Here is a 288,358-nt window from a genome sequence, read left to right as displayed (position 1 = left end):
ACCCCCGGGTCTGTTCAAACGCCCGGGACCGGTCAATCACAGGCGTCTGGTCAAAGCCCTGGGACCGGTCAAACACCCGGGTCTGGTCAAACCTCCGGGACCGGTCAAAAAACAGGGTCTGGTCAAACCCTTGGGACCAGTCAAACACCCAGGGCTGGTCAAACCCCAGGGACTGGTCAAACACACGGATCTGGTCAAACCCCCGGGACCGGTCAAACACCCGGGTGTGATCAAATCCCCGGGACCGGTCAAACACCCGGGTCTGGTCAAACCCCCGGGACCGGTCAAACACCCGGGTCTGGTCAAACCCCCGGGACCGGTCAAACACCCGGGTCTTGTCAAACACCCGAGACCGGTCAAACACCTGGGCCTGGTCAAACACCCGAGACCAGACAAACACCCGAGTCTGGGCATAAACCCGGTAGCGGTCAAATCCCCGGGTCTGGGCAATCCCCCAGGACCAGTCAAACCCCCGGGACCGGTCAAACCCCCTGGTCGGGTCAATCACCCGTGTCTGGTCAAACACCCGGGACGGGTCAAATCCCGGGTCTGGTCAATCCCCCAGGACCGGTAAATCACACAGGTCTGGACAAACCCCCGGGTCCGGTCAAACGCCTGGGACCAGTCAAACACCCGGGACCGGTCAAAGCCCCGGGACTGATCAAACCCCCGGGACTGGTGAAAACCCCTGGGACGGGTCAAACCCCCGCAACCGGTCAAACACCCGGGTCTGGTCAAACGCCCAGGTCTGGTCAAGCCACCTGGTCTGCTCAAACGCCCAGGTCTGGTCCAACACCCGGGTCTGGTCCAACACCCGGGTCTGGTCCAACAGCCGGGTCTAGTCAAACACCCGGATCTGGTCAAACCCCGGGGACCGGTCAAACACTAGGTCTGGTCAAACCCTGAGGACCAGTCAAACCCCCGGGTCTGGTCAAACGCCCAGGTCCAGTCAAACCCCGGGACTGGTCAAACCCCCGGGCCTGGTGAAAACCCCCGGGACTGGTCAAACCCCTGCGACTGTTCAAACACCCGGGCCTGGTCAAATGCCCGGGTCTGGTCAAGCCCCCTGGTCTGTTCAAACTCCCAGGTCTGGGCCAACACCTGGGTCTGGTCAAACACCCGGGTCCAGTCAAACCCCCGGATCTGGTCAAACCCCCTAGACGGGTCAAACCCACGGGACCGGTCAAACCCCTGGGTCTGGTCAAACCCCCGGGACTGGAAAAACACCCGGGTCTGGTCAAACCCCTGGGACTGGTCAAACCCCATGGTCTGGTCAAATCCCCGTGACCGGTCAAAACCCCGGGACCTGTCAATCCACCGGGTCCGGTCAAACGCTCAGGACCGGTCACGCACCCGGTCTGGGCAAACACCCAGGACTGGACAAACCCCCGGGACTGGTCAAACACCCGGGACGGGTCAAAGCACAGGTCATGGTCAATCCCCCAGGAGCGGTCAAACACCCAGGTCTGGACAAACCCCCGGACCGGTCAAACACCTGGGACCAGTCAAACACCCGGGACCGGTCAAACCCCCGGGACTGGTCAAACCTCCGGGTCTGGTCAATCCCCCGGGTCTGGTCAAACACCCGGATCTGGTCAAACCCCGAGGAGCGGTCAAAGCCCCGGGTCTGGTCAAACCCCCAGGTCTGGTCAAACACCCGGGTCTGGTCAAACACCCGGGACTGGTCAAACACCCGGGTCTGGTCAAACCCTGAGGAGCGTTCAAAGCCCCGGGTCTGGTCAAACCCACAGGTCTGGTCAAACATCCGGGTCTGGTCAAATCCCCGGGACTGGTCAAACACCTGGGTCTGGTCAATCCCCCAGGACCGGTCAAACACACAGGTCTGGACAAACCCCCGGGACCATTCAAACCTCCGGGACGGGTCAAAGCCCGAGACCGGTCAAACACCGGGGTCTGGTCAATCCCCCAGGACCGGTCAAACACCCAGGTCTGGACAAACCTCTGGGACCGGTCAAACACCCGGGACGGGTCAAAGCCCGGGACCGGTAAAACACCAGGGTCTGGTCAATCCCCTGGGACCGGTCACATCATCACAGAAACCCCACAATGCAGATAGAGGCCATTTCGGCCCATCGAGCCTGCATATCCCACCCGATCCCCGTAACCCCTACACCAACACATATCCCACCCTATCCCCGTAACCCCACGTATTTAATTCCCCTAACACTAAGGGTCAATTTATCATAGCCAATCAACCTAACCCGCACATCTTTGGACTGTGGGAGGAAACCGGAGCACCCGGAGGAAACCCACGCAAACACGGGGAGAATGTGCAAACTCCACACAGACAGCCACCCGAGGCCGGATTCGAACCCGGGTCCCTGGCGCTGTGAGGCAACAGTGCTAACCACTATGCCACCGTGCTGCCACCATACCCCCGGACTGGACAAACCCCCGGGTCTGGTCAAACCACCGTGACCGGTCAAACCACCGTGTCTGGTCAAATACCCGGGTCCAGACAAACACCGGGGTCTGATCAATCCCCTGGGACCAGCCAAACACCCCGGCCTGTTCAAACCCCTGGGACCGGTCTAACCACCGGGTCTGGTCAAATACCTGGGTCCGGACAAGCTCCGGGGTCTGGTCAATCCTCTGTGACCGGCCAAACACCCCGGCCTGTTCAAACCCCTTGGACTGGTCAAACCACCGGGTCTGGTCAAATACCCAGGTCCGGTCAAACACCCGGGTCTGGTCAAACACCCGAGACCGGTCAAACACCTGGCCCTGGTCAAACACCCGAGACCAGACAAACACCCGTGTCTGGGCAAAAACCCGGGAGCGGTCAAACCCCCGGGTCTGGGCAATCCCCCAGGACCAGTCAAACCCCCGGGTCTTTTCAAACGCCCAGGACCGGTCAATCACACGCGTCTGGTCAAAGCCCTGGGACCGGTCAAACACCCGGGACAGGTTAAACACCCGGGTCTGGTCAAACGCCCGGGTCCAGTCAAATGCCCGGGTCTGGTCAAACCCCCGGGACCGGTCAAAAACCGGGTCTGGTCAAACACCCGCAACCGGTCGAACACCCGGGTCTGCTCAAACACCCAGGTCTGGTCAAGCCACCTGGTCTGCTCAAACACCCAGGTCTGGTCAAACACCCGGGTCTGGTCAAACGCCCGGGTCTGGTCAAACGCCCGGGTCCAGTCAAACCCCCAGGTCTGGTCAAACCCCCGGGACTGGTGAAAACCTCCGGGGCTGGCCAAACCCCCGCAACCGGTCAAACTCCCGGGTCTGGTCAAACGTCCGGGTCTGGTCAAATGCCCGGTCCAGTCAAACCCCCGGGACTGGTCAAACCCCCGGGACTGGTGAAAACCGATGGGAATGGTCAAACCCCCGCAACCGGTCAAACTCCCGGGTCTGGTCAAATGCCCAGGTCTGGTCAAGCCACCTGCTCTGCTCAAACACCCAGGTCTTGTCCAACACCCGGGTCTGGTCCAACACCCGGGTTTGGTCCAACACACGAGTCTGGTCCAACACCCGGGTCTGGTCCAACACCCGGGTCTGGTCCAACACCCGGGTCTGGTCCAACACCCGGGTCTGGTCAAACACCCAGATCTGGTCAAACCCCGGGGACCGGTCAAACACCCGGCTCTGGTCAAACCCTGAGGACCGGTCAAACCCCCGGGTCTGGTCAAACGCCTAGGTCCAGTAAAACCCCCGGGTCCGGTCAAACCCCCGGCACTGGTGAAAACCCCCGGGACTGGTCAAACCCCCGCGACAGGTCAAACACCCGGTTCTGGTCAAACGCCCAGGTCTGGTCAAGCCCCCTGGTCTGCTCAAACTCCCAGGACTGGTCCAAGACACGGGTCTGGTCAACACCCGGGTCCAGTCAAACCCCCGGATCTGGTCAAACACCCGGGACTGGTCAATCCCCAGGGACTGTTCAATCCACTGGGACCGGTCAAACCCCCAGGGCTGGTCAAACCCTCGGGACCGGTCAAACACCAGTTTCTGGTCAAACCCCTAGGACCGGTCAAACACCTGGGACCGGTCAAAATCCTAGGTCTGGTCAAACCCCCTAGACGGGTCATACCCACGGGACCGGTCACACACCCATGTCTGGTCAAAACCCCGGGAGTGGTCAAATCCCCGGGACCAGTCAAACCCCTGGGTCTTGTCAAACCCCCAGGACTGGAATAACACCCGGGTCTGGTCAAACACCCGTGACCGGTCAAAACCCCGGGACCTGTCAATCCACCGGGTCTGGTCAAACGCTCAGGACCGGTCAATCCCCTGGGTCTGGTCAAACACCCAGGTATGGACAAACCCCCGGGACTGGTCAAACAACCGGGACGGGTCAAAGCCCGGGTCATGGTCAATCGCCAGGACCGGTCAAACACCCAGGTCTGGACAAACCCCCGGGACCGGTCAAACACCTGGGACCAGTCAAACACCCGGGACTGGTCAAACCCCCGGGACTGGACAAATTTCCGGGTCTGGTCAATCCCCCGGGTCTGGTCAAGCACCCGGATCTGGTCAAACCCCGAGGAGCGGTCAAAGCCCCGGGTCTGGTCAAACCCCAGGTCTGGTCAATCCCCCGGGTCTGGTCAAACCCCCGTGACAGGTCAAACACCCGGGTCTGGTCAATCCCCCAGGACCGGTCAAACACCCAGGTCCGGACAAACCCCCGGGACCAGTCAAACCTCCGGGACGGGTCAAAGCCCGGGACCTGTCAAACACCGGGGTCTGGTCAATCCCCCAGGAATTGTCAAACACCCAGGTCTGGACAAACCTCCGGGACCGGTCAAACACCCGGAACGGGTCAAAGCTCGGGACCGGTCAAACACCAGGGTCTGGTCAATCCCCTGGGACCGGTCAAACCCCCGGGTCTGGTCAAACCCCCATGACCGGTCAAAACCACAGGTCTGGTCAAACCACTGTGAACAGTCAAACCACCGTGTCTGGTCAAATACCCGGGTCTGGTCAAACCCTGGGGAGCGGTCAAACCCCCGGGACCGGTCAAAACCCAGGCCTGGTCAACCCCCCGGGACCAGGCAAACTCCCGGATCTGGTCAAACCCCCGGGACCGGTCAAACAGCCCGGTCAGGTCAAATCCCCGGGATTGGTCAAGCACCCGGGTCTGGTCAAACCCCTGGCACCGGTCAAACACCCGGGTCTGGTCAAACCCCTGGGACCGGTCAAACACACCGGTCTAGTCAAACACCCGAGACCGGTCAAACACCTGGACCTGGTCAAACACCCGAGACCAGACAAACACCCGTTTCTGGGCAATAACCCAGGAGCAATCAAACCCCCAGGTCTGGGCAATCCCCCAGGACCAGTCAAACCCCCGGGTCTGTTCAAACGCCCGGGACCGGTCAATCACAGGCGTCTGGTCAAAGCCCTGGGACTGGTCAAACACCCGGGTCTGGTCAAACCTCCGGGACCGGTCAAAAAACAGGGTCTGGTCAAACCCTTGGGACCAGTCAAACACCCAGGGCTGGTCAAACCCCAGGGACTGGTCAAACACACGGATCTGGTCAAACCCCCGGGACCGGTCAAACACCCGGGTGTGGTCAAATCCCCGGGACCGGTCAAACACCCGGGTCTGGTCAAACCCCCGGGACCGGTCAAACACCCGGGTCTGGTCAAACCCCCAGGACCGGTCAAACACCCGGGTCTTGTCAAACACCCGAGACCGGTCAAACACCTGGGCCTGGTCAAACACCCGAGACCAGACAAACACCCGAGTCTGGGCATAAACCCGGTAGCGGTCAAACCCCCGGGTCTGGGCAATCCCCCAGGACCAGTCAAACACCCGGGACGGGTCAAATCCCGGGTCTGGTCAATCCCCCAGGACCAGTAAATCACACAGGTCTGGACAAACCCCCGGGTCCGGTCAAACGCCTGGGACCAGTCAAACACCCGGGACCAGTCAAAGCCCCGGGACTGATCAAACCCCCGGGACTGGTGAAAACCCCTGGGACGGGTCAAACCCCCGCAACCGGTCAAACACCCGGGTCTGGTCAAACGCCCAGGTCTGGTCAAGCCACCTGGTCTGCTCAAACACCCAGGTCTGGTCCAACACCCGGGTCTGGTCCAACACCCGGGTCTGGTCCAACAGCCGGGTCTAGTCAAACACCCGGATCTGGTCAAACCCCGGGGACCGGTCAAACACTAGGTCTGGTCAAACCCTGAGGACCGGTCAAACCCCCGGGTCTGGTCAAACGCCCAGGTCCAGTCAATCCCCGGGACTGGTCAAACCCCCGGGACTGGTGAAAACCCCCGGGACTGGTCAAACCCCTGCGACTGTTCAAACACCCGGGCCTGGTCAAATGCCCGGGTCTGGTCAAGCCCCCTGGTCTGTTCAAACTCCCAGGTCTGGGCCAACACCTGGGTCTGGTCAAACACCCGGGTCCAGTCAAACCCCCGGATCTGGTCAAACCCCCTAGACGGGTCAAACCCACGGGACCGGTCAAACACCCATGTCTGGTCAGAACCCCAGGAGTGGCCAAATCCCCGGGACCAGTCAAACCCCTGGGTCTGGTCAAACCCCCGGGACTGGAAAAACACCCGGGTCTGGTCAAACCCCTGGGACTGGTCAAACCCCATGGTCTGGTCAAATCCCCGTGACCGGTCAAAACCCCGGGACCTGTCAATCCACCGGAATGGTCAAACGCTCAGGACCGGTCACACACCCGGTCTGGGCAAACACCCAGGACTGGACAAACCCCCGGGACTGGTCAAACACCCGGGACGGGTCAAAGCACAGGTTATGGTCAATCCCCCAGGACCGGTCAAACACCCAGGTCTGGACAAACCCCCGGACCGGTCAAACACCTGGGACCAGTCAAACACCCGGGACCGGTTAAGCCCCCGGGACTGGTCAAACCTCCGGGTCTGGTCAATCCCCCGGGTCTGGTCAAACACCCGGATCTGGTCAAACCCCGAGGAGCGGTCAAAGCCCCGGGTCTGGTCAAACCCCCAGGTCTGGTCAAACACCCGGGTCTGGTCAAACACCCGGGACTGGTCAAACACCCAGGTCTGGTCAAACCCTGAGGAGCGTTCAAAGCCCCGGGTCTGGTCAAACCCACAGGTCTGGTCAAACATCCGGGTCTGGTGAAAACCCCGGGACTGGTCAAACACCCGGGTCTGGTCAATCCCCCAGGACCGGTCAAACACCCAGGTCTGGACAAACCCCCGGGACCATTCAAACCTCCGGGACGGGTCAAAGCCCGAGACCGGTCAAACACCGGGGTCTGGTCAATCCCCCAGGACCGGTCAAACACCCAGGTCTGGACAAACCTCTGGGACCGGTCAAACACCCAGGACGGGTCAAAGCCCGGGACCGGTAAAACACCAGGGTCTGGTCAATCCCCTGGGACCGGTCATACCCCCGGGTCTGGTCAAACCACCGTGACCGGTCAAACCACCGTGTCTGGTCAAATACCCGGGTCCAGACAAACACCGGGGTCTGGTCAATCCCCTGGGACCAGCCAAACACCCCGGCCTGTTCAAACCCCTGGGACCGGTCTAACCACCGGGTCTGGTCAAATACCTGGGTCCGGACAAGCTCCGGGGTCTGGTCAATCCTCTGTGACCGGCCAAACACCCCGGCCTGTTCAAACCCCTGGGACTGGTCAAACCATCGGGTCTGGTCAAATACCCAGGTCCGGTCAAACACCCGGGTCTGGTCAAACACCCGAGACCGGTCAAACACCTGGCCCTGGTCAAACAACCGAGACCAGACAAACACCCGTGTCTGGGCAAAAACCCGGGAGCGGTCAAACCCCCGGGTCTGGGCAATCCCCCAGGACCAGTCAAACCCCCGGGTCTTTTCAAACGCCCAGGACCGGTCAATCACACGCGTCTGGTCAAAGCCCTGGGACCGGTCAAACACCCGGGACAGGTTAAACACCCGGGTCTGGTCAAACGCCCGGGTCCAGTCAAATGCCCGGGTCTGGTCAAACCCCCGGGATCGGTCAAAAACCGGGTCTGGTCAAACACCCGCAACCGGTCGAACACCCGGGTCTGCTCAAACACCCAGGTCTGGTCAAGCCACCTGGTCTGCTCAAACACCCAGGTCTGGTCAAACACCCGGGTCTGGTCAAACGCCCGGGTCTGGTCAAACGCCCGGGTCCAGTCAAACCCCCGGGTCTGGTCAAACCCCCGGGACTGGTGAAAACCTCCGGGGCTGGCCAAACCCCCGCAACCGGTCAAACTCCCGGGTCTGGTCAAACGTCCGGGTCTGGTCAAATGCCCGGTCCAGTCAAACCCCCGGGACTGGTCAAACCCCCGGGACTGGTGAAAACCGATGGGAATGGTCAAACCCCCGCAACCGGTCAAACTCCCGGGTCTGGTCAAATGCCCAGGTCTGGTCAAACACCCAGATCTGGTCAAACCCCGGGGACCGGTCAAACACCTGGCTCTGGTCAAACCCTGAGGACCGGTCAAACCCCCGGGTCTGGTCAAACGCCCAGGTCCAGTAAAACCCCCGGGTCCGGTCAAACCCCCGGCACTGGTGAAAACCCCCGGGACTGGTCAAACCCCCGCGACAGGTCAAACACCCGGTTCTGGTCAAACGCCCAGGTCTGGTCAAGCCCCCTGGTCTGCTCAAACTCCCAGGACTGGTCCAAGACACGGCTCTGGTCAACACCCGGGTCCAGTCAAACCCCCGGATCTGGTCAAACACCCGGGACTGGTCAATCCCCAGGGACTGGTCAATCCACTGGGACTGGTCAAACCCCCAGGGCTGGTCAAACCCCCGGGACCGGTCAAACACCAGTTTCTGGTCAAACCCCTGAGACCGGTCAAACCCCCGGGACTGGTGAAAACCGATGGGAATGGTCAAACCCCCGCAACCGGTCAAACTCCCGGGTCTGGTCAAATGTCCAGGTCTGGTCAAGCCACCTGCTCTGCTCAAACACCCAGGTCTTGTCCAACACCCGGGTCTGGTCCAACACCCGGGTTTGGTCCAACACACGAGTCTGGTCCAACACCCGGGTCTGGTCCAACACCCGGGTCTGGTCCAACACCCGGGTCTGGTCCAACACCCGGGTCTGGTCAAACACCCAGATCTGGTCAAACCCCGGGGACCGGTCAAACACCCGGCTCTGGTCAAACCCTGAGGACCGGTCAAACCCCCGGGTCTGGTCAAACGCCCAGGTCCAGTAAAACCCCCGGGTCCGGTCAAACCCCCGGCACTGGTGAAAACCCCCGGGACTGGTCAAACCCCCGCGACAGGTCAAACACCCAGTTCTGGTCAAACGCCCAGGTCTGGTCAAGCCCCCTGGTCTGCTCAAACTCCCAGGACTTGTCCAAGACATGGCTCTGGTCAACACCCGGGTCCAGTCAAACCCCCGGATCTGGTCAAACACCCGGGACTGGTCAATCCCCAGGGACTGGTCAATCCACTGGGACTGGTCAAACCCCCAGGGCTGGTCAAACCCCCGGGACCGGTCAAACACCAGTTTCTGGTCAAACCCCTGAGACCGGTCAAACACCTGGGACCGGTTAAAATCCTGGGTCTGGTCAAACCCCCTAGACGGGTCAAACCCACGGGACCGGTCAAACACCCGTGTCTGGTCAAAACCCCGGGTGTGATCAAATCCCCGGGACCAGTCAAACCCCTGGGTCTGGTCAAACCCCTGGGACTGGAAAAACACCCGGGTCTGGTCAAACCCCTGGGACTGGTCAAACCCCATGGTCTGGTCAAACCCCCGTGACCGGTCAAAACCCCGGGACCTGTCAATCCACCGGGTCTGGTCAAATGCCCAGGACCGGTCACACACCCGGGTCTGGGCAAACACCCAGGACTGGACAAACCCCCGGGACTGGTCAAACTTCCGTGTCTGGTCAATCCCCTGCATCTGGTGAAACACCCAGGTCTGGACAAACCCCCGGGTCATGGTCAAACCCCCAGGACCGGTCAAACACCCAGGTCTGGACAATCCCCCGGGACCGGTCAAACACCTGGGACCAGTCAAACACCCGAGAACGGTCAAACCACCGGGACTGGTCAAACTTCCGGGTCTGGTCAATCCCCTGGGTCTGGTCAAACACCCGGATATGGTCAAACCCCGAGGAGTGGTCAAAGCCCCGGGTCTGGTCAAACCCCCAGGTCTGATCAATCCTCCGGGTCTGGTCAAACCCCCGGGACTGGTCAAACACCCGGGTCTGGTCAATCCCCCAGGACCGGTCAAACAGCCAGGTCTGGACAAACCCCCTGGACCGGTCAAACCTCCGGGACCGGTCAAACCTCCGGGACGGGTCAAAGCCCGCGACCGGTCAAACACTGAGGTCTGGTCAATCCCCCAGGAACGGTCAAACACCCAGGGCTGGACAATCCTCCGGGACCGGTCAAACACCCGGGACGGGTCAAAGCCCGGGACCGGTCAAACACCAGGGTCTGGTCAATCCCCTGGGACCGGTCAAAACCTCGGGTCTGGTCAAACCCCCATGACCGGTCAAACCCACAGGTCTGGTCAAACCACTGTGACCGGTCAAACCACCGTGTCTGGTCAAATACCCGGGTCCGGACAAACACCAGGGTCTGGTCAATCTCCTGGGACCGGCCAAACACCCTGGCCTGTTCAAATCCCTGGGACCGGTCAAACCACCGGGTCTGGTCAAATACCCAGGTCCGGACAAACACCGGGGTCTGGTCAATCCCCTGGGGCAGGTCAAACACCTGGGTCTAGTCAAACCCCTGGGACCGGTCAAACCCCCAGGAACGGTCAAACACCCGGGTCTGGTCAAACCCTGGGGAGCGGTCAAACCCCTGGGACATGTCAAAACCCAGGTCTGGTCAACCCCCCGGGACCAGTCAAACCCCCGGATCTGGTCAAACCCCCGGGACTATCAAACACCCGGGTCTGGCCCAACACCCGGGTCTGGTCCAACACACGAGTCTGGTCCAACACCCGGGTCTGGTCCAACACAGGAGTCTGGTCCAACACCCGGGTCTCGTCCAACACCCGGGTCTGTTCCAACACCCGGGTCTGGTCCAACACACGAGTCTGGTCCAACACCCGGGTCTGGTCCAACACCCGGGTCTGGTCCAACACCCGGGTCTGTTCAAACACCCGGACCTGGTCAAACCCCGGGGACCGGTCAAACTCCCGGGTCTGGTCAAACCCTGAGAAGCGGTCAAACACCCAGGTCTGGACAATTCCCCGGGACCGGTCAAACACCTGGGACCAGTCAAACACCCGAGACCGGTCAAACCCTCGGGACTGGTCAAACTTCCGGGTCTGGTCAATCCCCTGGGTCTGGTCAAACACCCGGATATGGTCAAACCCCGAGGAGCGGTCAAACCCCCGGGACTGGTCAAACCCCCGTGACTGGTCAAACACCGGGGTCTGGACAAACGCCCGGGTCGGGTCAAGCCCCCTGGTCTGCTCAAACTCCCAGGTCTGGTCCAACACCCGGGTCTGGTCAACACCCGGGTCCAGACAAACTCCCGGATCTGATCAAACACCCGGGACTGGTCAATCCCCTGGGACTGGTCAATCCCCTGGGACCGGTCAAACCCCCAGGGCTGGTCAAACCCCCGGGACGGGTCAAACACCAGTTTCTGGTCAAACCCCTAGGACCGGTCAAACACCTGGGACCGGTCAAAATCCTGGGTCTGGTCAAACCCCCGAGACGGGTCAAACCCACCGGACCGGTCAAACACCCGTGTCTGGTCAAAACCCTGGGAGTGGTCAAATCCCTGGGACCAGTCAAACCCCTGGGTCTGGTCAAACCCCCGGGACTGGAAAAACACCCGGGTCTGGTCAGACCCCTGGGACTGGTCAAACCCCATGGTCTGGTCAAACACCCATGACCGGTCAAAATCCCGGGACCTGTCAATCCACCGGGTCTGGTCAAACGCTCAGGACCGGTCACACACCCGGGTCTGGGCAAACACCCAGGACTGGACAAACCCCCGGGACTGGTCAAACTTCCGTGTCTGGTCAATCCCCTGTGTCTGGTCAAACACCCAGGTCTGGACAAACCCCCGGGACTGGTCAAACACCCGGGATGGGTCAAAGCCCGGGTCATGGTAAATCCCCCAGGACCGGTCAAACACCCAGGTCTGGACAAACCCCCCGGACCGGTCAAACTCCTGGGACCAGTCAAACACCCGGGACCAGTCAAACCCGCGGGACTGGTCAAACTTCCGGGTCTGGTCAATTTCCCAGGTCTGGTCAAACACCCGGATCTGGTCAAACCCCGAGGAGCGGTCAAAGCCCCGGGTCTGGTCAAACCCCCGGGACTAGTCAAACACCCGGGCATGGTCAATCCCCCAGGACCGGTCAAACACCCAGGTCTGGACAAACCCCCGGGACCGGTCAAACCTCCGGGACGGGTCAAAGCCCGGGACCGGTCAAACACCGGGGTCTGATCAATCCCCCCAGGAATTGTCAAACACCCAGGTCTGGACAAACCTCCGGGACCGGTCAAACACCCGGGACGGGTCAAAGCCCGGGACCGGTCAAACACCAGGGTCTGGTCCATCCCCTGGGACCGGTCAAACCCCTGGGTCTGGTCAAATGCCCATGACCGGTCAAACCCACAGGTCTGGTCAAACCACTGTGACCAGTCAAACCACCGTGTCTGTTCAAATACCCGGGTCCGGACAAACACCGGGGTCTGGTCAATCCCCTGGGACCGGCCAAACACCCCGGACTGTTCAAACCCCTGGGACCGGTCAAACCACCGGGCCTGGTCAAATACCCAGGTCCGGACAAACACCGGGGTCTGGTCAATCCCCTGGGACAGGTCAAACAACTGGGTCTGGTCAAACTCCTGGGACCGGTCAAACTCCCAGGAATGGTCAAACACCCGGGTCTGGTCAAACCCTGGGGAACGGTCTAACCCCCGGGTCTGGTCAAATCCACGGGACCGGTCAAACACCCGGGACTGGTCAAACCCCTGGGACCGGTCAAACACCCGGGTCTGGTCAAACCCCCGGGACCGGTAAAACACCCGGGTCTGGTCAAACCCCTGGGACCGGTCAAACACCCGGGTCTGGTCAAACCCCTGGGACCGGTAAAACACCCGGGTCTGGTCAAACACCCGAGACCGGTCAAACACCTGGGCCTGGTCAAACACCCGAGACCAGACAAACACCCGTGTCTGGGCAAAAACCCGGGAGCGGTCAAACCCCCGGGTCTGGGCAATCCCCCAGGACCTGTCAAACCCCCGGGTCTTATCAAACGCCCGGGACCGGTCAATCACACATGTCTGGTCAAAGCCCTGGGACCGGTCAAACACACGGGTCTGGTCAAACCCCCGGGACCGGTCAAACACCCGGGTCTGGTCAAACCCTTGGGACCAGTCAAACACCCAGGGCTGGTCAAACCCCAGGGTCTGGTCAAGCAAACGGATCTGGTCAAACCCTAGGGACCGGTCAAACACCTGGGTGTGGTCAAATCCCCAGGACCGATCAAACACCCGGGTCTGGTCAAACCCCCGGGAGCGGTCAAACACCCGGGTCGGGTCAAACCCCCGGGACCGGTCAAACACCCGGGTCTGGTCAAACACCCGAGACCGGTCAAACACCTGGGCCTGGTCAAACACCCGAGACCAAACAAACACCCGAGTCTGGGCATAAACACGGGAGCGGTCAAACCCCCGGGTCTGGGCAATCCCCCAGGACCAGTCAAACCCCCGGGACCGGTCAAGCCCCCAGGTCTGGTCAATCCCCCGGGTCTGGTCAAACACCCGGGACGGGTCAAAGCCCGGGTCTGGTCAATCCCCCAGGGCCGGTCAAACACCCAGGTCTGGACAAACCCCCGGGTCCGGTCAAACACCTGGGACCAGTCAAACATCTGGGACCGGTCAAAGCCCCGGGCCTGGTCAATCCCCCAGGTCTGGTCAATCCCCCAGGTATGGTCAAACCCCCAGGACTGGTCAAACACCCGGGTCTGGTCAATCCCCCAGGACCGGTCAAACACCCAGGTCTGGACAAACCCCCGGGACCGGTCAAACCTCCGGGACGGGTCAAAGCCCGGGACCGGTCAAACACCGGGGTCTGGTCAATCCCCCAGGACTGGTCAAACACCCAGGTCTGGACACACCTCCGGGACCGGTCAAACACCCGGGACGGGTCAAAGCCCGGTGTGGTAAACCACTGTTTGTATTCCTGTTTGTCCTGTTTGTATTCCACTGTGTACGTGCCTGGACATGCCTCGGCTGACCCCTCCCAGGTCCTAGTAGAAAGGTGACTGCTCCCCAGCCCTTAGTATCATGGACCGGTCGACCACGCGAGGCAGACCTCCATTCTGTTGTTAATAAAAGCCTTTAGTTACTCTTCTAACTCTCAGTCTTTTATGAGTAATTGATAGCGCATCAATTTTATTAACAACATTTTTATAATGGAGAAGATCCTCACACCAGCATGCCTGGACTTAGATCATCGGGAGGCGGACTCATCCAACAAGTTTACTCACTGGCTTAAGTGTTTCGAAAAATTCCTGACCGCCTCCGAAGCAATCAAATCGGACGAGGACAAACTGGATGTCCTGACCTCAACCACCGAGTGTACTCGGTCATCCAAGACGCGACCTCGTACGCGGACGCTATCAAGCTCCTCAAGGACCAGTACACGCGCCCAGTGAACGAAGTGTACGCCAGGCACCTCCTGGGGAGTCGTAAACAACAACCTGGGGAATCGACCGCGGAATACCTTCAGGCACTGTCTGTGCTTGGCCGGGCCTGTGGTTGTAAGGATGTAAAGGCCGCCGTGTACACAGAGGAACTTATCCGGGACGCTTTTGTAGCGGGCCACAGATCCAATTACACCCGACAGCGACTGTTGGAGCAGAGTAACCTCGACCTCAACAAGGCCTCTGAACTCGCACTATCGTTGGATGCAGCCTACCAGGGCATGGATGCCTACTCCTCTGCACCGTGGACGCCGCGGGGAATGACAGCCTGGGACACGGTAGGACCGCCTCATAGCGCCGTGCCACCCCAGCCACACCCCAACAACGGCCCAACTACCGCAGCAGTGTCCCAAGGCCAGACAGCAGTGCCCCAAGGCCAGAAATGCTACTTCTGTGGCCAGGCAAAACACCCCAGAGCGCGCTGCCCGGCGAAAAACGTGATCTGCTCGGGCTGCGGGAAGAAGGGACACTACGCTAGCATCTGCAGGGCCAAAGCCACCCCGAACCCCAGCAGCGCCGCGTGTGGGCCATGCGGGCCGCCATCTTGGACCTCCCCGGCCATGTGCGAATCACCGGTACAGCAGCCATTTTGGACGCCTCCAGCCACATGGGGATCATGGACGCCGCCATCTTGGACGACAGCCGGGATGCAGCAGGCCCCCGACACCGCCTCATCTGATACCCGCAGCGACACACCAACCCCTACGCTGGCATCCGTTACACTGGACCAAGCGAGACCGCACCAACTGGCCAGTTCCACAATGGACATTAAGGCAAATGGTCACGATACAATCTGCCTTTTTGACTCTGGGAGCACGGAGAGCTTCATCCACCCCGACACGGTGCAGCGTTGCTCTCTCCCAGTCCTGCCTGCGCAACAGCGGATTTCTATGGCCTCCGAGTCCCAGTCGGCGGACATCGGCGGCTACTGCGTGGTGACACTCGTAGTAGACGGGACCGTGTACGATCATTTTAAACTTCTGGTCCTGCCTGACCTCTGCGCTGCCGTCCTGCTGGGGTTAGATTTTCAGTGCCACCTTAAAAGTGTTACGATGGCGTACGGTGGACCCCTACCCCCACTCACAGTCCGCAGCCAGCAGCTTCCAAACTGCCCGCCGCGCACCAGGTGCAACCTCTCCACACTCAGAGTCACCCCCCCCAACTGTTTGCTAACCTCACCCCCGACTGTAAGCCCATCGCCACAAAGAGCAGGCGATACAGTGCCGGGGACAGGGTTTTCATTAAAACCGAAGTGGAGCGGCTCCTGAAAGAAGGGATTACTGAGGGCAGCACCAGCCCCTGGCGAGCCTAGGTTGTGGTCGTTAAGACCGGCGAGAAGCAGCGCCTGGTCATCGACTACAGCCAGACAATAAATCGCTACACCCTGCTGGACGCCTACCCACTCCCCCGTATAGCTGATATGGTCAACCAGATCGCGCAGTACCGCGTCTTCTCGACCATTGACCTGAAATCAGCGTACCACCAGCTCCCCATCCGCCCGGAGGACCGCCAGTACACTGCCTTTGAGGCAAACGGCCGCCTCTATCACTTCCTTAGGGTTCCCTTTGGCATCACCAACGGGGTCTCCGTCTTCCAAAGGGAGATGGACCGGATGGTAGATCAAAATGCGTTGCAGGCCACTTTCCCATATCTGGACAATGTGACCATCTGCGGCCGTGACTTGCAGGACCATGACGCAAACCTCGAAAAATTCCTCCGCACCGCCCAACTCCTAAACCTGACATATAACAAGGAGAAGTGCATATTCCGCACAAACCGCCTCGCCATCCTTGGCTGTGTTGTGGAACACGGAGTCATCGGCCCCGACCCCGACCGGGTGCGTCCCCTTATGGAACTTCCACTGCCCCACTGCCTCAAGGCCCTGAACAGGTGCCTAGGGTTTTTCTCCTATTACGCCCAGTGGGTCCCTTACTATGCGGACAAGGCCCGTCCGCTGATCAAGTCCACCTCTTTTCCCTTGATGGCAGTGGCCCGCTTAGCCTTCCACCGTATCAAGGAGGACATTGCCAAAGCCACCATGCACGCAGTGGACGAATCCATCCCCTTCCAGGTGGAAAGCGACGCGTCTGACTTTGCCCTGGCCGCTACCCTCAATCAGGCGGGGAGACCCGTGGCCTTCTTTTCACGAACCCTCCAAGGCCCGGAGACCAGACACTCCGCTGTTGAGAAGGAGGCCCAGGTGATTGTGGAGGCTGTGCATCATTGGAGGCACTACCTGGCCGGAAAACGATTTACCCTGCTCACTGACCAGCGTTCAGTTGCTTTTATGTTTAACAACAAGCAGAGGGGCAAAATCAAAAATGACAAGATCTTGAGTTGGAGAATCGAACTTTCCACCTACAACTACGAGATCTTGTACCGGCCCGGGAAGCTAAATGAACCCCCGGATGCGCTATCGCGTGGCACCTGCGCCAGCGCGCAGATCGATAGACTGCGGGCCCTCCACAATGACCTCTGCCACCCGGGGGTCACCAGGTTCTTCCACTTCATCAAGGCCCGCAACCTGCCTTACTCTATTGAGGAGGCCAGGACCATGACCAGGAACTGCCAAGTCTGCGCTGAGTGCAAACCGCACTTTTTTAGACCAGACAGGGCCCACCTGATAAAAGCCACTCGCCCCTTCGAGCGCCAGAGTGTCGATTTTAAAGGGCCTCTCCCCTCCTCCGACCGCAATGTGTACTTCCTCAATATTATTGATGAGTACTCCCGTTTCCCGTTCGCCTTCCCCTGCCCGGACATGACCAGTGCCACGGTCATTAAATGTCTGAACAACCTCTTCACCCTGTTCGGCTTCCCCAGCTATATCCATAGCTACCGGGGCTCATCGTTTATGAGCGACGAACTCCGTCAGTACCTGCTAACTAGGGGTATTGCCACAAGCAGGACCACCAGTTACAACCCCCGGGGGAACGGACAGGTGGAAAGAGAAAATGCGACAGTTTGGAAGGCCGTCCTGCTAGCCTTAAAGTCTAGGGGCCTTCCAACCTCGCGCTGGCAGGATGTGCTCCCCGATGCGCTCCACTCTATTCGGTCACTGCTCTGCACTGCCACTAACGCCACCCCTCATGAGAAAATGTTTGTCTTCCCAAGGAAGTCCACATCGGGGACATCGCTACCGCCATGGCTGACGTCCCCAGGGCCGGTCCTACTGAGAAGACACGTGAGGACCCATAAAACGGACCCCCTGGTCGAGAGGGTCGACCTCCTCCACGCCAACCCCCAGTATGCTTACATCGCATACCCGGACGGGCGGGAGGACACAGTCTCCATAAGAGACCTTGCACCCTCGGGGGCCGCAGTAACCCACTACCCACTACCACCCCCCCCCACGATCCGATATCCAGCCCCAGCAGATGGCAGGCCTGGGCCCCGCGACCCGCTCGACATCTACGATGACAACACGCCTGTGCCACAGCCTACGCTGGACTCGACGCCGGAAACTTCACTACCCCTGCCGTCGCCACGCAGATCACAGCGGCAGACAAGACCACCGGAGAGACTCCAATACACTAACTTTTAATACACTTCACCCCGCCGGACTCAATTTTAAACAAGGGGTGAATGTGGTAAACCACTGTTTGTATTCCTGTTTGTCCTGTTTGTATTCCACTGTGTACATGCCTGGACATGCCTCGGCTGACTCCTCCCACAGGTCCGAGTATAAAGGAGACTGCTCCCCAGCCCTTAGTATCATGGACCGGTCGACCACGCGAGGCAGACCTCCATTCTTTTGTTAATAAAAGCCTTTAGTTACTCTTCTAACTCTCAGTCTTTTATGAGTAATTGATAGCGCATCACCCGGGACCGGTCAAACACCAGTGTCTGGTCAATCCCCTAGGACCGGTCAAACCCCCGGGTTTGGTCAAACCCCCATGACCGGTCAAACCACTGTGTCTGGTCAAATACCCAGGTCCGGACAAACACCAGGGTCTGGTCAATCACCTGGGACCGGCCAATCACCCCGGCCTGTTCAAACCCCTGGGACCGGTCAAACCACCGGGTCTGGTCCAATACCCAGGTCCGGACAAACACCGGGGTCTGGTCAATCCCCTGGGACCGGTCAAACCCCCAGGAACGGTCAAACACCCGGGTCTGGTCAAACCCTGTGGACCAGTCAAACCCCCGGATCTGGTCAAACCCCCGGGACCGGTCAAACACCCGGGTCTGGTCAAACCCCCAGGACCGGTCAGACACCCGGGTCTGGTCAAACACCCGAGACCGGTCAAACACCTGGGCCTGGTCAAACACCCGAGGCCATACAAACACCCGAGTCTGTGCATAAACCCGGGAGCGGTCAAACCCCCGGGTCTGGGCAATCCCCCAGGACCAGTCAAACCCCCGGGACCGGTCAAACCCCCAGGTCTGGTCAATCCCCCGGGTCTGGTCAAACACCCGGGATGGGTCAAAGCCCGGGTCTGGTCAATCCCCCAGGACCGGTCAAACACCCAGGTCTGGACAAACCCCCGGGTCCGGTCAAACACCTGGGACCAGTCAAACACCCAGGTCCGGTGAAAGCCCCGGGCCTGGTCAATCCCCCAGGTCTGGTTAATCCCCCGGGTAATGGCAAACCCCCGGGACTGGTTAAACACCCGGGTCTGGTCAATCCCCCAGGACCGGTCAAACACCCAGGTCTGGACAAACCCCCGGGACCGGGCAAACCTCCGGGATGTGTCAAAGCCCGGGACCGGTCAAACACCGGGGTCTGGTCAATCCCCCAGGACCGGTCAAACACCCAGGTCTGGACAAACCTCCGGGACCGGTCAAACATCCGGGACGGGTCAAAGCCCGGGACCGGTCAAACACCAGTGTCTGGCTAATCCCCTAGGATCGGTCAAACCCCCGGGTCTGGTCAAACCCCCATGACCGGTCAAACCACCGTATCTGGTCAAATACCCAGGTCCGGACAAACACCAGGGTCTGGTCAATCACCTGGGACCGGCCAAACACCCCGGCCTGTTCAAACCCCTGGGACCGGTCAAACCACCGGGTCTGGTCCAATACCCGGGTCCGGACAAACACCGGGGTCTGGTCAATCCCCTGGGACAGGTCAAGCACTTGGGTCTGGTTAAACCACTGAGACCGGTCAAACCCCCAGCAACGGTCAAACACCCGGGTCTGGTCAAACCCTGTGGACCAGTCAAACCCCCAGATCTGGTCAAACCCCCGGGACCGGTCAAACACCCGGGTCTGGTCAACCCCCCGGGGACCAGTCAAACTCTCGGATCTGGTCAAACCCCCGGGACCGGTCAAACACCCGGGTCTCGTCAAACATCCGAGACCGGTCAAACAACTGGGCCTGGTCAAACCCCCGCAATCGGTCAAACACACGGGTCTGGTCAAACGCCCGGGACCGGACAAACACCCGTGTCTGGTCAAACCCCCGGGACCGGACAAACACCAGGGTCTGGTCAATCCCCTGGGACCAGTCAAACACCTGGGTCTGGTCAATCCCCCAGGACCGGTCAAACACCTGGGACTGGTGAAACCACTGGGACCGGTCAAACACCTGGGTCTGGTCAAACCCCGAGGACCAGCCAAACACCCGGGCCTGTTCAAACCCCTGGGACCGGTCAAACCATCGGGTCTCGTCAAACGCCCGGGATCGGTCAAACACCCGTGTCTGGTCAAACCCCCGGGACAGGACAAACACCGGGGTCTGGTCAATCCCCCGGGACCGGTCAAACACCCGGATCTGGTCAAACCCATGGGACCGGTCAAACACCCGGGCCTGTTCAAACCCCGAACACCGGTCAAAGCCCCGGGACCGGTCAAACACCCAGGTCTGGTCAAACCCCAGGGACCGGTCAAACACCCAGGTCTGTTCAAATCCCTGGGACAGGTCAAAACCCAGGGCTGGTCAACCCCCCGGGACCGGTCAAACTCCCGAGTCTGATCAATCCCCCGGGTCTGGTCAAAGCCCAGTGACCAGTCAAACACCCAGTTCTGGTCAAACCTCTGGGACGGGTCAAACTGCAGGGACCGGTCAAAAACACAGGTCTGAGCAAACCCCTGGAACTGGTCAAACAACCGGGACCAGTCAAACAACTGGGACCGGTCCAACACCCAGGGCTGGCCAAACCCCCGGGACCGGTCAAAAACCCGGTTCTGTTCAAAATCCATCACTGGTCAAACACCCGGGTCTGGTCAAACACCCGGGAATGGTCAAACACCCAGGTCTGGTCAAACCACCGGGACCGGTCAAACCCCCGGGTCAGTTCTAACCCCTGGGACTGGTCAAACCCCCGGGAAGGTCAAACACCTGGGTCTGGTCAAACACCCGGGAATGGTCAAACCCCCAGGTCTGGTCAAACCCTCGGAACTGGTCAAACCCCCGGGTCTGGTCAAACCCCCGTCACTAGTCAAACCCCCGGGTCTGGTCAAACCCCCGTCATCAGTCAAACACCGGGTCTAGTCAATCCCTTCGGACCGGCCAAACACCCAGGCCTGTTCAAACCCCTGGGACCGGTCAAACCCCCGGGAAGGTCAAACACCTGGGTCTGGTCAAAACCCGGGGACTGGTCAAACACCCGGGTCTGGTCAAACCCCAAGGACCGGTCAAACCACCGGGTCTGCTCAAACCCCTGGGACCGGTCAAACCCCCGAGACCGGTCAAACACCTGGGACCGGTCAATTCCCCGGGACCGGTCAATCCCCCGGGACCGGTCAAACCCCCGGGAGGGGACAATCCCCCGGGAACGGTCAATCCCCCGGGACCGGTCTATCCCGCGGGACCGGTCAAACTCCCGGGTCTGGTCAATCCCCCGGGTCTGCTCAAACCCCTGGGACCGGACAAACACACGGGATAGGTCCAACACCGGGATCTGGTCAAACCTCGGGGACGGTCAAACAAGTGGGTCTGGTCTAACCCCCAGGACCGGTCAAACCCCCGTGTCTGGTAAACCCCCGTGACCGGTCAAACACCCGGGTCTGTTCAAACCCCTGGGACCGGTGAAAGCCCCGGGACCAGTCAAACCCCTGGGACCGGACAAACCCACGGGACCGGCCATACCCCCAGAATCGGTCAAATACCTGGGTCTGGTCTAACCCCTGGGTCCTATCAAACACCTGGGACTGGTCAAACCCTGGGTGGCCAGGCCAAAATCTGGCACCAGTCAAACCCCCGGGTCTGGTCAAACGCCCGGGCCCAGTCAAACCCCCGGCTCTGGTCAAGCCCGCGGGACCGGTCAAACACCCGGGTCTGGTCAAATCCATGGGTCTGGTCAAACCCCAGGGACCGGCCCAACACCCGGGTCAGGTCAAACCCCCGGGTCTGGTCAAACCCCAGGGACGGGTCCAACACACGGGTCTGGTCAAACCCCCGGGACCGGTCAAACACCCGGGTCTGGTCAAACCCCAGGGACGGGTCCAACACCCGGGTCTGTTCAAATCCCTGGGACCGGGCCAACACCCAAGTATGGTCAAACCCCCGAGACTGGTCAAACACCCGGGTTTGGTCAAACACCCGGGACCGGTCAAACACCCGGGTCTGGTCAAATCCATGGGTCTGGTCAAACCCCAGGGACCGGTCCAACACCCGGGTCTGGTCAAACCCCCGGGTCTGGTCAAACCCCAGGGACGGGTCCAACACACGGGTCTGGTCAAACCCCCGGGACCGGTCAAACACCCGGGTCCGGTCAAACCCCAGGGACGGGTCCAACACTCGGGTCTGTTCAAATCCCTGGGACCAGGCCAACACCCAAGTCTGGTCAAACCCCCGAGACTGGTCAAACACCCGGGTCTGGTCAAACCCCCGGGACCGGTCAAACACCCAGGTCTGGTCAAACCCCCGGGACCGGTCAAACACCCGGGTCTGGTCAAACCCCCGGGACTGGTCAAACACCCGGGTCTGGTCAAACCCCCGGGACCGGGCCAACACCCAGGTCTGGTCAAACCCCCGGGACTGGTCAAACACCCGGGTCTGGTCAAACCCCCGGGACCGGTCAAACACCCAGGTCTGGTCAAACCCCCGGGACCGGTCAAACACCCGGGTCTGGTCAAACCCCCGAGACTGGTCAAACACCCGGGTCTGGTCAAACCCCCGGGACCGGTCAAACACCCGGGTCTGGTCAAACCCCCGAGACTGGTCAAACACTCGAGTCTGGTCAAACCCCCGGGACAGGTCAAACACCCGGGTCTGGTCAAATCCCTGGGACAGGGCCAACACCCGGGTCTGGTCAAAACCCCGGGAGCGGTCAAACACCCGGGTCTGGTCAAACACCCAGGACCGGTCAAACACCCGGGTCTGGTCAAACCCCCGGGAGTGGTCAAACACCCGGGTCTGGCCAAACTCCCGGGACCGGTCATACAACCGGGTCTGTTCAAATCCCTGGGACTGGACAAATCCCCAGGACTGGTCAAACACCGGGGTCTGGTCAAACCCCCGGGACCGGTCAAACACCCGGGTCTGTTCAAATCCCTGGGGCTGGTCAAACCGCCAGGACTGGTCAAACACCCGGGTCAGGTCAAACCCCTGGGACCGGCCCAACACCCGAGTCTGGTCAAACCCCCGGGACTGGTCAAACACCCGGGTCTGGTCAAACCCCCGGGACCGGTCAAACACCCAGGTCTGGTCAAACCCCCGGGACCGGTCAAACACCCGGGCCTGGTCAAACCCCCGGGAGCGGTCAAACACCCGGGTCTGGTCAAATCCCTCGGACAGGGCCAACACCCGAGTCTGGTCAAACCCCCGGGACTGGTCAAACACCCGGGTCTGGTCAAACCCCCGGGACCGGTCAAACACCCGGGTCTGGTTAAACCCCCGGGACTGGTCAAACACCCGGGTCTGGTCAAACCCCCGGGACCGGTCAAACACCCAGGTCTGGTCAAACCCCCGGGACCGGTCAAACACCCGGGTCTGGTCAAACCCCCGGGACTGGTCAAACACCCGGGTCTGGTCAAACCCCCGGGACCGGGCCAACACCCAGGTCTGGTCAAACCCCCGGGACTGGTCAAACACCCGGGTCTGGTCAAACCCCCGGGACCGGTCAAACACCCAGGTCTGGTCAAACCCCCGGGACCGGTCAAACACCCGGGTCTGGTCAAACCCCCGAGACTGGTCAAACACCCGGGTCTGGTTAAACCCCCGGGACCGGTCAAACACCCGGGTCTGGTCAAACCCCCGAGACTGGTCAAACACTCGAGTCTGGTCAAACCCCCGGGACAGGTCAAACACCCGGGTCTGGTCAAATCCCTGGGACAGGGCCAACACCCGGGTCTGGTCAAAACCCCGGGAGCGGTCAAACACCCGGGTCTGGTCAAACACCCAGGACCGGTCAAACACCCGGGTCTGGTCAAACCCCCGGGAGTGGTCAAACACCCGGGTCTGGTCAAACTCCCGGGACCGGTCATACAACCGGGTCTGTTCAAATCCCTGGGACTGGACAAATCCCCAGGACTGGTCAAACACCGGGGTCTGGTCAAACCCCCGGGACCGGTCAAACACCCGGGTCTGTTCAAATCCCTGGGGCTGGTCAAACCCCCAGGACTGGTCAAACACCCGGGTCAGGTCAAACCCCTGGGACCGGCCCAACTCCCGAGTCTGGTCAAACCCCCGGGACTGGTCAAACACCCGGGTCTGGTCACACCCCCGGGACCGGTCAAACACCCAGGTCTGGTCAAACCCCCGGGACCGGTCAAACACCCGGGCCTGGTCAAACCCCCGGGAGTGGTCAAACACCCGGGTCTGGTCAAATCCCTCGGACAGGGCCAACACCCGAGTCTGGTCAAACCCCCGGGACTGGTCAAACACCCGGGTCTGGTCAAACCCCCGGGACCGGTCAAACACCCGGGTCTGGTTAAACCCCCGGGACGGGTCAAACACCCGGGTCTGGTCAATCCCCCGGGACCAGGCCAACACCCGAGTCTGGTCAAACCCCCGGGACCGGTCAAACACCCGGGTCTGGTCAAAACCCCGGGAGCGGTCAAACACCCGGGTCTGGTCAAACCCCCGGGAGCGGTCAAACACCCGGGTCTAGTCAAACCCCCGGGACCAGTCATACAACCGGGTCTGTTCAAATCCCTGGGACTTGTCAAACCCCCAGGACTGGTGAAACACCTGGGTCTGGTCAAACCCCTGGGACCGGGCCAACACCCGAGTCTGGTCAAACCCCCGGGACCGGTCAAACTCCCGGGTCCGGTCAATCCCCGGGGAGCGGTCAAACACCCGGGTCTGGTCAAACCCACGGGATTGGTCAAACACCTGGGTCTGTTCAAATCCCTGGGACTGGTCAAACCCCCAGGACTGGTCAAACACCCGGGTCCGGTCAATCCCCGGGGAGCGGTCAAACACCCGGGTCTGGTCAAACCCATGGGATTGGTCAAACGCACTGGTCTGGTCAAACCCCTGGGACCGGACAAACCCACAGGACTGGTCAAGCACCCGGTCCTGTTCAAACCCTGGAGACCGGTCAAAGCACCCGGGTCTGTTCAAACCCATGGGACCGGTCAAATACCCTGGACTGGTCAAACTCCCGGTTCTGGTCAAACCCCCGGGACCAGACAAACACCGGCATCTGGTCAATCCCCTGGGACCGGTCAAACCACCGGGTCTGCTAAAACGCCCGGGACGGGTCAAACCACCGGGTGCATTCAATCCACCGGGTCTGGTCAAATGCCTGGGACCGGTCAAACACCCGGTGCTGGTCAAACCCCCAAGGACCAGCCAAACACCTGGGACCGGTCAAAGCCCCGGGACCGGTCAAACACCTGGGTCTGGTCAAACCCCCGGGACCGGTCAAATCCCTGGGTCTGGTCAAACCCCAAGGACCGGTCAAAAACCCGGGCCTGTTCAAACCACTGGGTCCGTCAAACATACGGGTCTGGTCCAACCCCCGTGACCGGTCAAACACCTAGGTCTGGTCAAATCCCCGGGACCGGTCAAAGCCCCGGGATGGGTCAAACCCCCGGGACTGGTCAAACCACCAGGACCGGTCAAACCCCCGAGACCGGTCAACCCCCCTGGTCTGGTCAAACACCTGGGACTGGTCAAATCCCCGGGACCAGACAAACACCGGGATCTGGTCAATTCCCTGGGACCGGTCAAACTCCCGGGTCCGGTCAAACCCTCGGGACAGGTCAAACACCTGGGCCTGTTCAAACCCCTGGGACCGGTCAAACCACCGGGAAGCTCAAGCACCTGGGTCTGGTCAAACCCCGAGGACCGGTCAAACCACCGGGTCTGTTCAAACCCCTGGGACCGGTCAAATCCCAAGGACCGGTCACACACTCGGGTCTGTTCAAACCCCTGGGACCTGTCAAACCCCCGGGATCGGTCAAACACCTGGGACCGGTCAATCCCCCGGGACCGGTCAATCCCCCAGGACTGGTCAAACCCCCGGGATTGGTCAATCCCCCGGGACCGATCAATCCCCGGGAGCGGTCAATCCTCCGGGACCGGTCTATCCCGCGGGACCGGTCAAACTCCCGGGTCTGGTCAATCCACCGGGTCTGCACAAACCTCGGGGACGGTCAAACAAGTGGGTCTGGTCTAACCCCCAGGACCGGTCAAACCCCCGGGTCTGGTAAACACCCGTGACCGGTCAAACACCCGGGTCTGGTCAAACCCCTGGGACTGGCCAAACCCCCGGGACTGGCCATACCCCCAGAATCGGTGAAATATCTGGGTCTGGCCTAAGCCCTGGGTCCTATCAAACCCCCGGGACTGGTCAAACCCTGGGTGGTCAGGCAAAAATCTGGCACCAGTGAAACCCTTGGGTCTGGTCAAACACCCGGGGCCAGTCAAAGCCTGGGTCTGGTCAAGCCCCCGGGACCGGTCAAACACCCGGGACTAGTCAAATCCATTGATCTGGTCAATACCGTAGGTCTGGTCAAATCTCCGGGACCAGTCAAACCCCCAGGTCTGTTAAAACCCCTGTGACTGGTCAAACCCCAGGGACCGGTCCAACACCCGGGTCTGGTCAAACCACCGGGACCGGTCAAACACCCGGGTCTGTTCAAATCCCTGGGACCGGGCCAAAACCCGAGCCTGGTCAAACCCCCGGGACTGCTCAAACACCCAGGTCTGGTCAAACCCCTGGGACCGGTCAAAAACCCAGGTCTGCTCAAACCCCCGGGACCGGTCAAACACCCGGGTCAGGTCAAACCCCCGGGAACGGGCCAGCACTCGAGTCTGGTGAAACCCCCGGGACCGGTCAAACACCCGGGTCTGGTCAAACCCCAGGGACGGGTCCAACACCCGGGTCTGTTCAAATCCCTGGGACCGGGCCAACACCCAAGTATGGTCAAACCCCCGAGACTGGTCAAACACCCGGGTCTGGTCAAACACCCGGGACCGGTCAAACACCTGGGTCTGGTCAAATCCATGGGTCTGGTCAAACCCCAGGGACCGGTCCAACACCCGGGTCTAGTCAAACCCCCGGGTCTGGTCAAACCCCAGGGACGGGTCCAACACACGGGTCTGGTCAAACCCCCGGGACCGGTCAAACACCCGGGTCCGGTCAAACCCCAGGGACGGGTCCAACACTCGGGTCTGTTCAAATCCCTGGGACCAGGCCAACACCCAAGTCTGGTCAAACCCCCGAGACTGGTCAAACACCCGGGTCTGGTCAAACCCCCGGGACCGGTCAAACACCCAGGTCTGGTCAAACCCCCGGGACCGGTCAAACACCCGGGTCTGGTCAAACCCTCGGGACTGGTCAAACACCCGGGTCTGGTCTAACCCCCGGGACCGGGCCAGCACCCAGGTCTGGTCAAACCCCCGGGACTGGTCAAACACCCGGATCTGGTCAAACCCCCGGGACCGGTCAAACACCCAGGTCTGGTCAAACCCCCGGGACCGGTCAAACACCCGGGTCTGGTCAAACCCCCGAGACTGGTCAAACACCCGGGTCTGGTCAAACCCCCGGGACCGGTCAAACACCCGGGTCTGGTCAAACCCCCGAGACTGGTCAAACACTCGAGTCTGGTCAAACCCCCAGGACAGGGCCAACACCCGGGTCTGGTCAAACCCCCGGGAGTGGTCAAACACCCGGTTCTGGTCAAACTCCCGGGACCGGTCATACAACCGGGTCTGTTCAAATCCCTGGGACTGGACAAATCCCCAGGGCTGGTCAAACACCGGGGTCTGGTCAAACCCCCGGGACCGGTCAAACACCCGGGTCTGTTCAAATCCCTGGGGCTGGTCAAACCCCCAGGACTGGTCAAACACCCGGGTCAGGTCAAACCCCTGGGACCGGCCCAACACCCGAGTCTGGTCAAACCCCCGGGACTGGCCAAACACCCGGGTCTGGTCAAACCCCCGGGACCGGTCAAACACCCAGGTCTGGTCAAACCCCCGGGACCGGTCAAACACCCGGGTCTGGTCAAACCCCCGGGAGCGGTCAAACACCCGGGTCTGGTCAAATCCCTTGGACAGGGCCAACACCCGAGTCTGGTCAAACCCCCGGGACTGGTCAAACACCCGGGTCTGGTCAAACCCCCGGGACCGGTCAAACACCCGGGTCTGGTTAAACCCCCGGGACGGGTCAAACACCCGGGTCTGGTCAATCCCCTGGGACCAGGCCAACACCCGAGTCTGGTCAAACCCACGGGACCGGTCAAACACCCGGGTCTGGTCAAAACCCCGGGAGCGGTCAAACACCCGGGTCTGGTCAAACCCCCAGGAGCGGTCAAACACCCGGGTCTAGTCAAACCCCCGGGACCAGTCATACAACCGGGTCTGTTCAAATCCCTGGGACTGGTCAAACCCCCAGGACTGGTGAAACACCTGGGTCTGGTCAAACCCCTGGGACCGGGCCAACACCCGAGTCTGGTCAAACCCCCGGGACCGGTCAAACTCCCGGGTCCGGTCAATCCCCGGGGAGCGGTCAAACACCCGGGTCTGGTCAAACCCACGGGATTGGTCAAACACCTGGGTCTGTTCAAATCCCTGGGACTGGTCAAACCCCCAGGACTGGTCAAACACCCGGGTCCGGTCAATCCCCGGGGAGCGGTCAAACACCCGGGTCTGGTCAAACCCACGGGATTGGTCAAACGCACTGGTCTGGTCAAACCCCTGGGACCGGAAAAACCCACAGGACTGGTCAAGCACCCGGTCCTGTTCAAACCCTGGAGACCGGTCAAAGCACCCGGGTCTGTTCAAACCCATGGGACCGGTCAAACACCCTGGACTGGTCAAACCCCCGGTTCTGGTCAAACCCCCGGGACCAGACAAACACCGGCATCTGGTCAATCCCCTTGGACCGGTCAAACCACCGGGTCTGCTAAAACGCCCGGGACGGGTCAAACCACCGGGTGCATTCAATCCACCGGGTCTGGTCAAATGCCTGGGACCGGTCAAACACCCGGTGCTGGTCAAACCCCCAAGGACCAGCCAAACACCTGGGACCGGTCAAAGCCCCGGGTCCGGTCAAACACCTGGGTCTGGTCAAACCCCCGGGACCGGTCAAATCCCTGGGTCTGGTCAAACCCCAAGGACCGGTCAAAAACCCGGGCCTGTTCAAACCACTGGGTCCGTCAAACATCCGGGTCTGGTCCAACCCCCGTGACCGGTCAAACACCTAGGTCTGGTCAAATCCCCGGGACCGGTCAAAGCCCCGGGATGGGTCAAACCCCCGGGACTGGTCAAACCACCAGGACCAGTCAAACCCCCGAGACCGGTCAACCCCCCTGGTCTGGTCAAACACCTGGGACTGGTCAAATCCCCGGGACCAGACAAACACCGGGATCTGGTCAATTCCCTGGGACCGGTCAAACTCCCGGGTCTGGTCAAACCCTCGGGACAGGTCAAACACCTGGGCCTGTTCAAACCCCTGGGACCGGTCAAACCACCGGGAAGCTCAAGCACCTGGGTCTGGTCAAACCCCGAGGACCGGTCAAACCACCGGGTCTGTTCAAACCCCTGGGACCGGTCAAATCCCAAGGACCGGTCACACACTCGGGTCAGTTCAAACCCCTGGGACCTGTCAAACCCCCGGGATCGGTCAAACACCTGGGACCGGTCAATCCCCCGGGACCGGTCAAACCCCCAGGACTGGTCAAACCCCCAGGATTGGTCAATCCCCCAGGACCGATCAATCCCCGGGAGCGGTCAATCCTCCGGGACCGGTCTATCCCGCGGGACCGGTCAAACTCCCGGGTCTGGTCAATCCACCGGGTCTGCACAAATCTCGGGGACGGTCAAACAAGTGGGTCTGGTCTAACCCCCAGGACCGGTCAAACCCCCGGGTCTTGTAAACACCCGTGACCGGTCAAACACCCGGGTCTGGTCAAACCCCTGGGACCGGTCAAACCCCTGGGACCAGTCAAACCCCTGGGACTGGCCAAACCCCCGGGACTGGCCATACCCCCATAATCGGTAAAATATCTGGGTCTGGCCTAAGCCCTGGGTCCTATCAAACCCCCGGGACTGGTCAAACCCTGGGTGGTCAGGCAAAAATCTGGCACCAGTGAAACCCTTGGGTCTGGTCAAACACCCGGGGCCAGTCAAAGCCTGGGTCTGGTCAAGCCCCCGGGACCGGTCAAACACCCGGGACTAGTCAAATCCATTGATCTGGTCAATACCGTAGGTCTGGTCAAATCTCCGGGACCAGTCAAACCCCCAGGTCTGTTAAAACCCCTGTGACTGGTCAAACCCCAGGGACCGGTCCAACACCCGGGTCTGGTCAAACCACCGGGACCGGTCAAACACCCGGGTCTGTTCAAATCCCTGGGACCGGGCCAAAACCCGAGCCTGGTCAAACCCCCGGGACTGCTCAAACACCCAGGTCTGGTCAAACACCTGGGACCGGTCAAAAACCCAGGTCTGCTCAAACCCCCGGGACCGGTCAAACACCCGGGTCAGGTCAAACCCCCGGGACCGGGCCAGCACTCGAGTCTGGTGAAACCCCCGGGACCGGTCAAACACCTGGGTCTGGTCAAACCCCCGGGACTGATCAAACACCCAGGTCTGGTCAAACCCCCGGGACCGGTCAAACACCCGGGTTTGGTCAAATCCCTGGGACCGGGCCAACACCCCAGTCGGGTCAAACCCCGGGACTGGTCAAACACCCGGGTCTGGTCAAACCCCCGGGACCGGTCAAACACCCGGGCCTGGTCAAACCCCCCGGACCGGTCAAACACCCGGGTCTGCTCAAACCCCCGGGGCCGAGCCAACACCCTAGTCTGGTCAAACCCCCGGGACCGGTCAAACACCCGGGTCTGGTCAAAACCCCGGGAGCGGTCAAACACCCGGGTCTGGTCCCCGGGACCGGTCAAACACCCGGGTCTGGTCAAACCCCCGGGAGCGGTCAAGCCCCCGGGGCTGGTCAAGCCCCCGGGACCGGTCAAACACCCGGGTCTGGTAAAACCCCCGGGACCGGTCAAACACCCGGGCCTGGTCAAACCCCCGGACCGGTCAAACACCCGGGTCTGCTCAAACCCCCGGGACCGGGCCAACACCCGAGTCTGGTCAAACCCCCGGGAGCGGTCAAACACCTGGGTCTGGTCAAAACCCCGGGAGCGGTCAAACACCCGGGTCTGGTCAAACCCCCGGGACCGGTCAAACACCCGGGTCTGGTCAAACCCCCGGGAGCGGTCAAACCCCCAGGTCTGGTCAAGCCCCCGGGACCGGTCAAACACCCGGGTCTGGTCAAATAATTGGGTCTGGTCAAAACCCAGGGACCGGTCCAACACCCGGGTCTGGTCAAACCCCCGGTTCTGGTCAAACCCCAGGGACGGGTCCAACACCCGGGTCTGGTCAAACCCCCGGGATTGGTCAAACACCCGGGTCTGGTCAAACCCCAGGGACGGGTCCAACACCCGGGTCTGGTGAAACCCCCGGGACCGGTCAAACACCCGGGTCTGGTCAAAACCCAGGGACGGGTCCAACACCTGGGTCTGTTGAAATCCCTGGGACCGGGCCAACACCCAAGTCTGGTCAAACCCCCGGGACTGGTCAAACACCCGGGTCTGGTCAAACCCCCGGGACCGGTCAAACACCCAGGTCTGGTCAAACTCCCGGGAACGGGCCAACACCCGAGTCTGGTCAAACCCCCGGGACCGGTCAAACACCCGGGTCTGGTCAAAACCCTGGGAGTGGTCAAACACCCGGGTCTGGCCAAATCCCTGGGACAGGACCAACACCCGAGTATGGTCAAACCCCCGGGACTGGTTAAACACCCGGGTCTGGTCAAACCCCCGGGACCGGTCAAACACCCGGGTCTGGTCAAACCCCCGGGACCGGTCAAACACCCGGGTCTGGTCAAACCCCCGGGACCGGTCAAACACCCGGGTCTGGTAAAAACCCCGGGAGCGGTCAAACACCCGGGTCTGGTCAAACCCCCGGGACCGGTCAAACACCCGGGTCTGGTCAAACCCCTGGGAGTGGTCAAACACCCGGGTCTGGTCAAACCCCCGGGACCGGTCAAACACCCGGGTCTGGTCAAAACCCCGGGAGCGGTCAAACACCCGGGTCTGGTCAAACCCCCGGGACTGGTCAAACACCCGGGTCTGGTCAAACCCCCGGGAGTGGTCAAACACCCGGGTCTGGTCAAACTCCCGGGACCGGTCATACAACCGGGTCTGTTCAAATCCCTGGGACTGTTCAAACCCCCAGGACTGGTCAAACACACGGGTCTGGTCAAACCCCCGGGACCGGTCAAACACCCGGGTCTGTTCAAATCCCTGGGGCTGGTCAAACCCCCAGGACTGGTCAAACACCCGGGTCTGGTCAAATCCCTGGGACCGGGCCAACACCCGAGTCTGGTCAAACCCCCGGGACCGGTCAAACACCCGGGTCCGGTCAATCCCCAGGGAGCGGTCAAACACCCGGGTCTGGTCAAACCCACGGGATTGGTCAAACGCACTGGCCTGGTCAAACCCCTGGGACCGGTCAAACCCACGGGACTGGTCAAGCACCCAGGCCTGTTCAAACCCTGGAGACCGGTCAAAGCACCCGGGTCTGTTCAAACCCACGGGACCGGTCAAACACCCTGGACTGGTCAAACCCCCGGGTCTGGTCAAACCCCCGGGACTAGACAAACGCCATCATCTGGTCAATCCCCTGGGTCCGGTCAAACCACCGGGTCTGCTCAAACTCCCGGGACCGGTCAAACCACCGGGTCCATTCAATCCACCGGGTCTGGTCAAATGCCTGGGACCGGTCAAACACCCGGGACCGGTCAACCACCTGGGTCTGGTCAAACCCCCGGAACCGGTCAAACCTCTGGGTCTGGTCAAACCCCAAGGACCGGTCAAACACCCGGGCCTGTTCAAACCACTGGGTCGTTCAAACACCCAGATCTGGTCAAACCCCCGGGACCAGTCAAACACCTAGGTCTGGTCAAATCCCCGGGACCGGTCAAAGCCCCGGGATGGGTCAAACCCCCGGGACTGGTCAAACCCCCAGGACCGGTCAAACCCCCGAGACCGGTCAAACCCCCGGGTCTGGTCAAACCCCCGGGTCTGTTCAAACCCCCGGGACCAGACAAACCCCGGGATCTCGTCAATCCCCTGGGACCGGTAAAACACCCGGGACTGGTCAAATCCCCGGGACCAGACAAACACCGAGATCTGGTCAATTCCCTGGGACCGGTCAAACACCCGGGTCTGGTCAAACCCCCGGGACAAGACAAACACGGGGATCTGGTCAATCCCCCAGGACCAGTCAAAAACTCGGGGCTGGACAAACCCCGGGGACCGATCAAACACCCGGGTCTGGTCAAACCCTCAGGACAGGTCAAACAGCCGGGTCTGGTCAAACCCTTGGGAACGTCAAACACCTGTGTCTGGTCAAACCCCCGGGACCGGGCCAACACCCGAGTCTTGTCAAAACCCCCGGGACCGGTCAAACGCCCGTGTCTGGTCAAACCCCCGGGACTGGTCAAACACCCGGGTCTGGTCAAACCCCCGGGACCGGTCAAACACCCAGGTCTGGTCAAATCCCTGGGACCGGGCCAACACCCGAGTCTGGTCAAACCTCCGGGACTGGTCAAACACCCGGGTCTGGTCAAACCCCAGGGACGGTCCAACACCCAGGTCTGGTCAAAGCCCCGGGACCAGTCAAACACCCAGGCCTGTTAAAACCCCTGTGACTGGTCAAACCCCAGGGAGGGTCCAACACCCGGGTCTGGTCAAACCCCCGGGACCGGTCATACAAACGGGTCTGTTCAAATCCCTGGGGCTGGTCTAACCCCCAGGACTGGTCAAACACCCGGGTCTGGTCAAACCCCCGGGACCGGTCAAACGCCCGGGTCTGTTCAAATCCCTTGGGCTGGTCAAACCCCCAGGACTGGTCAAACACCCGGGTCTGGTCAAACCCCTGGGACCGGGCCAACACCCGAGTCTGGTCAAACCCCCGGGACCGGTCAAACTCCCGGGTCCGATCAAACCCCGGGGAGCGTTCAAACACCTGGGACCGGTCAAACCCACGGGATTGGACAAACCCCTGGGTCTGGTATAATCCCCGGAACTGGACAAACACCCTGGTCTGTTCAATCCCCCAGGACTGGTCAATCACCCGGGTCTGGTAAAACCCCCGGGACCAGGCCAACACTCGGGTCTGGTCAAACCCTTGGGACCGGCCAAACACCCGGGCCTGTTAAAACCCCTGGGACCGGTCAAACCGCCGGGAAGGTCAAGCACCTGGGTCTGGTCAAACCCCGGGGACCGGTCAAACCACTGGATCTGTTCAAACCCCTGGGACCGGTCAAACCCCCGGGATCGGTCAAACACCTGGGAACGGTCAATCCCCCGGGTCGTGTCAATCCCCCAGGACCGGTCAAACCCCCGGGATTGGTCAATCCCCCGGGACCGATCAATCCCCAGGGAGCGGTCAATCCTCCGGGACCGGTCTATCCCGTGGGACCGGTCAAACTCCCGGGACTGGTCAATCCCCCGGGTCTGCTCAAACCTCGGGGACGGTCAAACAAGTGGGTCTGGTCCATCCCCCAGGACCGGTCAAACCCCCGGGCCTGGTAAACACCCGTGACTGGTCAAACACCCGGGTCTGGTCAAACCCCTGGGACTGGTCAAACCCCCGGGACCAGTCAAACCCCTGGGACTGGCCAAACCCCTGGGACCGGCCATACCCACAGAATCGGTAAAATACCTGGGTCTGATCTAAGCCCTGGGTCCTACCAAACCCCCGGGACTGGTCAATCCCTGGGTGGTCAGGCAAAAATCTGGCACCAGTCAAACCCCTGGGTCTGGTCAAACCCCCGGGGCCAGTCAAACCCCCGGGTCTGGTCAAGCCCCCGGGACCGGTCAAACACCCGGGTCTGGTCAAATCCATTGATCTCGTCAATACCGTGGGTCTGGTCAAATCTCCGGGACCAGTCAAAACTCCAGGTCTGTTAAAACCCCTGTGACTGGTCAAACCCCAGGGGCCGGTCCAACACCCGGGTCTGGTCAAATCACCGTGACCGGTCAAACACCCGGGTCTGTTCAAATCCCTGGAACCGGGCCAACACCCGAGTCTGGTCAAACCCCCGGGACTGGTCAAACACCCAGGTCTGGTCAAACCCCTGGGACCGGTCAAACACCCGGGTCTGGTCAAACCCCCGGGACGGGTCAAACACCCGGGTCTGGTCAAACCCCCGGGACCGGGCCAACACCCGAGTCTGGTCAAACCCCCGGGACAGGTCAAACACCCGGGTCTGGTCAAATCCCTGGGACCGGGCCAACACCCCAGTCTGGTCAAACCCCGGGACTGGTCAAACACCTGGGTCTGGTCAAATCCCCGGGACCGGTCAAACACCCGGGCCTGGTCAAACCCCACGGACCGGTCAAACACCCGGGTCTGCTCAAACCCCCGGGACCGGGCCAACAACCGAGTCTGGTCAAACCCCCGGGTGCGGTCAAACACACGGGTCTGGTCAAACCCTCGGGACTGGTCCAACACCCGGGTCAGGTCAAACCCCCGGGACCGGTCAAACACCCAGGTCTGGTCAAACCCCCGGGAACGGGCCAACACCCGAGTCTGGTCAAACCCCCGGGACCGGTCAAACACCCGGGTCTTGTCAAACCCCTGGGAGCGGTCAAACACCCGCGTCTGGCCAAATCCCTGGGACAGGGCCAACACCCGAGTCTGGTCAAACCCCCGGGACTGGTCAAACACCCGGGTCTGGTCAAACCCCCGGGACCGGTCAAACACCCGGGTCTGGTCAAACCCCCGGGACCGGTCAAACACCCGGGTCTGGTCAAACCCCCGGTACCGGGCCAACACCCGAGTCTGGTCAAACCCCCGGGACCGGTCAAACACCCGGGTCTGGTCAAACCCCTGGGACCGGGCCAACACCCCAGTCTGGTCAAACCCCGGGACTGGTCAAACACCTGGGTTTGGTCAAACCCCCGGGACCGGTCAAACACCCGGGCCTGGTCAAACCCCCCGGACCGGTCACACACCCAGGTCTGCTCAAACCCCCGGGACCGGGCCAACACCCGAGTCTGGTCAAACCCCCGGGAGCGGTCAAACACACGGGTCTGGTCAAACCCCGGGAGCGGTCAAACACCCGGGTCTGGTCAAAACCCCGGGACCGGTCAAACACCCGGGTCTGGTCAAACCCCCGGGAGCGGTCAAACCCCCGGGTCTGGTCAAGCCCCCGGGACCGGTCAAACACCCGGGTCTGGTCAAATCAATGGGTCTGGTCAAAACCCAGGGACCGGTCCAACACCTGGGTCTGGTCAAACCCCCGGGTCTGGTCAAACCCCAGGGACCGGTCCAACACCCGGGTCTGGTCAAACCCCCGGGTTGGTCAAACACCCGGGTCTGGTCAATCCCCAGGGACGTGTCCAACACCCGGGTCTGGTGAAACCCCCGGGACCGGTCAAACACCCGGGTCTGGTCAAACCGCAGGGACGTGTCCAACACCTAGGTCTGTTCAAATCCCTGGGACCGGGCCAAGACCCAAGTCTGGTCAAACCCCCGGGACTGGTCAAACACCCGGGTCTGGTCAAACCCCCGGGACCGGTCAAACACCCAGGTCTGGTCAAACCCCCGGGAACGGGCCAACACCCGAGTCTGGTCAAACCCCCGGGACCGGTCAAACACCCGGGTCTGGTCAATCCCCTGGGAGCGGTCAAACACCCGGGTCTGGCCAAATCCCTGGGACAGGGCCAACACCCGAGTCTGGTCAAACCCCCGGGACTGGTCAAACACCCGGGTCTGGTCACACCCCCGGGCCCGGTCAAACACCCGGGTCTGGTCAAACCCCCAGGAACGGTCAAACACCCGGGTCTGTTCAAACCCCCGGGACCGGTCAAACACCCGGGTCTGGTCAAAACCCCGGGAGCGGTCAAACACCCGGGTCTGGACAAACCCCCGGGACCGGTCAAACACCCGGGTCTGGTCAAACCCCCGGGAGTGGTCAAACACCCGGGTCTGGTCAAACTCCCGGGACCGGTCATACAACCGGGTCTGTTCAAAACCCTGGGACTGGTCAAACCCCCAGGACTGGTCAAACACCCGGGTCTGGTCAAACCCCCGGGACCAGTCAAACACCCGGGTCTATTCAAATCCCTGGGGCTGGTCAAACCCACAGGACTGGTCAAACAACCGGGTCTGGTCAAATCTCTGGGACCCGGCCAACACCCGAGTCTGGTCAAACCCCCGGGACCGGTCAAACTCCCGGGTCCGGTCAATCCCCGGGAAGCAGTCAAACACCCGGGTCTGGTCAAACCCACGGGATTGGTCAAACACCTGGGTCTGTTCAAATCCCTGGGACTGGTCAAACCCCCAGGACTGGTCAAACACCCAGGTCCGGTCAATCCCCGGGGAGCGGTCAAACACCCGGGTCTGGTCAAACCCACGGGATTGGTCAAACGCACTGGTCTGGTCAAACCCCTGGGACCAGACAAACACACGGGACTGGTCAATCACCCGGGCCTGTTCAAACCCTGGAGACCGGTCAAAGCACCCGGGTCTGTTCAAACCCACGGGACCGGTCAAACACCCTGGACTGGTCAAACCCCCGGGTCTGGTCAAACCCCCGGGACCAGACAAACACCGGCATCTGGTCAATCCCCTGGGTCCGGTCAAACCACCGGGTCCTTTCAATCCACCGGGTCTGGTCAAATGCCTGGGACCGGTCAAACACCCGGTGCTGGTCAAACCCCCCAGGACCAGTCAAACACCTGGGACCGGTCAAAGCCCCGGGACCGGTCAAACACCTGGGTCTGGTCAAACCCCCGGGACCGGTCAAACCTCTGGGTCTGGTCAAACCCCAAGGACCGGTCAAACACCCGGGCCTGTTCAAACCACTGGGTCGGTCAAACACCCAGATCTGGTCAAACCCCCGGGACCGGTCAAACACCTAGGTCTGGTCAAATCCCCGGGACCGGTCAAAGCCCCGGGATTGGTCAAACCCCCGGGACTGGTCAAACCCCCAGGACCGGTCAAACCCCCGAGACCGGTCAAACCCCCTGGTCTGGTCAAACCCCCGGGTCTGTTCAAACCCCCAGGACCAGACAAACCCCAGGATCTCGTCAATCCCCTGGGACCGGTCAAAAACCCGGGACTGGTCAAATCCCCGGGACCAGACAAACACCGAGATCTGGTCAATTCCCTGGGACCGGTCAAACACCCGGGTCTGGTCAAACCCCCGGGACAAGACAAACACGGGGATCTGGTCAATCCCCCAGGACCAGTCAAAAACTCGGGGCTGGACAAACCCCGGGGACCGATCAAAAACCCGGGTCTGGTCAAACCCTCAGGACAGGTCAAACAGCCGGGTCTGGTCAAACCCTTGGGAACGTCAAACACCTGTGTCTGGTCAAACCCCCGGGACCGGGCCAACACCCGAGTCTTGTCAAACCCCCGGGACCGGTCAAACACCCGTGTCTGGTCAAACCCCCGGGACTGGTCAAACACCCGGGCCTGGTCAAATCCCTGGGACCGGGCCAACACCCGAGTCTGGTCAAACCCCCAGGACTGGTCAAACACCCGGGTCTGGTCAAACCCCAGGGACGGTCCAACACCCAGGTCTGGTCAAAGCCCCGGGACCAGACAAACACCCAGAACTGTTAAAACCCCTGTGACTGGTCAAACCCCAGGGAGGGTTCAACACCCGGGTCTGGTCAAACCCCCAGGACCGGTCATACATCCGGGTCTGTTCAAATCCCTGGGGCTGGTCAAACCCCCAGGACTGGTCAAACACCTGGGTCTGGTCAAACCCCCGGGACCGGTCAAACACCCGGGTCTCTTCAAATCCCTTGTTCTGGTCAAGCCCCCAGGACTGGTCAAACACCCGGGTCTGGTCAAACCCCTGGGACCGGGCCAACACCCGAGTCTGGTCAAACCCCCGGGACCGGTCAAACTCCCGGGTCCGGTCAAACCCCGGGGAGCGTTCAATCACCTGGGACCAGTCAAACCCACGGGATTGGACAAACCCCCGGGTCTGGTATAATCCCCGGAACTGGACAAACACCCTGGTCTGTTCAATCCCCCAAGACTGGTCAATCACCCGGGTCTGGTCAAACCCCCGGGACCAGGCCAACACCCGGGTCTGGTCAAACCCCCGGGAGCGGTCAAACACCCGGGTCTGGTCAAATCCCTCGGACAGGGCCAACACCCGAGTCTGGTCAAAACCCCGGGACTGGTCAAACACCCGGGTCTGGTCAAACCCCCGGGACCGGTCAAACACCCGGGTCTGGTTAAACCCCCGGGACCGGTCAAACACCCGGGTCTGGTCAATCCCCCGGGACCAGGCCAACACCCGTGTCTGGTCAAACCCCCGGGACCGGTCAAACACCCGGGTCTGGTCAAAACCCCGGGAGCGGTCAAACACCCGGGTCTGGTCAAACCCCCGGGAGCGGTCAAACACCCGGGTCTAGTCAAACCCCCGGGTCCGGTCATACAACCGGGTCTGTTCAAATCCCTGGGACTGGTCAAACCCCCAGGACTGGTGAAACACCTGGGTCTGGTCAAACCCCTGGGACCAGGCCAACACCCGAGTCTGGTCAAACCCCCGGGACCGGTCAAACTCCCGGGTCCGGTCAATCCCCGGGGAGCGGTCAAACACCCGGGTCTGGTCAAACCCACGGGATTGGTCAAACACCTGGGTCTGTTCAAATCCCTGGGACTGGTCGAACCCCCAGGACTGGTCAAACACCCGGGTCCGGTCAATCCCCGGGGAGCGGTCAAACACCCGGGTCTGGTCAAATCCACGGGATTGGTCAAACGCACTGGTCTGGTCAAACCCCTGGGACCGGACAAACCCACAGGACTGGTCAAGCACCCGGGCCTGTTCAAACCCTGGAGACCGGTCAAAGCACCCGGGTCTGTCCAAACCCATGGGCCCGGTCAAACACCCTGGACTGGTCAAACCCCCGGTTCTGGTCAAACCCCCGGGACCAGACAAACACCGGCATCTGGTCAATCCCCTGGGACCGGTCAAACCACCGGGTCTGCTAAAACGCCCGGGACGGGTCAAACCACCGGGTGCATTCAATCCACCGGGTCTGGTCAAATGCCTGGGACCGGTCAAACACCCAGTGCTGGTCAAACCCCCAAGGATCAGCCAAACACCTGGGACCAGTCAAAGCCCCGGGACCGGTCAAACACCTGGGTCTGGTCAAACCCCCGGGACCGGTCAAATCCCTGGGTCTGGTCAAACCCCAAGGACCGGTCAAAAACCCGGGCCTGTTCAAACCACTGGGTCCGTCAAACATCCGGGTCTGGTCCAACCCCCGGGATCGGTCAAACACCTAGGTCTGGTCAAATCCCCGGGACCGGTCAAAGCCCCGGGATGGGTCAAACCCCCGGGACTGGTCAAACCACCAGGACAGCTCAAACCCCCGAGACCGGTCAACCCCCCTGGTCTGGTCAAACACCTGGGACTGGTCAAAACCCCGGGACCAGACAAACACCGGGATCTGGTCAATTCCCTGGGACCGGTCAAACTCCCGGGTCTGGTCAAACCCTCGGGACAGGTCAAACACCCGGGCCTGTTCAAACCCCTGGGACCGGTCAAACCGCCGGGAAGCTCAAGCACCTGGGTCTGGTCAAACCCCGAGGACCGGTCAAACCACCGGGTCTGTTCAAACCCCTGGGACCGGTCAAATCCCAAGGACCGGTCACACACTCGGGTCTGTTCAAACCCCTGGGACCTGTCAAACCCCCGGGATCGGTCAAACACCTGGGACCGGTCAATCCCCCGGGACCGGTCAATCCCCCAGGACTGGTCAAACCCCCGGGATTGGTCAATCCCCCGGGACCGATCAATCCCCGGGAGCGGTCAATCCTCCGGGACCGGTCTATCCCGCGGGACCGGTCAAACTCCCGGGTCTGGTCAATCCACCGGGTCTGCACAAACCTCGGGGACGGTCAAACAAGTGGGTCTGGTCTAACCCCCAGGACCGGTCAAACCCCCGGGTCTGGTAAACACCCGTGACCGGTCAAACACCCGGGTCTGGTCAAACCCCTGGGACCGGTCAAACCCACGGGACCAGTCAAACCCCTGGGACTGGCCAAACCCCTGGGACCGGCCATACCCCCAGAATCGGTAAAATATCTGGGTCTGGCCTAAGCCCTGGGTCCTATCAAACCCCCGGGACTGGTCAAACCCTGGGTGGTCAGGCAAAAATCTGGCACCAGTGAAACCCTTGGGTCTGGTCAAACACCCGGGGCCAGTCAAAGCCTGTGTCTGGTCAAGCCCCCGGGACCGGTCAAACACCCGGGACTAGTCAAATCCATTGATCTGGTCAATACCGTAGGTCTGGTCAAATCTCCAGGACCAGTCAAACCCCCAGGTCTGTTAAAACCCCTGTGACTGGTCAAACCCCAGGGACCGGTCCAACACCCGGGTCTGGTCAAACCACCGGGACCGGTCAAACACCCGGGTCTGTTCAAATCCCTGGGACCGGGCCAAAACCCGAGCCTGGTCAAACCCCTGGGACTGCTCAAACACCCAGGTCTGGTCAAACCCCTGGGACCGGTCAAAAACCCAGGTCTGCTCAAACCCCCGGGACGGGTCAAACCCCCGGGACCGGTCAAACACCCGGGCCTGGTCAAACCCCCCGGACCGGTCAAACACCCGGGTCTGCTCAAACCCCCGGGACCGAGCCAACACCCTAGTCTGTTCAAACCCCCGGGACCGGTCAAACTCCCGGGTCTGGTCAAAACCCCGGGAGCGGTCAAACACCCGGCTCTGGTCAAACCCCCGGGACCGGTCAAACACCCGGGTCTGGTCAAACCCCCGGGAGCGGTCAAACCCCCGGGGCTGGTCAAGCCCCCGGGACCGGTCAAACACCCGGGTCTGGTCAAATCAATGGGTCTGGTCAAACCCCAGGGACCGGTCCAACACCTGGGTCTGGTCAAACCCCCGGGTCTGGTCAAACCCCAGGGACCGGTCCAACACCCGGGTCTGGTCAAACCCCCGGGATTGGTCAAACACCAGGGTCTGGTCAAACCCACGGGATTGGTCAAACGCACTGGTCTGGTCAAACCCCTGGGACCGGTCATACCCACGGGACCTGTCAAACCCCCGGGACTGTTCAAACCGCTGGGACCGGTAAAAACCCACGGGACTGGTCAAGCACCCGGGCCTGTTCAAACCCTGGAGACCGGTCAAAGCACCCGGGTCTGTTCAAACCCACGGGACCGGTCAAACACCCTGGACTGGTCAAACCCCCGGGTCTGTTCAAACCCCCATGACCAGACAAACACCGGCACCTGGTCAATCCCCTGGGACCGGTCAAACCACCAGGTCTGCTCAAACGCCAGGTACCGGTCAAACCACCGGGTCCATTCAATCCACCGGGTCTGGTCAAATGCCTGGGACCGGTCAAACACCCGGTGCTGGTCAAACCCCCCAGGACCAGTCAAACACCTGGGACCGGTCAAAGCCCCGGGACCGGTCAAACACCTGGGTCTGTTCAAACCCCCGGGACCGGTCAAACCCCTGGGTCTGGTCAAACCCCAAGGACCGGTCAAACACCCGGGCCTGTTCAAACCACTGGGTCGACCAAACACCCAGATCTGGTCAAACCCCCGGGACCGGTCAAACACCTAGGTCTGGTCAAATCCCCGGGACCGGTCAAAGCCCCGGGATGGGTCAAACCCCCGGGACTGGTCAAACCCCCAGGACCGGTCAAACCCCCGAGACCTGTCAACCCCCCTGGTCTGGTCAAACCCCCGGGTCTGTTCAAACCCCCGGGACCAGACAAACCCCGGGATCTCGTCAATCCCCTGGGACCGGTCAAACACCCGGGACTGGTCAAATCCCCGGGACCAGACAAACACCGGGATCTTGTCAATTCCCTGGGACCGGTCAAACACCCGGATCTGGTCAAACCCCCGGGACAAGACAAACACGGGGATCTGGTCAATCCCCCAGGACCAGTCAAACACTCGGGGCTGGACAAACCCCAGGGACCGATCAAACACCCCGGCCTGGTCAAACCCTCAGGACAGGTCAGACAGCCGGGTCTGGTCAAACCCTTGGGACCAGTCAAACACCTGGGTCTGGTCAAACCCCCGGGACCGGGCCAACACCCGAGTCTTATCAAACCCCCGGGACCGGTCAAACGCCCGTGTCTGGTCAAACCCCCGGGACTGGTCAAACACCCGGGTCTGGTCAAACCCCCAGGCCCGGTCAAACTCCCGGGTCCGGTCAAACCCCGGGGAGCGTTCAAACACCCGGGACCGGTCAAACCCACGGGATTGGACAAACCCCCGGGTGTGGTATAATCCCTGGAACTGGACAAACACCCTGGTCTGTTCAATCCCCCAGGACTGGTCAATCACCCGGGTCTGGTCAAACCCCCGGGACCAGGCCAACACCCGGGTCTGGTCAAACCCCCGGGACCGGTAAAACCCCCGCGACTGGTCAAACCCCCGGGTCTGGTCAAATCCCCGGAACTGGACAAACACCCTGGTCTGTTCAATCCCCTGGGACTGGTCAAACACCCGGGACCGGTCAAACGCCCGGGACCGGTCAAATCCCCGGGTCTGGTCAAACCCCCGATTCTAGTCAAACCCCCGGGACTCGTCAAACACCCTGGTCTGGTCAAAACGCTGGGGCTGGTCAAACACACTGGTCTGGTCAAACCCCTGGGAGCGGTCAAACCCACGGGACCGGTCAAACCCCTGGGACTGTTCAAACCGCTGGGACCGGTCAAACCCACAGGACTGGTCAAGCTCCCGGCTCTGCTCAAACCTTGGAGGCCGGTCAAAGCCCCCGGGTCTGTTCAAATCCACGGGACCGGTCAAACACCCTGGACTGGTCAAACACCCGGGTCTGGTCAAACCCCCGGGACCAGACAAACACCGGCATCTGGTCAATCCCCTGGGACCGGTCAAACCACCGGGTCTGTTCAAACGCCTGGGACCGGTCAAACCACCGGGTCTGGTCAAACGCCTGGGACCGGTCAAACCACCGGGACCATTCAAACCACCGGGTCTGGTCAAATGCCTGGGACCGGTCAAACACCCGGGTCTGGTCAAACCCCCCAGGACCTGTCAAAGACCGGGGACCAGTCAAAGCCCCGGGACCGGTCAAACACCTGGGTCTGGTGAAACCCTCGGGACCGGTCAAACCCCTGGTCTGGTCAAACCCCAAGGACCGGTCAAACACCCGGGCCTGTTCAAACCACTGGGTCGGTCAAACATCCGGGTCTGGTCAAACCCCCGGGACCGGTCAAACACCTAGGTCTGGTCAAATCCCCGGGACCGGTCAAAGCCCCGGGATGGGTCAAACCCCCGGGACTGGTCAAACCACCAGGACCGGTCAAACCCCTGAGACCGGTCAACCCCCCTGGTCTGGTTAAACCCCCGGGTCTGGTCAAACCCCCGGGACCAGACAAACCCCGGGATCTCGTCAATCCCCTGGGACCGGTCAAACACCTGGGACTGGTCAAACCCCCGGGACCAGAAAAACACCGGGATCTGGTCAATTCCCTGTGACCAGTCAAACTCCCGGGTCTGGTCAAACCCCCGGAACAAGACAAACACCGGGATCTGGTCAATCCCACCGGAACGATCAAACATTCGGGTCTGGTCATTACCTCGGGACAGGTCAAACACTCGGGTCTGGTCAAACCCTTGGGACCGGCCAAACACCCGGGCCTGTTCAAACCCCTGGGACCGGTCAAACCGCCGGGAAGGTCAAGCACCTGGGTCTGGTCAAACCCCGGGGACCGGTCAAACACCCGGGTCTGGTCAAACCCCGAGGACCGGTCAAACCACTGGGTCTGTTCAAACCCCTGGGACCGGTCAAATCCCAAGGACCGGTCAAACACTCGGGTCTGTTCAAACCCCTGGGACCGGTCAAACCCCCGGGATCGGTCAAACACCTGGGAACGGTCAATCCCCCGGAACCGGTCAATCCCCCAGGACCGGTCAAACCCCCGGGATTGGTCAATCACCCGGGACCGATCAATCCCCCGGGAGCGGTCAATCCTCCGGGACTGGTCTATCCCGTGTGACCGGTCAAACTCTCGGGTCTGGTCAGTCCCCCGGGTCTGCTCAAACCTCGGGGACGGTCAAACAAGTGGGTCTGGTCCATCCCCCAGGACCGGTCAAACCCCCGGGTCTGGTAAACACCCGTGACCGGTCAAACACACGGGTCTGGTCAAACCCCTGGGACCGGTCAAACCCCCGGGACCAGTCAAACCCCTGGGACTGGCCAAACCCCCGGGACCGGCCATACCCCCAGAATCGGTAAAATATCTGGGTCTGGTCTAAGCCCTGGGTCCTATCAAACCCCCGGGACTGGTCAAACCCTGGGTGGTCAGGCAAAAATCTGGCACCAGTCAAACCCCTGGGTCTGGTCAAACCCCGGGGCCAGTCAAACCCCCGGGTCTGGTCAAGCCCCCGGGACCGGTCAAACACCCGGGTCTGGTCAAATCCATTGATCTGGTCAATACCGTGGGTCTGGTCAAATCTCCGGGACCAGTCAAACCTCCAGGTCTGTTAACACCCCTGTGACTGGACAAACCCCAGGGACCGGTCCAACACCCGGGTCTGGTCAAACCCCCGGGACCGGTCAAACACCCGGGTCTGGTCAAACCCCCGGGACCGGGCCAACACCCGAGTCTGGTCAAACCCCCGGGACCGGTCAAACACCTGGGTCTGGTCAAAACCCCGGGACTGATCAAACACCCGTGTCTGGTCAAACCCCCGGGACCGGTCAAACACCCGGGTCTGGTCAAATCCCTGGGACCGGGCCAACACCCCAGTCCGGTCAAACCCCGGGACTGGTCAAACACCTGGGTCTGGTCAAACCCCCGGGACCGGTCAAACACCCGGGCCTGGTCAAACCCCCCGGACCGGTCAAACACCCGGGTCTGCTCAAACCCCCGGGACCGGGCCAACACCCGAGCCTGGTCAAACCCCCGGGAGCGGTCAAACACCCGGGTCTGGTCAAAACCCCGGGAGCGGTCAAACACCCGGGTCTGGTCAAACCCCCGGGACCGGTCAAACACCCGGGTCTGGTCAAACCCCCGGGAGCGGTCAAACCCCCGGGTCTGGTCAAGCCCCCGGGACCGGTCAAACACCCGGGTCTGGTCAAATCAATGGGTCTGGTCAAAACCCAGGGACCAGTCCAACACCCGGGTCTGGTCAAACCCCCGGGATTGGTCAAACACCCGGGTCTGGTCAAACCCCAGGGAAGGCTCCAACACCAGGGTCTGGTGAAACCCCCGGGACCAGTCAAACACCCGGGTCTGGTCAAACCCCAGGGACGGGTCCAACACCTGGGTCTGTTGAAATCCCTGGGACCGGGCCAACACCCAAGTCTGGTCAAACCCCCGGGACTGGTCAAACACCCGGGTCTGGTCAAACCCCCGGGACCGGTCAAACACCCAGGTCTGGTCAAACTCCCGGGAACGGGCCAACACCCGAGTCTGGTCAAACCCCCGGGACCGGTCAAACACCCGGGTCTGGTCAAACCCCTGGGAGCGGTCAAACACCCGGGTCTGGCCAAATCCCTGGGACAGGACCAACACCCGAGTATGGTCAAACCCCCGGGACTGGTCAAACACCCGGGTCTGGTCAAACCCCCGGGACCAGTCAAACACCCGGGTCTGGTCAAACCCCCGGGACCGGTCAAACACCCGGGTCTGGTCAAACCCCCGGGACCGGTCAGACACCCGGGTCTGGTAAAAACCCCGGGAGCGGTCAAACACCCGGGTCTGGTCAAACCCCCGGGACCGGTCAAACACCCGGGTCTGGTCAAACCCCCGGGAGTGGTCAAAAACCCGGGTCTGGTCAAACCCCCGGGACCGGTCAAACACCCGGGTCTGGTCAAAACCCCGGGAGCGGTCAAACACCCGGGTCTGGTCAAACCCCCGGGACCGGTCAAACACCCGGGTCTGGTCAAACCCCCGGGAGTGGTCAAACACCCGGGTCTGGTCAAACTCCCGGGACCGGTCATACAACCGGGTCTGTTCAAATCCCTGGGACTGTTCAAACCCCCAGGACTGGTCAAACACCCGGGTCTGGTCAAACCCCCGGGACCGGTCAAACACCCAGGTCTGTTCAAATCCCTGGGGTTGGTCAAACCCCCAGGACTGGTCAAACACCCGGGTCTGGTCAAATCCCTGGGACCGGGCCAACACCCGAGTCTGGTCAAACCCCCGGGACCGGTCAAACTCCCGGGTCCGGTCAATCCCCGGGAAGCGGTCAAACACCCGGGTCTGGTCAAACCCACGGGATTGGTCAAACACCTGGGTCTGTTCAAATCCCTGGGACTGGTCAAACCCCCAGGACTGGTCAAACACCCGGGTCCGGTCAATCCCCAGGGAGCGGTCAAACACCCAGGTCTGGTCAAACCCACGGGATTGGTCAAACGCACTGGCCTGGTCAAACCCCTGGGACCGGTCAAACCCACGGGACTGGTCAAGCACCCGGGCCTGTTCAAACCCTGGAGACCGGTCAAAGCACCCGGGTCTGTTCAAACCCACGGGACCGGTCAAACACCCTGGACTGGTCAAATCCCCGGGTCTGGTCAAACCCCCGGGACTAGACAAACACCATCATCTGGTCAATCCCCTGGGTCCGGTCAAACCTCTGGGTCTGCTCAAACTCCCGGGACCGGTCAAACCACCGGGTCCATTCAATCCACCGGGTCTGGTCAAATGCCTGGGACCGGTCAAACACCCGGTGCTGGTCAAACCCCCCAGGACCAGTCAAACACCTGGGACCGGTCAAACCCCGGGACCGGTCAACCACCTGGGTCTGGTCAAACCCCCGGAACCGGTCAAACCTCTGGGTCTGGTCAAACCCCAAGGACCGGTCAAACACCCGCGCCTGTTCAAACCACTGGGTCGGTCAAAAACCCAGATCTGATCAAACCCCCGGGACGAGTCAAACACCTAGGTCTGGTCAAATCCCCGGGACCGGTCAAAGCCCCGGGATGGGTCAAACCCCCAGGACTGGTCAAACCCCCGGGACCGGTCAAACCCCCAAGACCAGTCAAACCCCCGGGTCTGGTCAAACCCCTGGGTCTGTTCAAACCCCCGGGACCAGACAAACCCCGGGATCTCGTCAATCCCCTGGGACCGGTAAAACACCCGGGACTGGTCAAATCCCCGGGACCAGACAAACACCGAGATCTGGTCAATTCCCCGGGGCCGGTCAAACACCCGGGTCTGGTCAAACCCCCGGGACAAGACAAACACGGGGATCTGGTCAAACCCCAGGACCAGTCAAAAACTCGGGGCTGGCCAAACCCCGGGGACCGATCAAACACCCGGGTCTGGTCAAACCCTCAGGACAGGTCAAACAGCCGGGTCTGGTCAAACCCTTGGGAACGTCAAACACCTGTGTCTGGTCAAACCCCCGGGACGGGGCCAACACCCGAGTCTTGTCAAATCCCCAGGACCGGTCAAACGCCCGTGTCTGGTCAAACCCCCGGGACTGGTCAAACACCCGGGTCTGGTCAAACCCCCGGGACCGGTAAAACACCCAGGTCTGGTCAAATCCCTGGGACCGGGCCAACACCCGAGTCTGGTCGAACCCCCGGGACTGGTCAAACACCCGGGTCTGGTCAAACCCCAGGGACGGTCCAACACCCAGGTCTGGTCAAAGCCCCGGTACCAGTCAAACACCCAGGCCTGTTAAAACCCCTGTGACTGGTCAAACCCCAGGGAGGGTCCAACACCCGGGTCTGGTCAAACCCCCGGGACCGGTCATACAAACGGGCCTGTTCAAATCCCTGGGGCTGGTCAAACCCCCAGGACTGGTCAAACACCCGGGTCTGGTCAAACCCCCGGGACCGGTCAAACGCCCGGGTCTGTTCAAATCCCTTGGGCTGGTCAAACCCCCAGGACTGGTCAAACACCCGGGTCTGGTCAAACCCCTGGGACCGGGCCAACACCCGAGTCTGGTCAAACCCCCGGGACCGGTCAAACTCCCGGGTCCGGTCAAACCCCGGGGAGCGTTCAAACACCCGGGACCGGTCAAACGCACGGGATTGGACAAACCCCCGGGTCTGGTATAATCCCCGGAACTGGACAAACACCCTGGTCTGTTCAATCCCCCAGGACTGGTCAATCACCCGGGTCTGGTCAAACCCCCGGGACCAGGCCAACACTCGGGTCTGGTCAAACCCTTGGGACCGGCCAAACACCCGGGCCTGTTCAAACCCCTGGGACCGGTCAAACCGCCGGGAAGGTCAAGCACCTGGGTCTGGTCAAACCCCGGGGACCGGTCAAACACCCGGGTCTGGTCAAACCCCGAGGATCGGTCAAACCACTGGATCTGTTCAAACCCCTGGGACCGGTCAAACCCCCGGGATCGGTCAAACACCTGGGAACGGTCAATCCCCCGGGACCGGTCAATCCCTCAGGACCGGTCAAACCCCCGGGATTGGTCAATCCCCCGGGACCGATCAATCCCCCGGGAGCGGTCAATCCTCCAGGACCGGTCTATCCCGTGGGACCGGTCAAACTCCCGAACTGGTCAATCCCCCGGGTCTGCTCAAACCTCGGGGACGGTCAAACAAGTGGGTCTGGTCCATCCCCCAGGACCGGTCAAACCCCCGGGCCTGGTAAACACCCGTGACTGGTCAAACACCCGGGTCTGGTCAAACCCCTGGGACCGGTCAAACCCCCGGGACCTGTCAAACCCCTGGGACTGGCCAAACCCCCGGGACCGGCCATACCCCCAGAATCGGTAAAATACCTGGGTCTGATCTAAGCCCTGGGTCCTATCAAACCCCCGGGACTGGTCAAACCCTGGGTGGTCAGGCAAAAATCTGGCACCAGTCAAACCCCTGGGTCTGGTCAAACCCCCGGGGCCAGTCAAACCCCCGGGTCTGGTCAAGCCCCCGGGACCAGTCAAACACCCGGGTCTGGTCAAATCCATTGATCTGGTCAATACCGTGGGTCTGGTCAAATCTCCGGGACCAGTCAAAACTCCAGGTCTGTGAAAACCCCTGTGACTGGTCAAACCCCAGGGACCGGTCCAACACCCGGGTCTGGTCAAACCACCGTGACCGGTCAAACACCCGGGTCTGTTCAAATCCCTGGAACCGGGCCAACACCCGAGTCTGGTCAAACCCCCGGGACTGGTCAAACACCCAGGTCTGGTCAAACCCCTGGGACCGGTCAAACACCCGGGTCTGGTCAAACCCCCGGGACGGGTCAAACACCCGGGTCTGGTCAAACCCCCGGGACCGGGCCAACACCTGAGTCTGGTCAAACACCCGGGACCGGTCAAACACCCGGGTCTGGTCAAATCACTGGGACCGGGCCAACACCCCAGTCTGGTCAAACCCCGGGACTGGTCAAACACCTGGGTCTGGTAAAACCCCCGGGACCGGTCAAACACCCGGGCCTGGTCAAACCCTCCGGACCGGTCAAACACCCGGGTCTGCTCAAACCCCCGGGACCGGGCCAACACCCGAGTCTGTTCAAACCCCCGGGAGTGGTCAAACACCCGGGTCTGGTCAAACCCCGGGAGCGGTCAAACACCCGGGTCTGGTCAAACCCCCGGGACCGTTCAAACACCCGGGTCTGGTCAAACCCCCGGGAGCGGTCAAACCCCCGGGTCTGGTCAAGGCCCCGGGACCAGTCAAACACCCGGGTCTGGTCAAATCAATGGGTCTGGTCAAACCCCAGGGACTGGTCCAACACCCGGGTCTGGTCAAACCCCCGGGATTGGTCAAACACCCGGGTCTGGTCAAACCCCAGGGACGGGTCGAACACCCGGGTCTGGTGAAACCCCCGGGACCGGTCAAACACCCGGGTCTGGTCAAACCCCAGGGACGGGTCCAACACCTGGGTCTGTTCAAATCCCTGGGACCGGGCCAACACCCAAGTCTGGTCAAACCCTCGGGACTGATCCAACACCCGGGTCAGGTCAAACCCCCGGGACCGGTCAAACACCCAGGTCTGGTCAAACCCCCGGGAACGGGCCAACACCCGAGTCTGGTCAAACCCCCGGGACCGGTCAAACACCCGGGTCTGGTCAAACCCCTGGGAGCGGTCAAACACCCGGGTCTGGCCAAATCCCTGGGACAGGGCCAACACCCGAGTCTGGTCAAACCCCCGGGACTGGTCAAACACCCGGGTCTGGTCAAAACCCCGGGAGCGGTCAAACACCCGGTTCTGGTCAAACCCCCGGGACCGGTCAAACACCCGGGTCTGGTCAAACCCCCGGGAGCGGTCAAACCCCCGGGTCTGGTCAAGCCCCCGGGACCGGTCAAACACCCGGGTCTGGTCAAATCAATGGGTCTGGTCAAAACCCAGGGACCGGTCCAACACCCGGGTCTGGTCAAACCCCAGGGACGGCTCCAACACCAGGGTCTGGTGAAACCCCCGGGACCAGTCAAACACCCGGGTCTGGTCAAACCCCAGGGACGGGTCCAACACCTGGGTCTGTTGAAATCCCTGGGACCGGGCCAACACCCAAGTCTGGTCAAACCCCCGGGACTGGTCAAACACCCGGGTCTGGTCAAACCCCCGGGACCGGTCAAACACCCAGGTCTGGTCAAACTCCCGGGAACGGGCCAACACCCGAGTCTGGTCAAACCCCCGGGACCGGTCAAACACCCGGGTCTGGTCAAACCCCTGGGAGCGGTCAAACACCCGGGTCTGGCCAAATCCCTGGGACAGGACCAACACCCGAGTATGGTCAAACCCCCGGGACTGGTCAAACACCCGGGTCTGGTCAAACCCCCGGGACCAGTCAAACACCCGGGTCTGGTCAAACCCCCGGGACCGGTCAAACACCCGGGTCTGGTCAAACCCCCGGGACCGGTCAGACACCCGGGTCTGGTAAAAACCCCGGGAGCGGTCAAACACCCGGGTCTGGTCAAACCCCCGGGACCGGTCAAACACCCGGGTCTGGTCAAACCCCCGGGAGTGGTCAAAAACCCGGGTCTGGTCAAACCCCCGGGACCGGTCAAACACCCGGGTCTGGTCAAAACCCCGGGAGCGGTCAAACACCCGGGTCTGGTCAAACCCCCGGGACCGGTCAAACACCCGGGTCTGGTCAAACCCCCGGGAGTGGTCAAACACCCGGGTCTGGTCAAACTCCCGGGACCGGTCATACAACTGGGTCTGTTCAAATCCCTGGGACTGTTCAAACCCCCAGGACTGGTCAAACACCCGGGTCTGGTCAAACCCCCGGGACCGGTCAAACACCCAGGTCTGTTCAAATCCCTGGGGTTGGTCAAACCCCCAGGACTGGTCAAACACCCGGGTCTGGTCAAATCCCTGGGACCGGGCCAACACCCGAGTCTGGTCAAACCCCCGGGACCGGTCAAACTCCCGGGTCCGGTCAATCCCCGGGAAGCGGTCAAACACCCGGGTCTGGTCAAACCCACGGGATTGGTCAAACACCTGGGTCTGTTCAAATCCCTGGGACTGGTCAAACCCCCAGGACTGGTCAAACACCCGGGTCCGGTCAATCCCCAGGGAGCGGTCAAACACCCGGGTCTGGTCAAACCCACGGGATTGGTCAAACGCACTGGCCTGGTCAAACCCCTGGGACCGGTCAAACCCACGGGACTGGTCAAGCACCCGGGCCTGTTCAAACCCACGGGACCGGTCAAACACCCTGGACTGGTCAAATCCCCGGGTCTGGTCAAACCCCCGGGACTAGACAAACACCATCATCTGGTCAATCCCCTGGGTCCGGTCAAACCACCGGGTCTGCTCAAACTCCCGGGACCGGTCAAACCACCGGGTCCATTCAATCCACCGGGTCTGGTCAAATGCCTGGGACCGGTCAAACACCCGGTGCTGGTCAAACCCCCCAGGACCAGTCAAACACCTGGGACCGGTCAAACCCCGGGACCGGTCAACCACCTGGGTCTGGTCAAACCCCCGGAACCGGTCAAACCTCTGGGTCTGGTCAAACCCCAAGGACCGGTCAAACACCCGCGCCTGTTCAAACCACTGGGTCGGTCAAACACCCAGATCTGATCAAACCCCCGGGACGAGTCAAACACCTAGGTCTGGTCAAATCCCCGGGACCGGTCAAAGCCCCGGGATGGGTCAAACCCCCAGGACTGGTCAAACCCCCAGGACCGGTCAAACCCCCGAGACCAGTCAAACCCCCGGGTCTGGTCAAACCCCTGGGTCTGTTCAAACCCCCGGGACCAGACAAACCCCGGGATCTCGTCAATCCCCTGGGACCGGTAAAACACCCGGGACTGGTCAAATCCCCGGGACCAGACAAACACCGAGATCTGGTCAATTCCCTGGGACCGGTCAAACACCCGGGTCTGGTCAAACCCCCGGGACAAGACAAACACGGGGATCTGGTCAAACCCCAGGACCAGTCAAAAACTCGGGGCTGGCCAAACCCCGGGGACCGATCAAACACCCGGGTCTGGTCAAACCCTCAGGACAGGTCAAACAGCCGGGTCTGGTCAAACCCTTGGGAACGTCAAACACCTGTGTCTGGTCAAACCCCCGGGACCGGTCAAACACCCAGGTCTGGTCAAATCCCTGGGACCGGGCCAACACCCGAGTCTGGTCAAACCCCCGGGACTGGTCAAACACCCGGGTCTGGTCAAACCCCAGGGACGGTCCAACACCCAGGTCTGGTCAAAGCCCCGGGACCAGTCAAACACCCAGGCCTGTTAAAACCCCTGTGACTGGTCAAACCCCAGGGAGGGTCCAACACCCGGGTCTGGTCAAACCCCCGGGACCGGTCATACAAACGGGCCTGTTCAAATCCCTGGGGCTGGTCAAACCCCCAGGACTGGTCAAACACCCGGGTCTGGTCAAACCCCCGGGACCGGTCAAACGCCCGGGTCTGTTCAAATCCCTTGGGCTGGTCAAACCCCCAGGACTGGTCAAACACCCGGGTCTGGTCAAACCCCTGGGACCGGGCCAACACCCGAGTCTGGTCAAACCCCCGGGACCGGTCAAACTCCCGGGTCCGGTCAAACCCCGGGGAGCGTTCAAACACCCGGGACCGGTCAAACGCACGGGATTGGACAAACCCCCGGGTCTGGTATAATCCCCGGAACTGGACAAACACCCTGGTCTGTTCAATCCCCCAGGACTGGTCAATCACCCGGGTCTGGTCAAACCCCCGGGACCAGGCCAACACTCGGGTCTGGTCAAACCCTTGGGACCGGCCAAACACCCGGGCCTGTTCAAACCCCTGGGACCGGTCAAACCGCCGGGAAGGTCAAGCACCTGGGTCTGGTCAAACCCCGGGGACCGGTCAAACACCCGGGTCTGGTCAAACCCCGAGGATCGGTCAAACCACTGGATCTGTTCAAACCCCTGGGACCGGTCAAACCCCCGGGATCGGTCAAACACCTGGGAACGGTCAATCCCCCGGGACCGGTCAATCCCCCAGGACCGGTCAAACCCCCGGGATTGGTCAATCCCCCGGGACCGATCAATCCCCCGGGAGCGGTCAATCCTCCGGGACCGGTCTATCCCGTGGGACCGGTCAAACTCCCGAACTGGTCAATCCCCCGGGTCTGCTCAAACCTCGGGGATGGTCAAACAAGTGGGTCTGGTCCATCCCCCAGGACCGGTCAAACCCCCGGGCCTGGTAAACACCCGTGACCGGTCAAACACCCGTGTCTGGTCAAACCCCTGGGACCGGTCAAACCCCCGGGACCTGTCAAACCCCTGGGACTGGCCAAACCCCCGGGACCGGCCATACCCCCAGAATCGGTAAAATACCTGGGTCTGATCTAAGCCCTGGGTCCTATCAAACCCCCGGGACTGGTCAAACCCTGGGTGGTCAGGCAAAAATCTGGCACCAGTCAAACCCCTGGGTCTGGTCAAACCCCCGGGGCCAGTCAAACCCCCGGGTCTGGTCAAGCCCCCGGGACCGGTCAAACACCCGGGTCTGGTCAAATCCATTGATCTGGTCAATACCGTGGGTCTGGTCAAATCTCCGGGACCAGTCAAAACTCCAGGTCTGTGAAAACCCCTGTGACTGGTCAAACCCCAGGGACCGGTCCAACACCCGGGTCTGGTCAAACCACCGTGACCGGTCAAACACCCGGGTCTGTTCAAATCCCTGGAACCGGGCCAACACCCGAGTCTGGTCAAACCCCCGGGACTGGTCAAACACCCAGGTCTGGTCAAACCCCTGGGACCGGTCAAACACCCGGGTCTGGTCAAACCCCTGGGACGGGTCAAACACCCGGGTCTGGTCAAACCCCCGGGACCGGGCCAACACCTGTGTCTGGTCAAACCCCCGGGACCGGTCAAACACCCGGGTCTGGTCAAATCACTGGGACCGGGCCAACACCCCAGTCTGGTCAAATCCCGGGACTGGTCAAACACCTGGGTCTGGTAAAACCCCCGGGACCGGTCAAACACCCGGGCCTGGTCAAACCCCCCGGACCGGTCAAACACCCGGGTCTGCTCAAACCCCCGGGACCGGGCCAACACCCGAGTCTGTTCAAACCCCCGGGAGTGGTCAAACACCCGGGTCTGGTCAAACCCCGGGAGCGGTCAAACACCCGGGTCTGGTCAAACCCCCGGGACCGTTCAAACACCCGGGTCTGGTCAAACCCCCGGGAGCGGTCAAACCCCCGGGTCTGGTCAAGGCCCCGGGACCGGTCAAACACCCGGGTCTGGTCAAATCAATGGGTCTGGTCAAAACCCAGGGACCGATCCAACACCCGGGTCTGGTCAAACCCACGGGTCTGGTCAAACCCCAGGGACTGGTCCAACACCCGGGTCTGGTCAAACCCCCGGGATTGGTCAAACACCCGGGTCTGGTCAAACCCCAGGGACGGGTCGAACACCCGGGTCTGGTGAAACCCCCGGGACCGGTCAAACACCCGGGTCTGGTCAAACCCCAGGGACGGGTCCAACACCTGGGTCTGTTCAAATCCCTGGGACCGGGCCAACACCCAAGTCTGGTCAAACCCTCGGGACTGATCCAACACCCGGGTCAGGTCAAACCCCCGGGACCGGTCAAACACCCAGGTCTGGTCAAACCCCCGGGAACGGGCCAACACCCGAGTCTGGTCAAACCCCCAGGACCGGTCAAACACCCGGGTCTGGTCAAACCCCTGGGAGCGGTCAAACACCCGGGTCTGGCCAAATCCCTTGGACAGGGCCAACACCCGAGTCTGGTCAAACCCCCGGGACTGGTCAAACACCCGGGTCTGGTCAAACCCCCAGGACCGGTCAAACACCCGGGTCTGGTCAAACCCCTGGGACCGGGCCAACACCCGAGTCTGGTCAAACCCCCAGGACCGGTCAAACACCCGGGTCTGGTCAAACCCCTGGGACCGGGCCAACACCCCAGTCTGGTCAAACCTCGGGACTGGTCAAACACCTGGGTTTGGTCAAACCCCCGGGACCGGTCAAACACCCGGGCCTGGTCAAACCCCCCGGACCGGTCAAACACCCGGGTCTGCTCAAACCCCCGGGACCGGGCCAACACCCGAGTCTGGTCAAACCCCCGGGAGCGGTCAAACACACGGGTCTGGTCAAACCCCGGGAGCGGTCAAACACCCGGGTCTGGTCAAACCCCCGGGACCGGTCAAACACCCGGGTCTGGTCAAACCCCCGGGACCGGTCAAACACCCGGGTCTGGTCAAACCCCTGGGACCGGGCCAACACCCCAGTCTGGTCAAACCCCGGGACTGGTCAAACACCTGGGTTTAGTCAAACCCCCGGGACCGGTCAAACACCCGGGCCTGGTCAAACCCCCCGGACCGGTCAAACACCCGGGTCTGCTCAAACCCCCAGGACCGGGCCAACACCCGAGTCTGGTCAAACCCCCGGGAGCGGTCAAACACACGGGTCTGGTCAAACCCCGGGAGCGGTCAAACACCCGGGTCTGGTCAAACCCCCGGGACCGGTCAAACACCCGGGTCTGGTCAAACCCCCGGGAGCGGTCAAACCCCCGGGTCTGGTCAAGCCCCCGGGACCAGTCAAACACCCGGGTCTGGTCAAATCAATGGGTCTGGTCAAAACCCAGGGACCGGTCCAACACCCGGGTCTGGTCAAACCCACGGGTCTGGTCAAACCCCAGGGACCGGTCCAACACCCGGGTCTCGTCAATCCCCCGGGTTGGTCAAACACCCGGGTCTGGTCAATCCCCAGGGACGGGTCCAACACCCGGGTCTGGTGAAACCCCCGCGACCGGTCAAACACCCGGGTCTGGTCAAACTGCAGGGACGGGTCCAACACCTGGGTCTGTTCAAATCCCTGGGACCGGGCCAACACCCAAGTCTGGTCAAACCCCCGGGACTGGTCAAACACCCGGGTCTGGTCAAACCCCCGGGACCGGTCAAACACCCAGGTCTGGTCAAACCCCCGGGAACGGGCCAACACCCGAGTCTGGTCAAACCCCCGGGACCGGTCAAACACCCGGGTCTGGTCAAACCCCTGGGAGCGGTCAAACACCCGGGTCTGGCCAAATCCCTGGGACAGGGCCAACACCCGAGTCTGGTCAAACCCCCGGGACTTGTCAAACACCCGGGTCTGGTCAAACCCCCGGGACCGGTCAAACACCCGGGTCTGGTCAAACCCCCGGGACCGGTCAAACACCCGGGTCTGTTCAAACCCCCGGGACAGGTCAAACACCTGGGTCTGGTCAAAACCCCGGGAGCGGTCAAACACCCGGGTCTGGTCAAACCCCCGGGACCGGTCAAACACCCGGGTCTGGTCAAACCCCCGGGAGTGGTCAAACACCCGGGTCTGGTCAAACTCCCGGGACCGGTCATACAACTGGGTCTGTTCAAAACCCTGGGACTGGTCAAACCCCCAGGACTGGTCAAACACCCGGGTCTATTCAAATCCCTGGGCTTGTCAAACCCCCAGGACTGGTCAAACAACCGGGTCTGGTCAAATCTCTGGGACCCGGCCAACACCCGAGTCTGGTCAAACCCCCGGGACTGGTCAAACTCCCGGGTCCGGTCAATCCCCGGGAAGCGGTCAAACACCTGGGTCTGGTCAAACCCACGGGATTGGTCAAACACCTGGGTCTGTTCAAATTCCTGGGACTGGTCAAACCCCCAGGACTGGTCAAACACCCAGGTCCTATCAATCCCCGGGGAGCGGTCAAACACCCGGGTCTGGTCAAACCCACGGGATTGGTCAAACGCACTGGTCTGGTCAAACCCCTGGGACCATACAAACCCACGGGACTGGTCAATCACCCGGGCCTGTTCAAACCCTGGAGACCGGTCAAAGCACCCGGGTCTGTTCAAACCCACGGGACCGGTCAAACACCCTGGACTGGTCAAACCCCCGGGTCTGGTCAAACCCCCGGGACCAGACAAACACCGGCATCTGGTCAATCCCCTGGGTCCGGTCAAACACCCGGGTCTGGTCAAACCCCCGGGAGCGGTCAAACCCCCGGGTCTGGTCAAGCCCCCGGGACCGGTCAAACACCCGGGTCTGGTCAAATCAATGGGTCTGGTCAAAACCCAGGGACCGGTCCAACACCCGTGTCTGGTCAAACCCACGGGTCTGGTCAAACCCCAGGGACCGGTCCAACACCCGGGTCTCGTCAATCCCCCGGGTTGGTCAAACACCCGGGTCTGGTCAATCCCCAGGGACGGGTCCAACACCCGGGTCTGGTGAAACCCCCGGGACCGGTCAAACACCCGGGTCTGGTCAAACCGCAGGGACGGGTCCAACACCTGGGTCTGTTCAAATCCCTGGGACCGGGCCAACACCCAAGTCTGGTCAAACCCCCGGGACTGGTCAAACACCCGGGTCTGGTCAAACCCCCGGGACCGGTCAAACACCCAGGTCTGGTCAAACCCCCGGGAACGGGCCAACACCCGAGTCTGGTCAAACCCCCGGGACCGGTCAAACACCCGGGTCTGGTCAAACCCCTGGGAGCGGTCAAACACCCGGGTCTGGCCAAATCCCTGGGACAGGGCCAACACCCGAGTCTGGTCAAACCCCCGGGACTTGTCAAACACCCGGGTCTGGTCAAACCCCCGGGACCGGTCAAACACCCGGGTCTGGTCAAACCCCCGGGACCGGTCAAACACCCGGGTCTGTTCAAACCCCCGGGACCGGTCAAACACCTGGGTCTGGTCAAAACCCCGGGAGCGGTCAAACACCCGGGTCTGGTCAAACCCCCGGGACCGGTCAAACACCCGGGTCTGGTCAAACCCCCGGGAGTGGTCAAACACCCGGGTCTGGTCAAACTCCCGGGACCGGTCATACAACTGGGTCTGTTCAAAACCCTGGGACTGGTCAAACCCCCAGGACTGGTCAAACACCCGGGTCTGGTCAAACCCCCGGGACCAGTCAAACACCCGGGTCTATTCAAATCCCTGGGCTGGTCAAACCCCCAGGACAGGTCAAACAACCGGGTCTGGTCAAATCTCTGGGACCCGGCCAACACCCGAGTCTGGTCAAACCCCCGGGACTGGTCAAACTCCCGGGTCCGGTCAATCCCCGGGAAGCGGTCAAACACCTGGGTCTGGTCAAACCCACGGGATTGGTCAAACACCTGGGTCTGTTCAAATTCCTGGGACTGGTCAAACCCCCAGGACTGGTCAAACACCCAGGTCCTATCAATCCTCGGGGAGCGGTCAAACACCCGGGTCTGGTCAAACCCACGGGATTGGTCAAACGCACTGGTCTGGTCAAACCCCTGGGACCAGACAAACCCACGGGACTGGTCAATCACCCGGGCCTGTTCAAACCCTGGAGACCGGTCAAAGCACCCGGGTCTGTTCAAACCCACGGGACCGGTCAAACACCCTGGACTGGTCAAACCCCCGGGTCTGGTCAAACCCCCGGGACCAGACAAACATCGGCATCTGGTCAATCCCCTGGGTCCGGTCAAACCACCGGGTCTGCTCAAACGCCCGGGACCGGTCAAACCACCGGGTCCATTCAATCCACCGGGTCTGGTCAAATGCCTGGGACCGGTCAAACACCCGGTGCTTGTCAAACCCCCCAGGACCGGTCAAACACCTGGGTCTGGTCAAACCCCCGGGACCGGTCAAACCTCTGGGTCTGGTCAAACCCCAAGGACCGGTCAAACACCCGGGCCTGTTCAAACCACTGGGTCGGTCAAACACCCAGATCTGGTCAAACCCCCGGGACCGGTCAAACACCTAGATCTGGTCAAATCCCCGGGACAGGTCAAAGCCCCGGGATTGGTCAAACCCCCGGGACTGGTCAAACCCCCAGGACCGGTCAAACACCCGAGACCGGTCAAACCCCCTGGTCTAGTCAAACCCCCGGGTCTGTTCAAACCACCAGGACCAGACAAACCCCAGGATCTCGTCAATCCCCTGGGACCGGTCAAAAACCCGGGACTGGTCAAATCCCCGGGACCAGACAAACACCGAGATCTGGTCAATTCCCTGGGACCGGTCAAACACCCGGGTCTGGTCAAACCCCCGGGACAAGACAAACACGGGGATCTGGTCAATCCCCCAGGACCAGTCAAAAACTCGGGGCTGGACAAACCCCAGGGACCGATCAAAAACCCGGGTGTGGTCAAACCCTCAGGACAGGTCAAACAGCCGGGTCTGGTCAAACCCTTGGGAAAGTCAAACACCTGTGTCTGGTCAAACCCCCCGGACCGGGCCAACACCCGAGTCTTGTCAAACCCCCGGGACCGGTCAAACGCCCGTGTCTGGTCAAACCCCCGGGACTGGTCAAACACCTGGGCCTGGTCAAATCCCCGGCACCGGTCAAACACCCAGGTCTGGTCAAATCCCTGGGACCGGGCCAACACCCGAGTCTGGTCAAACCCCCGGGACTGGTCAAACACCCGGGTCTGGTCAAACCCCAGGGACGGTCCAACACCCAGGTCTGGTCAAAGCCCCGGGACCAGTCAAACACCCAGAACTGTTAAAACCCCTGTGACTGGTCAAACCCCAGGGAGGGTCCAACACCCAGGTCTGGTCAAACCCCCGGGACCGGTCATACAACCGGGTCTGTTCAAATCACTGGGGCTGGTCAAACCCCCAGGACTGGTCAAACACCTGGGTCTGGTCAAACCCCCGGGACCGGTCAAACACCCGGGTCTGTTCAAATCCCTTGGGCTGGTCAAACCCCCAGGACTGGTCAAACACCCGGGTCTGGTCAAACCCCTGGGACCGGGCCAACACCCGAGTCTGGTCAAACCCCCGGGACCGGACAAACTCCCGGATCCGGTCAAACCCCGGGGAGCGTTCAAACACCTGGGACCGGTCAAACCCACGGGATTGGACAAACCCCCGGGTCTGGTATAATCCCCGGAACTGGACAAACACCCTGGTCTGTTCAATCCCCCAGGACTGGTCAATCACCCGGGTCTGGTCAAACCCCCGGGACCAGGCCAACACCCGGGTCTGGTGAAACCCCCGGGACCGGTATAACCCCCGCGACTGGTCAAACCCCCGGGTCTGGTCAAATCCCCGGAACTGGACAAACACCCTGGTCTGTTCAATCCCCTGGGACTGGTCAAACTCCCGGGACCGGTCAAACGCCCGGGACCGGTCAAACCCCCGGGTCTGGTCAAACCCCCGATTCTAGTCAAACCCCCGGGACTCGTCAAACACCAGCATCTGGTCAATCCCCTGGGACCGGTCAAACCACCGGGTCTGGTCAAACGCCTGGGACCGGTCAAACCACCAGGTCTGGTCAAGCCCCTGGGACCGGTGAAACAACCGGGTGAGGTCAAATCCACGGGACCGGTCAAACCCCCGGGTCTGGTCAAACCCCCGGGTCTGGTCAAACCCCCGGGACTCGTCAAACACCAGCATCTGGTCAATCCCCTGGGACCGGTCAAACCACCGGGTCTGGTCAAACGCCTGGGACCGGTCAAACCACCAGGTCTGGTCAAGCCCCTGGGACCGGTGAAACAACCGGGTGAGGTCAAATCCACGGGACCGGTCAAACACCCGATTCTGGTCAAACCCCTGGGACCAGTCAAACACCCGAGTCTGGTCAAACCTCCGGGACTGGTCAAACACCCGGGTCTGGTCAAAGCCCCGGGACCAGTCAAACACCCAGGCCTGTTAAAACCCCTGTGACTGGTCAAACCCCAGGGACGGTCCAACACCCGGGTCTGGTCAAACCCCCGGGACCGGTCATACAACCGGGTCTGTTCAAATCCCTGGGACTGGTCAAACCCCCAGGACTGGTCAAACACCTGGGTCTGGTCAAACCCCCAGGACCGGTCAAACACCCGGGTCTGTTCAAAACCCTTGGGCTGGTCAAACCCCCAGGACTGGTCAGCACCCGTGTCTGGTCAACCCCCTGGGACCGTGCCAACACCCGAGTCTGATCAAACCCCCGGGACCGGTCAAACTCCCGGGTCCGGTCAATCCCCGGGGAGCAGTCAAACACTCGGGTCTGTTCAAATCCCTGGGACCAGGCCAACACCCGGGTCCGGTCAAACCCCCGGGACTGGTCAAACACCCTGGTCTGTTCAATCCCCTGGGACTGGTCAAACTCCCGGGACCGGTTAAACCCCCGGTGTATTGATTTCTTTGTGGGTTCAATGACGAGACATTTATGAAAGAGAATGTCTTTTAATCTAAAGTCTGTTCAACTCTTTATACAGCATTTACAGGAGACATCATGCTAGTGATGCATCTAGAACGAAACTGAAACTAAACTAAACTGCCTTGCTTGTCTCTGTCACATGCCCTCTGCTGGTCAGGCACAAGCAATCAATACATGCAATCATGCTGGTAAGGCATCATAATCGAACAGGCAAATACCATCTCTATTTGCTGATATCATTACATCTCCTTTTCTTAAAACAAAAGTATTTTACTTCTAACTAACAACATGTTTTCTTTGTATTAATCTGCATTTTAACTGTAACACTTAATGAACTTACATTATCATTATCATGATCAAGGTTTTTTAACCTTGCTTTGTGTGTTCGCATGAAATATGTCAATACACTAGAACTTGAAGAAAGAATAAGATAACATTACTTCCTTCTATAACAATAGTCCTTAAATTTGCTCAATGAGTCTCTCAGGAGGCTTCACATGTCTTGAGGATTTTCTGATTGATTGTCCTTGAATCTGAGTTGTTGCCTCAGTAGATGGTTTCTCAGCTGTGTGATCAGGTTGTTCAACAGTATCAGTCTCTTGACCTGCTGTGGCTGGTCCCATGAGAAGATCTCGACGATTTCTTCTCAGAACAGCACCCTCATCTGTCTGAATGGTGTATGATCTTGGTTGAACTTCACTCAGGACAGTTCCCTTCTGAGTCCATGTGTTTGTTTTATCTTTGAACCTTACTTGGTTACCAGTGTGGAGTTCAGGTAGGTTTTGTGTTCCTCTGTCATTGTAGTACTTTTGCTTTTCTTTCTGTTGTTCTTTGAACTTCCTCACTTTCTCCCCCTCTTTTGTTTTCAGGAGGTTCTCCGGGATGGGTAGGTTTGACCTTAGCCGACGTCCCATCAGGAGTTGGGCAGGTGACATACCACACTCGAGCGGCGTTGTGCGGTATACAAGCATGCTCTGGTAGAAGTCAGTTCCACTGTCTTTTGCCTTGTACATCAGTCTTTTCACTGTCTGGACCGATTTTTCCACTAGACCATTGGACTGTGGAAAGTGAGGACTTGACGTTGTGTGGACAAAGTCCCACTCTTTGGCAAAGTGTCGGAAACTTGCATTGTAAAACTGGGGTCCATTGTCTGGGAAGACCTCGCTTGCCACGCCATGTCTGGAGAATATGGCTTTCATACATGTTATCACAGCATCTGCAGTGGCAGTGTACAGTCTACAAACCTCTGGATACAGGGAGTAATAGTCTGTGACAAGTCAAACCCCCGGGACCGGTCAAACAACAGGGCCTGGTCAAACCTCTGGGACTGGTCAAACACCCGGGTCTGGTCAAACCCCCGGGACCAGACAAACACCGGCATCTGGTCAATCCCCTGGGACCGGTCAAACCACCGGGTCTGGTCAAACCCCGGGGACCGATCAAACACCCGGGTCTGGTCAAACCCTCAGGACAGGTCAAACAGCCGGGCCTGGTCAAACCCTTGGGAACGTCAAACACCTGTGTCTGGTCAAACCCCCGGGACCGGGCCAACTCCCGAGTCTTGTCAAACCCCCGGGACCGGTCAAATGCCCGTGTCTGGTAAAACCCCCGGGATCGGTCAAACACCCAGGTCTGGTCAAATCCCTGGGAACGGGCCAACACCCGAGTCTGGTCAAACCCCCGGGACTGGTCAAACACCCGGGTCTGATCAAACCCCAGGGACGGTCCAACACCCAGTTCTGGTCAAAGCCCCGGGACCAGTCAAACACCCAGAACTGTTAAAACCCCTGTGACTGGTCAAACCCCAGGGACGGTCCAACACCCGGGTCTGGTCAAACCCCCGGGACCGGTCATACAACCGGGTCTGTTCAAATCCCTGGGGCTGGTCAAACCCCCAGGACTGGTCAAACACCTGGGTCTGGTCAAACCCCCGGGACCGGTCAAACACCCGGGTCTGTTCAAATCCCTTGGTCTGGTCAAACCCCCAGGACTGGTCAAACACCCGGGTCTGGTCAAACCCCTGGGACCGGGCCAACACCCGAGTCTGGTCAAACCCCCGGGACCGGTCAAACTCCCGGGTCCGGTCAAACCCCGGGGAGCGTTCAAACACCCGGGATCTGTCAAACCCACGGGATTGGACAAACCCCCGGGTCTGGTATAATCCCCAGAACTGGACAAACACCCTGGTCTGTTCAAACCCCCAGGACTGGTCAATCACCCGGGTCTGGTCAAACCCCCGGGACCAGGCCAACACCCGGGTCTGGTGAAACCCCCGGGATCGGTATAACCCCCGCGACTGGTCAAACCCCTGGGTCTGGTCAAATCCCCGGAACTGGACAAACACCCTGGTCTGTTCAATCCCCTGGGACTGGTCAAACTCCCGGGACCGGTCAAACGCCCGGGACCGGTCAAACCCCCGGGTCTGGTCACACCCCCGATTCTGGTCAAACCCCCGGGACTCGTCAAACACCCTGGTCTAGTGAAAACCCTGGGGCTGGTCAGACACACTGGTCTGGTCAAACCCCTGGGAGCGGTCAAATCCACGGGACCGGTCATACCCCCGGGACTGTTCAAACCGCTGGGACCGGTCAAACCCACGGGACTGGTCAAGCTCCCGGCTCTGTTCAAACCTTGGAGACCGGTCAAAGCCCCCGGGTCTGTTCAAATCCACGGGACCGGTCAAACACCCTGGACTGGTCAAACCCCCGGGTCTGGTCAAACCCCCGGGACCAGACAAACACCGGCATCTGGTCAATCCCCTGGGACCGGTCAAACCACCGGGTCTGGTCAAACGCCTGGGACCGGTCAAACCACCGGGTCTGGTCAAGCCCCTGGGACCGGTGAAACAACCGGGTCTGGTCATAGCCCCGGGACCAGTCAAACACCCAGGCATGTTAAAACCCCTGTGACTGGTCAAACCCCAGGGACGGTCCAACACCCGGGTCGGGTCAAACCCCCGGGACCGGTCATACAACCGGGTCTGTTCAAATCCCTGGGACTGGTCAAACCCCCAGGACTGGTCAAACACCCGGGTCTGGTCAAACCCCCAGGACTGGTCAAACACCCGGGTCTGTTCAAATCCCTTGGGCTGGTCAAACCCCCAGGACTGATCAGCACCCGTGTCTGGTCAACCCCCTGGGACCGTGCCAACACCCGAGTCCGGTCAAAACCCCGGGACCGGTCAAACTCCCGGGTCCGGTCAATGCCCGGGAAGCGGTCAAACACCCGGGTCTGTTCAAATCCCTGGGACCAGGCCAACACCCGGGTCCGGTCAAACCCCCGGGACTGGTCAAACACCCTGGTCTGTTCAATCCCCTGGGACTGGTCAAACTCCCGGGACCGGTTAAACCCCCGGTGTATTGATTTCTTTGTGGGTTCAATGATGAGACATTTATGAAAGAGAATGTCTTTTAATCTAAAGTCTGTTCAACTCTTTATACAGCATTTACAGGAGACATCATGCTAGTGATGCATCTAGAACGAAACTGAAACTAAACTAAACTGCCTTGCTTGTCTCTGTCACATGCCCTCTGCTGGTCAGGCACAAGCAATCAATACATGCAATCATGCTGGTAAGGCATCATAATCGAACAGGCAAATACCATCTCTATTTGCTGATATCATTACATCTCCTTTTCTTAAAACAAAAGTATTTTACTTCTAACTAACAACATGTTTTCTTTGTATTAATCTGCATTTTAACTGTAACACTTAATGAACTTACATTATCATTATCATGATCAAGGTTTTTTAACCTTGCTTTGTGTGTTCGCATGAAATATGTCAATACACTAGAACTTGAAGAAAGAATAAGATAACATTACTTCCTTCTATAACAATAGTCCTTAAATTTGCTCAATGTGTCTCTCAGGAGGCTTCACATGTCTTGAGGATTTTCTGATTGATTGTCCTTGAATCTGAGTTGTTGCCTCAGATGATGGTTTCTCAGCTGTGTGATCAGGTTGTTCACCAGTATCAGTCTCTTGACCTGCTGTGGCTGGTCCCATGAGAAGATCTCGACGATTTCTTCTCAGAACAGCACCCTCATCTGTCTGAATGGTGTATGATCTTGGATGAACTTCACTCAGGACAGTTCCCTTCTGAGTCCATGTGTTTGTTTTGTCTTTGAACCTTACTTGGTTACCAGTGTGGAGTTCAGGTAGGTTTTGTGTTCCTCTGTCATTGTAGTACTTTTGCTTTTCTTTCTGTTGTTCTTTGAACTTCCTCACTTTCTCCCCCTCTTTTGCTTTCAGGAGGTTCTCCGGGATGGGTAGGTTTGACCTTAGCCGACGTCCCATCAGGAGTTGGGCTGGTGACATACCTCACTCGAGCGGCGTTGTGCGGTATACAAGCATGCTCTGGTAGAAGTCAGTTCCACTTTCTTTTGCCTTGTACATCAGTCTTTTCACTGTCTGGACCGATTTTTCCACTAGACCATTGGACTGTGGAAAGTGAGGACTTGACGTTGTGTGGACAAAGTCCCACTCTTTGGCAAAGTGTCGGAAACTTGCATTGTAAAACTGGGGTCCATTGTCTGGGAAGACTTCGCTTGCCACACCATGTCTGGAGAATATGGCTTTCATACATGTTATCACAGCATCTGCAGTGGCAGTGTACAGTCTACAAACCTCTGGATACAGGGAGTAATAGTCTGTGACAAGTCAAACCCCCGGGACCGGTCAAACAACAGGGTCTGGTCAAACCTCCGGGACTGGTCAAACACCCGGGTCTGGTCAAAGCCCTGAGACCAGTCAAACAGCCAGGTCTGGTCAAACCCCTGGGACAGGTCAAATCCCTGGGACTGGTCAAACCCCAGAGACCAACCAAACCCCAGGGACCGATCAAACCCCAGGGACCGATCAAACCCCAGGGACCGGTCCAACACCCGGGTGTGGTCAAACCCCCGGGACCGGTCAAACACCCAGGCCTGGTCAAACCCCTGGGACTAGTCAAACCCCCAGGACTGGTCCAACACCCGGGTCTGGTCAAACCCCCGGGACAGGTCAAACACTCAGTTCCGGTCAAACCCCTGGGACTAGTCAAACCCCCAGGACTGGTCAAACACCCAGGTCTGGTCAAACCCCTGGGACTAGTCAAACCCCCAGGACTGGTCAAACACCTGGGACAGATCAAACACCCGGGGACCGGTCAAACCCCTGGGACAGATCAAACCCATGGGAATGTTCAAGCCCCCGGGACCGGTCAAACATCCGGGTCTGGTCAATCCCCCGGATCTGGTCAAAACCTGGATCTGGTCAAACCCTGGGGACCGGTCAATCCCCCGGGTCTGGTCAAACACCCGGATCTGGCCAAACCCTGGGGACCGGTCAAACACCCGGGTCTGGTCGAACCCCGAGGACCGGTCAAACCCTGGGTCTGGTCAAACCCCCGGGACCGGTCAAACTCCCAGGACTGGTCAATCCCCCGGGTCTGGACAAACCTCCGGGACTGGTCAAACACCCGTGACCGGTCAAACACCCGGGTCTGGTCAAACACCCGGGTCTGGAGAAACCCCCGGGTCTGGTCAAACCCCCAGGACTGGTTAAACCCCCCAGGACTGGTCTAACAGAAGGCAGAGAGTTGGGATAAATGGTTCATTCTCAGACTGGCAATCAGTAACTAGTGGTGTTCCGCAGGGGTCAGTGCTGGGTCCCCAACTCTTTACAATCTATATTAACGATTTGGAGGAGGGGACCGAGTGTAACATATCAAAGTTTGCAGATGATTCTAAGATGGGAGGGAAAGTAGTGAGTGAGGAGGACATAAAAAACCTGCAAGGGGACATAAACAGGCTAAGTAAGTGGGCAGAGATTTGGCAGATGGAATACAATACTGGAAAGTGTGAGGTTATGCACTTTGGCAGGAAAAATGATAGAGCAAGTTATTATCTTAATGGCAAGAGACTGGAAAGTACTGAAATACAAAGGGATCTGGGGGTCCTGGTGCACGAAACTCAAAAGGTTAGTATGCAGGTGCAGCAAGTGATTAAGAAGGCCAATGGAATGTTGGCTTTCATTGCTAGGGGGATAGAATATAAAAATAAGGAGGTATTGCTTCAGTTGTACAAGGTATTGGTGAGACCGCACCTGGAATACTGCGTACAGTTTTCGTGTCCCTACTTAAGAAAGGACATACTTGCTCTCGAGTCAGTACAAAGAAGGTTCACTCGGTTAATCCCGGGGATGAGGGGATGGACATATGAGGAGAGGTTGAGTAGATTGGGACTCTACTCATTGGAGTTCAGAAGAATGAGAGGCGATCTTATTGAAACATATAAGATTGTGAAGGGGTTGGATCGGGTGGATGCGGGGAGGATGTTCCCGATGATGGGTGAAACTAGAACTAGGGGGCATAGTCTTAGAATAAGGGGCTGCTCTTTCAAAACTGAGATGAGGAGGAACTACTTCACTCAGAGGGTGGTAGGTCCATGGAATATTCTGCCCCAAAAAGCTGTAGAAGCTACATCATTACATAAATTTAAAACAGAAATAGACAGTTTCCTAGAAGTAAAGGGAATAAAGGGTTATGGGGAGCGGGCAGGAATTTGGACATGAGTCTAGGTCCGGATCGGTCATGGCCCTATGGGTAGCCGAGCGGGCCCAGGGGCCGTGTAGCCTAATCCTGCTCCTATTTCATGTGTCTAATTCTGTTAGATTCAGGAGATGGTTCTGTGATAGTGGATTGGCAGTTAGGATCAGACCAGCCATGATCTTATTGAATGGCGGAGCAGGCTCGAGGGGCCAATTGGCCTACTCCATCTCCTATTTCTTATGTTCTTATGTTCTTATGACTGGTTAAACCCCCAGGTCTGGTCAATCCCCCGGGTCTGGTAAAACCCCCAGGACTGGTCAATCCCCCGGGTCTGGCCAACCCCCGGGACTGGTCAAACACCCGGGACCGGTCAAACCCCAGGGACTGGTCAAACACCTGGGTCAGGTCAAACCCCGGGGACTGGTCAAACACTCGGGTCTGGTGAAACACCCGGGTCTGGTCAAACACCCGGGTCTGTTCAAATCCCTGGGACCAGGCCAACACCCGGGTCCGGTCAAACCCCCGGGACTGGTCAAACACCCTTGTCTGTTCAATCCCCTGGGACTGGTCAAACTCCCGGGACCGGTTAAACCCCCGGTGTATTGATTTCTTTGTGGGTTCAATGACGAGACATTTATGAAAGAGAATGTCTTTTAATCTAAAGTCTGTTCAACTCTTTATACAGCATTTACAGGAGACATCATGCTAGTGATGCATCTAGAACGAAACTGAAACTAAACTAAACTGCCTTGCTTGTCTCTGTCACATGCCCTCTGCTGGTCAGGCACAAGCAATCAATACATGCAATCATGCTGGTAAGGCATCATAACCGAACAGGCAAATACCATCTCTATTTGCTGATATCATTACATCTCCTTTTCTTAAAACAAAAGTATTTTACTTCTAACTAACAACATGTTTTCTTTGTATTAATCTGCATTTTAACTGTAACACTTAATGAACTTACATTATCATTATCATGATCAAGGTTTTTTAACCTTGCTTTGTGTGTTCGCATGAAATATGTCAATACACTAGAAATTGAAGAAAGAATAAGATAACATTACTTCCTTCTATAACAATAGTCCTTAAATTTGCTCAATGTGTCTCTCAGGAGGCTTCACATGTCTTGAGGATTTTCTGATTGATTGTCCTTGAATCTGAGTTGTTGCCTCAGATGATGGTTTATCAGCTGTGTGATCAGGTTGTTCACCAGTATCAGTCTCTTGACCTGCTGTGGCTGGCCCCATGAGAAGATCTCGACGATTTCTTCTCAGAACAGCACCCTCATCTGTCTGAATGGTGTATGATCTTGGTTGAACTTCACTCAGGACAGTTCCCTTCTGAGTCCATGTGTTTGTTTTGTCTTTGAACCTTACTTGGTTACCAGTGTGGAGTTCAGGTAGGTTTTGTGTTCCTCTGTCATTGTAGTACTTTTGCTTTTCTTTCTGTTGTCCTTTGAACTTCCTCACTTTCTCCCCCTCTTTTGCTTTCAGGAGGTTCTCCGGGATGGGTAGGTTTGACCTTAGCCGACGTCCCATCAGGAGTTGGGCTGGTGACATACCTCACTCGAGCGGCGTTGTGCGGTATACAAGCATGCTCTGGTAGAAGTCAGTTCCACTGTCTTTTGCCTTGTACATCAGTCTTTTCACTGTCTGGACCGATTTTTCCACTAGACCATTGGACTGTGGAAAGTGAGGACTTGACGTTGTGTGGACAAAGTCCCACTCTTTGGCAAAGTGTCGGAAACTTGCATTGTAAAACTGGGGTCCATTGTCTGGGAAGACTTCGCTTGCCACACCATGTCTGGAGAATATGGCTTTCATACATGTTATCACAGCATCTGCAGTGGCAGTGTACAGTCTACAAACCTCTGGATACAGGGAGTAATAGTCTGTGACAAGTCAAACCCCCGGGACCGGTCAAACAACACGGTCTGGTCAAACCTCCGGGACTGGTCAAACACCCGGGTCTGGTCAAAGCCCTGAGACCAGTCAAACAGCCAGGTCTGGTCAAACCCCTGGGACAGGTCAAATCCCTGGGACTGGTCAAACCCCAGAGACCAACCAAACCCCAGGGACCGATCAAACCCCAGGGACCGATCAAACCCCAGGGACCGGTCCAACACCCGGGTGTGGTCAAACCCTCGGGACCGGTCAAACACCCAGGCCTGGTCAAACCCCTGGGACTAGTCAAACCCCCAGGACTGGTCCAACACCCGGGTCTGGTCAAACCCCCGGGACAGGTCAAACACTCAGGTCCGGTCAAACCCCTGGGACTAGTCAAACCCCCAGGACTGGTCAAACACCCAGGTCTGGTCAAACCCCTGGGACTAGTCAAACCCCCAGGACTGGTCAAACACCCGGGACAGATCAAACACCCGGGGACCGGTCAAACCCCTGGGACAGATCAAACCCATGGGAATGTTCAAGCCCCCGGGACCGGTCAAACATCCGGGTCTGGTCAATCCCCCGGATCTGGTCAAAACCTGGATCTGGTCAAACCCTGGGGACCGGTCAATCCCCCGGGTCTGGTCAAACACCCGGATCTGGCCAAACCCTGGGGACCGGTCAAACACCCGGGTCTGGTCAAACCCCGAGGACCGGTCAAACCCCGGGTCTGGTCAAACCCCCGGGACCGGTCAAACTCCCAGGACTGGTCAATCCCCCAGGTCTGGACAAACCTCCGGGACTGGTCAAACACCCGTGACCGGTCAAACACCCGGGTCTGGTCGAACACCCGGGTCTGGAGAAACCCCCGGGTCTGGTCAAACCCCCAGGACTGGTTAAACCCCCCAGGACTGGTCTAACAGAAGGCAGAGAGTTGGGATAAATGGTTCATTCTCAGACTGGCAATCAGTAACTAGTGGTGTTCCGCAGGGGTCAGTGCTGGGTCCCCAACTCTTTACAATCTATATTAACGATTTGGAGGAGGGGACCGAGTGTAACATATCAAAGTTTGCAGATGATTCTAAGATGGGAGGGAAAGTAGTGAGTGAGGAGGACATAAAAAACCTGCAAGGGGACATAGACAGGCTAAGTAAGTGGGCAGAGATTTGGCAGATGGAATACAATACTGGAAAGTGTGAGGTTATGCACTTTGGCAGGAAAAATCATAGAGCAAGTTATTATCTTAATGGCAAGAGACTGGAAAGTACTGAAATACAAAGGGATCTGGGGGTCCTGGTGCACGAAACTCAAAAGGTTAGTATGCAGGTGCAGCAAGTGATTAAGAAGGCCAATGGAATGTTGGCTTTCATTGCTAGGGGGATAGAATATAAAAATAAGGAGGTATTGCTTCAGTTGTACAAGGTATTGGTGAGACCGCACCTGGAATACTGCGTACAGTTTTCGTGTCCCTACTTAAGAAAGGACATACTTGCTCTCGAGTCAGTACAAAGAAGGTTCACTCGGTTAATCCCGGGGATGAGGGGATGGACATATGAGGAGAGGTTGAGTAGATTGGGACTCTACTCATTGGAGTTCAGAAGAATGAGAGGCGATCTTATTGAAACATATAAGATTGTGAAGGGGTTGGATCGGGTGGATGCGGGGAGGATGTTCCCGATGATGGGTGAAACTAGAACTAGGGGGCATAGTCTTAGAATAAGGGGCTGCTCTTTCAAAACTGAGATGAGGAGGAACTACTTCACTCAGAGGGTGGTAGGTCCATGGAATATTCTGCCCCAAAAAGCTGTAGAAGCTACATCATTACATAAATTTAAAACAGAAATAGACAGTTTCCTAGAAGTAAAGGGAATAAAGGGTTATGGGGAGCGGGCAGGAATTTGGACATGAGTCTAGGTCCGGATCGGTCATGGCCCTATGGGTAGCCGAGCGGGCCCAGGGGCCGTGTAGCCTAATCCTGCTCCTATTTCATGTGTCTAATTCTGTTAGATTCAGGAGATGGTTCTGTGATAGTGGATTGGCAGTTAGGATCAGACCAGCCATGATCTTATTGAATGGCGGAGCAGGCTCGAGGGGCCAATTGGCCTACTCCATCTCCTATTTCTTATGTTCTTATGTTCTTATGACTGGTTAAACCCCCAGGTCTGGTCAATCCCCCGGGTCTGGTCAAACCCCCAGGATTGGTCAATCCCCCGGGTCTGGCCAACCCCCGGGACTGGTCAAACACCCGGGACCAGTCAAACCCCAGGGACTGGTCAAACACCCGGGTCAGGTCAAACCCCGGGGACTGGTCAAACACTCGGGTCTGGTGAAACACCCGGGTCTGGTCAAACACCCGGGTCTGTTCAAATCCCTGGGACCAGGCCAACACCCGGGTCCGGTCAAACCCCCGGGACTGGTCAAACACCCTGGTCTGTTCAATCCCCTGGGACTGGTCAAACTCCCGGGACCGGTTAAACCCCCGGTGTATTGATTTCTTTGTGGGTTCAATGACGAGACATTTATGTAAGAGAATGTCTTTTAATCTAAAGTCTGTTCAACTCTTTATACAGCATTTACAGGAGACATCATGCTAGTGATGCATCTAGAACGAAACTGAAACTAAACTAAACTGCCTTGCTTGTCTCTGTCACATGCCCTCTGCTGGTCAGGCACAAGCAATCAATACATGCAATCATGCTGGTAAGGCATCATAATCGAACAGGCAAATACCATCTCTATTTGCTGATATCATTACATCTCCTTTTCTTAAAACAAAAGAATTTTACTTCTAACTAACAACATGTTTTCTTTGTATTAATCTGCATTTTAACTGTAACACTTAATGAACTTACATTATCATTATCATGATCAAGGTTTTTTAACCTTGCTTTGTGTGTTCGCATGAAATATGTCAATACACTAGAACTTGAAGAAAGAATAAGATAACATTACTTCCTTCTATAACAATAGTCCTTAAATTTGCTCAATGTGTCTCTCAGGAGGCTTCACATGTCTTGAGGATTTTCTGATTGATTGTCCTTGAATCTGAGTTGTTGCCTCAGATGATGGTTTCTCAGCTGTGTGATCAGGTTGTTCACCAGTATCAGTCTCTTGACCTGCTGTGGCTGGTCCCATGAGAAGATCTCGACGATTTCTTCTCAGAACAGCACCCTCATCTGTCTGAATGGTGTATGATCTTGGTTGAACTTCACTCAGGACAGTTCCCTTCTGAGTCCATGTGTTTGTTTTGTCTTTGAACCTTACTTGGTTACCAGTGTGGAGTTCAGGTAGGTTTTGTGTTCCTCTGTCATTGTAGTACTTTTGCTTTTCTTTCTGTTGTCCTTTGAACTTCCTCACTTTCTCCCCCTCTTTTGCTTTCAGGAGGTTCTCCGGGATGGGTAGGTTTGACCTTAGCCGACGTCCCATCAGGAGTTGGGCTGGTGACATACCTCACTCGAGCGGCGTTGTGCGGTATACAAGCATGCTCTGGTAGAAGTCAGTTCCACTGTCTTTTGCCTTGTACATCAGTCTTTTCACTGTCTGGACCGATTTTTCCACTAGACCATTGGACTGTGGAAAGTGAGGACTTGACGTTGTGTGGACAAAGTCCCACTCTTTGGCAAAGTGTCGGAAACTTGCATTGTAAAACTGGGGTCCATTGTCTGGGAAGACTTCGCTTGCCACACCATGTCTGGAGAATATGGCTTTCATACATGTTATCACAGCATCTGCAGTGGCAGTGTACAGTCTACAAACCTCTGGATACAGGGAGTAATAGTCTGTGACAAGTCAAACCCCCGGGACCGGTCAAACAACAGGGTCTGGTCAAACCTCCGGGACTGGTCAAACACCCGGGTCTGGTCAAAGCCCTGAGACCAGTCAAACAGCCAGGTCTGGTCAAACCCCTGGGACAGGTCAAATCCCTGGGACTGGTCAAACCCCAGAGACCAACCAAACCCCAGGGACCGATCAAACCCCAGGGACCGATCAAACCCCAGGGACCGGTCCAACACCCGGGTGTGGTCAAACCCCCGGGACCGGTCAAACACCCAGGCCTGGTCAAACCCCTGGGACTAGTCAAACCCCCAGGACTGGTCCAACACCCGGGTCTGGTCAAACCCCCGGGACAGGTCAAACACTCAGGTCCGGTCAAACCCCTGGGACTAGTCAAACCCCCAGGACTGGTCAAACACCCAGGTCTGGTCAAACCCCTGGGACTAGTCAAACCCCCAGGACTGGTCAAACACCCGGGACAGATCAAACACCCGGGGACCGGTCAAACCCCTGGGACAGATCAAACCCATGGGAATGTTCAAGCCCCCAGGACCGGTCAAACATCCGGGTCTGGTCAATTCCCCGGATCTGGTCAAAACCTGGATCTGGTCAAACCCTGGGGACCGGTCAATCCCCCGGGTCTGGTCAAACACCCGGATCTGGCCAAACCCTGGGGACCGGTCAAACACCCGGGTCTGGTCAAACCCCGAGGACCGGTCAAACCCCGGGTCTGGTCTAACCCCCGGGACCGGTCAAACTCCCAGGACTGGTCAATCCCCCAGGTCTGGACAAACCTCCGGGACTGGTCAAACACCCGTGACCGGTCAAACACCCGGGTCTGGTCAAACACCCGGGTCTGGAGAAACCCTCGGGTCTGGTCAAACCCCCAGGACTGGTTAAACCCCCCAGGACTGGTCTAACAGAAGGCAGAGAGTTGGGATAAATGGTTCATTCTCAGACTGGCAATCAGTAACTAGTGGTGTTCCGCAGGGGTCAGTGCTGGGTCCCCAACTCTTTACAATCTATATTAACGATTTGGAGGAGGGGACCGAGTGTAACATATCAAAGTTTGCAGATGATTCTAAGATGGGAGGGAAAGTAGTGAGTGAGGAGGACATAAAAAACCTGCAAGGGGACATAGACAGGCTAAGTAAGTGGGCAGAGATTTGGCAGATGGAATACAATACTGGAAAGTGTGAGGTTATGCACTTTGGCAGGAAAAATCATAGAGCAAGTTATTATCTTAATGGCAAGAGACTGGAAAGTACTGAAATACAAAGGGATCTGGGGGTCCTGGTGCACGAAACTCAAAAGGTTAGTATGCAGGTGCAGCAAGTGATTAAGAAGGCCAATGGAATGTTGGCTTTCATTGCTAGGGGGATAGAATATAAAAATAAGGAGGTATTGCTTCAGTTGTACAAGGTATTGGTGAGACCGCACCTGGAATACTGCGTACAGTTTTCGTGTCCCTACTTAAGAAAGGACATACTTGCTCTCGAGTCAGTATAAAGAAGGTTCACTCGGTTAATCCCGGGGATGAGGGGATGGACATATGAGGAGAGGTTGAGTAGATTGGGACTCTACTCATTGGAGTTCAGAAGAATGAGAGGCGATCTTATTGAAACATATAAGATTGTGAAGGGGTTGGATCGGGTGGATGCGGGGAGGATGTTCCCGATGATGGGTGAAACTAGAACTAGGGGGCATAGTCTTAGAATAAGGGGCTGCTCTTTCAAAACTGAGATGAGGAGGAACTACTTCACTCAGAGGGTGGTAGGTCCATGGAATATTCTGCCCCAAAAAGCTGTAGAAGCTACATCATTACATAAATTTAAAACAGAAATAGACAGTTTCCTAGAAGTAAAGGGAATAAAGGGTTATGGGGAGCGGGCAGGAATTTGGACATGAGTCTAGGTCCGGATCGGTCATGGCCCTATGGGTAGCCGAGCGGGCCCAGGGGCCGTGTAGCCTAATCCTGCTCCTATTTCATGTGTCTAATTCTGTTAGATTCAGGAGATGGTTCTGTGATAGTGGATTGGCAGTTAGGATCAGACCAGCCATGATCTTATTGAATGGCGGAGCAGGCTCGAGGGGCCAATTGGCCTACTCCATCTCCTATTTCTTATGTTCTTATGTTCTTATGACTGGTTAAACCCCCAGGTCTGGTCAATCCCCCGGGTCTGGTCAAACCCCCAGGACTGGTCAATCCCCCGGGTCTGGCCAACCCCCGGGACTGGTCAAACACCCGGGACCGGTCAAACCCCAGGGACTGGTCAAACACCCGGGTCAGGTCAAACCCCGGGGACTGGTCAAACACTCGGGTCTGGTGAAACACCCGGGTCTGGTCAAACACCCAGGTCTGGTCAAACCCCCGTGACCGGTCAGACCCCGGGGACCGGTCAAACACCCAGGACCGGTCAAACTCCCATGTCTGGTCAACCTCTGGGTCTGGTCAAACCCCCAGGTCTGGTCAAACCCCTAGAACCGGTCAAACTCCCAGGTCTGGTCAAACCCCTGGAACCGGTCAAACTCCCAGGTCTGGTCAATCCCCCGGGTCTGGACAAACCCCCGGGACTGGTCAAGCACCCGGGACAGGTCAAACCCCAGGGACTGCTCAAACACCCGGGTCAGGTCAAACCCCGGTGACTGGTCAAACACCCGGGTCTGGTGAAACACCCGGGTCTGGTCAAACACCCAGGTCTGGTCAAACCCCCGAGACCGGTCAAACCCCGGGGACCGGTCAAACTCCCGGGACCGGTCAAACTCCCATGTCTGGTCAACCTCCGGGTCTGGTCAAACCCCCAGGTTTGGTCAAACCCCTAGAACCGGTCAAACTCCGAGGTCTGGTCAAACACCTGGAACCGGTCAAACTCCCAGGTCTGGTCAATCCCCCGGGTCTGGACAAACCCCCGGGACTGGTCAAACACCCGGGACCGGTCAAACCCCAGGGACTGGTCAAACACCCGGGTCAGGTCAAACCCCGGGGACTGGTCAAACACCCGGGTCTGATGAAACACCCGGGTCTGGTCAAACACCCAGGTCTGGTCAAACCCCCAAGACCGGTCAAACCCTGGGGACCGGCCAAACACCCGGGACCGGTCAAACTCCCATGTCTGGTCAACCTCCGGGTCTGGTCAAACCCCCAGGTCTGGTCAAACCCCTAGAACCGGTCAAACTCCCAGGTCTGGTCAAACCCCTGGAACCGGTCAAACTCCCAGGTCTGGTCAATCCCCCGGGTCTGGACACACCCCCGGGACTGGTCAAACACCCGGGACCGGTGAAACCCCAGGGACTGGTCAAATGCCTGGGTCAGGTCAAACCACAGGGACTGGTCAAACACCCGGGTCTGGTTAAACACCCGGGTCTGGTCAAACACCCAGGTCTGGTCAAACCCCCGAGACCGGTCAAACCCCGGGGGCCGGTCAAACACCCGGGACCTGTCAAACTCCCATGTCTGGTCAACCTTCGGGTCTGGTCGAACTCCCAGGTCTGGTCAAACCCCTGGAACCGGTCAAACTCCCAGGTCTGGTCAGACCCCTGGAACCGGTCAAACTCCCAGGTCTGGTCAAACTCCCGGGTCTGGTCAATACCCTGGGCCTGGTCAAACTCCCGGGTCTGGTCAAACACCCGGGACTGGTCAAACGCCTGGGACCGTTCAAACCCCTGGGACCGGTCAAACCCCCGGGAATAGCCAAACCCCCGGGACTGGTCAAACACCCGGGACCGGTCAAACACCTGGGACCGGTCAAATACCCGGGAACGGTCAAACCCCCATGACCAGAAATATACCCGGGTCTGGTCAAATCCCCAGGACCGGTGAAACACCCGGGTCTGGTCAATCCCCCAGGACCGATCAAACACCTATGTCTGGTCAAACCCCAAGGACCGTTTAAACACCCGGGTCTGGTCAAACCCCCAGGACCGTGCCAACACCCGAGTCTGGTCAAACCCCCGGGACCGGTCAAACACCTGGGTCTGGTCAAACCCCCGGGACTGATCAAACACCCGGGTCTGGTCAAACACCCGGGACCGGTCAAACACCCGGGTCTGGTCAAATCCCTGGGACCGGGCCAACACCCCAGTCTGGTCAACCCCCGGGACTGGTCAAACACCTGGGTCTGGTAAAACCCCCGGGACCGGTCAAACACCCAGGCCTGGGCAAACACCCCGGACCGGTCAAACACCCGGGTCTGCTAAAACCGCCGGGACCGGGCCAACACCCGGGTCTGGTCAAACCCCCGGGAGCGGTCAAACCCCCGGGTCTGGTCAAGCCCCCGGGGCCGGTCAAACTCCCGGGTCTGGTCAAATCAATGGGTCTGGTCAAAACCCATGGACCGGTCCAACACCCGGGTCTGGTCAAACCCCCGGGACTGATCAAACACCCGGGTCTGGTCAAACCCCTGGGACCGGTCAAACACCCGGGTCTGGTCAAATCCCTGGGACCGGGCCAACACCCCAGTCTGGTCAAACCACGGGACTGGTCAAACACCTGGGTCTGGTCAAACCCCCGGGAGCGGTCAAACACCCGGGTCTGGTCAAAACCCCGGGAGCGGTCAAACACCCAGGTCTGGTCAAACCCCCGGGACCGGTCAAACACCCGGGTCTGGTCAAACCCCCGGGAGCGGTCAAACCCCCGGGTCTGGTCAAGCCCCCGGGACCTGTCAAACACCCGGGTCTGGTCAGATCAATGGGTCTGGTCAAAACCCAGGGACCGGTCCAACACCCGGGTCTGGTCAAACACCCGGGTCTGGTCAAGCCCCAGGGTCCGGTCCAACACCCGGGTCTGGTCAAACCCCCGGGATTGGTCAAACACCCGGGTCTGGTCAAACCCCAGGGACGGGTCCAACACCCGGGTCTGGTGAAACCCCCGGGACCGGTCAAACACCCGGGCCTGGTCAAACCCCAGGGACGGATCCAACACCTGGGTCTGTTCAAATCCCTGGGACCGGGCCAACACCCAAGTCTGGTCAAACCCCCGGGACTGGTCAAACACCCTGGTCTGGTCAAACCCCCGGGACCGGTCAAACACCCAGGTCTGGTCAAACCCCCGGGAACGGGCCAACACCCGAGTCTGGTCAAACCCCCGGGACCGGTCAAAAACCCGGGTCTGGTCAAACCCCTGGGAGTGGTCAAACACCCAGGTCTAGCCAAATCCCTGGGACAGGGCCAACACCCGAGTCTGGTCAAACCCCCGGGACTGGTCAAACACTCGGGTCTGGTCAAACCCCCGGGACCGCTCAAACACCCGGGTCTTGTCAAACCCCCGGGACCGGTCAAACACCCGGGTCTGGTCAAACCCCCAGGACCGGTCAAACACCCGGGTCTGGTCAAAACCCCGGGAGCGGTCAAACACCCGGGTCTGGTCAAACCCCCGGGACCGGTCAAACACCCGGGTCTGGTCAAACCCCCGGGAGTGGTCAAACACCCGGGTCTGGTCAAACTACCGGGACCGGTCATACAACCGGGTCTGTTCAAATCCCTGGGGCTGGTCAAACCCCCAGGACTGGTCAAACACCCGGGTCTGGTCAAACCCCCGGGACCGGTCAAACACCCGTGTCTGTTCAAATCCCTGGGGCTGGTCAAACCCCCAGGACTGGTCAAACACCCGGGTCTGGTCAAATCCCTGGGACCGCGCCAACACCCGAGTCTGGTCAAACCCCCGGGACCGGTCAAACTCCCGGGTCCGGTCAATCCCCGGGAAGCGGTCAAACACCCGGGTCTGGTCAAACCCACGGGATTGGTCAAACATCTGGGTCTGTTCAAATCCCTGGGACTGGTCAAACCCCCAGGACTGGTCAAACACCCGGGTCTGGTCAATCCCCGGGGAGCGGACAAACACCCGAGTCTGGTCAAACCCACGGGATTGGTCAAACGCACTGGTCTGGTCAAACCCCTTGGACCGGTCAAACCCACAGGACTGGTCAAGCACCCGGGGCTGTTCAAACCCTGGAGACCAGTCAAAGCACCCGGGTCTGTTCAAACCCACGGGACCGGTCAATCACCCTGGACTGGTCAAACCCCCGGGTCTGGTCAAACCCCCGGGACCAGACAAACACCGGCATCTGGTCAATCCCCTGGGTCCGTTCAAACCACCGTGTCTGCTCAAACGCCCGGGACCGGTCAAACCACCGGGTCCATTCAATCCACCGGGTCTGGTCAAATGCCTGGGACCGGTCAAACACCCGGTGCTGGTCAAACCACCCAGGACCAGTCAAACACCTAGGTCTGGTCAAATCCCCGGGACCGGTCAAACACCTAGGTCTGGTCAAACCCCCGGGACCGGTCAAACACCTAGGTCTGGTCAAATCCCCGGGACCGGTCAAAGCCCCGGGATGGGTCAAAACCCCGCGCCTGGTCAAACCCCCAGGACCGGTCAAACCCCCGAGACTGGTCAAAACCCCTGGTCTGGTCAAACCCCCGGGTCTGTTTAAACCCCCGGGACCAGACAAACCCCGGGATCTCGTCAATCCCCTGGGACCGGTCAAACACCCGGGACTGGTCAAATCCCCGCGACCAGACAAACACCGGGATCTGGTCAATTCCCTGGGACCGGTCAAACACCCGGGTCTGGTCAAACCCCCGGGACAAGACAAACACGGGGATCTGGTCAATCCCCCAGGACCAGTCAAAAACTCCTGGCTGGACAAACCCCGGGGACCGATCAAACACCCGGGTCTGGTCAAACCCTCAGGACAGGTCAAACAGCCGGCTCTGGTCAAACCCTTGGGAACGTCAAACATCTGTGTCTGGTCAAACCCCCGGGACCGGGCCAACATCCGAGTCTTGTCAAACCCCCGGGACAGCTCAAACGCCCGTGTCTGGTCAAACCCCCGGGACTGGTCAAACACCCGGGTCTGGTCAAACCCCCGGGACCGGTCAAACACCCAGGTCTGGTCAAATCCCTGGGACCGGGCCAACACCCGAGTCTGGTCAAACCCCCGGGACTGATCAAACACCCGGGTCTGGTCAAACCCCAGGGACGGTCCAACACCCAGGTCTGGTCAAAGCCCCGGGACCAGTCAAACACCCAGAACTGTTAAAACCCCTGTGACTGGTCAAACCCCAGGGACGGTCCAACACCCGGGTCTGGTCAAACCCCCGGGACCGGTCATACAACCGGGTCTGTTCAAATCACTGGGGCTGGTCAAACCCCCAGGACTGGTCAAACACCTGGGTCTGGTCAAACCCCCGGGACCGGTCAAACACCCGGGTCTGTTCAAATCCCTTGGGCTGGTCAAACCCCCAGGACTGGTTAAACACCCGGGTCTGGTCAAACCCCTGGGACCGGGCCAACACCCGAGTCTGGTCAAACCTCCGGGACCGGTCAAACTCCCGGGTCCGGTCAAACCCCGGGGAGCGTTCAAACACCCGGGACCGGTCAATCCCACGGGATTGGACAAACCGCCGGGTCTGGTATAATCCCCGGAACTGGACAAACACCCTGGTCTGTTCAACCCCCAGGACTGGTCAATCACCCGGGTCTGGTCAAACCCCCGGGACCAGGCCAACACCCGGGTCTGGTGAAACCCCTGGGACCGGTAAAACCCCCGCGACTGGTCAAACCCCCGGGTCTGGTCAAATCCCCGGAACTGGACAAACACCCTGGTCTGTTCAATCCCCCGGGACTGGTCAAACTCCCGGGACCGGTCAAGCGCCCGGGACCGGTCAAACCCCCGGGTCTGGTCAAACCCCCGGGTCTGGTCAAATCCCCGGAACTGGACAAACACCCTGGTCTGTTCAATCCCCTGGGACTGTTCAAACACCCGGGACCGGTCAATCACCCGGGACTGGTCAAATCCCCGGGACCAGACAAACACCGAGATCTGGTCAATTCCCTGGGACCGGTCAAACACCCGGGTCTGGTCAAACCCCCGGGACAAGACAAACACGGGGATCTGGTCAATCCCCCAGGACCAGTCAAAAACTCGGGGCTGGACAAACCCCGGGGACCGATCAAACACCCGGGTCTGGTCAAACCCTCAGGACAGGTCAAACAGCCAGGTCTGGTCAAACCCTTGGGAACGTCAAACACCTGTGTCTGGTCAAACCCCCGGGACCGGGCCAACACCCGAGTCTTGTCAAACCCCCGGGACCGGTCAAACGCCCGTGTCTGGTCAAACCCCCGGGACTGGTCAAACACCCGGGTCTGGTCAAACCCCTGGGACCGGTCAAACACCCAGGTCTGGTCAAATCCCTGGGATCGTGCCAACACCCGAGTCTGGTCAAACCCCCGGGACTGGTCAAACACCCGGGTCTGGTCAAACACCCGGGACCGGTCAAACACCCGGGTCTGGTCAAACCCCCGGGACCGGTCAAACACCCGGGTCTGGTCAAACCCCCAGGACCGGTCAAACACCCGGGTCTGGTCAAAACCCCGGGAGCGGTCAAACACCCGGGTCTGGTCAAACCCCCGGGACCGGTCAAACACCTGGGTCTGGTCAAACCCCCGGGAGTGGTCAAACACCCGGGTCTGGTCAAACTACCGGGACCGGTCATACAACCGGGTCTGTTCAAATCCCTGGGGCTGGTCAAACCCCCAGGACTGGTCAAACACCCGGGTCTGGTCAAACCCCCGGGACAGGTCAAACACCCATGTCTGTTCAAATCCCTGGGGCTGGTCAAATCCCCAGGACTGGTCAAACACCCGGGTCTGGTCAAATCCCTGGGACCGGGCCAACACCCGAGTCTGGTCAAACCCCCGGGACCGGTCAAACTCCCGGGTCCAGTCAATCCCCGGGAAGCGGTCAAACACCCGGGTCTGGTCAAACCCACGGGATTGGTCAAACATCTGGGTCTGTTCAAATCCCTGGGACTGGTCAAACCCCCAGGACTGGTCAAACACCCGGGTCCGGTCAATCCCCGGGGAGCGGACAAACACCCGGGTCTGGTCAAACACACGGGATTGGTCAAACGCACTGGTCTGGTCAAACCCCTGGGACCGGTCAAACCCACAGGACTGGTCAAGCACCCGGGGCTGTTCAAACCCTGGAGACCGGTCAAAGCACCCGGGTCTGTTCAAACCCACGGGACCGGTCAATCACCCTGGACTGGTCAAACCCCCGGGTCTGGTCAAACCCCCGGGACCAGACAAACACCGGCATCTGGTCAATCCCCTGGGTCCGGTCAAACCACCGTGTCTGCTCAAACGCCCGGGACCGGTCAAACCACCGGGTCCATTCAATCCACCGGGTCTGGTCAAATGCCTGGGACCGGTCAAACACCCGGTGCTGGTCAAACCACCCAGGACCAGTCAAACACCTGGGACCGGTCAAAGCCCCGGGACCGGTCAAACACCTGGGTCTGGTCAAACCCCCGGGACCGGTCAAACCTCTGTGTCTGGTCAAACCCCAAGGACCGGTCAAACACCCGGGCCTGTTCAAACCACTGGGTCGGTCAAACACCCAGATCTGGTCAAACCCCCGGGACCGGTCAAACACCTAGGTCTGGTCAAATCCCCGGGACCGGTCAAAGCCCCGGGATGGGTCAAACCCCCGTGCCTGGTCAAACCCCCAGGACCGGTCAAACCCCCGAGACTGGTCAAAACCCCTGGTCTGGTCAAACCCCCGGGTCTGTTTAAACACCCGGGACCAGACAAACACCGGGATCTCGTCAATCCCCTGGGACCGGTCAAACACTCGGGACTGGTCAAATCCCCGGGACCAGACAAACACCGGGATCTGGTCAATTCCCTGGGACCGGTCAAACACCCGGGTCTGGTCAAACCCCCGGGACAAGACAAACACGGGGATCTGGTCAATCCCCCAGGAACAGTCAAAAACTCGGGGCTGGACAAACCCCGGGGACCGATCAAACACCCGGGTCTGGTCAAACCCTCAGGACAGGTCAAACAGCCGGGTCTGGTCAAACCCTTGGGAACGTCAAACATCTGTGTCTGGTCAAACCCCCGGGACCGGGCCAACATCCGAGTCTTGTCAAACCCCCGGGACAGGTCAAACGCCCGTGTCTGGTCAAACCCCCGGGACTGGTCAAACACCCGGGTCTGGTCAAACCCCCGGGACCGGTCAAACACCCAGGTCTGGTCAAATCCCTGGGACCGGGCCAACACCCGAGTCTGGTCAAACCCCCGGGACTGGTCAAACACCCGGGTCTGGTCAAACCCCAGGGACGGTCCAACACCCAGGACTGGTCAAAGCACCGGGACCAGTCAAACACCCAGAACTGCTAAAACCCCTGTGACTGGTCAAACCCCAGGGAGGGTCCAACACCCGGGTCTGGTCAAACCCCCGGGACCAGTCATACAACCGGGTCTGTTCAAATCCCTGGGGCTGGTCAAACCCCCAGGACTGGTCAAACACCTGGGTCTGGTCAAACCCCCGGGACCGGTCAAACACCCGGGTCTGTTCAAATCCCTTGGGCTGGTCAAACCCCCAGGACTGGTCAAACACCCGGGTCTGGTCAAACCCCTGGGACCGGGCCAACACCCGAGTCTGGTCAAACCCCCGGGACCGGTCAAAATCCCGGGTCCGGTCAAACCCCGGGGAGCGTTCAAACACCTGGGACCAGTCAAACCCACGGGATTGGACAAACCCCCGGGTCTGGTATAATCCCCGGAACTGGACAAACACCCTGGTCTGTTCAATCCCCCAGGACTGGTCAATCACCCGGGTCTGGTCAAACCCCCAGGACCAGGCCAACACCCGGGTCTGGTGAAACCCCCGGGACCGGTATAACCCCCGCGACTTGTCAAACCCCCGGGTCTGGTCAAATCCCCGGAACTGGACAAACACCCTGGTCTGTTCAATCCCCTGGGACTGGTCAAACTCCCGGGACCGGTCAAACACCCGGGACCGCTCAAACCCCCGGGTCTGGTCAAACCCCCGATTCTGGTCAATCCCCCGGAACTCGTCAAACACCCTGGTCTAGTCAAAACCCTGGGAGCGGTCAAATCCACGGGACCGGTCAAATCCCCGGGACTGTTCAAACCGCTGGGACCGGTCAAACCCATGGGACTGGTCAAGCTCCCGGCTCTGTTCAAACTCTGGAGACCGGTCAAAGCCCCCGGGTCTGTTCAAATCCACGGGACCAGTCAAACACCCTGGACTGGTCAAACCCCCAGGTCTGGTCAAACCCCCGGGACCAGACAAACACCGGCATCTGGTCAATCCCCTGGGACCGGTCAAACCACCGGGTCTGATCAAACGCCTGGGACCGGTCAAACCACCGGGTGTGGTCAAGCCCCTGGGACCGGTGAAACAACCGGGTCAGGTCAAATCCCCGGGACCGGTCAAACACCTGGATTTGGTCAATCCACCGGGACCGGCCAAACAGCCGATTCTGGTCAAACCCCTGGGACCAGTCAAACACCCGAGTCTGGTCAAACCTCCGGGACTGGTCAAACAGCCGGGTCTGGTCAAAGCCCCGGGACCAGTCAAACACCCAGGCCTGTTAAAACCCCTGTGACTGGTCAAACCCCAGGGACGGTCCAACACCCAGGTCGGGTCAAACCCCCGGGACCGGTCATAAAACCGGGTCTGTTCAAATCCCTGGGACTGGTCAAACCCCAAGGACTGGTCAAACACCCGGGTCTGGTCAAACCCCCAGGACCGGTCAAACACCCGGGTCTGTTCAAATCCCTTGGGCTGGTCAAACCCCCAGGACTGGTCAGCACCCGTGTCTGGTCAACCCCCTGGGACCGTGCCAACACCCGAGTCTGGTCAAACCCCCGGGACCGGCCAAACTCCCGGGTCCGGTCAATCCCCGGGGAGCGGTCAAACACCCGGGTCTGTTCAAATCCCTGGGACCAGGCCAACACCCGGGTCCGGTCAAACCCCCGGGACTGGTCAAACACCCTGGTCTGTTCAATCCCCTGGGACTGGTCAAACTCCCGGGACCGGTTAAACCCCCGGTGTATTGATTTCTTTGTGGGTTCAATGACGAGACATTTATGAAAGAGAATGTCTTTTAATCTAAAGTCTGTTCAACTCTTTATACAGCATTTACAGGAGACATCATGCTAGTGATGCATCTAGAACGAAACTGAAACTAAACTAAACTGCCTTGCTTGTCTCTGTCACATGCCCTCTGCTGGTCAGGGACAAGCAATCAATACATGCAATCATGCTGGTAAGGCATCATAATCGAACAGGCAAATACCATCTCTATTTGCTGATATCATTACATCTCCTTTTCTTAAAACAAAAGTATTTTACTTCTAACTAACAACATGTTTTCTTTGTATTAATCTGCATTTTAACTGTAACACTTAATGAACTTACATTATCATTATCATGATCAAGGTTTTTTAACCTTGCTTTGTGTGTTCGCATGAAATATGTCAATACACTAGAACTTGAAGAAAGAATAAGATAACATTACTTCCTTCTATAACAATAGTCCTTAAATTTGCTCAATGAGTCTCTCAGGAGGCTTCACATGTCTTGAGGATTTTCTGATTGATTGTCCTTGAATCTGAGTTGTTGCCTCAGATGATGGTTTCTCAGCTGTGTGATCAGGTTGTTCAACATTATCAGTCTCTTGACCTGCTGTGGCTGGTCCCATGAGAAGATCTCGACGATTTCTTCTCAGAACAGCACCCTCATCTGTCTGAATGGTGTATGATCTTGGTTGAACTTCACTCAGGACAGTTCCCTTCTGAGTCCATGTGTTTGTTTTGTCTTTGAACCTTACTTGGTTACCAGTGTAGAGTTCAGGTAGGTTTTGTGTTCCTCTGTCATTGTAGTACTTTTGCTTTTCTTTCTGTTGTTCTTTGAACTTCCTCACTTTCTCCCCCTCTTTTGTTTTCAGGAGGTTCTCCGGGATGGGTAGGTTTGACCTTAGCCGACGTCCCATCAGGAGTTGGGCTGGTGACATACCACACTCGAGCGGCGTTGTGCGGTATACAAGCATGCTCTGGTAGAAGTCAGTTCCACTGTCTCTTGCCTTGTACATCAGTCTTTTCACTGTCTGGACCGATTTTTCCACTAGACCATTGGACTGTGGAAAGTGAGGACTTGACGTTGTGTGGACAAAGTCCCACTCTTTGGCAAAGTGTCGGAAACTTGCATTGTAAAACTGGGGTCCATTGTCTGGGAAGACCTCGCTTGCCACGCCATGTCTGGAGAATATGGCTTTCATACATGTTATCACAGCATCTGCAGTGGCAGTGTACAGTCTACAAACCTCTGGATACAGGGAGTAATAGTCTGTGACAAGTCAAACCCCCGGGACCGGTCAAACAACAGGGTCTGGTCAAACCTCCGGGACTGTTCAAACACCCGGGTCTGGTCAAAGCCCCGAGACCAGTCAAACAGCCAGGTCTGGTCAAACCCCTGGGACAGGTCAAATCCCTGGGACTGGTCAAACCCCAGGGACCAATCAAACCCCAGGGACCGATCAAACCCCAGGGACCGATCAAACCCCAGGGACCGGTCCAACACCCTGGTGTGGTCAAACCCCCGGGACCGGTCAAACACCCAGGTCTGGTCAAACCCCTGGGACTAGTCAAACCCCCAGGACTGGTCCAACACCCGGGCCTGGTCAAACCCCCGGGACAGGTCAAACACTCAGGTCTGGTCAAACCCCTGGGACTAGTCAAACCCCCAGGACTGGTCAAACACCCAGGTCTGGTCAAACCCCTGGGACTAGTCAAACCCCCAGGACTGGTCAAACACCCGGGACAGATCAAACACCCGGGGACCGGTCAAACCCCTGGGACAGATCAAACCCATGGGAATGTTCAAGCCCCCGGGAGCGGTCAAACATCCGGGTCTGGTCAATCCCCTGGATCTGGACAAAACCTGGATCTGGTCAAACCCTGGGGACTGGTCAATCCCCCGGGTCTGGTCAAAAACCCGGATCTGGCCAAACCCTGGGGACCGGTCAAACACGCGGGTCTGGTCAAACCCCGAGGACCGGTCAAAACCCCGGGTCTGGTCAAACCCCCGGGACCGGTCAAACTCCCAGGACTGGTCAATCCCCCGGGTCTGGACAAACCACTGGGACTGGTCAAACACCCGGGACCGGTCAAACACCCGGGTCTGGTCAAACACCCGGGTCTGGACAAACCCCCAGGACTGGTTAAACCCCCCAGGACTGGTCTAACAGAAGGCAGAGAGTTGGGATAAATGGTTCATTCTCAGACTGGCAATCAGTAACTAGTGGTGTTCCGCAGGGGTCAGTGCTGGGTCCCCAACTCTTTACAATCTATATTAACGATTTGGAGGAGGGGACCGAGTGTAACATATCAAAGTTTGCAGATGATTCTAAGATGGGAGGGAAAGTAGTGAGTGAGGAGGACATAAAAAACCTGCAAGGGGACATAGACAGACTAAGTAAGTGGGCAGAGATTTGGCAGATGGAATACAATACTGGAAAGTGTGAGGTTATGCACTTTGGCAGGAAAAATCGTAGAGCAAGTTATTATCTTAATGGCAAGAAATTGAAAGTACTGAAGTACAAAGGGATCTGGGGGTCCTGGTGCACGAAACTCAAAAGGTTAGTATGCAGGTGCAGCAAGTGATTAAGAAGGCCAATGGAATGTTGGCTTTCATTGCTAGGGGGATAGAATATAAAAATAAGGAGGTATTGCTTCAGTTGTACAAGGTATTGGTGAGACCACACCTGGAATACTGCGTACAGTTTTCGTGTCCCTACTTAAGAAAGGACATACTTGCTCTCGAGTCAGTACAAAGAAGGTTCACTCGGTTAATCCCGGGGATGAGGGGATGGACATATGAGGAGAGGTTGAGTAGATTGGGACTCGACTCATTGGAGTTCAGAAGAATGAGAGGCGATCTTATTGAAACATATAAGATTGTGAAGGGGTTGGATCGGGTGGATGCGGGGAGGATGTTCCCGATGATGGGTGAAACTAGAACTAGGGGGCATGGTCTTAGAATAAGGGGCTGCTCTTTCAAAACTGAGATGAGGAGGAACTACTTCACTCAGAGGGTGGTAGGTCCATGGAATATTCTGCCCCAAAAAGCTGTAGAAGCTACATCATTACATAAATTTAAAACAGAAATAGACAGTTTCCTAGAAGTAAAGGGAATAAAGGGTTATGGGGAGCGGGCAGGAATTTGGACATGAGTCTAGGTCCGGATCGGTCATGGCCCTATGGGTAGCGGAGCGGGCCCAGGGGCCATGTAGCCTGATCCTGCTCCTATTTCGTGTGTCTAATTCTGTTAGATTCAGGAGATGGTTCTGTGATAGTGGATTGGCAGTTAGGATCAGATCAGCCATGATCTTATTGAATGGCGGAGCAGGCTCGAGGGGCCAATTGGCCTACTCCTGCTCCTATTTCTTATGTTCTTATGTTCTTATGTTCTTATGACTGGTTAAACCCCCAGGTCTGGTCAATCCCCCGGGTCTGGTCAAAACCCCAGGACTGGTCAATCCCCCGGGTCTGGACAAACCCCCGGGACTTGTCAAACACCCGGGACCGGTCAAACCCCAGGGACTGGTCAAACACCCGGGTCAGGTCAAACCCCGGGGACTGGTCAAACACTCGGGTCTGGTGAAACACCCGGTCTGGTCAAACACCCAGGTCTGGTCAAACCCCTGAGACCGGTCAAACCCCGGGGACCGGTCAAACACCCGGGACCGGTCAAACTCCCATGTCTGGTCAACCTCCGGGTCTGGTCAAACCCCCAGGTCTGGTCAAACCCCTAGAACCGGTCAAACACCCAGGTCTGGTCAAACCCCTGGAACCGGTCAAACTCCCAGGTCTGGTCAATCCCCCTGGTCTGGACAAACCCCCGGCACTGGTCAAGCACCCGGGACCAGTCAAACCCCAGGGACTGGTCAAACACCCGGGTCAGGTCAAACCCCGGGGACTGGTCAAACACCCGGGTCTGGTGAAACACCCGGGTCTGGTCAAACACCCAGGTCTGGTCAAACCCCCGAGACCGGTCAAACCCCGGGGACTGGTCAAACTCCCGGGACCAGTCAAACTCCCATGTCTGGTCAACCTCCGGGTCTGGTCAAACCCCCAGGTTTGGTCAAACCCCTAGAACCGATCAAACTCCCAGGTCTGGTCAAACCCCTGGAACCGGTCAAACTCCCAGGTCTGGTCAATCCCCCGGGTCTGGACAAACCCCCGGGACTGGTCAAACACCCGGGACCGGTCAAACCCCAGGGACTGGTCAAACACCCGGGTCAGGTCAAACCCCGGGGACTGGTCAAACACCCGGGTCTGGTGAAACACCCGGGTCTGGTCAAACACCCAGGTCTGGTCAAACCCCCGAGACCGGTCAAACCCCGGGGGCCGGTCAAACACCCGGGACCGGTCAAACTCCCATGTCTGGTCAACCTTCGGGTCTGGTCAAACCCCCAGGTCTGGTCAAACCCCTGGAACCGGTCAAACTCCCAGGTCTGGTCAAACCCCTGGAACCGGTCAAACTCCCAGGTCTGGTCAAACTCCCGGGTCTGGTCAATACCCTGGGTCTGGTCAAACTCCCGGGTCTGGTCAAACACCCGGGACTGGTCAAAACCCTGGGACCGGTCAAACCCCTGGGACCGGTCAGACCCCCGGGTACAGCCAAACCCCCGGGACTTGTCAAACACCCGAGACCGGTCAAACACCTGGGACCGGTCAAATACCCGGGAATGGTCAAACCCCCATGACCGGACAAATACCCGGGTCTGGTCAAATCCCCAGGACCGGTGAAACACCCGGGTCTGGTCAATCCCCCAGGACCGGTCAAACCCCTATGTCTGGTCAAACCCCAAGGAGCGGTCAAACGCCCAGGCCTGTTCAAACCCCTGGGACCGGTCAAACACTCGGGTCTGGTCAAACCCCGAGGACTGGTCAAAACCTCGGGTCTGGTCAAACCTGTGGGGCTTGTCAAACCTCTTGGACTGTTCAAACACCCGGGTCTGGTCAAAACCCCGGGACCGGTCAAACACCCGGGTCAGGTCAAACCCCAGGGACTGGTCAAACACCCGGGTCTGGTCAAACCCCGGGGACTGGTCAAACACCCGGGTCTGGTGAAACACCCAGGTCTGGTCAAACCCTCAGGACCGGTCAAACCCCCAGGACCGGTCAAACCCCCGAGACTGGTCAAACACCCGGGTCTGGTCAATCCCCCAGGGCCAGTCATACACCCGGGGCTGGATAAACCCCGGAGACCGGTCAAAACACCAGGTCTGGTCAAACCCCTGGAACCGGTCAAACTCCCAGGCCTGGTCAATCCCCCGGGTCTGGTCAAACACCCGGGTCTGGTCAAACTCCCGGGTCTGGTCAAACTCCCAGGAACAGCCAAAACCCCGGGACTGGTCAAACACCCAGGACCGGGCAAACACCCGTGACCGGACAAATACCCGGGACCGATCAAACCCCCATGACCGGACAAAAACCCGGGTCTGGTCAATCCCCTGGGACCGGTCAGACACCCGGGACTGTTCAAAGCCCCGGGACTGGTCAAACCCCCGGGTCTGGTCAAACCCCCAGGACCGGTCAAACACCCGGGTCTGGTCAATCCCCCAGGACCGGTCAAACCCCTATGTCTGGTCAAACCCCAAGGACCGGTCAAACGCCCAGGCCTGTTCAAACCGCTGGGATCGGTCAAACTCTCGGGTCTGGTCAAACCACAAGGACTGGTCAAACCCCCGGGTCTGGTCAGACCTGTGGGGCTTGTCAAACCCCCGGGACCGGTCAAACCCCCGGGTCCGGTAAAACCCCCAGGATCGGTCAACCCCCCGGGCCTGGTCAAACCTGTGGGTCTGGTAAATTCCCCTGGACACGTCAAACCCCCGATTCAGGTCAATCCCGCGGGTTGGTCAAACACCCGGGACCGGTCAAACACCTGGGTCTGGTCAAACCCCCGGGCATGTTCAAACCCCTGGGACCGGTAAAACACCTGGGTCTGGTCAAATCCCCGGGGCCAGTCAAACCCCCGGGATGGGTTAAATCCCCGGGACTGGTCAAACCCCCGAGACCGGACAAACTCCTGGGTCTGGTCAATCCCCCGGGTCTGGTAAAACTCCCGGGTCTGGTCAAAGCCCTGGGACTGGTCAAACACCCGGGACAGGTCAAACCCCCGGATCTGGTAAAACCCCCAGGACTGGTCAAACCACCGATTCTGGTAAAATGCCCGGGACCCGTCAAACCCCCGTGTCTGGTCACACCCCATGGACCGGTCAAATGCCCGGGTCTCGTCAAAGCCCCAGGACCGGTCAAACCCCAGTGTCTGGTCAAACCCCCATGACAGGTCAAACCCCGTGTCTGGTCAAACACCCGGGACCGGACAAACACCGGGGTCTGGTCAATCACCTGGGACCGGTCAAACCCCCGGGATTGGTCAAACCCTCAGGACTGGTCAAACACCCGGGGCCGGACAAACTCCCAGAACCGGTCAAACCACCGGGTCTGGTCAAACCACCGGGTCTGGTCAAAACCCTGTGACCGGTCAAACCCCTGGGACCGGTCAAACCCCTGGGTCTGGTCAAACCCCAAGGACCGGTAAAACACCCGGGCCTGTTCAAACCACTGGGTCGGTCAAAAACCCGGGTCTGGTCAAACCCCCGGGACCGGTCAAACACCTAGGTCTGGTCAAATCCCCGGGACCGGTCAAAGCCCCGGGATGGGTCAAACCCCCGGGACTGGTCAAACCCCCAGGACCGGTCAAATCACCAGGACCGGTCAAACCCCGAGGACCGGTCAAACCCCCGAGACTGGTCAAACACCCGGGTCTGGTCAATCCCCCAGGACCAGTCAAACACCCGGGGCTGGATAAACACCGGGGACCGATCAAACACCCGGGTCTGGTCAAACCCTCGGGGACTGGTCAAACACCCGGGTCTGGTCATACTCCCGGGACCGGTCAAAAACCCGGGTCTGGTCATACTCCCGGGACCGGTCAAAGACCCGGGTCTGGTCAAGCTCCCGGGTCTGGTCAATCCGCCGGGTCTGGTCAAATCCCCGGGACTTGTCAAACCCCTTGGACCGGTCGAACTCCCAGATCTGGTCAAACACCCGGGTCTAGTCAAACCCCAAGGACTGGTCAAACCCCCGGGACCGGTCAAGCTCCCGGGTCTGGTCAATCCCCTGGGTCTGGTCAAATCCCCGGGACCGGCCAAACCCCCAGGATGGGTCAAACCCCCGGGACCATTCAAACCCCCGGCACCGGTCAAACAACAGGGTCTGGTCAAAGCCCCGAGACCAGTCAAACACCCAGGTCTGGTCAAATCCCTGGGACAGGTCAAACCCCTGGGACCAGTCAAATCCCAGGGACCGATCAACCCCCAGGGACCGGTCCAACACCTGGGTCTGGTCAAACCCCCGGGACCGGTCAAACACCCAGGTCTGGTCAAAACCCTGGGACTAGTCAAACCCCCCGGACTGGTCCAACACCCAGGTCTGGTCAAACCCCTGGGACAGGGCAAACCCCTGGGACTAGTCAAACCCCCAGGACTGGTCAAACACTCGGGACAGATCAAACACCGGGGACCGGTCAAACCCCTGGGACAGATCAAACCCACAGGACAGTTCAAACCCCCGGGACCGGTCAAACATCCAGGTCTGGTCAATCCCCCGGATCTGGTCAACACCCGGATCTGGTCAAACCCTGGGGACCGGTCAAAACCCCGGGTCTGGCCAAACCTCGAGGACCGGTCAAAAACCCGAATCTGGTCAAACCCTGGGGACCGGTCAAACACCCGGGTCTGGTCAAACCCCGAGGACCGTTCAAAATCCCGGGTCTGGTCAAACCCCTGGAACCGGTCAAACTCCCAGGCTGGTCAATCCCCCAGGTCTGGTCAAACACCCGGGTCTGGTCAAACTCCCGGGTCTTGTCAATCCCCCGGGTCTGGTCAAACTCCCGGGACCGGTCAAACCCCCGGATCTGGTCAAACCTGTGGGTTTGGTAAATTCCCTTGGACACGTCAAAACCCCGATTCTGGTCAAACCCGCGGGTTGGTCAAACACCCGGGACCAGTCAAACATCTGGGTCTGGTCAAACGCCCAGGACCGGTCAAACCACCAAGTCTGGTAAAACCCCCGGGACCGGTCAAACCCCCGTGTCTGGTCAAACCCCCATGACAGGTCAAACCCCGTGTCTGGTCAAAACCCCAGGACCGGACAAACACCGGGGTCTGGTCAATCACCTGGGACCGGTCAAACCCCCGGTATTGGTCAAACCCCCAGGAATGGCCAAACCCCCGGGACTGGTCAAACACCCGGGACCGGGAAAATACACGGGACCGGACAAATACCCGGGACTGGTCAAACCCCCGGGTCTGGTCAAACCCCCAGGACCGGTCAAACACCCGGGTCAGGTCAATCCCCCAAGACCGGTCAAACCCCTATGTTTGGTCAAACCCCAAGGACCGGTCAAACGCCCAGGCCTGTTCAAACCCCTGGGACCAGTCAAACACTCGGGTCTGGTCAAACCCCGAGGACTGGTCAAACCCCCGGGTCTGGTCAAGCCTGTGGGGCTTGTCAAACCCCTTGGACTGGTCAAACACCCGGGTCTGGTCAAACCCCCGGGACCGGTCAAACCCCCGGGTCTGGTCAAACCTGTGGGTCTGGTAAATTCCCCTGGACACGTCAAACCCCCGATTCTGGTCAAACCCGCGGGTTGGTCAAACACCCGGGACCAGTCAAACACCTGGGTCTGGTCAGACCCCCAGGACCGGTCAAACCACCAAGTCTGGTAAAACCCCCGGGATCTGTCAAACCCCCGTGTCTGGTCATACACCCGGGACCGGTCAAATGCCCAGGGCTCGTCAAAGCCCCGGGACCGGTCAAACCCCAGTGTCTGGTCAAACCCCCATGACAGGTCAAACCCCGTGTCTGGTCAAACCCCCGGGACCAGACAATCACCGGGGTCTGGTCAATCACCTGGGACCGGTCAAACCACCGGGATTGGTCAAAAACTCAGGACCGGTCAAACACCCGGGACCGATCAAACACCCAGAACCGGTCAAACCACCGGGTCTGGTCAAACCACCGGGTCTGGTCAAAACCCTGTGACCGGTCAAACCCTCGGGATTTGTCAAACCCCCGGGACCGGTCAAACACCCGGGACCGGTCAAACAACCGGAACTGGTCAAACCACCGGGTCTGGTCAAACCACCGGGTCTGGTCAAAACCCCGGGACCGGTCAAACACCCGTGTCTGGTCAAAGACCCCGGGACCAGTCAAACAACCGGGTCTGGTCAAACTCCGGTACCAGTCAAACCCCCAGGTCTGGTCAATCCCCCAGGACCGGTCAAACCCCTGGGTCTGGTCAAACCACCAGGACCGGTCAAACCCCCGGGTCTGGTAAAACCCCCAGGATGGAACAAACACCCGGGTCTGCTAAATCCCCTGGGACCGGTCAGATACCCGGGACCGTTCAAAGTTCCGGGACTGGTGAAACCCCCGGGTCTGGTCAAACTCCCGGGACCGGTTAAACAACCAGGTCTGGTCAAACCCCAAGGACTGGTCAAATGCCCAGGCCTGTTCAAACCCCATGGGACCGGTCAAACACTCGGGTCTGGTCAAACCCCGAGGACTGGTCAAACCCCCGGGTCTGGTCAAACCTGTGGGTCTTGTCAAACCCCTTGGACTGGTCAAACACCCAGGTCTGGTCAAAACCCTGGGACTGGTCAAATCCCCGGGACCGGTCAACCCCCCGGGTCTGGTCAAACCTGTGGGTCTGGTAAATTCCCCTGGACACGTGAAACCCCCGATTCGGGTCAAACCCGCGGGTTGGTCAAGCACCCGGGACCGGTCAAACACCTGGGTCTGGTCAAACCCCCGGGCATGTTCAATACCTGGGGACCAGTCAAACACCCGGGTCTGGTCAATCCGCCAGGTCTGGTCAAACCCCCGTGACTGGTCAAACACCCGGGTCTGGTCAAACACCCGGGTCTGGTCAAACTCCCAGGACCGGTAAAGACCCGGGTCTGGTCAAACTCCCGAGTCTGGTCAAACTCCCAGGACCGGTCAAAGACCCGGGTCTGGTCAAGCTCCCGGGTCTGGTCAATCCGCCGGGTCTGGTCAAATCCCCGGGTCTGGTCAAACCCCTGGGACTAGTCAAACCCCCAGGACTGGTCAAACACCCGGGACAGATCAAACCCACGGGACCGGTCAAACCCCCGGGACCGGTCAAACATCCGGGTCTGGTCAATCCCCCAGATCTGGTCAAAACCCGGATCTGGTCAAACCCGGGCGACCGGTCAAACACCTGGGTCTGGTCAAAGCCCGAGGACCGGTCAAAACCTCGGGTCTGGTCAAACCCCTAGAACCGGTCAAACTCCCAGGTCTGGTCAATCCCTCGGGTCTGGTCAAACACCCGGGTCTGGTCAAACTCCCGGGTCTGATCAATCCCCCGGGTCTGGTCAATCCCCCGGGTCTGGTCAAACACCCGGGTCTGGTCAAACACCCGGGTCTGGTCAAACTCCCGGGTCTGGTCAATCCCCCGGGTCTGGTCAAACTCCCGGGTCTGGTCAAACACCAGGGTCTGGTCAAACACCCGGGTCTGGTCAAACTCCCGGGTCTGGTCAATCCCCCGGGTCTGGTCAAACTCCCGGGTCTGGTCAAACACCCGGGTCTGGTCAAACACCCGGGTCTGGTCAAACACCCAGGACTGGTCAAACACCCGGGACAGGTCAAACCCCCGGATCTGGTAAAACCCCCAGGACAGGTCAAACCACCGAGTCTGGTAAAACGCCCGGGACCCGTCAAACCCCCGTGTCTGGTCACACCCCAGGGACCGGTCAAATGCCCGGGTCTGGTCAAACCCCCATGACAGGTCAAACCCCGTGTCTGGTCAAAACCCCAGGACCGGACAAACACCGGGGTCTGGTCAATCACCTGGGACCGGTCAAACCCCCGGGATTGGTCAAACCCCCAGGAATGGCCAAAACCCCGGGACTGGTCAAACACCCGGGACCGGGAAAATACCCGGGACCGGACAAATACCCGGGACTGGTCAAACCCCCGGGTCTGGTCAAACCCCCAGGACCGGTCAAACACCCGGGTCAGGTCAATCCCCCAAGACCGGTCAAACCCCTATGTTTGGTCAAACCCCAAGGACCGGTCAAACGCCCAGGCCTGTTCAAACCCCTGGGACCAGTCAAACACTCGGGTCTGGTCAAACCCCGAGGACTGGTCAAACCCCCGGGTCTGGTCAAGCCTGTGGGGCTTGTCAAACCCCTTGGACTGGTCAAACACCCGGGTCTGGTCAAACCCCCGGGACCGGTCAAACCCCCGGGTCTGGTCAAACCTGTGGGTCTGGTAAATTCCCCTGGACACGTCAAACACCCGGGTCTGGTCAAACTCCCGGGTCTGGTCAATCCCCCGGGTCTGGTCAATCCCCCGGGTCTGGTCAAACACCCGGGTCTGGTCAAACACCCGGGTCTGGTCAAACTCCCGGGTCTGGTCAATCCCCCGGGTCTGGTCAAACTCCCGGGTCTGGTCAAACACCCGGGTCTGGTCAAACACCCGGGTCTGGTCAAACTCCCGGGTCTGGTCAATCCCCCGGGTCTGGTCAAACTCCCGGGTCTGGTCAAACACCCGGGTCTGGTCAAACACCCGGGTCTGGTCAAACACCCGGGTCTGATAAAATCCCCTCGGTCTGGTCAAACCCCCGATTCTGGTCAAACACCCGGAAGCGGTCAAACTCCCAGGACCGGTCAAACCCCTGGGAACGGTCAAACCCCCAGGTCTGGTCAATCCCCCAGGTCTAGTCAAACCCCTGGAACCATTCAAACCCCCAGGACCGGTCAAATCCCCGGGACTGGTCAAGCACCCGGGACCGGGCAAACACCCGGGACCAGACAAATACCCGGGACCGGTCAAACCCCCATGACCGGACAAAAACCCGGGAATGGTCAATCCCCTGGGACTGGTCAGACACCCGGGACCGTTCAAAGCCCCGGGGCTTTTTCAAACCCCAGGGTCTGGTCAAACCCCCAGGACCAGTCAAACACCCGGGTCTGGTCAATCCCACAGGACCAGTCAAACCCCTATGTCTGGTCAAACCCCAAGGACCGGTCAAACGCCCAGGCCTGTTCAAACCCCTGGGACCGGTCAAACACTCGGGTCTGGTCAAACCCCGAGGACTGGTCAAACCCTCGGCTCTGGTCAAACCTGTGGGGCTTGTCAAACCCCTTGGACTGGTCATACACCCAGGATTGGTCAAACCCCGAGGAATAGCCAAACCCCCGGGGCTGGTCAAACACCCGGGACCGGGCAAACACCCGGGACCGGACAAATACCCGGGACTGGTCAAACCCCCGGGTCTGGTCAAACCCCCAGGAACGGTCAAACACCCGGGTCAGGTCAATCCCCCAGGACCGGTCAAACCCCTATATCTGGTCAAACCCCAAGGACCGGTCAAACGCCCAGGCCTGTTCAAACCCCTGGGACCGGTCAAACACTCGGGTCTGGTCAAACCCCGAGGACTGGTCAAACCCCCGGGTCTGGTCAAACCTGTGGGGCTTGTCAAACCCCTTGGACTGGTCAAACACCCGGGTCTGGTCAAACCCCCGGGACCGGTCAAACCCCCGGATCTGGTCAAACCTGTGGATCTGTTAAATTCCCCTGGACACGTCTAACCCCCGATTCTGGTCAAACCCGCGGGTTGGTCAACACCCGGGACCAGTCAAACACCTGGGTCTGGTCAGACCCCCAGGACCGGTCAAACCACCAAGTCTGGTAAAACCCCCGGGATCCGTCAAACCCCCGTGTCTGGTCATACACCCGGGACCGGTCAAATGCCCAGGGCTCGTCAAAGCCCCGGGACCGGTCAAACCCCCGTTTCTGGTCAAACCCCCATGACAGGTCAAACCCCGTGTCTGGTCAAACCCCCGGGACCGGACAATCACCGGGGTCTGGTCAATCACCTGGGACCGGTCAAAGCCCCGGGATTGGTCAAACCCTCAGGACCGGTCAAACACCCGGGATCGGTCAAACACCCGGAACCGGTCAAACCACCGTGTCTGGTCAAACCACCGGGTCTGGTCAAAACCCTGTGACCGGTCAAACCCTCGGGATTTGTCAAACCCCCGGGACCGGACAAACACCCGGGACCGGTCAAACACCAGGAACTGGTCAAACCACCGGGTCTGGTCAAACCACCGGGTCTGGTCAAAACCCCGGGACTGGTCAAACACCCGTGTCTGGTCAAAGACCCCGGGACCAGTCAAACAACCGGGTCTGGTCAAACTCCGGTACCAGTCAAACCCCCAGGTCTGGTCAATCCCCCAGGACCGGTCAAACCCCTGGGTCTGGTTAAACCACCAGGACCGGTCAAACCCCCGGGTCTGGTAAAACCCCCAGGACGGAACAAACACCCGGGTCTGCTCAATCCCCTGGGACCGGTCAGACACCCGGGACCGTTCAAAGCCCCGGGACTGGTGAAACCCCCGGGTCTGGTCAAACTCCCGGGACCGGTTAAACACCCAGGCCTGGTCAAACCCCAAGGACTGGTCAAATGCCCAGGCCTGTTCAAACCCCATGGGACCAGTCAAACACTCGGGTCTGGTCAAACCCCGAGGACTGGTCAAACCCCCGGGTCTGGTCAAACCTGTGGGTCTTGTCAAACCCCCAGGACCGGTCAAACCACCGAGTCTGGTAAAACCCCCGGGACAGGTCAAACCCCCATGTCTGGTCATAACCCCAGGACCGGACAAATGCCCGGGTCTCGTCAAAGCCCCGGGACCGGTCAAACCCCCGTGTCTGGTCAAACACCCATGACAGGTCAAACCCCGTGTCTGGTCAAACCACCGGGACCGGACAAACACCGGGGTCTGGTCAATCACCTGGGACCGGTCAAACACCCAGGTCTGTTCAAACGCCCAGGTCTGGTCAAACCCCCGGGACCGGTCAAACCACTGGGTCTGGTCAAACGCCCGGGACAGGTCAAACCACTGAGTCTGGTCAAACGCCCGGGACCGGTCAAACACCCGAGTCTTGTCAAACCCCCGGGACCGGACAAACACCCGGGTCTGGTCAGACCCCCGGGACCAGACAAACACAAGGGTCAGGTCAATCCCCTGGGACCAGTCAAACACCTGGGTCTGGTCAAACCCCGAGGACCAGTCAAACACCCAGGCCTGTTCAAACCCCTGGGACAGGTCAAAACCCCGTTACCGGTCAACCCCCGGGTCTGGTCAAACCCCCGGGACCGTTCAAACCCCGGGGACCGGTCAAACACCCGGCTCTAGTCAAACCCCAAGGACCAGTCAAAAACCTCGGACTGTTCAAAACCCTGGGACCGGTCAAACCCCCGGGAGCAGTCAAATACCTGGGTCTGGTCATTCCCCCGGGTCTGGTCAAACTCCCGGGTCTGGTCAAACCCCCGGATCTGGTCAAACCCCTGCGACCGGTCAAACACGCCGGTTGGGTCAAACCCCCGGGACCAGTCAAACCCCCGGGTCTGGTCAAACCCCCAGGACCGGTCAAACCACCGAGTCTGGTAAAACCCCCGGGATCGGTCAAACCCCGTGTCTGGTCAAACCCCCGGGACCGGACAAACACCGGGGTCTGGTCAATCACCTGGGACCGGTCAAACCACCGGGTCTGGTCAAACGCCCGGGACCGGTCAAACCACTGGTTCTGGTCAAATGCCCGGGACCGGTCAAACACCCGGGTCTGGTCAAACCCCCGGGTCCGGACACACACCCAGGTCTGGTCAAACCTTCGGGACCAGACAAACACAAGGGTCAGATCAATCCCCTGGGACCGGTCAAACAGCTGGGTCTGGTCAAACCCCGAGTACCAGTCAAACACCCAGGCCTGTTCAAACCCCTGGGACAGGTCAAACCCCCGTTACCGGTAAACCCCCGGGTCTGGTCAAACACCCGGGACCGGTCAAACACCCGGCTCTTGTCAAACCCCAAGGACCAGTCAAACACTCGGGTCTGGTCAAACCCCGAGGACTGGTCAAACCCCCGGGTCTGGTCAAACCTGTGGGGCTTGTCAAACCCCTTGGACTGATCAAACACCCGGGTCTGATCAAACGCCCGGGGCCGGTCAAACACCCGGGTCTGGCCAAACCCCCGGGACCTGTCAAACCCCCGGGCCTGGTCAAACCTGTGGGGCTTGTCAAACCCCTTGGACTGGTCAAATACTCGGGTCTGGTCAAACCCCCGGGACCGGTCAAATCCCCGGGACCGGTCAACCCCCCGGGTCTGGTCAAACCTGTGGGTCTGGTAAATTCCCCTGGACACGTCAAACCCTCGATTCTGCTCAAACCCTTGGGTTGGTCAAACACCCGGGACCGGTCAAACACCTGGGCCTGGTCAAAACCCCGGGCATGTTCAAACCCCTGGGACTGGTCAAACACCCGGGTCTGGTCAAACTCCCAGGACCGGTCAAACCCCTGGGACCGGTCAAACCCCCTGGTCTAGTCAATCCCCCAGGTCTAGTCAAACCCCTGGGACTGTTCAAACCCCCGGGACCGGCCAAACCCCCGGGAACGGCCAAACCCCCGGGACTGGGCAAACACCCGGGACCGGGCAAACACCCGGGACCGGACAAATACCCGGGACCGGTCAAACCCCCATGACCGGGCAAAAACGCTGGTCTGGTCAATCCCCTGGGGCCGGTCAGACACCCGGGACCATTCAAAGCCCCAGGAATGGTCAAACCCCCGGGTCTGGTCATACCCGCAGGACCGGTCAAACACCCGGGTCTGGTGAAACCTGTGGGGCTTGTCAAACCCCTTGGACTGGTCAAACACCCGGGTCTGGTCAAACCCCCGGGACCGGATAAACCCCCGGGACCGGTCAAACCCCCGGGACCGCTCAACCCCCCGGGTCTGGTCAAACCTGTGGGTCTGGTAAATTCCCCTGGACACGTCAAACCCCCGATTCTGGTCAAACCCGCGGGTTGGTCAAACTCCCGGGACAGGTCAAACACCTGGGTCTGGTCAAACCCCCGGGCAGGTTCAAACCCCTGGGACCGGTCAAACACCCGAGACCGGTCAAACTCCTGGGTCTGGTCAATCCCCCAGGTCTGGTCAAACTCCCGGGCCTGGTCAAACCCCCGGGACCGGTCAAACACCGGGACAGGTCAAACCCCCGGACCTGGTCAAACCCCTGCGACCGGTCAAACACGCCGGACCGGTCAAACCACCGGGACCAGTCAAACTCCCAGGACCGGTCAAAACACCGAGTCTGGTAAAACCCCCGGGACAGGTCAAACCCCCATGTCTGGTCATAACCCCGGGACCGGACAAATGCCCGGGTCTCGTCAAAGCCCCGGGACCGGTCAAACCCCCGTGTCTGGTCAAACACCCATGACAGGTCAAACCCCGTGTCTGGTCAAACCACCGGGACCGGACAAACACCGGGGTCTGGTCAATCACCTGGGACCGGTCAAACACCCAGGTCTGTTCAAACGCCCGGGTCTGGTCAAACCCCCGGGACCGGTCAAACCACCGGGTCTGGTCAAACGCCCGGGACAGGTCAAACCACTGAGTCTGGTCAAATGCCCGGGACCGGTCAAACACCCGAGTCTGGTCAAACCCCCGGGACCGGACAAACACCCGGGTCTGGTCAGACCCCCGGGACCAGACAAACACAAGGGTCAGGTCAATCCCCTGGGACCAGTCAAACACCTGGGTCTGGTCAAACCCCGAGGACCAGTCAAACACCCAGGCCTGTTCAAACCCCTGGGACAGGTCAAAACCCCGTTACCGGTCAACCCCCGGGTCTGGTCAAACCCCCGGGACCGTTCAAACCCCGGGGACCGGTCAAACACCCGGCTCTAGTCAAACCCCAAGGACCAGTCAAAAACCTCGGACTGTTCAAAACCCTGGGACCGGTCAAACCCCCGGGACCGGTCAAACACACAGGACCAGTCAAACCCCTGGGACCAGCCAAACCCCCGGGAGCAGTCAAATACCTGGGTCTGGTCATTCCCCCGGGTCTGGTCAAACTCCCGGGTCTGGTCAAACCCCCGGATCTGGTCAAACCCCTGCGACCGGTCAAACACGCCGGTTGGGTCAAACCCCCGGGACCAGTCAAACCCCCGGGTCTGGTCAAACCCCCAGGACCGGTCAAACCACCGAGTCTGGTAAAACCCCTGGGATCGGTCAAACCCCGTGTCTGGTCAAACCCCCGGGACCGGACAAACACCGGGGTCTGGTCAATCACCTGGGACTGGTCAAACCACCGGGTCTGGTCAAACGCCCGGGACCGGTCAAACCACTGGTTCTGGTCAAATGCCCGGGACCGGTCAAACACCCGGGTCTGGTCAAACCCCCGGGTCCGGACACACACCCGGGTCTGGTCAAACCTTCGGGACCAGACAAACACAAGGGTCAGATCAATCCCCTGGGACCGGTCAAACACCTGGGTCTGGTCAAACCCCGAGTACCAGTCAAACACCCAGGCCTGTTCAAACCCCTGGGACAGGTCAAACCCCCGTTACCGGTAAACCCCCGGGTCTGGTCAAACACCCGGGACCGGTCAAACACCCGGCTCTTGTCAAACCCCAAGGACCAGTCAAAAACCTCGGACTGTTCAAAACCCTGGGACCGGTCAAACCCCCGGGACCGGTCAAACACACAGGAACAGTCAAACCCCTGGGACCGGCCAAACCCCCGGGAGCAGTCAAATACCTGGGTCTGGTCATTCCCCCGAGTCTGGTCAAACCCCCGGGACCGGTCATATACCCAGGTCTGGTCAAACAAGTGGGACGGGTTAAACCGCAGGGACCGGTCAAACACTCGGGTCTGGTCAAACACCCGGGTCTGGTCAAACGCCCGGGACCGGTCAAACCACTGGTTCTGGTCAAACGCCCGGGACCGGTCAAACACCCGAGTCTGGTCAAACCCTCGGGACCAGACAAACACAAGGGTCAGGTCAATCCCCTGGGACCGGTCAAACACCTGGGTCTGGTCAAACCCCGAGGACCAGTTAAACACCCAGGCCTGTTCAAACCCCTGGGACAGGTCAAACCCCCGTTACCGGTAAACCCCCAGGTCTGGTCAAACCCCCGGGACTGTTCAAACCCCGGGGACCGGTCAAACACCCGGCTCTGGTCAAACCCCAAGGACCAGTGAAAAACCTCGGACTGTTCAAAACCCTTGGACCTGTCAAACCCCCGGGACCGGCCAAACCCCCGGGAGCAGTGAAATACCCGGGTCTGGTCAAACTCCCGGGACCAGTCAAATACCCAGGTCTGGTCAAACCCCTGGGATGGGATAAACCCCAGGGACCGGTCAAACACCCGGGTCTGGTCAACCCCCAGAGCCGGCCAAACAACCGGGACCCGTCAAACACCCAGGAACGGTCAAAAACCCGGGTCTGATCAAACCCCCGGTACCGGTCAGACACTCGGGTCTGGTCAAACCCCGAGGACTGGTCAAACCCCCGGGTCTGGTCAAACCTGTGGGGCTTGTCAAACCCCTTGGACTGATCAAACACTCGGGTCTGATCGAACGCCCGGGGCCGGTCAAACACCCGGGTCTGGTCAAAACCCCGGGACCTGTCAAACCCCCGGGCCTGGTCAAACATGTGGGGCTTGTCAAACCCCTTGGACTGGTCAAAAACTCAGGTCTAGTCAAACCCCCGGGACCGGTCAAATCCCCGGGACCGGTCAAACCCCCGGGACCGGTCAACCCCCCGGGTCTGGTCAAACCTGTGGGTCTGGTAAATTCCCCTGGACACGTCAAACCTTCGATTCTGCTCAAACCCGCGGGTTGGTCAAACACCCGGGACCGGTCAAACACCTGGGTCTGGTCAAACCCCCGGGCATGTTCAAACCCCTGGGACTGGTCAAACACCCGGGTCTGGTCAAACTCCCAGGACCGGTCTAACCCCTGGGACCGGTCAAACCCCCTGGTCTAGTCAATCCCCCAGGTCTAGTCAAACCCCTGGGACTGTTCAAACCCCCGGGACCGGCCAAACCCCCGGGAACGGCCAAACCCCCGGGAACGGCCAAACCCCCGGGACTGGTCAAATACCCGGGACCGGGCAAACACCCGGGACCGGACAAATACCCGGGACCGGTCAAACCCCCATGACTGGGCAAAAACGCTGGTCTGGTCAATCCCCTGGGGCCGGTCAGACACCCGGGACCGTTCAAAGCCGCGGGACTGGTTAAAACCCCCGGGTCTGGTCATACCCGCAGGACCGGTCAAACACCCGGGTCTGGTCAAACCTGTGGGGCTTGTCAAACCCCTTGGACTGGTCAAACACCCGGGTCTGGTCAAACCCCCGGGACCGGACAAACTCCCGGGACCGGTCAAACTCCCGGGACCGCTCAACCCCCCGGGCCTGGTCAAACTTGTGGGTCTGGTAAATTCCCCTGGACACGTCAAACCCCCGATTCTGGTCAAACCCACGGGTTGGTCAAACTCCCGGGACTGGTCAAACCCCCGGGACCGGTCAAACACCGGGACAGGTCAAACCCCCGGACCTGGTCAAACCCCTGCGACCGGTCAAACACGCCTGACCGGTCAAACCCCCGGGACCAGTCAAACCCCCAGGACCGGTCAAACCACCGAGTCTGGTAAAACCCCCGGGACCGGTCAAACCCCCATGTCTGGTCATAACCCCGGGACCGGACAAATGCCCGGGTCTCGTCAAAGCCCCGGGACCGGTCAAACCCCGTGTCTGGTCAAACACCCATGACAGGTCAAACCCCGTGTCTGGTCAAACCCCCGGGACCGGACAAACACCGGGGTCTGGTCAATCACCTGGACCGGTCAAACACCCAGGTCTGTTAAAACGCCCGGGTCTGGTCAAACCCCCGGGACCGGTCAAACCACTGGGTCTGGTCAAACGCCCGGGACCGGTCAAACACCCGAGTCTGGTCAAACCCCCGGGACCGGACAAACACCCGGGTCTGGTCAAACCCCCGGGACCAGACAAACACAAGGGTCAGGTCAATCCCCTGGGACCAGTCAAACACCTGGGTCTGGTCAAACCCCGAGGAACAGTCAAACACCCAGGCCTGTTCAAACCCCTGGGACAGGTCAAACCCCCGTTACCGGCCAACCCCCGGGTCTGGTCAAACCCCCGGGACCGTTCAAAACCCGGGGACCGGTCAAACACCCGGCTCTAGTCAAACCCCAAGGACCAGTCAAAAACCTCGGACTGTTCAAAACCCTGGGACCGGTCAAACCCCTGGGACCGGTCAAACACACAGGACCAGTCAAACCCCTGGGACCAGCCAAACCCCCGGGAGCAGTCAAATACCTGGATCTGGTCATTCCCCCGGGTCTGGTCAAACTCCCGGGTCTGGTCAAACCCCCGGGACCGGTCAAACACCCGGGACAGGTCAAACCCCCGGATCTGGTCGAACCCCTGCGACCGGTCAAACACGCCGGTCCGGTCAAACCCCTGGGACCAGTCAAACCCCCGGGTCTGGTCAAACCCCCAGGACCGGTCAAACCACCGAGTCTGGTAAAACCCCGGGGATCGGTCAAACCCCGTGTCTGGTCAAACCCCCGGGACCGGACAAACACCGGGGTCTGGTCAATCACCTGGGACCGGTCAAACCACCGGGTCTGGTCAAACGCCCGGGTCCAGTCAAACCACTGGTTCTGGTCAAACGCCCGGGACCGGTCAAACACCCGAGTCTGGTCAAACCCCCGGGTCCGGACAAACACCCGGGTCTGGTCAAACCCTCGGGACCAGACAAACACAAGGGTCAGGTCAATCCCCTGGGACCAGTCAAACACCTGGGTCTGGTCAAACCCCGAGGACCAGTCAAACACCCAGGCCTGTTCAAACCCCTGGGACAGGTCAAACCCCCGTTACCGGTAAACCCTCGAGTCTGGTCAAACGCCCGGGACCGGTCAAACACCCGGCTCTTGTCAAACCCCAAGGACCAGTCAAAAACCTCGGACTGTTCAAAACCCTGGGACCGGTCAAACCCCCGGGACCGGTCAAACACACAGGACCAGTCAAACCCCTGGGACCGGCCAAACCCCCGGGAGCAGTCAAATACCTGGGTCTGGTCATTCCCCCGAGTCTGGTCAAACCCCCGGGACTGGTCATATACCCAGGTCTGGTCAAACACCTGGGACGGGTTAAACCCCAGGGACCAGTCAAACACCCGGGTCTTGTCAAATAACCGGTTCTGGTCAAACCCCCAGAACCGTTCAAACAACCGGGACCCGTCAAACACCCAGGACCGGTCAAACACCCGGGTCTGATCAAAACCCCGGGACCGGGCCAACACCCGAGTCTGGTCAAACCCCCGGAACCTGTCAAACCCCCGGGTCTGGTCAAACCCCTGGGCCCTATCAAACACCCGGGTTTGCTCAAACCACCAGGACCGGTCAACCACTGGGTCTGGTCAAAACCCTGCGAGCGGTCAAACACCTGGGTCTGTTCAAAACTCTTGGACTGGTCAAGCCCCAGGTCTGGTCAAATCCCCGGGTCTGGTCAAGCTCCTGGGTCTGGTCAAACACTCGGGTCTGTTCGAACCCCCGGGACCGGTCAAACACCCGGGACAGGTCAAACCCCCGGATCTGGTCAAACCCCTGCGACCGGTCAAACACGCCGGTCCGGTCAAACCCCCGGGACCAGTCAAACCCCCGGGTCTTGTCAAACCCCAGGACCGGTCAAACCACCGAGTCTGGTAAAACCCCCGGGACCGGTCAAACCCCCATGTCTGGTCATACCCCCGGGACCGGTCAAATGCCCAGGTCTCGTCAAAGCCCCGGGACCGGTCAAACCCCTGTGTCTGGTCAAACCCCCATGACAGGTCAAACCCCGTGTCTGGTCAAACCCCCGAGACCGGACAAACACCGGGGTCTGGTCAATCACCTGGGACCGGCCAAACACCCAGGTCTGTTCAAATGCCCGGGTCTGGTCATACCCCCGGGACCGGTCAAACCACCGGGCCTGGTCAAACGCCTGGGACCGGTCAAACCACTGGGTCTGGTCAAACACCCGGGACCGGTCAAACACCCGAGTCTGGTCAAACCCCCGGGACCGGACAAACACCCGGGTCTGGTCAAACCCCCGGGACCAGACAAACACAAGGGTCAGGTCAATCCCCTGGGACCGGTCAAACACCTGGGTCTGGTCAAACCCCGAGGACCAGTCAAACACCCAGGCCTGTTCAAACCCCTGGGACAGGTCAAACCCCAGTTACCGGTCAACCCCCGGGTCTGGTCAAACACCCAGGACTGTTCAAACCCCGGGGACCGGTCAAACACCCGGCTCTAGTCAAACCCCAAGGACCAGTCAAAAACCTCGGACTATTCAAAACACTGGGACCGGTCAAACCCCCGGGACCGGTCAAAAACAGAGGACCAGTCAAACCACTGGGACCAGCCAAACACCCGGGACAGGTCAAACCCCCGGATCTGGTCAAACCCCTGCGACCGGTCAAACACGCCGGTCCGGACAAACCCCCGGGACCAGTCAAACCCCCGGGTCTGGTCAAACCCCCAGGACTGGTCAAACCACCGAGTCTGGTAAAACCCCCGGGACCGGTCAAACCCCGTGTCTGGTCAAACCCCTGGGACCGGACAAACACCGGGGTCTGGTCAATCACCTGGGACCGGTCAAACCACCAGGTCTGGTCAAACGCCCGGGACCGGTCAAACACCCGAGTCTGGTCAAACCCCCGGGACAGGACAAACACCCGGGTCTGGTCAAACCCCCGGGACCAGACAAACACAAGGGTCAGGTCAATCCCCTGGGACCAGCCAAACACCTGGGTCTGGTAAAACCCCCGGGACCGGACAAACACCCGGGTCTGGTCAAACCCCCGGGACCAGACAAACACAAGGGTCAGGTCAATCCTCTGGGACCAGTCAAACACCTGGATCTGGTCAAACCCCGAGGACCAGTCAAACACCCAGGCCTGTTCAAACCACTGGGACAGGTCAAACCCCCGTTACCGGTCAACCCCCGGGTCCGGTCAAACCCCCGGGACCGGCCAAACCCCCGGGAGCAATCAAATACCTGGGTCTGGTCATTCCCCCGAGTCTGGTCAAACCCCCGGGACCGGTCAAACACCCAGGTCTGGTCAAACCCCTGGGACGGGTTAAACCCCAGGGACCGGTCAAACACTCGGGTCTGGTCAAACACCCGGGTCTGGTCAAACCCCCAGAACCGTTCAAACAACCGGGACCCGTCAAACACCCAGGACCGGTCAAACACCCGGGTCTGATCAAACTCCCGGGACCGGTCAAACACTCGGGTCTGGTCAAATCCCAGGGACCTGTCAAACCCCCAGGTCTGTTCAAACCCCTGGGACCTATCAAACACCCGGGTTTGCTCAAACCACCAGGACCGGTCAACCACTGGGTCTGGTCAAAACCCTGGGAGTGGTCAAACACCTGGGTCTGTTCAAAACTCTTGGACTGGTCAAACCCCCATCTGGTCAAACCCCCGGGTCTGGTCAAGCCCCCGGGTCTGGTCAAACACCCGGGTCTGGTCAAATTTCTTGGACTGGTCAAACACCCATGACCGGCCAAACCCCGGGGAAAGGTCAAACCCCTGGGACCTGTCAAACCCCCCGGGTCTGGTCAAACCTGTGGGTCTGGTCAAACCCCTGGGACTGGTCAAACAGCCGGGTCTGGTCAAACCCCTGGGACCGGTCACACCCACAGGTCTGGTCAAACACCCGGGACCAGTCAAACACCCGGGTCTGGTCAAACCCCCAGGACCGGTCAAACCACCGAGTCTGGTCATACCCCCAGAACCGGTCAAATACCGGGGTCTCATCAAAGCCCTGGGACCTGTCAAACCCCCGTGTCTGGTCAAACCCCCGGGACCGGACCAACACCTGGGGCTGGTCAAACCCCCAGGACCAGACAAACATCGGGGTCTGGTCAGTCACCTGGGTCCGGTCAAACACACGTGTCTGGTCAAACCCCCGGGACTGGTCAAACACCCGGGTCTGGTCAAACCCCCGGGACCGGTCAAACCCCCAGGACCGGTCAAACACCTGGGCCTGGTCAAACCCCCGGGACCGGTCAAACCCCCGGGAGCGGTCAAATATCCAGGAGCGGTCAAACACCCGGGACTGGTCAAACCACTGATTCTGGTCAAACCCCCAGGACCGGTCCAACCCCTGGGTCTGGTTAAACCACTGGGCTCTGTTCAAAATCTGGCACCGGCCAAACAGATGGGTCTGGTCAAACACCCGGGTCTGGTCAAAATTCTTGGACTGGTCAAACCCCCGGGACCGGTCAAACACCCGGGGCCATTCAAACCCCCGGGACCGGTCAAACCACCGGGTCTGGTCAAACGCCCGGGACCGGTCAAACACCCATGTCTGGTCAAACCCCTGTGATCTGGAAGGAGGAGAGCACGCCAGGGGATCTCAGAGATGCCGTAATTGTGACCATCTTCAAGAAAGGTGTCAAGTCCGATTGCGGTAATTACAGAGGAGTTTCCCTGCTGTCTGCCACAGGGAAAGTCATCGCAAGAATCCTCCTCAATCGCCTTCTCCCAGTGGCCGAAGAGCTCCTCCCAGAGTCGCAATGCAGATTCCGCCCACTACGGGGCACAATGGACATGATCTTCACCGCACATCAATTACAAGAGAAATGCAGGGAACAGCACCAACCACTGTACATGGCCTTCTTTGATCTCACAAAGGCCTTCGACACTCAACCATGAGGGATTATGGAGTGTCCTCCTCAAATTCGCCTGCCCTTAAACGTTTGTCACTATCCTCCGCCTGCTTCACGACGACATGCAAGCCGTGATCCTTACCAACGGTTCCACCACAGACCCAATTGACGTATGAACCGGGGTCAAGCAAGGCTGTGGCATCGCACCAACGTTCTTCTCAATCTTCCTTGCTGCAATGCTCCATCTCACCCTCAGTAAGCTCCCCACTGGAGTGGAGCTAATTTACAGAACAAACGGGAAACTGTTCAACCTCCGTCGCCTAAAGTCCAGATCCAAGGTCATCCCATCCTCTGTCGTTGAATTACGGTATGCAGACAATGCTTGCATCTGCGCTCACTCGGAGGTCGAAGTCCAAACCATCGTAAACACCTTCACCGAAGCATACAAGAGCATGAGCCTTACACTAAACATCCGTAAGACAAAGGTCCTCTAACAAACTGCCCCCGCCACACAGTGCTGCCCCCCGATTATCAAAATCCACGACAAGGCCTTGGACAACGTCGACCACTTTCCATACCTCGGGAGCCCACTGTCAACAAGGGCAGATGTCGACGACAAAGTCCAACACTGCCTTCAGTGTGCCAGTGCAGCCTTTGGTCGCCTGAGGAAGAGAGTGCTTGAAGACCAGGACCTCAAACCCGGCACTAAGCTTATGGTCTACAGGGCAGCAGTGATACCCGCCCTGCTGTATGCCTCAGAGACATGGACCATGTAGAGCAGGCACCTCAAAGCACTGGAGAGGTACCACCAACGCTGCCACCGCAAGATCCTGCAAATCCATTGGCAGGATAGGCGCACCAACGTCAGTGTTCTTGCTCAGGCCAACATCCCCGGCATCGAAGCTCCGACCACGCTCAATCAGCTCCGATGGACGGGTCACATTTTCCGCATGCCCGATACGAGACTCCCAAAACAAGCGCTCCACTCAGAGCTCCGACACAGCAAGAGAGCCCCCGGTGGACAGAGGAAACGCTTCAAGGACACCCTCAAAGCCTCCTTGAAAAAGAGCAACATCCCCGCCGACACCTGGGAATCCCTGGCCCAAGACGGCACAAAGTGGAGGAGAAGCATCCGGGAAGGCGGCGAACACCACAAGTCTCTTCGCCAGGAGCAAGCGGAAGCCAAGCGCAGGCAGCGCAAGGAGCACGCCAACCCAAGCAGCCCACCCACCCGCCCCTTCAACCACTGTCTGCCCCACCTGTGACAGAGACTGTAGGTCCCGCATTGGACGAATCAGTCACCTGCGAGCTCATTTTTAATGTGGAAGCAAGTCATCCTCGGTTTCGAGGGACTGCCTAAGAGAGAAGAGAAGAGGGACCGGACCAACACCCGGGTCTGGTCAAATCCCCAGAACCAGACAAACACTGGGGTCTGGTCAATCCCCTGGGACTGGTCAAACCCCCGGGACCAGACAAACCCCCGGGTCTGGTCAAATCCCCAGGACCAGACAAACCCCCGGGTCTGCTCAAACCCCCGGGCCTGGTCAAACCCCCAGGACCAGACAAACACCCCGGGTCTGGTCAAACCCCCGGGTCTGGTCAAACCACCAGGACCAGTCAAACCCCCGGGTCTGGTCAAACCCCCGGGTCTGGTCTAACCCCCAGTACCAGTCAAACCCCCCGGGTCTGGTCAAACCCCCGGGTCTGGTCAAACCCCCAGGACCAGTCAAATCCCCCGGGTCTGGTCAAACCCCCGGGTCTGGTCAAACCCCCAGGACCAGTCAAACCCCTGGGTCTGGTCAAACACCTGGGACCGGTCAAACCCCGGGGTCAGGCCACTCTCTCTCAGTCTCGTTCTCAATCTCTCTCAGTCTCGATCTCACTCTCTCTGTGTCTCGTTCTCACTTTCTCTCTGTCTCGGTCTCATTCTCTCTCAGACCTGGTCTCACCCTCTCTCTGTCTCGCTCTCACTCTCCCTGTCTCGATCTCACTCTCTCAGTCTCAGTCGCACTCACTCAAAATATCGGTCACACTCACTCTCAGTCTCGCTCTCACGCTCACTCAGTCTCGGTCTCACCCTCTCTCAGTCTCGTTCTTACTCTCTCACTGTCTCGGTCTCCCTCACAGTCTCGGTACCACTCTCAGTCTCGGTCTCACTCTCCCTGTCTCATTCCCACTCTCTCTCAGCCTCCGTCTCACTCTGTCTCAGTCTCGGTCTCACTCTTTCTCAGTCTCAGTCTCTCTCTGTCTCGGTCTCACTCTCAGTCTCATTCTCACTCTCTCACTGCCTCGGTCACAATTACTCTCAGTCCAGCTATCACTCTCAGTCTAGGTCACTCTCTCTCAGTCTCGGTCTCACTCTCACACAGTCTCAGTCCCATTCCTTCTCAGCCTCGGTCTGACTCTCTTTCTGTCTCAGTCTCACTCTCTCTCAGTCTTGGTATCACTCTGATGGGCCTTCAATAACCACAAAATGAGAAGTTATAGACTTAAACAAGTTGGCTTTTAATTACTAAGATCAGAGCTAACATCTCAACATGCCGACTGGTTCACAGGAATGAGTCATACAGATCCTGGGATCTTTATGTAAGAGAAGTCAGGGGCGGAGCCAAGAGCCAAGACCTGGAACCTCCCAGGTTTGTCGGGAAAGAGGAAGTGAAACTATACACAGTGGGGGAGGGTAATATACATGAGTGCAAAACGAATACAGGATCAAGACAAACAGATTACATTACATTCACCCCTTCTATAGATTTAGTCCATCGGGGTGATGTTTCTTAAAAGTTGGTATAAGTGAGTCTGTCAGGAGGTTTTGCAGTTCTCAGTGATCAGCGCAAAGCCGGTTGGTGTGCCTCTAGGGGAGTGGATTCTGGTTCCTCCACTGTCCGGGCCTCCGCAGTGTCTTCCAGGTTATCTGCAGTGTCCTCCAGGTTAAAGTTGGGTATTGATACCTCTGGGCGTCCTGTCTCTTTGTAGTGTAGGTCTTCATCGGGTAGTCTCCCATCGTTCTCTCCACTCCCCGAGGGAGCGAGATCCTTTATGGAAACAGTGTCCTCTCGCCCGTCAGAGTATTCGATATAGGCGTACTGAGGGTTTGCATGGAGGAGCTGAACTTTATCCACAAGGGGGTCCGTTTTATGGCCTCTCACGTGCTTCCGTAATAGTACTGTCCCCGGAGACGTCAGCCACATGGGTAGAGATATGTCCGAGGTGGATTTCCGGGGGAAAATGAACATCTTTTCGTGAGGGGTAGCGTTAGTGGCAGTACATAACAGAGACCTTATGGAGTGGAGCACGTCTGGGAGGACTTCCTGCCAGCGGGAGGTCGGAAGGCCTTTTGACTTTAAGGCTAACGTGACAGCCTTCCAAACAGTAGCATTCTCCCTTTCCACTTGCCCATTACCCCGGGGGTTGTAGCTAGTGGTTCTGCTAGTGGCTATCCCCTTCGAGAGCAAGAACTGGCGCAGCTCGTCACTCATGAATGAGGTCCCCCTATCGCTGTGTATGTAGTTCGGCATGCCAAACATGCAGAATAGATTACAGAGACACTTGATGACCGTGGCACTGGTCATGTCTGGGCAGGGAATGGCGAAGGGGAAGCGGGAATATTCATCAATGATATTGAGGAAGTATACGTTACGGTCGGCAGAGGGAAGGGGTCCCTTGAAGCCCAGACTTAGGCGCTCGAATGGCCGTGTGGCTTTGATAAGGTGTGCACCGTCAGGCCTGTAGAAACGAGGCTTGCATTCCGCACAGATGCGGCAGGCTCTGGTCATTGCCCAGACCTCCTCGATGGAGTGTGGCAGATTGCGGGACTTTATAAAATGGTATAGTCGGGTGACCCCTGGGTGACAGAGGTCGTTGTGGAGACCCTGTAATTTGTCCGTATGAATGCTGGCACACATTCCCCGCGATGGGGCGCCTGGGGGTTCATTAAGGGCTCCCAGCCTGTACACAATATCATAGTCGAACGTGGATCGTTCGATCCTCCACCTGAGTATTTTGTCATTCTTGATTTTCCCCCTTTGTTTGTTATTAAACATGAAAGCCACCGACCGCTGGCCGGTGAGCAGGGTGAAACGTTTGCCGGCTAGGTAGTGTCTCCAGTGCCGCATTGCCTCCACTATAGCCTGTGCCTCCTTCTCGACTGAAGAGTGCCTGATTTCAGGTCCCTGAAGGGTTCGGGAGAAGAAGGCCACAGGTTTCCCAGCCTGATTGAGGGTCGCAGCTAAGGCAAAGCCTGACGCATCGCTTTCGAATTGAAAGGGAATGCATTCGTCCACTGCACACACTGCAGCCCTTTCAATGTCCTGTTTAATACTGGTGAAAGCCTCCCGAGCTTCAGCTGATAGTGGGAAGGACGTCGATTTAATGAGGGGTCGGGCCTTATCAGAGTAATTGGGCACCCATTGGGCATAATACGAAAAAAATCCCAGGCACCTTTTTAAAGCTTTGGTATTGTGTGGCAGGGGCAGTTCCTTTAGGGGGCGTAATCGGTCAGGGTCCGGTCCAATTACCCCATCTTCCACCACACAGCCGAGGATACAGAGACGGGTTGTGTTGAAGACACATTTGTCTTCGTTGTAGGTTAGATTCAGCTTTAAGGCAGTTTTTAAAAATCTCGCAAGATTTAGATCGTGGTCTTGCTGGTTGTGCCCACAGATAGTGACATTGTCCAGATAGGGGTAGGTAGCTTGTAGTTTATTCTCATCAACCATGCGGTCCATCTCACGTTGGAAGACCGAGACCCCATTTGTTACCCCGAAGGGCACTCTGAGAAAATGGTAGAGGCGCCCGTTCGCCTCGAAGGCGGTGTATGGGCGGTCCTCTGTTCTAATGGGGAGCTGGTGATACGCGGATTTGAGGTCAATAGTCGAGAAGACTCGGTATTGCACAATCTGGTTGACTATTTCTGATATGCAGGGTAAAGGGTAGGCATCCAGCTGGGTATAAATATTAACAGTCTGGCTGTAGCCAATTACCATCCATTTCTTTTCGCTATTTTTAACTATGACTACTTGGGCACGCCACGGGCTGGTACTGCATTCAATAATGCCTTCCCGCAGGAGTCTGTCCACTTCCGCCTTGATAAAGTGTCTGTCTTCCAGACTGTACCGTCTACTTTTGGTCGCTATGGACCTACAGTTCGGAGCGAGATTAGCGAATAAAGAGGGCGGGCTGATTTTTAAGGTTGATAGGCCACAGACTGTGAGTGGTGGCTGGGACCCGCCATATGCTAGCGTGACACTTTCATGGTGGCACTGGAAGTCCAGGCCCAAGATTACATTAACACAGAGTTCTGGCATCATGAGGAGTTTAAAATCCTTGTAGTCCGTGCCTTTTACAGTCAGTGTTACCACACAGTAGCCCAAAATGTCCGAAGTGTGGTGCTTAGCAGCCATAGCAATTCTGCTCCATGTAGGGGTTACCGTTAATGAGTGCCGCCGTACCAGGCTAGGGTGGATAAAACTCTCGGTACTCCCACAGTCAATTAAACATTTCATTAAATTCCTGTTTACCTGTATGTCCATCATGGATTTTGTCAACGGGTGTGGCCTGGATTGATCCACCGTGATCGAAGCTACTGTTGGGCCCTGGGCGGCTGTTGAGTCGGGAAAAGATGGCGGATCCCAATATGGCAGCCCGCACAGCACGCACGAGGCGGTGATGGAGTTGGAAATCGGATTCCCCCTGCAGACTTTGCTAAAATGCCCCTTTTTCTTACATTTGAAGCATGTAGCGTCCTTCGCTGGACATCGTTGTCTGGGGTGCTTGGCCTGGCCGCAGAAGTAGCATTTCAGGCCTCGAGACATTGCTGCTGTAGTAGGACTCCTGGGTGAACTTCTGTGTGGGGACTCCGGCGGCGTAGAGCTGGTCTGAGACATGGATGGGGAAGATGGCTGATTCCAAGATGGCAGCCCCCTCGGTGTGCACGAGGTGGTGAGGGCCACATGGCCGGAAGAATAAGAGTCAGAGTTTCTCTGGGCCACGTCCAGCGATCGCGCAGTGGCCACTGCCTTTTTTAAGTCCAGGACCTCCTTCTCCAGCAGTCTCTGCCGGATATAATTCGATTTGAGGCCCGTGATGAAGGAATCGCGGACCAATTCATCAGAGTACGCATTGGCCGTCATGGCCTTGCAGTTACAGTCCCGGACCAGGTCCTTTAGGCCCTGTAAGAAATCGTCCATTGATTCCTCTGGTCGCTGCCTGCGTGTAGCCAGCAGATGTTTGGCGTACACTTCATTTACCGGCCTCTGGTATTGGGCCTTCAGGATAGTGATGGCCTCCGTGTAAGAGGTGGCGTCCCGGATGACCGAATAAATCTGATGACTTATGCGAGTAGTCAGTAGACTCAGTTTATCTACCTCGCTAGCGGATGAGGCCCCCGCGAAGAGTTCGAAGCATTTGAGCCAGTGTCCAAATTGATTTGATGCTTCAGCAGAATGTGGATCCAAGTCCAGACGCTCTGGTTTTAGGAGTCGATCCATCCTAGTATTCTTCAGTGATTAAAATTGATGGGCCTTCAATAACCACAAAACTAGAAGTTATAGACGTAAACAAGTTGGCTTTTAATTACTAAGATCAGAGCTAACATCTCAAGACGCTGACTGGTTCACGGGAATGAGTCATACAGATCCTGGGATCTTTATGTAAGAGAAGTCAGGGGCGGAGCCAAGACCCAAGACCTGGAACCTCCCAGGTTAGTCGGGAAAGAGGAAGTGAAACTATACACAGTGGGGGAGGGTAATATACATGAGTGCAAAACGAATACAGGATCAAGACAAACAGATTTCATTACATTCACTCTAAGTCTCGGTCTTACTCTCTCTCAGTCTCGTTCTCTCTCCCTGTCTGTCTGAGTTTCACTCACTCTCCCTCTCGGTATCACACTCAGCCTCGGACTCACATTCTCTCTCTCGTTCTCACTCTCTCTCTGTATTTGTCTTACTCACACTCAGTCCGGTAGCACTCTCAGTCACGGTCTCACTGTCACACAGTCTCTGTCTCCCCCTCTCTCAGTCTCGGTCTCACTATCTCTCAGTCTCGCTCTCACTCTCTCTCAGTCTCGGTCTCACTCTCTCTCAGTCTCGGTCTCACTTTCTCTCAGTCTCGGTCTCACTCTCTCTCAGTCTCGGTCTCACTCTCTCTCAGTCTCGGTCTCACTCTCTCAGTCTCGGTCTCACTCTCTCTCAGTCTCGGTCTCACTCTCTCTCAGTCTCGGTCTCACTCTCTCTCAGTCTCGGTCTCACTCTCTCTCAGCCTCGTTCTCACTCTCTCAGTATCGGTCTCACTCTCTCTCAGTCTCGGTCTCACTCTCTCTCAGTCTCGTTCTCACTCTCTCTCAGTCTCGGTCTCTCTCTCTCTCAGTCTCGGTCTCACTCTCTCTCAGCCTCGTTCTCACTCTCTCAGTCTCGGTCTCACTCTCTCTCAGTCTCGGTCACACTCTCTCAGTCTTGGTCTCACTCTCTCTCAGTCTCGGTCTCACTCACTCTCAGTCTCACTCTCACTCCCTCTCAGTCTCGGTCTCACTCTCTCTCAGTCTCGGTCTCACTCTCTCTCAGTCTCGGTCTCACTCCCTCTCAGTCTCGGTCTCACTCTCTCTCAGTCTCGCTCTCACTCTCTCTCAGTCTCGTTCTCACTCTCTCTCAGTCTCGGTCTTGTAATGATATCAGCAAATAGTGATGGTATTTGCCTGTTTGATTATTTATGCCTTACCAGCATATTTGCCTGATTGATTATTTATGCCTGACCAGCAGGGGGCATGTGAGAGACAAGCAGTTTAGTTTTAGTTTCGTTTTAGATGGATCTCTAAGATGGTGTCTCCTGTAATGCTGTTAACTGAGTTGAACAAACTTTAGATTAAAATACATTCTCTTTCATGAATGTGTCGTCATTAAACCCACATACAAATCAATACATGGTGTCAGAAGTGATTGAAAGAGATGAAGAGGAAAAATCTGAAGTTAAATCGGCTCTCCACATATTAGCAAGCCAAAAGAGAACAGCGTTACTTACCATTGGAGAATAGCTAACGAAGTGAAAAAATGGAAGGATTACACCCACCGGTGAAGTTTCCGTTGACAGGTAATGTGGCTGAAAATTGGAGGAGGTTCAAACAACGTTTGAAGTTGTATTTAGCGGCAATCGGAGTTGACGAGAAAAGTGATAAAATGAAAGCGTCAGTGTTCTTACATGTCGTGGGTGATGAAGTGCTGGAGGTGTATAATAACTTCACATTCACTGCTGATGGAGACAAAATGAAGCTAGATAAAATAATGGAACGATTTGAGGCCTACTGCATACCTAAACGTAACGTGACATTTGAGAGGCACAGATATTTCACATGTGTACAGAAAACGGGAGAGACTATTGATCAGTATGTGACTGAACTGAGAAACCGAAGCAAAACATGTGAATTTGGGGGACTGACAGACTCGCTGATAAAAGACAGACTGGTGTGTGGTATTCCAGATAATGGTCTAAGGGAAAGACTGCTAAGAGAGCAAAATCTAGACCTGGGAAAAGCCATAGCACTGTGTAGGGCTGCAGAGACTGTGAAGTCGCAGGCAAAAGAACTGTTCAGTGACAGTAGCTGCAACGTGGATGCAGTGAGAAAGAACGGACACAAACCGTTTAACAAAAAGAGCGCCAATGTGAAAAAAGAGGCGTGGCCAGCGAACAAAAATGAAAGGGGCAATCGAAAGTCATGTAGTCGATGCGGTACACAGCATCCACCAAGAAAGTGTCCAGCATATGGTAAAACATGCAATAGTTGCAACAAAAACAACCATTATGCCCATTGCTGCAAGAACCAAGAGCAACAAAGCAAGGTCCATGCAGTAGATGAAAGTGAGATAGAGGAGTTCTATGTAGATGTTGTGTCCGAAAACAAAAAAGAAAAAAGAGACTGGATGTTGACACTAAAAGTGAATGACATACACATTCCATGTAAATTGGATACTGGAGCACAAGTTAATGTGATATCAGAGACTGATTTTAAGAAAATTAGACCCAGACCAAAGATACATGGAATAAAAGTGAAAGTGACAGGATACTCAGGTACTGATATACCAGTGAAAGGAAGATGCATTGTCAAAGTGACACACAAGGACAGAGAGCACACGCTAGCATTAATCGTGGTGCCAAAGTATGTGCAAGCCATATTAGGTTTAAAAGCCTGTGAGAGACTGAACCTGGTAAAGAGAGTCCTCGTTGTGGAAAGCGAAGGAGAGACAGTCTATGATGAACTCATGAAAGAGTACAATGACCTATTTAAGGGTCTAGGCTGCCTTCCAGGAGAACACACGATCAGAGTAGATAAAAGTATGCCAACAGTCATACATCCATGCAGAAAAGTTCCGTTTGCTCTTCAAAAGCAACTGAAGGCAGAGTTGGACAGGATGGAAAGCCTGAATGTGATTCAGAAGATAGATGAGCCAGCTGAGTGGGTGAGTTCCCTCGTCGTTGTGGACAAAAAGAATGGAAAGCTCAGAATTTGCCTGGATCCAAGAGATCTAAACAGAGCAATTAAGATGGAGCACTTCAAGCTTCCTACACATGAGGAAATCATGTCACAGTTTGCAAATGCAAAGTATTTCAGCAAGTTAGATGCATCATCAGGATTTTGGCAGATGAAACTGGACGGGGCAAGTTCAAGACTGTGCACGTTCAACAGTCCATTTGGCAGATACAGATTCCTAAGGTTACCATTTGGCATTGCCTCAGCTCCTGAAGTGTATCACAAAACTATCCATATGATCTATGAGCACCTGGAGGGAGTTGATACATCAATGGATGACATCATAGTATGGGGAACCACGAGATCTGAGCATGACGAGAGACTGAAAAAAGTGCTGGAAGCAACAAGGAAAACAAGCCTGAAGCTGAATAGAGAGAAATGCCAGCTCGGGGTGACAGAACTGACATTCGTGGGAGATATCCTTAGCGGTGAGGGCATCAGACCAGATCCCAGAAAGGTGTCCGCCATTGAGAATATGCCAAAGCCACAATGCAAAAAGGACGTGCAGAGGTTTAATGGAATGATCAACTACATGGGTAAATTCATATCCAACCTCTCAGAAAAGATGGTGCCACCGAGAAAACTAACTGAAAAGAACATAGAATGGGAATGGAGTCATGAGCATGAGAAGTCATGGAGCGATCTAAAGAAACTGCTCACGGAGGAACCAGTTCTGAGGTTTTATGACCCAGCGAGACCCATCAAGATATCATCAGGTGCATCACAGAGTGGGCTTGGTGCCATTCTTCTGCAAAAATATGACTACTGGCAACCTATTGCATATGCATCATGCTCAATGACAGACGCGGAGACACGATATGCTCAAATAGAAAAGGAGCTGCTCAGCATCACATACGCCTGTGAAAGATTTCACCAGTTTGTGTCAGGACAAGCAATCAGTGTAGAGACTGACCATAAGCCCTTGATTGCATTGTTCCAAAAGCCACTAAATAGCTGTCCGCTTAGAATACAAAGAATGATGATCAGGCTGCAACGCTATACACTGAATGTTGCGTACACACCGGGTAAACTGATGTATACAGCAGACACGTTGTCCAGAGCTGTTGACCCAAGTGAGCCCGCAAACACCAAAATGGATGAAAAAGTGAACGCCTACGTGGACATGATCACAAGTGCACTGCCCATAGCAGATGCAAAAATGGAGCTCATAAAGACTGAGACAAACAAAGATGAAACAATGTGACGACTGAGGAAAAGCATCTTGGATGGATGGCCCAACATGAAGCAAGACTGCTCACCTGACATGGCAGAGTACTGGAACTGCAGGGCGGAACTATCACTGGTCAAAGACATCATCTACAAAGGAAGTAAAATAGTTATCCCAAAGAGTCTGAGAAAAGAGATGCTAAAAAGGATCCATGGAGGACATCTGGGAATCGAAAAGTGTAAGAAAAGTGCACGAGAGGTGATGTACTGGCCACGAATCAACCAAGATGTGACAAATGTGGTGTCAAACTGCACAGTATGCCTGAAATATCGAGCAAGCAATCTGGTAGAACCACTAAAACCACACCCAGCGCCAGACAGACCTTACCAGAAGGTAGGCGCTGACCTATTCGTATGTCAAGGGAAGGACTATCTTGTAGTCACAGACTATTACTCCCTGTATCCAGAGGTTTGTAGACTGTACACCACCACTGCAGATGCTGTGATAAGATGTATGAAAGCCATATTCTCCAGACATGGCGTGGCAAGCGAGGTCTTCACAGACAACGGACCCCAGTTTTACAATGCAAGTTTCCGACACTTTTCCAAAGAGTGGGACTTTGTCCACACAACGTCAAGTCCTCACTTTCCACAGTCCAATGGTTTAGTGGAAAAATCGGTCCAGACAGTGAAAAGACTGATGTACAAGGCAAAAGAAAGTGGAACTGACTTCTACCAGAGCATGCTTGTATACCGCACAACACCGCTCGAGTGTGGTATGTCACTAGCCCAACTCCTTATGGGACGTCTGCTAAGGTCAAACCTACCCATCCGGGCGAACCTCCTGAAAACAAAGGAGGGGGAGAAAGTGAGGAAGTTCAAAGAACAACAGAAAGAAAAGCAAAAGTACTACTATGACAGAGGAACACAAAACCTACCTGAACTCCACACTGGTGACCAAGTAAGGTTCAAAGACAAAACAAACATATGGACTCAGAGGGGAACTGTCCTGAGTGAAGTTCAGCCAAGATCATACACCATTCAGACAGATGAGGGTGCTGTTCTGCGAAGAAATCATCGAGATCTTCTCATGGGACCAGCCACAGCAGGTCAAAAGAATGATACTGTTGAACAACCTGATCACACAGCAGGTCAAAAGACTGATACTGCTGAACAACTTGATCACACAGCTGAGAAACCATCATCTGAGGCAACAACTCAGATTCAAGGACAATCAATCAGAAAATCCTCAAGACACGTGAAGCCTCCTGAGAGACTCATTGAGCAAGTTTAAGGACTCTTGTTATAGAAGGAAGTAATGTTATCTTATTCTTTCTTCAAGTTCTAGGTATTTACATATTTCATGTGTACACACAAAACAAGGTTTAAAAAACCTTGATCATGATAATGATAATGTAAGTTCATTAAGTGTTACAGTTAAAATGCAGAGTAATACAAAGTATACATGTTGATAGATAAAAGTAAAATACTTTTGTTTTAAGAAAGGGAGACGTAATGATTGTGATGAAATATATGCCTTCATCAGCCCATGTGTTTTACCTGCTTGTATTGTGTGAACCGCCCCCTTTTGTTCCTGTTGTGTGTATTGGCTACGCCCCTGTCTTTTGCCATATAAAGGTCTCAAAAGCTGTATGAGTCATTCCTACCAGACGAACCCGATGTGGGAAGACCTGTAATGCTGCAATGTTCTTAGTGATTAAAAGCCTTCAGTTGAATCCTTGTCTTTGAGTCATTGATGGCATATCAATGATACCAGCAAATAGTGATGGTATTTGCCTGTTTGATTATTAATGCCTTACCAGCATATTTGCCTGATTGATTATTTATGCCTGACCAGCAGAGGGCATGTGAGAGACACGCAGTTTATTTTTAGTTTCATTTTAGATGGATCTCTAAGATGGTGTCTCCTGTAATGCTGTTAACTGAGTTGAACAAACTTTAGAATAAAATACATTCTCTTTCATGAATGTGTCATCATTGAACCCACATGCAAATCAATACAGGTCTCACTCTCTCTCACTCTCGTTCTCACTCTCTCTCAGTCTCGCTCTCACTCTCTCTGAGTCTCGGTCTCACCCTATCTCAGTCTTGCTCTCACTCTCTCTCAGTCTCGCTCTCACTCTCTCTCAGTCTCGCTCTCACTCTCTCTCTCATACTCGGTCTCACTCTCTCTCAGTCTCGTTCTCACACTCTTAGTCCCGTTCTCACTCTCTCAGTCTCGGTCTCACTCTCTCTCAGTCTCGTTCTCAATATCTCAGTCTCGATCTCCCTCTCTCTCAGTCTCGCTCTCACTATCTCTCAGTCTCGGTCACATTCTCTCTCTCAGTCTCAGTCTCAGTTTCTCTCAGTCTCGTTCTCACTCTCTCTCAGTCTCGTTCTCACTCTCAGTCTCGGTCTCACTTTCGCTCAGTCTCATTCTCACTCTCTCTCAGTCTCGGTCTCCCTCTCTCTCAGTCTCGGTCTCATTCTCTCAGTCTAGGTCTCACTATCTCCCAGGCTCGGTCTCACTCTCTCTCAGTCTCGGTCTCACTCTCTCTCAGTCTCGGTCTCACTCTCTCTCAGTCTCGGTCTCCCTCTCTCTCCGTCTCGGTCTCACACTCTCTCAGTCTCGGTCTCACTCTCTCTCACTCTCGGTCTCACTCTCTCTCAGTCTCAGTCTCAATCTCTCTCGGTCTCAGTCTCACTATCTCTTGGACTGACGCTCTCAGTCTCGGTCTCACTCTCTCTCAGTCTCGGTCTCACTCTCTCAGTCTCGGTCTCACTCTCTCTCAGTCTCGGTCTCACTCTCTCTCAGTCTCGGTCTCACTCTCTCTCAGTCTCGGTCTCACGTTCCCTCAGTCTCGGTCTCACTCTATCTCAGTCTCGGTTTCACTCTCTCTCAGTCTCGGTCTCACTCTCCCTGTCTCGGTCTCACTCTCTGTCTCGGCCTCACTCTCTCTCACTCTCATTCTCACTCTCTCTCAGTATCGGCCTCATTCGCTCTCAGTCTCGGTCGCACCTGTTCTCAGTCTCAGTCTCACTCTCTCTCACTCTCGGTCTCACTCTCTCGTCGTTTCGGTCTCACTCTCTCTAAGTCTCGCTCTCACTCTATCTCAGTCTCGGTCTCACTCTCTCTCAGACTCGCTCTCACTCTCTCTCAGTCTCGCTCTCACTCTCTCTCAGTCTCACTCTCTCTCTCAGTCTCACTCTCACTCTCTCTCAGTCTCGCTCTAACTCTCTCTTAGTCTCGCTCTCACTCTCTCAGTCTCGCTCTCACTCTCTCTCAGTCTCACTCTCTCTCTCAGTCTCGGTCTCACTCTCTCTCAGTCTCGGTCTCACTCTCTCTCAGTCTCGGTCTCGCTCTCTCTCAGTCTCGGTCTCACTCTCTCTCAGTCTCGGTCTCACTCTCTCTCAGTCTCGGTCTCACTCTCTCTCAGTATCGGTATCACACTCTCACAGACTCGGTCTCACTCTCTCTCAGATTCGGACTCACTCTCTCTCAGTCTCGGTCTCACTCTCTCTCAGTCTCGGTCTCGATCTCTCTCAGTCTCGGTCTCACTCTCTCTCAGTCTCGGTCTCACTCTCTCTCAGTCTCGGTCTCACTCTCTCTCAGTCTCGGTCTCACCCTCTCTCAGTCTCGGTCTCACTCTCTCTCAGACTCGGTCTCACTCTCTCTCAGACTCGGTCTCACTATCTCTCAGTCTCGGTCTCACTCTCTCTCAGTCTCGGTCTCTCTCACTCAGTCTCGGTCTCACTCTCAGTCTCGCTCTCACTCAGTCTAGCTCTCAATCTCTCTCAGTCTCGGTCTCACTCTCTCTCAGTCTCACTCTCTCTCAGTCTCGGTCTCACTCTCTCTCAGTCTCAGTCTCTCTCTCACTCTCAGTATCGGTCTCACTCTCTCTCAGTCTCAGTTACCTCTCTCTCAGTCTCGGTCTCACTCTCTCAGTCTCGGTCTCAATCTCTCTCAGTCTCGCTCTCACTCTCTCTCAGTCTCGGTCTCACTCTCTCTCAGTCTCGCTCTCACTCTCTCTCAGTCTTGGTCTCACTCTCTCTCAGTCTCGCTCTAACTCTCTCTTAGTCTCGCTCTCACTCTCTCAGTTTCGCTCTCACTCTCTCTCACTCTCGGTCTCACTCTCTCTCAGTCTCGGACTCACTCTCTCTCAGTCTCGGTCTCACTCTCTCTCAGACTCGGTCTCACTCTCTCTCAGACTCGGTCTCATTCTCTCTCAGTCTCGGTCTCACTATCTCTCAGTCTCGGTCTCACTCTCTCTCAGTCTCGGTCTCCCTCTCTCAGTCTCGTTCTCACTCTCAGTCTCGCTCTCACTCAGTGTAGCTCTCACTCTCTCTCAGTCTCGGTCTCACTCTCTCTCAGTCTCACTCTCTCAGTCTTGGTCTCTCTCAGTCTCGGTCTCTCTCTCACTCTCAGACTCAGTCTCGCTCTCTCTCAGTCTCAGTCTCCCTCTCTCTCAGTCTCGGTCTCAATCTCTCTCAGTCTCGGTCTCAATCTCTCTCAGTCTCAGTCTCGGTCTCTCTCAGTCTCGGTCTCACTCTCTCTCAGTCTCGGTCTCATACTCTCTCACTCTCGGTCGCACTTTCTCTCAGTCTCGGTCTCACTCTCTCAGTCTCGGACTCACTCTAGCTCAGTCTCGGCCTCACTCTCTCTCAGTCTTGGTCTCTCTCTCTCTCACTCTCGGTCTCCCTTTCTCTCAGTCTTGGTCTCACTCTCTCTCAGTCTCGGTCTCACTCTCTCTCAGTCTCGGACTCACTCTCTCTCAGTCTCGTTCTCACTCTCTCAGTCTCGGTCTCACTCTCTCTCAGTCTCGGTCTCACTCTCTCTCAGTCTCGGTCTCACTCTCTCTCAGTCTCGGTCTCACTCTCTCTCAGTCTCGGTCTCACTCACTCTCAGTCTCGGTCTCACTCTCTCAGTCTCGGTCTCACTCTCTCTCAGTCTCGGACTCACTCTGTCTCAGTCTCGGTCTCACTCTCTCAGTCTCGGTCTCACTCTCTCTCAGTCTCGGTCTCACTCTCTCAGTCTCGTTCTCACTCTCTCTCAGTCACGGTCTCACTCTCTCTCAGTCTCGGTCTCACTCTCTCTCAGTCTCGGGCTCACTCTCGCTCAGTCTCGGTCTCACTCTCTCTCAGTCTCGGTCTCACTCACTCCCAGTCTCAGTCTCGCTCGCTGTCAGGCTCGGTCTCACTCTCTCTCAGTCTCGGTCTCACTCTCTCTCTGTCTCGGTCTCACTCTCTCTCAGTCTCGGACTCACTCTCTCTCAGTCTCGGTCTCACTCTCTCTCAGTCTCGGTCTCACTCTCTCTCAGTCTCGGTCTCACTCTCTCTCAGTCTCGGTCGCAATTTCTCTCAGTCTCGGTCTCACTCTCTCTCAGTCTCAGTCTCAATCTCTCTCAGTCTCGGTCTCACTCTCTCTCAGTCTCGGTCGCAATTTCTCTCAGTCTCGGTCTCACTCTCTCTCAGTCTCGGTCTCACTCTCTCTCAGTCTCGGTCTCACTCTCTCTCAGTCTCGGTCTCACTCTCTCTCAGTCTCGGTCTCACTCTCTCTCAGTCTCGGTCTCACTCTCTCTCAGTCTCGGTCTCACTCACTCTCAGTATCGGTCTCACTCTTGCTCAGTCTCGGTCTCATTCTCTCTCAGTCTCGGTCACACTCTCTCTCAGTCTCGGTCTCACTCTCTCTCAGTCTCGGTCTCACTCTCAGTCTCGGTCTCACTCTCTCTCAGTCTCGGTGTCACTCTCTCTCAGTCTCGGTCTCACTCTCTCTCAGTCTCGGTCTCGCTCTCTCTCACTCTCGGTCTCACTCTCTCTCAGTCTCGGTCTCACTCTCTCTCAGTCTCGGTCTCACTCTCTCTCACTCTCGGTCTCACTCTCTCTCTGTCTCGATCTCACTCTCTCTCTCAGTCTCGGTCTCACACTCTCTCAGACTCGGTCTCACTTTCTCTCAGTCTCGGTATCACTCTCTCTCAGTCTCGGTCTCACTCTCTCTCAGTCTCGGTCTCACTCTCTCTCAGTCTCGGACACACTCTCGCTCACTCTCGGTCGCACTTTCTCTCAGTCTCGGTCTCACTCTCTCTCAGTCTCGGTCTCACTCTCTCTCAGTCTCGGTCCCACTCACTCTCAGTATCGGTCTCACTCTTGCTCAGTCTCGGTCTCATTCTCTCTCAGTCTCGGTCTCACTCTCTCTCAGTCTCGGTCTCACTCTCTCTCAGTCTCGGTCTCACTCTCTCTCAGTCTCGGTCTCACTCTCTCTCAGTCTCGGTCTCACTCTCTCTCAGTCTCGGTCTCACTCTCTCTCACTCTCGGTCTCACTCTCTCTCAGTCTCGGTCTCACTCTCTCTCAGTCTCGGTCTCACTCTCTCTCAGTCTCGGTCTCACTCTCTCTCACTCTCGGTCTCACTCTCTCTCAGTCTCGGTCTCACTCTCTCTCAGTCTCGGTCTCACTCTCTCTCACTCTCAGTCTCACTCTCTCTCTGTCTCGGTCTCACTCTCTCTCTCAGTCTCGGTTTCACACTCTCTCAGTCTCGGTCGCACTCTCTCTCAGTCTCGGTCTCACTCTCTCTCAGTCTCGGTCTCACTCTCTCTCAGTCTCGGTCTCACTCTCTCTCAGTCTCGGACACACTCTCGCTCACTCTCGGTCGCACTTTCTCTCAGTCTCGGTCTCACTCTCTCTCAGTCTCGGTCTCACTCTCTCTCAGTCTCGGTCTCACTCTCTCTCAGTCTCGGTCTCACTCTCTCAGTCTCGGTCTCACTCTCTCTCAGTCTCGGTCTCACTCTCTCTCAGTCTCGGTCTCAGTCTCTCTCAGTCTCGGTCTCAATCTCTCAGTCTCGGTCTCACTCTCTCTCAGTCTTGGTCTCACTCTCTCTCAGTCTCGGTCTCACTCTCTCTCAGTCTCGGTCTCACTCTCTCTCAGTCTCGGTTTCACTCTCTTAGTCTCGGTCTCAATCTCTCTCAGTCTCGGTCTCACTCTCTCAGTCTCGGTCTCATTCTCTCAGTCTCGGTCTCACTCTCTCTCAGTCTCGGTCTCACACTCTCTCAGTCTCGGTCTCACTCTCTCTCTGTCTCGGTCCCAATCTCCCTCAGTCTCACTCTCACTCACTCTCAATCTCGGTCTCACAATCTCTCAGTCTCGGTCTCACTCTCTCAATCTCGGTCTCACTCTCTCTCAGTCTCGGTCTCACTCTCTGTCAGTCTCGCTCTCGCTCTCTCTCAGTCTCGGCCTCACTCTCTCTCAGTCTCAATCTCACTCACTCTCAGTATCGGTCTCACTCTCGCTCAGTCTCGGTCTCACTCTCTCTCTGTCTCGGTCTCACTCTCTCTCAGTCTCGGTCTCACTCTCTCTCAGTCTCGCTCTCACTCTCACTCAGTCGCGGCCTCACTTGCTCTCAGTCTCACTCTCACTCACTCTCAGTCTCGGTCTCACTCTCTCTCAGTCTCGGTCTCACTCTCTCTCAGTCTCGGTCTCACTCTCTCTCTCAGTCTCGGTCTCACACTCTCTCAGTCTCGGTCTCACTCTCTCTCAGTCTCGGTCTCACTTTCTTTCAGTCTCGGTCTCACTCTCTCTCAGTCTCGGTCTCACTCTCTCTCAGTCACGGTCTCACTCTCTCTCAGTCACGGTCTCACTCTCTCTCAGTCTGTCCCTCACTATCTCTCAGTCTCGGTCTCACTCACTCTCAGGCTCGATCTCACTCTCACTCAGTCTCGCTCTCACTCTCGGTCTCACTCTCTCTCAGTCTCGGCCTCACACTCTCTCAGTCTCGGTCTCACTCTCTCTCAGTCTCGGTCTCTCTCTCTCTCAGTCTCTGTCTCACTCTCTCAGTCTCGGTCTCACTCTCGGTCTCGGTCTCACTCTCTCTCAGTCTCGGTCTCACTCTCTCTCAGTCTCGGTCTCACTCTCTCTCAGTCTCGGTCTCACTCTCTCTCAGTCTCAGTCCCACTCTCTATCTGTCTCGGTCACACTCTCTCTCAGTCTCGGTCTCACTCTCTCTCAGTCTCGGTCTCACTCTCTCAGTCTCGGTCTCACTCTCTCTCAGTCTCGGACTCACTCTCTCTCATTCTCGGTCTCACTCTCCCAGTCTCGGTCTCACTCTCTCTCAGTCTCAGTCTCACTCTCTCTCAGTCTCGGTCTCACTCTCTCAGTCTCGGTCTCACTCTCTCTCAGTCTCAGTCTCACTCTCTCTCAGTCTCGCTCTCACTTTCTCTCAGTCTCGGTCTCACTCTCTCTCTGTTTCGGTCTCACTCTCTCTCAGTCTCGGTCTCACTCTCTCTCAGTCTCAGTCTCACTCTCTCTCCGTCTCGGTCTCACTCTCTCTCAGTCTCGGTCTCACTCTCTCTCAGTCTCTGTCTCACTCTCAGTCTCGGTCTCACTCTCTCTCAGTCTCGGTCTCACTCTCTCTCAGTCTCGGTCTCACTCTCTCTCAGTCTCGGTCTCTCTCTCAGTCTCGGTCCCACTCTCTCTCAGTCTAGGTCTCACTCTCTCTCACTCTTGGTCTCACTCTCTCTCAGTCTCGGTCTCACTCTCTCTCAGTCTCGGTCTCACTCTCTCTCAGTCTCGGTGTCACTCTCTCTCACTCTCGGTCGCACTCTCTCTCAGTCTCGGTCTCACTCTCTCTCAGTCTCGGTCTCACTCTCTCTCAGTCTCGGTCTCACTCTCTCTCAGTCTCGGTCTCACTCTCTCTCAGTCTCGGTCTCACTCTCTCTCAGATTCAGTCTCACTCTCTCTCAGTCTCGGTCTCACTCTCTCTCAGTCTCGGTCTCACTCTCTCTCACTCTCGGTCTCACTCTCTCTCAGTCTCGGTCTCACTCTCTCTCAGTCTCGGCCTCACTCACTCTCAGTCTCGGCCTCACTCACTCTCAGTCTCGGTCTCACTCTCTCTCAGTCTCGGTCTCACTCTCTCTCACTCTCGGTCTCACTCTCTCTCACTCTCGGTCGCACTCTCTCTCAGTCTCGGTCTCAATCTCTCTCAGTCTCGGTCTCACTCTCTCTCAGTCTCGGTCTCACTCTCTCTCAATCTCGGTCTCACTCTCTCTCAGTCTCGCTCTCACTCTCTCTCAGTCTCGCTCTCAATCTCGGTCTCACTGTCTCTCAGTCTCGGTCTCACCCTCTCTCAGTCTCGGTCTCACTCACTCTCAGTCTCGGTCTCACTCTCTCAGTCTCGGTCTCACTCTCTCTCAGTCTCGGTCTCACTCTCTCTCACTCTCGGTCTCACTCTCTCTCAGTCTCGGTCTCACTCTCTCTCAGTCTCGGCCTCACTCACTCTCAGTCTCGGCCTCACTCTCTCTCAGTCTCACTCTCACTGACTCTCATTCTCGGTCTCACTCTCTCTCAGTCTCGGTCTCACTCTCTCTCAGTCTCGGTCTCACTCTCTCTCAGTCTCGGTCTCACTCTCTCTCAGTCTCACTCTCTCTCAGTCACGGTCTCACTCTCTCTCAGTCACGGTCTCGCTCTCTCTCAGTCTTGCTCTCACTCTCTCTCAGTCTCGGTCTCACTCACTCTCAGTCTCGCTCTCACTCTCTCTCAGTCGCGCTCTCAATCTCGGTCTCACTGTCTCTCAGTCTCGGTCTCACCCTCTCTCAGTCTCGGTCTCACTCACTCTCAGTCTCGGTCTCACTCTCTCAGTCTCGGTCTCACTCTCTCTCAGTCTCGGTCTCACTCTCTCACCCTCGGTCTCACTCTCTCTCAGTCTCGGTCTCACTCTCTCTCAGTCTCGGTCTCACTCTCTCTCAGTCTCGGTCTCACTCTCTCTCTGTCTCGGTCTCACTCTCTCTCAGTCTCGGTCTCACTCTCTCTCAGTCTCGGTCTCACTCTCTCTCAGTCTCGGTCTCACTCTCTCAGTCTCGGTCTCACTCTCTCTCAGTCTCGTTCTCACTCGCTCTCAGTCTCAGTCTCACTTTCTCAGTCTCGGTCTCACTCAGTCTCGGTGACACTCTCTCAGTCTCGGTCTCACTCTCGGTCTCGGTCTCACTCTCTCTCAGTCTCGGTCTCACTCTGTCTCAGTCTCGGTCTCACTCTCTCTCAGTCTCGGTGTCACTCTCTCTCAGTCTCGGTCTCACTCTCTCTCAGTCTCGGTCTCACTCTCTCTCAGTCTCGTTCTCACTCTCTCTCAGTCTCGGTCTCACTCTCTCTCAGTCTCGGTCTCACTCTCTCAGTCTCGGTCTCACTCTCTCTCAGTCTCGGTCTCTCTCTCTCTGTCTCGTTCTCACTCGCTCTCAGTCTCGGTCACACTCTCTCAGTCTCGGTCTCACTCTCGGTCTCGGTCTCACTCTCTCTCAATCTCGGTCTCACTCTGTCTCAGTCTCGGTCTCACTCTCTCTCAGTCTTGGTCTCACTCTCTCTCAGTCTCGGTCTCACTCTCTCTCAGTCTCGGTCTCACTCTCTCTCAGTCTCGGTCTCACTCTCTCTCAGATTCAGTCTCACTCTCACTCAGTCTCGGTCTCACTCTCTCTCAGTCTCGGTCTCACTCTCTCAGTCTCGGTCTCACTCTCTCTCAGTCTCGGTCTCACTCTCTCTCAGTCTCGTTCTCACTCGCTCTCAGTCTCAGTCTCACTTTCTCAGTCTCGGTCTCACTCAGTCTCGGTGACACTCTCTCAGTCTCGGTCTCACTCTCGGTCTCGGTCTCACTCTCTCTCAGTCTCGGTCTCACTCTGTCTCAGTCTCGGTCTCACTCTCTCTCAGTCTCGGTGTCACTCTCTCTCAGTCTCGGCCTCACTCACTCTCAGTCTCGGCCTCACTCACTCTCAGTCTCGGTCTCTCTCTCTCTGTCTCGTTCTCACTCGCTCTCAGTCTCGGTCACACTCTCTCAGTCTCGGTCTCACTCTCGGTCTCGGTCTCACTCTCTCTCAATCTCGGTCTCACTCTGTCTCAGTCTCGGTCTCACTCTCTCTCAGATTCAGTCTCACTCTCACTCAGTCTCGGTCTCACTCTCTCTCAGTCTCGGTCTCACTTTCTCTCACTCTCGGTCTCACTCTCTCTCAGTCTCGGTCTCACTCTCTCTCAGTCTCGGCCTCACTCACTCTCAGTCTCGGCCTCACTCACTCTCAGTCTCGGTCTCCCTCTCTCTCAGTCTCGGTCTCACTCTCTCTCACTCTCGGTCTCACTCTCTCTCACTCTCGGTCGCACTCTCTCTCAGTCTCGGTCTCACTCTCTCTCAGTCTCGGTCTCACTCTCTCTCAGTCTCGGTCTCACTCTCTCTCAGTTTCGGTCTCACTCTCTCTCAGTCTCGCTCTCACTCTCAGTCTCGGTCTCACTCTCTGTCAGTCTCGGTCTCTCTCTCTCAGTCTCGGTCTCACTCTCAGTCTCGCTCTCACTCAGTCTAGCTCTCAATCTCTCTCAGTCTCGGTCTCACTCTCTCTCAGTCTCACTCTCTCTCAGTCTCGGTCTCACTCTCTCTCAGTCTCAGTCTCTCTCTCACTCTCAGTATCGGTCTCACTCTCTCTCAGTCTCAGTTACCTCTCTCTCAGTCTCGGTCTCACTCTCTCAGTCTCGGTCTCAATCTCTCTCAGTCTCGCTCTCTCTCAGTCTTGGTCTCACACTCTCTCAGTCTCGGTCTCACTCTCTCTCAGTCTCAGTCTCGCTCTCTCACAGTCTCGGTCTCACTCTCTCACAGTCTCGGTCTCACACTCTCTCACTCTCGGTCTCACTTTCTCTCAGCCTCGGTCTCCCTCTCTCTCAGTCTCGGACTCACTCTCGCTCAGTCTCGGTCTCACTCTCTCTCAGTGTCGGTCTCACTCTCTCTCAGTCTCGGTCTCGCTCTCTCACAGTCTCGGTCTCACTCTCTCTCAGTCTCGGTCTCACACTCTCTCACTCTCGGTCTCACTTTCTCTCAATCTCGGTCTCACTCTCTCTCAGTCTCGGCCTCACTCTCTCTCAGTCTCTCTCTCACTCACTCTCAGTCTCGATCTCACTCTCTCTCAGTCTCGCTCTCACTCACTCTCAGTCTCGATCTCACTCTCTCTCAGTCTCGGTCTGTCTCTCTCTCAGTCTTGGTCTCACTCTCTCTCCGTCTCGGTCTCACTCTCTCAGTCTCGGTCTCACTCTCTCTCAGTCTCGGACTCACTCTCTCTCAGTCTTGGTCCCGCTCTCTCTCAGTCTCGGTCTCACTCTCTCTGTCAGTCTCAGTCTCACTCTCTCTCACTCTCGGTCTCAATCTCTCTCAATCTCGGTCTCACTCTCTCTCAGTCTCGGTCTCACACTCTCTCAGTCTCGGTCTCACTCTCTCAGTCTCGGTCTCACTCTCAGTCGCGGTCTCACTCTCTCTCAGCCTCGGTCTCACTCTCTCTCAGTCTCAGTTACCTCTCTCTCAGTCTCGGTCTCACTCTCTCAGTCTCGGTCTCAATCTCTCTCAGTCTCGCTCTCTCTCAGTCTTGGTCTCACACTCTCTCAGTCTCGGTCTCACTCTCTCTCAGTCTCAGTCTCGCTCTCTCACAGTCTCGGTCTCACTCTCTCTCAGTCTCGGTCTCACACTCTCTCACTCTCGGTCTCACTTTCTCTCAGCCTCGGTCTCACTCTCTCTCAGTCTCGGACTCACTCTCGCTCAGTCTCGGTCTCACTCTCTCTCAGTGTCGGTCTCAATCTCTCTCAGTCTCGGTCTCGCTCTCTCACACTCTCGGTCTCACTCTCTCTCAGTCTCGGTCTCACACTCTCTCACTCTCGGTCTCACTTTCTCTCAGTCTCGGTCTCACTCTCTCTCAGTCTCGGCCTCACTCTCTCTCAGTCTCTCTCTCACTCACTCTCAGTCTCGATCTCACTCTCTCTCAGTCTCGCTCTCACTCACTCTCAGTCTCGATCTCACTCTCTCTCAGTCTCGGTCTGTCTCTCTCTCAGTCTTGGTCTCACTCTCTCTCAGTCTCGGTCTCACTCTCTCTCAGTCTCGGACTCACTCTCTCTCAGTCTTGGTCTCGCTCTCTCTCAGTCTCGGTCTCACTCTCTCTGTCAGTCTCAGTCTCAATCTCTCTCACTCTCGGTCTCAATCTCTCTCAATCTCGGTCTCACTCTCTCTCAGTCTCGGTCTCACACTCTCTCAGTCTCGGTCTCACTCTCTCAGTCTCGGTCTCACTTTCAGTCGCGGTCTCACTCTCTCTCAGCCTCGGTCTCACTCTCTCTCAGTCTCGCTCTCAATCTCTCTCAGTCTCGGTCTCACTCTCTCTCACTTTCGGTCTCTCCCTCTCAGTCTCAGTCTCACTCTCTCTCAGTCTCAGTGTCACTCTCTCTCAGTCTTGGTCTCGCTCTCTCTCAGTCTCGGTCTCACTCTCTCTGTCAGTCTTGGTTTAACTCTCTCTCAGTCACGGTCTCACTCTCTCTCAGTCTCAGTCTCACTCTCTCTCAGTCTCGGTCTCACTCTCTCTCAGTATTGGTCTAACTCACTCTCAGTCTCGGTCTCACTCTCTCAGTCTCTGTCTCACTCTCTCTCAGTCTCGGTCCCTCTCTCTTTCAGTCTCGGTCTCACTCTCTCAGTCTCGGTCTCACTCTCTCAGTCTCGGTCTGACTCTCTCTCAGTCTCGGTCCCACTCTCTCTCAGTCTCGGTCTCACTCTCTCTCAGTCTCGGTCTCTCTCTCTCAGTCTCGGTCTCACTCTCAGTCTCGCTCTCACTCAGTCTAGCTCTCAATCTCTCTCAGTCTCGGTCTCACTCTCTCTCAGTCTCACTCTCTCTCAGTCTCGGTCTCACACTCTCTCAGTCTCAGTCTCTCTCTCACTCTCAGTATCGGTCTCACTCTCTCTCAGTCTCAGTTACCTCTCTCTCAGTCTCGGTCTCACTCTCTCAGTCTCGGTCTCAATCTCTCTCAGTCTCGCTCTCTCTCAGTCTTGGTCTCACATTCTCGCAGTCTCGGACTCACTCTCTCTCAGTCTCAGTCTCGCTCTCTCACAGTCTCGGTCTCACTCTCTCTCAGTCTCGGTCTCACACTCTCTCACTCTCGGTCTCACTTTCTCTCAGTCTCGGTCTCACTCTCTCTCAGTCTCGGACTCACTCTCGCTCAGTCTCGGTCTCACTCCCTCTCAGTGTCGGTCTCACTCTCTCTCAGTCTCGGTCTCGCTCTCTCACAGTCTCGGTCTCACTCTCTCTCAGTCTCGGTCTCACACTCTCTCACTCTCGGTCTCACTTTCTCTCTGTCTCGGTCTCACTCTCTCTCAGTCTCGGCCTCACTCTCTCTCAGTCTCTCTCTCACTCACTCTCAGTCTCGATCTCACTCTCTCTCAGTCTCGCTCTCACTCACTCTCAGTCTCGATCTCACTCTCTCTCAGTCTCGGTCTGTCTCTCTCTCAGTCTTGGTCTCACTCTCTCTCAGTCTCGGTCTCACTCTCTCAGTCTCGGTCTCACTCTCTCTCAGTCTCGGACTCACTCTCTCTCAGTCTTGGTCTCGCTCTCTCTCAGTCTCGGTCTCACTCTCTCTGTCAGTCTCAGTCTCACTCTCTCTCACTCTCGGTCTCAATCTCTCTCAATCTCGGTCTCACTCTCTCTCAGTCTCGGTCTCACACTCTCTCAGTCTCGGTCTCACTCTCTCAGTCTCGGTCTCACTCTCAGTCGCGGTCTCACTCTCTCTCAGCCTCGGTCTCACTCTCTCTCAGTCTCGCTCTCAATCTCTCTCAGTCTCTGTCTCACTCTCTCTCACTTTCGGTCTCTCCCTCTCAGTCTCAGTCTCACTCTCACTCAGTGTCAGTGTCACTCTCTCTCAGTCTTGGTCTCGCTCTCTCTCAGTCTCGGTCTCACTCTCTCTGTCAGTCTCGGTTTAACTCTCTCTCAGTCACGGTCTCACTCTCTCTCAGTCTCAGTCTCACTCTCTCTCAGTCTCGGTCTCACTCTCTCTCAGTCTCAGTCCCACTCTCTATCAGTCTCGGTCACACTCTCTCTCAGTCTCGGTCTCACTCTCTCTCAGTCTCGGTCTCACTCTCTCAGTCTCGGTCTCACTCTCTCTCAGTCTCGGACTCACTCTCTCTCATTCTCGGTCTCACTCTCCCAGTCTCGGTCTCCCTCTCTCTCAGTCTCAGTCTCACTCTCTCTCAGTCTCCATCTCACTCTCTCTCAGTCTCGGTCTCACTCTCTCAGTCTCGGTCTCACTCTCTCTCAGTCTCAGTCTCACTCTCTCTCAGTCTCGCTCTCACTTTCTCCCAGTCTCGGTCTCACTCTCTCTCTGTTTCGGTCTCACTCTCTCTCAGTCTCGGTCTCACTCTCTCTCAGTCTCAGCCTCACTCTCTCTCCGTCTCGGTCTCACTCTCTCTCAGTCTCGGTCTCACTCTCTCTCAGTCTCTGTCTCACTCTCAGTCTCGGTCTCACTCTCTCTCAGTCTCGGTCTCACTCTCTCTCAGTCTCGGTCTCACTCTCTCTCAGTCTCGGTCTCTCTCTCAGTCTCGGTCCCACTCTCTCTCAGTCTAGGTCTCACTCTCTCTCACTCTCGGTCTCACTCTCTCTCAGTCTCGGTCTCACTCTCTCTCAGTCTCGGTCTCACTCTCTCTCAGTCTCGGTGTCACTCTCTCTCACTCTCGGTCGCACTCTCTCTCAGTCTCGGTCTCACTCTCTCTCAGTCTCGGTCTCACTCTCTCTCAGTCTCGGTCTCACTCTCTCTCAGTCTCGGTCTCACTCTCTCTCAGTCTCGGTCTCACTCTCTCTCAGATTCAGTCTCACTCTCTCTCAGTCTCGGTCTCACTCTCTCTCAGTCTCGGTCTCACTCTCTCTCACTCTCGGTCTCACTCTCTCTCAGTCTCGGTCTCACTCTCTCTCAGTCTCGGCCTCACTCACTCTCAGTCTCGGCCTCACTCACTCTCAGTCTCGGTCTCACTCTCTCTCAGTCTCGGTCTCACTCTCTCTCACTCTCGGTCTCACTCTCTCTCACTCTCGGTCGCACTCTCTCTCAGTCTCGGTCTCACTCTCTCTCAGTCTCGGTCTCACTCTCTCTCAGTCTCGGTCTCACTCTCTCTCAATCTCGGTCTCACTCTCTCTCAGTCTCGCTCTCACTCTCAGTCGCGGCCTCACTCTCTCTCAGTCTCACTCTCACTGACTCTCATTCTCGGTCTCACTCTCTCTCAGTCTCGGTCTCACTCTCTCTCAGTCTCGGTCTCACTCTCTCTCAGTCTCGGTCTCACTCTCTCTCAGTCTCACTCTCTCTCAGTCACGGTCTCACTCTCTCTCAGTCACGGTCTTGCTCTCTCTCAGTCTTGCTCTCACTCTCTCTCAGTCTCGGTCTCACTCACTCTCAGTCTCGCTCTCACTCTCTCTCAGTCTCACTCTCAATCTCGGTCTCACTGTCTCTCAGTCTCGGTCTCACCCTCTCTCAGTCTCGGTCTCACTCACTCTCAGTCTCGGTCTCACTCTCTCAGTCTCGGTCTCACTCTCTCTCAGTCTCGGTCTCACTCTCTCACCCTCGGTCTCACTCTCTCTCAGTCTCGGTCTCACTCTCTCTCAGTCTCGGTCTCACTCTCTCTCAGTCTCGGTCTCACTCTCTCTCTGTCTCGGTCTCACTCTCTCTCAGTCTCGGTCTCACTCTCTCTCAGTCTCGGTCTCACTCTCTCTCAGTCTCGGTCTCACTCTCTCAGTCTCGGTCTCACTCTCTCTCAGTCTCGTTCTCACTCGCTCTCAGTCTCAGTCTCACTTTCTCAGTCTCGGTCTCACTCTCAGTCTCGGTCACACTCTCTCAGTCTCGGTCTCACTCTCGGTCTCGGTCTCACTCTCTCTCAGTCTCGGTCTCACTCTGTCTCAGTCTCGGTCTCACTCTCTCTCAGTCTCGGTGTCACTCTCTCTCAGTCTCGGTCTCACTCTCTCTCAGTCTCGGTCTCACTCTCTCTCAGTCTCGTTCTCACTCTCTCTCAGTCTCGGTCTCACTCTCTCTCAGTCTCGGTCTCACTCTCTCAGTCTCGGTCTCACTCTCTCTCAGTCTCGGTCTCTCTCTCTCTGTCTCGTTCTCACTCGCTCTCAGTCTCGGTCACACTCTCTCAGTCTCGGTCTCACTCTCGGTCTCGGTCTCACTCTCTCTCAATCTCGGTCTCACTCTGTCTCAGTCTCGGTCTCACTCTCTCTCAGTCTTGGTCTCACTCTCTCTCAGTCTCGGTCTCACTCTCTCTCAGTCTCGGTCTCACTCTCTCTCAGTCTCGGTCTCACTCTCTCTCAGATTCAGTCTCTCTCTCACTCAGTCTCGGTCTCACTCTCTCTCAGTCTCGGTCTCACTTTCTCTCACTCTCGGTCTCACACTCTCTCAGTCTCGGTCTCACTCTCTCTCAGTCTCGGCCTCACTCACTCTCAGTCTCGGCCTCACTCACTCTCAGTCTCGGTCTCCCTCTCTCTCAGTCTCGGTCTCACTCTCTCTCACTCTCGGTCTCACTCTCTCTCACTCTCGGTCGCACTCTCTCTCAGTCTCGGTCTCACTCTCTCTCAGTCTCGGTCTCACTCTCTCTCAGACTCGGTCTCACTCTCTCTTAGTCTCGGTCTCACTCTCTCTCAGTCTCGCTCTCACTCTCAGTCTCGGTCTCACTCTCTCTCAGTCTCGGTCTCTCTCTCTCAGTCTCGGTCTCACTCTCAGTCTCGCTCTCACTCAGTCTAGCTCTCAATCTCTCTCAGTCTCGGTCTCACTCTCTCTCAGTCTCACTCTCTCTCAGTCTCGGTCTCACTCTCTCTCAGTCTCAGTCTCTCTCTCACTCTCAGTATCGGTCTCACTCTCTCTCAGTCTCAGTTACCTCTCTCTCAGTCTCGGTCTCACTCTCTCAGTCTCGGTCTCAATCTCTCTCAGTCTCGCTCTCTCTCAGTCTTGGTCTCACACTCTCTCAGTCTCGGTCTCACTCTCTCTCAGTCTCAGTCTCGCTCTCTCACAGTCTCGGTCTCACTCTCTCACAGTCTCGGTCTCACACTCTCTCACTCTCGGTCTCACTTTCTCTCAGCCTCGGTCTCCCTCTCTCTCAGTCTCGGACTCACTCTCTCTCAGTGTCGGTCTCACTCTCTCTCAGTCTCGGTCTCACTCTCTCTCAGTCTCAGTCTCACTGTCTCTCTCAGACTCGGTCTCACTCTCTCTCAGTCTCGGTCTCACTCTCTCTCAGTCTCGCTCTCACTCTCTCTCAGTCTCGGTCTCACTCTCTCTCAGTCTCGCTCTCACTCTCTCTCAGTCTTGGTCTCACTCTCTCTCAGTCTCGCTCTAACTCTCTCTTAGTCTCGCTCTCACTCTCTCAGTTTCGCTCTCACTCTCTCTCACTCTCGGTCTCACTCTCTCTCAGTCTCGGACTCACTCTCTCTCAGTCTCGGTCTCACTCTCTCTCAGACTCGGTCTCACTCTCTCTCAGACTCGGTCTCATTCTCTCTCAGTCTCGGTCTCACTATCTCTCAGTCTCGGTCTCACTCTCTCTCAGTCTCGGTCTCCCTCTCTCAGTCTCGTTCTCACTCTCAGTCTCGCTCTCACTCAGTGTAGCTCTCACTCTCTCTCAGTCTCGGTCTCACTCTCTCTCAGTCTCACTCTCTCAGTCTTGGTCTCTCTCAGTCTCGGTCTCTCTCTCACTCTCAGACTCAGTCTCGCTCTCTCTCAGTCTCAGTCTCCCTCTCTCTCAGTCTCGGTCTCAATCTCTCTCAGTCTCGGTCTCAATCTCTCTCAGTCTCAGTCTCGGTCTCTCTCAGTCTCGGTCTCACTCTCTCTCAGTCTCGGTCTCATACTCTCTCACTCTCGGTCGCACTTTCTCTCAGTCTCGGTCTCACTCTCTCAGTCTCGGACTCACTCTCGCTCAGTCTCGGCCTCACTCTCTCTCAGTCTTGGTCTCTCTCTCTCTCACTCTCGGTCTCCCTTTCTCTCAGTCTTGGTCTCACTCTCTCTCAGTCTCGGTCTCACTCTCTCTCAGTCTCGGACTCACTCTCTCTCAGTCTCGGTCTCACTCTCTCAGTCTCGGTCTCACTCTCTCTCAGTCTCGGTCTCACTCTCTCTCAGTCTCGGTCTCACTCTCTCTCAGTCTCGGTCTCACTCTCTCTCAGTCTCGGTCTCACTCACTCTCAGTCTCGGTCTCACTCTCTCAGTCTCGGTCTCACTCTCTCTCAGTCTCGGACTCACTCTGTCTCAGTCTCGGTCTCACTCTCTCAGTCTCGGTCTCACTCTCTCTCAGTCTCGGTCTCACTCTCTCAGTCTCGTTCTCACTCTCTCTCAGTCACGGTCTCACTTTCTCTCAGTCTCGGTCTCACTCTCTCTCAGTCTCGGGCTCACTCTCGCTCAGTCTCGGTCTCACTCTCTCTCAGTCTCGGTCTCACTCACTCCCAGTCTCAGTCTCGCTCGCTGTCAGGCTCGGTCTCACTCTCTCTCAGTCTCGGTCTCACTCTCTCTCTGTCTCGGTCTCACTCTCTCTCAGTCTCGGACTCACTCTCTCTCAGTCTCGGTCTCACTCTCTCTCAGTCTCGGTCTCACTCTCTCTCAGTCTCGGTCTCACTCTCTCTCAGTCTCGGTCGCAATTTCTCTCAGTCTCGGTCTCACTCTCTCTCAGTCTCAGTCTCAATCTCTCTCAGTCTCGGTCTCACTCTCTCTCAGTCTCGGTCGCAATTTCTCTCAGTCTCGGTCTCACTCTCTCTCAGTCTCGGTCTCACTCTCTCTCAGTCTCGGTCTCACTCTCTCTCAGTCTCGGTCTCACTCTCTCTCAGTCTCGGTCTCACTCTCTCTCAGTCTCGGTCTCACTCTCTCTCAGTCTCGGTCTCACTCACTCTCAGTATCGGTCTCACTCTTGCTCAGTCTCGGTCTCATTCTCTCTCAGTCTCGGTCACACTCTCTCTCAGTCTCGGTCTCACTCTCTCTCAGTCTCGGTCTCACTCTCAGTCTCGGTCTCACTCTCTCTCAGTCTCGGTGTCACTCTCTCTCAGTCTCGGTCTCACTCTCTCTCAGTCTCGGTCTCGCTCTCTCTCACTCTCGGTCTCACTCTCTCTCAGTCTCGGTCTCACTCTCTCTCAGTCTCGGTCTCACTCTCTCTCACTCTCGGTCTCACTCTCTCTCTGTCTCGATCTCACTCTCTCTCTCAGTCTCGGTCTCACACTCTCTCAGACTCGGTCTCACTTTCTCTCAGTCTCGGTATCACTCTCTCTCAGTCTCGGTCTCACTCTCTCTCAGTCTCGGTCTCACTCTCTCTCAGTCTCGGACACACTCTCGCTCACTCTCGGTCGCACTTTCTCTCAGTCTCGGTCTCACTCTCTCTCAGTCTCGGTCTCACTCTCTCTCAGTCTCGGTCCCACTCACTCTCAGTATCGGTCTCACTCTTGCTCAGTCTCGGTCTCATTCTCTCTCAGTCTCGGTCTCACTCTCTCTCAGTCTCGGTCTCACTCTCTCTCAGTCTCGGTCTCACTCTCTCTCAGTCTCGGTCTCACTCTCTCTCAGTCTCGGTCTCACTCTCTCTCAGTCTCGGTCTCACTCTCTCTCACTCTCGGTCTCACTCTCTCTCAGTCTCGGTCTCACTCTCTCTCAGTCTCGGTCTCACTCTCTCTCAGTCTCGGTCTCACTCTCTCTCACTCTCGGTCTCACTCTCTCTCAGTCTCGGTCTCACTCTCTCTCAGTCTCGGTCTCACTCTCTCTCACTCTCAGTCTCACTCTCTCTCTGTCTCGGTCTCACTCTCTCTCTCAGTCTCGGTTTCACACTCTCTCAGTCTCGGTCGCACTCTCTCTCAGTCTCGGTCTCACTCTCTCTCAGTCTCGGTCTCACTCTCTCTCAGTCTCGGTCTCACTCTCTCTCAGTCTCGGACACACTCTCGCTCACTCTCGGTCGCACTTTCTCTCAGTCTCGGTCTCACTCTCTCTCAGTCTCGGTCTCACTCTCTCTCAGTCTCGGTCTCACTCTCTCTCAGTCTCGGTCTCACTCTCTCAGTCTCGGTCTCACTCTCTCTCAGTCTCGGTCTCACTCTCTCTCAGTCTCGGTCTCAGTCTCTCTCAGTCTCGGTCTCAATCTCTCAGTCTCGGTCTCACTCTCTCTCAGTCTTGGTCTCACTCTCTCTCAGTCTCGGTCTCACTCTCTCTCAGTCTCGGTCTCACTCTCTCTCAGTCTCGGTTTCACTCTCTTAGTCTCGGTCTCAATCTCTCTCAGTCTCGGTCTCACTCTCTCAGTCTCGGTCTCATTCTCTCAGTCTCGGTCTCACTCTCTCTCAGTCTCGGTCTCACACTCTCTCAGTCTCGGTCTCACTCTCTCTCTGTCTCGGTCCCAATCTCCCTCAGTCTCACTCTCACTCACTCTCAATCTCGGTCTCACAATCTCTCAGTCTCGGTCTCACTCTCTCAATCTCGGTCTCACTCTCTCTCAGTCTCGGTCTCACTCTCTGTCAGTCTCGCTCTCGCTCTCTCTCAGTCTCGGCCTCACTCTCTCTCAGTCTCAATCTCACTCACTCTCAGTATCGGTCTCACTCTCGCTCAGTCTCGGTCTCACTCTCTCTCTGTCTCGGTCTCACTCTCTCTCAGTCTCGGTCTCACTCTCTCTCAGTCTCGCTCTCACTCTCACTCAGTCGCGGCCTCACTTGCTCTCAGTCTCACTCTCACTCACTCTCAGTCTCGGTCTCACTCTCTCTCAGTCTCGGTCTCACTCTCTCTCAGTCTCGGTCTCACTCTCTCTCTCAGTCTCGGTCTCACACTCTCTCAGTCTCGGTCTCACTCTCTCTCAGTCTCGGTCTCACTTTCTTTCAGTCTCGGTCTCACTCTCTCTCAGTCTCGGTCTCACTCTCTCTCAGTCACGGTCTCACTCTCTCTCAGTCACGGTCTCACTCTCTCTCAGTCTGTCTCTCACTATCTCTCAGTCTCGGTCTCACTCACTCTCAGGCTCGATCTCACTCTCACTCAGTCTCGCTTTCACTCTCGGTCTCACTCTCTCTCAGTCTCGGCCTCACACTCTCTCAGTCTCGGTCTCACTCTCTCTCAGTCTCGGTCTCTCTCTCTCTCAGTCTCTGTCTCACTCTCTCAGTCTCGGTCTCACTCTCGGTCTCGGTCTCACTCTCTCTCAGTCTCGGTCTCACTCTCTCTCAGTCTCGGTCTCACTCTCTCTCAGTCTCGGTCTCACTCTCTCTCAGTCTCAGTCCCACTCTCTATCTGTCTCGGTCACACTCTCTCTCAGTCTCGGTCTCACTCTCTCTCAGTCTCGGTCTCACTCTCTCAGTCTCGGTCTCACTCTCTCTCAGTCTCGGACTCACTCTCTCTCATTCTCGGTCTCACTCTCCCAGTCTCGGTCTCACTCTCTCTCAGTCTCAGTCTCACTCTCTCTCAGTCTCGGTCTCACTCTCTCAGTCTCGGTCTCACTCTCTCTCAGTCTCAGTCTCACTCTCTCTCAGTCTCGCTCTCACTTTCTCTCAGTCTCGGTCTCACTCTCTCTCTGTTTCGGTCTCACTCTCTCTCAGTCTCGGTCTCACTCTCTCTCAGTCTCAGTCTCACTCTCTCTCCGTCTCGGTCTCACTCTCTCTCAGTCTCGGTCTCACTCTCTCTCAGTCTCTGTCTCACTCTCAGTCTCGGTCTCACTCTCTCTCAGTCTCGGTCTCACTCTCTCTCAGTCTCGGTCTCACTCTCTCTCAGTCTCGGTCTCTCTCTCAGTCTCGGTCCCACTCTCTCTCAGTCTAGGTCTCACTCTCTCTCACTCTTGGTCTCACTCTCTCTCAGTCTCGGTCTCACTCTCTCTCAGTCTCGGTCTCACTCTCTCTCAGTCTCGGTGTCACTCTCTCTCACTCTCGGTCGCACTCTCTCTCAGTCTCGGTCTCACTCTCTCTCAGTCTCGGTCTCACTCTCTCTCAGTCTCGGTCTCACTCTCTCTCAGTCTCGGTCTCACTCTCTCTCAGTCTCGGTCTCACTCTCTCTCAGATTCAGTCTCACTCTCTCTCAGTCTCGGTCTCACTCTCTCTCAGTCTCGGTCTCACTCTCTCTCACTCTCGGTCTCACTCTCTCTCAGTCTCGGTCTCACTCTCTCTCAGTCTCGGCCTCACTCACTCTCAGTCTCGGCCTCACTCACTCTCAGTCTCGGTCTCACTCTCTCTCAGTCTCGGTCTCACTCTCTCTCACTCTCGGTCTCACTCTCTCTCACTCTCGGTCGCACTCTCTCTCAGTCTCGGTCTCACTCTCTCTCAGTCTCGGTCTCACTCTCTCTCAGTCTCGGTCTCACTCTCTCTCAATCTCGGTCTCACTCTCTCTCAGTCTCGCTCTCACTCTCTCTCAGTCTCGCTCTCAATCTCGGTCTCACTGTCTCTCAGTCTCGGTATCACCCTCTCTCAGTCTCGGTCTCACTCACTCTCAGTCTCGGTCTCACTCTCTCAGTCTCGGTCTCACTCTCTCTCAGTCTCGGTCTCACTCTCTCTCACTCTCGGTCTCACTCTCTCTCAGTCTCGGTCTCACTCTCTCTCAGTCTCGGCCTCACTCACTCTCAGTCTCGGCCTCACTCTCTCTCAGTCTCACTCTCACTGACTCTCATTCTCGGTCTCACTCTCTCTCAGTCTCGGTCTCACTCTCTCTCAGTCTCGGTCTCACTCTCTCTCAGTCTCGGTCTCACTCTCTCTCAGTCTCACTCTCTCTCAGTCACGGTCTCACTCTCTCTCAGTCACGGTCTCGCTCTCTCTCAGTCTTGCTCTCACTCTCTCTCAGTCTCGGTCTCACTCACTCTCAGTCTCGCTCTCACTCTCTCTCAGTCTCGCTCTCAATCTCGGTCTCACTGTCTCTCAGTCTCGGTCTCACCCTCTCTCAGTCTCGGTCTCACTCACTCTCAGTCTCGGTCTCACTCTCTCAGTCTCGGTCTCACTCTCTCTCAGTCTCGGTCTCACTCTCTCACCCTCGGTCTCACTCTCTCTCAGTCTCGGTCTCACTCTCTCTCAGTCTCGGTCTCACTCTCTCTCAGTCTCGGTCTCACTCTCTCTCTGTCTCGGTCTCACTCTCTCTCAGTCTCGGTCTCACTCTCTCTCAGTCTCGGTCTCACTCTCTCTCAGTCTCGGTCTCACTCTCTCAGTCTCGGTCTCACTCTCTCTCAGTCTCGTTCTCACTCGCTCTCAGTCTCAGTCTCACTTTCTCAGTCTCGGTCTCACTCAGTCTCGGTGACACTCTCTCAGTCTCGGTCTCACTCTCGGTCTCGGTCTCACTCTCTCTCAGTCTCGGTCTCACTCTGTCTCAGTCTCGGTCTCACTCTCTCTCAGTCTCGGTGTCACTCTCTCTCAGTCTCGGTCTCACTCTCTCTCAGTCTCGGTCTCACTCTCTCTCAGTCTCGTTCTCACTCTCTCTCAGTCTCGGTCTCACTCTCTCTCAGTCTCGGTCTCACTCTCTCAGTCTCGGTCTCACTCTCTCTCAGTCTCGGTCTCTCTCTCTCTGTCTCGTTCTCACTCGCTCTCAGTCTCGGTCACACTCTCTCAGTCTCGGTCTCACTCTCGGTCTCGGTCTCACTCTCTCTCAATCTCGGTCTCACTCTGTCTCAGTCTCGGTCTCACTCTCTCTCAGTCTTGGTCTCACTCTCTCTCAGTCTCGGTCTCACTCTCTCTCAGTCTCGGTCTCACTCTCTCTCAGTCTCGGTCTCACTCTCTCTCAGATTCAGTCTCACTCTCACTCAGTCTCGGTCTCACTCTCTCTCAGTCTCGGTCTCACTTTCTCTCACTCTCGGTCTCACTCTCTCTCAGTCTCGGTCTCACTCTCTCTCAGTCTCGGCCTCACTCACTCTCAGTCTCGGCCTCACTCACTCTCAGTCTCGGTCTCCCTCTCTCTCAGTCTCGGTCTCACTCTCTCTCACTCTCGGTCTCACTCTCTCTCACTCTCGGTCGCACTCTCTCTCAGTCTCGGTCTCACTCTCTCTCAGTCTCGGTCTCACTCTCTCTCAGTCTCGGTCTCACTCTCTCTCAGTCTCGGTCTCACTCTCTCTCAGTCTCGCTCTCACTCTCAGTCTCGGTCTCACTCTCTGTCAGTCTCGGTCTCTCTCTCTCAGTCTCGGTCTCACTCTCAGTCTCGCTCTCACTCAGTCTAGCTCTCAATCTCTCTCAGTCTCGGTCTCACTCTCTCTCAGTCTCACTCTCTCTCAGTCTCGGTCTCACTCTCTCTCAGTCTCAGTCTCTCTCTCACTCTCAGTATCGGTCTCACTCTCTCTCAGTCTCAGTTACCTCTCTCTCAGTCTCGGTCTCACTCTCTCAGTCTCGGTCTCAATCTCTCTCAGTCTCGCTCTCTCTCAGTCTTGGTCTCACACTCTCTCAGTCTCGGTCTCACTCTCTCTCAGTCTCAGTCTCGCTCTCTCACAGTCTCGGTCTCACTCTCTCACAGTCTCGGTCTCACACTCTCTCACTCTCGGTCTCACTTTCTCTCAGCCTCGGTCTCCCTCTCTCTCAGTCTCGGACTCACTCTCGCTCAGTCTCGGTCTCACTCTCTCTCAGTGTCGGTCTCACTCTCTCTCAGTCTCGGTCTCGCTCTCTCACAGTCTCGGTCTCACTCTCTCTCAGTCTCGGTCTCACACTCTCTCACTCTCGGTCTCACTTTCTCTCAATCTCGGTCTCACTCTCTCTCAGTCTCGGCCTCACTCTCTCTCAGTCTCTCTCTCACTCACTCTCAGTCTCGATCTCACTCTCTCTCAGTCTCGCTCTCACTCACTCTCAGTCTCGATCTCACTCTCTCTCAGTCTCGGTCTGTCTCTCTCTCAGTCTTGGTCTCACTCTCTCTCCGTCTCGGTCTCACTCTCTCAGTCTCGGTCTCACTCTCTCTCAGTCTCGGACTCACTCTCTCTCAGTCTTGGTCCCGCTCTCTCTCAGTCTCGGTCTCACTCTCTCTGTCAGTCTCAGTCTCACTCTCTCTCACTCTCGGTCTCAATCTCTCTCAATCTCGGTCTCACTCTCTCTCAGTCTCGGTCTCACACTCTCTCAGTCTCGGTCTCACTCTCTCAGTCTCGGTCTCACTCTCAGTCGCGGTCTCACTCTCTCTCAGCCTCGGTCTCACTCTCTCTCAGTCTCAGTTACCTCTCTCTCAGTCTCGGTCTCACTCTCTCAGTCTCGGTCTCAATCTCTCTCAGTCTCGCTCTCTCTCAGTCTTGGTCTCACACTCTCTCAGTCTCGGTCTCACTCTCTCTCAGTCTCAGTCTCGCTCTCTCACAGTCTCGGTCTCACTCTCTCTCAGTCTCGGTCTCACACTCTCTCACTCTCGGTCTCACTTTCTCTCAGCCTCGGTCTCACTCTCTCTCAGTCTCGGACTCACTCTCGCTCAGTCTCGGTCTCACTCTCTCTCAGTGTCGGTCTCAATCTCTCTCAGTCTCGGTCTCGCTCTCTCACACTCTCGGTCTCACTCTCTCTCAGTCTCGGTCTCACACTCTCTCACTCTCGGTCTCACTTTCTCTCAGTCTCGGTCTCACTCTCTCTCAGTCTCGGCCTCACTCTCTCTCAGTCTCTCTCTCACTCACTCTCAGTCTCGATCTCACTCTCTCTCAGTCTCGCTCTCACTCACTCTCAGTCTCGATCTCACTCTCTCTCAGTCTCGGTCTGTCTCTCTCTCAGTCTTGGTCTCACTCTCTCTCAGTCTCGGTCTCACTCTCTCTCAGTCTCGGACTCACTCTCTCTCAGTCTTGGTCTCGCTCTCTCTCAGTCTCGGTCTCACTCTCTCTGTCAGTCTCAGTCTCAATCTCTCTCACTCTCGGTCTCAATCTCTCTCAATCTCGGTCTCACTCTCTCTCAGTCTCGGTCTCACACTCTCTCAGTCTCGGTCTCACTCTCTCAGTCTCGGTCTCACTTTCAGTCGCGGTCTCACTCTCTCTCAGCCTCGGTCTCACTCTCTCTCAGTCTCGCTCTCAATCTCTCTCAGTCTCGGTCTCACTCTCTCTCACTTTCGGTCTCTCCCTCTCAGTCTCAGTCTCACTCTCTCTCAGTCTCAGTGTCACTCTCTCTCAGTCTTGGTCTCGCTCTCTCTCAGTCTCGGTCTCACTCTCTCTGTCAGTCTTGGTTTAACTCTCTCTCAGTCACGGTCTCACTCTCTCTCAGTCTCAGTCTCACTCTCTCTCAGTCTCGGTCTCACTCTCTCTCAGTATTGGTCTAACTCACTCTCAGTCTCGGTCTCACTCTCTCAGTCTCTGTCTCACTCTCTCTCAGTCTCGGTCCCTCTCTCTTTCAGTCTCGGTCTCACTCTCTCAGTCTCGGTCTCACTCTCTCAGTCTCGGTCTGACTCTCTCTCAGTCTCGGTCTCACTCTCTCTCAGTCTCGGTCTCACTCTCTCTCAGTCTCGGTCTCTCTCTCTCAGTCTCGGTCTCACTCTCAGTCTCGCTCTCACTCAGTCTAGCTCTCAATCTCTCTCAGTCTCGGTCTCACTCTCTCTCAGTCTCACTCTCTCTCAGTCTCGGTCTCACACTCTCTCAGTCTCAGTCTCTCTCTCACTCTCAGTATCGGTCTCACTCTCTCTCAGTCTCAGTTACCTCTCTCTCAGTCTCGGTCTCACTCTCTCAGTCTCGGTCTCAATCTCTCTCAGTCTCGCTCTCTCTCAGTCTTGGTCTCACATTCTCGCAGTCTCGGTCTCACTCTCTCTCAGTCTCAGTCTCGCTCTCTCACAGTCTCGGTCTCACTCTCTCTCAGTCTCGGTCTCACACTCTCTCACTCTCGGTCTCACTCTCTCTCAGTCTCGTTCTCACTCTCTCTCAGTCTCGGTCTCACTCTCTCTCAGTCTCGGTCTCACTCTCTCAGTCTCGGTCTCACTCTCTCTCAGTCTCGGTCTCTCTCTCTCTGTCTCGTTCTCACTCGCTCTCAGTCTCGGTCACACTCTCTCAGTCTCGGTCTCACTCTCGGTCTCGGTCTCACTCTCTCTCAATCTCGGTCTCACTCTGTCTCAGTCTCGGTCTCACTCTCTCTCAGTCTTGGTCTCACTCTCTCTCAGTCTCGGTCTCACTCTCTCTCAGTCTCGGTCTCACTCTCTCTCAGTCTCGGTCTCACTCTCTCTCAGATTCAGTCTCACTCTCACTCAGTCTCGGTCTCACTCTCTCTCAGTCTCGGTCTCACTTTCTCTCACTCTCGGTCTCACTCTCTCTCAGTCTCGGTCTCACTCTCTCTCAGTCTCGGCCTCACTCACTCTCAGTCTCGGCCTCACTCACTCTCAGTCTCGGTCTCCCTCTCTCTCAGTCTCGGTCTCACTCTCTCTCACTCTCGGTCTCACTCTCTCTCACTCTCGGTCGCACTCTCTCTCAGTCTCGGTCTCACTCTCTCTCAGTCTCGGTCTCACTCTCTCTCAGTCTCGGTCTCACTCTCTCTCAGTCTCGGTCTCACTCTCTCTCAGTCTCGCTCTCACTCTCAGTCTCGGTCTCACTCTCTGTCAGTCTCGGTCTCTCTCTCTCAGTCTCGGTCTCACTCTCAGTCTCGCTCTCACTCAGTCTAGCTCTCAATCTCTCTCAGTCTCGGTCTCACTCTCTCTCAGTCTCACTCTCTCTCAGTCTCGGTCTCACTCTCTCTCAGTCTCAGTCTCTCTCTCACTCTCAGTATCGGTCTCACTCTCTCTCAGTCTCAGTTACCTCTCTCTCAGTCTCGGTCTCACTCTCTCAGTCTCGGTCTCAATCTCTCTCAGTCTCGCTCTCTCTCAGTCTTGGTCTCACACTCTCTCAGTCTCGGTCTCACTCTCTCTCAGTCTCAGTCTCGCTCTCTCACAGTCTCGGTCTCACTCTCTCACAGTCTCGGTCTCACACTCTCTCACTCTCGGTCTCACTTTCTCTCAGCCTCGGTCTCCCTCTCTCTCAGTCTCGGACTCACTCTCGCTCAGTCCCGGTCTCACTCTCTCTCAGTGTCGGTCTCACTCTCTCTCAGTCTCGGTCTCGCTCTCTCACAGTCTCGGTCTCACTCTCTCTCAGTCTCGGTCTCACACTCTCTCACTCTCGGTCTCACTTTCTCTCAATCTCGGTCTCACTCTCTCTCAGTCTCGGCCTCACTCTCTCTCACTCTCTCTCTCACTCACTCTCAGTCTCGATCTCACTCTCTCTCAGTCTCGCTCTCACTCACTCTCAGTCTCGATCTCACTCTCTCTCAGTCTCGGTCTGTCTCTCTCTCAGTCTTGGTCTCACTCTCTCTCCGTCTCGGTCTCACTCTCTCAGTCTCGGTCTCACTCTCTCTCAGTCTCGGACTCACTCTCTCTCAGTCTTGGTCCCGCTCTCTCTCAGTCTCGGTCTCACTCTCTCTGTCAGTCTCAGTCTCACTCTCTCTCACTCTCGGTCTCAATCTCTCTCAATCTCGGTCTCACTCTCTCTCAGTCTCGGTCTCACACTCTCTCAGTCTCGGTCTCACTCTCTCAGTCTCGGTCTCACTCTCAGTCGCGGTCTCACTCTCTCTCAGCCTCGGTCTCACTCTCTCTCAGTCTCAGTTACCTCTCTCTCAGTCTCGGTCTCACTCTCTCAGTCTCGGTCTCAATCTCTCTCAGTCTCGCTCTCTCTCAGTCTTGGTCTCACACTCTCTCAGTCTCGGTCTCACTCTCTCTCAGTCTCAGTCTCGCTCTCTCACAGTCTCGGTCTCACTCTCTCTCAGTCTCGGTCTCACACTCTCTCACTCTCGGTCTCACTTTCTCTCAGCCTCGGTCTCACTCTCTCTCAGTCTCGGACTCACTCTCGCTCAGTCTCGGTCTCACTCTCTCTCAGTGTCGGTCTCAATCTCTCTCAGTCTCGGTCTCGCTCTCTCACACTCTCGGTCTCACTCTCTCTCAGTCTCGGTCTCACACTCTCTCACTCTCGGTCTCACTTTCTCTCAGTCTCGGTCTCACTCTCTCTCAGTCTCGGCCTCACTCTCTCTCAGTCTCTCTCTCACTCACTCTCAGTCTCGATCTCACTCTCTCTCAGTCTCGCTCTCACTCACTCTCAGTCTCGATCTCACTCTCTCTCAGTCTCGGTCTGTCTCTCTCTCAGTCTTGGTCTCACTCTCTCTCAGTCTCGGTCTCACTCTCTCTCAGTCTCGGACTCACTCTCTCTCAGTCTTGGTCTCGCTCTCTCTCAGTCTCGGTCTCACTCTCTCTGTCAGTCTCAGTCTCAATCTCTCTCACTCTCGGTCTCAATCTCTCTCAATCTCGGTCTCACTCTCTCTCAGTCTCGGTCTCACACTCTCTCAGTCTCGGTCTCACTCTCTCAGTCTCGGTCTCACTTTCAGTCGTGGTCTCACTCTCTCTCAGCCTCGGTCTCACTCTCTCTCAGTCTCGCTCTCAATCTCTCTCAGTCTCGGTCTCACTCTCTCTCACTTTCGGTCTCTCCCTCTCAGTCTCAGTCTCACTCTCTCTCAGTCTCAGTGTCACTCTCTCTCAGTCTTGGTCTCGCTCTCTCTCAGTCTCGGTCTCACTCTCTCTGTCAGTCTTGGTTTAACTCTCTCTCAGTCACGGTCTCACTCTCTCTCAGTCTCAGTCTCACTCTCTCTCAGTCTCGGTCTAACTCTCTCTCAGTATTGGTCTAACTCACTCTCAGTCTCGGTCTCACTCTCTCAGTCTCTGTCTCACTCTCTCTCAGTCTCGGTCCCTCTCTCTTTCAGTCTCGGTCTCACTCTCTCAGTCTCGGTCTCACTCTCTCAGTCTCGGTCTGACTCTCTCTCAGTCTCGGTCTCACTCTCTCTCAGTCTCGGTCTCACTCTCTCTCAGTCTCGGTCTCTCTCTCTCAGTCTCGGTCTCACTCTCAGTCTCGCTCTCACTCAGTCTAGCTCTCAATCTCTCTCAGTCTCGGTCTCACTCTCTCTCAGTCTCACTCTCTCTCAGTCTCGGTCTCACACTCTCTCAGTCTCAGTCTCTCTCTCACTCTCAGTATCGGTCTCACTCTCTCTCAGTCTCAGTTACCTCTCTCTCAGTCTCGGTCTCACTCTCTCAGTCTCGGTCTCAATCTCTCTCAGTCTCGCTCTCTCTCAGTCTTGGTCTCACATTCTCGCAGTCTCGGTCTCACTCTCTCTCAGTCTCAGTCTCGCTCTCTCACAGTCTCGGTCTCACTCTCTCTCAGTCTCGGTCTCACACTCTCTCACTCTCGGTCTCACTTTCTCTCAGTCTCGGTCTCACTCTCTCTCAGTCTCGGACTCACTCTCGCTCAGTCTCGGTCTCACTCCCTCTCAGTGTCGGTCTCACTCTCTCTCAGTCTCGGTCTCGCTCTCTCACAGTCTCGGTCTCACTCTCTCTCAGTCTCGGTCTCACACTCTCTCACTCTCGGTCTCACTTTCTCTCTGTCTCGGTCTCACTCTCTCTCAGTCTCGGCCTCACTCTCTCTCAGTCTCTCTCTCACTCACTCTCAGTCTCGATCTCACTCTCTCTCAGTCTCGCTCTCACTCACTCTCGGTCTCGATCTCACTCTCTCTCAGTCTCGGTCTGTCTCTCTCTCAGTCTTGGTCTCACTCTCTCTCAGTCTCGGTCTCACTCTCTCAGTCTCGGTCTCACTCTCTCTCAGTCTCGGACTCACTCTCTCTCAGTCTTGGTCTCGCTCTCTCTCAGTCTCGGTCTCACTCTCTCTGTCAGTCTCAGTCTCACTCTCTCTCACTCTCGGTCTCAATCTCTCTCAATCTCGGTCTCACTCTCTCTCAGTCTCGGTCTCACACTCTCTCAGTCTCGGTCTCACTCTCTCAGTCTCGGTCTCACTCTCAGTCGCGGTCTCACTCTCTCTCAGCCTCGGTCTCACTCTCTCTCAGTCTCGCTCTCAATCTCTCTCAGTCTCTGTCTCACTCTCTCTCACTTTCGGTCTCTCCCTCTCAGTCTCAGTCTCACTCTCACTCAGTGTCAGTGTCACTCTCTCTCAGTCTTGGTCTCGCTCTCTCTCAGTCTCGGTCTCACTCTCTCTGTCAGTCTCGGTTTAACTCTCTCTCAGTCACGGTCTCACTCTCTCTCAGTCTCAGTCTCACTCTCTCTCAGTCTCGGTCTCACTCTCTCTCAGTCTCAGTCCCACTCTCTATCAGTCTCGGTCACACTCTCTCTCAGTCTCGGTCTCACTCTCTCTCAGTCTCGGTCTCACTCTCTCAGTCTCGGTCTCACACTCTCTCAGTCTCGGTCTCACTCTCTCAGTCTCGGTCTCACTTTCAGTCGCGGTCTCACTCTCTCTCAGCCTCGGTCTCACTCTCTCTCAGTCTCGCTCTCAATCTCTCTCAGTCTCGGTCTCACTCTCTCTCACTTTCGGTCTCTCCCTCTCAGTCTCAGTCTCACTCTCTCTCAGTCTCAGTGTCACTCTCTCTCAGTCTTGGTCTCGCTCTCTCTCAGTCTCGGTCTCACTCTCTCTGTCAGTCTTGGTTTAACTCTCTCTCAGTCACGGTCTCACTCTCTCTCAGTCTCAGTCTCACTCTCTCTCAGTCTCGGTCTCACTCTCTCTCAGTATTGGTCTAACTCACTCTCAGTCTCGGTCTCACTCTCTCAGTCTCTGTCTCACTCTCTCTCAGTCTCGGTCCCTCTCTCTTTCAGTCTCGGTCTCACTCTCTCAGTCTCGGTCTCACTCTCTCAGTCTCGGTCTGACTCTCTCTCAGTCTCGGTCTCACTCTCTCTCAGTCTCGGTCTCACTCTCTCTCAGTCTCGGTCTCTCTCTCTCAGTCTCGGTCTCACTCTCAGTCTCGCTCTCACTCAGTCTAGCTCTCAATCTCTCTCAGTCTCGGTCTCACTCTCTCTCAGTCTCACTCTCTCTCAGTCTCGGTCTCACACTCTCTCAGTCTCAGTCTCTCTCTCACTCTCAGTATCGGTCTCACTCTCTCTCAGTCTCAGTTACCTCTCTCTCAGTCTCGGTCTCACTCTCTCAGTCTCGGTCTCAATCTCTCTCAGTCTCGCTCTCTCTCAGTCTTGGTCTCACATTCTCGCAGTCTCGGTCTCACTCTCTCTCAGTCTCAGTCTCGCTCTCTCACAGTCTCGGTCTCACTCTCTCTCAGTCTCGGTCTCACACTCTCTCACTCTCGGTCTCACTTTCTCTCAGTCTCGGTCTCACTCTCTCTCAGTCTCGGACTCACTCTCGCTCAGTCTCGGTCTCACTCCCTCTCAGTGTCGGTCTCACTCTCTCTCAGTCTCGGTCTCGCTCTCTCACAGTCTCGGTCTCACTCTCTCTCAGTCTCGGTCTCACACTCTCTCACTCTCGGTCTCACTTTCTCTCTGTCTCGGTCTCACTCTCTCTCAGTCTCGGCCTCACTCTCTCTCAGTCTCTCTCTCACTCACTCTCAGTCTCGATCTCACTCTCTCTCAGTCTCGCTCTCACTCACTCTCGGTCTCGATCTCACTCTCTCTCAGTCTCGGTCTGTCTCTCTCTCAGTCTTGGTCTCACTCTCTCTCAGTCTCGGTCTCACTCTCTCAGTCTCGGTCTCACTCTCTCTCAGTCTCGGACTCACTCTCTCTCAGTCTTGGTCTCGCTCTCTCTCAGTCTCGGTCTCACTCTCTCTGTCAGTCTCAGTCTCACTCTCTCTCACTCTCGGTCTCAATCTCTCTCAATCTCGGTCTCACTCGCTCTCAGTCTCGGTCTCACACTCTCTCAGTCTCGGTCTCACTCTCTCAGTCTCGGTCTCACTCTCAGTCGCGGTCTCACTCTCTCTCAGCCTCGGTCTCACTCTCTCTCAGTCTCGCTCTCAATCTCTCTCAGTCTCTGTCTCACTCTCTCTCACTTTCGGTCTCTCCCTCTCAGTCTCAGTCTCACTCTCACTCAGTGTCAGTGTCACTCTCTCTCAGTCTTGGTCTCGCTCTCTCTCAGTCTCGGTCTCACTCTCTCTGTCAGTCTCGGTTTAACTCTCTCTCAGTCACGGTCTCACTCTCTCTCAGTCTCAGTCTCACTCTCTCTCAGTCTCGGTCTCACTCTCTCTCAGTCTCAGTCCCACTCTCTATCAGTCTCGGTCACACTCTCTCTCAGTCTCGGTCTCACTCTCTCTCAGTCTCGGTCTCACTCTCTCAGTCTCGGTCTCACTCTCTCTCAGTCTCGGACTCACTCTCTCTCATTCTCGGTCTCACTCTCCCAGTCTCGGTCTCACTCTCTCTCAGTCTCAGTCTCACTCTCTCTCAGTCTCCGTCTCACTCTCTCTCAGTCTCGGTCTCACTCTCTCAGTCTCGGTCTCACTCTCTCTCAGTCTCAGTCTCACTCTCTCTCAGTCTCGCTCTCACTTTCTCCCAGTCTCGGTCTCACTCTCTCTCTGTTTCGGTCTCACTCTCTCTCAGTCTCGGTCTCACTCTCTCTCAGTCTCAGCCTCACTCTCTCTCCGTCTCGGTCTCACTCTCTCTCAGTCTCGGTCTCACTCTCTCTCAGTCTCTGTCTCACTCTCAGTCTCGGTCTCACTCTCTCTCAGTCTCGGTCTCACTCTCTCTCAGTCTCGGTCTCACTCTCTCTCAGTCTCGGTCTCTCTCTCAGTCTCGGTCCCACTCTCTCTCAGTCTAGGTCTCACTCTCTCTCACTCTCGGTCTCACTCTCTCTCAGTCTCGGTCTCACTCTCTCTCAGTCTCGGTCTCACTCTCTCTCAGTCTCGGTGTCACTCTCTCTCACTCTCGGTCGCACTCTCTCTCAGTCTCGGTCTCACTCTCTCTCAGTCTCGGTCTCACTCTCTCTCAGTCTCGGTCTCACTCTCTCTCAGTCTCGGTCTCACTCTCTCTCAGTCTCGGTCTCACTCTCTCTCAGATTCAGTCTCACTCTCTCTCAGTCTCGGTCTCACTCTCTCTCAGTCTCGGTCTCACTCTCTCTCACTCTCGGTCTCACTCTCTCTCAGTCTCGGTCTCACTCTCTCTCAGTCTCGGCCTCACTCACTCTCAGTCTCGGCCTCACTCACTCTCAGTCTCGGTCTCACTCTCTCTCAGTCTCGGTCTCACTCTCTCTCACTCTCGGTCTCACTCTCTCTCACTCTCGGTCGCACTCTCTCTCAGTCTCGGTCTCACTCTCTCTCAGTCTCGGTCTCACTCTCTCTCAGTCTCGGTCTCACTCTCTCTCAATCTCGGTCTCACTCTCTCTCAGTCTCGCTCTCACTCTCAGTCGCGGCCTCACTCTCTCTCAGTCTCACTCTCACTGACTCTCATTCTCGGTCTCACTCTCTCTCAGTCTCGGTCTCACTCTCTCTCAGTCTCGGTCTCACTCTCTCTCAGTCTCGGTCTCACTCTCTCTCAGTCTCACTCTCTCTCAGTCACGGTCTCACTCTCTCTCAGTCACGGTCTTGCTCTCTCTCAGTCTTGCTCTCACTCTCTCTCAGTCTCGGTCTCACTCACTCTCAGTCTCGCTCTCACTCTCTCTCAGTCTCACTCTCAATCTCGGTCTCACTGTCTCTCAGTCTCGGTCTCACCCTCTCTCAGTCTCGGTCTCACTCACTCTCAGTCTCGGTCTCACTCTCTCAGTCTCGGTCTCACTCTCTCTCAGTCTCGGTCTCACTCTCTCACCCTCGGTCTCACTCTCTCTCAGTCTCGGTCTCACTCTCTCTCAGTCTCGGTCTCACTCTCTCTCAGTCTCGGTCTCACTCTCTCTCTGTCTCGGTCTCACTCTCTCTCAGTCTCGGTCTCACTCTCTCTCAGTCTCGGTCTCACTCTCTCTCAGTCTCGGTCTCACTCTCTCAGTCTCGGTCTCACTCTCTCTCAGTCTCGTTCTCACTCGCTCTCAGTCTCAGTCTCACTTTCTCAGTCTCGGTCTCACTCTCAGTCTCGGTCACACTCTCTCAGTCTCGGTCTCACTCTCGGTCTCGGTCTCACTCTCTCTCAGTCTCGGTCTCACTCTGTCTCAGTCTCGGTCTCACTCTCTCTCAGTCTCGGTGTCACTCTCTCTCAGTCTCGGTCTCACTCTCTCTCAGTCTCGGTCTCACTCTCTCTCAGTCTCGTTCTCACTCTCTCTCAGTCTCGGTCTCACTCTCTCTCAGTCTCGGTCTCACTCTCTCAGTCTCGGTCTCACTCTCTCTCAGTCTCGGTCTCTCTCTCTCTGTCTCGTTCTCACTCGCTCTCAGTCTCGGTCACACTCTCTCAGTCTCGGTCTCACTCTTGGTCTCGGTCTCACTCTCTCTCAATCTCGGTCTCACTCTGTCTCAGTCTCGGTCTCACTCTCTCTCAGTCTTGGTCTCACTCTCTCTCAGTCTCGGTCTCACTCTCTCTCAGTCTCGGTCTCACTCTCTCTCAGTCTCGGTCTCACTCTCTCTCAGATTCAGTCTCTCTCTCACTCAGTCTCGGTCTCACTCTCTCTCAGTCTCGGTCTCACTTTCTCTCACTCTCGGTCTCACACTCTCTCAATCTCGGTCTCACTCTCTCTCAGTCTCGGCCTCACTCACTCTCAGTCTCGGCCTCACTCACTCTCAGTCTCGGTCTCCCTCTCTCTCAGTCTCGGTCTCACTCTCTCTCACTCTCGGTCTCACTCTCTCTCACTCTCGGTCGCACTCTCTCTCAGTCTCGGTCTCACTCTCTCTCAGTCTCGGTCTCACTCTCTCTCAGACTCGGTCTCACTCTCTCTTAGTCTCGGTCTCACTCTCTCTCAGTCTCGCTCTCACTCTCAGTCTCGGTCTCACTCTCTCTCAGTCTCGGTCTCTCTCTCTCAGTCTCGGTCTCACTCTCAGTCTCGCTCTCACTCAGTCTAGCTCTCAATCTCTCTCAGTCTCGGTCTCACTCTCTCTCAGTCTCACTCTCTCTCAGTCTCGGTCTCACTCTCTCTCAGTCTCAGTCTCTCTCTCACTCTCAGTATCGGTCTCACTCTCTCTCAGTCTCAGTTACCTCTCTCTCAGTCTCGGTCTCACTCTCTCAGTCTCGGTCTCAATCTCTCTCAGTCTCGCTCTCTCTCAGTCTTGGTCTCACACTCTCTCAGTCTCGGTCTCACTCTCTCTCAGTCTCAGTCTCGCTCTCTCACAGTCTCGGTCTCACTCTCTCACAGTCTCGGTCTCACACTCTCTCACTCTCGGTCTCACTTTCTCTCAGCCTCGGTCTCCCTCTCTCTCAGTCTCGGACTCACTCTCGCTCAGTCTCGGTCTCACTCTCTCTCAGTGTCGGTCTCACTCTCTCTCAGTCTCGGTCTCGCTCTCTCACAGTCTCGGTCTCACTCTCTCTCAGTCTCGCTCTCACACTCTCTCACTCTCGGTCTCACTTTCTCTCAATCTCGGTCTCACTCTCTCTCAGTCTCGGCCTCACTCTCTCTCAGTCTCTCTCTCACTCACTCTCAGTCTCGATCTCACTCTCTCTCAGTCTCGCTCTCACTCACTCTCAGTCTCGATCTCACTCTCTCTCAGTCTCGGTCTGTCTCTCTCTCAGTCTTGGTCTCACTCTCTCTCAGTCTCGGTCTCACTCTCTCAGTCTCGGTCTCACTCTCTCTCAGTCTCGGACTCACTCTCTCTCAGTCTTGGTCCCGCTCTCTCTCAGTCTCGGTCTCACTCTCTCTGTCAGTCTCAGTCTCACTCTCTCTCACTCTCGGTCTCAATCTCTCTCAATCTCGGTCTCACTCTCTCTCAGTCTCGGTCTCACACTCTCTCAGTCTCGATCTCACTCTCTCAGTCTCGGTCTCACTCTCAGTCGCGGTCTAACTCTCTCTCAGCCTCGGTCTCACTCTCTCTCAGTCTCAGTTACCTCTCTCTCAGTCTCGGTCTCACTCTCTCAGTCTCGGTCTCAATCTCTCTCAGTCTCGCTCTCTCTCAGTCTTGGTCTCACACTCTCTCAGTCTCGGTCTCACTCTCTCTCAGTCTCAGTCTCGCTCTCTCACAGTCTCGGTCTCACTCTCTCTCAGTCTCGGTCTCACACTCTCTCACTCTCGGTCTCACTTTCTCTCAGCCTCGGTCTCACTCTCTCTCAGTCTCGGACTCACTCTCGCTCAGTCTCGGTCTCACTCTCTCTCAGTGTCGGTCTCACTCTCTCTCAGTCTCGGTCTCGCTCTCTCACAGTCTCGGTCTCACTCTCTCTCAGTCTCGGTCTCACACTCTCTCACTCTCGGTCTCACTTTCTCTCAGTCTCGGTCTCACTCTCTCTCAGTCTCGGCCTCACTCTCTCTCAGTCTCTCTCTCACTCACTCTCAGTCTCGATCTCACTCTCTCTCAGTCTCGCTCTCACTCACTCTCAGTCTCGATCTCACTCTCTCTCAGTCTCGGTCTGTCTCTCTCTCAGTCTTGGTCTCACTCTCTCTCAGTCTCGGTCTCACTCTCTCAGTCTCGGTCTCACTCTCTCTCAGTCTCGGACTCACTCTCTCTCAGTCTTGGTCTCGCTCTCTCTCAGTCTCGGTCTCACTCTCTCTGTCAGTCTCAGTCTCAATCTCTCTCACTCTCGGTCTCAATCTCCCTCAATCTCGGTCTCACTCTCTCTCAGTCTCGGTCTCACACTCTCTCAGTCTCGGTCTCACTCTCTCAGTCTCGGTCTCACTTTCAGTCGCGGTCTCACTCTCTCTCAGCCTCGGTCTCACTCTCTCTCAGTCTCGCTCTCAATCTCTCTCAGTCTCGGTCTCACTCTCTCTCACTTTCGGTCTCTCCCTCTCAGTCTCAGTCTCACTCTCTCTCAGTCTCAGTGTCACTCTCTCTCAGTCTTGGTCTCGCTCTCTCTCAGTCTCGGTCTCACTCTCTCTGTCAGTCTCGGTTTAACTCTCTCTCAGTCACGGTCTCACTCTCTCTCAGTCTCAGTCTCACTCTCTCTCAGTCTCGGTCTCACTCTCTCTCAGTATTGGTCTAACTCACTCTCAGTCTCGGTCTCACTCTCTCAGTCTCTGTCTCACTCTCTCTCAGTCTCGGTCCCTCTCTCTTTCAGTCTCGGTCTCACTCTCTCAGTCTCGGTCTCACTCTCTCAGTCTCGGTCTGACTCTCTGTCAGTCTCGGTCTCACTCTCTCTCAGTCTCGGTCTCACTCTCTCTCAGTCTCGGTCTCTCTCTCTCAGTCTCGGTCTCACTCTCAGTCTCGCTCTCACTCAGTCTAGCTCTCAATCTCTCTCAGTCTCGGTCTCACTCTCTCTCAGTCTCACTCTCTCTCAGTCTCGGTCTCACACTCTCTCAGTCTCAGTCTCTCTCTCACTCTCAGTATCGGTCTCACTCTCTCTCAGTCTCAGTTACCTCTCTCTCAGTCTCGGTCTCACTCTCTCAATCTCTCTCAGTCTCGCTCTCTCTCAGTCTTGGTCTCACACTCTCTCAGTCTCGGTCTCACTCTCTCTCAGTCTCAGTCTCGCTCTCTCACAGTCTCGGTCTCACTCTCTCTCAGTCTCGGTCTCACACTCTCTCACTCTCGGTCTCACTTTCTCTCAGTCTCGGTCTCACTCTCTCTCAGTCTCGGACTCACTCTCACTCAGTCTCGGTCTCACTCCCTCTCAGTGTCGGTCTCACTCTCTCTCAGTCTCGGTCTCGCTCTCTCACAGTCTCGGTCTCACTCTCTCTCAGTCTCGGTCTCACACTCTCTCACTCTCGGTCTCACTTTCTCTCAGTCTCGGTCTCACTCTCTCTCAGTCTCGGCCTCACTCTCTCTCAGTCTCTCTCTCACTCACTCTCAGTCTCGATCTCACTCTCTCTCAGTCTCGCTCTCACTCACTCTCAGTCTCGATCTCACTCTCTCTCAGTCTCGGTCTGTCTCTCTCTCAGTCTTGGTCTCACTCTCTCTCAGTCTCGGTCTCACTCTCTCAGTCTCGGTCTCACTCTCTCTCAGTCTCGGACTCACGCTCTCTCAGTCTTGGTCTCGCTCTCTCTCAGTCTCGGTCTCACTCTCTCTGTCAGTCTCAGTCTCACTCTCTCTCACTCTCGGTCTCAATCTCTCTCAATCTCGGTCTCACTCTCTCTCAGTCTCGGTCTCACACTCTCTCAGTCTCGGTCTCACTCTCTCAGTCTCGGTCTCACTCTCAGTCGCGGTCTCACTCTCTCTCAGCCTCGGTCTCACTCTCTCTCAGTCTCGCTCTCAATCTCTCTCAGTCTCTGTCTCACTCTCTCTCACTTTCGGTCTCTCCCTCTCAGTCTCAGTCTCACTCTCACTCAGTCTCAGTGTCACTCTCTCTCAGTCTTGGTCTCGCTCTCTCTCAGTCTCGGTCTCACTCACTCTGTCAGTCTCGGTTTAACTTCCTCTCAGTCACGGTCTCACTCTCTCTCAGTCTCAGTCTCACTCTCTCTCAGTCTCGGTCTCACTCTCTCTCAGTATTGGTCTAACTCACTCTCAATCTCGGTCTCACTCTCTCAGTCTCGGTCTCACTCTCTCTCATTCTCGGTCTCACTCTCTCAGTCTCGGTCTCACTCTCTCAGTCTCGGTCTGACTCTCTCTCAGTCTCGGTCTCACTCTCTCTCAGTCTCGGTCTCACTCTCTCTCAGCCTCGGTCTCACCCTCTCTCATTCTCGGTCTCTCTCTCTCTCAGTCTCACTCTCTCTCAGTCTCGGTTTCTATCTCTCTCAGTCTCACTCTCTCTCAGTCTTGGTCTCACTACCTCACTGTCTCGGTCTCAGTCTCTCTCAGTCTCGGTCTCACTCTCTCAGTCTCAGTCTCACTCTCCCTGTCTCGCTCTCACTCTCTCTCAGTCTCGGTCTCATTCTCTCAGTCTCGGTCTCACTCTCTCTCAGTCTCGGTCTCACTCTCTCTCAGTCTCGGTCTCACTCTCTCTCAGTCTCGGCCTCACTCTCCCTCAATCTCGGTCTCACTCTCTCAGTCTCGGTCTCCTTCTCTCTCAGTCTCGATCTCACCCGCTCTCAGTCTCGGTCTCACTCTCTCTCAGTCTCGGTCTCACTCTCTCTCAGTGTCGGTCTCACTCTCTCTCAGTCTCGGTCTCACTCTCTCTCAGTCTCAGTCTCACTGTCTCTCTCAGACTCGGTCTCACTCTCTCTCAGTCTCGGTCTCACTCTCTCTCAGTCTCGTTCTCACTCTCTCTCAGTCTCGGTCTCACTCTCTCTCAGTCTCGCTCTCACTCTCTCTCAGTCTTGGTCTCACTCTCTCTCAGTCTCGCTCTAACTCTCTCTTAGTCTCGCTCTCACTCTCTCAGTTTCGCTCTCACTCTCTCTCACTCTCGGTCTCACTCTCTCTCAGTCTCGGACTCACTCTCTCTCAGTCTCGGTCTCACTCTCTCTCAGACTCGGTCTCACTCTCTCTCAGACTCGGTCTCACTCTCTCTCAGTCTCGGTCTCACTATCTCTCAGTCTCGGTCTCACTCTCTCTCAGTCTCGGTCTCCCTCTCTCAGTCTCGGTCTCACTCTCAGTCTCGCTCTCACTCAGTGTAGCTCTCACTCTCTCTCAGTCTCGGTCTCACTCTCTCTCAGTCTCACTCTCTCAGTCTTGGTCTCTCTCAGTCTCGGTCTCTCTCTCTCTCAGTCTCGGTCTCAATCTCTCTCAGTCTCGGTCTCAATCTCTCTCCGTCTCAGTCTCGCTCTCTCTCAGTCTCAGTCTCCCTCTCTCTCAGTCTCGGTCTCAATCTCTCTCAGTCTCGGTCTCAATCTCTCTCCGTCTCAGTCTCGGTCTCTCTCAGTCTCGGTCTCACTCTCTCTCAGTCTCGGTCTCATACTCTCTCACTCTCGGTCGCACTTTCTCTCAGTCTCGGTCTCACTCTCTCAGTCTCGGACTCACTCTCGCTCAGTCTCGGCCTCACTCTCTCTCAGTCTTGGTCTCTCTCTCTCTCACTCTCGGTCGCACTTTCTCTCAGTCTTGGTCTCACTCTCTCTCAGTCTCGGTCTCACTCTCTCTCAGTCTCGGACTCACTCTCTCTCAGTCTCGGTCTCACTCTCTCAGTCTCGGTCTCACTCTCTCTCAGTCTCGGTCTCACTCTCTCACAGTCTCGGTCTCACTCTCTCTCAGTCTCGGTCTCACTCTCTCTCAGTCTCGGTCTCACTCACTCTCAGTCTCGGTCTCACTCTCTCTCAGTCTTGATCTCACTCTCAGTCTCTGTCTCACTCTCTCAGTCTCGGTCTCACTCTCTCTCAGTCTCGGACTCACTCTCTCTCAGTCTCGGTCTCACTCTCTCAGTCTCGGTCTCACTCTCTCTCAGTCTCGCTCTCACTCAGTCTAGCTCTCAATCTCTCTCAGTCTCGGTCTCACTCTCTCTCAGTCTCACTCTCTCTCAGTCTCGGTCTCACTCTCTCTCAGTCTCAGTCTCTCTCTCACTCTCAGTATCGGTCTCACTCTCTCTCAGTCTCAGTTACCTCTCTCTCAGTCTCGGTCTCACTCTCTCAGTCTCGGTCTCAATCTCTCTCAGTCTCGCTCTCTCTCAGTCTTGGTCTCACACTCTCTCAGTCTCGGTCTCACTCTCTCTCAGTCTCAGTCTCGCTCTCTCACAGTCTCGGTCTCACTCTCTCACAGTCTCGGTCTCACACTCTCTCACTCTCGGTCTCACTTTCTCTCAGCCTCGGTCTCCCTCTCTCTCAGTCTCGGACTCACTCTCGCTCAGTCTCGGTCTCACTCTCTCTCAGTGTCGGTCTCACTCTCTCTCAGTCTCGGTCTCGCTCTCTCACAGTCTCGGTCTCACTCTCTCTCAGTCTCGCTCTCACACTCTCTCACTCTCGGTCTCACTTTCTCTCAATCTCGGTCTCACTCTCTCTCAGTCTCGGCCTCACTCTCTCTCAGTCTCTCTCTCACTCACTCTCAGTCTCGATCTCACTCTCTCTCAGTCTCGCTCTCACTCACTCTCAGTCTCGATCTCACTCTCTCTCAGTCTCGGTCTGTCTCTCTCTCAGTCTTGGTCTCACTCTCTCTCAGTCTCGGTCTCACTCTCTCAGTCTCGGTCTCACTCTCTCTCAGTCTCGGACTCACTCTCTCTCAGTCTTGGTCCCGCTCTCTCTCAGTCTCGGTCTCACTCTCTCTGTCAGTCTCAGTCTCACTCTCTCTCACTCTCGGTCTCAATCTCTCTCAATCTCGGTCTCACTCTCTCTCAGTCTCGGTCTCACACTCTCTCAGTCTCGATCTCACTCTCTCAGTCTCGGTCTCACTCTCAGTCGCGGTCTAACTCTCTCTCAGCCTCGGTCTCACTCTCTCTCAGTCTCAGTTACCTCTCTCTCAGTCTCGGTCTCACTCTCTCAATCTCGGTCTCAATCTCTCTCAGTCTCGCTCTCTCTCAGTCTTGGTCTCACACTCTCTCAGTCTCGGTCTCACTCTCTCTCAGTCTCAGTCTCGCTCTCTCACAGTCTCGGTCTCACTCTCTCTCAGTCTCGGTCTCACACTCTCTCACTCTCGGTCTCACTTTCTCTCAGCCTCGGTCTCACTCTCTCTCAGTCTCGGACTCACTCTCGCTCAGTCTCGGTCTCACTCTCTCTCAGTGTCAGTCTCACTCTCTCTCAGTCTCGGTCTCACTCTCTCACAGTCTCGGTCTCACTCTCTCTCAGTCTCGGTCTCACACTCTCTCACTCTCGGTCTCACTTTCTCTCAGTCTCGGTCTCACTCTCTCTCAGTCTCGGCCTCACTCTCTCTCAGTCTCTCTCTCACTCACTCTCAGTCTCGATCTCACTCTCTCTCAGTCTCGCTCTCACTCACTCTCAGTCTCGATCTCACTCTCTCTCAGTCTCGGTCTGTCTCTCTCTCAGTCTTGGTCTCACTCTCTCTCAGTCTCGGTCTCACTCTCTCAGTCTCGGTCTCACTCTCTCTCAGTCTCGGACTCACTCTCTCTCAGTCTTGGTCTCGCTCTCTCTCAGTCTCGGTCTCACTCTCTCTGTCAGTCTCAGTCTCAATCTCTCTCACTCTCGGTCTCAATCTCTCTCAATCTCGGTCTCACTCTCTCTCAGTCTCGGTCTCACACTCTCTCAGTCTCGGTCTCACTCTCTCAGTCTCGGTCTCACTTTCAGTCGCGGTCTCACTCTCTCTCAGCCTCGGTCTCACTCTCTCTCAGTCTCGCTCTCAATCTCTCTCAGTCTCGGTCTCACTCTCTCTCACTTTCGGTCTCTCCCTCTCAGTCTCAGTCTCACTCTCTCTCAGTCTCAGTGTCACTCTCTCTCAGTCTTGGTCTCGCTCTCTCTCAGTCTCGGTCTCACTCTCTCTGTCAGTCTCGGTTTAACTCTCTCTCAGTCACGGTCTCACTCTCTCTCAGTCTCAGTCTCACTCTCTCTCAGTCTCGGTCTCACTCTCTCTCAGTATTGGTCTAACTCACTCTCAGTCTCGGTCTCACTCTCTCAGTCTCTGTCTCACTCTCTCTCAGTCTCGGTCCCTCTCTCTTTCAGTCTCGGTCTCACTCTCTCAGTCTCGGTCTCACTCTCTCAGTCTCGGTCTGACTCTCTGTCAGTCTCGGTCTCACTCTCTCTCAGTCTCGGTCTCACTCTCTCTCAGTCTCGGTCTCTCTCTCTCAGTCTCGGTCTCACTCTCAGTCTCGCTCTCACTCAGTCTAGCTCTCAATCTCTCTCAGTCTCGGTCTCACTCTCTCTCAGTCTCACTCTCTCTCAGTCTCGGTCTCACACTCTCTCAGTCTCAGTCTCTCTCTCACTCTCAGTATCGGTCTCACTCTCTCTCAGTCTCAGTTACCTCTCTCTCAGTCTCGGTCTCACTCTCTCAATCTCTCTCAGTCTCGCTCTCTCTCAGTCTTGGTCTCACACTCTCTCAGTCTCGGTCTCACTCTCTCTCAGTCTCAGTCTCGCTCTCTCACAGTCTCGGTCTCACTCTCTCTCAGTCTCGGTCTCACACTCTCTCACTCTCGGTCTCACTTTCTCTCAGTCTCGGTCTCACTCTCTCTCAGTCTCGGACTTACTCTCGCTCAGTCTCGGTCTCACTCCCTCTCAGTGTCGGTCTCACTCTCTCTCAGTCTCGGTCTCGCTCTCTCACAGTCTCGGTCTCACTCTCTCTCAGTCTCGGTCTCACACTCTCTCACTCTCGGTCTCACTTTCTCTCAGTCTCGGTCTCACTCTCTCTCAGTCTCGGCCTCACTCTCTCTCAGTCTCTCTCTCACTCACTCTCAGTCTCGATCTCACTCTCTCTCAGTCTCGCTCTCACTCACTCTCAGTCTCGATCTCACTCTCTCTCAGTCTCGGTCTGTCTCTCTCTCAGTCTTGGTCTCACTCTCTCTCAGTCTCGGTCTCACTCTCTCAGTCTCGGTCTCACTCTCTCTCAGTCTCGGACTCACGCTCTCTCAGTCTTGGTCTCGCTCTCTCTCAGTCTCGGTCTCACTCTCTCTGTCAGTCTCAGTCTCACTCTCTCTCACTCTCGGTCTCAATCTCTCTCAATCTCGGTCTCACTCTCTCTCAGTCTCGGTCTCACACTCTCTCAGTCTCGGTCTCACTCTCTCAGTCTCGGTCTCACTCTCAGTCGCGGTCTCACTCTCTCTCAGCCTCGGTCTCACTCTCTCTCAGTCTCGCTCTCAATCTCTCTCAGTCTCTGTCTCACTCTCTCTCACTTTCGGTCTCTCCCTCTCAGTCTCAGTCTCACTCTCACTCAGTCTCAGTGTCACTCTCTCTCAGTCTTGGTCTCGCTCTCTCTCAGTCTCGGTCTCACTCACTCTGTCAGTCTCGGTTTAACTCTCTCTCAGTCACGGTCTCACTCTCTCTCAGTCTCAGTCTCACTCTCTCTCAGTCTCGGTCTCACTCTCTCTCAGTATTGGTCTAACTCACTCTCAATCTCGGTCTCACTCTCTCAGTCTCGGTCTCACTCTCTCTCATTCTCGGTCTCACTCTCTCAGTCTCGGTCTCACTCTCTCAGTCTCGGTCTGACTCTCTCTCAGTCTCGGTCTCACTCTCTCTCAGTCTCGGTCTCACTCTCTCTCAGCCTCGGTCTCACCCTCTCTCATTCTCGGTCTCTCTCTCTCTCAGTCTCACTCTCTCTCAGTCTCGGTTTCTATCTCTCTCAGTCTCACTCTCTCTCAGTCTTGGTCTCACTACCTCACTGTCTCGGTCTCAGTCTCTCTCAGTCTCGGTCTCACTCTCTCAGTCTCAGTCTCACTCTCCCTGTCTCGCTCTCACTCTCTCTCAGTCTCGGTCTCATTCTCTCAGTCTCGGTCTCACTCTCTCTCAGTCTCGGTCTCACTCTCTCTCAGTCTCGGTCTCACTCTCTCTCAGTCTCGGCCTCACTCTCCCTCAATCTCGGTCTCACTCTCTCAGTCTCGGTCTCCTTCTCTCTCAGTCTCGATCTCACCCGCTCTCAGTCTCGGTCTCACTCTCTCTCAGTCTCGGTCTCACTCTCTCTCAGTGTCGGTCTCACTCTCTCTCAGTCTCGGTCTCACTCTCTCTCAGTCTCAGTCTCACTGTCTCTCTCAGACTCGGTCTCACTCTCTCTCAGTCTCGGTCTCACTCTCTCTCAGTCTCGTTCTCACTCTCTCTCAGTCTCGGTCTCACTCTCTCTCAGTCTCGCTCTCACTCTCTCTCAGTCTTGGTCTCACTCTCTCTCAGTCTCGCTCTAACTCTCTCTTAGTCTCGCTCTCACTCTCTCAGTTTCGCTCTCACTCTCTCTCACTCTCGGTCTCACTCTCTCTCAGTCTCGGACTCACTCTCTCTCAGTCTCGGTCTCACTCTCTCTCAGACTCGGTCTCACTCTCTCTCAGACTCGGTCTCACTCTCTCTCAGTCTCGGTCTCACTATCTCTCAGTCTCGGTCTCACTCTCTCTCAGTCTCGGTCTCCCTCTCTCAGTCTCGGTCTCACTCTCAGTCTCGCTCTCACTCAGTGTAGCTCTCACTCTCTCTCAGTCTCGGTCTCACTCTCTCTCAGTCTCACTCTCTCAGTCTTGGTCTCTCTCAGTCTCGGTCTCTCTCTCTCTCAGTCTCGGTCTCAATCTCTCTCAGTCTCGGTCTCAATCTCTCTCCGTCTCAGTCTCGCTCTCTCTCAGTCTCAGTCTCCCTCTCTCTCAGTCTCGGTCTCAATCTCTCTCAGTCTCGGTCTCAATCTCTCTCCGTCTCAGTCTCGGTCTCTCTCAGTCTCGGTCTCACTCTCTCTCAGTCTCGGTCTCATACTCTCTCACTCTCGGTCGCACTTTCTCTCAGTCTCGGTCTCACTCTCTCAGTCTCGGACTCACTCTCGCTCAGTCTCGGCCTCACTCTCTCTCAGTCTTGGTCTCTCTCTCTCTCACTCTCGGTCGCACTTTCTCTCAGTCTTGGTCTCACTCTCTCTCAGTCTCGGTCTCACTCTCTCTCAGTCTCGGACTCACTCTCTCTCAGTCTCGGTCTCACTCTCTCAGTCTCGGTCTCACTCTCTCTCAGTCTCGGTCTCACTCTCTCACAGTCTCGGTCTCACTCTCTCTCAGTCTCGGTCTCACTCTCTCTCAGTCTCGGTCTCACTCACTCTCAGTCTCGGTCTCACTCTCTCTCAGTCTTGATCTCACTCTCAGTCTCTGTCTCACTCTCTCAGTCTCGGTCTCACTCTCTCTCAGTCTCGGACTCACTCTCTCTCAGTCTCGGTCTCACTCTCTCAGTCTCGGTCTCACTCTCTCTCAGTCTCGGTCTCACTCTCTCAGTCTCGTTCTCACTCTCTCTCAGTCACGGTCTCACTCTCTCTCAGTCTCGGTCTCACTCTCTCTCAGTCTCGGGCTCACTCTCGCTCAGTCTCGGTCTCACTCTCTCTCAGTCTCGGTCTCACTCACTCCCAGTCTCAGTCTCGCTCGCTGTCAGGCTCGGTCTCACTCTCTCTCAGTCTCGGTCTCACTCTCTCTCTGTCTCGGTCTCACTCTCTCTCAGTCTCGGACTCACTCTCTCTCAGTCTCGGTCTCACTCTCTCTCAGTCTCGGTCTCACTCTCTCTCAGTCTCGGTCTCACTCTCTCTCAGTCTCGGTCGCAATTTCTCTCAGTCTCGGTCTCACTCTCTCTCAGTCTCAGTCTCAATCTCTCTCAGTCTCGGTCTCACTCTCTCTCAGTCTCGGTCGCAATTTCTCTCAGTCTCGGTCTCACTCTCTCTCAGTCTCGGTCTCACTCTCTCTCAGTCTCGGTCTCACTCTCTCTCAGTCTCGGTCTCACTCTCTCTCAGTCTCGGTCTCACTCTCTCTCAGTCTCGGTCTCACTCTCTCTCAGTCTCGGTCTCACTCACTCTCAGTATCGGTCTCACTCTTGCTCAGTCTCGGTCTCATTCTCTCTCAATCTCGGTCACACTCTCTCTCAGTCTCGGTCTCACTCTCTCTCAGTCTCGGTCTCACTCTCAGTCTCGGTCTCAATCTCTCTCAGTCTCGGTGTCACTCTCTCTCAGTCTCGGTCTCACTCTCTCTCAGTCTCGGTCTCGCTCTCTCTCACTCTCGGTCTCACTCACTCTCAGTCTCGGTCTCACTCTCTCTCAGTCTCGGTCTCACTCTCTCTCACTCTCGGTCTCACTCTCTCTCTGTCTCGGTCTCACTCTCTCTCTCAGTCTCGGTCTCACACTCTCTCAGTCTCGGTCTCACTTTCTCTCAGTCTCGGTCTCACTCTCTCTCAGTCTCGGTCTCACTCTCTCTCAGTCTCGGTCTCACTCTCTCTCAGTCTCGGACACACTCTCGCTCACTCTCGGTCGCACTTTCTCTCAGTCGCGGTCTCACTCTCTCTCAGTCTCGGTCTCACTCTCTCTCAGTCTCGGTCCCACTCACTCTCAGTATCGGTCTCACTCTTGCTCAGTCTCGGTCTCATTCTCTCTCAGTCTCGGTCTCACTCTCTCTCAGTCTCGGTCTCACTCTCTCTCAGTCTCGGTCTCACTCTCTCTCAGTCTCGGTCTCACTCTCTCTCAGTCTCGGTCTCACTCTCTCTCAGTCTCGGTCTCACTCTCTCTCAGTCTCGGTCTCACTCTCTCTCAGTCTCGGTCTCACTCTCTCTCAGTCTCGGTCTCACTCTCTCTCACTCTCGGTCTCACTCTCTCTCAGTCTCGGTCTCACTCTCTCTCAGTCTCGGTCTCACTCTCTCTCACTCTCGGTCTCACTCTCTCTCTGTCTCGGTCTCACTCTCTCTCTCAGTCTCGGTTTCACACTCTCTCAGTCTCGGTCGCACTCTCTCTCAGTCTCGGTCTCACTCTCTCTCAGTCTCGGTCTCACTCTCTCTCAGTCTCGGTCTCACTCTATCTCATTCTCGGACACACTCTCGCTCACTCTCGGTCGCACTTTCTCTCAGTCTCGGTCTCACTCTCTCTCAGTCTCGGTCTCACTCTCTCTCAGTCTCGGTCTCACTCTCTCTCAGTCTCGGTCTCACTCTCTCAGTCTCGCTCTCACTCTCTCTCAGTCTCGGTCTCACTCTCTCTCAGTCTCGGTCTCAGTCTCTCTCAGTCTCGGTCTCAATCTCTCAGTCTCGGTCTCACTCTCTCTCAGTCTTGGTCTCACTCTCTCTCAGTCTCGGTCTCACTCTCTCTCAGTCTCGGTCTCACTCTCTCTCAGTCTCGGTTTCACTCTCTTAGTCTCGGTCTCAATCTCTCTCAGTCTCGGTCTCACTCTCTCAGTCTCGGTCTCACTCTCTCTCAGTCTTGGTCTCACTCTCTCTCAGTCTCGGTCTCACACTCTCTCAGTCTCGGTCTCACTCTCTCTCTGTCTCGGTCTCAATCTCTCTCAGTCTCACTCTCACTCACTCTGAATCTCGGTCTCACAATCTCTCAGTCTCGGTCTCACTCTCTCAATCTCGGTCTCACTCTCTCTCAGTCTCGGTCTCACTCTCTGTCAGTCTCGCTCTCGCTCTCTCTCAGTCTCGGCCTCACTCTCTCTCAGTCTCAATCTCACTCACTCTCAGTATCGGTCTCACTCTCGCTCAGTCTCGGTCTCACTCTCTCTCTGTCTCGGTCTCACTCTCTCTCAGTCTCGGTCTCACTCTCTCTCAGTCTCGCTCTCACTCTCACTCAGTCGCGGCCTCACTTTCTCTCAGTCTCACTCTCACTCACTCTCAGTCTCGGTCTCACTCTCTCTCAGTCTCGGTCTCACTCTCTCTCAGTCTCGGTCTCACTCTCTCTCTCAGTCTCGGTCTCACACTCTCTCAGTCTCGGTCTCACTCTCTCTCAGTCTCGGTCTCACTTTCTTTCAGTCTCGGTCTCACTCTCTCTCAGTCTCGGTCTCACTCTCTCTCAGTCACGGTCTCACTCTCTCTCAGTCACGGTCTCACTCTCTCTCAGTCTGTCTCTCACTATCTCTCAGTCTCGGTCTCACTCACTCTCAGGCTCGATCTCACTCTCACTCAGTCTCGCTCTCACTCTCGGTCTCACTCTCTCTCAGTCTCGGCCTCACACTCTCTCAGTCTCGGTCTCACTCTCTCTCAGTCTCGGTCTCACTCTCTCAGTCTCGGTCTCACTCTCTCTCAGTCTCGGTCTCACTCTCTCTATGTCTCGGTCTCACTCTCTCTCAGTCTCGGTCTCACTCTCTCAGTCTCGGTCTCACTCTCTCTCAGTCTTGGTCTCACTCGCTCTCAGTCTCGGTCTCACTCTCTCAGTCTCGGTCCCACTCTCTCTCAGTCTCTGTCTCACTCTCTCAGTCTCGGTCTCACTCTCGGTCTCGGTCTCACTCTCTCTCAGTCTCGGTCTCACTCTCTCTCAGTCTCGGTCTCACTCTCGCTCAGTCTCGGTCTCACTTTCTCTCAGTCTCGGTCTCACTCTCTCTCAGTCTCGGTCTCACTCTCTCTCAGTCTCAGTCCCACTCTCTATCAGTCTCGGTCACACTCTCTCTCAGTCTCGGTCTCACTCTCTCTCAGTCTCGGTCTCACTCTCTCAGTCTCGGTCTCACTCTCTCTCAGTCTCGGTCTCACTCTCTCTCATTCTCGGTCTCACTCTCCCAGTCTCGGTCTCACTCTCTCTCAGTCTCGGTCTCACTCTCTCTCAGTCTCCATCTCACTCTCTCTCAGTCTCGGTCTCACTCTCTCAGTCTCGGTCTCACTCTCTCTCAGTCTCAGTCTCACTCTCTCTCAGTCTCGCTCTCACTCTCTCTCAGTCTCGGTCTCACTCTCTCTCTGTTTCGGTCTCACTCTCTCTCAGTCTCGGTCTCACTCTCTCTCAGTCTCAGTCTCATTCTCTCTCCGTCTCGGTCTCACTCTCTCTCAGTCTCGGTCTCACTCTCTCTCAGTCTCTGTCTCACTATCAGTCTCGGTCTCACTCTCTCTCAGTCTCGGTCTCACTCTCTCTCAGTCTCGGTCTCACTCTCTCTCAGTCTCGGTCTCTCTCTCTGTCTCGGTCCCACTCTCTCTCAGTCTAGGTCTCACTCTCTCTCACTCTCGGTCTCACTCTCTCTCAGTCTCGGTCTCACTCTCTCTCAGTCTCGGTCTCACTCTCTCTCAGTCTCGGTGTCACTCTCTCTCACTCTCGGACGCACTCTCTCTCAGTCTCGGTCTCACTCTCTCTCAGTCTCGGTCTCACTCTCTCTCAGTCTCGGTCTCACTCTCTCTCAGTCTCGGTCTCACTCTCTCTCAGTCTCGGTCTCACTCTCTCTCAGATTCAGTCTCACTCTCTCTCAGTCTCGGTCTCACTCTCTCTCAGTCTCGGTCTCACTCTCTCTCACTCTCGGTCTCACTCTCTCTCAGTCTCGGTCTCACTCTCTCTCAGTCTCGGCCTCACTCACTCTCAGTCTCGGCCTCACTCACTCTCAGTCTCGGTCTAACTCTCTCTCAGTCTCGGTCTCACTCTCTCTCACTCTCGGTCTCACTCTCTCTCACTCTCGGTCGCACTCTCTCTCAGTCTCGGTCTCACTCTCTCTCAGTCTCGGTCTCACTCTCTCTCAGTCTCGGTCTCACTCTCTCTCAATCTCGGTCTCACTCTCTCTCAGTCTCGCTCTCACTCTCAGTCGCGGCCTCACTCTCTCTCAGTCTCACTCTCACTGACTCTCATTCTCGGTCTCACTCTCTCTCAGTCTCGGTCTCACTCTCTCTCAGTCTCGGTCTCACTCTCTCTCAGTCTCGGTCTCACTCTCTCTCAGTCTCACTCTCTCTCAGTCACGGTCTCACTCTCTATCAGTCACGGTCTCGCTCTCTCTCAGTCTTGCTCTCACTCTCTCTCAGTCTCGGTCTCACTCACTCTCAGTCTCGCTCTCACTCTCTCTCAGTCTCGCTCTCAATCTCGGTCTCACTGTCTCTCAGTCTCGGTCTCACCCTCTCTCAGTCTCGGTCTCACTCACTCTCAGTCTCGGTCTCACTCTCTCAGTCTCGGTCTCACTCTCTCTCAGTCTCGGTCTCACTCTCTCAGCCTCGGTCTCACTCTCTCTCAGTCTCGGTCTCACTCTCTCTCAGTCTCGGTCTCACTCTCTCTCAGTCTCGGTCTCACTCTCTCTCTGTCTCGGTCTCACTCTCTCTCAGTCTCGGTCTCACTCTCTCTCAGTCTCGGTCTCACTCTCTCTCAGTCTCGGTCTCACTCTCTCAGTCTCGGTCTCACTCTCTCTCAGTCTCGTTCTCACTCGCTCTCAGTCTCAGTCTCACTTTCTCAGTCTCGGTCTCACTCTCAGTCTCGGTCACACTCTCTCAGTCTCGGTCTCACTCTCGGTCTCGGTCTCACTCTCTCTCAGTCTCGGTATCACTCTGTCTCAGTCTCGGTCTCACTCTCTCTCAGTCTCGGTCTCACTCTCTCTCAGTCTCGGTCTCACTCTCTCAGTCTCGGTCTCTCTCTCTCTCAGTCTCGGTCTCTCTCTCTCTGTCTCGTTCTCACTCGCTCTCAGTCTCGGTCACACTCTCTCAGTCTCGGTCTCACTCTCGGTCTCGGTCTCACTCTCTCTCAATCTCGGTCTCACTCTGTCTCAGTCTCGGTCTCACTCTCTCTCAGTCTTGGTCTCACTCTCTCTCAGTCTCGGTCTCACTCTCTCTCAGTCTCGGTCTCACTCTCTCTCAGATTCAGTCTCACTCTCTCTCAGTCTCGGTCTCACTCTCTCTCAGTCTCGGTCTCACTTTCTCTCACTCTCGGTCTCACTCTCTCTCAGTCTCGGTCTCACTCTCTCTCAGTCTCGGCCTCACTCACTCTCAGTCTCGGCCTCACTCACTCTCAGTCTCGGTCTCCCTCTCTCTCAGTCTCGGTCTCACTCTCTCTCACTCTCGGTCTCACTCTCTCTCACTCTCGGTCGCACTCTCTCTCAGTCTCGGTCTCACTCACTCTCAGTCTCGGTCTCACTCTCTCTCAGTCTCGGTCTCACTCTCTCTCAGTCTCGGTCTCACTCTCTCTCAGTCTCGCTCTCACTCTCAGTCGCGGCCTCACTCTCTCTCAGTCTCATTCTCACTGACTCTCATTCTCGGTCTCACTCTCTCTCAGTCTCGGTCTCACTCTCTCTCAGTCTCGGTCTCACTCTCTCTCAGTCTCGGTCTCACTCTCTCTCAGTCTCGGTCTCACTCTCTCTCAGTCAAGGTCTCACTCTCTCTCAGTCACGGTCTCACTCTCTCTCAGTCTCGGTCTCACCCACTCTCAGTCTCGGTCTCACTCACTCTCTGTCTCGGTCTCACTCTCTCAGTCTCGGTCTCACTCTCTCTCAGTCTCGGTCTCACTCTCTCAGTCTCGGTCTCACTCTCTCTCAGTCTCGGTCTCACTCTTTCTCAGTCTCGGTCTCACTCTCTCTCTGTCTCGGTCTCACTCTCTCTCAGTCTCGGTCTCACTCTCTCTCAGTCTCGGTCTCACTCTCTCTCAGTCTCGGTCTCACTCTCTCAGTCTCGGTCTCACTCTCTCTCAATCTCGTTATCACTCGCTCTCAGTCTCGGTCTCACTCTCTCAGTCTCGGTCTCACTCTCTCTCAGTCTCGATCACACTCTCTCAGTCTCGGTCTCACTCTCGGTTTCGGTCTCACTCTCTCTCAGTCTCGGTCTCACTCTGTCTCTGTCTCGGTCTCACTCTCTCTCAGTCTCGGTGTCGCTCTCTCTCAGTCTCGGTCTCACACTCTCTCAGTCTCGGTCACACTCTCTCTCAGTCTCGGTCTCACTCTCTCTCAGTCTCGGTCTCACTCTCTCTCAGTCTCGGTCTCACTCTCTCAGTCTCGGTCTCACTCTCTCTCAGTCTCGGTCTCACTCTCTCCCAGTCTCGGTCTCACCCTCTCTCTGTCTCGGTCTCACTCTCTCAGTCTCAGTCTCACTCTCTCTCAGTCTCACTCTCACTCTCTCTCAGTCTCGGTCTCACTCTCTCTCTGTCTCGGTCTCACTCTCTCTCAGTCTCGGTCTCACTCTATCTCAGTCTCAGTCTCACTCTCTCTCAGTCTCGGTCTCACTCTCTCTCAGTCTCGGTCTCACTCTTTCTCAGACTCGGTTTCACTCTCTCTCAGTCTCGCTCTCTCTCAGTCTCGGTCTCACTCTCTCTCAGTCTCGGACTCACTCTCTCTCAGTCTCGGTCTCACTCTCTCTCAGTCGCGGACTCACTCTCTCTCAGTCTCGGTCTCACTCTCTCTCAGTCTCGGTCTCACTCTCTCTCAGTCTCGGTCCCACTCTCTCTCAGTCTCGGTCTCACTCTCTCTCAGTTTCGGTCTCACTTTCTCTCAGTCTCGGTCTCACTCTCTCTCCGTCTCGGTCTCACTCTCTCTCAGTCTCGGCCTCACTCTCTCTCAGTCTCGGTCTCACTCTCTCTCAGTCTCGGTCTCACTCTCTCAGTCTCGGTCTCACTCTCTCTCAGTCTCGGTCTCACTCTCTCCCAGTCTCGGTCTCACCCTCTCTCTGTCTCGGTCTCACTCTCTCAGTCTCGGTCTCACTCTCTCTCAGTCTCACTCTCACTCTCTCTCAGTCTCGGTCTCACTCTCTCTCTGTCTCGGGCTCACTCTCTCTCAGTCTCGGTCTCACTCTCTCTCAGTCTCAGTCTCACTCTCTCTCAGTCTCGGTCTCACTCTGTCTCAGTCTCGGTCTCACTCTCTCTCAGTCTCGGTGTCACTCTCTCTCAGTCTCGCTCTCTCTCAGTCTCGGTCTCACTCTCTCTCAGTCTCGGACTCGCTCTCTCTCAGTCTCGGTCTCACTCTCTCAGTCTCGGTCTCACTCTCTCTCAGTCTCGGTCTCACTCTCTCTCAGTCTCGGACTCACTCTCTCTCAGTCTCGGTCTCACTCTCTCTCAGTCTCGGTCTCACTCTCTCTCAGTCTCGGTCTCACTTTCTCTCAGTCTCGGTCTCACTCTCTCTCTCTAACGGTCTCACTCTCACTCAGCCTCGGTCTCACTCTCTCTCAGTCTCGTTCTCACACGCTCTCAGTCTCGGTCTCACTGTCTCAGTCTCGGTCTCACTCTCTCTCAGTCTCGGTCACACTCTCTCAGCCTCGGTCTCACTCTCGGTTTCGGTCTCACTCTCTCTCAGTCTCGGTCTCACTCTGTCTCAGTCTCGGTCTCACTCTCTCTCAGTTTCGATGTCACTCACTCTCAGTCTCGATCTCACACTCTCTCAGTCTCGGTCTCACTCTCTCTCAGTCTCGGTCTCACTCTCTCTCAGTCTCGGTCTCACTCTCTCTCAGTCTCGGTCTCACTCTCTCAGTCTCGGTCTCACTCTCTCTCAGTCTCGGTCTCACTCTCTCCCAGTCTCGGTCTCACCCTCTCTCTGTCTCGGTCTCACTCTCTCAGTCTCGGTCTCACTCTCTCTCTTAGTCTCACTCTCACTCTCTCTCAGTCTCGGTCTCACTCTCTCCCTGTCTCGGTCTCACTCTCTCTCAGTCTCGGTCTCACTCTCTCTCATTCTCAGTCTCACTCTCTCTCAGTCTCGGTCTCACTCTCTCTCAGTTTCGGTCTCACTCTCTCTCAGTCTCGGTCTCACTCTCTCTCAGTCTCGCTCTCTCTCAGTCTTGGTCTCACTCTCTCTCAGTCTCGGACTCACTCTCTCTCACTCTCGGTCTCACTCTCTCTCAGTCTCGGTCTCACTCTCTCTCAGTCTCGGTCTCACTCTCTCTCAGTCTCGGTCTCACTCTCTCTCAGTCTCGGTCTCACTCTCTCTCAGTCTCGGTCTCACTCTCTCTCAGTCTCGGTCTCACTTTCTCTCAGTCTCGGTCTCACTCTCTCTCAGTAACGGTCTCACTCTCGCTCAGTCTCGGTCTCACTCTCTCTCAGTCTCGCTCTCTCTCAGTCTCGGTCTCACTCTCTCTCAGTCTCGGTCTCATTCTCTCTCAGTCTCGGTCTCACTCTCTCTCAGTCTCGGTCTCACTTTCGCTCAGTCTCGGTCTCACTCTCTCTCAGTCTCGCTCTCTCTCAGTCTCGGTCCCTCTCTCTCTCAGTCTCGGTCTCACTCTCTCTCATTCTCGGTCTCACTCTCTCTCACTCTCGGTCTCACTCTCTTTCACTCTCGGACGCACACTCTCTCAGTCTCGGTCTCACTCTCTCTCAGTCTCGGTCTCACTCTCTCTCAGTCTCGGTCTCACTCTCTCTCAGTCTCGGTCTCACTCTCTCTCAGTCTCGCTCTCACTCTCAGTCGCGGCCTCACTCTCTCTCAGTCTCACTCTCACTGACTCTCATTCTCGGTCTCACTCTCTCTCAGTCTCGGTCTCACTCTCTCTCAGTCTCGGTCTCACTCTCTCTCAGTCTCGGTCTCACTCTTTCTCAGCCTCGGTCTCACTCTCTCTCATTCACGGTCTCACTCTCTCTCAGTCACGGTCTCGTTCACTCTCAGTCTTGCTCTCACTCTCTCTCAGTCTCGCTCTCACTCTCTCTCAGTCTCGGTCTCACTCACTCTCAGTCTCGCTCTCACTCTCTCTCAGTCTCGCTCTCGCTCTCGGTCTCACTCTCTCTCAGTCACGGTCTCACTCTCTCTCAGTCTCGGTCTCACCCACTCTCAGTCTCGGTCTCACTCACTCTCTGTCTCGGTCTCACTCTCTCAGTCTCGGTCTCACTCTCTCTCAGTCTCGGTCTCACTCTCTCAGTCTCGGTCTCACTCTCTCTCAGTCTCGGTCTCACTCTTTCTCAGTCTCGGTCTCACTCTCTCTCTGTCTCGGTCTCACTCTCTCTCAGTCTCGGTCTCACTCTCTCTCAGTCTCGGTCTCACTCTCTCTCAGTCTCGGTCTCACTCTCTCAGTCTCGGTCTCACTCTCTCTCAATCTCGTTATCACTCGCTCTCAGTCTCGGTCTCACTCTCTCAGTCTCGGTCTCACTCTCTCTCAGTCTCGATCACACTCTCTCAGTCTCGGTCTCACTCTCGGTTTCGGTCTCACTCTCTCTCAGTCTCGGTCTCACTCTGTCTCTGTCTCGGTCTCACTCTCTCTCAGTCTCGGTGTCGCTCTCTCTCAGTCTCGGTCTCACACTCTCTCAGTCTCGGTCACACTCTCTCTCAGTCTCGGTCTCACTCTCTCTCAGTCTCGGTCTCACTCTCTCTCAGTCTCGGTCTCACTCTCTCAGTCTCGGTCTCACTCTCTCTCAGTCTCGGTCTCACTCTCTCCCAGTCTCGGTCTCACCCTCTCTCTGTCTCGGTCTCACTCTCTCAGTCTCAGTCTCACTCTCTCTCAGTCTCACTCTCACTCTCTCTCAGTCTCGGTCTCACTCTCTCTCTGTCTCGGTCTCACTCTCTCTCAGTCTCGGTCTCACTCTATCTCAGTCTCAGTCTCACTCTCTCTCAGTCTCGGTCTCACTCTCTCTCAGTCTCGGTCTCACTCTTTCTCAGACTCGGTTTCACTCTCTCTCAGTCTCGCTCTCTCTCAGTCTCGGTCTCACTCTCTCTCAGTCTCGGACTCACTCTCTCTCAGTCTCGGTCTCACTCTCTCTCAGTCGCGGACTCACTCTCTCTCAGTCTCGGTCTCACTCTCTCTCAGTCTCGGTCTCACTCTCTCTCAGTCTCGGTCCCACTCTCTCTCAGTCTCGGTCTCACTCTCTCTCAGTTTCGGTCTCACTTTCTCTCAGTCTCGGTCTCACTCTCTCTCCGTCTCGGTCTCACTCTCTCTCAGTCTCGGCCTCACTCTCTCTCAGTCTCGGTCTCACTCTCTCTCAGTCTCGGTCTCACTCTCTCAGTCTCGGTCTCACTCTCTCTCAGTCTCGGTCTCACTCTCTCCCAGTCTCGGTCTCACCCTCTCTCTGTCTCGGTCTCACTCTCTCAGTCTCGGTCTCACTCTCTCTCAGTCTCACTCTCACTCTCTCTCAGTCTCGGTCTCACTCTCTCTCTGTCTCGGGCTCACTCTCTCTCAGTCTCGGTCTCACTCTCTCTCAGTCTCAGTCTCACTCTCTCTCAGTCTCGGTCTCACTCTGTCTCAGTCTCGGTCTCACTCTCTCTCAGTCTCGGTGTCACTCTCTCTCAGTCTCGCTCTCTCTCAGTCTCGGTCTCACTCTCTCTCAGTCTCGGACTCGCTCTCTCTCAGTCTCGGTCTCACTCTCTCAGTCTCGGTCTCACTCTCTCTCAGTCTCGGTCTCACTCTCTCTCAGTCTCGGACTCACTCTCTCTCAGTCTCGGTCTCACTCTCTCTCAGTCTCGGTCTCACTCTCTCTCAGTCTCGGTCTCACTTTCTCTCAGTCTCGGTCTCACTCTCTCTCTCTAACGGTCTCACTCTCACTCAGCCTCGGTCTCACTCTCTCTCAGTCTCGTTCTCACACGCTCTCAGTCTCGGTCTCACTGTCTCAGTCTCGGTCTCACTCTCTCTCAGTCTCGGTCACACTCTCTCAGCCTCGGTCTCACTCTCGGTTTCGGTCTCACTCTCTCTCAGTCTCGGTCTCACTCTGTCTCAGTCTCGGTCTCACTCTCTCTCAGTTTCGATGTCACTCACTCTCAGTCTCGATCTCACACTCTCTCAGTCTCGGTCTCACTCTCTCTCAGTCTCGGTCTCACTCTCTCTCAGTCTCGGTCTCACTCTCTCTCAGTCTCGGTCTCACTCTCTCAGTCTCGGTCTCACTCTCTCTCAGTCTCGGTCTCACTCTCTCCCAGTCTCGGTCTCACCCTCTCTCTGTCTCGGTCTCACTCTCTCAGTCTCGGTCTCACTCTCTCTCTTAGTCTCACTCTCACTCTCTCTCAGTCTCGGTCTCACTCTCTCCCTGTCTCGGTCTCACTCTCTCTCAGTCTCGGTCTCACTCTCTCTCATTCTCAGTCTCACTCTCTCTCAGTCTCGGTCTCACTCTCTCTCAGTTTCGGTCTCACTCTCTCTCAGTCTCGGTCTCACTCTCTCTCAGTCTCGCTCTCTCTCAGTCTTGGTCTCACTCTCTCTCAGTCTCGGACTCACTCTCTCTCACTCTCGGTCTCACTCTCTCTCAGTCTCGGTCTCACTCTCTCTCAGTCTCGGTCTCACTCTCTCTCAGTCTCGGTCTCACTCTCTCTCAGTCTCGGTCTCACTCTCTCTCAGTCTCGGTCTCACTCTCTCTCAGTCTCGGTCTCACTTTCTCTCAGTCTCGGTCTCACTCTCTCTCAGTAACGGTCTCACTCTCGCTCAGTCTCGGTCTCACTCTCTCTCAGTCTCGCTCTCTCTCAGTCTCGGTCTCACTCTCTCTCAGTCTCGGTCTCATTCTCTCTCAGTCTCGGTCTCACTCTCTCTCAGTCTCGGTCTCACTTTCGCTCAGTCTCGGTCTCACTCTCTCTCAGTCTCGCTCTCTCTCAGTCTCGGTCCCTCTCTCTCTCAGTCTCGGTCTCACTCTCTCTCATTCTCGGTCTCACTCTCTCTCACTCTCGGTCTCACTCTCTTTCACTCTCGGACGCACACTCTCTCAGTCTCGGTCTCACTCTCTCTCAGTCTCGGTCTCACTCTCTCTCAGTCTCGGTCTCACTCTCTCTCAGTCTCGGTCTCACTCTCTCTCAGTCTCGCTCTCACTCTCAGTCGCGGCCTCACTCTCTCTCAGTCTCACTCTCACTGACTCTCATTCTCGGTCTCACTCTCTCTCAGTCTCGGTCTCACTCTCTCTCAGTCTCGGTCTCACTCTCTCTCAGTCTCGGTCTCACTCTTTCTCAGCCTCGGTCTCACTCTCTCTCATTCACGGTCTCACTCTCTCTCAGTCACGGTCTCGTTCACTCTCAGTCTTGCTCTCACTCTCTCTCAGTCTCGCTCTCACTCTCTCTCAGTCTCGGTCTCACTCACTCTCAGTCTCGCTCTCACTCTCTCTCAGTCTCGCTCTCGCTCTCGGTCTCACTCTCTCTCAGTCTCGGTCTCACCCACTCTCAGTCTCGGTCTCACTCACTCTCAGTCTCGGTCACACTCTCTCAGTCTCGGTCTCACTCTCTCTCAGTCTCGGTCTCACTCTCTCTGTCTCGGTCTCACTCTCTCTCAGTCTCGGTCTCACTCTCTCTCAGTCTCAGTCTCACTCCACTCTCAGTCTCGGTCTCACTCTCTCTCTGTCTCGGTCTCACTCTCTCTCAGTCTCGGTCTCACTCTCTCTCAGTCTCGGTCTCACTCTCTCTCAGTCTCGGTCTCACTCTCTCAGTCTCGGTCTCACTCTCTCACAGTCTCGTTCTCACTCGCTCTCAGTCTCGGTCTCACTCTCTCATTCTCGGTCTCACTCTCTCTCTGTCTCGGTCTCACTCTCTCTCAGTCTCGGTCTCACTCTCTCTCAGTCTCGGTCTCACTCCACTCTCAGTCTCGGTCTCACTGTCTCTCTGTCTCGGTCTCACTCTCTCTCAGTCTTGGTCTCACTCGCTCTCAGTCTCGGTCTCACTCTCTCAGTCTCGGTCTCACTCTCGGTCTCGGTCTCACTCTCTCTCATTCTCGGTCTCACTCTGTCTCAGTCTCGGTCTCACTCTCTCTCAGTCTCGGTGTCACTCTCTCTCAGTCTCGGTCTCACTCTCTCTCAGTCTTGGTCTCAGTCTCTCTCAGTCTCGGTCTCACTCTCTCTCAGTCTCGGTCTCACTCTCTCTCAGTCTCGGTCTCACTCTCTCAGTCTCGGTCTCACTCTCTCTCAGTCTCGGTCTCACTCTCTCCCAGTCTCGGTCTCACCCTCTCTCTGTCTCGGTCTCACTCTCTCAGTCTCGGTCTCACTCTCTCTCAGTCTCACTCTCACTCTCTCTCAGTCTCGTACTCACTCTCTCTCTGCCTTGGTCTCACTCTCTCTCAGTCTCGGTCTCACTCTCTCTCAGTCTCAGTCTCACTCTCTCTCAGTCTCAGTCTCACTCTCTCTCAGTCTCGGTCTCACTCTCTCTCAGTCTCGGTCTCACTCTCTCTCAGTCTCGGTCTCACTCTCTCTCAGTCTCGCTCTCTCTCAGTCTCGGTCTCGCTCTCTCTCAGTCTCGGACTCACTCTCTCTCAGTCTCGGTCTCACTCTCTCTCAGTCTCGGTCTCACTCTCTCTCAGTCTCGGTCTCACTCTCTCTCAGTCTCGGTCTCACTCTCTCTCAGTCTCGGTCTCACTCTCTCAGTCTCGGTCTCACTCTCTCTCAGTCTCGGTCTCACTCTCTCTCAGTCTCGGTCTCACTCTCTCTCAGTAATGGTCTCACTCTCGCTCAGTCTCGGTCTCACTCTCTCTCAGTCTCGCTCTCTCTCAGTCTCGGTCTCACTCTCTCTCAGTCTCGGTCTCACTCTCTCTGAGTCTCGGTCTCACTCTCTCTCAATCTCGGTCTCCCTCTGTCTCAGTCTCGGACTCACTCAGTCTCGGTCTCGGTCTCACGCTCTCTCAGTCTCGGTTTCACTCTCAGTCTCGGTCTCCCTCTCTCTCAGTCTCGGTCTCACTCTCTCTCAGTCTCGGTTTCACTCTCTCTCAGTCTCGCTCTCACTCTCTCTCAGTCTCGGTCTCACTTTCGCTCAGTCTCAGTCTCAATCTCTCTCAGTCTCGGCCTCACTCTCTCTCAGTCTCGGTCTCACTCTCTCTCAGTCTCGGTCTCACTCTCTCTCAGTCTCGCTCTCTCTCAGTCTCGGTCTCACTCTCTCTCAGTCTCGGTCTCACTCTCTCTCATTCTCGGTCTCACTCTCTCTCAGTCTCGGTCTCGCTCTCTCTCAGTCTCGGTGTCACTCTCTCTCAGTCTCGGTCTGACTCTCTCTCAGTCTCGGTCTGACTCTCTCTCAGTCTCGTTCTCACTCTCTCTCAGTCTCGGTCTCACTCTCTCTCAGTCTCAGTCTTGCTCTCTCTCAGTCTCGGTCTCACTTTCTCTCAGTCTCGGTCTCATTCTCTCTCAGTCTCGGTCTGACTCTCTCTCAGTCTCGGTCTCACCCTCTCTCAGTCTCGGTCTCACTCTCTCAGTCTCGGTCTCACTCTCTCTCAGTCTCGGTCTCACTCTCTCTCAGTCTCGGTCTCACTCTCTCTCAGTCACAGATTCACTCTCACACAGTTTCGTTCTCACTCTCTCTCATTCTCGGTCTTACTCTCAGTCCCCGTCTCACTCTCTCTCAGTCTCGGTCTCACTCTCTCTCAGTCTCGGTCTCACTCTCGCTCAGTCACGGTCTCGCTCTCTCTCAGTCTCGGTCTCACTCTCTCTCAGTCTCGGTCTCACTCTCTCAGTCTCGGTCTCACTCTCTCTGTGTCTCGCTTTCACTCTCTCTCAGTCTCGGTCTCACTCTCTCAGTCTCGGTCTCACTCTCTCTGTGTCTCGCTTTCACTCTCTCCCAGTCTCGCTCTAACTCTCTCTCATTCTCAGTCTTGCTCTCTCTGAGTCTCGGTCCCACTCTCCCTCAGTCTCGGTCTCACTCTCTCTCAGTCTCCCTCTCTCTCAGTCTCGGTCTCACTCTCTCTCAGTCTCGGTCTCACTCTCTCTCAGTCTCGGTCTCACTCTCTCTCAGTCTCGGTCCCACTCTCTCTCAGTCTCGGTCTCACTCTCTCTCAGTCTCGGTCTCACTCTCTCTCAGTCTCGGTCTCACTCTCTCTCAGTCTCGGTCTCACTCTCTCTCAGTCTCGTTCTCACTCTCTCTCTGTCTCGGTCTCACTCTCCCTATCTCACTCTCACTCTCTCTCAGTCTCTGTCTCACTCTGTCGCAGTCTCGGTCTCTCTCTCTCTCAGTCTCGGTCTCACTCTCACTGAGTATTGGTCTCACTCTCTCACAGTCTCGATCTCACTCTCTCACAGTCTCGATCTCACTCTCTCACAGTCTCGATCTCACTGTCTCTGAGTCGTTGTCCCACTCTCTATTTGTCTCCATCTCACTCTCTCTCAGTCTCAGTCTCCCTCTCTCTCAGTCTCGTTCTCACTCTCTCTCAGTCTCGGTCTCACACTCTCTCAGTCTCGGTCTCACTCTCTCTCAGTCTCGTTCTCACTCTCTCTCTGTCTCGGTCTCACTCTCCCTATCTCACTCTCACTCTCTCTCAGTCTCTGTCTCACTCTGTCGCAGTCTCGGTCTCTCTCTCTCTCAGTCTCGGTCTCACTCTCACTGAGTATTGGTCTCACTCTCTCACAGTCTCGATCTCACTCTCTCACAGTCTCGATCTCACTGTCTCTGAGTCGTTGTCCCACTCTCTATTTGTCTCCATCTCACTCTCTCTCAGTCTCGGTCTGACTTTCTCTCAGTCTCAGACACTGTCTCTCTTAGTCTCGGTCTCACTCTCTCTCAGACTCCATCTCACCCACAGTCAGTCTCGTTCTCAGTCTCTCAGTCTCGGTATCTCTCTATCTCTCATTCTCGGTCTCACTCACTCCCAGTCTCAGTCTCACTCTCGCTCGGTATCAGTCTCAACCCTCTCAATGAAGAAATTCCATCTCATCTCAATCTTAAATGGGCTACCTCTTATCCTGAGTCTATGCCAGCTAGTTCTAGACAATCCTGCCAAGGGGAAAAGCTTGCAGACAGAGAGAAATAGAGAATGGGGCGAGAGATAGAGTGTCTGGCAGAGAGACAGATGCTAGGGCAGAGACAGAGAGACTGGGGGAGAAAGAGATTCTGGCGAGAGAGAGAGAAAGGGGAGAGAGACAGACCATAGAGAGAGAGAGAGTCTTGGGAGAGAGAGACAGACTCGTGATGAGAGCGAGAGACTGGGGGAGAGAGGAAGTGAGAAACTGGGGGAAGAGAAAGACTGGGAGATTCAGATAAAGAGACTGGGGAGGCAGAGAGAGAGACTGGGGAGGGAGAGAGAGACAGCTGGGAGGGAGAGGGAGAGACTGTGGGTGTGAAATATACTTGGGGAGAGAGTGATACGGGGAGAGAGAGAGACAGAAGAAATGGAGGCTGGGGAGAGAGAGTGAGACTGAAGGAGAGAGAGACTGGGGAGGGTCAGAGAGACTGGGGCGAGAGCAAGAGGCTGTGGCAGAGAGCGAAACTATGGGAGAGAGAGACAGAGGGAGACTGGTGGAGAGAGACACACTGTGCGGAGAGAGAGACTGGGAAGTGAGAAAGAGAGAGAGTGGGGCGAGAGAGAAGTGGGGGATTGAGAGAGAGAGAGACTTGGGGGAGAAAGCCTGGGGAGGGTGAGAGCGAGACTGGGGGAGAGAGAGAGACTGTTGGTGAGAGTGAGAGAAGGACTGAGGGTGGGACAGAGAGAGGCTGCGGAGAGAGAGGGAAACTGGGAGGAGTGTCAGAGACTGGGAAGGAAGAGAAATTCTGGGGGGGAAGAGAAATTCTGGGGGGGAGAGACTGAGTGAGATAGCGAGAGACTGCAGCAGAGAAAGAAACTGGGAGAGAGAGAGAGAGACTGGGAAGTGAGAGAGAGGGAGACTGTTGAGATAGAGAGAGATGGGGAGAGAGAGAGTGAGACTGGTGGAGAGAGTGAGAGAGACTGGGGGTGGTAGAGAGAGACTGTGGAGAGTGTGGGAAACTGGGGGAGTGTGAGAGACTGGGGAGGAAGAGAAATACTGGGGGAGAGAGAGAGACTGCGACAGAGAGAGTAACTGGGGAGAGAGAGAGATTGGAAAGATAGCGAGACTGCGGCACAGAGAGAGACGGGAAGGGAGAGCGAGGGAGACTGCGGAGACAGAGAGACTGGAGAGGAAGAGAGACTGCGGCGGATTGAGACACTGGAAATGGAGAGAGAGAGGCTGGGGACAGAGGGACGGGGGAAGGAGAGGGAGTGACTTGGGAGAGAGAGACTGGGGAGGGAGAGAAAGACTGGGGAGAGAGAGAGATGGACTGGTGGAGAGAGTGAGGGAGACTGGAAAGAGAGAAAAACTGCGGCAGAGAGAGAGAGACTGGGAAGGCAGAGAGAGAGGCTGGAGAGAGAGACTGGGGAGTGAGAGAGAGTGACGTGGGAGAGAGAGAGACTGGGAAGGGAGAGAGAGACTGGGGGAGAGAGACTGGGGAGTGAGAGTGAGTCACTTGGGAGAGAGAGAGACTGGGGAGAGAGAGGGTGCGACTGGTGGAGAAAGTGAGAGAAACTGGGGGTAGGAGGGAGAGAGACTGGGGAGAGTGAGGGAAACTGGGGAGTGTGAGAGACTGGGGTGGAAGTGAAGGACTGAGGGAAAGAGAGACAGGAGAGAGAGCGAGAGACTGCGGCAGAGAGAGAAAAACTGGGAGAGAGAGAGAGACTGTAGAGAGAGCAAGACTGGGGCAGATAGAGAGACTGTGAAGGGAGACAGAGGGAGACTGGGGTAAGAGAGAGATGGGGGATTGAGGCAGAGAGCCTGGGGTGAGAGAGAGACTGGAGAGGGAGAGACACAGAGACAGAGGGGCGAGAGAGACTGGTGGAGTGAGAGACTGGGTGTTAAGTCTGTGTGTTCCAGTTGTATTAAGATTAATTACTGACACAGACTACAAGAATAAAGTTCAACATGTCTTTACTAGTTGGAGGTCAGGACTATACTAAATACAATATTACTACACAGTACTTATATACCGGTGGTCACCACCGGTATTACGTATACAGCAGCCAGAGAAAGTAGTACATCTCTTAAGGTGGAACAGGCTTAAGTTCTCTTAAGGTGGAACAGGTTACATACAACACAATCCTCCCTTTTTAGCTTAACAGTCATATCCCCATTTAACATAACATCATAACATATATACATATATATAACTTCAGGTATAAACAGTTCAAAGGTTCAGTCTCTCAGGAGGCCTTCTGATTCGGTTTGGATAACGCCTTTCAGTGGTCTCTGATTCTTGTTGCTGAGGTGACTCTTCTTGTTGGTTTCCTATGTATTGGACGTCATCATCAGGTACAGTCCCTGCCGAGGTAGATGCTTCAGGTTCATTAATGTCTTCCACAGTTGTCTCTGTCGCAACCATGGGTTCGACCCTTGCTCTTGATTCTACCAGTTGATCCGCATGACGCCTTATCACATTGTTACCAATATCTACTGTGTACATCAGAGGTCCTTGTCTGGCCCGAATTGTTCTGGACTGCCATTTTTCGTTTCCATAGCCCCTTGCCAACACTGGTTGTCCTACGTCGAAACTTCGAGTGGACTTGTTATTAATATGCCGGAACTGATTGTTTTCCACTTCCCTCCGCACATTTGGTTTTAACAAGTCCAACCTGGACCGCAACCTCCTGTTATAAAACATCATGGCAGGACTTTGGTTAGTCACTGCATGAGTGGCGTTTCAATATGCCATTAGGAAATTGTCCACCTTGTGTTGTAACGGAATCTGATCATCGTTCATGGCCTTTATTGCCTTTTTGAATGTTTGGACAAATCTCTCGGCCAACCCGTTTGTCGCCGGATGATATGGGGCAGAGGTATAATGTTTCACCCCATTCTTCTTTAAGAATTTTTGGAATTCTTCCGAAATGAACTGTGGTCCGTTGTCCGAACATATCTGTTCTGGCAATCCGTTCCTTGCGAATATTGTTCTTAACACCGCAATTGTCTTTTCTGAAGTAGTGGTATTCATCTTGATCACTTCTGGCCATTTGGAATGTGCGTCTACCGCAATTAGGAACATGGAGTTCATGAATGGACCAGCAAAGTCAATATGTACGTGTTGCCATGGGGCTGAAGGCCATTCCCATGGGTGTAGCTGTGCGATCGGAGGTGCATTTTGCACTTTTTGGCACCCAGCGCAGCTTTTTGTCAACTCCTCTATCTGTTGGTCAATGCCCGGCCACCATACATAAGCCCTAGCAAGACTTTTCATCTTAACTCCCCCCAGATGACCTTCATGCAGTTCCTTTAGAACTCTTTCCCGTAACTTGGGAGGAATAATCACTCTTGTCCCGTACATCAAAGTACCATGGCAGACGGACAGCTGGTCTCGCCTTGCCGAGAATGCCGGTAACAGAGGATCACCATGTGTTGGCCATCCCTTCACTGTCACCTCGTAAACTCGGGACAGTGCCGGGTTGTTCCTGGTTTCTCTTTCAATACTTGCATTGGTGACTGGTAAACACTCGATGATGGTCGAATGAAATAACTCAACAGGGTCAACTTTCGCCGTCTCTTCTGCTTCAGGTAGTGGCAGGCGCGACAGCCCATCAGCATTGCCATGCTGCTTTGTACCTTTGAATTCTATTTGATATTGATGTGCCCTTAGGAAAAGGGACCATCTCTGCAGTCGCTGTGCTGTCATCACCGAAACACCCTTCTTAGGGTTAAAAATGGATACCAACGGCTGATGGTCTGTCAGAAGTGTGAATTTTTGGCCCTGCAGGTAATGATTAAACTTCTTCACTCCCCATACAAGGCTGAGAGCCTCCCTATCGATCTGCACATAGTTGCGCTCAGCGGAGTTCAATGATCTGGATGCAAAAGCGACTGGCCTTTCCGTGCCATTTGGCAACTTGTGTGAGAGTACTGCCCCAATACCATATGGAGAAGCATCACAAGCCAACCGAATAGGCAGTGTCGGGTTGAAGTGAGCCAACACTTCCTCTGAGGTGATCAATTCTTTGCTTTTGCAAAATGCCTTCTTACAGTTTTCGCTCCATTCCCATGGTACCCCCTTCTGTAAAAGAGCGTTCAGCGGGTGCAGTACCGTGGATAGATTCGGTAGAAACTTATGGTAATAGTTAATCAATCCCAGAAACGACCTCAACTGAGAGACATTATCCAGAGCGGGAGCCTTTACAACTGCCTCTATCTTGTCAGGAGACTTATGAAGCCCCTCCCGGTCAATGACATGACCACAGTACGAGATCCGCTTCTGAAAGAACTCACATTTCTGCCGATTAACTCTAAGTCCATACTCTTTCAGTCTGTTGAGCACCAGTTCCAAGTTTGCGAGGTGTTCTTCATCACCATCACCTGTAATCAGAATATCGTCCAGGTAACATTGTGTGCCTGGAATTCCCTGTAATACCTGCTCCATGGCCCTCTGCCAAATTGCTGGAGCCGATGCCACTCCAAAAACCAGCCTATTATACCGGTACAAACCTCTATGCGTGTTGATCGTGAGGTACTGGCGTGACTCTTCTTCAACCTTCATCTGCAAGTACGCCTGCGCCAGGTCTATCTTGGTGAAGTGTTTCCCACCAGACAACGAAGCAAAAATATCCTCAATCCGCGGAAGCGGATACTGCACCGTGTGAAGCACCGGATTAACGGTGATCTTGAAATCTCCTCAGGTGCGAACCTTCCCTGGTTCTCCTGGCTTGTTGCTCGAAGGACGTTTCATAACGGGAACAATGGGCGTAGCCCACTCACTCCAATCTACCTTAGACAGTACACCTGAATGTTCTAGCACTTCGAGTTCCGCTTCTACAGTAGGTCGTATTGCATAGGGTACCGGTCTGGCTTTGAAAAATTTTGGTTGTGCATGTTCATCAATCTTGATGTTTGCCGTAATTCCTTTCAGTGTTCCCAGTCCTTGCTGGAACACCTCTTTAGCATCATCCAATATTTTGGACAATCGTTTAGGTTTGACATCTCTTTCCCCGGAATCTACCGTTAGTGCTTTTAAGGAGTGCCAGTCCATATTCATTTTCCTAATCCACTCCCATCCCAGTAGTGGTGGACCTCCTTCAGGTAGCACATATAAGTCCATTACTTGGCTTTCTTCACCCTTGTGGACCACTTTTACCTCTATCTTTCCGATGGGGTACACTCTTTGCCCCGTGTATGTTTTCAATATAATCTCCGTATCCAGTAGGGGAATATGTTGGAATAACCTTTTGTAATCTTTCTTATTCATGACCGTCAATGCCGATCCAGTGTCAAATTCCATCTTTACTTGGACTCCTGCTATCTGAAGAGTGACCCAAATTGTCTGGAGATCTGCATCCTTACCAATGTTGTGTACTCTTAAGCTACCCAGTTCATTACTGCTAGCGTCTGAATCTGACTTCTGTTCGTTCGAACTGGTCTTTGTCACCTTGTGCACCTTTATGTATTTTCCTTGCCGTGACTTTTTGTTGCTGGTTTTCTTTCCTGACTGGCATACTTTAGCTATGTGGCCAAGCCTGCCACACGTTCTGCATTCTTGGTTTTTAAACCAACACTGGTTCTGATCGTGTGTTGTCTTTCCACAACGATAACATTTTACAGTACTCAAACCCAATTTATTTGTACTGTTTTCCGGTGACCGTAGCTGCATTACTGCCGTGCCTCTCGCTGCGGCTTCATGTGCTGCTGCCATAGTGACCGCTTTCTCAAGCGCCAGCTCATTCTCCTCGAGCAGTCGCTTTTGTGTATCTTCTTTTAATAATCCACACACAAATTTATCTCTTAGCGCGTCTGTTAGTCCCGTTCCAAACTGACAGTACTTTGCTAGATTACGCAATTCCATTAAATACTCAGCATTGCTTTCATCCTTCAGCTGCCTTCTGCTGTAAAATTTAAATCGTTCCGCTAGCATCAGCGGCGTGGGGTTTAGATGATTTTTCAGGACAGTAACAATCTCCTCGAATGTCTTATCCACTGGTTCATCTGGTGATAAAAGGTGTTTCAATTGCCCGTATGTCTTCGCACCCATTAAGTTCAATAAAGTTAGTGCTTTCTCTGCATCTGGGATTTTATTTGCTTTACAATAATTTTGTATGCGTTCTACATACATGGCCCAATCTTTGATGTCGCCATCAAATGTATCAATGTTCCCATGTTTAGGCATCGTTGCAATTTATTTTATCCCAAGATGGTGGCTTCCCGCTCTTGTCTTTGTCCTCCGCCTACAAAATGGCGGTTTTCCCATGCTTGGCGGTCTTCACCCACTGGCTGCAATGGTGTTTGGCGTGCCGCTGCTGCTCCCCTTTCCCAGTGGTTAGTAACTCCCCCGACACTGTCTCCACTTCACCGGAGCTCCCTCGGACATTCGCGCTTCCCCGATGCCGCGCCTTGCAGCCCTTCTTGCAGCCCAGTTATTAGCACCAGCTGCGTTCGCCTTCACCGCGGCTCTCGCGCCTTCAGTCGCCCCAGACGCAGCGCCTTTTTGGCCCGAAAGCGGCCCGGCCCTTATCACCATCGCGATCGATGTCCCCACGCTGCGCCTTTCGGCCCGTATGCGGCCCGGCCCTTATCTCCGGTCGCGATCGATCTCACCGCCCTTATTCCTCCGACTTCCTCCCCCCATCTGTACAGCCAACGCGGCCGACTTTCTGCTCGCATCGCTGACTGGCTTACCCACTACCGAGGTAGAAAGAAGATAGCTGACTGCTGCTGATGGAGGCTTCGAGTTCAGGATGTCTTCTGCACTCCGGGTTCTCGATGCCTGCTGCGCGACGTGTCTTCCAGCAGGGTGATGAGGGTGGATGCCTCTCTTCGAAGCCCGTTCTGTGGACGAAGCCACCGTGGATATAAACTGCCGCAGGGTAAGAATCGGACTCGTCGCCACTGTTAAATCTGTGTGTTCCAGTTGTATTAAGATTAATTACTGACACAGACTACAAGAATAAAGTTCAACAGGTCTTTACTAGTTGGAGGTCAGGACTATACTAAATACAATATCACTACACAGTGCTTATATACCGGTGGTCACCACCGGTATTACGTATACAGCAGCCAGAAAAAGTAGTGCATCTCTTAAGGTGGAACAGGCTTAAGTTCTCTTAAGGTGGAACAGGTTACATACACCACACTGGGGAGAGAGAGGGACCAGAGAGAGAGAGACTTAGGGTGAGAGAGGGAAGGGAGAGTGAGTGAGCCCGGTGAGAGCGAGAGAGAGAGAGAGAGAGAGGGAGATAGAGAGAGAGAGAGAGATGGAGAGAGAGAGAAAGGGAGCGAGACTCGAGAGAGAGAGAGAGAGAGACTGGGGGAGAGAGAGACGGGGGAGAGAGAGACGGGAGACAGACAAATTGGGGGAGAGAGAGGATGGAAGTGTGAGAGTGAGACTGGGGGTGGATAGAGAGAGGGAATGGTGTGGGAGAGAGACTGGGGAATGGAGGGAGAGAGGCTGGGGAATAGAGAGAGAAAGGGGGAGAGAGAGAGAGAGACGGGATAATGAGCGACAGGAGGAGCGAAAGGGAGGCTGTTGGAGAGAGAGACTGGGGAGAGAGAGTGACAGGTGGAGAGAGAATGACTGGGGGAGAGAGCGAGCGACTGAGGGAGAGAGAGAATCTGGGGCAGAGAGTGAGAGAAAGAGAGCCTGGGGAGAGGGAGAGACTGGGACAGAGAGAGGGAGAGACAGGAGAGAGAGAGAGAAACGGGGGGAAAGAGGGAGATGGGGGAGAGAGAGAGAGTGAGACTGGGGAGTGAGTGACTGTGAGGGAGAGAGAGACTTGGGTGAGTGTGAGAGAGAGACCGGGGGAGAGAGACTGAGCGAGATGGAGAGATAAAGTGGTGATTGGGAGAGAGAGGAACTGGGGAGAGAGAGAGAGAGACTGAGGGCAGGGGAGAGATAGACTGGCGGAGGGAGAGAAAGAGACTGGGGGGAGAGAGCCAGAAACTGTGGGAGAGAGAGAATGTGGAGGGAGAGGGGTAGACTTCGGGAGAGAGAGCGAGAGACTGGGGAGGGATAGGGACTGGGAGAGAGAGATAGACTGGGGGAGGGAGAGAGACTGGGGGAGAGAGAGACTGGGGAGAGAGAGATAAACTGCGGAGAGAGAGAGAGACTGGTGAGAGAGAGATTGGGGGAGAAAGAGTCTGTGAAGAGAGCGAGTAACATTTCCAATTCTCCAGTCGTCTGGCACCAGCCCCGTAACCAAGGAGGATTGGAAGTTTATGACCACAGTACCTCCAGAATTTCCACCTTTACTTCCTTCAACATCCTATGATGCATAACTTCCGGTCCTAGCGACTTACCTACTTTAATTGCAGCTAGCCTTTCTAGTACCTGATCTTTATCAATTTTTAATTCCATCTAATATCTCAACTACCTCCTCATTCATTATGACAATAGGGAGAGCGAGACAGATAAGGGAAGAGAGAAGTAGATTGGACGAGAGAAGAGGAGATTGGCAGTGTGAGAGAGACAGCCAGAGTAATAGATAGAGAGAGATATTAATTACATATTGAGACAGACAGTGCAGAGTGAGTTTTACTCTATGTAACCATGCTGTACCTGGCTTGGGACTGTTTGATGGGACATTGTAGAGGGAGCTTTACTCTGTATCTAACCCGTGCTGTACCTGTCCTGGGACTGTTTGATGGGACATTGTAGATGGAGCTTTACTCTGTATCTAACCCGTGCTGTACCTGTCCTGGGACTGTTTGATGGGACATTGTAGAAGGAGCTTTACTCTGTACAATACAATACAATACAAATCGCTTTATTGGCATGATAAGGTACATCTTATGTTGCCAAAGCATCAATATACATTTATGGTTGAACACATAAACGCGGTTCCATTCATACAGTGTATAAACAGGTATATCCCTGAGTTTATAAATATATTTTCGCCTTGTTTATATATACTCTTGTCTTAGTTTACTGGTTGTCCCTCTGTTCATGGCAAGCTGTAACATAGTGTGCCGCCAGTGTTACACAGCTTCTCTCCTCCCCCAGTAGGAATGGGAGTTTTTGGTTGTCAGTCAGATTTCTGAATTCAGGGCATATTTGTGAGAATTTTTGATAGAAATTCTCTCTGATGCCCTGATATTTTCCACAGGCTGTGAGGAAGTGCATCTCTGTCTCAACTACTCCCTGACTGCAGTGAGAGCATATCCTGTCTTCTCTTGGCAGCCTGGTCTGCCTTTGTCTGCTTTTTTCGATCGCTAGGCTATGTTCGCTAAGTCTGTACCTTGTCAAGGTTCTTCTCAGTTTGTTATCCTTTACCATGGTCAGGTAATCAGCTATGTTGTATTGTCTGTTTAGGGCCAAGTAGCAATTGAGTTTGCTTTGGGTTTTTGTTGTTTCTGCCCAATATGACAGATATTTTTCCTTTTGCTTAGCGACGATTGTGTTGGGTCGAATTCTTTGTGTTACCCTGTATCTAACCCGTGCTGTACATGCCCTGGGAGTGTTTGATGGGACAGTGTAGAGGGAGCTTTACTCTGTATCTAACCCATGCAGTACCTGCCTTGGGAGTGTTTGATCGGACAGTGTAGAGGGAGCTTTACTCTGTATCTAACCCAGTGTTGTATCTGCCCTGGGAGTGTTTGATGGGACAGTGTAGATGGAGAGTTACTCTGTATCTAACCCAGTGTTGTATCTGCCCTGGGAGTGCATGACGGACCAGTGCAGAGGGAGATTTACTCTGTATCTGATCTGTGCTGTACCTGCCCTGGGAGTGTTTGATGGGACAGTGTAGAGGGAGATTTACTCTGTATCTGATCTGTGCTGTACCTGCCCTGGGAGTGTTTGATGGGACACTGTAGAGGGAGCTTTACTCTGTATCTAACCCATGCTGTCCCTGCCCTGGGAGTGTTTGATGGGACAGTGTAGAGGGAGCTTTACTCTGTATCTAACCCATGCTGTCCCTGCCCTGGGAGTGTTTGATAGGACTGTGTAGAGGGAGCTTTACTCTGTATCTAACACCGTACTGTACCTGCCCTGGGAGTGTTTAATGGGACAGTGTAGAGGGAGCTTTACTCTGTATCTAACACCGTACTGTACCTGCCCTGGGAGTGTTTGATGGGACAGTGTAGAGGAAGCTTTACTCTTTATCAAACCCGTGCTGTGCCTGCCTGGGAGTGTTTGATGGGAAAGTGTAGAGGGAGTTTTACTCTGTATCTAACCCCGTGCTGTTCTTTCCGAGGGAGCAGTTTGAACTAAGATGGTTGTCATTCCCCATGCCTCACATTCCTGAGTTTAATTTGAAACAGGGTTTGTGTTGGTCAGTCCTGTTATTACAAAACTCCTTCTGCTCACCCTGTACGGTTCTGTCTGTCGCTGGGGTCCGGGTTCCTCTGGCATTTCCTTCAAGGAGCACTGCTGAGTGTTGGTATTAAACCGTGGGAGGCGTCACGGAGTCACCATCGTGATTTCTGCTTCCATAACAACAGCCGTTACATTACATGGAATGTACAGCATAGAAACAGGGCATTCAGTGCAACTGCTCCATGTCAGTGTTTATGCGCCACACGAATCTCCTCCCACCACTCTCCATCTTACACTATCAGCATGACCTTCTATTCTTTTCTCCTTCAAGTTTTTGTAATGCTTCCACTTAAATGGATCAATTCCATTCAGCTCAACCAATCTCTGTGGTAGCGAGTTGCACAATCTCACCTCTCTCTGGGTAAAGATGTTTCTGCTGAAACCTTATTGGATTTATTGGTGACAATCTTAAATTTATGGCCCCAATTTTTAGTCTCCTAAATATTTAATGATTTCATTTTTTTATACTCTACTGTAGATTTGTCAACAAATTTTGTCTCACCAGCCCATTGTGTTTGCTTTTCCGCTGTCGCCTTTATCAGCGCACAAGTAACAATTAGAATCTGCCTCAAAAACTGCAGAGTGTCAATCCTACACATGAGACAAAGACTCAATGGTTCTGTTATCACAGATTCACACATCACAGAAGGAGGCCATTCTGTGCATCGACGCTGTGCTGGCTCTTTGAGAGAGCTATTCAATTAGTGCCACTCCCCTGTTCCTTTCCCATAGTCCTGCTAATCCCTCACTATTGATCCCGTTCCATTTTGAAAATTATAGTTGGATCTGCATCTAATACCATTTCAGGCAGTCAATTCCAGATCATAACAACTCGCTGTATAGAAAACATTCTCCTCATCATCCATCTGGTTCTTTTCCCAATTATCTTATATCTGTGTCTTCTGGTTACCGACACTTCTGCCAGTAGAAATGTGTTCTGTTTATTTACTCTATCAAACCCGTCATAATTCTGAACATCTCCAGTATATCTATGTTTTATATCACGTGCTCTCTGGAGAACAATTCCAGCTTCTCTTGTCTCTCTGTATAAATTAAGTCCCTCATCCTTGGTACCATTCTAGTAAATCTCCTCTGTGCCCAACTCCAAACATTGACATCTTTCCTAAAGTGTGCTGCCAAGAATTGGACACAATACACCAGCCGAGGCCTAACCAGTGCTGTATAAAGGTTCAGTATAACATCCTTCCTCTTGTACTCTGTCTCTATTTATAAAACTAAGGATCCCATGTGCTTCTTTCAACAGTCTTGTAAACGTTTCCTGCCACCTTCAAAGGCTTATTTAATTAAACTGCCAAGAGTCTCTTTACCTGCGCCCCCTTTAAAATTATACAATTATTAAAACAGTTAAAATTTATCACAATCAATTTAGCTGCATTCCACATTAACTGGAAACGGGAATGAAGAATGGTCCAATTCTTAGTGTCATGTTTTGTTCTATTGTCTCTCTGCCGCTCCTCATTCTCCTCCCAGAAATATCCTTCACACCTCTCTGCATTAAATTTCATCTGTTTTTTGTAATTTTGCTTAATTCATAGAATGTGGCCATGGCTGGCTCAACCAGCAATTATTGCCCATCCATTACTGCCCTTGAGAAGGTGTAGTTAAGCCACCTGCTTCAACCGCTGCTGTCCATGAGGTGAAGATACTCCCACAGTGCTGTTACGGAGTGAGTTGCAGGATTTTGACCCAGCGAAGATCAAGGAAAGGCGATAAACTTTTAAGTCGGGAAGGTGTGTGTCTTGGAAGGGAACTTGGAGTGGGTGATGTTTTCATGCGTCTGCTGCCCTTGCCCTTCTAGCTGGTAGAGGTCGCGGGTTTGGGAGGTGCTGCCGAAGAATCCTTGGCGTGTTGCTGCAGTGCATCTTGTAGATGGTACACACTGCAGCCATGGTGCAATGTCGATGAAGGGAGTGAACATTTATGCTGGTGGATGTGCTGTCAATCAAGCGTGCTGCTTTGTCCTGGATGTTGTCGAGCATCCTGAGTGAAGTTGGAGCTGCCCTCAGCCAGAAAAGTGAAGATTATCTCATCACGCTCCTTAATTGTGCCTTGTAGATGGTAGAAACTGTTTGGGGTGTCATGAGTTGAGACAATAGCCGCAGAATAACCAGGCTCTGATCTGCTCCTGTAGCTACAATTTTTATGTGGCCAATCACGGTCCAGTTAAGTGTCTGGTGAATGGTGACGCTCCGGATATTGATGATGGGGGATTTGGCGATGGTAATGCCATTGAATGTCACGGGGAAGTGGCTCTTCTTCGAGTCCGTCATTGCCTGGCACTTGGGTGGTGTGAGTGTTAATTGCCCCTTTTCAGCTCAAGCCTGAAAGTTATCCAGGCCTTGCTGCATGCGGGCACGGACTGCTTCATTATTTGAGGAGTTGCGAATTGAAGTGAACACTGCAATCTTAAGCGAACATCACCAGTTCTGACCTTATGTTGAGGAGAATATCATTGACGAAACAGCTGAAAATGGTTGAGCCTAGGACACTGCCCTGAGCATCTCCTGCAGCGATGTCCTGGGGCTGAGATTATTGTCATCGAACAACTACAGCCATCTTCCTGTGTTAGGTATGACTCCAGCCAATGGAGAGTTTCCCCCTCACTCCCAATGACTTCAATTTTACTAGGGTTCCTTGAAACCACACTTTGTCAAATGCTGCCTTGAAGTCGAGGGCAGTCACTCTCACCACAGCACTAAAATTTAGCTATTTGTCCATGTCTCGATAAAAGCTGTAACGAAGCCTGGAGCCGAGTGGTCCTGGCTGAACCAAAACTGAGCATCGGTGAGCAGGCTACTGGCGAGTAAGTACCACTTAATTGCACTGTCGACGAAACCTTTCAACGCTGCTCATTTCACCAGTCTGTCTCTGTCCCCCTGTAGCCTACTATTATCGAACTCAGTTTTTACTACACTTCCTAGTTTCGTGTCATCTGCAAACGTTCAAATTGTGCCTTTATATAAGAATATATGATTAATATTTATCAGAAAGATCAATGATCCGAATAGCGCCCCCTGAGGGACATCACTGTATACTTCAGCCCAGTTGGAACAACATCCATTCACCACTCCTATTTGTTTTCTGTCACTTAGCTAATGTCTGATCCACACTCCCACTGCCCTTTGGTCCTAACAAGTTTATTCAATGGACCTTATTAAATGCATTTTTAATATCCATATGCACAACGTCAACCACACTACACTCATCAACCCTCTCCATGACTTATCAAAAACTCAATCAAGATTGTCAGACACACTTTGCCGTTAACATATCCATGCTGGTTACCAATTATTAATCCATGTTATTTTCCAAGTGACAGATAATTATCTCAGAGAATATGCCCTCGTGAAGATTCCCCACAACTTTGTTAGCCTGACGGGCCTGTAGTTACTGGCTTTATCCCTCTCTCCTTTTTTTAAACCGAGTGTAACATTTGCAACCCGACAATCCTCTGGCACCAGTCCAATATCCAAGAAGGATTGAAAGATTCTGGCCAGTTCCTGCGCTATTTCCATCATTACTTCCCTCAGCAACCTTATACATCCCATTCGGACTGCAGAAATATTCTAGTTAACTGTGGTGCAAAACGTGCTGGATTGAAAGGAGTTAACTGAAGCTGCTTGTTCACTGACTGTAATTAATGCCAGTCTCCATGGGTTAACTGAAGCTGTTTGTTCAGTGATTGTAATTAATGTCAGGCTCCATGGACCCTAATTGCATCAGTGCAGGGATTCCCTCTTCTATTAATAAGGAATTCATGTCAATGTGTTATCCCACAGTGAGAGTGAGACCATCATTTCTGGCACTAACAGGTATCAGCACGCTGCCTTACAGATAGGGAGTCGGAGTGTGAGAACAGTAGATTGGAATGTTTCAACAATGGATCAGCATCTGACAACAATAGATTGGAATGTTACAACATTGGACAAGATTTTCATCTTGGAGTTTCACCAACTTTCTGCATCTTATGATAGACTACCATTAGAATTGCGGATCTATTTCGCACTTAAGATTATTCAACACTTTTACTATCCGCTCATTGCTGCTGTTGGTGTTCCTGGTAAGTCATTATATCCAGCTTTCTAGTAACAATGTTTAACTGCATTAATATTCTTGTAATTTACTCTCCCCTCCTTCTTGCTGTTGTTGTTCCCGGTAAATCTCTGTATCCAGCTATTAACTCTGCAAACATTTGCTAACTGTATTACTGTTCTTGTAATTTACTCTCTCATCTTTGCCCTATTAAGTTGCTATGTCCAGCAATTAGATCTGTAATCCTGTGAATCACCACCTCCACAATATCACCCGTCTCTGCCCCATCTCAGCCATTCAGCTGCACTAAACCCATTTGTTAAATCCAGACTCCACTATTCCAGTGCTCTCCTGGCCGACCTCCCAGTTACACGCCTCCATAAACTAGAGCTCATCCAAAGCTCTGCTGTCCATATCCTAACACGCATCATTACCCATGTGCTCGCTTACCTACATTTGCTACCGATCCAGCAGCACCTCGAGATGAATATACTCCTCCTTGTGTTCAAATCCCACCATAGCCTCACCCCTCCAATTAGTTCCATTCCCCTGCTCTTTTCCCATAGTCCTGCAAATTTTTCCCTTCAAGGATTTATCCAATTACCCTTTTAAAGGTAATTTTATTTCTGTACCACTCCCAGACTTTCAGTCTGTTTTTCTTTCTCTCTTTCTCTTTCTCTCTGCATCTTCTCTTTCTCTCTGTCTCCTGTTCATAGAATCATAAAATGGTTTAGCTCAGTAGGAGGCCATTAGGCCCATTGTGCCCGTGCCATCTCTTTGAAAGAGCTATCTAATTTGTCCTAATCCTTAGCCAGAGCCCTGTAAAAATTTCACCTTCAACTAATAATCCAATTCACTGTCCAGGATAACTGTTGAATGTGCTACCATCACGCTCTCAGACAATGCATTGCCGATCAGAAGAACTCACTGCCTGAAGACAATTCTCCTCATCTCTCCTCTGGTTTTTTTGCCATTTACCTTCAATCTGTGACCTCTGGTTACCCATCATTCTACCACGAGAAAGAGTTTCGAAGTAGGTACTCTATCAAAGCCCATCATGATTTTGGCCATCATTATTAAATCTCCCATTATGGAAAAGGACAAAGATAGAGCATGTGTAAAATTTCTCAAATGCGGAAAGGCTATTTTTACTAAGCTGCGACATTATTTAGCAAAAGTTGACTGGAAACAATTACTTGAAGGGAAATCAGTGCCAGCTGTGGGAAGCATTCGAGGAGAAGATAGTGAGGTTTCGGAGCAATTATGCTTCCACAAAGAAATAGGATGTGACCCCCAATTCTAGAATAACCTGGATGTCAAGAATCTTACACGTTAGGATAAGGAAAAAAGGGATAATTTGACAGATAGCGAGAGCTCAATACTAAAGAAAGCCTAGAGGAGTATAGAAAGTGCAGGGGTGAAATTAAAAATGATATTAGGAAGTCAAAAAAATGCATGAAAATATATTGCCAAGTAAAATCAAGGAAATCCCAAATATGCTTTATAAATATATAAAGAGCAGGGGCATAACTAAGGAAAGAGAAGGACATATTAGAGACCAATAGCTCACCCGTGCATGGAGGTGGAAGACGTGGGTATGGTTCTTAATAAGAACTGTACGTTATTCTTCACAGCAGAGAGGGACAATGCTGACATTGTAGTTAAGGAGGAGGAGTGTCAAATATTAGATGGGAAAAACATAGTGAACTAGGAAATATTAAGGGGTTTTGCATCTTTCAAAGTAGCTAAATCACGAGGCCTTTATAAAATGTATCTCAGGCCGTTAAGAGAGGTAAGAGATGCAATATCAAAGGCTTAGACTATCAATTTCCAATCCTCTCTGGCTACTGGTGTGGTGGCAGAGGACTGGAGGGCTGCTCATACTGTAACATTTTTTAAAGGGGGAGAGAAGGATAGGACAAATACAGGCCAATCAGACTAACCTCGGTGGTGGAAAAACATTGGAAACATTCTAACGGCCAATATAACTCGGCATTTAGAAAGGCACGGATTAATCAAGGACAGTCAGCATGGATGTGTTAAGGGAAGGGCGTGTCCCAGTAAGTTGATTGATTTTTTGATGAAGTAACGAGAAGTGTCGATGAGGGTAGTGTGTTTGATGTTGTCTACGTAGATATTAGCAAGGCCTTTGGCAAAGTCCCACATGAGGGGTTAGTCAAAAAAATAAATGTCCATGGAACCCAAGGGAAAGTTGCAAGCTGGATCCAAAATTATTTCAGTGGCAGGAGGCAAAAGGTAATGGTCGACAGGTGATTTTGTGACTGGAAGGCTGTTTCCACTGGGGTTCCACAGAGCTTCGTAGTAGGTCCCCTACTTTTTGTGGTATATATCAATGATTAGTACTTCAAACTGAGGCCAAGTTTAACAGGTTTGTAGATGATACAATAATTGGCCGTGTGTTTGATAGAGAGGAAGATAGCTATAAACTGCAGGAAGATACCAATGAACTGGTCATGTGGGCAGAAAATTGGAAAACAGAAGCTATCCAGAGAAGTATGAGTAAATGCATTTGGGGAGGGATAACACGGAAAGGGAATACACTATAAATGCTAGGGTAATGGGAAGTGTAGAAGAACAGAGGGACCTTGGAGTTCATTTCCACAGATCCCTAAAAGTAGCAGGACATGTAGATGGGGAGGTTAAGAAGGCATATGAGGTACTTTGCATTATTAGCCTCGGCATAGAACATAAGAACATGGATGTTATGCTGGAACACTGTTAAGCACTAGTTAGGCCACAGCCAAGAATACTGCATATAGTTCTGGTCACCACATTATAGGAAATATGTGACTGCACTCGATAGTGTACAGAGGATGCTGCCAGGACTGGAGAATTTTAGCTATGAGGAAAGATTGAATTGGCTGGGGCTGTTACTTTGGAACAGAGGAGGCTGAGGGGAGATTTAATTAAGTTATATAAATTTATGAGCGGCCTCGATAGAGTGGCTAGACAGCATCTATTTCCCTTAGCAGAGAGGTCAAAAACCAGCGGGCATAGAGTTAAATGTAATTGGTAGAAGAATTAAATGGGAGATGAGGATTTTTTTTTCACTCTGATGGCAGAGCCGGAAAGTGGGATTAGGCTGGATAGTTTATTCACCCTGCATCACACGATGGGCTATAGGCCTTCCTTCTGTGCCGCAAATTTCTATGATTCCATCTTTCTGTTTCTTAACCTTCCCTGCTCTAAATAAACAACCCCTGCTTCGCCTGTCTCTCCACGTAACTGAAGTCCCAGAACCCTGGTACCATTCTGGTAAATCCCTACACCTTCTCTAATCCTTAAATTACTTGCCAAAGTGTGGCGCCCAGAATTGGACACAATGCTTCAGCTGGGGCTTAACCGGAGGTTTATAAAGGTTAGCATTTCTTCCCGGATTTTGTTGCACTGTGTCACTGATTGTAAAGCCAAGAACTCAGTATGTTCATTTAACAGCCATCGCTACCTGTCCTGCCACGGTCACAGATTTGTGTAAGTACAGCCGAGGTCTCTCTGATCGTACACCCGCTTTAAAATTGTACCATTTAGTTTATATTTCCTCTGCTCATACCTCCTACCAAAATGTAGCACTTCACCCTTATCTGTGTTAAATTGTATCTGCCATGTAACTGCCAATTTCACCAGTCTGCCTGCGTCCTCCTTAAGTCTGTTGCTACCGTTCTGATTGTTTCATAGCATTGCTGACACTGCAGAATCACAGAATCTACAGTGCAGATAGAGGCCATTTCGGCCCATCGAGCCTGCACCGACACATATCCCACCCTATCCCCGTAACCCCACGTATTTAATCCCCTAACACTAAGGGTCAATTTATCATAGCCAAATCAACCTAACCTGCACATCTTTGGACTGTGGGAGGAAACCGGAGCACCCGAAGGAAACCCACGCAAACACGGGGAGAATGTGCAAACTCCACACAGACAGTCGCCCGAGGCTGGATTTGAACCCGGGTCCCTGGCGCTGTGAGGCAACAGTGCTAACCACTATGCCACCGTGCCCCCCACGGTTTGCAGACATCTGCAAACTTTGAAATGTTGCGTTTTATACCCAAGCCTATGGCATTGATGTACATATAAAGAGCAATGCCCCCAACACCGACCCCTGGGGAACACCACTGTATACTTCTCTCCAGTCTGAAAATGAACCGTTTACCACTACACTCTGCTTTCTGTCTCTTAGCCAGTAATCCGAGCCATGCTGCCACTGCCCCTTTAATCTCATGGCCTTCAATCCTGGTATCATGCGATACTTCTTCAAACACCTTTTGAAAGGATAGCGCAATTGGGAAGTATATGCAGTAGCAAAAATAGAATCATAGAATTGGTGAAGCAAGATGAGTTGACGCCTCGCTCTGATCATAGACCTCGCCTGGTTTCAATCAATGAATTAAAAAATCATAAATAATATTCCCATTTTATTATTTAGGACTGCGTTCAGTTATGGGCACTGAAATTCAGGAAAGATATTTCAAACCTTGAAAGTGCCGATGTGCCAGAATGGGGCAGCACGGTGGCATAGTGGTTAGCACTGTTGCCTCACAGCGCCAGGGACCCGGGTTCAAATCCGGCCTCGGGTGACTGTCTGTGTGGAGTTTGCACATTCACAGAATCATTCTCCCCGTGTTTGCGTGGGTTTCCTCCGGGTGCTCCGGTTTCCTCCCACAGTCCAAAGATGTGCGGGTTAGGTTGGTTGGCTATGATAAATTGACCCTTAGTGTTAGGGGGATTAAATAGGTGGGGTTACGGGGATAGGGTGGGATATGTGTTGGTGTAGGGGTTACGGGGATCGGGTGGGATATGTGTCGGTGCAGGCTCGATGGGCCGAAATGGCCTCTATCTGCACTGTGGGGTTTCTGTGATTTCTGTGATTTCTGTGATATGGTATTGCTGTCAATGCAGATATAACTTACCCATCCCGAGTTACACATGAGAAAATGGTGGACCTTCCCCTTGAACCGCTCCAGTCCGTGTGGTGAAGATGCTCCCACAAAACTGTTACAGAAGGAATTTCAGGCTTTTGACCCAGTGATGATGAAGGAATGGTGATGTGTTTGAATGGTATGGTAGAGTAGTGGATATGATGCTGGACAAGTAAACCCAAGTTGCCTGGGGAAATGGTCATGCGTTCAAATCCCACCAGCTGGGGTGTTTATTTAAATTAATTAAACAATTCTGGAAGAAAAAGCGAGTGTCGGTAATGGTGACCATGACACTACCAGATTTTGCTAAACCCATCTGGTTCACTATTGCCCTTCAGGATAGAAAATGTGCCGTCCTTACCCATTCTGGACGAAATGTTACTCCAGACCCACAGCAATGTGCCTGATTAACTGCTCCTCTGAAATAGCCTAGCAAGCCTCTCAGCTGTATAAGCTGGCTCATCATAACCTTCTCAATGGCAATAAGGGAAGGCAAATAGATGCTGGCCTTGCCAGCGATGCCCACAATCCAAGAATTATTTTTAAAGTCCATTTCTAGATGCTGAGTGAGTTGAAGGGAGACATTAGAGGTGGTGGTCTTTGGAGCTGCAGTCCGAGCCGAATTCTACCACCTCGCCTGTGCCTCGTCCCCCTGGTGTCATTTGTAGGAATCCACCTGCAGCCCTGGGGGTGAAAGGTACTTATGGTAAAATAATAAACAGAAACAATCTAACATTTGGCATTTTCGGGATACAAGTCCTTCACTGGACACTTGGCCATGATTTGCGCTGAACACGAGGATGAGAATTTTAAAATTGAGGCATTGCCGAACCGGGAGACAATGTGAGCCAGCGGGCACAGGGGTGATGGGTGAACGGGACATGGTGCGAGTTAGGACAGGGACAGCAGATTTTTGGATCAGAAAGAAACGTTTGTTATTCATTTTAGATGTAACCTTATATCTCCGCATCCCTGGAGCATCTGTCAAGGAAGATAACAAATGACGCTGAATGGTTTCCAGCCGGACCTTGGAGAAGCAAAATCAAAGCCCAATTTGTCAGCACGCTGTGACATTTGATATGTGCCGATGTCGGAAGGCAAGGGCCGAGAAATTCATCTCGGGCGGTGGCGCTAAATGTGTGGTGACGCTAAATGGGTGGCATCGGTACATAAGAACATAAGAAATAGGAGCAGGAGTAGACCATTTGGCCCTCCGAGCCTGCTCCACCATTCAATTTGATCAATGCTGATCTTGTACTTCATCTTCACTTTCCTGCACTATCCCCATATCCCTTGGTGCCCGTAATATTCAAAACTCTATCGATCTCTGCCTTGAATGGACTCAAGAGAATTCCAAAGATTCACCACCCTCTGTGTTAATGAATGTCTCCTCATCTCAGTCCTAATTGGCCGACCCCTTATTCTGAGACAGTCTAGAGTCCCCAGCCAGGGGAAACAACGTCCGTTCATCTACCCTGTCAAACCCTGTAAGAATTGTGTATGTTTCAATGAGATCACCTCTCATTCTTCTAAACTCCAGAGAATATAGGCCTAGTTTATTCTATCGCTCCTCATTGGTCAATCCCCAATCCCAGCAACCAGTCTTGTGAACCTTCGTTGTACTCCATCGATGACGAGTATACCCTTCATTAGGTAAGTAGACCAAAACTGTACACAACATTCCAGGTAAGGTCTCACCAGGGCTCTATATAATTGCAGTAAGAAGTCTTTACTCTTACACTGGAATCATCTTGTAATAAAAACCAACATACCATTTGCTTTCCTAAATGGTTGCTGTACATTCATGTTAACTTTCAGTGATTCGTGTGCCCAGGTCCCTCTGAGCAGCAACATTTTCCAATCTCTCACCATTTGAAAAATGCTTTTCTTTTATTTTGTTCCTACCAAAGTGGAGAACATCACATTTCTCCCTTTGGAATTCCATTTGCCATGTTCTTGCCCACTCACTTAGCCTATCTATATCCCCTTGAAGCCTCCTTGCATCCTCCTCAAAACTTACATTCCCACCCAGCTTTGAACCAGCAGCAAACTTGGATAAATTACATTTGGTGCCCTCTTCCAAATCATTGAAGCTGATTGTGAATAGTTGAGGCCCAAGCACTAATCCTTGCCATCCCCCATTAATTACAGCCTGCCAATCCGAAACTCTTTGTTTTCTGTCCGTTAACCTAATCCTCAAACCATGCGAGTATATTATCCCCAATCCAATCAGCCCTAATTTTGTTTAATAACCTCTTGTGTGGCACTTTATCGAATGCATTCTGAAAATCCAAATACACCACATCGATGGTCCCTTTATCTATATTGCTAGTTGCAATCTCAAGATTTGTCAAACACAATGTCTCTTTTATAAATCCATGTTGACGCTGCCCATTCACAGAATCACAGAATCACAGAAACCCCACAGTGCAGATAGAGGCCATTTCGGCCCATCGAGCCTGCACCGACACATATCCCACCCGATCCCCGTAACCCCTACACCAACACATATCCCACCCTATCCCCGTATTTAATCCCCCTAACACTAAGGGTCAATTTATCATAGCCAATCAACCTAACCCGCACATCTTTGGACTGTGGGAGGAAACCGGAGCACCCGGAGGAAACCCACGCAAACACGGGGAGAATGTGCAAACTCCACACAGCCAGTCAGCCGAGGCCGGATTCGAACCCGGGTCCCTGGCACTGTGAGGCAACAGTGCTAACCACTATGCCACCGTGCTGCCCTCATTTTCGATTATAATTTTCTAAGTGCCCTGTTATGAACTCCTTAATAATAGCTTCAAACATTTCCCTACTACTGATGTCAGGCTAACTGGTCAGTAGTTCCCAGTTTTCTCTCTCCCTCCTTTTTTAAATAGTGGGGTTACATTTTCTACATGTGTTACACGCAGTACCTGATATGCAGTTCCTCCACAATCAACGAGGGATTTCTGGGCCTGGGTCTTCAATTCTTCACACTATTTTTCCAGCAAAGGTTTCTCCATAACGCTTTGAAGCCACTTCTGTGTCAGTAATCCTAAAGCACCAACACCCCTGTGGCCCCAAAACGCATGGTTCCCTGTTAAAAACCAAAAATCAATCCCGGCTCATCGTGTCTTTCATGACCACCTAAACAAGAGGGAGGATTCACAGTCAGTGTCACAGAAACATTGATAGTGGCTTTTTAAGGAGACTGCCAGTAAAACAGGTTTTCTAAAGAGGCAAGACCAGTCAGACTGGCTTTTTAAAGAGAGAGGACCAGTCACACGGGCTTTTTAAAGGGACAGAACACTTCACACAGACTTTGTAAAGAGACAGGACCAGTCACGCAGGCGTTGTAAGCAGACAGGACCCGTCGCACAGGCTTTTAAAGAGAGAGAACCAGTCAAACATGCTTTTAATAGAGACAGGACCTACAAAACATGCTTTTAATAGAGACAGGACCTACAAAACATGCTTTTCAAAGAGGCAGGACCTGTCAAACAGGTTTTTTAAAGAGGCTGGACCAGTCACACAAGAATTTTAAAGAGTAAAGTCCAGTCACACATGCATAGAAACATAGAAGATAGGAGCAGGAGTCGGCCGTTCGGCCCCTCAAGCCCGCTCCGCCATTTAATGATATCATGGCTGATCATCTAAATTCAGTACCCTGTCCCTGCTTTCTCCCCATATCCCATGATCACTTTAACCTTAAGAAACATATCTAAATCCTTCTTGAATGTATTTAATGAATTGTCTTTAAGTGCCTTCTGTGGTAGAGAATGCCACAGGTTCACCAGTATCTGGGTGAAGAAAATCCTCCTCATCTCAATCCTTAATAGCTTATCCTTAGCCTGTGACCCCTGGTTCTGGACTCTCCCGCCTTTGGGAACATCCTTCCTGCATCTAATCTGTCGAGCCCTATTAGAATTTAATAAGTTTCAATGAGATCCCCTCTCATTCTTCTAAACTCTAGCGAATATAAGCCTAACCGACACAATATCTCTTCATACGTCATTCCTGCCATCCCAGGTATCAGTTTAGTGAATCTTCGCTGCACTCCCTCCATTTCAAGAACATCCTTCCACGGATAAGGGGACCAAAACTGCACACATTACTCAAGGTGTGGTCTCACCAAGGCACTGTACAACTGCAGCAAGACATCTTTGCTCTGCTCGCTATGAAGGCCAACATACCTTTTGCCTTCTTAACCGCCTGCTGCACCTGCATGCTTACCTTCAGCGACTGGTGCACAAGGACACCCAGGTCTCGTTGCCCTTCCCCTTCTCCCAATCTATTGCCGTTCAGATAATAATCTGTCTTCCTGGTTTTGCCACCAAATGGATAACTTCACATTTACCACATTATACTGCATCTGCCATGCATCTGCCCAATCACGCAACCTGTCCAAATCATACTGAAATTTCTCAGCATCCTCCTCACAGCACACACGCCCACCCAGCTTTGTGTCATCTCCAAACTTGGAGATATTACCTCTAGTTCCCTCGTCTAGATCATTAATATATATTGTGAATAGCTGGGGTCCTAGCACCGATCCCTGCTGTACCCCACTATTCACTGCCTGCCACTCGGAAAAATACCCGTTTATTCCAACTCTTTACTTCCTGTCTGCCAAACAGTTATCTATCCAAGTCAGTACCTTACCACCAACACCATGTGCTTTAACTTTACACACTAATCTCTTATGCAGGACCTTATCAAAAGCCTTCTGAATGTCCAAATACACCACATCCACTCGTGCTCCCTTAGCTATTCCACCAGTTACATCCTCAAAAAATTGCAGTAGATTATTCAAGCACGATTTACCTTTTGTAAATCCGTGTTTTCTTTGTCCGATCACTGTTTTCTAAGTTGCCTGCTGTTACATATTTTATAATGGACTCCAGCATTTCCCCCACTACCGATGTCAGGCTTACTGGTCTATAATTCTTTGTTTTCTCTCTACCACCAGTTTTTAAATAGTGGGGTTACACTAGCTACCCTCCAATCCATGGAACTGTGCCAGAGACTATAGAATTTTGGAGGATGACGGTCAATGCATCAACTATTTCTGGGGCCACTTCCTTAAGTCCCTAGGATGTAGATTATCAGGCCCTGGGGATTTATCGGCCTTCAATCCCATCTATTTCCCTAACACCATTTCAATACAAATACTGATTTCATTGAGTCCCTCCCTCTCATTAGACCCTATGTTCCTGACATATCTGGGAGGTTATTTGTGTCCTCCTTTGTGAAGACAGAACCAAAGTACGTATTTAATTGGCCTGCCATTTCTTTGTTCCCCATTATAAATTCCCCTGATTCTGACTGCAAGGGACTTCAGCATGACTTCACTGATTTTTTCTCTTCAGATATCTATAGAAGCTTTTACAGTCAGTTTTTATGTTCCCAGCAAGCATACTCTCATAATATATTTCCCCCATCTTAATTAATCCCTTTGTCCCCCTTACATTGGTTTTTAAAGTGAAAGAACTAGCGACTCAGGCTGTCATAGAATCATAGAATGGTTACAGCAGGGAAGAAGAGCACTCGGCCTATAGAGCGCACGTCGGCTCTCTGCAAGAGCAGGTCAGCTAGTCCCACTCCCCCGCTGTATCCCCCGGCATTCTTCTCTTTCAGGTACTTTTCTAACTTCCTTTTGAAAGCCGTGATTCAGTCCGCCTCCACCACCGTTTTAGACAGGGCATTCCAGATCCTAACCACTCGCTGCCTAAAACATTTTTTTCTTATGGGGTCTTTGATTCTTTTGCCAATCACCTTAAACCTGTGTCCTCTGGTCCGCGACCCATCTGCCAATGGGAACACATTCCCTCTACACTTCTCTCCAGACCCATTATGAAATGAACACCGGCAGCAAATCTCCTCTCACTTTTTCCTGCTCCAAGGAGAACAACCCCAGCTTCTCCAGTCTATCTACATATCAGAATTCCCCCATCCATGGAATCATTCTCGTAAATCTTTTCTGCACCCTGTCAAAGTTCTTCACATCCATCCTGAAGTGCGGTGCCAAGAATTTGACACAATACTCCAGTTGACGCCAAACCAGTGGTTTATACTGGTTCGTCATCATTTCCACGCTTTTGTACTCTATACCTCGATTCATGAAGCACAGAAACCTGTAAGCATTTTTAACTGCTTTCTCAAACAGCCCTGCCACCTTCAATGATTTGAGTACATATAACCCGTAGCTCTCCCTGTTCATGCACCCCCTTTCATACTGTATCCTTTAGTTTATATTTCCTCCCCTCATTCTTTCTACCAAGATATATCACTTCGCTTTTTTCTGCGTTAAATTTCATCTGCCACGTGTCCGCCCATTCCACCAGCCTGTCTATTTCCTCTTGAAGCCTATTGCTATTCTAATCACTGTTTACTATACATTTTAAAGACACAGGAGCAGTCACACAGATTTTTTAATGAGACACAATCAGTCATACAGGCTTATTAAACAGACAACACCAATCCCACAGGCTTTTTAACGAACCAGGACTAGTCAGACAGGCTTTATAATGAGACAAGACCAGTCACACAGGCTTTTTAAAGAGCCATGGCCAGACATGCAGGCTTTTGAAACAGGCAAGAACAGTCACACAGGCTTTTTAGACAGACATGAACAATGTCACAGACTTTTTAATGAGAAAGGATCAGTCACACAGGCTTTTCAAAGAGAAACATTGGATTAAGCAAAAGGGCCTATAAATTCTTCTTGGGTGTTGGCACAAAACAGATGGTTTTGGATCAGAAATTCTAGTCCCTCATATCTGTCCTTGCAGATTATTAGACCATTAAAGTTCATTCACAAATTCTAATCTGTTCCTGAATATGACCCCTTAGAACCTGCTTATTTTGCATACTAATAATTTTAATATGTTTAATTCATGGAATGTGGGTATCGCTGGCAAGGCCAGCCAATCCCTAATTGTCCTTGAGCAGGTGGTGCTGAACCATCACCTTTAACCGCTGCAGTCCTTGTGGTGAAGATACTGCCCAGTGTCTGACTTTGGTACAACTGAGTGTCTTGCTCGGCCATGTCAGAGTGCAGTTGAGATTCAACCACATATGGGCAGCCCAAGTATGGATGGCAGGTTTCCATCCTGAAAGAACGCTATCGAGCCAGTAACTTTTTTCCTGACAATTCTGTAGTTTCATGATCTCCATTACTGATACTAGATTTTTAATTCCAAATGTATTTAATTAACTGAACTTAAATTCCACAGCTGTCGAGGAGCGACTGCACTCAAGTCTCATAGTTTATTTGTCCAGGTCTCTGGATTACTACTCCAGTAACATACCCACAATGGCGATTTACTTGGAGTCTACAGAGAGTGTAGTGTATGTAACCTGTACCACCTTAAGAGACTACCTTAAGGTGATGGACTACTTTCTGATGGCTCCTGTATATTGTAGTACTGGTGGTGACCACACCGGTATATAAAAACCCTGTGGAGCAAAGTGTATTCAGTTCAGCCCTGACCCTCAGTTACTAAAGACCTGTTTAAGTATTCTGTTGTCTGTGTCCAGTTTTTCAGCACAACTACATTTAAAAGCACAGACTCAACAGTGGCGACGAGTTTGATCGTACCTAGCGGCAGTTTTGCATCCAAGGAAGCTTCGTCCTCAGAACGGGCATCGAAAAGGGGCATCCGCCCTCAACATCCTGCTGAGCACTGCATCGCACGGGAGGCCATCGGGAACCCGGGTTGGTTTGCTGGCCACGAAGTCCACCATCGACAACAGGCAGTGATCATCCCTTCAACGACAGCGGTGGGTAAGCCCGATCGAGCAGCACAGAGGGGAAGTCGGCCGAGTTGTCAGTGGGAGAAGGGGAGGGAAAATGAAGAAAAGGGCGGAGAACACGACCGCAGCTGGTGTCAGGGGCCGGGCTGCAATCGGGGCAGAGACGCGCAGCAGCCAGAAAAGCGTTGATGTCCACGAGGACCGTGGGAGCGGCGGGGAATAAGAGCAGCAGCGTCGGGGGAAATAAAGGACCGCTGGGAGGCGAGAACGGCAACAGCGCGGTAATCGCCATTTTAGTCGGCGGGGGAAGAAGACAAGCACAGGAAAAGCTGCCAAGCGCAGGAAGCCGCTAAAGGACCACTGGGAGGTGAGAACGGCAACAGCGTGGTAATCACCATTTTAGTCAGCGGGGGAAGAAGACAAGCGCGGGAAAAGCCACCAAGCGCAGGAAGCCGCTAAAGGACCACTGGGAGGTGAGAATGGCAACAGCGCGGTAATCACCATTTTAGTCGGCGGGGGAGGAAGACAAGCGCGGGAAAAGCCGCCAAGCGCGGGAAGCCGCCATTTTGAAAAATAAAATAAAATAAAGGAAACTCAACAAGGATGCCAAAAACGGGTAACATCACTGCTTTTGATAGCGATGTAGAAGATTGGGCCACTTATGTGGAACGTGTGGAAGTCTACTGTACAGCGAATGAGGTACCGGTGGATAAGAAAGCACTAACCCTATTAAACTCGATGGGTGCAAAGACGTACGGGTTATTAAGGCACCTTGTAACACCAGATAAACTGGTAGGAAAGAGTTTCGCGGATATTTTTACTATCCTACAAGAACATTTAAACCCCACGCCGCTGCTGATAGCAGAACGATTTAAATTTTACAAAAGAATTCAGCTTAAAGAGGAAAGCAACGCTGAATTCTTAATCGAACTGCACAAGTTATCAAAGTACTGTCAGTTCGGTACAGGACCAGCAGACGCTCTGAGAGATAAGTTTGTGTGTGGGCTACTAAAGGAAGGAACCCAGAAGCGACTGCTAGAGGAAAAGGATCTTACGCTGGATAAAGCTTTCAGCATTGCAGCATCGCACGAGGCAGCAGCACGAGGCACTGCAGAAATGCAGCAAAGGCCATCGGAATTCAGCACCAATGAAATGGCATTGGGCGCAGTAAAGTGCTATCGTTGCGGAAGGACAACGCATGATCAGAACCAGTGCTGGTTCAAAGATAAAGAATGCAGGCAATGTGGCAAACGTGGTCACATAGCGACAGTATGCCAGTCAGGAAAGGAGACCAGCAACAAAAAGTCGCCGCAGGAGAAGTACAAAAAAGTACACAAGGTGACAGAGAACAGTTCGGATGGACAGAAGACGGATTCAGACTCCAGCAGTAAGGAACTGGGTTGTCTAAAAATACATAATGTGGGTAACACAGCAGACCACCAAACTATCTGGGTCATGCTTCGGATAAAAGGAGTCCAAGTGAAGATGGAATTGGACACTGGATCGGCATTGACGGTCATGAATAAGCAAGATTACAAAAGGTTATTCTCACACATTCCCCTGAGGGATACGGAGATTGTATTGAAAACATACACGGGGCAAAGAGTATACCCCATCGGAAAGATAAAGGTAAAGGTGGTCTACAACGGTAAAGAAAGTCAGGGAATGGACTTGTATGTGTTACCTGAGGGAGGTCCGCCACTACTGGGACGGGAATGGATCCGGAGAATAAATATGGACTGGCATTCCTTACAAGCACTAACTGTAGATTGCTGTAAAGAGAACGACGTCAAACCTAAATGACTGTCCAAAATATTGGACGATGCTAAGGAGGTGTTCCAACAGGGACTGGGAACACTGAAAGGAATTACGGCAAACATCAAGATTGAAGAACATGCAAACCCAAAATTTTTCAAAGCCAGACCGGTACCTTATGCGATACGACCTGCTGTGGAAGCAGAGCTGGAAGGGCTAGAACGTTCCAGAGTACTGTCAAAGGTGGACTGGAGCGAATGGGCCACACCCATTGTTCCCATCATGAAGCGTTCGTTGAGCAACAAGCCGGGGGAACCTGGGAAGGTTCGCATCTGTGGCGATTTCAAGATCACTGTTAATCCGGTTCTTCACATGGTGCAATATCCGCTTCCGTGGATTGAGGATATCTTCGCTTCACTGTCTGGTGGGAAACACTTCACCAAGATTGACCTGGCGCAGGTGTACCTACAGATGGAAGTTGATGAAGCGTCACGCCAGTATCTCACGATCAACACACATGAGGGCTTATATCGGTATAATAGACTGGTTTTTGGAGTGGCATCGGCTCCAGCGATTTGGCAAAGGGCCATGGAGCAGGTACTACAGGGAATTCCAGGCACACAATGCTACCTGGATGACATTCTGATTACAGGAGATGATGATAAGGAACACCTCGCGAATTTGGAGCAGGTGCTCACCAGATTGAAAGAATATGGACTCAGGGTTAATCGTCAGAAATGTGAGTTCTTTCAGAAGCGAATCTCGTACTGCGGTCACGTCATTGACCAGGAGGGGCTTCATAAGTCACCTGACAAGATCGAAGCTGTTGTGAAAGCTCCCGCTCCGGAAAATGTATCCCAGTTGAGGTCGTTCCTTGGGTTGATTAACTATTACCACAAGTTTCTTCCAAATGTATCCACGGTGTTACACCCGCTGAACACTCTTTTGCAAATGGGAGTACCATGGAAGTGGAGCGAGGATTGTAAGCGGGCTTTTCAAAAACGCAAGGCACTGATAACCTCTAAGGAAGTGTTGGCTCACTTTAACCCAACGCTGCCTATTCGTTTAGCTTGTGATGCTTCTCCATATGGTATCGGGGCAGTGCTCTCACATAAGTTGCCAAATGGCTTGGAAAGGCCAGTCGTGTTCGCATCCAGATCATTGACCTCCGCAGAGCGCAACTATGCTCAGATAGATAGGGAGGCTCTCAGCCTCGTGTGGGGAGTTAAGAAATTTAACCATTGCCTGCAAGGCCAAAGCTTTACGCTGCTGACAGATCACCAGCCGTTGGTTTCCATTTTTAACCCTAAGAAGGGTGTTCCGGTTATGACGGCGCAGAGGCTTCAGAGATGGTCCCTTTTCCTAGGGGCACATCAATATGATATCGAATTCAAAGGTACAAAGCAACATGGTAATGCTGATGGGCTGTCGCGCCTGCCACTGCCTACAGCGGAAGAGACACCGGGAGTTGACCCGGTCGAGATATTTCACTCGACCATCATCGAATGCTTACCAGTCACCAATGCGAGTAGTGAGAGAGAGACCCGAAAAGACCCGACACTGTCTCAGGTCTACAATTTGACAGTGAAGGGATGGCCAGCACATGGCGAACCACTGTTACCTGCATTCTCAGCCAGACGAGAACAGCTGTCCATCTGTCAAGGCACATTGATGTATGGAACAAGGGTGATTATTCCTCCTAAATTAAGGGAGAGAGTTCTGAAGGAACTGCATGAAGGTCATCTGGGGGGAGTCAAGATGAAAGGCCTTGCTAGGGCTTATGTGTGGTGGCCAGGTATCGACAAACAAATCGAGGATCTGACTAAAAGCTGCTCAGGGTGGCATAAAGTTCAAAACGCACCTCCTATTGCACCGCTGCATCCGTGGGAATGGCCTTCAACCCCATGGCAACGTGTGCATATCAACTGTGCAGGTCCATTCATGGATTCCATGTTTTTGATAGTGGTAGGCGCACATTCTAAATGGCCAGAAGTGATTAAGATGTCGACCACTACCTCTGAAAAGACGATCGCAGTTCTAAGAACCATATTTGCAAGGAATGGGTTGCTGGAACAAATATTTTCAGACAACAGACCACAATTCGTTTCAGAAGAATTCCAGAAATTCATGAAAAAGAATGGGGTGAAACACTATACATCTGCCCCATATCATCCGGCTACCAATGGGTTGGCAGAGAGATTTGTACAAACGTTCAAAAAGGCGATAAAGGCCATGAGCAAAGACCATATTCCACTACAACACAAGGTGGACAATTTCCTGATGGCATATCGAAACGCCACGCATGCAGTGACAAATCAAAGCCCTGCCATAATGTTCTATAACAGGAGGTTGCAGTCCCGGTTGGATTTGTTAAAACCCAATGTGCGTAGGGAAGTCGAAAACAAACAATTCCAGCACGTAAATAACAAGGCCATTTGGAGTTTCAAAATAGGACAACCAGTGTTGGCCAGGGACTATAGGAATGATAAATGGCAATCCGGAACAATTTGTGCCTGACAAGGACCCTTGATGTACATGGTAGACGTTGGTGAGAACGTAATACGACGTCATGCTGACCAACTTGTGGAATCGAGAACAAGGGTCGACCACATGTCTATGGCAGAGACACCAGTTGAAGAAGATATTGAGCCTGCAGCATCTACCTCAGACTCGAACGTACATGATGATGTTCAATCCATAAGAGATCAAATGGATGAGTCACCCCAGCAACGAGAACCAGAGACTTCTGAAAGGCGTTAACCGGCCCGGATCAGGAGATCTCCTCAGAGACTGAACCTTTGAACAGTTTTGTATGAAAGTTGTATATACGTTATCCATGTTATGTTTAAATTGGGGTGTACACTGTTAAGCTAAAAGGGGAGGAATTGTAGTGTATGTAACCTGTACCACCTTAAGAGACTACCTTAAGGTGATGGACTACTTTCTGATGGCTCCTGTATATTGTAGTACCGGTGGTGACCACACCGGTATATAAAAACCCTGTGGAGCAAAGTGTATTCAGTTCAGCCCTGACCCTCAGTTACTAAAGACCTGTTTAAGTATTCTGTTGCCTGTGTCCAGTTTTTCAGCACAACTACATTTAAAAGCACAGACTCAACAGAGAGTAATCCATAACAATATTGATTTCTAGGTGTTGGAGATGCTTTGGGGATTCAGAAGGTGAGTTACTCACTGCAGAATTCCCAGCCTAAAACCTGCTGTAGTGGCCACTGCATTTTATGTGGCTGGTGCAGTTGATTTTCTGATCAATGGTGACGCCCAGCATTTTGATGGTGGAGGATTTGGTAATTGAAATGCCAATGACTTTCAATGTTAGATTATGTCTTGTTGGAAGCGGTCATCATCTGGCACTTGTGTGGATGAAATTTATCTTTAATGACACCAGGGATGTGGAATTTCATATATTAGCAGAAAATGGAGAAGCAGGGATTCTTTGCTGTGGAGCAGAGAAGTCTAGGGGGAGATTGAATAGAAGTGCTCAAACTGTTGACGGTTTTGATAGTAATTAAGGAAAATCTGTTTCCACTGGCTGACCTGCCATTACCAGAATTACGAACCTTGATCACGCAATATGATAATCTGGAATGAACCCGCTGGTGGGAGCAGATTCAATCGGCTCAGTTGGTACCAGCTCGCCTTTGAATCATTAGGTTGTGGGTTGAAGTCCCATTCCAGTGATGTGAGTCCAAAAATCTAGGCTGTCACTCCAGTGCAGTACTTAGGAAGTGCAACCCTGTCAGAGGGGCCAGACGATGGGTGCGCTGAACTGTTGGAGGGTCAGTACCAAGAGAGCGCTGCACTGTCGGAGGGTCACTACTGTGGGAGCACTGCACTGTCGGAGGTTCAGTACTGAGAGACCACTGCACTGTCGGAGGGGCATTACTGAGGGAGCGCTGCACTGTCAGAGGGTCAGTACTGAGGGAGCGCTGCACAGTCGGAAGCTCACTACTGAGGGAGCGCTGCACATTCCGCAGGGCAGTACTGAGGGAGCGCTGTACTGTAGGAGGTTCAGTACTGATGGAGCGCTGTATTGCAGGAATGTCACTAGTGAGGGTCACTACTGAGGGAGCGCTGCACTGTCGCAGGGCCACTACTGATGGAGCGCTGCACAGTCTGCGGGGCAGTACTGAGTGAACGCTGCACTGTTGGAGGGTGAGAACTGAAAGAGCACTGCGCTGCTGGAGGATCAGTACTGAGAGAGCGCTGCACTGTTGGAGGGGCAGACCTGAGATAGCTCATTAATGCTGGAGGGTACTGAGGGAGCAGTGTATTGTCGGAGGTTCAGTACTGAGGGAGTGCAGCACTGTCAATGTGGCGGTACTAAGGGAATGCTCTACAGTTGAAGAGGCATTACTGAGGGAGCGCTGAACAGTCAGTGTGGTATTACTGAGGATGCACTGCACTGTCGGTGGGGCAGTGCTGAGGGAACGCTGCACTGTCAGATGGACAGTATTGAGGGAGGACTGTTTTGTCCAAGGGGCAAAACTGAGTGAGCGCTGCACTTTTGTTGGGGCAGTACCGAGGGAGCGCTGCACTGTCGGAGGGTCAGTGCTGGGGGATGGCTGCACTGTCGGATGGTCAGTACTGAGGCAGAACTGTATTGTCGAAGGTGCAGCATTGATGGAGCACTGCACTATTAGAGGTGCAGTACTGAGGGTTTACTGTCTTGTCGGAGTGGCCGTCTTTCGGATGCGACTTTAAACCAAAGCCATGTCTGCTCCCTCATGTTGATGTATATGATCCCAGCGCACCATATGCAGAAGAGCAGTGGAGTTATCCCCAGGGTTTTGGCCAATATTTATCTCAATTAACATCAATAAAACAGATCACCTGGTCATTATAGCAATGCTGTTTGAGAGAAAGTGCTGTGCACAAACTGGATGCCGTGTTTCCTAAAGTACAACACTGACTTCACTTCAAAAGTTCTTCTATGCTGTGAACTGCTTTTGGGACATCCCAATTTCGTGAAAGGCGCTCGTTCTCAGTAGTAAGTTTCAAAAGGTAAGTCGATATAGACTTGAAAAGGAGAAATTTTCAGGACTATGGGGACACTGTTTAATTGTTCACTAACTTTCACGAAAGGATATGTCAGCTTTGAAATACTCTGATAGGCTGGTTGAAGATGTATTGATTCTTCTGCTGAATAAGAGCGGTAGGTGGTAATCAGCAGGAAGTTACCTTGCCCATGTCTGACTGGAAGCCATGAGAATTCATTATGTCCTTAGGCAATGTGGAGTACTCGCAGTATATCTCCCAGCCAACTGTATAACCCTGTGACACCACCTCTGGTGAGTCTGTCCTGCCAGTGGAACAGGATATACTCTGAGATGGTGATGGAGTAGTTGCGAATGTTGACTGATAGGTATGGTTCTGTGACTATGATTTTCGGAGAATTCAATCTTTCCAGAGCATTTCATGGAGTATTGAGACTGTTACAGGGTATGAATTGCATTGGTTAAAATTTAAGCATTTTCTTTTGATTCCTGGGTGTCAAACCATTGCTCGCTTTATTATTTTCTCCCCCTCTGTAAAGCAACATTGCAAGGTTGGCTGGCTGGGCTCAATCATTACTAAAACTTTGTTGTCCTTGTTCTAGATTCAGGCAAATAGAATGCCCTGGGAATCACCTTGCTGGACGAAGGTGGGAACATGTAACTTGGCAGCCCTGGGAATGAAATTCCTGGGAATGTCATACCCAGAGCCGCCTATATTACACTGCAGCAGGAGCAGTTTTATCTAGGCAGCACAAGGAACTAATTTCCTATTATGAAGCAGGAGTTGTGTAATCTTGGTGGCCGTGGGAATGAAATTCGTGGACTGAGGTGGGAGCAGGGTAATCTAGGCAGACCAAGGAATTAAATTCCTGGTATAAGTGGGAATATTGTAATCTTGGTGGCCGTGGGAATTGAATTCCAGGATTTAGGGGGGAGCAGTGTAATATAGGCGGCCCTGGGAATTAAATTCCTGGACTGAGGCAGGAACAGTTATATCTAGGCAGTGGTGGGAATGACATTCCAGGATTTAGGCGGGAGCAGCTTAATCTAGGCGGCCCAGGGAATTAAATTCCTGGACTGAGGAAGGGTAAAATGTTGTGCACACGCTCACTTTTAATTTAAAGCTGTGTACGATAATGTGAGCTAGATTATGTTGCAGTGAATTGTTGGGGTGACAATGGATCAATGAATCTGTTTCTTCAATGTAATGCCAATTACAGTGAGGCCTAATGATGTCCCTCGGGGATTTCCCTCTGCTATATATATAAGGAGCACGCTTCACTGTGTAATCTCACACAATCAGTGCACTGCCACCAGCAGAAAGACCACCAACCTCTCACAGAAGGAATGTCATGGGTTCACAAGAATACTTTTGCCATAACAACAGCAAATTTATAAAAACACTCAGCCTGTCAGGCAGCATCCGTGGAGAGAGATACAGTGTTACCATTTCCGGGTAGCTAATGTTACCCCACTATCCAAAAAAGGTGGTAGAGAGACAGCGGGGAATTATAGACTAGTAAGCCTGACATCGGCAGTGGGGAAAATGCTAGAGTCCATTATAAAAGATGTAATAGCAGAGCACTTGGAAAACAGTGACAGGATCGGACAAAGTCAACAGGGATTTACAAAAGGTAAATCGTGCTTGACTAATCTACTGGAAATTTTTAAGGAAGTAACTGGTAGAATAGATAAGGGAGAACCAGTGGATGTGGTGTATTTGGACTTTCAGAAGGCTTTCTATAAGGTCCCGCATAAGAGATTAGCGTGTAATGTTAAGGCACATGGGATTGGGGGCAAGGTACTTACTTGGATAAAGAACTGGTTGGCAGACAGGAAGCAAAGAGTTGGAATAAACGGCTCCTTTTCAGAGTGGCAGGCAATGATTAGTAGGTACCGCAGGGATCGGTCCTAGGACCCCATTATTCACAAAATATATAAATAATCTAGGCGATGGAGCTAGATGTAATATCTCCAAGTTTGCAGACAACACAAAGCTGGGTGGGCGTGTGCGCTGTGAGGAGGATGCCGAGAAACTCCAGTATGATTTGGACAGGTTGGGTGATTGGGCAGAAGCATGGCAGATGCAGTATAATGTGGACAAATGCGAGGTTATCCACGTTGGTGGCAAAAACAGGCTGGCAGATTATTATCTGAACGTCAATAGATTGGGAGAAGGGGAAGTGCAACGAGACCTGGGGGTCCTTGTGCACCAGTCGCTGAAGGTAAGCATGCATGCAGCAGGTGGTTAAGAAGGCAAATGGTATGTTTGCCTTCATAGCGAGAGGGTTCGAGTACAAGAACAAGGATGCCTTGCTGCAGTTGTACAGGGCCTTGGTGAGACCACACCTTGAGTATTGGGTGCAGTTTTGGTCGCCTTATCTGAGGAAGGATGTTCTTGCCATGGAGGGAGTGCAGCGAAGATTCACCAGATTGATACCTGGGATGGCAGGAATGACGTATTAGGAGAGATTGGGTCGATTGGGCTTATACTCGCTGGAGTTTAGAAGAATGAGAGGAGATCTGATTGAAACTTATAAAATTCTAACAGGACTGGACAGACTGGATGCAGGAAGGATGTTCCCGATGGCCGGGCAGTCCAGAACCAGGGGTTACAGTCTAAGGATAAGCGGTAAGCCATTCAGAACAGAGATGAGAAGGGATTTCTTCACACACCATCCCTCTTGACCTTTCCTCCACCCTTCCCAATTTCCCTGCCCATGGACCAGCTTAAAATTTGAAAAATCTCTAAGTTTTTCCAGGTCTGATTAAGGGTCACAGACCTACATAGAAGCAAAGAAGATAGGAGCATGAGTAGGCCATTCGGCCCCTCGAGCTTGCTCTGCCATTCAAAGCGATCATGGCTGATCATCCAAATTCAGTACCCTGTCCCTGCTTTCTCCCCATATCCCTTGATCCCTTTGCCTTAAGAAATATATCCAAATCCTTCTTGAATATATTCCTTGTACGGGCCTCTACTGCCTTCTGGGGTAGAGAATTCCACAGGTTCACCAATCTCTGGGTGAAGAAATTCCTCCTCATTTCTGTCCTAAAAGGCCTACCCCTTATCCTTAGACTGTGACCCCTGGTTCTGGACTGCCCAACCAGCGGGAACATCCTCCCTGCATCTAGTCTGTCCAGTCCTGCCAGAATTTTATAAGTTTCAATGAGATCTCCTCTCATTCTTCTAACCTCCAGCGAGTACAAGCCCAATCGTCCCAATCTCTCTCATACGACATTCCTGCCGTCCCAGGTGTCAGCCTGGTGAATCTTCGCTGAACTCCTTCCATGGCAAGAATATCCTTCCTCAGATAAGGCGACCAGAACTGCACACAATACTCAAGATGTGGTCTCACCAAGGCCCTGTACAACTGCAGCAAGACATCCTTGTTCCTGTGCTCAAACTCTCTCGCTACGAAGGCCAACATACCATTTGCCTTCTTAACCGCCTGCTGCACCTGCATGCTTACCTTCGGCGACTGGTGCACAAGGACACCCAGGTATCGTTGAACTTCCCCTTCTCCCAATCTATTGCCATTCAGATAATAATCTGCCTTCCTGTTTTTGCCTCCAAAGTGGATAACCTCATATTTATCCACATTATATTGCATCTGCTATGCTACTGCCCAATCACCCAATCTGTCCAAATCATCCTGTAGTTTCTCGGCATCCTCCTCACAGCACACACGCCCACCCAGCTTTGTGTCGTCTGCAAATTTGGAGATATTACATCTAGTTCCCTTGTCTAGATCATTAATATATATTGTGAATAGCTGGGGTCCAAGGACCGATCCCTGCGGTACCACACTAGTCACTGCCTGCCACTCGGAAAAAGACACGTTTATTCCAACTCTTTGCTTTCTATCTGCCAACCAGTTCTCTATCCAAGTCAATACCTTGCCCCCAATCCCATGTGCCTTAACTTTCCATGCTAATCTCTTATGTGTACCTTATCGAAAGCCTTCTGAAAGTCCAAATACACCACATCCACTGGTTCTCCCTTATCTATTTTACTAGTTACATCCTCAAAAAATTCCAGTAGATTAGTCAAGCACGATTTACCTTTTGTAAATCCATGTTGACTTTGTCCGATCCTGTCACTGTTTTCCAAGTGCACTGCTATTAAATCTTTTATAATGGACTCTAGCATTTTACCCTCTACCGATGTCAGGCTTTCCGATGTAATTCCCTGTTTTCTCCCTCCCACCTTTTTTGAATAGTGGGGTAACATTAGCTACCCTCCAATCCATGGGGACTGTTACAGATTCCATCGAATGTTGGAAGATGTTCAGCAATGCATCGACTATTTCTAGGGCCACTTCCTTAAGTACCCTAGGATGTAGATTATCAGGCCCTGGGGATTTATCGGCCTTCAATCCCATCAATTTCCCTAACACCATTTCCCTACAAACACTGATTTCTTTCAGTTCCTCCCTTTCCTCAGACCCTATGTTCCCCGACATCTCCTCAAGCTTAAATGAGATTCAATTGAACACTGTAATAAGCTGAGGACAGAGAAGTCAGAGTGGGAGGGGAGCAGAGAATAAAAGTGACAAGCAAGCGGAAGCTCATTTTCAAGTTTACAGAAGGAACAGAAGTGTTCCACAAACCGATCACCCTTTCTGCGCTTGGTCCCCCCAATTTAGGGGAGACCGCATCATGAGCAGTGAATACAGTTGCCCATTTTAAACTGAGATTAGGAGGAATTTCTTCACTGAGAGGGTCGTGCATCTATATAACTCTCTGCACGAGAGAGCTGTGGAGGCTGGGTCACTGCATGTATTTAAAGGGGAGACAGAGAGATTTCTGAACAATAAGGGAGTGAAGGTTATGGGAAGCGGGCAGGAAAATGGAACTGAGCCCAAGATCAGATCCGCCATGATCTCATTAAATGCCGGGGCAGGCTCGATGGGTCAAATGGCCTACTCCTGCTCCTACTTCTTATATTTTTATGTCCTTACACTAAATTGCAAGAAGTTTAAGTAAATCGCTGTTTCATCTCAAGGCAGTGGGAAGGGAGGAAGTGTAAGGGCAGGTGTTGCATCTCCTGCGCTTGCACAGGAAGGTACCGTGGGGAGGGGAGGAGCTGTTGTGAGTGATTGAGGAGTGGACCAGTGTGTTGTGGAGGGAGTGGATCCTTCGGAATTCTGAAACGGGAGGGGAAGATATAAAAAAGATGTACTATCCACTTCTCGCTGCTGTTAGGGTTCCAAATAAGTTTCTAAGTCCAGTTATTAATTCTATAAGCCATGTTGCACTGTAATATTATCCTTGCCATTTACCGTGGCATACTCAGTTATTACTGGTATTCTGTGTTTGAAGTTGTTGCATCTTTGTTCTTGTTATAGTTGTTGTTTAAAAAGACTGGCACATCCTCGCTGCTGTTGGTATTACTGGGAATTCTCTGTAACCAGCTATTAATTCTATGAATCATGATTAACTGTATTACTGTTCTTGTTATTTACTTCCCCCACACGCCCTCGCTACTGTTGGTGTCCCTGGTAAGTCTCTGTATCCAGCTATTCATTCTGTAACTCATGCTTAACTGTATTTCTCTCCTTGTCATTCTACGTCCCATCCCCACTGCTGTCGGTTGTTGATTCTGAAGGTGATACAGTGTTACCAAGATTCAATTGTTCTCTATTCAACTCAAGAAAAGATATTGGACGATACTCCTTCCTTACCAAAATTAGTTCTGCTATCTACACTGAACATTTGTAACAGATCAGAAGAAAGTTATCTTGGTTGAGGAGGCATTTGCCATAATGGCAAAAGATCATCGACCTGTAACGTTAACTCTCTCTCTCTCTCCACAGAGTGGTGTGGAGATGCCGGTGTTGGACTGGGGTGGACAAATGTAAGAAGTCACACAACACCAGGTTATAGTCCAACAGTTTTATTTGAAATCACAAGCTTTCGGAGCGCTGCTCCTTCGTCAGGTGAAGTGGAGAGATGCATAAAGACATAGCTTAGATAGTCAGAAAATAATGCCAGATGATTACAGGTGATCTTTCTAACTGCCATTTATCACACCTCGGCAGAGAGATAATCACAGCAATTAAAGGTGTGAATGGTGTCCAAACAGGTCAGTCAGGAAAACATTACATCAAAGAACAATGAGGTGGGGTCACAAGGGGTCAAATGTTGCAGATGCTGGGGTCTGAATGAAAAACAAAAAACAGACAAAAAAACATTTTTTTCTTCGAAATCACAGCAGGTCCAACCGCATCTGTGTAGGGAGAACAAGCCAACGACGACTCGAGTCTGGATGACCCTACGTCAGGTGGGGTTACATGTAGCGTGACATGAACCCAAGAACCCAGTTGAGGCCATTCTCATGAGTGCGGAACTTGGCTATCAGTTTCTGCTCTACGATTTTGCGTTGTCATGTGTCTCGAAGGCCGCCTTGGAGAATGCTTACCCGAAGATTGGAGGCTGAATGTTCTTGACTGCTGAAGTGTTCCCCGACTGGGAGGGAACACTCCTGCCTGGTGATTGTTGCGCAGTGTCCGTTCATCCATTGTTGCAGTGTCTGCATGGTCTTGCCGATGTACCATGCTCCAGGGCATCCTTTCCTGCAACGTATGAGGTAGACAACGTTGGCCGAGTCACATGAGTATGTACCATGTACCTGGTGGGTGGTGTCCTCACGTGTGATGATGGTATCTGTGTTGAGGATCTGGCATGTCTTGCAGAGGTTGCCGTGGCAGGGTTGTGTGGTGTCATGGTCGCTGTTCTCCTGAAAGCTGGGTAATTTGCTGTGAACGATGGTCTGTTTGAGGTTAGGCGGCTGTTTGAAGACGTGCAGTGGAGGCGTGGGGATGGCCTTAGTGAGGTGTTCATCGTCATCGATGACATGTTGAAAGCTGCGAAGGACATGGCGTAGTTTCTCCACTCCGGGGAAGTACTGGACGACGAAGGGTACTCTGTTGGTTGTGTCCCATGTTTGTCTTCTGAGGAGGTCTATGCGATTTTTTGCTGTGGCCCGTCGGAACTGTTGATCGACGAGTTGAGCGTCATATCCCGTTCTTACGAGGGCGTCTTTCAGCGTCTGTAGGTGTCCATCGCGTTCCTCCTCGTCTGAGCAGATCCTGTGTATTCGCAGGCCTTGTCCATAGGGGATGGCTTCTTTAACGTGGTTAGGGTGGAAGCTAGAGAAGTGGAGCATCCTGAGATTGCCCATGGGCTTGCGGTAGAGTGAAGTGCTGAGGAACAAATCCTAGCAGATCACATGGACATCGTTAAATGTCTGAAATATCCGCGAATCATTCAGTACCAGTCAGTGTCTCCTTTCCACCATCTCCAGATCTGCCTTAGTGGCACTGCTTCTGATGGTTAGATAAGGATTACAAGGATCATTTACATTCTCAAAAAATGTTCAGTCAGCAATATTTCAATGCGTTTATTTCCAATCTTTGTTTTTAATTTACAATTGGAGCCCAGGCCCGTCTGCCACAATTCAGTGGATCTCTCAGTGAGACACAGAGTGATTCTCTATTGCCTCCTGCTGTATAAACAATCCCAGCTGATTGTAACTGAAGAACTGAGGATAAGAAAATCATTTCATATTTTCTTGACTAATACTCTCTGCAAGTTGGAAACCAGCAGGTGAAAAGGTACAAGGAGAAATCTCTTCCATTTGTGTTCAGATGCTTTGCAGAAGCATTCAGCGGCTCGTTGCCTGTGGGATAAGTCGTGTGATTCTGCCGCTAAAAAGTATATTTAGTGGGTCAAAGATAACAAGTTATTTTATTTCAGAATCCATTATTTGCAATATTATTTGGAACACCTACCAATCAATGAGCTACAATTTGAGTATTTCAACAAAACTGTAGAAAGCTCAAAGTTCAAAAACATTCTTACAGACCAGTTATCTTTATAGCTGCAGTGCACTTGCATTTATTAGCTAACATTACCATAATACAGTCGTACATATTAAATACAATTTCCTGTAATTATTGCAAGCCAAGGTGGCTGGTTCTGTATTTTGTTGTTGCATTCATGTTCAATTGTAAATATTGCCAGGAACAGGAATCTAAGCGGGATTTGCCCCTCCCTAACACAGGGGCACAAAAGCAAATTGCACCGCTCCAAATGCTGACTGATCCCGGGACACGAAGGCTTCCTAAGAGGTTCTGGTCCTTTGTGTCCCTGGTACCTCGGGTGGAGCTTTAGTCTGCTGGGCCAAAGGTAGATCTACCAGTTAATATCTCATTGATCAAACATCTGTTACTTTCATGTTATATTTATTCCCGTTTCTTTATTAATTCCGCAATATATTCACGATTATTCTTATAATAAACCCTGTATTCAGCTCCATGGGTATAGAATTAGATTAGATAATCGAATGTCGCTATTGAGCTGCAGATTTCTCCCCGAATTCGATCAAACAGATGCCCTCCTCTCTGGTGAAGAAGGCCCAGCAGCACCTATATTTCCTAAGGAGGCTAAAGGGATGTAAACTGTCACCCCTGATCCTCTCTAACTTTTACTGCTGCACAATAGAGAGCATCCTGACAAACTGTATCACAGTATGGTATGGCAGCTGTAGAAAGCCCTGCAGCGGGTAGTCAAAACTGCCCAACGCATTACCGGCACCCGGCTACCGACCATAGAGAACATCTACCAGAAACGCTGTCTACGGAGGTCACGGTCCATCATCAAAGACCCTACCCACCCCAGCCACAGTCTGTTCACCCTCCTGCCATCTGGGAGACGCCACAGATGCATTCGCACCCGTACGACCAGATTTAGGAACAGCTTCTTTCCCAGGGCTGTCATCCTACTGAACTCCACAAATAAACTCTAAAGCCTGCACATCTGCCAATGCACTTTATTATGGTTATGTTTATGTTAATGTATTACAAGCCAAATGTATGTGGAATGTTTAAATGCCTTAATCTAAATGTACTCTCTCGGGAGCCGCAAGCCTACATTTCGTTGTACTGCACTTGTGCACTAACAATAACAATAAAAGTTGATTTGATTTGATTTGATTTGATCTTGCTCATAGCCTGATATATAATTTCCGTGTTTATTTCCCCTCCGAGCCTGATGTTTAATTTCCCTGTTTATTTCCCTTCCTCACAGTGAACTTAGTGACGATTGTGATCCTGTCTCGGGGCAAGTGCGGTCTCTCCAAATGTGTCACTCGCTACCTGGTCGCTATGGCAGCGGCGGATCTACTGGCTGTTATCCTCGACCTGATACTGAAGCAGATTCCGATTGTTTATATGGAAGAGTTTCTTTACTTGCAGTCACTTCCCGTGTGTAATATCCACGCAATCCTGCTTTATACAGCCACGGACTGTTCTGTCTGGTTCACCGTCACTTTCACCTTTGATCGATTTGTGGCCATTTGTCTCCAGAATCTGAAAACTAAATATTGCACTGAGAAATCGGCGGCTGTGGTTCTGGGAACAGTGACTGTGCTGAGCGGTTCAAAGAACATTTTCTGGTATTTTATGTTTACAGGTCGGTATCAGCTTATGAACCTCCCCTGGTTTTGTGATGTAACAGTCGATTTTTCGATATCACGGATCTTGGGAACATTCGAGCTCCTTCATTATATTCTCACCCCGGGGGTCCCATTTGTTGTGATTCTGCTGCTGAATGCTGTCACCGTCAGATATATTTTAGTGGCCAGCAGAGCCCGCAGGAGACTCCGGGGTCCCAGCAGTGGGGAGAGTCCCAGAGACCCAGAGATGGAGAGCCGCAGGAAATCCATCATTTTACTGCTTGTTATCTCGGGCAATTTCATCCTGTTATGGGCAGTGTTTATGGTGTTTGCTATGTGGAACCGGATGTGGTTTGTGGGGTTTCTGTATGTAGTTCCTCCTCTTTATTTACAGGAATTGGGATTCATGCTGCAGCTGCTGAGTTGCTGCACAAACACTGGGATTTATGCCGTGACCCAGACTAAGTTCAGAGAGCAGTTGAAGAACGTGCTGAAATATCTCTTCACTCTGATTGTAAAATTCATTAAAGGATGATGTGAAGCGGAGACTTTGTAGCCTGACAGCTCCCTGGGCCTCATATTGTGGCTAGCTGCTCACCCCCAAACCCGCCCGCCCGCCGGCGGGGAAATTCATCTAACAAAGATGGCCGCCCCGGCGCTCCGCACAAATATGGCAGCTCCTTTGCTCCGCAGAATGAGGGCGGCTCTGGTGCCCCGCACAATGATGGCAGCTCCAGCATCCTGCACAAAGAGGGCGGCTCCGTTGCACCACACAAAAAATTGCGGCCCCGGTGCCCGCACAAAGATGGCACCCCCCCCCGGAGACCTGCACAAAGTTAACGGCTCCGGTGCCCCGTACAAAAATGGCGGCTGTGGCGCCCCTAACAATGATGATGGCTCTGGCGTCCCTCACAAAGATAGCGGCTCTGCTGCCCCTAACAAAAATGTTGGCGCTGGAGCCCCTATCAAAAATGGCGCCCCGCCGCTACGCAGAAATAAATTGTGGCTCTGGCGCCCCGCACAAAGATGTCGGTCTGGCGGCATGCACAAAAATCGCAGCTCTGGCGTCCCTTTCAATGATGGCGGCTCTGGCGTCCCGATCAAAGATGGTGGCCCCGGTGCTCTGCACAAAACTGGCAGCTCTGGCTGCCCGCACAACGATGGACCCTCTGGTTACCAAATTATAACTCTTTAAAAATCATTAATAAATCATTTGTTTTATTCATTCTTGGAATCTGGGCGTCGCAGGCACGTCCAACATTTATTGCCGATCTCTTATTGCACTGGAGAAGGTGGCGATGAGCCACCTTATACAACCGAGTGGCTTGGTAGGCCTTTTCAGAGGAGCAGTTAATAATCAACACAATTGCTGTGGGTTTAGAGTCAAAATTCAGCCAGAATGGGTAAGGATGGCAGAGTTCCTCCTCTGAAGCACATTAGTGAACCAGATGTGTTTTTACGTGAATCCGATTTGTTTAATAAATTGAATTTAAATTCCCAAGCTGTTTGGATTTAAATTCAGTATCTTTCTTCCAGGTATCTGGTTTACAATCCAGCAAACATAACCAATATGCTGCGGTACGCCACTGGGTCAAAAGCCTGAAATTCCTTCCATAACAGTTTGGTGGGAGCACCTTCACTGCACGGACTGCAGCGGCTCAATATGAAGGCCCACCATTTCCTCATGGGTAACTAGGGATGGGAAAGTAATAACGGCCCTGACAGCGTCATCGATATCCTGAGAAAAAATAAATATATGTAACAAAATGGGCATAAAAGCACTGATTTTGAAATTCTCTGCTTCAAACCAGACGAGGCCTGTGATCAAAGCAGGGCATCACGCTCCGCTAAACAAATTGTCAACACAACTTGGCTCACCAATTCTATAGTTTTATGATTGGTACTACTCACACTTTCACGATGTGCCTATATTTTCAAAAGATTCTTGATAATGTACCACATACTACCAAAACTGAAGCCCATGGAATTATATTGACAGTGGCCACAGTACGAGGTATATCAGTATTGCAGTGAGTGGTGTGGGGTGTAACAGTCCAGAGTGTGACATACATCAGAGGGTTACAGTGAGTGGTTTGGGGTATATAAGACTGTTGCAGTGGGGGGTTTGAGGTATATCAGGGTTACTGTGAGGGGTGTGGGGCATATCAGATTGGTAAAGTGAGGGGCATGGGATATATCACAGTGCTACAGTGAAGTGTGTGGGGTATTTCAGAAAGTGTTAGAGTAAATTGTGCCAGTATATCAGATTGTTGCAGTGAGCAGTGTGCAGGATATCAGAATGTTACCATGAGGGGTGTGGAGTCTATTAGAGTGAGTGGTGTGGGATATCTCAGAGTGTTACTGGGTTGTGGGGTATATCCGATTGTTACAGTTAGTGATGTGGGGTATATCAGAGTGTTACATTGAGGGGTGTGTGCTATATCAGCGTTTTGCAGTGAGGAGTGTGGGGTATTTCACAGTGTTACAGTGTGGGTTGTTTCAGAGTGTTAAAGTGTGGGTTGTTGAGTATTTCAGAGTGTGTCACAGTGAGGGAGTGAAGTATATCATAGTGAATGGAGCGAGGTATATCAGTATTATAGTGATTGTTATGGGGAGTAACAGCCCAGTGTGTTGCATATATCAGAGTGTTTGAGTGGTATGGCGTATATCAAAGTGTTATAGTGAGGGGTGTGCATATATCAAATTGTTAGAGTGAAGAGGATGGGGAATACGAGTGTGTTACATTGAGGGGTATGGATATATAAGTGTGTTACACTCTGTAACAGTGAGGGTGTGGTTTATTTCAGATGTTTACAGTGCGTGTGCAGTATAAAAGAGAGTTAGAGTGAGAGGTGTGGCGTATGGCAGACGTTTGCAGTGAGTGGTGTGGGGTACATCAGTGTTACAGTAATGGGTGTGGCATATAAAAGAATGTTACAGCGAGGAATGTTGGATAAAGCAGACTGGTACAGTAAGGGGTGCGGTTTATTATGTTACAGTAACGGTGTTGGTTATATCAGAGTGTTACATTGAGGGATGTGAAGTATATCATAGTAATTTACAATGTGGTGTATGGGATATGTAAGAGTGTTACATTGAGTGGTGTGGGATATATTACAGTGTTACAGTGAGGGGGTGGGGTATATCAGTGTGTCTTACAGTGATGGAGGTGGTGTTTATCAGAATGTGTCAGTGAGGTGGCCGGAGTGTATTAGAGTGGTGCGAGGAATATCATTACTACAGTGAGGGGCGTGGTGTATATCAGAGGATTACAGTTGAAGGTGTGGGGTAGATCAGTGTCAGAGTGAGGGGTGTGTGGTATATCAGAGTGCGACAGAGAGTGCTGTGCTGTATTTTCAAGTGTTATAGTGAGGGGTGCGGGGTGCATCAGAATGTTACAGTGAGTGGTGTGTGGGAAAGCAGAGCGTTACATTGAGTGGTGTGGGATATATCACAGTTTTAAATTGTGGGGTGTAGGGTATATCAGAGTATAAAATTGGGGGTGTGGGGTAAATCAGAGTGTTATAGTGAGGGGTGTAGCGTATATCATTCTTATAGCGAGAGTTCGGGTCTCCATTTGAAATTTATCGATATGTGGGGGTATATTAGGGCGTTGCACAGAGAGGTTTGGGGTATATGAGAGTGTTACAGTGAAGAGTGTGGGGAAAAGCAGTGTGCTACAGTGAGGGGTTTAGGGAATATCAGATTGTTAAAATGAGTGGTGTGGGGTTTATTTGAGTGTTAGCATGAGAGGTGTGATGTATATCAGAGTACTACAGTGAGTGGTGTGGCCAGGAATCGCAAGGCGATCTCAGGGCCAGGAATCGTGAGTGGAGCTCGGGGCCAGTGTTAGCGAGGCGAGCTCGGGGCCAGGAATCGCGAGGCAAGCTCGGGGCCAGTGCGCTATGGTCATCGGTGCTTAGGCACAACACTGGAAACCAGAGATGAGACCAAAGAGGAATGCTGCTCCAGCCTTGAACAATCCCTCTCCCAAGTCACAACGGGCGACCAGCTGATCCTTCTTGGCGACTATAACGCCAGAGCCGGAAAGGACACAGACCTCTGGGGATGTATGATCAGCAGAGAGGGGATAGGGAAAGCCATTTCCAACGGTACCCTCCTCCTGATGAAATGATTAGAACATGGCATTCTCATAACCAACATCTTGTTCCATCAGATAAAGAAGCGCAAGGCTTCATGGCAGCACTCTAACTCCAAGCATTGGCATCTGCTGGACTATGTCATCGTTCGAGTGAGGGAGCGTAAGGAAGTCTGCATCACCCGCACCATGACAGGAACTGACGACTGCTGGACAGACCTCCACCTAATCTGCTCTGTCATCTCCAGAAATGTAGCCACAAAACAGCGGCTGCAACAGAAACAATGCCGCAGAATAATCAACGCTGGAGCACACAAAGACCATGCTAAAAAGCCCTATTCAGTCAGTGCCTCACAACGAACCTGATAACTCTCAGTGATGCAGAGACACAGAGTGTCCCCAGCGCCTGGGCTGCACTCAAGCCCTCCATAATCAGCACCTGTGACGAAACACAATGACTGGTTCGACGAGAAAGACCAGGAGATCGAGGAGCTAATAAACCGTTAGTGCAAGGCATTCCTGAAGTGGAAATAGCAACACAACTCGAGAGCATGAAAGCAGCGCAACAAAAAACTCGCAATCTGAAGAACAGATGGTGGGTAGAGAAAGCCCAGGAGATCCAGCAGCTAGCCGACAACCACGACATGCGTGGATTCTTTAGCGCAGTCAAGAGCACCTATGCCCCAAGCACCCAAGGTCCTACCCCACTGTGGGCCAAGAACGGAGAGGTACTCATCAAGGACAGAGAGGCATTCAGTGACCGCTGAAAGAAGCACTACAAAGATGTCCTTTCCGAGACTCTGTCTTCGACGCAAGTATTTTCAACTCCATCCTGCAACATGCTACCCGCCACCACCTCAGCACAACCCCAGCATAGCATGAGGTAGAAAAGGCCATCCGACAATTGAAGAACAACAAGGCCTCAGGAGCTGATGGAATCCTCGCAGAGACGCTAAAACATGGCTGAGAATCACTATTGGCGCGAATACATGAACTCATTTCTCTTATCTGGAAGGAGGAGAGCGTGCCAGGGAATCTCAGAGATGATGTAATTGTGACCATCTTCAAGAAAGTTGACAAGTCCGATTGCTGTAATTACAGAGGAGTCTCCCTGCTGTCTGGCACAGGGAAAGTCATCGCAAGAATCCTCTTCAATGGCCTTCTCCCAGTGACTGAAGAGATCCTCCCAGAGACGAAATGCGGATTCCGCCCACTAAGGGGCACAATGGACATAACCTGCACCACACGTCAACTACAGGAGAAATGCAGGGAACAGCACCAACCCCTGTATATGGCCTTCTTTGACGACAAAATGCCTTCAACACCGTGAACCATGAGGGATTATGGAGTGTCCTCCTGAAATTCGGCTGCACTCAAATGTTTCTCACAAACCTCCGCCTGCACCACGCCGACATGCAAGCCATGATCCTGACCAACGCATCCACCACAGACCCAATTTACGTACGGACCTGGGTTAATCAATGCTGTGTCATCGCTCCAATGCTCCTCTCGATCTTCCTGATGCAATGTTCCATCTCACCCTCAGTAAACTCCCCGCTGGAGTGGTGCTAATCTACAGAACAAACAGGGCACTGTTCAACGTCCGTCGCCTCCAATCCAGATAGTGGATAGGAAAAATAAATTAAAGGGCAAGACAGTTGAAATGCGGCGGTGGAAATTTAAGGAGATATTCCATAATTCTCAACAAAAATATATTCCAGTGAGAAAGACATATTTTAAGAGAAGGGAGAACAATCCGTGGCTAACTAAAGAAGTAAAGGATGGTATCAACTTGAAAATGAAGGCATACAATGTTGCCAAGATTGGTGGGAGACCAGAGAATTGGGAATTTTTTAAAAGCCAACAAAGGATGACTAAAATATAATAAAGAGAGAGAAGATGAATTATGAGAGTAAACTGGCAAGAATAATTAAAATGGATAGTAACAGTATCTACAGCTATATTAAAAGGAAGAGCGTAGCTGAAGTAACGTTGGTTCCTTAGAGGATGAGACTGGGGAATTATTAATGGGGAACAGGGAAATGGCAGAGACTCTGAACAAATATTTTGTATCTTTTTTCACGGTAGACTACACTAACAACATCCCATAATGGATAATCAAGGGGCGCGAGGGAGGGGGGAGCTAAAGACAATCACTGTCACTAAGGAAATAGTACTTGGTAAAATATGGGGCTAAAAGACGACAGGTCCCGTGGAGTAGGTGGCCTGCATCCCAAGGTCTTAAAAGAGGTGGCTGACGAGATAGTGGATGTGTTGGTTGCAATATATCCAAATTCCCTGGAATCTGGAGAGGCCCCAGCGGATTGGAAAACCGAAGACGTAACACCCCTATATAAGAAAGAAGGGAGACAGAAAGCAGAACATTATAGACCAGTTTTACTAACATCTGTCGTTGGGAAAATGCTGGAGTCCTTCATTAAGGAGCAATAGCAGGACATTTGGTAAATCATAATGCAGTGAAGCAGAATAGCGTGGTTTTATGAAAGGGAAATCATGTTTACCAAATTTGCTGGAGTACTTTGAGGATGTAACGAGCAGGGTGGATAAGGCTGAGCCGATGGATGTGATGTATTTGGATTTCCAGAAGGCATTCGATAAGGTGCCACATAAAAGTTTACTGCATAAGATAAGAGCTCATGGAGTTCTGGGTAATATATTAGCATGGATAGAGAATTGGCTAAATAACAGAGATCAGAGAGTCGGGATAAATGGGTGATTTTCCGGTTGGCAAACGGTAACTAGTGGGGTGTCACAGGGATCGGTGCTGCGGCCTCAACTATTTACAATCCACATTAATGACTTGGAAGAAGGGACTGAGCGTAATGCAACCAAGTTTGCGGATGATACAAAGATGGGTGGGAACCCAAGCTGTTCAGAGGACGCAAAGAATTTGCAAAGGAATATAGACAGGCTAAGTGAGTGGGCAAATATTTGGCAGATCGAGTATAATGTGGGAAAGTGCGACTCTATCCACTTTGGCAGGAAACATAAAAAAGTAAATTATTATTTAAATGGAGACAGATTACAAAATGCTACAGTTCAGAGGGAACTGGGGGTCCTTGTGCATGAAACACAAAAATAGCTTGCAGCTAAAGCAAGTAATTACAAAGGGAAATGGAATGCTGGCCTTTATTTGAAGGGCGTTCAAGTATAAAAGCAGGGAAGTCCTGCTAGAACTGTACAGATTATTGGTTTGACCACACCTTGAGTACTGCGTACAGTTTTGGTCTCCTTATTTAAGGAAGGACATACTTGCATTGGAGGAAGTTCAGAGACGATTCACTAGGATAATTCCAGAGAAAAGGGGGTTGCCTTATGAGGAAAGTTTGAGCAAGTTGGGCCTTTACTAATTGGAAATTTAAAGAATGAGAGGTGATCATATCGAAACATATAAGATAATGAGGGGCTCGACAAGGTAGATGCAAAGAGGATGTTTCCCTTCGTGGGGAAATCTAGAGCTCGGGGGCATAGTTTCAGAACAAAGGGTCTCCCTTTTAGAACTGAGAAGAGGAGGAATTTCTTCTCAGAGGGTCGGAAATCTGTGTAATTACCTGCCCCAGAGAGCAGTGGAAGCTGGGTCATTAAATGCATTTAAGGTGGAGATGGACAGATTTTTGCAAGATAAGGGAGGGAAGTCTTATGGGGAGCGGGCACAGACGTGGATTTGTGCCCAAGATCAACCATGATCTTATTGAATGGCGGAGCAGGTTCGAGGGGCCAAGTGGCCTATTCCTGCTCCTATTTCTTATGGTCTTATGTTCCTATGTTCTCCACAGACCCAGACATTATTCCTCACAAACCGAGACAGATTCCTCACAGACCGAGACAGATCATTCACAGACCCAGAGAGCCCCTTCACTAACCAAGATGCTCCCACATTATCCGGACAGCGCCCTTTCAAACCAAAACTGCTCCTGCAGAGAACCAGATGCTCTGTCACAGACACATACAGCTCCTACACTGACGCACAAAGCTCACTCATTGACCCAGACATCTTCTACACAGACCCAGACAGATCCAGGCAGCTCACACATGTTATGTTCATTAATAACTAGACATTCATATTATGAACACAGCTAGCTTCTAGCTAGTCATTTATTCAGTACACGTTCTCTAGGTACAGTATCTGTAGAGATGCTGCATGTGTGCTCCTGTGTGCAGGCTGCCATCTTGACTGCTGCCTTGTGGGTAGCCTAGCCTCATGGGTAATGTAGTCTTAATGTATGTATAGCTGGGTAGTGTAGTTTTATACATACAGCTATATACAGCTCTACTGCTCCACCTAGTGTCCACCCCAGAATGACATGTTATTGATCACTACATCCCCCTTTCTTTGGAGGTTTAAGAAAATCAATATCACTCAACTTTCAAGAAAACAATAAAGATAATATCAGTAACACTTTTGTTAGTGCTCTATAAACATAAACATTTTCAAAACAGTCAACACATTTTCAAAGCTTTACATTGTACTCAAAGATTAAGTCTATCAGGCTCTTTTACTTCACGTGTGGATCTTCTCAACACGGGTAAGTCTGATGTGTCTTCATGAGATTGTTCTGGCGGTGAATGACAAGATGCAGTTGCGGCATTGTCATCAATCTGCTCTTGTATAGATCGAGCCTCGGGCGACTGTCTGTGTGGAGTTTGCACATTCTCCCTGTGTCTGCGTGGGTTTCCTCCGGGTGCTCCGGTTTCCTCCCACAGTCCAAAGATGTGCGGGTTAGGTTGATTTGGCTATGATAAATTGACCCTTAGTGTTAGGGGATTAAATACGTGGGGTTACGGGGATAGGGTGGGATATGTGTAGGTGCAGGCTCGATGGGCCGAAATGGCCTCTATCTGCATTGTGGGGATTCTGTGTGTGTATTCTGTGTGTGAGGTCTCCTTGCGATCTTTGCTTGGAGAGGGTTTCAGTGTTTCCTTCACTCTTCATGCCATAACTCTCAATGTAGTCAATGCACTCTCGAAAAACTGCTGGCAGCTGGATCCCATCATACAGCATAGTCCTCTCAGGAGCCTCGGCTAATGGAACACCAAAGATTGGCCTGAGGGAAGAAGGAGTATCCACCGGAACTGCTTCCTGCTCTGGTGCAGGCTTCTTCTTTTTCTTTTTCTCTTTCCACTGCTTAACAACATCTGCTGCGGTTATATCTTTGGACTTTTTCTCCTTCTGTTTTTTTTCTTTGTGCTTAAAGTCTTTTTCTTTCTTCTTGGAGAAACTAGGCTTTTTGAAGACATGGATACCCTTTTGCGTTTTCATCCGGTCTGCTTATGGCACAGTTTATACGGTAGACTCTCTTGACCAGTTCTAAGTCTTCACAAGCTTTGTCACCTAGTATCGAATCAAGTCTTTCAGCCACAACAGAAAACATGAGATGATGCACTTTGTCTTTGACTGTCACTTTAAGTCTGCATACACCTAAGCTATCTATTTTCTGTCCATTATAGTTCTTCAGCAGTACTGACTTTTTCTGTATTTTGGGCTTCTCTTTCATATTGTTAATGTCACTCATACTGATTAAGTTTGCTTTTGCCCCAGTGTCCAGTTTCAATGTAACTAATGCTCCATTTATCTGCAGTGGGATCATCCAATTGTCCTCTTTTACTGCATTAACTTTATGTTCAGCATTGTCTATTTCTGAGGGCTGCACATTTTCTGTATCTTTTTTGATATCGTCACATGACACCATTCCTACAAAAAATGTCTCACTTAAATCAGTGTCCTCAATCACATTAACTCGTTGCCCTTTCTTAGTTTGTACTTTTGAAAAGCATTGTTTGGCAAAGTGATTCTTTCCATTACACTTTGTGCACATTTTTCCCAAACGCTGGGCATTGTCTTAACTGGTGTTTGTAACCACAGCGTTTACAATTAAAAATTTCATCCTCCGATTGCTTTTCATTTCTGTTCTGCCCACGTTTCTTCCCCTTGTAGGACACAGCACCGACAGCAGCATTATCACTCATTACATTCGCATCATTATTGATTTCACTGAAAGTCTTCGCGTGATTTCGAGCTAGCTCGCTGGCTTTGCATATTGTCACAGCATTTTCCAATGTTAGTTCGGTTTCTCTCAACAGACGTTCCCTGACTTTTTTTATCACGAATACCAAACACAATCTGGTCACGAATCATGGATGCTTTGAGCTCAGAGAAATTACATGTCTGTGCTTTCAGTTTCAGATCAGTTATAAAGCTAACAAAAGTCTCATTTTGTTGCTGTGTCTGAGAACGGAAGATGTATCTTTCATACGTCTCATTCTTTTTGGGAGAGCAATGTGCATCAAATTTTTTTAGCACATCTTCTAATTTTTCTCTGTTCTCCGCTGGATTAAATACAAATGTATTAAATACCTCTATCGCCTGTGGGCCTGCAACCGTAAGCAGCAACGCTATCTTCCTTGCATCTGGCTTTGTACCGAATCCGATGGCTGCAATGCAGAGTTCGAATTGTTGTTTTAAAATCCGCCAATTGTAGTCAACATTTCCCTCGAGATTCAAACGCTCTGGTGGCTTCAAATTCTCCATGTCGCTTTTCACAATTTTCAGCAGATCTTCACCACCCTGGTACCGTGTTATGTTCATTAATAACTAGACATTCTTATTATGAATACAGCTAGCTTCTAGCTAGTCATTTATTCAGTACACGTTCTCTAGGTACAGTATCTATAGAGATGCTGCATGTGTGCTCCTGTCTGCAGGCTGCCATCTTGACTGCTGCCTTGTGGGTAGCCTAGCCTCATGGGTAATGGAGTCTTAATGAATGTATAGCTGGGTAGTGTAGTTTTATACATACAGCTATATACAGCTCTACTGCTCCACCTAGTGTCCACCCCAGAATGACACGTTATTGATCACTACAACACACAGACCCAGAATGCTTCCTCACAGAAAAAGCCGCTCGCTCACAGACTCAGGCAGCTCCCGCACAGACCCAGACAGCTCCCTCACACACCCAACAGCTCACAGAGAGACACAGACAGATCCTACAGAGACACAGACAGCTCCATCTCAAATGCAGACAGCTCCCTTACATCCCAGGTTTTTCCCACGCCGACCCAGACAGCTCACTCACATACTCAGACAGCATACTCACAGATATAGACAGCTCGTTCTCGGACATAGACAGCTCTGACATAGTCTGGGCTGCTCCTACATAGACGACACAGCTCCTACATAGAGCCAGACAGCTCCTACAATTTCCCAGTCAGTATTCCTCACAAAGCGTCACATACCCCTCAAAGACCCAGACAGATCACTCACAGACCCAGAAAGGTCGTTCACAGACCAAAGTGCACCCATACAGATACAGACAGCTACCTCACAGACTCACACATTTCCTACACAGACGAGACAGCTCCTACATAGAGCCAGACATCTCGTACATAGACCAAGAATGGCTCATCAGAGACACAGCCACTCGCTCACAGGCACAGAGAGCTGACTCACAGACCCAGGCAGCCCCGTCATAGACCCAGAGAGCTGCTACATAGACACAGACAAAACCCACATGAATATGGAGCTACCTCAGAGACCCAGGCAGCTCGCTCACAGACCCAGGCAGCTCGCTCACAGACCCAGACAGCTCCCTCAGAGACACTACTGCCCCTAAATAGACCCAACAGCTCCCTCACAATCCCAGGCAGCTCCGTCATTGACCCAGAGATCTCCTACATAGCCACAGAGAAAACCCACACGGATTGGAGCTACCTCACAGACCCAGGTAGCTCCTCCACAGACACCGCTCTTCCTACCAAGACTCGCAGAGCTCTCTCACAGAACGAGACAGATCAGTCACAAACCCAGACAGCTCCTTCACAGGCCAAGCTGCTCCCACAAATTTCCAGACAGCGATCTCTCAGACCAAAACAGCTAAAACAGAGACCCTGTTACTCCATCAGAGACACCGACAGCTCCTACACAGAAGCAGACAGTGCCCGCATAGAACAAGACAACCCCTACACAGATCCAGAATGCTCTGTCACGGACACAGCCGTTCAAAACAGACACACAGCTCCTGCACAGACTCAGCTGCTCCTTCACAGATCCAGTCGGCTCTCTCACAGATCCAGAAAGCTCCCTCTAAACACAGGCAGCTCCGTTACAGATCCTGAGAATCAACAGAGACCCAGAGAGCACCCCCATAGACACAGAGCTCCCACAATGACCCAGACAGCTCCCTCACAGACATAGACAGCTCCCTCACAAACCCAGACATCTCCAAAATTGACATACACAGCTCCTACAGAGACACAGCCGGCACATATACAGATCCAGCTGCTCCTCACAGACCCAGACAGCTCCTATACAGTCCCAGACAGCACCTGCACAGACACAGACAGCTCATACACAGACCCAGCCAGATCCTACAGAGACCCAGACAGCTCCCTCATAGACACAGCTAATCTTACACAGACCATGACAGCTGCCCCATGACCCAGCCGCATCCACACAGACAGGCAGAACCTACGCAGAAGCAGACAGCTCCATCATAGACCCAGACAGCTCCCTAACATCGCAGGATGCTCCTACGCAGACCCAGACAGCTCCCTCCCAAACTCAGACAGTTTACTCAGAGATACAGACAGCCTGCTCAGGCACCGAAGCAGCTCCTACATAGACCAAGCTGCTTTAACAACAGAAAACGCTGGAAACACTCGGCAGGCCAGGCAGCATCAGTGGAGAGAGAAACAGAGTTAGGTCTGGGACCCTTGGTCAGAACTGGAAAAAGCTGGATATGTAACATATTAAGCAGGTGCCGAGAGAGGGAGGGGAGGAAGGAATTGAAGGACCTACTGTGCTTAGGTAAGAGGCAGAAAAGATAACATTTTGCAAATGGGAATGGCAAAAATCATAGAGCATGGAAAATGGGAGCAAGGGAAATAGTTTGCAATTGTTCAACTCAGTGTTGAGTCCAGAAGGGTGTAAAGTGCCAAATCGAAAGATGAGGTGCTGTTCGTCGACCAAACGTTGAGCTTCATTGGAACAATGTAATAGGCCGAGGACAGAGAGATCAGAGTGGGAGTGAAGTGGAGAATTAAAGTGATAGGCGACTGGAAGCTCAGGGTCAGCCTTACGGACTGAATGGAGTTGTTCCGCAAAGCGGTCACCCAATCTGCGTTTGGTCTCCGCAATGTAGAGGAGGCCACATCGTGAGCAGCGAATACAGTAGACCCAGCTGCTCCTACATGGATCAGACAAGTTCCTCACAGACTCAGGCAGCTACCTCAGAGAACCAGCTGCTCCTTCACAGAAGCAGACAGATCGTACATAGACCCCAACAGCTCCTACACAGACTCAGAGAGCTCCAGCACAGACCCAGACACCTCCTACAAAGACCCAGACAGTATCCCTCACAGACCCTGACAGACCCCTCACAGATCCAGCCAGATCTCTCACAGTCCGAGACAGCTCCTTCACAGACCAAGCTGCTCCCACGCAGATACAGACAGCTCGTTCACAGACCCAGACAGCTCCTTATCTCCTACAAAGACCATACAGCAAATTCACACACCCAGACATCTCCGACACAGACACAAAATGGTCCCTCACAGACACAGCCGCTCGCTGACAGACACAGAAAACTGACTCCCAGTCCCAGAAATCTCACTCACAGACACAGAGAGCTCCCTCATAAACTCAGACAGCTCCATCATAGACACCACTGCTCCCACACAGACACAGACAGCTCCCACAGAGACGCACGCAGCTCCTACACAGACAGCTTCCTCACAGACCCAGACGGCTCCTTCACAGACCCAGACAGCTCCCTCTGACACCACGGCGCCAACACAAACCCATACAGCTACTCACAGACCCACGCATCTCCTACACAGAGGTATACATCTCCCTCTCAGACACAGGCAGCTCCGTTATTGATCCAGGGAGCGCCTACGCAGACCTAGACAGCTCCCACATGGACACCAACTCCCTCACAGACGCAGAACGCTCCTTCACAGATCTAAATAGCTCCACGACAGACACCGCTCTTCCTACTAAGACCCGGAGATCTCCCACACAGACCCAGACTGATCCCTCATAGACCCATACTGATCAATAACAGACCTAGAGTGCTCCTTCACAGACCAAGCTGCTCCCACACATATCCAGACTGCGACCTCCCAGACCAAAACAGGTCATACAGAGACCCAGTTGCCCCGTCAAAGCCACAGATACATCCTACACAAAAGCACACACCCAACTCCTAGACCCAGACATCGCCTACACAGACACAGACAGCTCCAGCACAGTCCCAGACAGCTCATACACAGACACAGACTGCTCCATCACGGACCCAGACTGCTCCTTCACAGAGCCAGCTGCTCCTTCAGAGACCCAGTCAGCTCCCTCACAGATCTGGAACACTCCCTCAAAAACTGGCAGCTCCATCACAGACACAGAGAGCTCCTACACAGACCCTGAGAGCACCCTCATAGACAGAGAGATCTCTCACAGACCCAGCCAACTCCGTCACAGACCTAGACAGCACACCCACAGACCCCGCTGCTCTGACACCGACACAGACAACTACTTCACAGACCCAGCCGCTTCCACACAGAACCAGACAGGTCCTACCCAGACTCAGGCATCTCCAGCACAGACCCACGCAAGCCCTCACATACCAAGCTGGTCCTACGCAGACCCAAACAGCTCCCTCACAAACTCAGGCAGCTTACTCAGAGATACAGAGAGATCACTCACAGACTCAACTGCTCATACTAAGAGCCAACAGCTCCCTCACAAAACCAGGCAGCTCCGCCACAGACCCAGAGAGCTCCTATATAGACATATAGACAGCTCTCAAACATACACCGAGTTCCCTCACAGAGTCAGACAGCTACCTCATAGATCTAGACAGCTCCTCCACAGACACCGCTCTTCTTACCCAGACCCGAGAGTCCCCTCACAGACACAGACAGCTCCCTCACAGGCACAGACCTCTCCCTCACAGACAGAGACAGCTCCTAAACTGACACATGCAGTTCCCACACAGGCCCAGACAGCTCCTACACAGACACAGACAATATTCCCACAAACCGAGACCGAACTCTCACAGACATACACTGCTCACTCACAGACCCAGACTGCTACCGCACATCCCCAGCTGCTTCTACACAGACCCAGAAAGCATCCTCACATACTCAGACTGCTCACTCACAGACCCAGACAGCTCGCTCACGGATCCAGACAGCTCCCACATAGACCCACTGGCTCCAACATAGTCCAAGACAGATGCTTCACAGACAATTCCCTCACAGACCCAGCTGCAACTTCACAGATGCAGACAGCTCCTAACCAGACGTGGACAGCTCTTACGCAGCCCTAGGCAGATCCCACAGAAACCCAGACATATCCTGCACAGATCCGGACAGTGCTCCTCTCAGAACGAGACAGATCCCTCACAGAATGAGACAGATCCCTCACAGACCCAGACAGATCACACGCAGACCCAGACAAATCCATCACAGACCAAGCTGTTACCTCACAGACCCAGACAGCGCCCTCTCAGAACAAAACAGCGCCTAAGGATAGCCAGTTGCTCCGTCACAGACACAGACAGCTCCTACACAGAACCAAATAGCTCTTACACAGACCAAGAATGCTCCCTCAGCAAAAAAACCGCTGCTCAGAGGCAGAGACAGCTCCCTCACAGACCAAGGCTTCTCCTTCACAGACCCAGCTGCTCCCTCACAGACGCAGTCAGCAATCTCACAGACCCAGAGAGCTCCTATGCAGACCCAGAGAACACCCTCACAGGCAGAGGACGCCCTCACAGACAAAGACAACTCCCTAACAGGCCTAGACAACACCCCCACAAACCCCGCTGCTCTAACACCGACCCAGACAGGTTCCTCACTGACCCAAAGAGCACCTACTCAGACACAGCTGCTCCTACACAGACACAGACAGCGTCCACAAATACCCAGACAGCTCCCCCACAGACCTAAGCAAATCCTACATTGACCCAGTCAGCCCCTTAACGGACCAAGACGGCTCATACACAGACCCAACTGCTCCCTAACAGACCCAGACAGCTCCTATACAGTCCCAGACAGTTCAGGACCAAACCCGGACCGCAAGTACGGCGAATCAGACAGCACCTTCATAGACTTAGATGCTCCTACAGAGACCCAGACAGCTCCCTCACAGGCACACCCACTCCCAAACAGAACCAGACAGGTCCAGAACACAGACACAGACAAATCCATCACAGACCTAGACAGCTCCCGCACATCCCAGGCTGCTCCTATGCAGACCCAGAGAGCTCCCTCACAATCTCAGACACCTTATGTACAGATACAGACAGCTCGCTCACGGACCTAGGCAGCGCCTAAATAGACCCAGCTGAAATAACAACATAAAATGCTGCAAACACTGTGCAGGACAGGCAGCACCCATGGAGATAGATACACAGTTAACGTTTCAGGTCTGGGACTCTTCATCAGAACTGGAAAAAGCTGGAGATATAACATAAAATAAGTAGGTGAAGAGACAGGAAGGGGAAGAAGGGATTGAAGGAAAATACTGTACCCTGTCACCCCTGATCCTCTCTAACTTTTACCGCTGCACAATAGAGAGCATCCTGACGAACTGTATCACAGTATGGTATGGCAGCTGTAGCTATTGTGACCGGAAAGCCCTGCAGCGTGTAGTCAAAACTGCCCAACGCATTACCGGCACCCAGCTACCGACCATAGAGCACATATACCAGAAACGCTGTTTACAGAGGTCACGGTCGATCATCAAAGACCCTACCCACCCCAGCCACTGTCTGTTCGCCCTCCTGCCATCTGGGAGATGCTACAGATGCATTCGCACCTGTACGACCAGATTTAGGAACAGCTTCTTTCCCAGGGCTGTCATCCTACTGAACTCCCCAAATAAACTCTAAAGCCTGCACATCTGCCAATGCACTTTATTATGGTTATGTTTATGTTAATGTATTACAAGCCAAATGTATGTTGAATGTTTAAATGTCTTAATCTAAATGTACACTCTCGGGAGCCGCAAGCCTACATTTCGTTGTACTGCACTTGCGCACTAACAATGACAATAAAGTTGATTATGATTATGATTAAGTAAAAGGCAGGAAAGATAAAATGGGAACGGCAGTCATACAGCATGACAAATGGGGGCACGGGTTATATTTTGAAATTGCTGAAATCAGTTTTGAGTCCAGAAGTCTGTAAAGTGCCTAATCGAAAGATGAGTTGCTGTTCCTCGAACTAAAGTTGAGTTTCATTGGAACAATGTTAGAGGCCGAGGACAGAGAGATCAGAGTGGGAGTGAAGCGGAGAATTAAAGTGACAGGCGACCGAAAGCTCAGGGTCAACCTTACGGACAGAATGGAGGCATTCTGCCAAGTGGCCGCCCAATCTGCGTTTGGTCTCCCCAGTGTAGAGGAGACCACATAGCGAGCAGCGCATTCAGTAGATCCAGCTGCTCCTACATAGACCTGACAGCTCCTACGCAGACCCAGACATCTCCCACACAGATCCAGACAGCTGCTACAAAGACACAGACAGTATCCCTCACTGACCGTGAAAGACGCCTCACAGACCCTGGCAGATCACTCACAGACCGAGACTGCTCCTTCACAGAACAAGTTGCTACAACATAGATCCAGATAGCTCCCTCACAGGCCCGGACAGCACCTACACAGACCAGACAGCTCCTTTACAAACCCAGCCATCTCTGACACAGACACAATGTGCTCCCTCACAGACACAGCTGCTCGCTCACGGAAACAGCCAGCTGACTCACAGACTCATAAATCTCGCTCAACGAACCAGACAGCCCCCTCACAGAACCAGACAGCTACCTCCCAGACCCCACTGCTCATATGCAGACCCCGGCAGCTCCCTCACAGACAAACGCAGCTCCTACACAGACACAGACAGCTCCCTCACAGACCAAGACAGCTTCCTCACAGACACCTCTGCACCAACACAGAACCAGACAGCTCCCACACAGACCCACACAGCTCCTACACAGACACAGACAGCTCCCTCACAGACCCAGACAGCTTCTTCACAGACACCTCTGCATCAACACAGAAACAGACAGCTCCCACACAGACCCACGCAGCTCACACATAAGACATGCAAATCCCTCACTGACTCAGCTGATGTACACAGACCCGACAGCTCCCTCACAACCCCAGGCAGCTACGTCATAGAGCCAGAGAGCTCCCACACAGACCTAGACAGATCCTCCACAGACACCACTCTTCCTACCAAGAACCAGAGAGCTCCCACACAGACCAAAACAGATCCCTCATTGACCTAGACAGATCAATCTCAGACCCAGAGAACTCCTTCACAGACCAAGCTATTCCCTCATATATCCAGACAGCGACCTCTCAGACAAAAACAGCACCTACAGAGACCCTGTTGCACCGTCAAATATAAAGAAAGCTCCGAGACAGAAGTAGACATCCACATCATAGACGCAGACATCTCCTACACAGACACAAACAGCTCCTGCACAGACCCAGACAGCTTATATACAGATCCAGAATGCTCCCTCACAGACACAGCCGCCCTCTCAGATACAGACGGCTACCTCACAGACCCAAACAGCTCCTTCACAGACCCAGCTGCTCCTTTGCAGAACCAGCTGCTCCATAACAGACCCAGTAAATTCCATCACAGATCCCGACATCTTCCTCACAGACACCGCTGCTTCAATACAGATACCAGACAGCTCCCTCACAGGACCAGAATGCTCCCTCTTGACACAGCCGCTCCCTCACAGAGACAGGCAGCTCCGTCACAGACCGAGACAGCTCAATCACAGACCCAACTTGAAGTGGATTATTAGAGATCACAATTAGTAGAAGCATAGCTTTATGGTTAAGAATAAGTCATCAAGGCATTTCTGCCTGGCAAAAACAGCCAGGAATAAAGAGGCTTTGCACACAGCTCAGCATGCAACCACAAAGAAAAGTATAAAGATAGACAATGCAGAAGGAGACGTGCTGAGAAACAGAAAAGAGGTAGCGACTTGAAAGTAGCTGTTTGGAAATAGAGAAGATACCAGGTGGGCGATTGATGGTTTAACCACAACCTAGACTGTTCATTGCATAAACTGCCGATAATAGCAAAATACGGTTTGAATTCCAAAGTGTTCAGAACAAGCCATGTCACGCAAAAGTATGAAGCATTGTGGTTTGTAAGCTTAAATACCGGAGACCGAAGACAATTGAGGAGTCAGCCAGGAATGAGCTGCGGGGCTCTAAGCTCTCTCCCAGATCAGTCCTTAGGTACCTCCGCGGTCTGTTTGTATTGTACTGTTGAATAATTTTGTGTTCTTGTGATTTAATAAACTGCTTGGCTATTTTACCATTTACAGACTAGTGTGCGGATTTAATTAATTTTATTTCGCCACAACATTTGGCATAGTCGGCAGGATACGTTGGAACGTAGACGGACAACGGCCAAGAGGACACAAGAGGATGAGTAGATTTGGAATACCACCCAGGAATTATGCAAGGGTGAGAAGATTTGGAATACCGCCCTGGAAACTGCGTAATTTAGGCGGTCTCTCGTCCGTCTGCGGAACGAGTATCCGGTTCGTGACAAGTCTGTGAAACGGTAAAAGGACGGACGCATTTGGACATGTAGTGAGTATGATCTTAATGTAATAATACGCGTGAAAATTAGGAATGGAAAGGACACTGTTGTTGCGATAAAACACGGTCAGACTAAGAAATTAATTGTGCGAATTTTAACATTGAGTCTTTGTTATGTATCGTGTAAATACCGGGTGATTGGCACGGACAAGTGTGATTAATTATCTCAAACACCTAGCGGACTGAGCAGGAATTAAGAGGAAGTAAGTCCCATGTGAAGGCAAGAAAGCAAGGACATAGAGGACATATGTTAATCACAAGATCGTGAACCCGGGTTTGGGATATTTAAGTGTTGTGGAGAGGCTGAACGGACATATCTCAAGTAGAAGTTGTGTGTAAAAACCGGGGAAGGTCAGACCACAGGTTACATTTTGGGAAGAGTTTAAGTGTTGCGGAGAGGCCAAACGGACATAACCCAAGTAGAAGTTGTGTGTAAAAACCGGGGAAGGTCAGACCACAAGGTGGCATCGGGGAAAGAATTAGACTGGGGTGTGGAAGGAACCCTTACTAGGTTCTCTGCAGATGACCGGAAGGGCTTAATCGACAAAATGTTAAGAGATGGATGGGATCCAAGTCAGTACTCGGTCGTCCAAAAGACTTGGTGGCTAAAAAAGAGAAAAATAAAAGCACACAAAATGCTGGTGCAATAACAGTATGACAGCTTTTACAGTGTACCCTCAAACTGAAACCAAAAATAGTGGAACTAAACACAGCCAGAACAGAAACAAAAAATTGAGAGAAATTCAGGAGAGTCAGAAGGAAAAGGGAACCTTTGTCCCCAATCATGTATACCTACTGCTCCACCAACTCCCCCATTAATCAAACAGAGGATGGGGAGGATGATAACGACAGTGGAGAGGAAGATGCCCTCGCTGCCGCACCTTTGATGGTGACACAAGGAGCACAGGTAGGGAATAATAAACATTGACATAAAGCATTCAGTCCCCTAGAATAACAGGACATCTTGAAATATTTGGGCACTCTAAAGCCGCGGTTTTGATTTTAGGAAAAATTTACAGGAAATGTATGATATCCATGATCTGCATTAAAAAGATGTCCATCAACTGGTACAGGCTAAATTTCCCGGAGATAATTGGAACACCCTGCCAGATGGGACAAAGGACGGGACATGGTGTCCAACCAATAATGCAGATCGGGATGCCCGACAAATTGCATATGACCAATTTAAAATGCAGATACAAGATGCACTATGATTCTCTCAGCCCAACTGGGGATTAATTATGTTGTAGGGGGGCTTCTTTTAACTGATTTAAGGTAATTTCCCTGGTCTTGCAGCCTTTGCCTGCACTCTGACCAATTCCAATCTTTTACCTGGTTTACGGTAATTCACCTGGTCAGGCAGCCTGCTGTAGCTCCGCCCACTTTATACACACAGCCCCCTCGAGCTGCTTTTTTTTAAGCCCCAGTATTTTAGCCAGTGCTTTCTGTGGCCATTTTAACACCTTTTGCCCAAACTCCAGGGAACGACTTTATTAAGATGCACTGTCTCAAGGTGTGTGAATATTTTCCACATAATTCCTTGACTCCCGTGTTGTGCACGTTCTTTCCATCTCAGAACAGTCTTTTGCGGTTCTAGGCACATTTTAAAACATTGTAGACAAGTCACATCACCCAATTCTTCGTCCACGATGTGGACCAATCTTTTCAATCTTCAGGGAATAATTGGGGAATTTTGCGAAAAACCTACATTGCCTCCTTTTGATACTCCCAACTTGATTGAAGTATCAACTCGAAGGAGTGAGCAAAATTTTCAGACCCCTCACAAACAACCCTCCCCTGTATTTACCTAATAGCTATCTGCCACTGATCCCCTGAACCGTCTTTTCCCCTAAAATTCAAGAAAAACCATGGTACAGTCGGCATCCTACAGATACATCAGTTTACAATAAGGGGTCTCATACCCCTACATGCTTGTAAAATTACAATGCAATCAAAATTTACAATCACTTTTCACATTATAACTTGTTACAAAATGTTGCAATCTTAGTTACACAATGTAATCAAAATGATCCCAAGCGCGGAGAGGGTCCTACGCCTCTGCTCAACTTGGAGTTGTCACAAAATGATCCCAAGCATAGAGAGGATCCTACACCCCTGCTCAACTTGTGGCTGTAACATAAAAAAAAAAAAAAACTTGAACAACATGCTTAAATATACCGCGACCATCATGTGCCAATGATGGGTCGCAAAATTCGAGTGGGTATTGCTCCTCCCACCCGGGCAGTAAATATACCTTCCACCCCCCTTTGATCGTCTTAAACTTTAAAACAGACAGAATGGATTTACAGACCAGCCTTCTCCACCAGCCCCGAACCGTTCCCTTCTCCCTTTGTGGAGGCATGGTACCCCTCATGTTAAAGATTACCTTGGCACAGACCGAGACCGGGGTGTATGGGACCATGACTCCCAGTCCCTCCCCCTCCCGTCTTCCCTCGACTGGCTGCAGAAAATGATGGGTGCCTGTGTGGCGGCTCTCCCTGGCCCCACACTGAAACTTGGATCCCAGATCCGGCCACCCACTCATTCTTCCCTTAGCCTCCTTGCCCGTGGGCCCCGGATGAGTTCCTCCCTCCCCCAAATGCACCCACGTGACATTTGGGTCTCCCCCTCCCTTTTTAGAATCATTCCCGGGCCATCACCACCCACTCCCGGGGAACACGTCCCTATCTGACAAGGCGCCCGTGCTTCCCCATCATGACTCCTCAACAGCGAGGTCTCCCGCAAGTGAACTTTGGTTAGGATAGTGATGGGTTGGGGGCCGTGCCCCTCCCAGCTGGGGCCATCTCTTCCGCGTAGGAGGAGCAGGCAAGTCCCTCTGGACCCTGTCCAGTTTCTCCCGAAGGCCGCTGCGGGGTTTCCCTCTGGATTCGTCCAGTGGCGAGGTGATCCCCAACATTCTGTATCCATATCTTCATTTGATGCCCAGCTCAGGCTGGGTGAACGGGGCAGCTTCTTTGTCCAATCTCCTGCAAAAACTTAAAAGGACATGCTGCCAGGTCTCACTGACCTGCTGCCTTAGGTGGAGACATGGTCGAGTCCCTCGACCTCAGACCAAAATACAAACATTTGGCACACATGTAAACTTAAACTCTTTAAACTAACTTAAAATTACCAGTTAATTCGAAACTTATAATTTACTTCTTAAAAGCAAGCTATATACACACATAGCTATAATACAAATGCTGCCCGTCTCCGGACGGCCAGGCTAATTTCTGGCATGGTCACAGATTGCTGCTGGCTGCAGCGAAGCTGGACTGCCTCCTGTCTCTGATCCCTCGTACCTTATGGCTGTTGAGTGGGGACCCCTGTTCTTCGGCTTCTCCCTGGCTCGGGAGCTGCCTTACTCCACTGTAAAGTGGGTGACCATCTTGTCTCGGGCTTGTGGACCCGCTGAGACCTTCTGAGGGGCGTCTCTGTGGGGGAAACTTTGGCTGGCGGACCCTGAGCCAGGGTTGCAGTCCTAGCTGGCTGGGAGCCTTCTCCCCCTGGTGCCAACAGCCTGCACTGTATAAGATACCTGGGAGCCTGCCGGTACTCTGGGTTTGCCTCCTTTTCCCTGCCCACGCCTGTGCTGGGGGCAGGTATTCCCTCGCCACCCGCTGCTGGTGGCTGCAAATCCTCCTCTCCAGGTCCACAACCTGGTGCCAACTCCCCTGCAAGAGGACTTGCTATCCCTGCCTCCCCAGGGTCCCACATCATGGGGGGGACCACTGTAGAGGCTGGCTGGGAAGCTGGTCCCTTTAAACAGGCGACTGTGCCTGCGCAAATCTCCTCCCCTGAGACCCGCGGCAGAGACTGTGAAGCCTCTGTATTCAAGCAGGTGAGTGCGCCTGCGCAATCCTCCTCCTCAGAGTCCCGTGGCAGAGGCTGTGAAGCCGCTGGCTTCAAACAGGCGATTGCGCCTGCGCGGGATAACTTAGAAAGAGCCGCTGCGCATTCGGTTACTTTAAAAACAGTTGGAAGAACCGCTGGGACTTCCAAGCAGGCTTCTGCGCCTGCACGTTTATTCTGGGAAGCGAGGATCTTTAAACGTCCGACTGCGCCTGCGCGCTCAGCCTCACCATGAGCAAGAGCCGCTGGGGGTTACACATCCGTTACAGCGCCTGCGTGAAGCCGGTGTTGGGGAACCTTTTCCCTCAGGCGCGCGGCTGCAAATGTGCGAACCTACTGTCGGCAAAACTTTCCCCTCAGGCTTGCGACTGTGCCTGCGCGGGAAAACTGAAAAGGATCCACTGGGGGTATGGGCTGGGGAACCATGCCTGCGCGAGCAGTTTCAGTGGATGGAGTGGCAGCAGCCTGCAGATTTCTGATCCCAGGCTGCTGTTTCTCTGTTCCTAAGCCACCTAACCATTTCAAATTTAAACTTTGGTTAAAACTAGGGTCCCACTGGGGTAGGGAAGTGTCCCAATTTGTGGGCTGGACAACATTTCCCTGGGAACAAGCCACAGTGCCTGTTTTTAGCTTCAGTGAACTCGAACTTCTCTGGTGGGCAAACTCATGTTCTCTTACCCAGGTGTTTTTAATGGGGAATTTTGGACTTGGAGCTGCCTTTGGTCTGGAGCCAAAACTATCCCCTGTGTGACTCCCTTGTCCCGGATTTCTGCTACTGGACCTGCTCTACAGGGGTCCCAGAACTCTCCTTCCCTGTTCCCTGGCTTAAACAGCTTACTCTGCCCAGGAATGGCACCTCCCCCCACACAAGCCACCGCACTTGCCTGTGAACTTGTACCTACTGTGGGCTGAGGATTCCTAATCTCAGGCTCACTCCCAGCTGCCTGGTTGGGGTTGACATTAAACCACCTTTCTCTCCAGTCCTTTTGGGGAGGCAGAGGTGGGAGAGGGGGCTGCAGCACCACTGATGGCTGCTCCCTTTCCCTGATTGGCCCTCGTGAGAGATTTAAATATCTCCAGGGCAGACTCGATTGTGTCTGTCTCTGCCTTCTGAGTTGGGGCAGCGGGGTTCCTGGCTGTATCATCTCTCCCAGGCCTTTTACAATCCCTGCTCCAGTGGCCCTCCTCCCCGCACTTGTATCAAGTGACCTTGTTCTGGGAGGGATGGCTCCCCTCCTGGTGCCACTCTTTCTGATATGGAGACCCAGTTTTATCTAATTGCAAAATACTGCGGATGCTGGAAATCTGAAATAACAACAGAAAATGCTGGAAATATACAGCAGGCCAGGCAGCATCCGTGGAGAGAGAAACAGCGTTAACGGTTCAGGTCTGGGACCCTTCATCAGAACTGGAAAAAGCTGGAGATGTGTAACAGATATTAAGCAGGTGCAGAGACAGGGGGGGGTGGTTTAGGAGGGGAGGAAGAAATAGAAAGAACATCCTGTACTTTTGTAAGAGGCAGGAAAGATAAAATGTTGTAAATGGGAATGGCAAAAATCATACTGCATGAATAATGGGGGCAGGGATAATTAAGTGAAATTGTTGAACTCAATGTTGAGTCCGGCAGGCTGCAAAGTGCCCAATCAAAAGATGAGGTGCTGTTCCTCGAGCTTACGTTGAGCTTCATTGGAACAATGCAATATCCCGAGGATAGAGAGATCAGAGTGGGAGTGAAGCGGTGAATTAAAGTGACAGGCGACCGGAAGCTCAGGGTCACCCGTACGCACTGAATGGAGGTGTTCCGCAAAGCGGTCGCCTAATCTGCGTTTGGTCTCCCCAATGTAGAGAAGACCACATCGTGAGCAGCGAATACAGTATATTAAATTGCAAGAAGCACAAGTAAATCGCTGTTTCACCTGGAAGGGGTGTTTGGGGCCCTGGACAATGGGTAGGGAGGAGGTAAAAGGGCATGTGTTGCATCTCCTCCACATTCAACGGATCATCCTCTGCCATTTCCACCACCTCCAACGTGATCCTACCACCAAACACATCTTCCCCTCACCTCCCCTTTCAGCATTCCGAAGGGACCGCTCCCTCCGCGACACCCTGGTCCACTCCTCAATCACCCCCAACAGCCCTGCTCCTTCACCTGGCACCTTCCCGTGCAAGCGCAGGAGATGCAACACGTGCCCTTTTACCTCCTACCTTCCCACTGTCCAGGGCCCCAAACACCCCTTCCAGGTGAAACAGCGATTTACTTTTACTTCTTGCAATTTAATATACTGTATTCGCTGCTCACGATGTGGTCTCCTCTACATTGGGGAGACCAAACGCAGATTGGGTGACCACTTTGCGGAACACCTCCGTTCAGCCCGTACGGGTGACCCTGAGCTTCCGGTCGCCTGTCACTTTAATTCTCCGCTTCACTCCCACTCTGATCTCTCTGTCCTCGGGATATTACATTGTTCCAATGAAGCTCAACGTAAGCTCGAGGAACAGCACCTCATCTTTTGATTGGGCACTTTGCAGCCTGCCGGACTCAACATTGAGTTCAACAATTTCAGATAATTATCCCTGCCCCCATTTTTCATGCAGTATGATTTTTGCCATTCCCATTTGCAACTTTTTATCTTTCCTGCCTCTTACAAAAGTACAGGATGTTCTTTCTATTTCTTCCTCTCCTCCTAAACCCCCCCTCCCAGTCTCTGCACCTGCTTAATATCTGTTACATCTCCAGCTTTTTCCAGTTCTGATGAAGGGTCCCAGACCTGAAACGTTAACTCTGTTTCTCTCTCCATGGATGCTGCCTGGCCTGCTGAGTATTCCCAGCATTTTCTGTTGTTATCCCAGGTTTATCTAACTCCCTATACAGCACCGTTCTGGGTGCTACCTGCGGGATGGTTCTACTTGGGCTGCCAGTAAAATCCAGCTGACCTGCCTTCGGGCTGATCAGGCAAATCATTCCCCATGCTTTTAAAGCCACATTAAGGCTTTCTATCTCTGCCCTACAGGGGCCATGATCTGCTTCACTAAACCGGGCATTCTCTTCCCGCAGTCTCATCTCACTTTCCCTGGCCTCAGTGATTCCCTGCACAAGGCGTTCTATAAATGCCTGGCATTTCGTGACCTCTAGTGTGAGGTGTGCATTCTCTTCCTGCACCCTCATCCCACTAGCTCTGGCCTCATTCACCTCTCTCATGAGGCGTTCTACCCCCGCCTGGCATTTTTGAAACTGGGACTCCTGATTCTTGGCCTCTTTAACCTGGCCACCTATACTATAATAGGTCAGCTTACACACTGCCACTACCTTCCGCAGGACTGCCCACAGGCTAAAAACAAGAAAAGCAATAACTGATGCTTTCTCCAGATCCAGACCACTTATCAAATCAAAAATGGCCTGCAGTCCTGCCACGGTCACCATTTTGAAGGGGGGCTTCTTTTAACTGATTTAAGGTAATTTCCCTGGTCTTGCAGCCTTTGCCTGCACTCTAACCAATTCCAATCTTTTACCTGGTTTACGGTAATTCACCTGGTCAAGCAGCCTTCTGCTACAGTGTAAACCAAATTCCAAAAGACCAATTTTCAAACAGCGGTTTCGAATCGTTACACCACCTTCCAGTTCTGACTCAAGGACTTATAATTAATGATATTAAAACGGACACGTGGTTTGCATGAGAGAAAAAATCAAGTTTTATTAACTAAATGAACTACAATCAAATTGTAAACTATACCACACGAACACAGTAATTACAGTAAAATTGCTTAAATGGAGGAATGCAGATGGCAAAAATGAGGGGTAAGTGGCTACAATGTTGATTAAACAATCTTAGCAACATCCCCTTAATTATCATCCCCCAACTCCTTACTAGGTTGCTTTGCTGAAGAGTCAGAAACTCTGCTCACATCTGGTCCAGCGAAGTGAGAGAGAGAGAGAGAGAGGCTCACCTGTGGTCCCAGGAAGTAAAGAGAGTGATAGCTTCTGAGGAGCTATCATATATACCTGGTAAGCCCCCCCACCCCCCCCGGCTGTTTGCCTGTCTGGAAAAATCGTGCCCAAAATGTTCCAATTCCCAAGAGAAAAGCTGTGATTGGCTAACTCAAAGTGGTTGGACTGGGTTAGTGTGTCTGCACTGTTCCCGCCCACATCCGGAGCTCACCTGGGCTAAAACAAAAGGGAATACAACTGCTCTATTGTCCAGAATGATGGGTGATTTAAACCCATTCAGTTCTTAAACTGTTGCAGCTCAAACTCCATTCTAGGGTTTCAATCTATCATTGTCTGTGAATGCTTTGAATGGCTGTGTAAACAGAAGCAGTTTCAAATCGATTGTCCTGCAGTTATTCTGAAGTGGGCTAATCTCTTAAGTAAATAAGCAACTTCAAGTGCTTCGAAGGGAAACTCCCTATGATTGGCAGGTCATTGACTGCCACTGTAGCTCCTCCCACTTTATACACACAAACCTCTCGAGCTGCCTTTCTTTTAAGCCCCAGTATTTTGGCCAATGCTTTCTGTGGCCATTTTAAAACCTTTTGTGATTGCCCAATCTCCAGGGAACGACTTTATTAAGATGTACTGTCTCAAGGTGTGTGAATATTTTCCACATAATTCCTTGACTCCCGTGTTGTGCACGTTCTTTCCATCTCAGAACAGTCTTTTGCAGTTCTAGGCACATTTTAAAACATTGCAGACAAGTCACATCACCCAATTCTTCGTCCAGAATGTGGACCAATCTTTTCCTTCTTCAGGGAAAATTAGGGGAATTTTGCAGAACCCCTACAATGTTGATAAAACAGAAGCCAGGGAAGAAGCAACAAGTAATATAATAACTAAGGAGGACATTAATATAGTAAAATTGCACTGGCATGTACGTGACATGGAGAAGAAAGAACGGGAAAGGTGAGGAGCTGCACCAGACCAGGACTCCATATGGAGAAAAGAGGGAAGGCTGGCAACCCCCACATGTATATGGAAAATGGTCATGGAATTACATCACAGCATGAGCCATGCGGGGCGAAATGCCATGATCCATAATATCTCTAGGGATTGGTGGTGGCCAGGCTTAGGGCGAGACATTGGTTATATTATCAGCAATGCATTACATGTGCCCAACATAATCCAGGAAAGGCCATTAAAATAGGAATGGCTCATCAACCACGGCCGCGAGGGCTGTGGGAGAATATCCAGATTAATTTTACGGGGCCACTGCCTAGCTCTGGAGGAAGAACATTTTGTTTAGTGATAATAGATTTGTACACCCGGTGGGTGGAAGCATTCGCCACCCGAAACTGCAGTGCACACACAGTAGCCCGAATTTTAGCTGAGGAGGTGATTCCCCGATGGGACATCCCCACTCAAATAGACTCTGATCAGGGAACCCACTTCACTGGGCAGGTGAGGAGAGAATTATGCACTATATTGGGCATTAAACAAATATTTCACATCACCTACCACCCGCAGAGTTCAGGAATAGTAGAATGGATGAATCAGACAATAAAAGCAGCCCTGTCAAAAGCCATGCAAGAAACTGCACAGGCTTGGACTGAAATATTATCTGCTATCCTGATAAGGCAAAGGGCAACCCCTAACCCGACGACAGGATTAACCCCATATGACTGGTCGAGCAATGCGAATGCCTGATGGTATAATCACCAGGGGAGGGGGGGTCCGATGTGGGCCCACGACGGGATCAAATAAAAAGTTATGTAATGGAATTAAAAATATGAGACAGGAAGTAAGAGAACGACAGGCATGTAGAGATTGGCAAGAGGAAGTAGAATCCCCGGCAGATCTTCCCCAAGTGGGGGAAAAGGTAATGGTTAAGGGATTTCCAGGGTGGACCTGGTTCGCGCCGCGGTGGTCAGGACCATACGAAATATTGATCAGTGGCAACACGTGTGCATGTGTGGATATGAATGGAGTAGGGTGATGGAAACACTGGTCACAATTACAGCGATGCAGGAATGGGAAGGAAATGGAACTTGTAGTAACACAATAATAATGGGTCACCCCGAAATGACGCCATGTGAGGAAAGTGATGATTGGCAGATGTGTTATCAGGCATGGGAACGAGAGCTGTGGCTCACTTGTCTAGGAGGGCTACTCATAATATTAATACTATTCGTGATGGTATACCTCTTTTGGTACATATGGAAGCACCATTGTAGATGGCAGATGGAAGAAATGCCATCACACCTTGTGGTGGAATTAGTAAGAATGGGATGACTCTAATAAGACTAATGACGACCAGCCCCTTTATATTTTGCAGGAACTTTAAGATAAAAGAATGAGGTGGATCCTCAAATTTACCCTCATCGAGATCATGTGGCTAAATAAAAAGTCACCTGTAACGAACAGAATATATGTGAAACATTTGGATTCATATGCTGAAACCTAACCAAACCATGTAACGGCACTGACAGTATGGGCAACAGAATTTTCGATGTGAGCTCTGACACGTGGTCAGGAATAGATGCTGCCGAATGCAGTAAACCATATTTGAATGCATTGCCCGCAGCAACTTAATGCACCAATCGGACTTTGTTTCAATGTACTCCAATTACCACCCCATTAATTTGCCCAACGATGGCAGACGGAACCAAAGGGGGATTGGTTAGAAGAAAAACACAAGACGAGATGTATTTTAGTGTAAAACATAGAGTTGTTAAACTTGCCATTAATATGAGTACTTTTGAAATGCCCGCAATGTGTAATAATCATACGAAACAATTGTGGAACTCCCTGTGGGTAAAACAGTTGGAGGGTCTACAGGGAAAATCTATCTTACAAAGACGTAAGAAACAGGGAATATTGGAAATGGCCGGAGCAGGGTATGCGGCCCTTTTTGTGACAGTTTATAGTTTTGACACAGAAGGAGTAAGTGAAGGAGTAGGAGACTTACAAACAAAAATAGAGAAGTTATTAAAATAAGCCACTGGAAACAGCCAACAAACGGCATAGCAGGAGAACAAACGGCAAAACAATTGTTGGGGTGGAAGAGATAGTAGCCCACCATGCAAGAATATTAATACGCTTATTGATCAGATCAGCAATGCATCACAACAAACCCATAAGGAATTGGTATGCACCATATATGGATCATGGCTATTGTCGAATGCTCAGCATAACATGTAACAAATAAATAATGGACAGATCCCTGACTGGATTACTAATAAGGATCTGCAACTTTGGATTGACACAAATAAAAGCCGATGCAAAGGCCGTAAAAAGGGACAAGTATATAGGGCAGGCAATTGTCCGACCCCATGGACTAAGCTGATTGGCTTTGTATTGAGCATCCCACAACTCTCAGAAGAGGGACAGCCCCTGTATGATGTGATTAATATAGGAGAGATATAAAGGGAGAGTTGGGTTAAATATCATGAGGTCTGTACCAAGGTAATTTGGGAAAGGGATGAAGATAATAACCAGAGGAATGGGAACTTAAAGGGGGTGGTAATTGACGGGTGCCACCACAAGTGAAGGACGTGGGTGTGCACACCCCCCCCACCCCGCACCGAGGGAGGCACAGCAGAGTGTGGGTTTACCAAAACCACTAATTGCACCCTTGAAATACACCCAAGGAGGATACACCGAACAAGGGTAGAACCAAAGAATAACGAGACATTTTGTGTCAACACAGCTGAACAGAAATATGAATACCAAGATCTGACTTGTCCCATTCCTCAGCCAAACTTTTGTTTCAACCCAAAGATACCGACACAAATAGGACACCAATATATATACCCACAAAGACCGCAAGAAGAGAAAAGCCTCTCCCTTAACAATATTTAGCTCGACGAAAAACTTGAAACTTATGTTAGTGCAGAACCAAAAGCTATCCCTAAATTATGGGAACAAGAAAAGTGGAAGAAACTACAGAAAGAAACAAGGGAGATCATACAGCATTATCATAAAATAGAGCAAGACCTAAAGAAACAGGGTCTGGACTTTGATAAAACTTTAGCAGAAATTCTATGGTATAATAAAATCTGGAACTGGGGATTAAATGTTAATATCCACCCGTGGATAGCTATAATATCACATATATTGGTGGCAGCACAGCTAGTTTTGGTTCTCGGATATGTTTATATGTTTTGCTCATCCTGCAGAAGAAGCCGTGCCCAACAGGTAGTAAAGGTACTTGAGGAAAGGAAGAGCCTGATGAGCACTGGAATTTAACCACTGACATCAGAAAACTCTTCCTCCCTAACCCATCGGCTGATCACCGAAGAGGGGGCGGGACGAATTGGTATAATTTAGTTTAGTGTGGTCTCATGGTCTGGGGTATCCATGGACCAAAGTGGGGTTTGAAGTGGAATTTTAGAAATCACACTTAGTAGAAGCATAGCTTCATGGGTAAGAATAATTAGTGAAGGCATTTCTGCCTGGCAACACCAGCCAAAAATAAAGAGGCTTTGCACAGAGCTCAGCACACAACTACAAAAAAAAGGATAAAGAGAGACAATGCATAAGGAGATGTGCTGAGACACAGAAAATAGATTGCGACTTGAATACTAGCTGTTGGGAAATAGAGAAGTTACCAGGTGGGCGATTGATGGTTTAACCACAACCTAGACTGTTCATTGCATAAACTGCCGATAATAGCAAAATACGGTTGGAATTCCAAAGTGTTCGGAACAAGCCATGTCTTGCGAAAGTATGAATCATTGTGGTTTGTAAGCTTAAATACCGGAGATCGAAGATAATCGAGGAGTCAGCTAGGAACGAGCTGCGGGGCTCTAAGCTCTCTCCCTGATCAGTCCTTAGCTACCTTCCCGGTCTGTTTGCATTGTACTGTTGAACAATTTTGTGTTCTTGTGTTTTAAATAAACTGCTTGGCTACTTTACCATTTACAGACTAGTGTACGGATTTAAATAATTTTATTTCGCCACAACATTTGGCATCATCGGCAGGGTACGTTGGAATGTAGACGTACAATGGCCAAGAGGTACACAAGAGGATGAGTAGATTTGGAATACCACCCGGGAATTACGCAAGGTTGAGTAGATTCGGAATACCACCCGGGAAATTGCGTAATTCAGGTGGTCTCTCGTCTGTCTGCGGAACGAGTATCTGAAACATGACAAGTCTGTGAAACGGTAAAAGGACAGATGCGTTTGGATGTGTAGTGAGTTTGAGCTTAATGTAATAATACGTGTAAACATTAGGAATGGAAGGGACACTGTTGGTGCGATAAAACACGGTCAGACTAAGAAATTAATTTTGTGAATTTTGACATTGAGTCTTTGTTAGGTATCGTGTAAATACCGGGTGATCGACATGGACAAGGGTGATTAATTATCTCAAGTGCCTAGCGGACTGAGCCAGAATTAAGAGGTCGTAAGTCCCACATGAATGCCAGAAAGTGAGGATGTGGAGGACATACGTTAATCACAGGACCATGAAACCGGGATTGGGATATTTAAGTGTTGTGGAGAGGCCGAACGTACATATCTCAAGTAGAAGTTGTGTGTAAAAACCGGGGAAGGTCAGACCACAGGTTACATTTTGGGATAGGATTTAAGTGTTGGGGAGAGGCCGAACAGATATAACACTAGTAGAAGTTGTGCATTAAAACCGGGGAAGGTCAGACCACAAGATGGTATCGAGGAAAGGATTAGACTGGGGTGCGGTGGGAACCCTTAGTAGGTGCTCCTACACAGACCCAGACGGCAACTGCAAAGGCCCAGACAGCCCATTTTAGAGACCCAGATAACTCGTTTACAGAGACTGGAAGCTCCTACTCAAACACAGAGAGCTCCTACATTGACCCCGGCAGCTCGTACAATGACACAGGAGCTCGCTGACCCGTGCTGTACCTGCTCTCGGTGTGTTTGATGGAACAGTGTAGAGGAGCTTTACTCTATATCTAACCCATGCTGTAACTGTACTGGTAATGCTTGACTAAGGAGAGATTTAAACTTAATATAAGCCATGATACACGGAGCTGAAACACAGACACATAAACTCATACACAGATATAGAGAGCTTATAAACTGTGCTGTGTGGTGGTGATTGATGGGACAGTGTGAAGGATTGCGCTAATCTGTATCTAAGCCGTGCTGTACGTGCCCTGGGAGTGATTGATGGGACAGTGTAGAGGGAGCTTTACTCTGTATCTAACCTATGCTGTACCTGCCCTGGGAGTGTTTGACGGGACAGTGTAGAGGGTGCTTTACTCTATAGCTAACCCATGCTGTGCACACGCTAAGAGTGTTTGATGGGACCGTGTAGACGGAGATTAACTCTGTATCTAAACCGTGCAGTCCCTGCTCTGGGAGTGTTTGATGGGACAGTGTAGAGGGAGCTTTACCTGGTATCTAACCCATGCTGTACCTGCCCTGGGAGTGTTTGATGGCGCAGTGTTAGGGTGCTTTACTCTGTATATAACCCGTGCTGTACCTGCCCTGGGAGTTTTTGATGGGACAGTGTAGAGGGAGTTTTACTCTGTGTCTAACCCGTGCTGTACCTGCCCTGGGAGTGTTTGATGGTGCAGTGTAGAGGGAGCTTTACTCTGTAGCTAACCCATGCTAGATCTGCTCTGGGAGTGTCTGATTGGACAATGTAGAGGGATCTTTACTCTGTATCTAACCTATGCTGTACGTGCACTGGGATTGTTGATAAAACAATGTAGAGGGCGAATTACTCTGTATCTAACACCTGCTATATCTGTCCTGATATTGTTTCATGTGACATTATAGAGGGAAGCTTTACTCAGTAACTAAACCATGAAATATCTTTCCTAGGAGTTGTTTGAAGTGACACTTTCGAGGGCGTTGTGCTCTGTATCCAACCTATGCTGCGCCTGCCTTGAGGGTGTTTGATGTGGCAGCTTTGTCTTTGTAGTGTGCTGAACACAGGACTGCAGGGCTACGCCAGGCCTGAACTACAATCGCGCGCCATTTGCCCTGGATCCACTCCCGTGTCTAAGATGAAGTTGAGAACTTCCCTCCATTGTACTCTGGGTTCTGGGAATGGAGCGAACCATTCTGTTTGCTATCTTTATAGTATATTATATGTAATAAATAATATTGGAACACAATATTCTTTGAAAATTTACTCCTACAATCATATATTTTAAAATCTCCTGCAGTAATAGAACAAGCATTATATGTGATAATAATCAGAGTGGCAGGATAAATGTCCCAGTGTTTCTGGGCCTTTCGCATTTGTTGGCTTATAATATAACATTGAAAATTTAAACTAACCATGAATATACATTAAGTCATATTTATAACAGAAATGATTACTCACATTTGCCAACTATTGCCTTCCATTGTCAGCGATTAAAGACAGTGCCAATATGATGCAAAGTTTTTCGTGCAACCTCCAATATATATAATTTATTGCAGTTTCCTCTGTCATTGGATGAATTTGTCAAGTGGATTTGATCTACATACAGTAAATGCCTGTCAGTCTGGAGAGGAGAGGTGTAGTGCCAGTCTCTTTCTTCGGTAAAAGAGTTGTCGAGATGAGCAGCCCTGAATGGATGGATAAGGAGAGTCCACTGCACATGGGCAGCAGCGCCCCATCAGCCCGCCAGGAGCAATGGCTTTTGTGTTTTTCTTATTCGGGCCTGGGATGTGGGCGTCACTGGCAAGGCCAGCATTTATTGCCCATCCCTAATTGCTCTCGAGAATGTCATGGTGAGCAGCCTCCATGAACCGCTGCAGTCTGTGTAGTGATGATTTTTCAAAAAGTGGCTTAAGGAGCCAACACGGGAGGGAGCCACAGACAGCCGTTTGTCTGTCTCCAAGACAGAAACGGGAAGCAGATCTGCAGAAGACATATAGCAGTAGTCGTGCCAGCTTTATTCTTTTTATTGCCCCGATCCAGGGTCACAGCCTACTCCCAGGCCGCAGTAAACCCGACCGAGCCACTCCTGCTCCCCGAACCATGTTTGCAAGAATCAGACCAATGTCGAGCTCCAGAGGATACGGCCCGTGGGTCATAGCTTGCCCACCTCTGGTGTAGGAGCTCCTTGGGTTGTAGGTGCAGTTTGTTTCTGTGCAGGAGCTGGCTGAGACTGTGTAGTAAATGGTTGGGTTTGTGTAGGGGCTGTCTGTGTAGTAGCTGTCTGTGTCTGTGCAGGATCTGTCTGCGCCTGTGTAGGATCTGTCTGTGGCTGTGTAAGAGATGCCTGTTTCTGTATCAGAGCTGCCTGAGTCTGTGTATGAGAGCCTCAGTATGTGTAGGAGCTACCTGTGTTTGTGTAGGAGATGTTCATGTCTGTGTAGGTGTGTCTGTGTATGTGTAGGAGCTGCCTGAGTTTCTGTAGGATCTATCTGTGTCTGTGGATGAGCTTTCTGAGTCTGTGTAGGAGCTGCTTGGGTTTGTGTAAGCTGTTCGTGTCTGTGTAGGAGTGAATACTGGTGCATTCGTGATGCTGAGGACATCGTGATTAGCACATTTAGGGAGTTGGTCACACCGCAGGTAAAGGCTGCACAGGCAGGAAAGGAATGGGTGGCCACCAGTCAGAGTAGTAGGCACAGGCAGGTATTTCAGTGGTCCCCTGTAGACATCCCCCTCTCAAGCAGCTATACCACTTTGGATATTGTTGAGGGAGAAGGCTTATCGGGGGAAGGCAGCAGCAGCCAAGTTCCTGGCACTAAGGGTGGTTCTGCTGCAAAGGAAGGGAGGAAAAAGACTGTGAGAGCTACACTGATAGGGGATTCAATTGTAAGGTTATAGGTAGGCGTTTCTGCGGCCGCAAACGAGACTCCAGGCTGGTATGTTGCCTCCCTGGTGCAAGGGTCAAGGATGTCTCCAGGCGGCTGCAGGACATTCTGGATGTGGGGGTGAGCAACCAGTTGTTGTGGTACATATAGGTACCAACGATATTGGTAAAAAACGGGATGAGGTCCTAAATGCTGAATATAGGGAGTTAGGAGGTAAATTAATAATAGGACCTCAAAGGTAGTAATCTCACGATTGTTTCCAGTGCCACGTGCTAGTCAGAGTAGAAATAGAAGGGTATTTCAGATGTATACGTGGCTAGAGTTTTGGTGCAAGGGGGAGGCATTCAAAATTCTGGGACATTGGAACATGTTCTGGGGGAGTTGGGACCAGTACAAACTGGATGGTTTACACCTGGGCAGGTCCAGGACCGATGTCCTAGGAGGAGTGTTTGCTATTGCTGTGGGGGAGCTTTTAAACTAAAATGGCAGGGGGTTGGGAACCTGTGTAGGGGACAGAGGAATGGGAAGCAAAGATAGAAACAAAAGCCAGGAAGGAGAAAAGCAACAGTGAAAGGCACAGGAATCAAGGTTGTAAATCAAACAGGGCTACCGTAAATCTTAATTCTAAAAGGAGTAATAGTTTTTTAAAAAACAAGCCTGAAGGCTTTATGTCTTAATGCGAGGAGCATTCGTAATAAGGTGGATGAATTGGCTGTGTAAAATGATGTAAACGGATATGATGTAATTGGACCTTCGGAGACATGGCTCCAGGGTGACCAAGGCTTGGAATTCAACATCCAAGGGTATTCAATATTCTGGAAGGACAGGGAAAAAGACAAAGCAGGTTGGGTAGCATTGCGGGTTTATGTAGAGATTAACACAATAGTAAGGAAGTATATCAGCTCTGTTGATGTGGAATCTGTATGGGTAGAGCTGGTAAAAACCAAGGGGCAGAAAACGCTAGTGCGAGTTGTATACAGAACCCCAAACAGCAATGCTGAGGTTGGGGATGGCATTAAATGGGAAATTAGAGAGGCGTGCAATGAGGGCAGACAGTTATCATGGGTGACTTAATCTACATATAAATTGGGCTAACCAAATTAGTAGCAATACTGTGTAGGAAGAATTCCTAGAGTGTATACGGGATGGTTTCCTTGACCAATATGTCGAGGAACCAACTAGAGATCAAGCCATCTTAGAATGGGTATTATGTAATGAGAAAAGATTAATTAGCAATGTTGTTGTGCGAGGTCCCTTGGGGAGGAGCGATCATAATATGACATAAGTCATCGTTAAGATGGAGAGTGAACGAATTGACTCAGAGACTAGGGTCCTGAATTTAAATTTAGGAAACTACGATGGGATGAGGTGCGAGTTCGTTAGGATGGTTTGGGGAACGTTACTTAAGGGGTTGATGGTGGATAGGCAATGGCAAATATTTAAAGATCGCATGGATGAACTATAGAATTTGTTCATCGCTGTTTGGCATAAAAATAAGATGAAAAACGTGACTCAACCGTGGCTGAGAAGGGAAATTGGGGATAGCATAAGATCAAAGAAGAGGACATATAAATTGGCCAGAAAAAGAAGCAAATCTGAGGATTGGGAGCAGTTTAGGATTCAGCAAAGGAGGACAAAGGGGAAAATAGAATATGAGAGTAAGCTTGCAGTTACATAAAAACTGACTGTAAAAGCTTCTAATGACATGTGAAGAGAAAAAGGTTGGTGAAGTCAAGCATAGGTCCCTTGCAGTCAGAATCAGGGCACTTTATAATGGGGAGCAAAGAAATGGCAGGCCAATTAAATACATACTTTTGCTCTGTCTTCAAAAAGGAGAACGCAAATAAACTTCCAGAGATTTCGGGGAACATAGAGTTTAATGAGAGGGAGGAAGTGAATGAAATCAGTATTTGTAGGACAATGGTGTTAGGTAAATTGACAAGATTGAAGGCCGATAAATCCCCAGGGCCTGATAATCTACATCCTAGGGTACTTAAAAAAGTCGACCTAGAAATACTAGACGCATTGCTGGTCATCTTCCGAAATTCTATAGACTCTGGAATAGTTTCCATTGATTGGAGGGTAGTTAATGTACCACCACTATTTAATAAAGGTGGTAGAGAGAAAAAAGGGAAGTAAAAACCGATAAGCTTGACATCGGTAGTGGGGAAAATGCTAGAGTCCATTATAAATAATGTATTAGCAGAGCACTTGGAAAACAGTGACAGGATCGGACAATGTCAACATCGATTTACTAAAGGAAAAATCATGCTTGACTAATCTACTGGAATTTTTGGAGGATATAACTAGTAGGATAGATAAGGGAGAACCAGCAGATGTGGTGTGTTTGGACTTTCAGAAGTCTTTCGATAAGGCCCTGCATAAGAGATTGGCGTGCAAAGTTAAAGCACATGTGATTGTAGTTAAGCTACTGACTTGGGTAGAGAACTGGTTGGCAGACAAGAAGCAAAGAGTTGGACCAAAAGGGTCTTTTTCTGAGTGGGAGGCAATAACTGGTGTGGTTACGCAGGGATCGGTGCTAGGACCCCAGCTATTCACAGGATATATTAATGATCTAGAAAAGGGAACTAGATGTTATATCTCCAAGTTTTCCTGTGAGGAGGATGCCAAGAAACTCCAGGATGATTTGGAGAGGTTGGGTGATCATGCAGATGCATGGCAGGTGCAGTATAATGTGGATAAATGCGAGGTTATCCAATTTGGTGGCAAAAACAGGAAGGCAGATTATTATCTGAAATGCAAAATGTTGGGAAAAGGGGAAGTGCAACGAGAGTTGGGTGTCCTTGTGCACCAGTCACTGAAGGTAAGCATGCAGGTGCAGCAGGCAGTTAAGAAGGCAAATGGTATGTTGGCCTTCATTGCGAGAGGATTCGAGCATAGAAGCAAGGTTGACTTGCTACAGTTGCACATGGCCTTGGTGAGATAACTTCTTGAGTATTGTGTGCAGTTTTGGTCGCCTTATCGGAGGAAGGATGTTCTTGCCATGGAGGGAGTGCAGCGAAGATTCACCAAACTGATACCTGGGATGGCAGGAATGACTTATGAAGAGAGATTGAGTCGATTAGGCTTATATTCCCTAGAGTTGAGAAAAATGAGAGAGGATCTCACTGATACTTATAAAATTCTAGTAGGACTAACAGACTAGATGCACAAAGGATGTTCCCGATGGCGGGGGAGTCCACAACCAGATGTCACCGTCTAAGGATAAGGGTTAAGCCATTTTGGACTGAGATGAGGAGGAATTTTGTCACCCAGGGATTGGTGAACCTGTGGAATTATCTACCACAGAAGGCAGTTGAAGCCAATTCATTAAATATATTCAAGAAGGAGTTAGATATATGTCTTAAGGCTAAATTTATCAGGGGATAAGTGGAGAAAGCAGGGACAGGGTACTGAATTTGGATGATCAGCCATGATCTCATTAAATGGTGGAGCGGGCTCGAGGGGCCAAATGGCCTACTCCTGCTCCTATCTTCTATGTTTCGATGTTTCTATGTTTCTATGTCTGTGTATGTGTGGGAGATGCCTGAGATTATGTAGGAAGTGTCTGTGTCTGTGGAGGAGCTGGCTGGGTTTGTGTTGCAGCTCGGTCTGTTAGGGTTACAACTGTCTGTGTCTATGAAGAGATTAGGAGAGAATTTTTAAAAATAGGAAGGCAAAGAGGAACTACGAAATTAAAATATCAAGGAACATAAAACAAAGTAGTAACATTTCAATAAAAAACAGGGAGTTTGCAATGGGAATACGGCTATTAATGAATAGAAAGGATAAAACCACAGGTAACGATAGAGAGATGGTAGAAATATTAAATAATTATTTTGCTTCAGTATTTACTAGGAAGATAGAATAGGTGGACATTGGACAATGAGACTAATAATGAGTCTAGTGCATTTAAAATAAAAGGAGGAGAAATATTAAATAAACTAATCACACTGTAAGGCAAAAAAAAACCTGGTCCACTTGGATTGCATGCACACATTTTAAAACAATCTAGGGAAGAGAAAGTACAGACATTAATACACATAGTTAGTAATTCGTTGGAAAAAGGTGCAGTGCCTGAGGGCTGGCTCGGAGATAACGTAATACTGATATTTAGGAAGGGGGATTGCACATGTTCATTGATTTATAGACCAGTCAGCATAACATCAGTGGTGGGAAAAAATCTTTGAATCCCTATTGAAGGAGAAAAGAGAAGACCATCTATAAAGCAACAATAATATAATGAATATTCAGCATGGAATTCAGAAGGGAATGTCTTGCTTGAGCAACTTCATTGAATTTTTTGAAGAAGTAACAGGGGGTAGACAAGGGTAATGTGGTAGATGTAATTTACTGACATTTTCAAAAGAACTTCGATGAGGTCACAGACTCATAGAGTCATGACGACATAGAAGCAAGCCATTCGGCCCATCGAGTCCGCGCCAGCTCTCTGCAGAGCAATCCAGTCAGCCCCATTCCCCAATTCTACCCCCGTAGCCCTACAAGTTTATCTCCCTCAAGTACTTATCCAGTCTCCGCTTCCACCACTTCCGTCGGCAGCGAGTTCCAGGTCCTCACCACTTGCTGCATAAAAAGGTTTTCCACACAACCCCCCCTATAGCTCTTGCCCAAAATCTTAAACCTGTGTGAACAGCCATTCCCTATCTAGGCTAACCAAACCCGTCACAATGTTGTACACATGTATCAATGCATCCCTCAACCTCCTTTGCGCTAAGGAAAACAAATCCAGCTTCTCCAACCTGTCCTTAAGTACCCCATTCCCGGGACCATTCTGGTAAATCTCCTCTGTAACCTCTCAAGTGCATTCACATCCTTCTATAGTGTGGAGAACAGAACTGGACACAATACTCCAGTTGTGGCATAACCAGCGCTTTATAAAGGTTCAGTATAACGTCTCTAGCTTTGTCCTCAATATCTCTAATTATGAAGCACAAAATTCCATCTGTTTTGCTAACCACACTCACAATAAGTTCCACCACCTTTAGGGGCCGATGCACGTTATCACCCTGGTCCCTCTGTCCCTATAAAATAGTTCCGCATAAGTAGAGCACTGAATGTCACAAGTGATTTTTGAACCCCAGGGAGACTGCAATCTGAACGCAGCACCTTAGCCCGCGTGGCCATCCTATAAACTACTAACTAAGGTCAGAGGATGTGGAGTCAGGTGACAAGTAGCAGAATAGATAGCTAGTTTGCTCAAGACAGAATGCAGAGAGTAGGTGTAAATGTAACCATTCACAGTGAGAAAAGGTGGTGAGCGGTGTTTCACCTGGATCGGTGCTGGGATCACTGCTGTTCACAATTTATATTAACGATTCAGAATTTGGAATCAGAAAAACAATTTTTAAATTTCCTGATGACACCAAATTGGGTTGCAGAAGAAATACTGGGGAGGACTACAACAAAGTACAGGAGTCCAGTAATAAACTTGCAGAATGGGTGTATAATTGGCAAATGAATTTCAACGTAGATAAATGTGAGGTATTATATTTTGGTAGGAAGAATAGGGTGGTCACTTATTCCTTGGAAGGTGCGAGTCGAGGTGGGGTAGAGGAACAAAGGGATCTCAGAGTACAAACACACAAATCACTAAAAGTTCCATCACAGCTTAGCAAGGCCATAACAAAAGCAAACCAAGCACCAGAACATAACTTAAGCAGACAAGGAATAATAGCAGGAGTAGGCCATTTGTCCCTTTGAGCCTGCTCCGCCATTAAATGAGTTCGTGGCTAATCTTCTTCCTCATCACCATTTTCCTGCATTATCCCCATATCCCTTGTTTCCCTTAATATTCAAAAACCTGTCAATCTCTGTCTTGAATATACTCAACGACTGAGCCTCCATAGCCCTCTGTGGTAGTGAATACCAAAGATTCAACACATTCTGAGTGAAGAAATTTCTACTGATCGCAGTCCTAAATGGCCGACCCCTTATTCTGAGACAGTGACCCCTGGTTCTAGACTCCCCAGCCAGGGGAAACATCCTCCCTTCTTCTACCATCAAGGCCTATTAGCAATTTCTAATGTTTCAATGTGATCGCATCTCATTCTTCTCAACTCCAGAGAATATAGGCCTAGTCTACTCAATCTGTCCTCATAGGACAATCCCCCAATCCCAGGAACCAGTCTCGTGAACCTTCGTTTCACTCCCTATATGGCAATTATATCCTACCTTAGGTATGAAGAACAAAACTGTAGACAATTCTCCAGATGTGGTCTCAGCAGGGCCCTGCATAATTGCAGTAAGACGTCTTTACTCTTATACACAAATCCTCTTATACTAAAGGGAAACATACCATTTGCTTTCCTAATTGCTTGCTGAACCTGCATGTTAACTTTCAGCGATTCATGTTCAAGTAATTCCAGGTCCCTCTGAACAACAACATTTACCAATCTCTCATCATTTAAAAATTCTCTGATTTTCGATTTTATCTACCAAAGTGGGTAACTTCACATTTCTTCACATTATATTCCATTTGCTATGTTTTTGCCCACTCATTTAATCTGTCTATGTCCCCTTGAAGCCTCCTTGCATCCTCCTGACAATTTACATTCACACCCAACTTTGTATCATCACCAAACCTGGATATATTACATTTGGTCCCCTCATTAAAATCATTAATTTAGATTGTAAATAGCTGAGGCCCTAGTACAGATTCTTGCGGCACCCCACTACGTTTAACTCTGCCAACACGAAAATGATGAGTTTATTCCTGCTCTCTGTTTTCTCTCAGTTTACCAATCCGCAATCCTTGTTGGTACTTTACCCCCGATCCCATGATGCCTAATTTTGTTTAATAACCTCTTGTGTGGCACCTTACCGAATTAATTCTGAAATTCCAACACACCACATCCACTGGTTCCTCCTCATCTGTTCTACCCGGGTTAATTTCTAGAAGTATAGAATTGAAGATGTGGTAAGTTATGCTAAGTCTTTACCAGACCTTTGTTAGACTACACTTAGAGTACTGCGTACAATTCTGGTCGCCATATTATCAAAACAATAGGATCTGGAGATGGTGCATAGAAGATTTACAAGATTCATGCCAGAAATCCGAGGATATACATATCAGGAAAGGATGAACAGGCCGAATCTCTGTCCGCTTGAAAAACGATGGCTGAAGGGTGACCAAATAGAGATTTTTACAATTATGAAAGGCTTTGATAAAGTGGATACAGAGTTGATGTTTCCACTTGTGGGGAAGAGCATAACTCGAGGCCATCAATATAAGATAGTCACCAAGAAATTCAGTAGGGAATTCAGCAGAAACTTCTTTACCCAAAGATTGATGAGAGGTTGGGACTGGCTACCACAGGGAGTGGTTGAAGTGAATCGTTTAGATTCATTTAAGGGGAGGCTAGACAAGCATATGAGGAATAAGAGAAGAGTGGGTTATGCTGACAGATTTAGATGAGGAAAGAAGGGAGGAGGCTCGTTCGGAGCATAAACGCCGACATGGACTGGTTGGGCCGAATGGTCTGCTTCTGTGCCGTGCATCCAATGTATGCAAGTGTTCTTTGTGTTTGTGTAGAAGCTCAGTTTGTCTGGCATGAGCTGTCTGGCTCTGCAAAATGAGCAGTCTGTGTCTTTGTAGATGCAATCTGGACTGTGTTGGAGGTTCCTCTCTCTCTTTGTAATAGCTGATCGTGTTTGTATTGGGGTTGCAGGGGTCTTTGTGGCCGATTGCTGGCTCTTTAGCAGTAGCTCTTTGCATCTGCGTATGAGAAGACTGGGACTGTGACTGTAGCTGGCTGGGTCTGTGTAGATGCAGCTTTGTGTAGGGCCTGTCTGGGTCTGTGACAGCAGCTTTCTGGTCTGTGTAGCAGCTGCTGGGTCTGTGTAGAGACTTCCTTTAACTGTGTAGGAGCTGCCTGTGTCTGTTATGTTCTACCTGTGTCTGTGTAGGACCTGCCTGTGCCTGTTATGTTCTATCTTTATCTGTGTAGGACCTGCCTGTGCCTGTTATGTTCTATCTTTATCTGTGTAGGACCTGCCTGTGTCTGTTATGTTCTATCTGTGTCTGTGTAGGAGCTGCCTGTGTCTGTGTAGGGGCTGTCTGGGTTGGAGTATGATTTCTCTAGTCTGTGCCGGAGCTGTCTGGGTTTATGGAAGAGATGCTGGGTCTGTGCAAGAGCTCCCTGTGTCTGTGTAGGTGCTGCCTGGGTTGGTGTACAATCTGTCTGGGTCTGCGCCGGAGCTGTCTGTGTCTATGTAAGAGCTGCTGGATCTGTATAGGAGCACCTGGGTCTTTGTAGCAGATGCTGCCTCTGAGAAGGAGATCTCTAGGTCGGTGTAGCACAATTCTTGGTCTGTGTCAGAGCTGTCTGATTCTGCGTTGGAGCTGTCTGCCTCCACATAGGAACTGCATGGGACTTTATATAAACTTCTGGGTCTGTGTATATGCACCCAGTGTCTGTGAAAGGAGCTGCCTGGGTGTGTGTAGGACCTCTCTGGGTCACTGTTGCAGTTGTGTAGGTGTGCGAAATGTGTCTGGCTCTTTGTAGTAGCTACCTAGCTCTGTGTAGGAGATGTCTATATCTGTGTATGAGCTCTCTGGGTCAGTGATAGCAACCATCTGGGTCAATTCAGGAGCACACTAAGGTTCTGTATGACCTGTCTGTGTCTGGATAGAAGCCCTCTACATCTGTTTAGCAGCTGCTTTTTCAGTATACTGGCTCCCTAGTCACTAAAGTGAGCTTACTGTGTATCTGTTGAGGCATTCCAGATCGGATCTGTGTCGGAGCTTTCTGGATATGTAGGAGCTGTGTAAGGGGTCGTTTTAACGAGCTTATGGTGTGCTAAATCGGTTTTGATTTTCGCACTACTCGTGAGCGGTTTTGAAGCGCTCCCCCCTCACAGTTCTAGACACTGGGCTTATTGCCAGACAACCTTTGTGTGTTGGCCCAACTCGTGACTCGGAAGACAAATGGTCAGATGAGACAGATTGAGTTTTAAATCAAAACGATCTTTATTTTTGAAAGAGAATGTACACAGAGAAAAATGGCAAGAATAAATGCAGACGAAAAATAACGTTTCTCACAGAGGACTAAATTATACACTGAGAAAAATAACTTTAAAGCATATAAACAGTTCTAAAAATAGCGATAAGCAAAAAGCGGGGGTAAGGGAAGCACACGGACACATCGAGGGATAAATCACACTCCTGACTTACAAATACCCTTAACATTACAAACCCTCCCGTTACTGAATATACCTCAATTATGTCAGTTAGGCAGAGTTGGGCCTTTATGCTCACCAGAATTTCAAAACCCTTCTGGACCTTGGTACTTCTTGTTACGTCTGGAATTTCCAATCATCCTTATGGGACCGGCTCCTGGACCCTGTTACTTGGTGTCGTCCGGGACCTCCGACCTTCCTTATGGGACCGGCTCCTGGACTCGCTCTCCTGCACAAACTTTGGAAATCCTCCGAAATCCTCGAGCCGTTTTCTGTTCCGCACGGTCCTCGAACTCCTGATGGTAACTGGACTTGGACTTCACGGTGTGAACCGTCTCCGGAGGAGTCTTCCTTACTCTGGTCGAATCTTAGACTGACTTGCTGACGATTTACCTGAATGGTTATACTCTTTTCTGGCCCTAATCTTGGCGCCAAATCAACCGTTTTCCTTTGTTAGGTTTGCTTTAACAAAGGCAAGCACATTAATTTTAACTGCTCGCAAATCGAACTAATGGGAATCCGATTAGTGTCCCTTTGTTTGTGTGTGCTCAGCAGTTTCTGAGATCGGTTACCGCTTTGCCATAATGGGAATCCGTTTAGTGTCCCTCCGTTTGTGTGTGCTCAGCGGTTTCTGAGATCGGTTACCGCTCTGCCAGCGATTAGCACACCTCCAGTTGCTAATAGTTTTGTTTACTGCTGTAACCACATTATAATATCAAAAACAGTAAGGTTCTGGACTCTTCTAATCGATGATGACTCAGACTGCTATTAGGTACTGTGTGTGTGTCCTTTTGAACTGGGCCATGAGAACTGCCAACTCCATTCTGTGTTCTCACAATGTGGCCACTTCAGGGGCCCTACCCGTATACTGTATTTCATGGATTTTTGCGAATCCTACAGTCCCCCCTGTGATACAATGAGCATCTTCAATCGTCTTTGCATCATAAAATGTCTTTGGGTGAGCACAAATCCGTTCCCTCCCCAACTGACCTTCCCCGTAATTTACCTTGCTAAGGAGTGTACCTCGCCCGCACTTTCCTCATTCCGAACAACGAAGTTTGAGAAAACATTTCCTATTGGAGACAAACCTTTAAACAATATACAGACTCACCTAGAGTCATAACAGAATCTTATTTCAATAATACAAAACCATCCAATATACAAAACAATCCAATGGAATACCTTATACATTCATTCTAAAATAACAATAACTAAACCTTATTCTCCAAAACTATATATATCTATGTACATCTGCCGCCCGTCTCCGGACGGCCAGCTTATAATCTGCAGGGACTGTTGCAGGCCTCCCCCTGTGGCATTCCCACATCAGTCTCAGCTGCTAGTCCCTGGCAGCCTGTGGCTGCTGGCTGTGGACTGTTTAAATTTCCCAAAGCTTTCTTACGGGGGTTTCTTTTTGCGAAAACCGGCGACCAGACCTTTTTCGGTTGCGGTTTTCTCTCTGACCATCTGACGGTCACCACATATGAGGTTTCTTCACGGGTCGGACCCTTGGCTGGAGTTTTGGCCCTGGCTGCAGTTCGTGGCTTCCCCACGACTGCCGGCTGTGGGCTTCCTCCCGCAGGCTCCGCCTCCCTAGGCTCTGGGTCAGCGGCAGGCACCTCTTTGCTACCTGGGACTCCAGGTTGAGAGTCCCCGCCCCCAGACGCCACCTCTCTAATGCTACACTGAGGGGCAAGACCTAAGACCTCTGGCTCCTCCCCTTCACCGCTGTCGGGGGCGGGACCTTGGTCCTCCGACTCGGCTTCACTTTGGCCAGGGACAGGACCTAGGACCTCCGGCTCCTCCCCTCCTGGGTCCCAGAACAATGGGGGAGTCTCCCGCTTAGATGGGACAACTCCTCCCCTCACGCAGGCTGCACGTCCAGCCTGTGTGACCTGTGGCTGCAGCTCCCCTACAGCATTTGATTTTTTACTGGCCTTTTCAGCCCCTGCTGTCTGTTTCCCTGCCTCCGGCTTAAACAGCTTGCACTATTTAATATACCTGGCAGCTAGCCAGTAATCTAGTTTTATCTCCTCTTCCCTACCCACTCCTGTACTGGGGGCAGGTATCCCCTCACCACCCGCTGCTGGTGGCTGAAAATCTTCATGAACCATTTTAAAAACCTTTAGCTGACCCTCTAAACTGCCAGCCCTCGCTGTTAACCTAGCGTTCTCCTCCCTTAAAGCCTGCTCAACTAACTTAGCCTCCGCAACCTGGCACCGCAGGTATTCCTCCATTTTACTGGAGGTCTTTTCCTGTGCATGTCTTTCTGGGGGACACAGGTCGACAGGCTGCGCTGGCTCTAGTCATTGTGGGGGGGCAGAGGTGGGGGAGGGAACTACAGCAGCTGTACTTCCCTGGCCAGTCAGAAGAAACCGCATGGCCTCTAAAAATGACTCGATCCCAGCGGGAGCATTTTCTGTCTCTGCCTTTTGGACTGGGGCTGTGGGAACCTTTTCCCTTGTGTCCTTCCAGGGATTCTTACAGTCCCTGCACCAATGCCCCTCCTTCCCGCAACCGTAGCACGTTTGCCTGCTTTGGTTGGGACGGCTCCCTTCCTGGCACCACTCTTTACGGGGCTGGTCACCAGGCCTGACCTCACAAACCTCCCCTTTTTGCTGGGGTGTCTCACTATCCCTCCCGTTTCTAAAGGTGACAGTGAGTTGGCGGATTACCGTCGCCTCTGTGGTCAGAGGGTTTCGGGGGTCGAACCAACCCATTGACTGCATTCGAACGCGGGGCAGGGAGTTATTCATAAGGCACCTTAGCCAGTGAACTAACGGTTCCCCGTCCAGGTGCGCTCGCGCCGGCATTCCCGGGCACGCATCCTGGTAGACTGGCCACAGCCTGTCCGCGAACGCCTGCGGGAATTCCCCGGGAAGCTGGACTGTTCTCTCTACCCGGGAGAACGGACTCCCCTCGTTCATCCCCATGGCCTCTAGGATCTCTTCCTTGAGCTTGCCATAATTCTCCTGACCCCTCTTACACTCATCGGGTAGCGTCTGGAGGAGATCGCTACCCAGGGAGAACAGCATCACTTTGGCCTTTTCTGCCTCATCGCAGTCATTCACACAGGCCGCCTGCACTATCTCCCTAAAGTGCAGGGAAGGGTCCCCCCTCATGGTGAGCTTGGGGATGTAGCTCACCATGGAACGCAATTGTTGCGTACCGTGTGGAATCTGGAATTGGTTCTGGATGTCCCCAGTTTCCCCGTCGTTACCGGGTGGTCCGTACCTCTGCTGTATAACGGGGTACACCGGTCCCGGTCCCTGACTCTCTCTTGGGCTAGCCTGGTCTACCTGGGGTTCTTCATCCCCCACCTGCTCCTGTTCCCAGACCTATGGAAAACTAGGGGCTAGGGGTGGTGGCTGTGCAACCTCAGGTTCCCTAACCCGTTTAGTTCTAGGGGCTGCCTGCGGGACTGCACTTACTGGGTTGCCATTAAATTCGGCCTGGCCGATTTTTGGGCTAATGAGACATATCATCCCCTTTGCTTTGGCTTTCAATTTCCTGCCTACAGGGGCCGTGGTCTGCTTCCTCATACCCCTGAGCACAAGCCACCTTATAAGCTGCTTTTACCTCGGCTACTTTCTCCTCCTGTGCCTTAAGTTCCCCCGTGAGACTGCTAATTTCCGCCTTTAACTTCCTTTCTCTTTCCCTAGATTCTCTTGTTTGGCACTCAACATGTTCTACCCTAAAACTAGCACTCCCCTCTAACTCAGCTATCTTGCCCTTTAGCCTTTCTACCCTGGCTTGGTGCTCACGCTGTACTTCAGCGGCCTGGCTTTCCATGTGCTCTACTTTCGCCCGATGATCCCGGACCATCGCTGCCCTCTCTTGGCTTATTGCCTCCAGGGCCACTAGCACTTTCCCTTCTGCTGCAACCTTTTCCTGCAGCTCTTGGGACAAATGCCTAATCTTAGATTATTTAGTGGCCACCGCGTGGTCCAGTACCAGAACCTGCTTTGTATAACACATGAGCCATACCGCTTTCTCAATGCCCTTGCGGTGCTTTTTACTAGCCGTCCACTGAGCGGCTGCCTTTAGGGGACGCTCGGCTCCTAACATGTCATACACCAATTTTTTCGCTACATTGACTTTCCCACACACGTAGGAAGCTAACTTATCTTCCATCACATCTGTCTCACCCGAGTCTTTGTCCACCACACAAGGTTTCTGTAGCCAGTGTCCTGCTGTGGTCGCCATTCTGTAAGGGGTCGTTTTAACGAGCTTATGCTGTGCTAAATCGGTTTTGATTTTCGCACTACTCGTGAGCGGTTTCGAAGCACTCCCCCCTCACGGTTCTAGACACTGGGCTTATTGCCAGACAACCTTTGTGCGTTGACCCAACTCGTGACTCGGAAGACAAATGGTCAGATGAGACAGATTGAGTTTTAAATCAAAACGATCTTTATTTTTGAAAGAGAATGTACTCAGAGAAAAATGGCAAGAATAAATGCAGACAAAAAATAACGTTTCTCACAGAGGACTAAATTATACACTGAGAAAAATAACTTTAAAGCATATAAACAGTTCTAAAAATAGCGATAAGCTAAAAGCGGGGGTAAGGGAAGCGCACGGACACATCGAGGGATAAATCACACTCCTGACTTACAAATACCCTTAACGTTACAAACCCTCCCGTTACTGAATATACCTCAATTATGTTAGTTAGGTAGAGTTGGGCCTTTATGCTCACCAGAATTTCAAAACCCTTCTGGACATTGGTACTTCTTGTTACGTCTGGAATTTCCGATCTTCCTTATGGGGCCGGCTCCTGGACCCTGTTACTTGGTGTCATCCGGGACCTCCGACCTTCCTTATGGGACCGGCTCCTGGACTCGCTCTCCTGTACAAACTTTGGAAGTCCTCCGAAATCCTCGAGCCGTTTTCTGTTCTGCACGGTCCTCGAACTCCTGATGGTAACTGGACTTGGACTTCACCGTGTGAACCGTCTCCGGAGGAGTCTTCCTTACTCTGGTCGAATCTTAGACTGGCTTGCTGACGATTTACCTGAACGGTTATACTCTTTTCTGGCCCTAATCTTGGCGCCAAATCAACCGTTTTCCTTTGTTAAGGTTGCTTTAACAAAAGCAAGCACATTAATTTTAACTGCTCGCAAATCGAACTAATGGGAATCCGATTAGTGTCCCTTCGTTTGTGTGTGCTCAGCAGTTTCTGAGATCGGTTACTGCTTTGCCATAATGGGAATCCGTTTAGTGTCCCTCCGTTTGTGTGTGCTCAGCGGTTTCTGAGATCGGTTGCCACTCTGCCAGCGATTAGCACACCTCCAGGTGCTAATAGTTTTGTTTACTGCTGTAACCACATTACAATATCAAAAACAGTAAGGTTCTGGATTCTTCTAATCGATGATGACTCAGACTGCTGTTAGGTACTGTGTGTGTGTCCTTTTGAACTGGGCCATGAGAACTGCCAACTCCATTCTGTGTTCTCACAATGTGGCCACTCCAGGGGCCCTACCCGTATGCTGTATTTCATGGATTTTTGCGAATCCTACAGCTGTCTGTGTCTGTGTCTGTGCACGATCATACTGCGGTTGAGTAGGGGTTTTCTTGGCCCGTTTAGGACGTTTCTGGACAGTTTCGGATTCGTCTCGGTATATGCAGCAGCTACTGTGTCTGTGTAGGTTCTACCTTTGCCTTGGAAGGAGCTACCTTGTTCTATGTTGCAGCTCCGCATGTCATGGTTGGTGTTGTCTGGGTCTATGTAGGAGCTCCTGAATCTTGGTAAGATCATCCTATGTCTGGGTTGGATCTACCTGTGTTTGACTATGAGCTGTGTGTGTTTGCATAGGAGTTGTCTGTGTGTCTAAAATGAGCTCTCTCGGTCTGTGACAGTAGCTGTTTGGGTCTGTGTAGAAGCTGTCTGCTCCACTGTAGGATCGGTTTGGACAGTTGAGGAGCCGTCTAGGTATATGTAGCAGATATTTTGTCTATGCCATGGTTCTGTTTATCTGGGTAGGAGCTGTTTGGGTCTGTGCTGCAGCTCGGTATGTCATGGTTGGAGTTTTCTGGGTCAACATAGGACTTCCTGGATCTGTGTAGGTGTTTCCTACGTCTGGGCAGGAGCTGTCTGTGTTTGAGTAGGAGCTGTGAGTGTTTGCATAGCAGTTGCATGTGTGTCTAAAAAGTGCTGACTGAGGTTTGACAGGAGTTGTCTGGGTCTTTGTAGGAGCTGTCTGCTCCCCTGTAGGACCTGCTGGATTTGTTCAGGTGCTGACCGTGTTTGTGTAGGGGCTGACAGGGTCTCTAAAGTGAGCTCTCTGAAACTCTAAAGTGTGCTATTTGTCTCTTTGTAGATGCTGTCTGGGTCTTGGTAGATGCTGTCTGGGTCAGTTTAGGAGTCGTCGGAGTCTGTGTAGGACCGTCCTCTGAATGCTTCGGATCAGACTGCGTGTGTGTAGGTGTTGTCTGTTTTCATGTTTGTGCTCCATTTATCTGTGTAGGGGCTGACTGAGTTTATGCAGGGGTTGACTGAGTCTACACAGGAGCTGTCTTGGTTTGTGTACGATCTGTCTGTGTCGGTGCCAGAGCTGTCTGATTCTGTGTCGGAGCTGCTGGGTCTGTTTTGGAGCTGTCTGTAAATTTATATTTGTTGCTGGGTATGTGTGATAAATCCCGAAAGTGGAACAAGGAATTCAAAGAGGCTAGATGTTAGAATTAACACGAGTACTTTATTAACAAATGGGAAACACGTTTGCAGACAGCCTGCTTCAGCATCCTGGCATTCCACCTTGTGCTGACCTATACAGGAAGCAAACCTCTGACCTTAACAGGAAGCAAACCTCTGACCTTAGTAGCAGCATTGGCTACAGCACCACCTGGTGGATAACCTTAATCATAACATCCCAGATTACTATATCCCTCCTCCCTTAAAATTTCAGTGTGAATTTCTTAACAAACAACCATTCCTGAGGGTCACATAAGTAGTCTCCATTCATCATGTTCCATGCTTGACAAATCTAACAGTTCAGTATCAATCTCTTGGTGGCTTGCGAGTCCTTTGTGAACATCTAACAGTAAAGTCCCTGCTTGTTTGTGGTGAAGCCACCAGCTGCTCCTGAGCAGTGCTCAGAGTATCTGACTCTGTAACGATGGTTTCCTCTTGACGGATAGGTTCCTGTGGAATTATCTCTGTCCCTGGTGGTGGCACCACAGATGCACTTGGATAACTGGGGGCAACCCTGTCTTCAGTCATTGCATCTGGAACCTTGTGGTAAACCACTGTTATACCTGCCTGCATGTGTGTGTGTACTCCACTAGGTACAGGTTTGTACATGCCTCGGCTGACTCCTCCCGCTATTCCAGGTATATAAGTGACTGCCTCTCAGTCCCTTGGTATTCTGGACGGGTCGACCACTCGAGGCAAGCCCTTCATTCTCTAGTTAATAAAAGCCTGATTGTTACTCGCTTAACCTCAGTCTTTTGCGTAATTGATGGCACATCAATTTTATTAACTAGATTTTTTTATAATGGAGAAGATCCTCACACCAGCATGCCTGGACCTGGACAGTCGGGAAGCGGACGCTTCCACCAAGTTTGCTCACTGGCTCAAGTGCTTCGAGACATTCCTGACTGCCTCCACTGCGGTCGAAACGGATGCGGACAAACTGTCTGTCCTGATCTCCAAGGTGAACCACCGAGTGTACTCAGGCATCCGGGATGCGACCTCATACACAGCCGCCCTCCAGCTCCTCAAGACCCAGTACGCATGCCCTGTGAATGAAGTGTACGCCAGGCACCTCCTGGGGAGTCGCAAGCAACAACCTGGGGAATCGACTGAGGAATACCTCCAAGCACTGTCCGTGCTTGGCCTGGCCTGCGGGTGTAAGGCGGTAACGCCCGCTAAGTACACGGAGGAACTGATCCGGGATGCCTTCGTAGCGGGCCACAGGTCCAACTACACCCGACAGCGACTGCTGGAGCAGAGCGACCTCACCCTCAACAAAGCCTCTGAAATCGCACTAACGCTGGACGCAGCCTACCGGGGCATGGATGCCTACTCCTCTGCACTGTGGACGCCACGGGGAACGACAACCTGGGACACGGTAGGACAGCCCCATAGCACCGTGCCACCCCAGCCACATCCCAACAACGGCCCAACTACCGCAGCAGTGTCCCAAGGCCAGACAGCAGTATCCCAAGGCCAGAAATGCTACTTCTGTGGCTAGGCCAAACACCCCAGAGCGCGCTGCCCGGTGAAGAATGCGACCTGCTCGGGCTGCGGGAAAAAGGAACACTACGCCAGCATCTGCAGGGCCAAAGCCACCCCGCACGCCAGCAGCACCGCATGTGGGCCGTGCAAGCCTCCATCTTGGGCCCCCAACAGCGCTGCATGTGGGCCGTGCGGGCCGCCATCTTGGGCCTCCCCAGCCATGTGCGAACCACCGCAACAGCAGCCATCTTGGGCGACTCCAGCCACATGGGGATCATGGACGCCACCATCTTGGACACCAGCCGGGACGCAGCAGGCCGCCAACTCCCCCCCATCTGATACCCACAGTGACACACCGACCCCTACACTGGCCTCTGTTATGCTGGACCAAACGAGACCGCACCAACTAGCTCGGTCCAAAATGGACGTTAAGGTAAACGGCCATGCAATAAACTGCCTTTTTGACTCCGGGAGCACAGAGAGCTTCATCCACCCCGACACGGTGCGGCGTTGCTCTCTCCCAGTCCTGCCTGCGCACCAGCGGATTTCTATGGCCTCCGAGTCCCAGTCAGCGGACATTGGCGGCTACTGCGTGGTGACACTAGTAGTAGACGGGACTGTGTTCAATAATTTTAAACTCCTGGTCCTGCCCCAACTTTGCGCTGCCGTTCTACTGGGGTTGGATTTCCAGTGCCACCTCAAAAGTGTTACGATGGCGTACGGTGGCCCCCTCCCCCCACTCACAGTCCGCAGCCAGCAGCTTCCAAATTGCCCGCCACACACCAGATGCAACGTCTCCACACTCAGAGTCCCCCCCCTCATTGTTTGCTAACCTCACCCCCGACTGTAAGCCCATCGCCACAAAGAGCAGGCGATAGAGTGCCGAGGACAAGGTTTTGATCAAAACCGAAGTGGAGCAGCTCCTGAAGGAGGGGATTATCGAGGGCAGCTCCAGCCCCTGGCGAGCTCAGGTTGTGGTCGTTAAGACCGGCGAGAAACAACGCCTGGTCATCGACCATTGACCTGAAATCAGCGTACCATCAGCTCCCCATCCGAACTGAAGACCGCCAGTATACTGCCTTTGAGGCAAACGGCCGCCTCTATCACTTCCTTAGGGTTCCCTTTGGCGTTACCAACGGGGTCTCCGTCTTCCAAAGGGAGATGGTCGATCAAAACGCGCTGCAGGCCACTTTCCCTTACCTGGACAATGTGACCATCTGCGGCCATGACTTGCAGGACCATGACGCAAACCTTGAGAAATTCCTCCGCGCTGCCCAACTCCTGAACCTCACATATAACAAGGAGAAGTGCATATTCCGCACAGACCGCCTCGCCATCCTTGGCTGTGTTGTGGAACACGGGGTAATTGGTCCCGACGCGGACCGGATGCATCCCCTTATGGAACTCCCACTGCCCCACTGCCTAAAAGCTCTGAAGAGGTGCCTAGGGTTTTTTTCCTACTACGCTCAGTGGGTCTCCTACTATGCAGACAAAGCCCGTCTGCTGATCAAGTCTACCTCTTTTCCCCTGACGGCAGAGGCCCGCTTGGCATTCCACCGTATCAAGGAGGACATTGCCAAAGCCACCATGCACGCAGTGGACGAATCCATCCCCTTCCAGGTGGAAAGCGATGCGTCCGACTTCGCTCTGGCCGCCACCCTTAATCAGGCGGGGAGACCTGTGGCCTTCTTCTCATGAACCCTCCATGGCCCGGAGACCAGACACTCCGCGGTCGAGAAGGAGACCCAGGCCATTGTGAAGGCTGTGCACCATTGGAGGCACTACCTGGCCAGAAAACAATTTACCCTGCTCACTGACCAGTGTTCAGTTGCTTTTATGTTCAACAACAATCGGAGGGGCAAAATGAAAAATGACAAGATCTTGAGGTGGAGAATCGAACTTTCCACCTACAATTACAAGATATTGTACCGGCCTGGGAAGCTCAATGAAACCCCAGATGCTGTATCGCGTGGCACCTGTGCCAGCGCGCAGATCGATAGGCTGAGGGCCCTCCACAATGACCTCTGCCACCCGGGGATCACCAGGTTCTTCCACTTCATCAAGGCCCGCAACCTGCCTTACTCCATCGAGGAGGTCAGGACCATGACCAGGAACTGCCAAGTCTGTGCTGAGTGCAAACCGCACTTTTATAGACCAGACAGAGCCCACCTGATAAAAGCCACTCGCCCTTTCGAATGCCTGAGCATCGATTTTAAAGGGCCTCTCCCCTCCCCCGACCGCAATGTGTACTTCCTCAACATCATTGACGAGTACTCCCATTTCCCGTTCGCTATCCCCTGCCCGGACATGACCAGTGCCACGGTCATTAAATGTCTGAACAACCTCTTCACCCTGTTCGGTTTCCCCAGCTATATCCATAGCGACCGGGGCTCATCGTTTATGAGCGACGAACTCCGCCAGTACCTGCTCGCTAGGGGTATAGCCACAAGCAGGACCACCAGTTACAACCCCCGGGGGAACGGACAGGTGGAAAGAGAGAATGCGACAGTTTGGAAGGCCGCCCTACTAGCCTTTAAGTCTAGGGGCCTTCCGACCTCCCGCTGGCAGGAGGTGCTCCCCGATGTGCCCCACTCGATTTGGTCACTGCTCTGCACTGCCACCAATGCCACCCCTCACGAGAAAATGTTTGTCTTCCCAAGGAAGTCCACATCGGGGACATCGTTACCACCATGGCTGACGTCCCCAGGGCCGGTACTACTGAGAAGACACGTGAGGACCCATAAAATGGACCCCCTGGTCGAGAGGGTCGACCTCCTCCACGCCAACCCCCAGTACGCTTACATTGCGTACCCGGACGGGCGGGAGGACACAGTCTCCATACGAGACCTCGCACACTCGGGGGCCGCAGTAACCCACTACCCATTACCACCCCCCCCAACGACCCGATATCCAACCCCAGCAGCCGGCATGCCTGAGCCCGTTACCCACGAGGACTACACTCCAGTGCACCAGCCTACACGGGATGCGACGCCAGAAGCTCCACCACCCCTGCCGTCGCCACGTCGATCACAGCGGCAGACAAGACCTCCGGAGAGACTCCAATACACAAACTTCTAAATACACTTCACCCCACCGGACTCATTTTTAAACAAGGGGAGAATGTGGTAAACCACTGTTATACCTGCCTGCATGTGTGTGTGTACTCCACTAGGTACAGGTCTGTACATGCCTCGGCTGACTCCTCCCACTATTCCAGGTATATAAGTGACTGCCTCTCAGCCCCTTGGTATTCTGGACGGGTCGACCACTCGAGGCAAGACCTTCATTCTCTAGTTGATAAAAGCCTGATTGTTACTCGCTTAACCTCAGTCTTTTGAGTAATTGATGGCGCATCAAACCTTCATTTCAATTTCCCCTTGTCTGGGAAATATCTGATCTACATGTCTGCGCACTATCTTACCATCTCCCAACATGACCTTGTATGATACTGGACCTGTCACTGAGTCTATGAAGCCAGGAATCCACTTTGGTCCATAACTGAAATTCCTGGTAAGGATCGCATCTCCTTCTCCAAAACTTTGTCTCTTTGTTCTTTTGTCATGCTTCTCTTTTTGTTTGTTTTGTCTGTTTTCCATTTTCCTTTTTAGGTCTGGGTGGACAAGGTCAAGAGTGGAGCAAAGTCTACGACCTAATAACATCTCAGCAGGAGAGAGTCCTGTGGTGGATTGAGGTGTTATTCTGTAGCTGAACAGATCCCGTGACACTTTGGCTGCTAAACTCCCTTCTGCAGTTTTTTTCATCATCTCCTTAAATGTTTGTATGGCTCTCTCCGCAAGTCCATTCGAGGACGGATAATATGGAGCCGAGGTCACCTGCACTATGCCATTTTTTCTCAAGAACTTTTTGTCTCTGTACTCACAAAACAAGTGGCATTGTCACTCACCACGATCTCCAGTAGCCCTTGATTACTGAAGCTCTGATGCAGGCAGTCTATAGTAGTAGTGGCGGAAGCAGAATTTACAGGACAAACATCCATCCATGTGGAATGTGCATCAATGATTATGAGGAACATCTTCCCCATGAATGGACCCACATAATCTAAGTGCAATCTATTCCATGGTTTATCTGGCCACTCCCAGGGGTGGAGAGGAGCCGCTGCTGGTGCCTTCCGGTGTTCCTGACAAGTGCTGCATGTCTTGACTAGATTTTCTATCTCCTCATCTAGCTTTGGCCACCACAAGTAACTCCTGGCCAAGGCTTTCATACGCGAGACCCCAGGATGACACTGATGTAGTTGCTCTAGGATAGACTGTCGTGCTGGCTGTGGAATAATCACTCGTGCTCCCCACAACACGCAACCATCCTGCACACTCAGCTCTGTTTTCCTGACACTGTAGGGTGTGAAGTCAGCCTCTTCCGGATGCTGTGGCCATCCCCTCACCACATATTCTCGGACTCTAGACATGTCCATGTTCTTACTTGCTCTGCAGTCACAAGTGCCGTGTCAGTGTCCTACAACATCAAAACTCTGTCCTCTGGAGCTGCATGGATAGTTGTGCCTGGCAGTGGAAGATGACCCAAGGCATCTGCGTTCCCATGGTACTTGCCCATCTTGTAGACGATGATATATTCATATGCCCTCAGCGTCACTGCCCACCTCTGGATCCAGGGTGACATCATCTGTGTAACTGCTTTCATTTCGTTGAAAAGAGAGAGAAGAGGTTTATGATCGGTGCATATGGTGAACTTCCTGCCATATATGTACTTGTGGAACCTCTGTAACCCAAACATTACTGCTAACCCCTCTTTGTCTAACTGGGAATAGTTTTTTTCCGCTGGTGTTAGAGTTCGGGACATAAACCCTATTTGTCTTTCAGTTCCATCTTCCATGCAGTGTGAAAGAACTGCCCCCACCCCGTAAGGTGAAGCATCACAAGAGATATTGATGTCTTTTTCTGCATTGTAGTGAACCAGCACATCCGACGACAGCATCAGTTTCTTGGACTGTTCAAATGAAACCCCCTGCTCCTCTCCCCACTGCCACTTTGTCTCATTGCACAGTAGTTTGTGGAGAGGTGCTAACACAGTTGACAAGTTTGGTAAAAGTCTGTTATCATAGTCCAGCAGTCCCAGGTAAGCTTTTAACTCAGCCACATTTGTAGGAGTAGGGGCATCCTGCAGTGCTTGTACCTTCTCCTTGAGTGGATGGAGCCCGGTGGTGTCCATTCTGTGTCCCAGGAACACTGCCTCATTCCCCAGGAAAGTGCACTTACTCCTCTTGAGCCGGAACCCTGCCCTCTCCAATCTCTGTAGTACCTCTCTCAGAGTGCTCAGATGCTGCTGGTCGGTTCTTCCCATCACCAGAATGACATCCAGATAGATGGAAACATGTGGAATCCCTTGCAGTACACCTTCGATTGTCCTCTGGAAGATAGCTGGACTAGATGAGACACCAAACGGTAAGCGGTTATATGTAAACAAGCCCTTGTGTGTATTTATGGTGACATACTTCTTTGATTCGTCATCCAGTGAAATCTGCAAGTAGGCATGACTCATATCCAACTTTGTGAATTTCTTTCCTCCAGCCAGATTTGCAAAGAGATCCTATGTTTTGGGAAAAGGATACTGCTCTAGTTTGGACACCCGATTGACGGTCAATTTATAGTCTCCACAGAGTCTTTCCAAATTGTCCGGTTTTAAAACAGGTACTATGGGAGCTGCCCATTCCGAACACTTCACCAGCTCCAGTATGTTCTCTCTCAATAGACGGTCAAGCTCAGCCTCTACCTTTGGCTTCATGGCATAAGGCACAGGTCGTTGTTTAAAAAACCTTGCTGGTGCCTCCTTCTCTACATAAATCTTAGCTGGGGGGCCATTAAATGTGCCAAGTTCCTCCTTGAACACACTCTCATGTTCACTCAACACTTCTTGCAAAGTCAACTGTTTGCCCGCATCTATTTGATGTACTGCTCCCCAGTCTAATTTAAGTTCTTTTATCCAGCCCCGACCTAACAGGTTTGGTCAGGTACCCGATACTATAGCTACAGTTAGCTGTTCCACTGTGTCCCTGTGTTGCACAGTTACCTTAGCTGTACCTAACGTCACTACTCTTTCACCAGTATATGTTTTAAGATGCAGGGAGCAAGGCTTTAACTCTGAAACTTTTGCGCAGTTCCACAATTTTGAGTATTCTGCCTTGTTCATTAAGGTCACGCCGCACCCTGTATCCACTTCAATGTTAACCTTAGAGTCATTTACTGTCAGTTGTAATGTGATAGGAGCCACTTTTGGAATGTTCTCTAACATGCTATACATTATGAACATGTCCTCTTCTTCCTCAGCTTCCCCACTGATGTGGTGTGCTCCATGTTTTCTCACTTCTCTCCCTTGGTTTTGCTGTCCTCCCCCTTTTGGTTTGGATTACTCCACAGGTGATTGCGCCCTGCAAGCTCATTTTATGTGTCCTTGTTTCCCACACTTTTAGCACTTTTCCTCCAGAGACTAGCATTCACTCGCCAGCTGATCGCCCTTGCATCTATAACATGCCTTCACACGCTCACGTTGTGGTTTCTGACGCATGTTCAACTTGTGCACAACAACCTGACCTGCAACTTGCGTAGCATTAGCCCTGTCTGAACCCTGTATTTCTTTTACATCTCGGTTTGCTGTCTCAATGGCTTGAGCAAGTTCCAATGCTTTTACATAAGTAAGCCCAG

This window comes from Somniosus microcephalus, unplaced genomic scaffold, assembly GCF_052327205.1.
Source record: "Somniosus microcephalus isolate GS21.2 unplaced genomic scaffold, FLI_Smic_1.0 unresolved_chr3, whole genome shotgun sequence".
In the NCBI taxonomy this organism is placed as follows: Eukaryota; Metazoa; Chordata; class Chondrichthyes; order Squaliformes; family Somniosidae; genus Somniosus; species Somniosus microcephalus.
This window is presented reverse-complemented; position numbering follows the sequence as displayed.